Consider the following 282,227-nt stretch of genomic DNA (forward strand, 5'->3'; position numbering starts at 1 on the left):
TCCAGTCCGTACATCTGGCAACCCGAAATGGCACCCAGGCACAGAAGCCAAAAACTGGACTGTCTGCATAAAAGCCAGATGGGTGGCAACCCTAATTGCCCCAGGAACTCCCCCTGCTACCCTGTACATGCCTGAGGCAATTGGATTTCATGTGATAGAATAAAGGGACTGGGTGGAGGCAGGAGGATCTGTCTGCTTGGGTTCAGAACTGTGCTCATTGTTGTTTCATTCGTAAAGAGAGAAAATGAATGCAAGTGGAACTTATTCAATGCTGCGTGCCGTTCATGTAGCTGAGTTGCTTTCACTCTAACACCCCAGCGTTTCATTTCACTGGTGTCCTGTTAATAACTGTCGCACCAGGGAACACTGGCCTTCTGACTGCAGTTCCACTGTTCATGATAGGTCAGTAAGTAGGAAATAGCTAGCTGAAAGTAATGTCTGGCTTACTATATAAGGCCCTGATCCTCAAAGGAGTTCTTTAGGAGTGGACCTTGCACCCTCATGGAGCCCTGCTGAAGTCTGTGGAGCTCTGCAGGGGTCCACCTGAATAGAGCTCTTTGCACAATTGGACCTAAGTTTTCTACTCCATGTTTGGTCCTGCATTTTTTTCAATCATTCATAACTTCAGGCCAGATCATCTTCTCCCATGGAATAACTTGGGGGGATGAGGGGAGAGGAGGGGCAGTAGAACTCTGGAGGGCTCCTTGTGGAGTTTCCTGCTCAGCATTCCCTGAAGGAGGAGAGGTCTGAGGAGGGCATCTGAGTTTCCAGGAGTCAAAGCTTCCCAGCCATGGGGAATGCTGACAATCCATGCAGAAGAAAACCCCTCCCAGATCCCCCGAGCAGATCCTGATTGCAGAGACAGCTCTGGTCTTTGTGCTGCTCTGCTGCTCAGCTCCAGCACAGCCATTGGCTGAGCCCCACGGGGCTGCTTACGTGCAGACCCAGACTTTTATAAATGTAAAACGGATTCCAAAGGAAGCTTTTAAAGCACTATTACCTCCCTCCTGGATTTCCTTGCAGAAATGTAGGAACTGAGCAGGGAATGGTATTGTGAATACAGCCAGCCCCTTGCTCTACCACTTGCTGCCCTAACTCCGCCCTCCCAATCAACTCTCCTGCCCCCTGCACCTCCTTCCCTATGGAGACACAGCAGAGGCCCTTCCATGGAGTCCTCAGAAGGGGAGGAGCAGTAAGGGAGAACAGTCCCTTAGAACAGCAGAATCCCCTTCCATATAGACAAGGAGAGATTGACCACAAACGGTCCCCTACTTGTGCATACGTTGTCACCTGTGGGTGATCGCTATAACACAGTACAAGTTGTTGCCCTAGGGGATCTTTCCTACTGCCTTTTCCCTAGGAGTGCTTAATAATTTTTACAAATAATCACTTTGTATTTATGTTAGTGTCAATAGGCCCCAGCTGAGATTGTAGGCACTGTACATACACATAATAAGAGACAAGCTCTGGCCCAAAGAGATTACAATCTAGACAAGAGGTGACACACAGGAAGACAGATGTGAAGTGACTTGTCCGCATGACAGCAAGTCAGCGTAGGAGATGGGAATGGAACATGCTTCCTGACTCTCAGGAGCCTTGATCATTGGATCATGCTGCTTCCTAAGAGGGAAAAAAAGAGAAGCTAATGTGTACCTAATTACATGAGATGATTCAGCTTTTCAAATTGGCTTTTATAGTTTAACACCACAAAAGCCATAATGGAAACACATCTCAAGTCAGAACAGATCCTATAGGCCCCAACTGAGAGTTACAGGCAAACCATATTTTCCAAACAACTTTCTAAAAAGGGATATTATAATAATCAAGTATTTGAATGTAAATTAGTAATGTCCAAAACCAAATAGAAAAGACCAGTGTTTGTCCACCAGTGAGAGAGGAGGCTGAAGAAAGCACCTACTGTAGACTAGAGGTATTACAGCTAGATACAGTGGTGCACAGCCCACGACATCTCAGTTGCTTAGAAATTTCCACACCACCGTTCATCTGCAAGAAAAAGACATCTAAATATAATTTCCAAAGCCGTCTTCATACCTAACTGGTTTTCCACCAGCACTTACATTGCTGTCCTCCACTTTAATGAACAAGAATCACAAGATTCATAGAAACGTAGATTCAGAAATTTTTAAAAAGTGTAAAAGAATCCCAAACATGCCACTCTTGTATGTAAACTGAATATCGCATCCTTGTGCTAAGGCATGAGAACCCCAAAGTGAAACTGATTAGAAAATAATCAGTAAACAAAAGTGACTAGTCCAAATTAATTGTCCACACTGAGGAAAATCCAAAAACGAAATAAGCAGTTAGAGAATAAGAAGTAAATTAGATTTTTAAATAATTTCAGTTTTAATCATTATTGTTTGTAACACGCACAAGGAAATATTAAAAGAGCTACTGGGTGATAACCTGACTACATTGACGTCAATGGTACAGCGTATTAGTTCAATGGGAGCAAGAATTTTACCTGTTATTTTTATCTTGGCCGTGGTGCTGTAAGCATCCCAGAATCCCACACTGATGCCTATCCAGCCCTGCTTTGGATCCATCATCACTGTTGCCTACTTTGATTTCCTCCAGTAAACACAGCTGAGTTGTTATCCCCAACAATATTCAGATGTTTACATTTCCCAACTTTGTTTCCTGATGATTTATAAACATGGGTACAACATCCCCTAGAAAACTGGGAAGCAAGACAAAATGGGCGGGATTATTTGGTGTTTAAGGTTTTAAAAAGAGTAAAAAATAGAGCTGATTAGGAAAAAATAGGGTTTTTTTTAATGGAAAACATATTTTTGTGAAGCAGTGTCCCTCTGTTTAACCAGCTCTAAAAATGTGTAAATTATGGAGGACTTGATCCAGCAAATTGCTGGGAACTCCTGTGAGATGATAAGCACCCTCCACTCCGTTAATGTTCATGGGAGTAAAGGATCTCAGCACCTTGCAGAAGCAAGTCCTGAGGTCTCAATCCTGCACCGGGATCTGCCAATGAAGACCTCTGCACCGGTTTGGAGTCCTGACTGGCGTCATAGATCCCTGTGCGCAAGTAGAGTTTCACTGACTACTGAAGAAGATCCTGATGCAAGATTGGAGTTAATCATGGTGCAAGGTAATTTACATCTCACTAAGTCAGTTTTCAGTGACAATTTCTTCCTCACACAACACTAGAAGATTTAAGTGGCAATCATTGCAGTGTGCCAGCATAAAAAAGATGTGCTATAAAAAGATAATAGAAATGAGGATTCTAGCTGTGTGTGTGTGTGAGAGAGGCCTTTATCAGGGTAAGTAATGTTGCATGTAACCCCCTTAGAAATGTTTGTCTTTGAACTGCTGCTACAGGTTAGTATCTTTTATTTAATTGATATGTGCACAGCACATTTTGTACCTGTTGAAGAAAATGTACATTTCTCTCCCTCTCTCTTTCCATTCCTCTCTCCAATTCATATTTTTTAATAGTCCTTTATGGACAAAGTTGGGATATTTCAACTACACTCTAAGCCCGTTGTCTGTTTGTGTGTGTGTATATCTAGCTAGCTAGCTAGCTATAATAGGTATTTCCTAGTGTAGTGTTTCTAAACAGTCCTAACATGCCTATTTGTATATATTGAGTCTAATACTGATAAAAACCTGCATACAAATGCTGTGAGGAGTGGGGTTTGGTTTTCTTGCCTTTTGTTTGGCTGAGGTTTTGGGTTGGGTTTTTTGTTGTTGTTTTTTTGGTGAAGAGAAATCTTTACCACACAATTAGGGTTATAGTTTCTATTGGAAGACGACTCCAGCTATTTGAAGTCTCTTACCAGCTTATTGGTAACGTCCTCTTGGGTTGTGGCAAAAGGCTGAGGAAATCAATAATTTTTAAAAAGAGAAATGGAAATCTTGTGCAAGAATGAGGCCTGATGCTACATCCTTCCATTGAAGACTATGGAAACGTAGAGTTGCAGGAAAATCGAGTTTGGGTTCCTTGTTACTGAGTTAAATATTGCCTAAAAGTCCGCTAAATCTAGAGAGCTGGATTGTCTCTATTGTGCTGGGGGTTGGTGGAACCAATGGAAATGTTATGCGTTATATGCAGATTATGCCAGGTTCAAGTCCTGCTTAATCTGTCACTGAAGTGGTGAAAATCCTCTCTAAGGAAAACCCTCAGGCAAAGCCAAGAATTTCCCAGTATTTGTCTCATACAGCTTTCTGGAAAGCCTTACCTTGATGGACAGGGGAGTGCCAGTATTGGGGGGGCTCGCCCTTTGGGGAGATCCAGAGCAATATGTGAGCTGGTTGTTGTGGTTGAGTGTGGAATTGTTTCACCTTTTGGGTGTCTTGTTTGGGCTATTATTTTAAGTACATTTATCATATTAACATATGGGGCCCTCTCCAGCATTCCTGATGTACTCAGAACTTCCAGTGAAGTCAACCCAGCATGGCTGCACATGGCAACATGCTCTGCTGAGAGTTACTCCTGTGTGTGTGTGTTGGGGGGGGGGGGGGAGAGCTGGTCCTCCCAACATTAACTCCCATGGCTCTTTGACATGGAATTTTCTTGTGAGCCCCAATGGTTCAGGCCATATAAGGTAGATGCTAACATATCTGCTCTTAATTTCTGAGCCCAACCTTGCAGAGGGCTTAAGGAGGCTCAGGGCAGTGAGAAGCATGTGACAGACCTATGCTGTGTAACTCATGCAACCCCCACCCAATTTGCGTCTGCTTTTGCCCTGTTTGCCAGTGCAGGTGGATGTGAGCATCAGGCCCAGGAAGAGTTCTGCCACCCAAACTCCTGATGAATAGTATCTGCCTCCATTGGGACTGCTTATGAAGTAAATGAGTAAGATTGGCAGGATCTGACTCTAAAGGAGATGGGTTATATATTTAAGCATTGAACACAATCTAGTATTCATAACTCAATAGCTATTTTGTTATTGTGGGGGAACGAAAATCAGAGATTGACTCCAGGCTACTGAAAGGCAGGTGCAGATCATTGCGGCGGGTCATAGTATTGTGCCACGCTGCCTGCAAATCTGGCTTTATTGGCAAAAAATTAGAGGTTATGTGTATATCATGTCCGCACCACACAAGGGAGATTATTCTTTGTCACTCTGTGGCGTAACGAGTCCTGCAAGAGCTTCTTGCATAACTGTTTCATGTACAAGTTCGACCTGCTCTGGGTAGGATTAATTTAGGCAGTTGAGTCTTGCCAGCTTTTTTCTTCCATACCTGTACTTTGTCCCCAGTGAAAGCTCACTAACTCTACCGGGACTTCCTATCCCTCTGGAAAGCAAGTACGGCTGTGCTGGGAGAAGGCCTTGTTAAGGACATTATTCGGAGCATTTTAATAAGGCTGTTATGTACTAGCACTTCTTAAAAATGCCCAGCAGGCTCCTTCCAAGTAAACCAATAGAAATCTGTAGCAATATATAGCCATCCCTTTTAAAAGATGGCTAGTCCCTTAGGGCCAGATTCCAAGCGCTCAGCGCCCAGCACCTCTTTTTATGGCCAGATTCTTAGGTGCTCAGCACCCAATGCCTTGAGCTCTTTGGAAAATCTGGCCACCTGGTGTCCAAATGGAAGCTGAGCTTTTTTTGAAAATCTGCCCCTTCCTGTACGGCAGGAGGTCCTGTACCACCATGATGCCAATACTAATGTGAAATTTCAGAATGCAGAGGGCACCATTGCCATGATTATAGTCTTTATGTGTGATGATTAAATAAACCTTAACAAGTATATTTCACCCCCATTTATGCTGTTTACTTTCTAGTTTCACTGGTATTTATAAAGAGCTTTACTTTTTCTGCTTCTCCTGACTTAGCACCGTGCCACACGCTGGTCTTTGAACTTCCAGTACATCAGAGAAATATTTAAATCTCCATCTCTTGGCTTCCCTCCCCACAGGCCAGCAGAACTCCCATCATGGTTTGTCTTTATCCTGGCAAGAGATGGGACCTAGAAATTGTGTTGGACCAGATCTGCTATTGGGTGCAGGGTTACTATTTTTCACCATGCCACCTGCAGGTGCTGGCTGTAGAATGTTCATGTTTCTCTGACGGTGTAGCACCAGGTTCCTGTGCCACCCTCCTCCCTTCTGTCAGCACAGGGGGCTTGGCCAGGAAGCACTTATGCAGTACTAGTTCCCTGCTCTGACTCTCCTTAAAGGGGACTAGTAGGGTTGCCAATGGTCCTGCATTATAATGGATGTCCCTTATTTAAGTAAAATATTATCTGTCCCATACTAAATCAGTGCAGGACACCTTTCATCCCATATTTCAACCAAGGTAGTACCACTGGTTGGCACCTTGACCTGTTGCACAGGGTTGCACTGCCGCTCAGTTTTGGCCCAGCCACCCCTCCATCATGCCTAAGTGGCCCCTGAACCTCTGGGTTTCTCTCGTAGTTTTGAATTACAGTGCTGGCAACCCTAGGGGCTAGCCACAGGGGCAGATGTAGCCTCCTGATTCAAAAGGATCAGGGGATGGGGGGGTTTCAGAGCACCCAGGCCTGTGAGGTCACTGCCATCCCCTGGCAGCAAAGCTTGTTAAATAAGAACTATAGTCACATAAAAATTGTGTTCACTTAATTTTGCTTCCTCCTGGCAGTGTACTCCTCTCTGCCAATAATCTCTTAAAATGAGAGAGAGAGAGAGCGCGTGTGAATTAAGCAGGTAACTGTGCTATGAGGATGTTGAGTGTAAAAATACTTTGTAATGGAATAATTTTTTGAAATTTGACATTCTCAAAAGTCAAGAAGCTCGCATTTGTTTCCCACAGCCACCATAAATTGCCCCTTTGTGCGTACGTATCACTTTCTATAACTGTTCCCGGCAATCACTTTTCTATTCTAAAGGTATCCTTCAAAGAGCTGGCGATGGTATTTAGTTTAGTTTTATAATCCTATCATTACAGGTTGGCCCATCATATACATTATTCTGAATTTACTTTTTTAAAACCATGTCATGCAATTAAAAAGCAAATTGCCTCTTATGTGAGCTTCTGTGGGAAGGTGAGATAAGTGCCCAGAAATCAGCAAGGAATATGATATTCCTTAATGTGCATGCACAGTATGTTAATTCCACTGGCTAAATTCCAGAGCATCTTTCATATGTGCCCCATGAGCAGTAAATAAATGATTCAGGGGTCCCAGTAACTCTATTCCCCTCATCTGCTTACAAGACCGTTAAAAGTTGTCTCTGGGCTAAAGCCTTGAACAGCCCAGGGTTTTAACTTTGTTGCCAGCATATGGGTAATGTCCTGTGTCTACTGTGACTTTCCCTGTGTTTATAACAAGAACTACTGACACAGATGCAGCACAAGGAATTCCTCACTGAGAACTAGGACTGCCAAGTCTGAACTATAAATAGGCTTGGAAGAATCAGACTTTTATCAGTAAATATCTATTTCTCTATTTACATCCACAAACCTATGAAAGAATATTTCCATTGATAACTGAAACGTACAGATAGGCAAAGAAAGAAAAATGCTGCTTGAGAACGTTAGAGTTTGATTTAAGGATATTTACTTTGTATATTTTGACAATTTGTGTTTTAATGGTTAGGTCTTGAATCTGAACATCATTAAATAATTATTGGGTGACATCCCCCCATAATCTCTCAAGTGTGAAAACCTAGAGATAAAAATTGGGAAAAAATGCTTAAAAATAAACATTTGATGTTATATGTTGACATGATAAAGAAATAAAACTCTGATTCTGCCAAGCCTCACTATAAAGCAATATCAGAGCACCAAGAGCCCAGCTTTGGGAGGTGCTAGGTACCCAACTCTAATTGGCACCCTTGGGAGCCCAGCACCTCACTATATTGGGTCCTCTCTTTGGGCCCCACCCTAGGAGGAGGTTTGAGGCTAGAGGAAATCTCTGGTAGCAATAGCTGCTTCTTTTCAGTGCCTCACACAGCTCAGCCCCTCTCACTTCTTGGTCACACTGCAGCCAGTTTCTGCAGGCGCCTGTTTCTGCCTAAACCTGGATTGAGGCATAGTTTGCTGCTTTCTGTGCCCAGCCCAGTGAGGCATTGCTGCGGTTGGAGTTGCCCTATCCTCAGTGGCTAAAGTATGCTGAAACAGGAGAGGGAGCTCTCCTCATGCCAACCAAACAGGAGAGTGATGTGTGCAGAAGCACGGCTTACCTCAGCCAGGGAGAGAAAAGGAAGGTTCCCTCTGCTGTAAGCAAAGGAGCGGGATCTATGCTCCCCCTGAACCTCTGCATAACCTCCTGGGAATGAAGGAGTGAATGTGCTTGTTCCATGACCCTGGAAGGAGATGGGAATTGCAAGCATGTGTAAATATTGGGGTGGAGTTGGGATGAGCCTTCCTTGCCAACACTGGCTGGGTTTTTTTAAGAAACACCCAAACTTATTTTTAAGTCTGTCCACACTAAGGATGAAAACCACTTTTGAATTCTGTTCTTCCCAAACCACACTGATGGGGAATTCTTGAAGATAATTTTGGCTAACCTGGCTGTATATTACAAAGCCCTGAAAACTGCTGGAGCATCAAACTGTGCTAAATACAACTATATTTAAAAATACTACACACGCTATTCTGCTTAATATCATAAACACTTACTTGAGAACCAGTTTGCAGTATAGCTAGCATGGTTTAGAGGAGTGGTGCCAATGTGGACAGAGATGTGGGTTAGCTCCTGCACATCATCTATAATCAGAAGACTGACTTCACACACATCCTGAGATAGCTATAAAAATGGAGATTCTCCCCATCATACATTTTATATGATCTTGCACCTCCACCTAATCTGAACGTGTTCTCTCCTTATCCCTCGCCCAAGCTGTCCTCTTCTTTTGCAGTTCTTGTATTGCTCTTCCTGCTGCTCGGCTCCATGCGCTGACAGCTGAGAGAGGAAATTAACAAGAATCATGATCTGTGAGTGCTCTGCCATGGCACTTGAGAGGTCAGGATTCTTGTAAATTTCTCTTTACAGCTGTCAGCACATGGAGCAAAGTGCAGTCCAGTGGCAGAGACAGTAACTTCTCTGGCGGCCGCTATTGTATCTGAAATAAAATGTGAATAATCATGTGAATCACAAATGGACTTTACTAGCAAAGCGTGACTCCACTGAAAGAAATACCTGGACCTGAAACGTTACTTGGATTTTTTTTTTTTTTTTTTTTAATAAGAATAACGCTAGCTCAATTGTCTCTGGCTTATCTGGTTGATGGTAGGATACACCTCTCTGGGACAATACCCATTTAATTAAATGCACAGCTTCTGATATTCAGCATGAGTAAGGGTAGTGCCTTATTCCACAAGAAGTCCTAAAATCAATGGGACTATCTGAGTAAGAAGCTGTGAACTGTGAGTAAGCATATAAGAATCTGGCCCAAAGTTAAGCAATTCACCTCAGAATCTGGTCATTGGTTAAGAAGTATATGGCCTAATCCTGCCATCTTTACTTTCACATATGCATGTAGGGTGGGATTTTCAAAGTATCTAAGTGACATTTTGGGTATATAAGTAGGCATTTGGGGCTGTATAAGTAAGAGCATTGCCAGCAGATCGAGGGACGTGATCATTCCCCTATATTCGGCATTGGTGAGGCCTCATCTGGAGTACTGTGTCCAGTTTTGGTCCCCACACTACAAGAAGGATGTGGAAAAATTGGAAAGAGTCCAGCGGAGGGCAATAAAAATGATTAGGGGGCTGGAGCACATGACTTGTGGGGAGAGGCGGAGGGAACTGGGATTATTTACTCTGCAGAAGAGAAGAATGAGGGGGGATTTGATAGCTGCTTTCAAGTACCTGAAGGGGGGTTCCAAATAGGATGGAGCTAGGTTGTTCTTAGTGGTAGCAGATGACAGAACAAGGAGTAATGGTCTCAAGTTGCAGTGGGGGAGGTTTAGGTTGGATATTAGGAAAACCTTCTTCACTAGGAGGGTGGTGAAGCACTGGAGTGGGTTACCTAGGGAGGTGGTGGAATCTCCTTCCTTAGAGGTTCTTAAGGTCAGGCTTGACAAAGCCCTGGCTGGGATGATTTAGTTGGGGATTGGTCCCGCTTTGAGCCGGGGTTGGACTAGATGACCTCCTGGGGTCCCTTCCAACCCTGATATTCTATGATATAGGTGCACAAGTCCCATTGAAAGTAAATGGGATTAGTGCTCCTATGTTCATAGTAAGTTACTACTCAGCAGAAGTAAGGTTGGAAGGATCTGGCCCTTAATCATTAACTTCAGCAACTGATGAGGGCCCACTGTCCCACAGGGACCAACCCTGTCCTTAAAAGTAGTTTTGGAGAGCTTTTGAGTTTCTTAATGCTGACATGTTACCTACATTCATTTCTATTGCCACCGAGCTGAGTGTGTGTCTGATTCTGTTCTGTTCCACTTTAATTTTGCATCTCTCCAAGCTGGCACAAGATAGCCGTGGGGTCCTGTTTGTATAAATTGATTTACAATAATCAGGGTAACCCAACATAATGGTGTGTATATATAAAATTCCCTTTTATAAACATTAAAGGAACAGAACTAATGTGGCCAAAAAATGGATAAATCAAAAGCAGCTGAAAAACATATAAAATGTAACCCCAGCTTTCTCGGACAGAGGGTCTCAAATTGCGGTGTATGTAGCCGCAGTCAGAGTAGCGAGGCTGGTTTACTTGGGGGGGATGGGAGGGGAATCTTTGATAATTGGCTCCATAAATCAAACATGTCCAGTCATGCAGAAAGGACAGGCCCGTGAGGGGCTCCACATACTGAATTAAGGACAGGTTGGTATCGAGTCAATAGGAGGAGAGCAGGGGAAACTCACCAACATTAACAGAGAATTAATCCTCCGTGATCATAAGTGGCTGCATGGAATCATGGAGCAATATAGACAAAGCTGCCTTTGAAACACTGTTGTAATTATAGGAGTTGGGGGTGGGTGGGGGGAGACAACACTGACTTTGGTCTTTCCCCTCCCCACAAACGTTTGGCTGGCTGAAGGAGAGGGCTAGGCCAGTGGCTCTCAACCCTTGGCTCTCTTGCAGCCCAATCAGCACCCAGCTGTGGCCCATGTGACATCCTCAGGGCCATAGAGGTAGTGTATATATAGTGTGTGGATGCGGCCCACATAACACATACCATTGTGCCCAAAATGGTAAATAGGTTGAGAACCACTGGGCTGGGCAAAGAGAGCAGTCGGAGGCTGCTTTGGGCCTCCTTGGTGTGGCTGATCAGCAGTTGGGCTGAGTAGTCAGGTAGAGAGGAGGCAGCTGCAGTGTAGTTTCCTGTCTCTAGAGAATGCTCTGGCCCGCAGCTGGGCAGGTAGGAGGCTGTACCTGGATCTTCTGTCTGGAACTGGCAGGGATAGGTATGTGGAGGTCTAGTTGCTGGCCTCCCGTAGCTGATCTCCTGGGAGGGGAGGGGATCTGGGAGACAGAGGGAAGACAGCAGGACCTTGAATGTGGTGCAGGTTCCTCTTTGCTAGGTTGTTCCAGACCCTGGGGAGGCAGGAATCACACCAGAATCAGGTCAGTGCACAGAGCTATTCTATGCACTCACTGGAAAGAGAGTTAATGAGAGTAAAACACAATCTCAGGATGGTGAAAAGGAACTGTAGCTCCATTGGTGACATGGTCTCGACTGCCCCTCCAGACTCTGTCTCTCAACTCTAGCTTCAGCCACCTCCTTCCCTTTGGGTGGTGGCCATTCCTTACATGTGGTGAAAGCTCACAGCGACCACACCTTCACACTGCCCCCTGGGCCTATCTCCCTCCCCTGAATATTAGTTCCACTGAGGCCTGCTGTGTCTCAGCAACTGCAGCCTGCACCTAGGGTTGCCAACTCTGACTGAAGCTATTCTGGGAGATTTCCCCCACCCCCCAACATGACCTGATGTCATTTTCTTAAAATATCCTATTAAAATTTCCTGGATTGCTTTCAATAGTCATCGGGAGATCGATTCTGATTCTGTGAGATTCCGGGCCAATCCTGGAGGGTTGGCAACCCTACCTCTGCATCCCAGGGTAAGTGGTTTCCAGAGCCAACAAAGGCTGCAGAGTAGAGAGACCTGCTCCTCCTCCCCTTCCTATCCCCTAACCGATCAGGGCTCCAGGGCAGGATTGGCTTTCACACCACTGGTGCTGGCCTGTGGCATGAGGGGTTCCACAAAAGGCAGAGAGGAGGAATGGGGACCTGGTCAGGGATGGATGAGGGGGATGTGGATGTAAGCTTTAGAGAGGCCCTGGGACAGAGGAATAGTGGAGGATGCAGAAAGGGATTGATGGGGGAGGGGCCTTGGAAGAGCACAGAGAAGAGGGATGACTGGGGGGTTCTCAGGGGACAAAAGAGAAGAGAATGGGGTTGGTACAGCTGGAGGAGTGAGTCAGGAGCATGGGGGAGGGAAAACAAGTGTTGGAGGAGTGAGTGGGGAGAGAGGAATTCTGAGGAAAGGGTTTGGGAGAAGCAGGAGACACTGAAATCTGGAAAGAGAGGGAGAAATGTTTGAGGAAAGGGAGGGTTTGGGAGAAGAGGGACTCAGAAAATCTGGAGGCAGGAGAGAAAAGAAGGCAGAGAACTATGGAGAGTGAAGGGGTTTTGAAGGAGGGAAAAGAGGAGAAGAGATGGCACTGAGTGGAGACTGGGGTGAGTGAGGATGCTAGAGAAGAGAGGTAGGAGAGACTGATAAATTTGGTGGGGAGTGGAGGAGGAGGTGAGGGTAGAGAAGGGGTGACATTGTCTAGTTGTGCTCATTAGAATCAGGTGTCTCCATCCCAATGATCATTTTGTGGTTTGGTGAGTGTACTATGTAAATTATATTGCATCAAGAATCTATTCTAACTGCACCAATTAAACTGATGAAGGTGGTGCATACAACAAGTATTTTTATGTTTTCGATATAGGACTTTAGGTACTAAAGTTTGAAAATTGCTGATCTACTCTCTCTTCTGTACCCTCTTGGATTCTCTAGCAGTAGAGATAATTGTCTGACTCTTGCAGCAGCTACTAGTGAGCCTACAGGCCAGACTTTCAAATCAGGGTGATTTCAATTTTTAAGGCCACAGAGGAGTTATGAGATACAAAAATCTACAGTTTCTTTTATTGGGGGTTGGGGAAGGGGTGTTTTTAGGAGATCATTCTCTGAGCGGAGGACAAATCCCTGCCAGAGAAGGCTGTTTCTACCACGGTTTCAGGTCACCTCCCAGTTCCCTATTCTAGAATACTTCTACCCTGAAGTATGCAGGAATGCAACTTGAGGAACAGAGGTAGATCAGAGTAGGGTGGTATAAGGTAGTATAATCTTTTGCAAAGATCATGCGGGGAGGGGATGTCATTCTAAAGCAGATTTTGAGATGGCTTGGAAGCTGACAGAGGACAGGCAAGAAAAAACAAGACTAGACACATAGGTAACAAAAAAACCTGATTTTAATGTTTTGAAATGTAATTGCACTTTTAAATTTTAAACCTACATGTATAGTCTGTAAATGATTTGGAATGTGTTACAGCTCCCACCCATCCAGGGGTCAAACTGTTCACTTAATCATTTCAAGTTCCTTCATTGCCCTCTCTTGTACCCGGCAATCCATGATCACTCCCTCCCTCGTGAAATTCAACTTTGTGCTCTGTAAACAACCTGCCTTGTTCGCCTGTCATCCCTTAAAACTAGTGAACCTCTGAGTTCTATCAACAGAACAATCTCTCCTGACTCCTCATTTACTGAGTCTATATGGACCTTATACTTTCCCCCAGTCCATTTGTCAGTGCCTACATTATATTTTCCTCTGCTCTTTTGCACTCTTTCATTCTCTCTTAAATAGCAAGGTCCACAGTTTCCTCAACTGCACTGCAGCAAGTAAATGAAAACAAGCCCCTCCCCTTCCAAAACAAAATCATCATGACACAAGGTGAAATAGCTGTGCTGTAACAGGCTAGTTCAGACAATTTTGAAACTTTTACCGATATTGTTGCAGATTCTAGATCTTGAATAGTTTTGTATTTTAAAAGCTTTGAAATTCACAACAGAGAAATTCTTAATTTATGCAAGAACAGCTGTAACAACTGTCATTGCTGGGTCTAGTACAATATCATAACACTCTGGGAACAGCAGGGAATGCTATTTCTGATATATCAGCAGCAGTTTTTTAAATAAAAATGGGAAACATGGCATGGCCACAGGTAACAAGTGCCTGAAAACCAATGCCCATGCCAATGTCTTTTGTTTAAAAAAAATATTTCCCCTCTTAGTTGGATTTTCATTGGTGCAGCGCTGCCTCAGTAGGGTTTTTCCACTCACTTTTAAAATATTAAGGTCCTAGTCATGCATTCCATGTGCATCCCAAACTCCTATTGAAAGCAAAGAGAATTCTTCTATGAAGGGCTTTTAGGGTTGGGCACTAATGCGGGAGACTTATCTTAAAAATACCTGGATTTTTTTTTTTTTTTATGTAGTGCCATGGTGGGAAAAGCTTTGGAGAAAGTGGGATACTGCTGTGCTTGTGTGTGTGTCCATTTGTGTCTGTGTATATAAAGTTTGATATTCTATTGTTGTCTGTATAAATGATTCTCCTCTCCCCCCAATCCCCTTGTTTAGGGCCCTACCAAATTCATGTTCCATTTTGGTCAATTTCGTGATCATAGGATTTTAAAAAAATCATTAATTTCATGATTTCAGCTATTTACATCTGAAATGTCATGATGTTGTAACTGTAGGGGTCCTGACCCAAAAAGCAGTATTGTGGGGATGGCAAGGTTATTGTAGGGGGCGGGGGTTGTGGTTCTGCTACCCTCACTTCTGCGCTTCAGATGGCGGCGGCGCTGCCTTCAGAGCTGGGCAGCTGGAGAGCGCTGGCTGCTGGCCGGGAGCCCAGCTCTGAAGGGAGAACCGCCATCAGCAGCAGCGCAGAAGTAGGGATGGCCTGGCATGGTCTTGCCACCCATACTTCTGTGCTGCTGCTGGTGTGGCGCTGCCTTTAGAGCTGGGCGCCCAGGCAACAGCCTCCGCCCTCTGGCTGCCCAGCTCTGAAGACAGTGCAGAAATAAGGATGGCAATATCATAACCCTCCTAAAATAACCTTGTGACCCACCCCCCCCACAAACCCCTTTTGGGTCAGGACCCCCAATTTGAGAAACGCTGGTCTCCCCCATTATATCTGTGTAGTATAGGGTAAAGGCACACAAAAGACCAGATTTCACAAGGTGAGACCAGATTTCATAGTCCGTGACGCTTTTTTCATGGCCCTGAATTTGGTAGGGTCCTACCTATATTTGTCTGATTTGGACAGGCCGAGCCATCAATTCAGTAGCATTTTTCTGCTGGCAACTAAAAGAGGGCAAGCAAAGATCTATTTTTCATGTTAAAAAATCTAAGATTTTTAACTTTAAAGTCGATATAGTCAGAAAAATGACACCATGGATTTCTGCACTTATTCGATCTGTAACTTCCAGATCAAACCTGGTCAATTTATTAGTAAGAAAGTTTCACTCTAGGTGTCACCACTGCAAACTGAACTTGGATCTCTGAAAATTGTTGTGCTCCTTGTCTCTACCACCACCAGTAATAAAGATACAGTAGGAATTTAGCTGAAGGTTTTTGGTGATACATGAGAATAGAGTCTCTCTTGCTCTGCCATGACTATGGTTGTTCTGCAGTGCTAAGGGCACTAACAACTTGTTAGTAGAGCTAGCAATTACATCGTCATCTTCAAGTCCCTCTTACAACAAGACTTCAGTACATTTTAACCAGTGGGACACAGTGTGTGCTAAGTTGGAGGTGGAAGAACAATGAGGACAAGATATTTCTAAAGCCCATAGATAGTTTTTAAAACGAGTACTTTTTGCCTGATCCTCAGTTATCACTATCTGGCATCTTTGTTTGTAGAGATGCTAAAAGTCTGAATGAGCATGAAGACAGATCATCTGGCTCTCAGATGTCATAGATCAATGGTGTGGAAGAAGCTTATGCTACCACTGCGAGTGCTTGAACCTGATCTGTAAGGAAAAAAGAGAGAACTTCATTCTCCAGAGATGTACGTCCGGCACCAATAAATAAATAACAGCTATTTAACCATGCAAGTAATGTAGTTATACTGGAAAGCCACACTTCTTGAAAGTGTTGGCCATCAGCTTTGTGCCTCATAACCCATCTGTCTCTGTTATAAACACATACATGCAATTGTATGTTGTTACTTACATAAATATATCAAGAGCTTTTGATTGAATTAATATATTTGCTGTTATGTTCGCCATATGCACACGCATTTTGTTTTTCATTATATCAGAGCTACCGCTCCACTATACTCATTAAATCTCCTACTTTTTAAAGATGGCTGTTTTAAGTGCGCTGAAATACACATGCTGATTTGGATTGTCTTGAAGTTTGCTGTGCCTCTTGGGGGTGCAGGATAGGGTTAGTGGTCCAAATTTGGGGTCATCTGAGCAAAGGGTTCCTCAGATACTACCTCCCTATAAAACCCCCACCCATTGACAAAATCGCCTGATTCTTCTAACTTTTTTTGTGCAGATCTGGGGCTTGAACTATGGTGCTGGTCCTCCCCAAACTAATATCGACCCTTGGGATTCATCTCAGCTAGTGCACAGCACTTTGGGGAACCAATGCTGAAAAACTGAGGGTTGGCAAGAGCTAACCTGATGTGCCTAAGAGGGTGAAATGTTCATATGCAGCAAGTTAACAGCTTGCAATCTGTTGTCACTATATAAGTGCAGGGCTGAAGGGGACATGCTGTGGTCATTGGACCTGAGCTGCACCCGTGCACTGTGAGGTGAAGCCCTGCCCGTGGCAGTTTTCAGAGAATGCTTCATGTCAGTGCTGAGTTCTGTCATTGTGTCAGTAATGGACACAATGGGTCTTCTTGCCATGGGGATTGTCAGCAGTCCGGTGGCATACATGACTGATTTCTAGGGCTTGGTGCTGGGGAAGTAAAAGCAATCTGTAGGACTCCTCAAGGCGTGGGTGAAGAGGTGGTAACATTTTACAGGTCTGGGATGACTTTTGTGGAGTAGGTTCAGTTGCTCCTGTTTGCTATACCTGACCTAAACCTACATTTTGCCTTATAATGTGAAGGTGTTAATCTTTGTCTGACAGTGCTAATCTGCTTTGTTCGCAGAGTGTTCTGTAATATCTGTAAGGGCAGAGTGCTCGTCTGTGTATTATGGGTGTGCTGGGGTATCACTTGAAGAGGTCAGAGTTAAGGTTGTGTTGTGGGGGTGATGCGTCTTTCAACTCCAGATTTCCTGGTTTTCAGAAGTTTGTTTGTATTACCCGCCTTCTCAGTTTCTTGTCTACAGAGGTTTGAGCGTAGCTGAACTCAGTGCCCTTAATGCTGCATTGACAACGTTTTGAAGGTTGTAGGTTCTATTTTCTGTGGCTGAAGTGTTCGTTGTTGGTTAAATAATTTTTAGGTAGTGGGTATTGGCTGTGCTGACACTTAATACTCTCCATTAGAGACAGTTGCTTTCAAGCATTTGTAGTGTGTTCTGAAACTGTCTAGCATTTGTACTGTCATAATTCACACATTGGTACCAGGTTAGTTGAACATCTGTGACCTTAAGAGAATTCTTAGAAGTTTGCATTACACTCATATAACACTTCCTTTTTTTTGTATTTAGTTACATCTATTACTTGATAAAGAGCATTTAAGCAGTTAACATTGTCTATAACATAGAATAGTACAAACATCTAAAGTTACTGCAACATTTTTTAATATGCTTAAATGCATGACATTGGTGCTCTTGGATTCATTGCCTACTTCATAGAGCCCTCCCACCACTAACAGATGTTCACAGACAGAAACTAACATTAAGATAAAGTAAGGCTGAAAGTATATATTGTAAATATAGTATAGTTAAAGGTATAAAGCATTACAGGGATTTTGTAATAATCCCCAAACCAAGCATTACAAATCCAAGAAATTCAGAATTAAGGTTAAAAAAAATCCAAACATTTCAAGGGTATGGAAATTCATAGTTAAGGCATCTAAACAAGCTTAACTCTGCTTTATAGTGATGCCATGTGATAATTACACAATTATGATTAGTGCATACTAGTATCTAGGTTCTACATTAGATTATTGTTCTTTAAAGACACTATTCCTCTTTCCCCTCCCCTCCACCAACTCATTACCACTACCAGGCAGGGAAGGAGTGGAAGGGGCAGAGGGAAGCAAGTTTGTGGTGGTCCTCAGACAGAGGAAGTCTTGGGGGAAGAGAGCTCTTAGGAAGACAAATACTACAGAAATTGAAGAACTGGGATAGAGAGTTTAGTCCCTGAGTTAACACTTATGCTTTAAGGGCTCCTTGTATGCTCCTGTCTCAGCTTCCATGGCTGTGCTGCTTTTGGTGCGCAGTGGAGCCTTTCAAACACTGATTCCCAAGAGAGCTTGTGGCCACAAAACCTTTGATGAGCAGTGACAGTCAACTGGGCTAAGCAATGTAACAATGAGAACCTTTGACATGAGTCCATCCTCAGGCACTGACTCATTATAACCAATAGAATTGAAACATACAAATTACTGTAGAGGAAAAGAGTTATTTCAACTGTCACCAGGGCTTCAGTTATGTCAAATCAATGACCTAAGCTCTTGGACCTCTCCATGATCATAGCTACTAGTTAAAATAGTCACTAATAACATGAGCTTTATTTCAAGTGAATTTCTTCACATGTGCCCTATGCATGAGATTTCAGTGGGTTAATTATCTGGAAAGTTTGAAGAGTCTTAGTTCCTTACTGAGATTATTCAAGACATAAAAAGATATGACACAGAGTGCTACATTTCAAAAAGACCCATTTTTAAACTAACTCAACTAGATTTAGATGTAAATTCTTAGAAAATTCTGTATGCAGCATAAGTGCTGCAATTTGGGGGAGGATATGCCATATTCTTCATATACAATATGGAGGCGGAATCCCTTCTTTAAGTACAAAACCTCAGTTTACCAGCACTCTATAATGAAGGGAGCAGACCTGGGCTAGGTCTGTCTTATTTGGCAGATTAGTTTAAAGAATCCCCCTTGTTGCTTCTTAAGGATTGTAGTGTGTTTTAATGAGACGTCTGAAATCTCAATTAACAAACAAAACTGTTTTTAAATCAAGGACTCTCAGCTTGACAAAATAAAACTACACATTAGAGCAGGTGCAGAGAATAATGTATATAACAGAGCAGCTTCCATAGGGGTAGTGGTGTGTCATCCACAACAGTACTTGCGATTTACCTAGCCCCTGCCCTTATCAAAATGCCTTAGGACAGTGGTTTTCAACCTGTGATCCACAGACCCCGGTGGGTCCACAGGCTATGTCCAAGATTTCTAAAGCGGTCCATGCCACCATTTGAAATTTTGTAAGGGTCTGCAAATGAAAAAAGGTTGCAAAGCTCTGCCTTGGGTTAGGACCTTGAACCAAACAACCCCCACTTTGGGGTAGGTGAGCGTCATCATCTCCAGTTTACAGATGAGGAGATTGAGGCCCAGCTAGGTGAAGCCCAGGTATGGGCAGACAGCTGCAGAGCTGGAAATGGAGCCAGTCGTAGCTCCCAGCCGCCCCAGGTGCAACCAATGGGAAAATGCCAGGGTCCCCTTACTCTAGCCCTCAAAGGGGCTCGCACCAGGTGGCGCCGCAGCTTCCCCCCGTGAAGCTACGCCTGCTTGGTGCGCTGGCCCTGGCGTGCAGAGCCGGGAGCCAGCCCCGTGCGCGCTGCGTGCGCTAGCGGGACCAGCCCGCGGTGGGTGCTCAGGGGCTCGGCGGCGGCGGGACGAGTTTGAAATTCGCTCCCTCGCGCGGGGCCGCCTGGCTCCGGCCGTGCCGCAGCAGATTGGCCCTCGCCGGCTCATTTGCATTGACGCCAATAAAGGCTGGAGGTCACCGCTCGCGGGTGCTTGTATTGGCTCCGCCGCGCCGCCGCCGCTGTCAAACACCGGGGCAGAATTGCAAGGGGAAGCCTGGCAAGCGGGCAGCTTTGGAGGGCGGGGAAGAGGGGGATCGCTGCTGCTGCGAAGCATCAATAAGAACAGCATCCCCAGGCACGGAGCAAGGAAAGGAGACGCCGAGGAGAGGTATTCCTCCTGCCCAGCCTCAGCTGCAGGGAGAGCAAATGCCTGGGAATTAAACCTCTCGCCATTTTAATGCATACCATGGAGATGGGACTCTAGGATAATTTTTTTTTTTTTTTATGTGTGTGTGCAACGTTTTGCATCTTTTCTGTGACCACAAAACATGGAGGAGGCCCTTTGATGCCTCCGCCAGCTGAGCCGGCTCCTCCTCTGGGTCTCAGCAGCCCCCCTCCGAGTTATGCAGTATTTTTGTTAGGGTGGCTCTTCTTCTTGCCCACCCCCACCTTGCCCGACTCAACCTCTGAGCTTGCTTCCCCCGTGCCTCCCACCCAGCCGCCCCTTGCCAGGCGGCGGCGGCGGCGGCGGCTGCTGCTGGGCTGGTGCAGTGCAGCCGGCAGCTCGGGCTGGCTCGCCCCGCGGCGGGAGCGGTGCCCGCGGCATGGAATGTTCTGCTGGATAGAGCCCCCCTGTTTCCGAAGGGGGGAATCTTCCTTCCGAAGCCCTTGCCAAGAGGAGGCTAGCCTGTGAATGTCAATAGCCAGCCTGCGCGGCGGCGGCGGCGGCGGCGGCTGCTGGGAAGGAGGAGGACGGAGAGGAACATGAATCGGACGGGAGCGTGATCGAGGAACATACTCTAGCTCCGGAGGGGAGGGGAGTGTGGCTTCCCCCCCCCCCCAACAAAAAAAAAAAAAAAGAGAGGGAGAGAGGCCAGGCAACTAACAGGGTCGGTTCTTGATCTTGGTGAGCGGGATAAATCGATACGCAGCGCCCGGTGGGGGCTGTGGGAGACAAGGTGTGTGGGGGGGAGAATTCCTCCCCTCCCCCCGCCTCCCGGCCCCCAAGGTTAATTTGTAACACTCCGCAAACCCGAGTGGAAAATAGTCGGTTCTGTGGGCTAGTGCTGAGAGGGAACTGTTCCAATGTTCAGGGCTCTGAGCGCTTAGTCCAAGGAGACGCTGGTGTGGCTGCCCTCCCCCCCCCATCCACCCCGGTCCCTTTCCCCGGGCTGACGGAAAATCCTACCGCGATTTTGAGATGGCTTCGTCTGAAAGAGAGAACCGGTGAAAGCATGAACTCGACCAGTTCTTGAACCCCCTCCCCGCCCCGCTGCTGAGCTTGAGCTCCAAGGAGCCCTGTTTCCTGGAGGAGGAAGAGAACACACGGTTCTGGGGGGCGGGGGGTAGAAAGGACCGATGACAATGCTCCCGAGCGTGGCAGAGAAGCAGGAAGGAGATTCAACCTGTTAACAAACAAACAAACAAAATAATAATAATAATAATCAAAGGGAAGAGACCCACTGGAAGGAAAAAAAAATTAGAAAACGTCCCAAAGCGGTCACAAAGCATGGGCTGTGCTCCAAGCATCCACATCTCTGACAGCAGGGTGGTTTATCACAGTAGTAAAGAGTCCGAGGAGTCCAATTCCCCTCACCAGACCAACACAACCATGTCTCAGCAACAGCAAGGCAACTCCGTCCCGGGATTATTCATTAAATCCTCCAACACATCCACTTATAAGGTGAGGACTAATTCCTCCAAGAAAGACAAGAGGGCGAACAGCCAGAGCATGGAGCCAGACACCCAGACCAGCAGATCCAGCTTGAAGGTAAAAAGAGTGCTAAACATATTAGCACGATTTCTCTCAGAACAGAAGTTGCCTCCAGGGATTCGACCCAAGGAGGCTATCTGAGTAATAGATTGTTGGAAAGCTTTAATGGCTTGAGCAATTCGTTTGCAAACTAATCAGTCTCATGAAACTACTTTGTCGATGTTCCCAAACCTGTTTCTTCATTCCACAGGAAGAGTTTTTGGTGTAGTGGAAAAGGAGAGCTGTTTAAATGTCCTTGTCAATCATTAGAGCAAGGCAAGCAGATAGGCCCTGTGCATTCAGCAGCAGAGAGGTATGGATGGTGGGACAGGCTTGTGTGAGCCTGCACTGCACCTAACATGTATTTATCTACATCTGTTGTTATTGACTTATCAGATATTGCTATTTGTGCTTGTCTTTTTGGGCGCAAAATACCAATGCCATATAAAACTATCTGGTAGATGGGCTAGTCACTTTAAACCCTTTCTTCCCATCAGAAAGCTGGAACAAGAGTGACAGGAATTTTTGGATAGGGTTCTGATTTACATTAACCGCTTGTTGACTTTGCTTGCTTTTCTAGACAAGGTATTTTGTAGAGTATTAGTGTGTGTATACTTACATATGGCATAATGCCAGTATGCCTCACAGAAAGACACATACTGAAAAAATAAAAAAAATTGTGATTTTTAAAAAAGGTAAAATAAGTTAGGAGAACTGAAGAATTGCATTTATATTTACTTTCTGTGAGTGGCTTATATTTGTTAAGTTGCTAATATAGTTTTTGTGGTAGAGTGTTTTCTCTGTTTTTTTGCAGCATTCTGTATTTTGTAGAAATAAATAATTACAAATGAAAAGACAAGTTATGGGATGCACAGAAGCTATTATATAACATGGCTGATCCCTGGCTTACCGTGATATCGGTTAAGAGATACACATGCTGTAAATCTAAGATATAGGTATGACATACAGGAAGGAACTAACAAAAGGTCACAACATTTTGCAGCTTGCAATACCTATAATCATTTGTACAGTTTTCTGAACCTTTTACAATCTATATTAAGAATGTGTCTAGGTTATTGATTGTGAACTCCAGCAAATTGTTTCTGTGATGTGGGTGATTCTCTTAAATTACTTTCCCCCAAATATAGCAATGTCACTTCATAGAGTTGAAAAAATGTGGGATGCAAGAAGAAACTATATAGGTAATAGGATGAATAACTAAAGCAATTATATGCCAAATTAACATTTTTATTTGTGTTATAAATAAGACACAAGAAACTGAGCTATAGGGCTGCATACACACCAAGGCATACTGGTGAAATCATGGTAACCACAATAAAGAAATACAGGTTATTTATGTTGTCATCAGAACTCTGAGATTTGTTTGTGTAGCTTTTTTTTTCTTTCCGATTTTTAAGTATCTGCTTGAAGGATCTCACAGCATTTTAAACAAGGAAATACTATAATATTCACATTAAAGATGCCTTAGTCTTCTATGTGTTTACTATGTTAAATAATACCTATTGTTAGAGAATGCAGGGAAGAAGAAAACAGATTTATTTTTGTGAATACATTGCTCATTAGTGGGACTGGGACATCAGAGGTAACTCAGCTAGACATGCAGTTGATCTTAGTTCACATTCATCCTCTAATCTTGTTGATAATTGTATATAGGCTTTTCTCACAAAAAGTCGTATTTCATAGCTGTGATGCTAGGTTCCCTCTGACAACACTGCAGCAAAATGATTGTTTTTCCTAAATGGGAGTGGGTTTTTTGCAAGATCAATTTAATACTAAATGTGATTTCACCTCCATGGCTTTTTTTGTTTAAAATCCTGTGCTATCCTTCAGATATGTAAAACAGCATAGAACTGTACTTTCTCTGCTGTTTATTATTAGCCTGTATGTTATCACATTTACTACCCTTGCTATGTTAGTTTACAACTATATTGTCACTGAAATTGTATTGTGTGTGAAAGTGAATTGTACTATTGCTGTGTCACCTACTCTCAGTGATACAGTAAAGTTATTTTACAAAGAAACGAAGTACAGGAAAATTGAGACTAAGGGGCCCAGTCCTGCTTCTGTTTGGGAGTAGGGTTTGCTGCAAGGGCATACAATTATACAGCTTTGAAGTTAGTAGGACTCTGACTTGAGGAGGAACTGTGGGAATGAGCATGGTACCACAAACCATTAAACATTTGCTAAGGGCTGAGAACTTTCTCTGAAGTGCTTGGACACCTTCAGTGGCACTCAGCACTGTGCAGAAGATGGTCAGCTTCTCATGAGCTTGAGCCAATGATTATCATGTGATACTGTAGTTGGAACACCTCTCATTGTGTGTATAGCAAAGTTACCTGCCTGAGTGACATTTTTTCTCTGTCTCACAGCAATATTCACACCTGGGCCAAACTCTCCTCTGTTACATATGGAAGTCAGGAAAATCACAGTTATACAGAAGAACAAAATTTGGCCCACAGTGTGTGCATCATCTGTTTTCACTAGCATTTGTAAAAACGTTTATGATGATGTAATCCCTTTCCTCGGACCAGTATGTTGGTTATAATACATAAGATTTTCAAGTCAAAAAGCATCATACAAAAAACCAACCAAATCCAAGCTTTAAAAGAAGACTCTCTCTCCTGCTAGCTGATACTGAGATTTACTCTATATCTATTCTAGAGTGTTGTCAGATATCCATTATGATCAGATGGCAGGGAATCACTAAATGTAAAGTGTCTTCCCACTGTATTTTGTGACTTCCATCATCCATGAAATATGGCTACAAAGATTAACATTTCTTTCTTAATAAGGGAAAAAAATCAAACCTTTTCCAAAGTAATCTAGCAGAATTGTTTGCACAGTATGTGTAGGCACACATGTATGTAGCAATATTTGTATCTGGCATATATGGTTGTGGTGATATCCATGTAATAAGCCAAGAAATCGTATCATAAATAAAATTTAGTGGCTTCACCTGTCCCCATTTAACATTGCTAATCTCTGAGCAGCTTCAAATAAGTGTCACATCTTAAAAAAAAAAAAAAAAAAAAAGAAAGAAAGAACCTGCCACAAAAAACCTGCCTTTTTGCCCCCCAAATATAGAATTTTCAGTCCAAAATTATATTGGTCTGTGGGCAGGCTCTGCAATATTTAGCCCTAGAACAGTGACAAGTTTAAGGTCTGATTATCACACAACCCATCCAAACTAGCAAATGGAGCTTTATAGAGTACTATTGGAAAGCACAGATTTACAGGGTACCAATGGGATAGCACTTGCTTTTTAGCCCCAAAAGGTCCCAAGATCTTGGACTTTAAGGATGTGATACTTTAAACATACATTTTAAATGTACCAACTGTATTTTTTCTCTCCCTCAGAAGTTTATATAATTGGACTTATGGTACTAAAATACCTGGCTTTACAGAAAGGAGGATTTTTAAAAATCCCATAAGTTTAAAAAAACTCTCTCTAAAACATTGTTAATATATTTGCTCAGTTAAAAATGTGGCATAAGCAGAGCAAATGTTGATATGGTGTAAATGTTTACTTGCACTTGTGAAGAATAACTTGCAGAGCTTGCTCATGGCATTGCTGTTTGTGAGCAATATGCTGTCCAAACATCATGTCAACGAACCCTTGTACTTCACCATGCTCTCATGCATTCACTCTGTATTTCATGCCGCAGTTAATTTACTTGTGTAATATTTTCTTTTTCTTGTATGGCTCTTGACAAGATGTATTTTCAACAATATACACATGCCAAGGGGTGTGTTTGTGGAACGGCCAGTAAACCAAAGGTTCTGGCATTTTAAGATAGAAGCAGATCACTTTGTAAAAGGCTGTTTGATTTATCCGCTGGTTGGGGAACAGCAGATGAAATCGAAGGCATTTAAAAACGCTAAGCATTCTTAGTTCAAAACCTGTTGAACTGTCCTTTCCTGGGTAGTTTAACAAACATGAAATAACATCTATAATAGTCCATTAATTAATGGCTCTGTAATACTACAATATACACTGACTTTCTCATTTAATCAGATATAATCTATACGTATTTAATCACACATGATTGAGGCTACCATGCTCTCCTGCTCCTGCCCTACTTGGGCTGGGCATTCCCTCCCCTGGGAACACACAGCGGGCTCTCCCTCTCTTTGAAACTCCCACATGTAGTGTCCCCACTCCCACTGAGTCCATCCAACTCTCTTCTGATTCCTCTCTGCTCCTTCTAAAGCCAGTTCTCAATCATTCCCGTGACAACCCTCCCCACCGTCATTTCCCTCCCACTTTTACTGACATCAGCCCTCCTGTATAGAGATCCTTGCTCCCACTGAGATGATCCTTCCCACGCTGAGACACTCTAACCTTTCTCGCTCCCTGCGGCTGCCAGACTCCCAGGCTGCCTTTTGATTCTGTTGTTGCAAAGGACAAACCCTTTCTTTGCCCGTGGACTGTGGATTCCTTTTGAGTTGATATGAAGCAAACTTAAATAACTAGGCCTTTGATGCGATGAGAGGTATGTTCAGTTTTACTTCAGCCTTGCATGCTGACATCGAAGTGGGGTTTTTTGGTTTTTTTTTGATCGATATGATTTGATTTGATTTTGGTTTGAATAGAAGGTGGAAGAGCAGCAATTCAAAGAGCAGTCCTGAGGCCACTCACAATGTATAAATTGCTCTGCTGGGAACATATCATGAGGTGTTTTTTTTTTTTTTTTTTAAATCATTCAGACTAGCCAGAGGAGTTTGACGTAGAATAGGAACATACAAAAATTGTATCTCTGAACTTCAGTGCAGCTTCTTGTGTGGCGGAGGCAAGCAGGATTTGGCCCTGAATGTTTGGAGTGGATAATGTTAACTCCATAATGATTCTTTTCAGCTTATACCTTACTGACAGAAGTGAAACACTCTTTTCTCTGTGCCTCCTGCAGCCATGTCCCTCATCCTCTCTGGCTGGAACTTCCTGTGTGTCCGTCTCCTGCTGGTTTCAGGCTTTGTGGCAAGTTTCTTAGCTCTTTCTCTCCTTACACCTGTGTGTGTTGATGTGGAAAGTGTTGAAAATAAACATTTATTTCCATTCTCTTTGCAGTATGTCATTTCGCTTAACACACGGTGCCTGTTGTTTTCTTAAAATCTTAGTTAACAGAGGGATGTGTAAACATATTTGGATAAATCTACAGTAACAAACATCCTAGTGATACAATACACTTGCTCACATTTTTTTTAACCTTCCCCCAAACCCCCAATTCATCAGTAAGTTCATTATATAGTATCTTTCCCTCGCCCGCCCTCCCTCCCCAGTATTGTATGGTATGAAATTATAGTTCAAGGCACCGGTCTCCTTAGTATTTAAGGTGTCAACAGTTCAGTTTTTAAAATTTGAAGTGATAAGCACAAGTAGTAAATAATGATCATTGCTGTGAAACAGTCCCACCAGATGTAGATACTTGCTCCTGGATCATGTTCAATGACAACATTATTTCACACTATAAGCTTACAAACAATATGACTATGAAGGGCATATTGTTTCCAGCTTTTTATGTAACCAAATATTTTTTTTAAACGTTGCTCATAGCTTATTTGAAGCTATTCCATTTAGAAACCATTTTACTTTCATACGTTGCTTATGTTTTTAATAGCCATTCTTGTTCAAGTAATTATCCATATTCAGAAAACCAAGTCAGAACCTTACAGCTTTACCGACTGCAATTTTTATAATATTCCGAACAGGAGTATAATAATACTTTACACTTCTAAAGTATTGTGCAGCCCAGGGCAGGGAGGAGAAGGGGCCATGTTAGTCTTCAGTGCTAAGGACTGTTTACCAGAGTAAGGGCTGTATAATTGGCCCCATTAACGATAATAATTAAGTGCCTGGATTGGTACTTTTCGTGGGCTCAAACATCCCATTGACTTCAAAATTGGCCCTCGGCTAGGAAATAAACACAATGGATAGAGAAACACAAAGCCCTTGTTTGCATCCAAAGAATAATGGAAGAAACCTAAAGCAAATATGATGAGCAGATTGAGTTCTAAACAGAATTATTTCAACAGAAATTTTTCATAAGATTGTCGTCTGTCCCTCCCACCCCATCCCCCATTTTTTGAAGATGATCTAGTCCTATGTACTTAATAGAGTCAAATTGTAAACATATTTATTAAATATAAGTGGAGTTAAAATGTTGATAGTAAAGTTTAGAAGAGTCTTCATTAAATGTGATTTCTTGTTATCTGTCCAATTTTGAATTTTCTGTATGAATTGCATCCAGTGCTTTATAAGCCAAATTCATCCATAACTTTAATGGAGTTTGACCAAGGATTAATTTGCCTCTATGACATTCTGTATGTAACTATCTCTGGTGTAAAATAATTAGATATCATGGTTTAACCATAACTGAAACTGGTAAGGGTGACAAGATGCATACTGAATTTTTAAATATGTTTTCTAAATAATCTGAACAATCAACAAGAAAGGCTGTGATTTTTTTTTTTCTAAAGGCACCCAAGGAGGTTATACACTCAAATCCCCTTGACTTTCAGTGAGATCTGGGCACCTAACTGCCTTAGGATCCTTTTGAAAATGCCCGCCTGAAAGCACAGTAAATGATGTTGATCGGGTCATTACAGAAGGGGACGAAATTAAACAGTGAAGTCTCTGATGTCTGCATTCTTCCAGCTCATCCCCTTCTGCTGTGGGCTGAACTGTTGACCCTGAATCAAACTCCCAGGCCCTTTTCTCCTTTTCCTTGTAAAATCTGTAAATATGTCACTCAACATTCCATAAAAGTTTAGTGTTTTATAAACCAGTAGTTGCAGCTTCCACATGTATGTATGCCTTTCCAGAGAAAGGAAAAGTGTTAGAAAGTGACTTTTTTAATTAATTGAAATTACATCATGCTCACTAGTCTCCTGTTTCAGTGTGGTTTACAAATTAATTTGAAATTCTTCTTATTAAATAATGTTTTTAATATTGTATGTCTGTGTATTGGCACCTTTTCAACATCTAAAGACTGACAATGTGATGAGCTGCCCTTAACAAAGCAAAATATTTTGGAACAAATTGTTGTAGGATTATCAAGATTTAAAAGCAGTATTTGGGATAAAATGATGTTGCCAATTTAAAAAACAACAATAACAGAACCCCATATCTTCCATGTATGGACCCAAGAGATGCACTGGAGGATCTCAATGTTGGACTGGGCCCAGAGGAAATATGAATTTGTTTTAGTTAATTACATTGTGGCCAATTTTTATTCATTAGCTGCTACATCTTAAAGATCCTTTGTGGAGTTTTAGCTACTCAGCTCCTATTTGGCCTGATCCCATCAAAGCCAATGAGAGTTCTGTAACTAATGTCAGTAGGATCAGGATAGGGTCCATTAATTTTAATGGATGTCATTTGGCTATTAGACCCTGAATTTGGATTTTGGTTTCTTGAGTACATGTGAGAGAACACCTTAAAGATGAACGGCAAATGATTCTTGTCCCCTAAATTGGATTTGTGCCCTTTTTCATGTGTGAGAATTTGCTTGGTTTGTTCTTTAGCAATATCAGGAAGATAAAATTTGCTTTCTTTTCCCCTACTTTTATTGAAGGAACTCCTGGGTGTTTTGGACCATGGCTTGTTTCCTTTCATATTTTAGTGGAAGGGTAGAGGGTACTGAATCTCTAACAAATTTTTTTTCTTCAAAATGTCAGTGATCAAAATTAAATAGGTGTTAACAAAAATGAATGAAGTTATTATTTAAACGCTCTGAGTAAAAGTCTTTTCCCCATTCCAACTTTCACTTTCAGCTGTTGAAAGGGCCTATTTTTGCTTTTGCAGATCACCTGTATTGCTGCAGGACCTGATACTTTGAGGTGCTAAGCATTTCCTGTTAGCTGCAGAGCATTTTCAACTCCTGTTCACATAGTGGGATGTGAGGACAAAAGCAGTGTTAATATTAGCTCTTACATGAGGAGCCAGACTACAGTGTCCCCACACTGCCCCAGCACATGGGGCAAAAAATCTGCTAGGGTAGTGTGGCAGCATATGAGTTAATAAGCCTTCTGGTCCCAGGCCCTGCCCTCCCTACCTGGACAAGTGTAAACTTCAGAGTTTATAGAGGTATGGGGAACAGTCTGCAAGCCTACACCCTGCCTGGGTGCGCCTCTTCCCATGTGTACATGTGTATCAGAGGCAGCTTAATTTGACCCCTAAAAATGAGTGACACATTTTTGCTGGCTTAATAACAATCATCGAATTGTTCAGATGTATATTTCATTCCTGTATGAATTTATCAGTTGTACATTTCAAATAAGTTTTTTGTTTGTTGGTATTTTGAGCTATATATAAATGGATAACTTTAAGCTGCTTTGATTTAAGTTGAGTTTTATTGTCTGTTCTTTTGTTAATAAGGAGGGGAATTCACTCTTTTAGTACAAACAAAATAACTTTAAAATGAAAGTGACAATTTTCTGGAAAATGTTTGTTTTTTACATACTTGGAAAGTTCAAACCTTTTGAAGTAACAAATATTTTTCTTTATACATTAAAACATTTTATAAAGTGGAATAAACTGATTTCTGATGAGGGGTCGGGGGGAGGAGGAACAAGGCAGCCTTGAAATCACTTCATTGTTTGTTAGAGTTCCCAGTTTCCTAAATAAATTCATACAAAGAAAACACAGAATCACTGGGCAAATATAAAAGAATGACATCCTCTACTTCCCATTGTTTTTAATTTTGAGTTAGCAGTGACCTTTAACTCCCTACTGGGGCAGTGGAAACTTTGAGGCCCTATTTTACTTGCCACTAGAAGACAATGTATTTTTAATGTTGCATATTTGCCATAACTTTCTATCTTTAACTTTGGGCTGTATCATGCTTAATAAAATTCCATCAGAGAAATAGACTTTAAAAGGACATTGCAACATAAACCTAGTTTATAAGAATTTTATTTGGGAAAAGCTATGCTTATGCTTTGTTTTTAAAAAGCAAAACAAAAGAACTCCAATTTGCCTTGGATATCATCTTTCCTATATTAAGAAGCAGATAGGAGAGTTGCCTCATCATTGAGAACACAGTTTTTACGTGTACCAAGTACCAGATACTCTCCTTTTCTGACACTTCTCAGTAGTAGCACAGAATTTCCAAATGTATGGCTTTAGTTTCAAGTTTCTAAATTGGGGTGGGCAAACTTTTTGGCCTGAGGGCCACACCTGGGTATGGAAATTGTATGGCAGGCCATGAATGCTCACAAAATTGGGGTTGGGGTACAGGAGGGGGTGAGGGCTCTGGCTGGGGGTGCAGGCTCTGGGGTGGGGCCAAAAATGAGGAGTTCAGGGTACGGGAGGGGGCAGGGGGTTGGAGTGCGGTGGGGGGGGTGAGGTCTCTGGGGTGCGGCTGGGGATTTGGGGTAGAAGAGGGTGGTCCTGGCTGGGACCGAGCAGTTCAGAGGGTGGGAGGGGGATCAGGGCTGGGGCAGAGGGTTGGGGCATGGGGGGAGGTGAGGGCTCGGGCGGGGGGGTGTGGGCTCTGGGGTGGGGCCAGAAATGAGGAGTTCAGGGAGTGGGAGGGGCCTCCGGGATGGGGCATGGGGTTGAGGTGCGGTGGGAGAGTTGGGGACTCCGGCTGGTGGTGCAGGCTCTGGGGTGGGGCTGGGGATGAGGGGTTCGGAGGGCGGGACGGGGATCAGGGCTGGGGTTGGGGCACAGGAGGGGCTAAGCGGGGTAGGCTCTGGGTGGTGCTTACCTCAAGCAGCTCCCAGAAGCAGCAGCATGTCCCCCCTCTGGCTCCTACACAGAGGCATGGCCAGGTGGCGCTCCACGCTGCCCTGTCTGCATGTGCCACTCCTGCAGCTCCCATTGGCTGCAGTTCCCAGCCAATGGGAGCTGTGGGGGCAGCGCGCGGAGCCCTCTGGCTGCCTCTAAACGTAGAAGCCGGAGGTGGGACATGCCACTGCTTCCAGGAGCTGCGCAGAGCCACGCAGAGTGGCCCCCGACCTCAGGGGCGACGAGTTGTATGGGCCTGTAGTGCCCGAGCTCCAGCAATATTCAGGACCCTGGGGCCCGGCTCCACCAATGTTTGGGGCCGGGTCTCTCAGCCAGCCCTACCTGCCACCCCCATACACCTCTCCTGAGTGTCCCCCGACCTCCACTTGCTGCCCCCTGCGCACCTTCCCTGGCCCCCGGCGTATCCCTGCCTTTCCCCTGCAGCTCCACTCCGCTCTACTGGCTCCCAGCATCAACTGCCGCCACAAGGTCCTAGTGCTCCCTATACACTAGTGGCAGGGCAGGCTGCCCTTACTCTGCCCTTCCCCCTCAGACCCTTTCATTTTCTGGCAGGACCCTCCACCAGCACAGGGGGCCCCCCCGCCCGCAGTCACCGCTCCTGCCCCACACTGGACAAGGGGTAGCCTCACCCCCCGTGAGGCTACTGTGAGGGGCAGCAGCAGGGGAGGATGCACACATGTGATGGCAGCCCCCCTTCTGCCCTGCACCCACCACAGGGGAGGTGAGGGGCCTTCCTGGACCTGAGAGGGGCCCTGGGAACATGTGCAGTGACAATGGTGCGGGGTGGGTGTGCTTCTGGGGGGAAGAGGGGGCCCCCTCCCCCAGAGCTCACTGCTGCCGGCGGGGAGAGGGCTGGGGCGAGTCCTCCTCTCTGGCCCCAGCCCTGGGTCAGACTGCCTGCACCCCAAACTCATCCCCAACCCTGCCCCACCCCAGAGCCTGCACTCCCAACCAGAGCCTCACCCCCGCGCCCCAACCCTCTGCCCTAGCCCTGAGCCTCTCCGACACTCCAAACCGCTCACCCCCTCCCTCCGCACCCCCTCCCAACCCCAGTCTCCCTCCCAGAGCCTGCACCCCTCACCCGCTCCTACACCCACACCCCCAGCCCAGAGCCTGCACCCAAACTCTGTCCCAGAGCCTGCACCCCACCCCCTTCCCACACACCCTCTCCTGCCTCCAAACTCCCTCCCAGAGCCTGCACCCCTCACCCTCTCCTGCACTCCCCACCCCCTACCCTAGCCCGGAGCCTGCACCCCAGACCCCCTCTCACCCAAACTCCCTCCCAGAGCCCAACCTCTCACCCCTTTTGCACCCAAACTCCCTCCCAGAGCCTGCACCCCTCCTGTACCCCAATCCCCTGCCCCAGCCCAGGGCCTGCATGCCAGACCTCCTCCCCCCACCCAAAGCCTTAGGCAGGTGGGGAGTGGAGTTTGGGGGAGCGGGTTCTGGGCACCACCAAAATTTCTACAAACCTGCCACCCCTGCCTGGCCCCGCTTCCTGGCTGGAGCATGGGAGCAGGGCAAGCCTCAGACCCTGCTCCCCAGTGGGAGCCCAAGGGCCAGATTAAATCACCTGGTGAACCAGATGTGGCCCACAGGCCATAGTTTGTCCACCCCTGTTCTAAATGCATAGTTTAACTGGTGCTTGATATATATGCATCCCCCTCAGGAACTTAGAGTTTGTATTCATGTGTGAGTCTTTTTTTTTCTAGACAACCGTCCATCTAGGCTTGTATGCAGTTTCCTTTCAGTATTCAGTATTTTTTTCCCCCCAAAAAAGTTGTTAGAAAGTGCACAGCTGGCTGAGGAACATCACCCATGATACTTTGGTAACTTGAAGCAGAAATACATTCCCTTTTACACTTGTATAGTTTAATTGACTGATAAAATTGCCCTTTTTCACAAACAAGAAGCTCACCATAAATGAGCACAGTACTTAGAATAAACATGAGGGCCCAATTCTGAAGTCCATCAAAGGTCTACCACTCACTTCTGTGATAGCAGATTGGACCTGGGTTCTGAACAATGCCTGTGTTTTTATTTGATTTTGCAAAACAAATAATACTTTTAAAATACTGAAGAGTTTTGTTGCTGTGCCACATTCTCTCTCTAGTTACAACCCCCCAGTTTACAGTAGAAGCCCATGGAAGTCACTGAGCTGTCTGGGTGTAGCTGAGGGCAGAACTTGGTCTGCGTTTGAATTTTGATGTTATATATGCTGTAGGAATTACATGTTGTTAATAGTGCAAAATGCTACATTTGTGTACTTACGTTGATAAAGATGAATCTGAAGACAAAAAATATTAGTCTTACAGGAGGAGTAGAATTGAGGGGGAATGTGTATTTTCATACTATTATATTATGCTAGCAGAGGTATTAATCTGAGCAGTCGGTATATAAGAATGGATACGTTGTTGTGACTTCAGGTCGTAGGTTACATCCAAGAATTTATTGCAAATCCAGAGAAAATTGCCTTTAAAAGGCAAACTATTACTTCCTAATAGACCAGAGGAATTTTACCTCTGGATGTTCAGATATTCATAATCCTCAAGCTATACCTGTTTTTATTATTTGTCAAACTGTGTGTTACATTGCCCAGTGGTTTGTGATCATTTAAAAGACCATATTGTAACTCTGTCATTGTGGGAGGCAGCATAATCTAGTTTACAGGGTTAATGTCAGGAAAGCTGGGTTTTGTTCCTGGTTCTGCCACTGACCTGCTGTGTCACCTTGGACAAGTCACTGCATTGCTCTACTCATTGCGTAATATTAATTGTGGCTGTAAATACAGGATAAGGGCATTAATCTGTTTAGGAACTGAGGAAATGCCAGGCTGGATCAGACCCAGGGTCCACCGAGTCCAGTATTGTGTCCCCATGTTGGCCAGTACTGCCTGTTTTAGAGGAAGGGGCAGGAAATTGTATAGGTTAAAGGTTTGTTATTCCTTAATTGCTTGTCTAATTGATTTAATGTGGGCATATCCATTTAATTCTTCTTTATCACAGAGTTGAAGGTAACTTTGTCTAACAATTTTGGCATATAATATCATTTTATTAATAAAGCTCTATCTCTGTCAAGACACAGTGGGGGTGCTGAACAGATATATGCCATACAAGAATAAGACAACACTGAATGGAATTTTTTTAGTGGAGAAATTGTTTACAGATAGTGGTGTTATTGCTTGCAGTAATATCTACTGCTGGGGGAGGCATTGGGGATGTGTAGATGACCCCAATTTTGCAAACACTGTTGGCAGTGGCCAAGAATAACCCGTGATAGTTTTAAAAAGAAAACTAGTGGAACAAATTTGCTATCCTAGTAATCAATTTACAGTTAAAGAGGATCTTTATGGCCCAAAGGGCTAGACACTTATACATAAAGTAAGAAATATATACTATGTATAAAGAAGCTGAGGGTAACATTGATAGTCAGGGAGTCAAAAAAATAATAATTGGTGAACCTGTCAATATAGGCTTTGCAAATTCAAAGAGCTGCTTTTAAAATACTGCTGTTGATCTCCCATATGTCTGTTTGGGTCCAAGAAAAACTAGTAATGCGTAAAATAGAGTAAGACAAGCTGCTTTCATCTTACAGTGTATGGGCGTAGTCTGGCTCCCACATAAGTCATTTTCAAAACTCCCATTCACTTTAGTGGTGCAGCATCAGGCCCCACTGAAGTCAATGAGAATTTTGTAAGTGACTATGTATTGTGACAAAAAGAAAAGGAGTACTTGTGGCACCTTAGAGACTAACCAATTTATTTGAGCATAAGCTTTCATGAGCTCACGAAAGCTTATGCTCAAATAAATTGGTTAGTCTCTAAGGTGCCACAAGTACTCCTTTTCTTTCTGCGAATACAGACTAACACGGCTGTTACTCTGAAACCTGTTATTGTGACAAAGTTCCTCCTCTACCTTGGTGGGTCTTGCGCTTATTGGCGGATTTGCTTGCCTTGGAGCTTCATGGCAGCCCTCAGTTTGGCCGTTTTCGTGAACCCACAGTCCAGGTCAACTCCTCCTGTGTCTGACCAGGAGTTGGGAGGTTTGGGGGGAACCCGGGCCCGCCCTCTACTCCGGGTTCAAGCCCAGGGCCCTGTGGAATGCAGCTGTCTAGAGTGCCTCCTGGAACAGCTGGGCAACAGCTACAACTCCCTGGGCTACTTCCCCATGGCCTCCTCCCAACACCTTCTTTATCCTCACCATAGGACCTTCCTCCTGGTGTCTGGTAATGCTTGTCCTCCTCAGTCTTCCAACAGTATGCGTTCTCACTGTCAGCTCCGAGCGCCTCTTGCTCCCAGCTCCTTACATGCGCACCACAAACCGAAGTGCCCTGATTAGCCTGCGTTAATTGATTCTAGCAGCTTCTTGATTGGCTGCAGGTGTTCTAATCAGCCTGTCTGTCTTAATTGTCTCCAGAAGGTTCCTGATTGTTCTGGAACCTTCCCTGTTACCTTACCCAGAGAAAAGGGACCTACTTAACCTGGGGCTAATATATCCGCCTTCTATTACTCTCCTGTAGCCATCCGGCCCGACCCTGTCACAGTATGAACTCAGATCCTGCTATCTATTTCTTATGACTCTGTAACTTTTAATTTAATTAGCGCATCGCCCCCTTCCCCAATCCCCCGGTCACTGTTTTCACACAATCTCATTTTCTCTGTGGAAATGATACTCTTTCTGCAGAGTTGCAGATAATAGGCAGCCCTGCTTATCTAGCCTCCTTAGTTTTGTTATCGTACTTCTTCACCCTCCAGCTGTACTAGAAATGATGAGACAGTTCTTTGCCTCTTTATACTGTGAATCTGAAACCTGTCACTAAAACAGTCCGGTCAAATTCAGTGCTGATCAGTGGTGCAAGGAGTGTGAATCAGAGCCCCCAACCCCATAGGATCAGTCCTGTGTTTCTCCCCCCTTTCCTGATGAATTATTAGCATTTGGCCTTCATCAAAGAATGGAACACTCTATTTTGGAGAGGTTATTTACTTTTGTATGAGCGATTTTCATTTTCATAAATATCACGGTTTGTTACAGATTTTTGAAACCAGTGTATGTGTACTAATGAATGCTAAAGGATTAGCTTGCTGGGAACTGAGCTTTCCGTTCATAAGCCAGAAAAGAGCGTGCTGCAGCCTTCTCACAGTATACTGCTGCTGGCCTTGGCATTGACCAGCAACGACCAGCTTCTCAAGGGATAAGAAAGGATTTAGTTTTTATGGACCTTGTTAATAATAATAAAAAAGAAAGAACGAACTTTTTAAAAACTGGCTGAGTGTCAAGAGAACGTCACTCTCTCCATGCAAAAGAAGTTTCAAATGACTTTTGGCATTAACTGAAACTCTCTTCTCTGTTTTGAAGTTGACACATCCTTCTCACACCTGGCTTGGGTGGGAGAGGAAGGGCAGTGACTGCTCCGAAGGGCAGTCATGAGCTACAACATATTCTCTAGCTAGCAAATGTAAAATAGGCTTTTTCATTTTAAAAGAGTCTGTTTTTTTTATGTTGGTTCATAAGACTAAATGTTTATGTATTAGCTCATGATTTTTACTGAGCACCATAAATCTGCTATCACAGTTCATGTTTACAATAGTTGAAAGTAATGGGTTTTTTACCTTTGATTTATAAAAGCACAAAATTTAGATGTTACAGATTGAAAGCTGAAGGGAAGAAGCATTGTCTAGTGGTTAGAATAAGGTATGAGGAAGTATGGAAGGCTTGAGTCCTAATCCTGGATTTGCCGCTCACTGGATTTGCAGTCACATGATGCCAAATTTTCAAAGGCGCTCAGGGCCAGACTTTCGAGTGCTCATGATTGAGGCCAGACTAGCAGCACCCACTGTGACATCTGCAGCTGGATTATCAAAAAAAACTCAACACCCCATATGCTGATATCTGGCCATGTATTTCAGTGACTGGCGTGGAGCGTACACTTTTCAAAATCTGGCCCTGATCTGTGAGCCGTTGGAAGAGACATCTTTGGCACAAGACTGAGAAGTGTTGTGGGAAGTGGAATCTTTGTACACCTCCCTGTCCTGGGCCAGCCAAATGACCGTTTAGCCCTGACTGGAGGTTAGGGGAGCCTGAAGGCTAGTCCTAACTTGGTCTTGGCTGTTGTGACTTCTAGGAGCTGTTGCAAGGTTCTGTCCCTGCCCTGTTAGGGTCATGGTACACTGCCAGCCAGCTGCTATGCCTCACTGGAGTTCTGGGGCACAGTTCCCTGTGCTCAGGTGATGAAGTTCATTTCACCCGCATAAACCTGAGGCAACAGGTACAGTTGCCATGACTATGGAAAGAAAATCAACATTACCACAACACGGGGCCAAGGCCTGGGATTGCAGTGCAGCTCTCTCCCTCATTTACTACTATTACAGCTTTTCAGCTGCAACTCCAGCCCATAGGCTTTCAGATACTACAGTGCTGGAAGGTAGGTAAATTCAATTCTCTGCTCCCCTTGCATAGAATATTAGGACTAATAGATCAACATATAGGTGGATCTCTCCTCTGATCTACTGAACTGCTCCGTCATTGCTCTCTAAGCCAACCTGTGTGGATCAAACATTGGAGACAAGTACAGGGCTCAAGTAATGCAGAAGGGTCACATGCCGTCTGGCCCTGTGTTGACATAGGGAATGATTTTGCAGAGTAATCTCGATTGCCCCCAGGCAAGGGAGACACCAGGAAGATCTGCATAGCAGTGTACCCTCAGTCTTACCCTTTTCCTGGGCCCACCTGTGCCCCAAGAACACCAGCGGTGTTGCTCCATTGCATTCAGTCCCCTCTATGCAGCAGAACCACACCAACTTTGCTACAGGGCTCCTTTCCAGCCGGGAAAGAGTGGCCCTAATTTGTCCTAAAATGTTGAGAAACCTCCTCAAATCTCCCTTGACTGATATGGAGATGGAGACTATCTCAGTCAGTTGTTTTTGGAAGTCTGTGTGTTTAATGATCAGGCCATCTGGCCTCTTGCTGCCTCTCCACGACTTACTTGCAGAATTTGCTCAGGAAAGCCTGATCCTTTCAGGATGTGATCCCTTAAAAATTCTTCCCCAGCTGACTTACATTACAGCTGACAGGGTCTGAGAAGTACCCTTGAAGCAGCCGTGTTAGGACTCGCTGTGCTGGTGACATCCCTATCAATACAAATGCATTAAGAAGTTATGGTCTGTTTATCAGATCTCACCACAAAGGGGATACGTGCCCTTCTCAAAAGAGAACAGCCTCTTTGGCTGCAGAGGTTCAGCCTGACTGGCTCAAGACCCAAGCTTTTTTTTCATTGCAAACAAACCAGGCCATGTACACATGTGAAATATTATCTGAGGATCTCTAAGTGTTTGACTACATTCATTTAGCCTTGCATCTCTTTGTAAGAGTTCCAGCAGTCTGCAAGGTAGCTCTGTATTATTACTCATGTTTTACAGAGGAACAGAAGGCCCAATTCACTCCAGCCCTCTTGGCTTTTTGCATTGGCTCTGCCAGAATAAAGGGGCCATAAAGCCAGCAAATCCAGCCCTCAGAAAGTCCCCCAAGTACGGGCTGCCTCCAGCAAGTCCAGAGTTAATATAAAGTCTCTAAGCTATCTTGCATGGCGGAGTCTAGGGGGTATTTTCAGCCTAGAAGGCGTGGCTGGAGTACCATGTCTGCTATTGTGGGCTGATTCAACAGCTGCTAGGGGCTGTGGCAGCCTGGGTCAAGTTAGGGAAGCATTTACACTGAGGTCCACTCTAGTGTAGGGATGAATTGGTCCCAGTGTTAAGGGTTTGCTTATTTTAGAGTTCTTAAACTCAGGTTCATTGTTTGCCGCAACTCAGTTTGACTGTTGTAAGTACTTGTGTCCTGGACCAAATGTTTGTAGAGTGTCCAGTATAGCAAGTACAAATGTTTGCCAGTTAGGGTGAATTAGCTAGCAATTACTTTTAGTTTAAAAACCCATCCATATACCCGCAGGCTTTATCTAGGCTAAACTCTTAGGTTTGATGATAGCACATGCTAGCTAATATGTACTAAAGAATGGACATGTTTTGAAGTCTAGGCAAGGCACACAGTCTTTAACATGTGCTAAAATGGTGGAATTAAAAATGGGGGGGAAAAGGGAGGCTAAGTAATTTGCACTTTGTCATACATGAATGCTTGGCAGGAAGCGTAGGGCTGGGATGGTACGTTGCTGTTCTATCTGAAGCAATTTTAAGGAGCATAGATTTCCTCATCTTGCTCCGTGAAGTCTTCTCTCTGCATCTGCTGTGTGTGATGCCTCAAAACACTTCTACTTGGCTACTCAAATGCCCCCATTTGGCCCCAAGTTTGTAGGTTCATAGGAAAGTTCCCTACGCAGGCTACCCAAGCTCTCTCCAGGTAGTTGGATCATTCCAGATGTCCAGATATTTTATGTAGCCCTTCACAATGTTGATTATTTTGAAATGCACATACTACTTAACCATTTAATAACAAAGAGACAAAGTGTGAGGCCACAAGACATGTCAGAATATCCAGCAAGATTTCATAAGATACTTTGTCGCCACATTTTGTCGCTATCTTTCATTGCACGGGCATTTAATTTCTGAGTTCACAGATACACAGTGCACTCTGCTATATGGCAGCTAGCAGATTTGTTCATGAAATAAAGCTGTGCATGTCCTGAGCCTGCTTCTTTGCACAAAATTATCAAACTATGACTGTTAACGAACTTTGGCTTAATTCAGCTGACAAGTTTCACAGCTGATTTGAACAATTCATTAATTGTGGGCTACAGCTTCTTTGCTGCCAAGGCCCCTCAATGCAGTATAGGAAATCCACTGATGGGCAGATGCAAGTTCCACCTTGGGCTTTGTGAGATCAGGATTGTTGCTTTTCATTACTGAAGTCGTGTTGTTACTGAAACCTAAATATTTCCTCCAGCTTAGTCCTCCTCCTCTCCATCACAGATCTTGAAAATATCTTGGTCTTTAACTCAGTGGGAATTTCTTTGCCTTTGGAAAGTCGATGGATTTTTCCAGCTGTGGAGAAATGTACACACCGCTTCACAGATTAAGGATGTGGCCATTATGCTGCTAAATCAAAAGGGGGTGTTTGAAAGATCTGATCACAATGGCTGAGATAATTGCAAGCCTGATTTTATGGACTGTGGCTGCTGCCGTTGATACGGAGTCCACTGTGTGGGTGTGTGCATGGCTTTTTTTTTTTTTAGTTTTAATGATCCTATAAGTGCACTTTCTTGTTATTCAGGTTTTTTTAAAAATACAACATTGTCTAGTTCCTTTTATTCCCCTTATAAATGAATTAATCCTTTTTTAGTCTTCCTCCCTTTCTCCAGTGTATCATCTTGTTTCTGAAACATATCCTTCTTACCCTATCCTCCTTTTATGCTCCTGTATGTTGGTCCATTCCCTCTCCCCACTTTTATTCTCTGTGGTGCAATTAAGCCTTGGCAACTGTTGGTACAAGTCCCACTGAAGTCAGTAGGAGCTGCGCTTGCAGGCTGTATGTGGCTCTATGGTTCTACAAGGCTTGATGAAAAGCAAATACTTCAAAAGACACATGAGACTTTTACTGTGCTTAATAGTCTGTGCTGCTCAATAGCCCAGTCCTGAGAGATTCCCAGGTGCTCAGTATCTCTCAGAAGAGACTCAGCACCTCATAGGATCAGGCACTCAACTGTTGTCATGTATGCCAACATCTGAATAATTAAGGCCTGCGTGTACATGTTACAGTTTTGCAACCGTAGCTGTGTCAGTTAGGGGTTCGATTTCTTATGGATGTGGCTATGCTGGTAAAAGCCCTCATGTAGATGAAGTCTTACTGGAATAACTGTGTTTCTATTGGTATAGCTTATGCTGGCCTCAAGAACTGGTATAAGCACTTTCATATGGCGATAACTACACTAAAAGGCTATGCCAGTTTAGCTAGAAGGGTGCAACTATCTCTGCAAAACCTCCTAGTGTAGACAAGGCTGTACTAAATCAAGGCCAAGTCTGCACTAGACACCTGTGCTGGGAAAGTAATGTCAGTTAGGGGTGGGTTTTTACAACTTTTTTTAATACCAACCAAAATCCTGGTGTAGATGCAGTTATAATAGCAGAAGAGCACTTTACTGGTATAGCTTATTTTGTTCATTATAAGTTGTCTCTACACCAGGAAGTTTTGCCAGTACAGTTATACAAGGATATCTTTTCTAGTGTAGGCTAGGCACAACTGTATAGTTCTTGAATTAGGAGAAACAAAGGGTTTTGTTCTCAATCTCCCTTGAAGTGTTATTGTGCCTTTCACTTTAGGAAAAGTTGCTTTTCAGACTTTTCCGTGCTAACCTGACTCATTGTTCTGTGAAATAACTTAAAATATTAGAGCAAAGTTGACATCTCAGTTGATGAGTTGCATCATTTTAAATATCCAATATAAAATTCATAATCAGATGAAACTTGTCTAAATCTTTATTTGAATCTAGAGTAAATTACCAGTTGTGAGAAAATCATCGCCTAGGGCTCGTAGGGGCTATGGTTAATACAGATACTAGTAGATATGGTTTTGTGACACTGTGCAGGTAACACGGAGTTGGAATACTTTGTTCACATTTTAAAATTATACACTGGTTATGGTGGCGTTACTGCTCTCCTCTGTAACTATTGGCCTTTTGGCTGGTGCTGGTTCCTTCTCCTTGACTTGGTACTTGGTTAGACTTCATTGGCAGCCATTCTTCTAGTATTTGGTTCTGCTTTTGCATTTCCTTTCTGAACCCTCTCCTCTGAGATGTAGCCTTTACAATTAAAATATCAGGCCACTGCTCTTTTTTGTCTATGGTACCTCCCTTGTCCTGTTTCCAATATCTTTTACCCTTAACAACCATTTTTCTCCTCCTGTACATATTTTTCAACATGGTAAATAGTTTCTTCCTGCTCTTTCACTCAGCCTGTCTTGATAACCTTCATCTCACCTTCCCTCAACTAAAATCTTTGTATTTTTTGTTTTTGTTTTTTGTTTTAAATGGAAGTGCCTCTCTTGGGCAAAGGGAACATCTTCAAACAGAACTCCATCAACTCTAGCTTCCTCCAAAGCAACTTGCTTAAAACAATATATCCTTAACATGCCATGTTTTGTTTCTGAAGAGTCATAGCTGGTAAACATATCTTACATTTTAATTCTTTATTTAGCGCGCACAGTGCATTTGATGCCAAGGTCAATAGCCTTCAAAACACTGTTGTTACAGATCAATCTAATAGTAAAAAATAAACTATTTTGGTAAAAAATATAAACAAAATCATAGAAGCCAAAAGTCCATTTCACTCTAATGGCTGCTAAATACAGTAAATCTATTTCTAGGTTTAAAGCCCCGCAAATCCACGGATATCTGCTTTATATCTGTCGACCATTTTTGTGGATTGCGGATGGATGTGGATCCAAATTTTATATCTAAAGCCCTGCAAATCTGAGGATATCCGCAGATAGTTTTTGCTGATCGCGGATTGGCTGTGGATAGAAATTTTGTGTCCGTGCAAGGCTCTATCTGTGTTGTCATTTTAGAACACATTTTTTCATTGGTTTTCATAATAGTAGTGTTTTTTCCTTACTTCTAGAGTTTTTGTTTTTAAGTTTTCCTTATTGACCCTTCAGACTGTAATTTGTTCGTGTGTTGTTTTACCAGAATAAAATAAGAACCTATATTTTGAGGAAAATCTTTTGCATAGGGTAAAACAAAAATAATCAGATGGTGTGTAAACCTTGTGTTCCTTAATTACCATTTGTGTATGTGGCATTTACTTGATTTAATTATGTCATCAGTGACATTAAACATGACTCTTGGTGTTGTATTAGACAACTGATGCTGACAGATTTCATAAAGAAAGCTTAGAGTATTAATTTGTAACATTCATCTGTCTTTCAGCCCTGGATACCTGTTGCACTAACCAGTATAATTGTGTATATATTTTTGATCAAAATTCTTAATATTGATGGGAAATGGCAAATGCCCATTGTATGCGCATGGCTTTGAATTCTTCATGGCAAAATGATAATAGCTCATACGCTCCTCCCATATCGATCTTTGTTTTATAGAATTTAGAATTTCCTTTGTCTGCAGAATGTTATGGTTCTTGTAGACATTGCCGGAAAACACCTAAAGCCTCACTTCGTATGTGTGGTGGATTTTTTTGGCAATTACATCTATTACAGGGACCAAAAGGTAGAAATGGGATAAAATATATAAAGGTAGAGAATAGAATCTAAGATTTAAAACACCTCTCTCATCACCACCTCTTCCCAAACACTCTTCTCAATCTCTTCTCTTTTTTGAAAAGGGCCATGCTCATCAAGGCCCTTTTTCATCAACTTAATCGTTTCTCCATCTCTTTAAATTACCTCTCTGGCTTCCTCCTCTTTGATGCACTTGTACAGAGCTGTAATGTATTCAATTATTGAAAAACAGTTTACAATCTTCCACTTATTCACAGGGAGCTTCTAGGTGCTGCCCCACAGTATGTATCGTATGTCTGCTAGTCTTTAAGGTGCCACCGGACTCCTTGTTGTTTTTATTGTATGTTGTGTCATCAACCATCTCCCTTTGGTTTCTGAGAAGAATGCATGTGGGGATCTTTTTTACTGGGCCTTTCAGGAATGCTAGAGTAAATCAGGGCTTTGGTGCCATACTGTGTATGTGTTGAAGTATAAAATGTTTACAACTGTAGTAACTCTTTGGCCTTTTGCAGCTCAGCCTGTAGTCATACTAGAGCATGGATTGGTAAAAACTGTTAACTCTATACTAAACTAGCACAGAAGAACATGTTTCAACGTATTGACAAAATATCTGTCTCTTTAGACTGGAAATCCTTTTATCCGGTCACTTGTTTTGTGGATGAGACTTTTGTTGATCCACCTGTCTTATTCTTTTTGTTAAATATTTTTATTGCTATATTATGTTCTCTGCTTACATTCTACTCCGACTTTGAGATCTTCCTGTTCATCCCAAATAAAGTGAATCTAAATTACTGGCCATTTACTTTTTGTTTCCCATGACATTTGTACACCTTCCTTCAAGCCCCCTTCTTCTTCGTTTATCTAGTCGGGGTATTTTCCTTGAGCATTAGATTGTTCAGTTCTCTCTGACACCAATATCAGTGTTTTCCCACAGATTAGCTGGCAGGGGGATCTGTGAATTGCAGGGCAAACACCTTCCAACTAGAAACTGGTTGCTCCCTGTGGTGCACTCAGTCCTCATATGCCCTAGTCTGCTTTCATGCCACTCATGATGCAAGTATCCTAGCAAGAGTCTGTTTTCATGCCACTCGCATGATGTTGCCTTACACTCAGGGTACGTCAGTGGCTCAGCACTTCTTTGTTTTTAAAAAAATACTTCTCTTCTAAGAAAAAGCAATTGCTTGATTCTAGCTGCCCTGATTAAAATCACAGCTTTGTCGATGTGGGCCGTGGTTAGCTATTTCTAAACTTTTCTGTTCCTCTGCTGGCCGAAACTAGCACACTAGGATTAGAAATTGCACAGCAGAAAGAAATTTATGTTACAACAGCAAACATTGCACAGATAAACCAGGAGACCTGCCTATTATATGAAGTACAGAAAATATCTTTAGTGCTCTTAGCTATTCCTTTACAACCATCCAATTCCTCTTAAAACAACTTGAAATTGATTGCATTTTGCATCTATAGAAATGTTACTGCTATAAAGTGGTATTTTTTGTTAGTGCTTTGTGGGTTCACATTGTTCAGGCATAAAGATAAGATGTAAAATACAACAATGTTAACTGTTGAGTGATGTATAATGGTTAGTCAAGGCCATCCTATAGCTTGTCTGCTCAGTGAAAGATAAGTTATAGTGCAAGGACTACTTCCATTTGTTAGTTTGCAAATTCATGTCTAGCTTTGTCTAAATTAAATGAACTTTTTTTCTTTGACTAGACAGTTACTCAGGGGTTTTTTTGTTTTTTGTTTTACCTTTTATTCTGAGTACAGGGGATTTTCAATCTTGTTTCCGACAAGTACTACTCAAAGCATAATTAATGTAGTATTTAAAAGAAATGAGGACTATGTACTAGGAAAAAAGTTCTGGAAACCATTTCACATTCCAGTAGCTTGAGAATTTCAGATGTCTGTAGAAATGTTCAAGAATGAACTAACTGTACATTTAGTGCAAAATGTTGTTGTTATACATGTATAAAGCATTTTGGAGGGGACGGAGGACAGTGGCGACTGGTTGGTGGAGGATCCCTGAGCTGGGATCAGACTGAGAAAAAAATTGTCACAGTATCTTTTTTCAGAGTAGCAGCCATGTTAGTCTGTATCCGCAAAAAGAAAAGGAGTACACTTGCAATAGCATACTTAATGGTATGATTGTCCCTCTTCTTTCTTTCCTGCTTTGATCAGAAGTGACCAGTTAATGGTGCTAAGATGTAAATAGATATTGTTTCACTAAAGTGCTCACAAGAAATCTCCACACCATTTTAGATTGTCACCTGATTGGGCCAGGGACTATATTTTCCTCTATGTTTGTATTGTGTCTAGCACAGGTTGGAACTACCAGAACACACACAATGTAAAAAAGCCCAAAACCCAGTCCCAATAATGTTACCAGGAAATTAATGTCCTCTGTTTCTTTTAAGCTATATTATAAAATACATTCTCTTTATGGATAAATAAGAATTAACAGTTGTATGTGCGGTTAGAAGTCATTTAGGTCAGTGAAAGATGACTTGCTCCTCCATTGGCATGATTAATTATTTAATTAGTAGTTTCCCATTTACTGATGGTAAAAGAGAATTTAAAATTAAAATCACCAGATTCAACACGGGAAGGGAAAAAGAAGAGAAGGGTGACAGCTTGCTGCAAAAGTATGCTTTTCTCACTGATCGTGTGTGTGTGTGTGTGTTTTTTTGACTTTGTTTGGATTGACTGATGAATTTTTAATTTCTGGTGCCTTAAAGTGAGAGTCCAGATTATTAAGACACCCCAAATGTACTGAAGAGTATTATATTTTGAGGACCTGATTCTCAAACCTAAGTGGTACTTTTTCTCTGTGAGCAGTCCCATCTGAAATCAATGTGTATTACTTAATGCGAGTAAGGCTGACACAGTTGCGATTGAGGATACATAAATGGGCCCTAATAAATTCACGGTCCATTTTGGTCAATTTCATGGGCATAGGATTTTAAAAATAGTAAATATCACGATTTCAGCTATTTAAATCTGAAATTTAAGGGTATTGTAATTGTAGGGGTCCTGACCCAAAAAGGGAGTTGGGGGGGCGGGGAAAGGGGTCATAAACGTTTATTGTAGGGGATGTTGCAGTTCTGCTACCCTTATTTTTGCGCTGCTGCTGGCGGCGGCGCTGCCTTCAGAGTGGGCAGCTGGAGCGCGGCGGCTGCTGGCCGGGATCCCAGCTCTGAAGGCAGAGCCGCCACCAGCAACAGCGCAGAAGTAAGGATGCCATGGCATACTCTTGCCACCCTTATTTCTGTGCTGCTGGATGCAGAGTCGGGTCCTCAGTCAGCAGTTTCTGGCCGGCCAGCTCTGAAGGCAGCAATGCAGAAGTAAGGGTGGCACGGCATGGTGTTGCCACCCTTACTTCTGTGCTGCTGCTGGCGGGGCGCCGCCTTCAGAGCTGGGTCCCCGGCCATCAGCTGATGCTCTCTGGCCACCCAGCTCTGAAGGCAGCAGTGCAGAAGTAAGGGTGGCCATACCGGAGCCCCCCTAAAATAACCTTGCGACCCACCCCCCCAGCAACTCCCTTTTGGGTCAGAACCCCCAATTTGAGAAACACTGGCCTCCCCCATGAAATCTGTATAATATAGGGTAAAAGCATGCAAAAGACCAGATTTCACAGTGGGAGACCAGATTTCACTGTCCATGATGCTTTTTTCATGACCGTGAATTTGGTAGGACCCTGTACATAAACCACTCTATTAACAGAGAACTGATAGCTCAAAGGTCTTCTAGGTAGATGAGTTTATCCCTTTATTATTGTATAGTTGGGAATTTGTGACGTTGTGGCATTAAATCACAGGGGAATGAAAAGCTCTACTAAAACAAACATTCTGACGTCTGAAACTAAGGCCTTGTTTACACTCTGTGGGTAAGTCTACCTAAGTTATGCAACTCCAGCTATGTGAATAATGTAGCTGGTGTCGATGTAATTTAGGTCGACTTACTGCGGTGTCTACACCACGCTGGGTCAAAGGAAGACACTCTCCTGTCTACTTATCTTACTCTTCTTGTTCCGGTGGAGTCAACGGGATAGTGATCTGCGGTCAATTTAGTGGGTCTTCACTAGACTCACTAAATCGACCCCCTCTGCATCCATCACTGCAGTGTTGATCCCCGGTAAGTGTAGACATGTCCTAAAGCTGGGGTGCTTTGGATTTTTTTGCTCCTTTAGGAGGCCCATACGTCTCCTGCGGCAGCATGAAAAGCTAAACAAAGGCTGGGTTGAAGAAGCTGACTAATTTTCCTGAAAAACCAAAACCTGGGGAACAAAACAGTGAAAAAAGTGTAAGACTGTGCTCTTTTGACACAGCTTCTGAAGCAGCTTTCCCATAATCAGCTACATCCCTTTGTGGGGCACAGCCTAATCCTCCCCCTTCCTCAATGCAATCAGCCAGTTCTGCTGGTTAGTACATGTTGGGGGAGCCATTGCTTTGCTGATTCTCTGTCCATTGGGGAGTATTGCGAATACAGCTCCTGCTTTCTTTGCCCCATGCCTGGAACCACAATCTGGGAAGGTCTAATGCAACTGTAGAAGCTTTGTTAGTCCACATTATGGCTATGGTTCCTAGCCATAGTTTAGCCCTTAATATTGAAGTTTGTAACAAAATTGCAACCTCCCCTTATTTATATTTTCTACTTTGATTTCTGCTCAAGTCGTCATAGGAGATTTCAGTGTACACTTCCTCCTTTAGGGTATGTAGTTCAGGAAGTACTCCCCCAGTGGACGCCAGATTCACAGAACGCAACAAGGCAAGACTGGTGGATCTAGGGAGAATGTTGTACCCCACAACATGGCAAAAATATTTCTTGTTGTAGAGACACAAGTCTAAGCCCTGGTCTACGCTACAAGTTTAGGTGGAATTTAGCAGCATTAGATCAATTTAACCCTGCACCTGTCCATATGACAAGCCATTTTTGTCGACTTAAAGGGCTCTTAAATCGATTTCTGTACTCTTCCCCAATAAGGGGATTAGTGCTGAAATCGACCTTGCTGGGTCGAATTTGGGGTAGTGTGGATGCAATTCGATGGTATTGGCCTCTGGAAGCTATCCCAGAGTGCTCAGTTGTGACCACTCTGGACAGCACTTTAAACTCAGATGCACTAGCCAGGTACACAGGAAAAGCCCCGGGAACTTTTGAATTTCATTTCCTGTTTGGCCAGCATGGCAAGCTTATTAGCACAGGTGACCATGCAGTCCCAGAATCGCAAAAGAGCTCCAGCATGGACCGAACAGGAGGTACTGGATCTGACTGCTATATGGGGAGATGAGTCCGTGCTATCAGAACTCCATTCCAAAAGATGAAATGCCAATATATTTGCTAAAATCTCCAAGGGCATGATGGACAGAGGCTACAACAGGGACCCGCAGCAGTGCCATGTGAAAATTAAGGCACTCAGGCAAGCCTACCAAAAAACCAAAGAGGCAAACGGCTGTTCTGGGTCAGAGCCCCAGACATGCTGCTTCTATGATGAACTGCATGCAATTCTAGGGGGTGCCTCTACAACTAGCCCACCCCTGTCCGTGGACGCCTGCAAGGGGGAAGTCTCATGCAACAAGCATGAGAATTTTGGGGACGAGGAAGATGATGATGAGGATAGTGCACAGCAGACAAGCGGAAAAACCATTCTCCCCGACAGCCAGGAACTGTTTATCACCCTGGAGTCAATGCCCTCCCAACCCTCCCAAGTCGGGCTTCCGGACCGTGAAGCCAGAGAAGGCACCTCTGGTGAGTGTACCTTTGTAAATATAATATGTGGTTTAAAAGCAAGCATGTTTAATGATTGATTTGCCCTGAAGACTTGGGATACATTAGCGGCCAGTACAGCTCCTCCTTTTAAATGGCCAACCCAACGGGTGCTTGGTATGGGAAAGGAGAGCGCTGCTGTTTGAAACCATTTCCACATGTTATGTTGAAGAAGCCGAAAGACTGTGGCTTACCGTGGCTGCCTGCAAGCCGAATTCTGTTGCCCAGCCCTGCATGTTTGATTTCTCATACCGAACCGGCAGGCCCTCAATATAAGAGGCAAAATCCAACCTTATACTGAAAGCACATGTGCTATGTAATGTTAACAGCTTGGTTCACCGTGAAAGAGTCTACACACTGATCTCTAAAATGTGTCTTTTTAAATACTACTCTCCCTTTTTTTCCTCCCGCAGCTGCAAATGTTTCAACGCTCCCCCTATCATCTCCGTCCCAGAGGCTAGCGCAGATAAGAAGGTGAAAAAAACGCACTCGTGATGAAATGTTCTCTGAGCTCATGCAATCCTCCCGCACTGAAAGAGCTCAGCAGAATGTGTGGACGCAAACAACGTCAGAGTCCAGGAAAGCAGAAACTGAACGTGAGGACAGGAGGGACAAGCAAGATGAGAAGTGGTAGCAGCGCGATGAGAGGAGGCAGGATGCAATGCTGAGGCTACTGGGGGATCAAACTGATATGCTCTGGTGTCTGGTGGAGCCGCAGGAAAGGCAGCAGGAGCACAGACTGCCGCTGCAGCTTCTGTGTAACCACCCACCCTCCTCCCCAAGTTCCATAGCCTCCTCACCCTCACAGGTTGGGGGAGGCTCCGAGCACCCAAGCAGTACACCCCAGAGGACAGCCCAAGCGGTGAACGAAAGGGGGAGGGCGCTTGGCTTACAGGGAAGTAGAGTGAACCAAGGGGGAGGTTTTCATCAAGGAGAAATTAACAGAACTGTCACACCATAGCCTGGCAAGTCATGAAACTGGTTTTCAAAACTTCTCTGATGCACAGTGCGCCCTGCTGTGCTCTTCTCATTGCCCTGGTGTCTGGCTGTGCGTAATCAGCAGCCGGGTGATTTGCCTCAACCTCCCACCCCACCATAAATGTCTCCCCATTACTCTCACAGATATTGTGGAGCACACAGCAAGCAGCAATAACAATGGGAATATTGGTTTTGCTGAGGTCTAACCGAGTCAGTAAACTGCGCCAGCGTGCTTTTAAATGTCCAAATGCACATTCTACCACCATTCTGCACTTGCTCAGCCTATAGTTGAACAGCTCCTGACTACTGTCCAGGCTGCCATGGCATTAAGGGGTAGGCTGGGTCCCCAAGGATAACTATAGGCATTTCAATATCCCCAACAGTTATTTTCTGGTCTGGGAAGTAAGTCCCTTGCTGCAGCTGTTCAAACAGACCAGAGATCCTGAAGATGCGAGCATCATGTACCTTTCCCGGCCATCCCATGTTGATGTCAGTGAAACAACCCTTGTGATCCACCAGTGCTTGCAGCACCACTGAAAAGTACCCCTTGCGGTTTATGTACTGGCTACCAAGGTGGTCCGGTCCCAAGATAGGGATATGCAGTCCGTCTATCACCCCACCACAGTTAGGGAGTGCCATTGCAGGGAAGCCATCCACTATGACCTGCACATTTCCCAAATTCACTACCCTTGATAGCAGCAGCTCAGTGATTGTGTTGGCTACTTGGATCACAGCAGCCCCCACAGTAGATTTGCCCACTCCAAATTGATTCCCGACTGACCGGTAGCTGTCTGGCGTTGCAAGTTTCCAGAGGGCTGTCGCCATTCACTTGTGAACTGTGAGGGCTGCTCTCATCTTGGTATTCTTGTGCTTCAGGGCAGGGGAAAGCAAGTCACAAAGTTCCATGAAAGTGCCCTTACGCATGCGAAAGTTTTGCAGCCACTTGGAATCATCCCAGACCTGCAACACTATGCAGTCCCACCAGTCTGTGCTTGTTTCCCGGGCCCAGAATCGGCATTCCATGGCATGAGCCTGCCCCATTGCCACCAGGATGTCCAAATTGCCCGTGGTTTGAGAGAAGTCTGTTTCCATGTCCTCATCACTCTCGTCACCACGCTGCTGTCGCCTCCTCGCCTGCTTTTGCAGTTTCTGGTTCTGCACATACTGCAGGATAATGTGCGAGATGTTTAGAATGCTCGTAACTGCCGTGGTGATCTGAGCGGGCTCCATGCTTGCTGTGGTCTGGCGACTGCAGGAGAGCAGAATTGCAGTGGAAGCGGTGGCTAAAGATGGATGCCACGAGAATAGATATTTATACAGAATGACGAGAGGACCTGTGAGGTGGATTCATGAGAGCAGGAGAGCAGAGTTGCAGCAGAAGCGGTGGAGGACGACAGTTAGCACCATGCACGTTTCCTGAGGAAGAACACACATACCCGGGATCTCATGACAGACAACATGGAGAAATTCGCTATTGAGACAATAGCAGCAGAGCAGAGCTGCAGTGGAAGCGGTGGATGATGACGGTTAGCAGCACCCAGGAAGACCAGAACAGATCCCCTGAGCTGCAGGAGAGCAGAGTTGAAGCAGAAGCGGTGGATGACGATGGTTAGCAGACCTACTGCACCGTCTGCTGCCAGCAGCACCCAGGACACAACAGCGGCGGTGTCGGTGAGCTGAGCCGAGCGGGCTGCACACTTGCCGTGGTATGGCCTCTGTGAGGAAAAAAGCACGAAACGATGGTCTGCCGTTGCTTTCACGGAGTGAGGGACGACTGACAACATGTACCCAAAACCACCCACGACATTGTTTTTGCCCCATCAGGCATTGGGAGCTTAACCCAGAATTCCAATGGGCGGTGGAGACTGCGAGAACTGTGGGATACCTACCCACAGTGCACCGCTCCTTAAATCGATGCTAGCCACTGTAGTGAGGACGCACTCCGCCGACTTAATGCGCTTTGTGTGGACATATGCAATTGACTGTTCTAAAAATCGACTTCTATAATATTGACCTAATTTCGTAGTGTAGACACCCTTATGAATCAATTGTTGGGCGTTTGTGTGTGTGTTTTTTTGGGGTAGATGAAAGTCTTACTTCCATAACTAAAACTGTGATTTAGTAATCCTAATCTTACTTGACCATGCTTTGGTCAATTTTGAGCTAACTGTTACCAACTATATAACAAGCAAGATAGGCTGGTCTAAGAGCTACCTACTTCTCAAAAATCCTCTGAGCCAGAAGGAATGTAAAAGAACATTTACAGATTTTCTGGGGAGAAGGTTGAAGTGACAAGAATCTTAAAACTCAGGAGCAAGAGGAATTTGATAGCAATGAATGAAACAAAAAACTCTCTATGTTGCTAAACTATTATTTTTATTTAAAAAGGGAAGCAATACATATGAAGCAGTGGTAAGATTAAGAGAACCTCTATTCCAGTAATTCTGATGATAGCAAGAGTTGGAAGCATAGAACTGAACTCTCATAATCAAAGTTCTTACATTTTTGTAGAAATCTGAATGCTTCTGAGGCAGCTTTAGCAGTTAGGAAATAAACCACCTTTTAAATTCCCTGCAACTTCCTAGATAAGATTCTGGATCTAGAGTCTGATTCTAAAATCAGAAGTTCAAGAAGGAGATAAAGGAGAAGGTAGTAGATCCTGATGGTATAGCAGCCAATAATATGACTGCCGCACTTACAAAGTAGATGTTTAACTTCTCTTAAGAATCTTTCCCTTCCCAGCTGAGTGTACAAAGTCAACATCTGTTCTAAAGAATGTAGCCCCCAAAGATGTTGGGCAATTTCCTTTGTAAAAGCTGACTTTAAGATGCCCTAATGTCCTGGTATGATAAAAACTTTTGCAATGATTGATCCACAGGGATTAAGTTGGATTTGTAAGTGGCTGTGGTGAATTGAATGTTCTCTACTCAACGCAGTCAAATGCTGCACATGAAACAAATCGTTGAACCAAATGGCATTGCCACCAGGGAACCATTGGCTGTGGGAGAGATTTTTGCCTTGGATTTGGACACACTGGGTCTTCTCCATAATAGAAGTTGCATTTATAGTACCATCCATCTTCTCAGGGACCTGTAGCAGTCTCCTCATGGATCTGAAGTCCATGTATGTGTTGGGAGGCAGAGACTGGTTAGTTGGGGAAGGAGTAGGCAAACGAGCACCAAAGCTGGTGAGAATGCACACCTTTCCCCTTCATGCTCCATGTATCTTAGCTAGAAAAGAGACCATGATTATGAGTGTAGTATAAGTACCTGAACAAAATGCAGTGTCCTGGAGGCAGCTGCAGTTTAGGGGAGTCCCTGGTAGTGCAGGTAGGTCACCAGAGGCCAGAGCTAGTGTGGGAGCACAGCGCTCCCATATACTCCCCTAGATACATATAGATCCCTTGGAATCATCTAGGTTTGGGGTGGGAACACACTGAGGAGCTCAGCAACTTTTTGTGATGGAGTCTCTGTATATGTGCAAATTTTTGGTCTTGCACGGTGGGTACACGATGTATCATTAATAGGGTAGCAGCACATCCAGAGTACATGACCATGCAAGGTTTGTGCATTCTAGAAAGATTTATACCTTTTTTTTCCTTTTCTTCTGGACAGAGCCCTGTATCTTCTGATCTCTTTGGTTGTTCCCATATGATTCTGTTGTATCTTATTTAAGGCCTGGAGTTCTGTAGAGCTTTTTAACTTAGTCTGCCTGTCACTCACAAAAAGAAAAGGAGTACTTGTGGCACCTTAGAGACTAACCAATTTATTTGAGCATGAGCTTTCGTGAGCTACAGCTCACTTCATCAGATGTATACCGTGGAAACTGCAGCAGACTTTATATATACACAGAGAATATGAAACAATACCTCCTCCCACCCCACTGTCCTGCTGGTAATAGCTTATCTAAAGTAATCGTCAGGTTAGGCCATTTCCAGCACAAATCCAGGTTTTCTCACCCTCCACCCCCCCACACAAATTCACTCTCCTGCTGGTGATAGCCCAACCAAAGTGACAACTCTTTACACAATGTGCATGATAATGAAGTTAGGCCATTTCCTGCACAAATCCAGGTTCTCTCACTCCCTCACCTGGATTTGTGCAGGAAATGGCCTAACTTCATTATCATGCACATTGTGTAAAGAGTTGTCACTTTGGATGGGCTATCACCAGCAGGAGAGTGAATTTGTGTGGGGGGGTGGAGGGTGAGAAAACCTGGATTTGTGCTGGAAATGGCCTAACCTGACGATTACTTTAGATAAGCTATTACCAGCAGGACAGTGGGGTGGGAGGAGGTATTGTTTCATATTCTCTGTGTATATATAAAGTCTGCTGCAGTTTCCACGGTATACATCTGATGAAGTGAGCTGTAGCTCACGAAAGCTCATGCTCAAATAAATTGGTTAGTCTCTAAGGTGCCACAAGTACTCCTTTTCTTTTTGCGAATACAGACTAACACGGCTGTTACTCTGAAACCTGTCACTCACAGTTATGCATGCATCTGTTACACATGGACTGCCTGCTTCTGTAACGAAAGCAGGTAGTCATTACCCCTAATGGTGGAGAAGTTTCCAAAAGTAACTCTGTAAAAATGACAACATGGGGTTCCATATTTGTTCTCTCTCAACTACTTTCAGGTCAAACTTGCTTAGTTTACAAGTCAAAAGGTGATTTTTTTCCCCTAACAGCCAATACTGCTGTCTCTCACATCAGGACCAGAATCAAGCTGCTTTCTGCCTGCATCTTACTTCATTTCCAGTAATAAAAATTCCAGCTCATGCAACCATAGCTGTATTGGTGTTGCAGGGCTAACCATAGTAAAAGCTGGTTTTTGTCACTACATGTGGCAAACAGGTCTCAAAGAGACAACACAGACAGCAGATGTATGGGAAAGTGCTCTTTTTCTAGCGAGCCCCCCAGCTGATATCACACTGTTGAAACAAACAAGCATCTGCTGTACCTTCCATCACTCTGCATTCCCTTCCCTGGCTAAAGGGTATAGCCCATCCTTGGGAAGACTTGTGAGGCTTTATTCCAGGGGTGGGCATACTTTTTGGCCTGAGGGCCATATCGGGGAATAGAAATTGTATGCCAAGCCATGAATGCTCACAAAATTGGGGTTTGGGTGTGGGAGGGGGTGAGGGCTCTGGTTGGGGGTGTGGGCTCTGGGGTGGGGCTGGGGGCGAGGAGTTTGGGGTGTAAGAGGGTGTTCTGGGTTGGGACCAAGGGGGATCAGGGCTGGGGCGGGGCATTGGAAGGGATGCGGGAAGGGCTGCAGATTCCAGCTCGGGGTGCGGGTCTGGGCATAAGGGGTTTGGGGTGCAGGAGGGTGCTCCAGGCTGGGATTGAGGGGTTTAGAGAGCAGGAGGGGAATCAGGGCTGGGGCAGGGGTTGGGGCATGGGTAGAGGCTCAGGGGTGCAGGCTCTGAGCGGCACTTACCTCAAGCAGCTACCGGAAGCAATGGCAAGTCCCTTCTCTGGCTCCTAGGCATGGAGCAGCACACGGCCCTCGGAGTGGGGCCATGTTGCAGCTTCCAGGAGCTGCATGGTGTGGCCCCCGACCCAGTGCCCCAGCTGGAGCGCCAAAGCAGGGCTGAGCCGCGTGGTATGGCCCCCAACCCGGTGCCCTGGCTGGAGCGCTAGAGCTGGGCCGAGTTGCATAGTGCGCCCCGGCTGGAGCAGGCCAAGCCGTGTGGTGTGGCCCCTAACCTGGCTCCCCAGCGGGAGCTCACAGAGTGGCTTAAAATGGCTTTCGGGCCATAGTTTGCCCACCCCTGCTTTATTCTAATCATTACCTTTGTGGTCTGTTGGCGACTCTTACTGTTGGTGAACCTACTGTCATTCCTAAAACAGCTTTCCTCTTCTTCCTTAGCTTCAGGAGCATAACTTGAACCTTTTTGCAGTTAACCAGTTTAGTATCAGCAGGAATTTTTCTCAGTCAATTTTTATGCAGAATTCACCATTGTAGCCAGCAAAGATTTTGTTTAAAACAGATGGCCTGATATAGTCCATTCTTTATCATTATTTCTTTACTATGAGAACCTTGTACATTTTCTGTTGTAGTTTATTTATTAAAGCGAAGGCTTTCTTTTAAAGGAGGAAAAATGCATCTGTGTATTTCTATGTTTGTTACTTTGCATTCTGTCATCAGAATTAACCTTCTGTCTTCCCAATCCCCTGTTGTTTATTTTCCGGCCTTTATGGAGGTTGTATCAAATGCCCTTTGAACTGGGAAAATCATTTAAAAATCCACTCTAACACTCCGGTTAACATTAACATGTTTTCTTCTCTCTTTTCACCATTAACTTTCAAATGTGAATATTAACAAGGCAAGTATTTTCCTATAGAACACAGTCGGTCATTGATTGCTATCAAATACAATCATTTAGTATTTGAGACCTTGGTTATTTGAAGATTCAGTACAAAGTTCATCAGTAGTGTAAGGGGATGCAACTGCAATAAGTTGGCAGAGTTGCATTTGCTTCAGTAGTGACTTTGGCACTTTATATTCCTGGTCCATTGATAGCAATGGTGTGGGGAGTGCTAGTGCAGACCAGCCCTTTGCATGTTAACCAGTATGTTGCATAGCAGGTGTGCCCTGGAGACAGCATCTCTACTCCAGAACCAAATTGCCCAGCTGCAGTTAGAGAATGCCTCCCTCCAAATGCAGGTCTGGTCCGCTCTGGGACCCTTGGACTCACCTATAGCAGCAGCATTGCAGCATAGTCCAAAAATCCCCTTGCCAGAGTGGTTTAATGGCGACCACCCCAAGTTTTGAGGGTTTATTAACCAACACTGCTTGCTGTTCCTGATGCAGCCATCCTTGTACCCAGATGGTCAGACGAAGGTGGGACTGGTTATCTGGAGAAGTCCTAGATGGAGCGTCACCAATCCTGGAACAGGCTGACTCAATGCTTGGCTGCTTTGAGGACTTCATCCACTCCTTCTCGTTAACATTTGATGACCTCAGCAGAATCAGCACTGCCAGAGCAACCCTACAGTTTCTCACCGAGGCTTCACAATCTATCTCCACCTATGCAGCCCCATTCCAGCTCCTGGCTGCCTATATGGTGTCACCACTTGGAAGGCGTGTATTTCCTGTCTAGGTATTTACCGACCATAAAAACTTAGATCACCTGCTATCTGCAAGGGCCCTCAACCAGCGCCAGATCCCCTAGTCTGTGTTTTTCTTGAGTTAATGCTACATTGTCGGCCTGGAAGCTGCAATAGCAGGCCTGACATGCTCTTCCACCAGAGGGGGTGCTTTGATAGCCCGGAAGGAGCATTGGAACCCTCCACTATCCCGAAGCCCATGGGCTAGTGAACAACAGACCTGTTAACCCTAATGAAATCCTCTCTACCGAGCGACCAATTTGTGATTCAACAGATGTCACTTAATGCTGAACGTGACCCAGGCTTCTCTGTCAGAAATGAGAAAGACATTCTCATTTCTTCTGTTCAAAGACTGTGTTTATGCCCCCAAATCCCCACCCCCAGCTGTACCATGATTCACCTCTGGCTGGCCAGTTGGGATATTTGAAGGCCATAAAACTGATCATGTGACATTTCTTGTGCCTCAGGTTGCATACCTCCATGAGATCATACATCGACTCATGCAAAGTATGTTGCCATATGATGGTCCCCCATATCAAACCTTGATCCCCCTACCTACTCCTTCCTGATGACCACTCCAGCCACCAGGCCTGACTGTCTAGAACCCAGAGCCTGACACATTGGTAGTAACAATGGTAGTAAATTTTGGAGAAGAAGGCTAGGCCATTGTTTTATTTCTCAATGACTCTGAATTGCGTATCTCTGAGCTTGCAGTGTGGAAGAGTTGGAGTAGGATTACAGTAGATCTCCACAGTTTTTACTGTGTCTTGTGTTCTCTAGTCAATCTTTATTCAATGTATTGCTAGTTCAAGATCAATTGGTTTTTGGACCAGACAAAATCTCTAGACTGAAAACATGAAGATCTACGATTATTCTTGGATCTCAATAAAAGTCTAATCTAGTGTCTTTGATTTGTCTCAAGAGCATGAGACAGTTCTGAGACCTTCTGACTTGCTGATTGTTGAGTCCCTGGGTATAACAATATCTCACTTTTAGAGGCAGGGTATTTGTAGGTAATGGAAAGTCTGTGTGCAAAGTTGAAATCTGTTGTAGGCACACTAGCAAAAAAAAGATGTACAATATATTGTGCGAACAATTGTTTTATGATTACTTTTTGTGCATGTCATGCTCCATGGCACCGGTGTCTGGACATGGTTTGATGATGTGGTCTCTACCTTAAAGGCTTACTCTACATATGAAAGAAAGATCACCATCTATGAAGGAAAGAGTCAAGGCTCTTGATTAGGCCTATTGTGACGTATCGTTCATTGGTTACATTTCATAACTTATTTCTCCTTTGATGGCCCTAGCTTAAGGGTTGTCTTCTAACATCTGCCTATAGTGTCTCTCAGTAACTTCTGTCTATAACGGAGTACATGGGATCCACTAGGTAACCGAAATTAAGTGTGTGATGAAGGAGTTGGTTGTTAATTTGGTGCAAGGGTAGAAGTTTCAGGAACAGGGTTTTGTTCTCCATTTGAGGTTCCTGCTAGAGCCATTAGTACCTCCATGCTATTCTTTTGTAGTCTCCCTGAGTCTAAGAATGAGGGATTCTAGATCTCTTCTTTTGGTGGGGGATACAGTACCTCCCCCCCCAACTGGCCTTTGGTTTGGCCCCCAAGCATCTGTCATATCTGAGCTACCTCTTCTACATCTTTACTGGAGAGCAGGCACCAATGTATTGTTTTGGAGGCAGCATATCAATTCATTAGTGAGATATGGTAACAGTCAATTGAGGGATAAGCAACTCCTGAAGGATTATTTCAAACGTGTCTTTTTCCTGACCCTCCTCCCCACAGTCTGTTTGTTCCATTAAGAACCCGTCACCTCTTTACGAGGCTTATGTGTGACATCTACTAACACTGCACATTCCGCTTGACTATCATAACTACTCTGTCCAACTGCTTATGTGAGGAAAATAAATTACAATAGACACTTATCTGTGACAGGAACTTGCTCTGAGCTGACTTTGAAACCACTTCCCAACTGCCCTCTCTTGGATCCAACTGTCTCTTTTAATTTGGAAGAAGAAGCATCACCCTGAGATTATTTTGCCCATGAAGTCTTTATTAGAGACGGTGTATCAATGTTTGCTGTTGATCCTGAACCCTGTCTGGATCAATAGAGAATACAGAAGCATAAACAAAAACCAAGTGAGATGCTGGCAGTTTGTGGTTTTTCCCCTTGTGGTTTATAGGCTCAAGCGGTGAATCAAGGGGATTTTGTTACCACAGCGATCTCCTAACCAGTCAGAAGTGTGTAATTTCTTTGACTCAACGTGGCAATTTTTGCAAGTTTGGTGAAAGAAAATTATTTGCACTGATCTAACAATGCTAGTTTCTTCTCTTTAAGATATCAGTTGAAAAGTCTCCATTTTTAGAGTTCTGAGGGAGATTTTTATTTCCCCTTGGACCAAATTCATGCAGGCACCAAGTATGATATTTCTGGATGGATAATGTGACATTTTTCTTAAGCCCGCACAAAGCAGATTCTGCCCTAGACAGTCTTCCTTTTAGAGACTCAGTTTGTTACACACAGTCGCTTTCAGTTTACATTTGTTCCATGCTTCGCAGTAAAGGCTGTTACTCTTAGTCTTCTGATATGTTTGTTTATTCCCATATATTTCTGGCATAGTTCAGTTAAAGCCTGGAGTTCAGTGAAACTCTCTGGCTCAGGCTGTGTTGTACTGTTGTGTGCGTAATCATTCCATGACTCTCACTTGGACTGACTGCCCCTCCCCTGAAAGGAAGGGGACATTGTCTGTAAGACTCTTCAGTGGTTAAAGAAACAGCCACCCGTTACCCCCTTCCTAAATCATTACAAAGTGCTTATGCTTGTAGAAGCTTCACAGGCTCCCACATCTTATGAAATAGAACAAAATCCTAATTTATAGGGTGTACCATGATCTGGACCAGTCCACTCAAGGTCATTTGACTTTTATTGAGTTAAATGTGAAGCTCCTAATGCTGATTCAGGAGATAAAATTGTCTGTGTAAAAGCTGCAGCAAACTGCCAGTCTGGTGTTTCAGACCAGTTTATGTATATGCTTGTGTGGATACTTTAGAGCTGCCTTTCCAGGGGTACAGAGGTTGCCCTTAAAATAGTTTTAAGTGTCTTGGGGGAGTTAAGGCCCTCTACAGCTGACTGACAGAAAGCTAACTGATGACTGCCATCTTCAGGATCTGAAGTCATGGTGACTTCAAAGTTGCTTAAAACCTGAAGTATAGAGTGAAAAGAAAAGGAGTACTTGTGGCACCTTAGAGACTAACCAATTTATTTGAGCATGAGCTTTCGTGAGCTACAGCTCACTTCATTGGATGCATACTGTGGAAACTGCAGAAGATATTATATACACAGAGACCATGAAACAATACCTCCTCCCACCCCACTCTCCTGTGGTTTCCAGCACAAATACAGGTTTTCTCACCCCTCCACCCCCTTTTTTCAAAAAAACACACACGAAAACCTGTATTTGTGCTGGAGATGGCCCACCTTGATTATCATACACATTGTGAGGAGAGTGGTCACTTTGGATAAGCTATTACCAGCAGGAGAGTGAGTTTGTGTGTGTGGTTTTTGGAGGGGGGTGGGGGGGTGAGAAAACCTGGATTTGTGCTGGAAATGGCCCACCTTGATTATCATACACATTTTAAAGAGAGTGGTCACTTTGGATGGGCTATTACGAGCAGGAGAGTGAGTTTGTGTGGGGGGGGGCGGAGGGTGAGAAAACCTGGATTTGTGCTGGAAATGGCCCAACTTGATGATCACTTTAGATAAGCTATTACCAGCAGGAGAGTGGGGTGGGAGGAGGTATTGTTTCATGGTCTCTGTGTATATAATGTCTTCTGCAGTTTCCACAGTATGCATCCGATGAAGTGAGCTGTAGCTCACGAAAGCTCATGCTCAAATAAATTGGTTAGTCTCTAAGGTGCCACAAGTACTCCTTTTCTTTTTGCGAATACAGACTAACACGGCTGTTACTCTGAAAAGTATAGAGTGAGTTGTACTATAGAACCAGTTTTTCTTGATCAAACAGAGATGAATGCTGGGCATAAAAATAAGCTGTTTTTTGTAAATGAAAGTTTCCTGCATGTTTCTAGTCACGGACATAAACATGGTTTCTGATTACATTTTAAAAAAGTCAACATTCCGGACATGGAAAAACTAATTTCTGACCCTTTTAAAGTGGACAAACTTCTGTGGTTTGTGTATGGAGCTGATTAGCATGATCCCTCTACCCATGATTGCCGGTCTGTGTCAAGCACATGTGGCTCTAAAGAAAAATGACATTCTGCAGCCAAGTCCAGCTTCTGATGAGTCACTTGGCTGGGTGTGGAGCCAAGATATGTACCCTTCAGCTATATGAAAACCACAGCCCTTTTGTGGCAAGTAGGGCCCTTTTCCTTTATGTACAGGGAGGGGAACAAAGAGGGTTTGCAAGAGTGGTATGTTTTCTAGAAAAGTGAATTTGCTTTTCAAAAATGGGCCCTGAAGAAAAAGGATTCTACTTTTAAAGAAATGTCACTGAGAAAAATTAAGGAATCTTTAGGTAACTCCAGTCTGGTTAAGTATTGGTGTACACACAAAGGAGATGAGAAATGTCAGAACATATGGTATAGCAAGGATTGATTGAAAACATTTAACTTGTATGAAAACAGGCAAAGTTGGAAAAGCCAAGCTCAGTTGTTCCAAGATAAGAAACATGTTTCCTAGTCATTGACTTTTAAAACATATAAAATGTCAATTTCAACATGGCCAAATTGATGGGGATTCATTTTATTTGTTGCAGTTAGATCTAAATAATACTATAGATGTTAAAATGATAAACTCCTGGAAAAATCAGTAAGTTGTCCTCAAAAATGACAATCTCCATCCATTTCAAAATTATATTTCTAATAATAAGCGAAGTAAGGCATCATAATATGCCAACCCTGGGGTTTGAAACAAAGCCATTCTTAAATTTTCTGAGTTTGGAATAACACAAGCATCTTACACTAAAAAAAAGTATCGGGTTTTTCACAGCCCTTCAAGTTGTAAAGTGGGTGAACCAATCTAATCTTGATGAAATATTTTTTTCTGTTGTAAAACAAGAATGGAAAGCTTCACTGGAGAGGAGTACCAGTACGTTTGCGAAAAATAACTGGTTGAAAATGGAGTTTTGAACAATAATCCTTTCCTGGTCTTAACTATAGTCTAGCTAGAGCAATATGATGCAGCAGTACTGAGATATAATAATTGACTCTTGGCCCTTTCCTGCTCTCAGTGAAATCAGTAGGAGTTTTGACTTTGATTTCAGAGGAGTGGGCCCACTGGAGTGGAGCTTTTACTCTGCAGAGTAGGAGCTCAGTGCAGCAAGAGGTGCTTGTGAGGTGCTGATTGGCTTAACTAATTTGAAATCAGTGGGAGCTGAAAGTGCTCAATGCCTCAAAGGATTGCCTGTTCTGTTCATTCCTTCTGAAGCACCTGGCATTGGCCACTGTTGGAGACAGGATACTGAGCTAGGTGGACCATTGGTTTGACCCAGTATGACCTTTCTTATGAGGCGATCAGCACCTTTCAGGATCAGGCTGTCATTTAGCAAATATGCACCCTTAATTTTATAACTAATAACCAAGTCATGGGAATCAATGTCTATCTACAGAGTGAAGCAGTATGGTCTTGGAGATCATTCGAAGTGTTTCCAGCAGCAATTACCTTTAAATTTTATGAAGATTAAATAATTAGGGAGAGTACAAATAATTTATTTTTATACAGGTTACTGAGTATTTGTGACAATTTTACCCTGAGGAGCTTTCATCTAGTTATCTTGTAGGTATGTCCATAAACCAGACCTTTTAAAATTGATTTTTCCCCTTCTTATTGTGAAATAGCAAGGTTAGTTTAAAAATTAAACTAGAAACAGAAGCTAATGCTACCTGCATGCAAATTACATTTTTAAATTGTAGTTTGTTTTCCTGTTATTTCTATCTAAAGATTTTTTTTTCTTTTGTTCCATTTTTTTTCTATTTTATACTCTTACATATTCCTATACAATCTCAACACCTTTTTAACAAAAAGATCAGATAGGTTGAACTCTTTGCTTTCTTGAGGCACTGGAATGTGGCACAAATAGATTCTTACTCATCTTCTGAACTATCACCAAAAAAGGTTTAAGGGCTTTCAGTGAGGGTTTAAGTGGCTGGATTTAACTCTGTCTTGTTCTCTCTCTCTTTTTTTTTTTTATCCAGTTGATTCTGTAATATAGGGCTTTTGGGTGCTTCATAGCAAACCCACAAACTCCCTTTTTTCTTTTAACACCAACAAAACATTTTTGAAATTGCAAATATCAAAGTTGAGTCAACATAGTGTGCTGTTTGACTTGTAGACACTTGATGATATTCTAACTCTGACCTAAGAATCTCACGGAGGTGCCAGAACTATAGTTGTTACATGTGAACTAAAAATATAATTTTATGTTTTAAAATACCCAGTTTGCAATATCACTAATATGAAGAATCCTCTTTTTTTTCCCCCTCCCAATATTTTGAACCAGTCTCCACAATAAATTGGGGAGAGGAAGAGAATCTGGGATTATAGGATCCCAGAGGAGAGGGTGGGAGACGGGGACTGGCTGGGCATGGGGACTGGAAGCCGGAGAAGGATGCTTAGAGTGGGAGCTGAGGCAGAGATTGCAACTGGCTGGGCCAGGGGACTGGGAGCTGGGGCTGAGGGAGGGAAAGCGGAGATGAACTGAGATAGGATAAAGATATGAGGGTGGAGACCGGGACTGGGAGGACAAAAGGACTGGCACCGAGAGCCAGGGGACAGGGGTTGGGGTGTGGGAGGAGAACTGGGACTGGCTGGGCAAAGATACTCACAAGGAGCCTGAGGCACAACACAGCAATTGGGTGAGGAGCTAGGGGAGGAAGATTGGAGCTGGGAGCCAGAGGGGATGGGGAACTTGGGAAGGGGGGGGTGACAGGAGGCCAGGGTGGGGGCAATTAGTTGGGTAAGGAGAAGTGGAGCATAGGACTGTCGAGGTGAGAAGATTGCAGCTGGGAGTGAGCAGCCCAGGGGTGGAAAAGAGGCAGGAGTGGGAGAGGGAAGGTGGGAAGAGATGGGCAGAAGAGTCTGTGCCCAATAGTGCACGCTCGTTTCCAGAGTCTGGAACGGAATGCAACACTCCTGAGTCTCACCATTGCTTTGCTGTTAGCAGATATCTGTGAAACCCCACTGGCGAAGTGTCCCATCCCCTCTCTAATGCTAGTCCACATAGAGGGTGACAACCTACTAGTGCTATCAATTACTCCATTAGCTCAAGTGGCGGAGGTCTGTGCAGTGGATCTAAAAGTTTCAATCTTGCTGATGAACAATATAGGGACGAGATCATACCACAAGATGGAATTTGTTTTTTTTTCAGTTTGCTTTTTAAAAAACCTATGAAATCTCGCACACAAAAATTACATTAAGAGAACATTAAAGATTGCAAACTCAAGCACTCAAAAGTTAGGAAGTGCCAGAATTAAGATTGCCTGTGCAACCTTCATTCGGTCCCCTTGTGCATGTGCATTATCATAGCCATTTGTTACATTATTTTTTTCCCACAGGACCACTGTCTCATACAGTGCATAGATGCACGGTGCTCGCTTAATTAGCAGCTCTTCAGTATTTTCCTTTTTTCTTGTTCAATGTGTGCCCCCCCGACCTTATTTTCTGCACTTTAGTCACACCCTGCTTTGAATGTAGAATTATTAATTTCCTCACAGGCTTTTCTGTGGTGCTCATCACTATAGTATCTGAGTGCTTCACAAGCATTAATTAATTTATTTTAACAACACCCCTGTGAAGTGAAATGGTATTATTATGGGAAACTGAAGTACAGAGTGACTAAAGTAAAAAGTATCCACTAATTTTGGGTGTCCCACTTAAGCAGCTTGGGACCTGATTTTTCAGAGTACTGAGCAATGTATCAAACCTTATATGTTCAAAGCAGAGCTCCCATTGACTTCAGCTGTGAATGCCCAGCACTTCTGCAAATCTGAATCCATGGTATCAAGTCAGGCACACAAAAAATGAGGAACACACAGCTAGTGACTCTTGCGAAATGTTGGTTTAAGTGACTTGCCCACCATAACGTAAGAACTCTTGTTGCAGAGGCAGCGACAGAATCTAGTTCTCCGGGGCAGCATTCCGCTGCCTTGAGCTGAGACTATCTGTTCTTTTTCTGCAGTCCCCTGCCTCATTTACTACGCACCTTCTGAGTTCTGCAGCAAATGAAGCAGGGGACCTAAAGAACAGTCTCCTTCACTGTACAACCCTGATTCATCCCCAGAATACTGTCTGTTCTATGTGTTGAATGAGGCTGGGGGTCCTGTGGGGAAAAAATGTGAACATGTAATTAAAGGCTGTATCAAAATGCATAGGCACAAGGGGGCCTAATTAAGGCTGCACAGGCAGCTTAAATGCTGGCATGTCCTAACTTTTAAAAGGCACTTTACTTTGCAAACTTAATGTTTTTTTAACATAACTTCTTGTATACTTGTAACAGTATCTGCTTCGATAGGACATCTATTTACTATCATAGATATTTTTATGGGAACGGTACAAAAGAGTTGGGTACAAGTCAAGAAGGATTCGACTAGCCTGCAAAATGCATACACATTTTCTACTTTGCTGTGTTGCCTTTGATTGATTGTGTCCTTTTAAAACTCATACTGAAGTAAGACCATGGTAAGTGTCCAATTTCACGTTATATTAAGGAATAATTTTATCTTGATGAGTAGTTCTCTTTGTTAGAGTTTTAAAAAATGTAAATCTTTCCACATCTCTTCATGTTAACAAGTGTCTTGGAAAATGGGGGGCAGGGAAGGTGGGGAAGCAATGTTAAGTACTGCAGTAGTAGTAGAAATGCTAAATTAGATTATTTTGTTAAAGAGGAAGTTGCTACATACTATACATTTCAGGAAATCCCAAACGGTACGTGAGTAGAAAGAAGAAAAGGAAAAAATAATTTAAAGAAACCAAGTTCATATCAGTTTTCACTAGTCTCTGCAGCTGGTGTGCACCATATAATTACAAAAGGGTAATATTTTAAATAATAAGTGTCTAACCTAATTTCCATGATTTTGCTCAGCTTTGCATTGCAGTTAATAAAGCAATCTGTACTACTACATGTTGCATTATATAAATGTGCATTTAGAGATATTTAGTGCTACTGTATTTTCAAAGTACATTAAAAATTGCCTTTAAACAGAAAGTGATCTTTAAACATTACTAAGTCCCATGTTTTCATTGCTTAAAATTACCAAAAGAAGTTGGCTTTGCACTCCACGCTACTGGCTTATACATTTTGCTGTCTAATGCTTCCAATTTATTTTAATTGGAAGAATTAAAAATGCTGGTGTAGGATCTGACCCTTCAGTCCTTACTCAGGGTAAATGCTTAGATTTTTTTCCAAGAGTGATAAATTTCTAAAATCCTGAGTTTGTAATAGAAAGGCTGACAGTCATTTTAAATGTAGGCTGATAATAATAATACATGATACCATCATGGATCTGTGGACTGCTTTTATCAAAAGTGTGCCCATCTGGTTAAGAAAATACCAACTGGATTTATTAAAAATATTATGACTCTATTCCAGATATCATTCAACTTAAATTGGCTAACTATATTATGGAAAACTGAGCCATGACTCAGCCAGATAATCAGCTATTCTTCATATATACAGTATTTTCAGGAATGTATCTCTCCCATCCCCTCTGCTGAAAGCTACAATATGTGAAGCATTGAACTATGGAACAGTAACAGAAAGCATTGCAGCCCAGGATAAATGAAATACCTTACATCATAGTTAGTTTATTTAGAGGGGATAAACTGACTAGCATGTCACAATGAGTAGTATCTTGTTTTTGGCTGGATCCACTGTTTGCCATGAACTTGTGAACTAACTACAGTGTCTTTCTTTTTAAAAAGTCAAATTCAGAAGTTTTCTGAGCTTGTGCTCTGAGAGAAAAGAGCAGTAACATTTCTAAGACCTGTTAGGCTGAAAAGAATTTGGGTGCATTCCTGCTCTCATTGCAGTTTTGCCACATACTTAAATAGGAACAGCATTTGGCCCTTATAACTTTATGCCACATGTAGCAGGCCACACTCCAGGATTCAGCTCGTAGGCAACAACCCTGTAAGGTAGTCCATTCGCGGTAGTCAAATCAGTGGGGCTCTGAGTGAGCGCAGGAGTTCATGCTAATGGATCGCATGTAAGATTGGGGCCATAGTGAACTCAAAGAACAGACTGAGTGGTGAGGTGGGGAAGGGTGGTTCTTTCACATTTCCCTCCTCCTTGTTAATATCTTTCTTCAGATCACTTGAACATTTTAGTGAAGACCTTACAGTCTGGGTGGGACAGCAACTCCATTGAAAAATGGAGTAATAGTTGCTCTGTGGATTGGTCAGCATAAGAGCTGACATCATTCTGCATGGTTGTCTTTTCAGCATAAATATGCGGAATTTCATCTCCTATCAATTACCAGAGCCCAAGGCACGGGGAGGAGAGTGATAGTTTCAGATAATACATTTTCATCTAGAAAATCTGAAGTGATGCAATTTAATGAAAGGGGAGAGGGGGAAGACTTATGAGGAGAGGCTGAGGGAACTGGGATTGTTTAGTCTGCAGAAGAGAAGAATGAGGGGGGATTTGATAGCTGCTTTCAACTACCTGAGAGGTGGTTCCAGAGAGGATGGTTCTAGACTATTCTCAGTGGTAGAAGAGGACAGGACAAGGAGTAATGGTCTCAAGTTGCAGTGGGGGAGGTTTAGGTTGGATATTAGGAAAACCTTTTTCACTAGGAGGGTGGTGAAACACTGGAATGCGTTGCCTAGGGAGGTGGTGGAATCTCCTTCCTTAGAAGTTTTTAAGGTCAGGCTTGATAAAGCCCTGGCTGGGATGATTTAATTGGGGATTGGTCCTGCTTCGAGCAGGGGGTTGGACTAGATGACCTCCTGAGGTCCCTTCCAACCCTGATATTCTATGATTCTATGATAAGAGAGCGAGAGCATCATAATATGGCATTATTACAGTTCTTAAATTCACCCTTACTTTTTAACAAACTATTAATTTGCCTCTTACCTATGAATACAATATTTTTATTATCAGAGTTTTTGGGAAAGAATTGAGAGCAAAGAAAGTCCACAAGAACTTTTAAATTTTTTTTAAAATGTGGTGTTAATGGAAGGTGCGAGTGAGATGGTAAAGGAGACTGAAGTCCTCCTCTTATGCACAGAATTGACATAACGCTGGCAGCAATGCAAGCTTCCCTTCTACTGCCCATCAGTGTTCCTCAGTTCTGTTCTGGAGTGACTAATCTCTAAGGGCCAGAAAATAGTTCCACCTCCTTTCTCATTCCATACCTGACCTCTCTGAGGAGATGTCGAGAAAGGGTGCCAGTTGTGATGGCACAGGATAGGACTGTTGTAGCTCTTTAAAGGTGAATGCAAAAACTGCTGGCAAGCCGGGGGGAGGGGGAAATGTTGACAATGGTTGTTTCAGTTTAATGGGAATGATGTCTGAGTACTCAGTTGAAAAGACTAACACGTTCTCTAAAGACTAAAAATCCCTCTATTCTGACTACCATAATAGTTCTGAAAATTGAAATATAATTAATGAAAGATTTTAAACTATAAAAATCACTTGCATTATTGTGAGTGTTTGAGCTGGATCCAGGGGTGGAATTATCACATCTGTATTTTTCAGTCTTTCTATTTAAAAACGGGTTGCTTTTTTCTGATAGTTGCCATACTTATATAGTTATTAAGTAATTGACAGGATTGTGTTAGCGTTTTAGACTAAATTATTTGGATTTAGTGTAGCTGGGGATGGGATATTTTCACACAGATTAGTCCCTAACATTTAAAAAAAAAATAGTTTCAAAGGCCAGTCTTTTTTTACTGTTGACCTTTACCTTCTTAATCTCTAGGGAGAGGGAGGTTGGAAAAGCAGAGCTGACTTTTGCAGCTACGATAAACAGGCATTTATCAATAGTAGTCTGCTCAGACGCTGGATTGTGGAAGCCCACAGCATCAGATTTCAGGTGAATAGAGCCCTTGCTGAGGGCTCTATCCACCAGAAAATATTTGAGGTCTTTCAGGCTGTTGAAGCCCTGGAAGGTTGCAGATCTTAGTGCCATAGGAGGCTGATTTATGTAGGGAAAACTGTCCAGTTGTAGAAGCCCAAAAGCCCTAATCCATCAGACTGTCAACTCACTCACATTTGGATAGTGACCCCCTCAAATTCATTCCGTCAACAAAACGCTTGCCAAAATTCCCTTATCACTTACATTTGAAAGTTACTTGGGTTTACCAGATAAAGTGGTGGATAGAAATGGAGGGAAGAGAGCCTGGGACAGACACAGGAAAGGAGGAGGGAGGGGAAAATGTTGTGGATATAAACAGAGCAAAAAAAATCAAAAAAGGCAAAATGCCTTGCAGGAAAGCCAGAAAGTGTTCTAAAGAGAAGAAAAATGAAAAGATTAGTGTCAAAGTGGATAAATCAGGACACTGGACAAGAATGATTTAAAAAAAATTAGGATACTGCAGGAAAAGTGAGGACTGGTAAGAGAAAAAGGAAGGTAGGGGAAAATCTGTGTGTGTGTGAGAGAGAGAGAGTAAATATTATATACACACTAATATTTTATAGACTGTGACTTCTAAAACATACATAACTAGATGAGGATTTGTCTGTTTCTAGAAATAAATCTGAGTGTTCCTGGCTTTTGGTCAGGGAGGAGACCTCAGAACCTGTTTCCTTTGAATGCTACAGATCACACTCATTCTCTCTGAAGATTTGCCATGGTCAGCCCCTTTCCTCCATGTTGGCAGCTATGGAGATTCATTTTAAGATGGATTGAGACCTTAGGAAACATGCCTATAAACATGGATGATATTTATTTTAATTCTTCTAAATCTGCTTGAATGGAATAATAGTAAAACAGACTCCTTGATTCAGAGATATATTGTTCTGTTTTGCCAAGGCTGAAAGTTATTCTAAGTTGAAGAACCGAGTTATCTAATAAGAGCAGTTGGAAAAAAGTTCAAGAAATATTTCTGGGTAGGAGTAAGAAATCTGTTTAAGAGGTGGATGGAATGAAACAGATTCAAATCAAGTACAGAATAAAAGTGCAATTACATTGCAAGTTTCTAATCACATCATAAACTGCCCAAATGAAGCATCAGTGATTAATGTGAATAGTCTTGAGAAGAATTACAACCAAGTGGTATATCAGCCTTCAAAAGTCTCATAAAAATATATGGTCTGAGCAAAAATTCTACACTCCTGCTCTTTACTGTGGTGATTGATAATGGCGAAAAAAACCTATCGATGATTTCCTTTCATGTCAAAAAAGTAACTCGCCCAAGGTGAGTGGGAAAGTAGGATTTTGCCAGGCTGCAGTATGTGCACAATTCTGGGTGAGATTTTTTAGGAAGGTTTTTATTGTAGTTACAGGTGGTGGAGGCAGCATTTAATTTCTTTTGTTTTTCTAAATCAGAATCCAGGAGCTCATGATTTCCATGGTAGCACTATCCTCCTAGGAGGAGATACAAATAAGTAATGTGTTGCCAGGAATGTTAAAGCAAGTGTCTTGGGCTGAATATTTTGACTAAACAAAGATTAGATTGTAAGCTTCTCAGGGGAAAGACTGTCTGTTCTGTGTTTGTGCAGTGCCTAGCACAAAAGCGTCTGGGCTATGGTTGAAGTCCATAGGCATTGCCACAGAACAAATGACTAGTTAATAAAGTGGTGATGGAGTGGGTTGGTTGCCCTGTGAGATCTCAACTCCTCTTTTGTGGATTTCAGTGTTGGAATTTCCTTGACATAAGCTTCTAAATGAAATACCTTTGTTTTCCTTGAGGGATTCCACTTCAGTTGCTTACAGTATCTAAGGTCTTGATCCTACAAAAGCTAAGCACAAGTGAGGGTGTTTACAGGCTCTGTGCCCATAAGTTAATATTGACATGGTTGTCACTAACCTAAATAAAAATCTATTGCTGACTGACATCAGGTTTAAAACTTTTTCTATACTGTATATCTGCGTGGTTTTGACTATTTCTTTTTCTGGCACCTGTAAGGTTATACCTACCTTTTATTACAGTATTTTTGAACAACTTTACTTAACTCCGATGAAGTGAGCTGTAGCTCACGAAAGCTCATGCTCAAATAAATTGGTTAGTCTCTAAGGTGCCACAAGTACTCCCTTTCTTTTTGCGAATACAGACTAACACGGCTGTTACTCTGAAACCTCTACTTAACATATGTTAACCCAAGCACATGCTGCCTGGTAAGAATGAAAAATGAGGACATATTTTGCACAGCTGTGCAAAATACCCCCCAAAACCGGGCTTGTACAAGGGAGAACAATTTTGCATTCCTGTTATTACAGGTGAATGCTCTGAGCCTGCAAACACTTAATAGGTGCTTAATTTGTGTAGCACATGTGTAGTCCTTTGTAGTTAATCATGTGCTTAAAGTTAAGCACCTACTAAGTGTTTGCATGGTCAGTGCTAACTTATTTAACTGCAAAGCTCTCTGATTTTATGTTCCCTGCAGTTTACTAAATCTCTCAATACATGTTATACAAAATGAAAGAGATTTAGGAGTTCTGTGGTAAAGAAGCATTGATGATCAGGTGAAAGTATCTTGACATAAACTCCATAGTCTACATGGGAACATAGGAGTTGCCATACTGGGTCAGACCCAAGGTCCATCTAGTCCAGTACCCTGACAGTGGCCAGCACCAGATGCTGCAGAGGGAGGTTGTAAGAACCATGCAATAGGAAGATACGGAATAATCTGCCCCCCACATTAGGTTTTATTCTTATATTTAATAGTTAGAGATTGTATTATGCTCTGAAGGATGAGGTTTAATATGCCTTCCATAAAATCCATCATTAATTATACTCCTGGATATTCTTGATAGTCATTTGAATCCCTTCTTGGAGCAGATTGTTTTTGGCTTCAGCAGCTTCATGTGGCAATGAGTTCTACAGTTTAATCACACAGTGTCTGTACAAGTATTTCCTTTTATTAGTTTTTAATTTCATTGCCCTAGTTCTTTTGTTATGAGACAAGGAGAATAGAAATTCTCAAGTCTTCTTTCTCTATAGACCACACGTGATTTGATATGCTTTTATCATGTCCCCTCATATTAATCACCTTTCTAAGGTGAACAATGCCAAACTTTTCAATCTCTCTTCATATGACAGTTTTTTTCCAGGCCCTTGATCATTCTCGTTGCCCTTCTTTGAAACCCCCTTCCCCCCCACACACATTTCTTTTTTGAGATGAGGTGATAAGTGTTGCATTCCCTATTCCAGGTGATGGCCAAGCCATTGACTTAAATAAATGCACAACAGTCCGCATATTACTTGTCATTCCATTTGTATGCAACCCTAACACTTTTTCTTTTTTTGGGAGGCAGCTGCACATCAAGCAGAGGTCTTCACCAAGCTATCTGCCAGGATCCCTTTTTTGAATCAGTACAGTTATTTTAGACCCTTGGTAAGGCATATGAATAATTTATTTTTTCTCCCCCATGTGCCTTTATGATGATTTGGGGAATCTCTTGTTTATTTTTACACTTTTAGCTATTTGAGATCTATTTTAGCCCATCTAATTTCCCTCTTATTTATTGCCTGATCTATAACCTGCTGAAGTAAATGGGAGTATTTCTATTCACTTCGGTGGTTTATGGATCAGGCCCTTAATCCCTAGGTTAATTGATACTGCTTTCTAGGTTACTGGATATTGCTCCAGTGGAGTTAAACCAGGGAGGAATTTTTTTGGCCACGTATCTGAGAGTATTTCAGAATAAGTTCTACTGCTAGATGGATTTTTTTCTTTTTTACGAACAATATCTTCTCCCTCCCTTCCCAGACTAGGATACTGGTGTAAAAACATAATAAGACTAATGCCCAGGTTGTGTATGGGAAAACTTAACTGTATTTCTTAAGGATAGGCTTTTACACTAAGTGCAGAGTTTGCCCCAAGCTTTGGGAAAGGGAAAAAGGGCAAGTCTAGAGTGCCTGTCTTAAAAATTAAGAGACGTTTGGACATTTTAAAAGACAAAAGGCTTCCAAGTTACTTGTTTTGGAATTATTGCAGGATTAGGTAAATGTGGGGAAAACACTGCCAGAATGGAATGCCAGGGAGTAGAGACTGAAAAGCATGGTGGGGCCAACAACCTGTAACTCTTTGGAAGCAATGCTGCTGTGTTGTTCTGAGCTTCCTACACATTGTAAGGAGAGTGATCACTTTACATAAGCTTTTACCAGCAGGAGAGTGGGGTGGGGGGAGAGAAAACCTTTTGTAGTGATAATCACCCATTTTTTCATGGTTCGTGTGTATAAAAATGTCTTCGGTACTTTCCACAGTATATATCCGATGAAGTGAGCTGTAGCTCACGAAAGCTTATGCTCAAATAAATTGGTTAGTCTCTAAGGTGCCACAAGTACTCCTTTTCTTTTTGCAAATACAGACTAACACGGCTGTTACTCTGAAACCTGTACACATTGTTATGTTTCTTAGGGATCTTTCTAACTGCATTAATACAAGCCATTGGTGGTATCTGAATGCTGTTGCAACCTTTTCCCCGTTCCAATGCAGCCTGTGATCATTGAAATAATTAATTTCCAAGTTGGTACATTATGCTATTCACTTCTAAATGTGGAATGCATTTTGACAGAAATAGGCACTAAATTCATGCTGAATGTGAACTCTAGATTCCATTATAATCTGGACATCATAGTCCCTCGCTGAGAATTAAACTAGATAATTAGAGAGGGTATTGTTCCTAATCAAAATGGCCATTTGCGTTCTATTCCAAGAAAATTAGAGACTTTCACAAGTACAGCACTTCTTACTCAACAAGGAGTTGTAAAATGTCAGTGTCTGAAATGCTCCAGGTTTTGTACTAGGAGTCTTTGTCTGATCTGTAATCAACATTTTAGGTTAAGGAAGGATAAGTGTTTGCTCTGGATAGTTAGGCCGCCTAGCCCCAGTGCAGAGTTCAAGAGAGACATTCATGAGGCAGAAGGATTTATATATGATGACTTCATTTGTTCTGGACTTTCGGAAGAGAATCCTAAGGTCAAATCTATTTTGAGTCTGAGAAATCTCTTCTCTTTAAGTGCTGGATCCTGCAGAGTGCTGAATGCCTCCTGTGGTGTGCCAAGTAACCTCATCTCTAGCACCTCTTAGAGAGGCACTCAGCATCCTGATGGGTCACTCCTGTGTCTGTTGCAGGAACTGTTTCCTCTTTCATTCTGTAGTCTGTGATTCTTGTTTTGTTTTCTCCTGCCTGCTGTACTTGTAGGACGATAACACCCTGATTGATGTACTGATAAGAGCAAAAGGGAAGTGTTGCTTCCTTCAAACTGATTTTCTCTGAGCTCTACTTCACACTTTTTCCTTTCTTGAATGGGAAGAAAATATGTGAAGGGTGCCATTCAGTGTTTGAATTTTTTCTGCTTTTGAGATCTCTTCCAGAGGGATTAAACCCGCAATGGTGCTAGGACTGCCTGCCTGGAGTAGTTAATTTATAAGTGAGAAAATGCCTTTTTGTTCATTTTGTGCCATAGCTTTGGAAGACAGGATTATGTTTCATCTTCACCAGGTTACAAAAGGGAGACTATAGGTGCTGTTCCAGACACCAAGTTCTCACTAATTCTGGGGAAAGAAGGGAGTGGGGATCGGATGGGTATGGGCAAAGAGGATCATACAATATGATCCCATTCGGGGAGGGCGGTAGGATTTATTGTCATCTTTTCCCACCCAAACACCAGCACTGGCATATCTTCTACATCCTGCAACAAGGTAATGTCAGTACTGCTTATTTCATGTTATAATCCTGGCCTCATAAATGAGTGGGAGTTTTGCCATTGATTTAAATGGGAACAGGCTGGCCCTTAAGGGAGAACTTGGAAGAACCATATTTTGATTAGAGGTCTAAAACACTTGAGTAGTGTGTTTTTAGGCAATCAATCACAAGATCATAGATATGGACTCAAAAATAATAGCGTCTAGGCTCATAACTTTTTTTTTTTTAAGTGGTAGCTGGAGATTAGCATGTGGTGGAGGAAGCAGCTTTAAGTCAGAAAATTCTTTTAAGTTAGAAAATGTTGCCAGTTCTGTTGGAATTTTATTTACGCTGTACTTGATAGATGTTCTGATTGTCAAAAAAGAGTATGCTGAACACAGAGACAAGGTAATAAAAACAATCTAAGAGCTAGAGACTAATAGAAAATACCAATAAAAATATTTGAAATGCTCTTTAAACAAACAAAAGCCAAACAAGCTGCATTGCCACATAGTACAGTGTCTCGTTGATCTCTTCAGTCCAGCGATATAATGATAAATTATGGAGCGTCTGTGCCCAAAGGCCACTTCAAAGACACCCTATTCATGTTTAAAATGCTAGTGTATTTGCAGTCTACTCTGCTCCTCATCACTTTAGTTTTGGCGGAATAGCAAAGAATTGCCTGCAAACAGCCCTCACAAGATGTCACAGCAATCAGAATATAGAGGGGAAAAAACAGTAAGAAAGGAGTATTTTGGATGGAACATAAATGTGGGAAAATATATCTAATTACAGAGCACTCTTGGTTGCTGTACATTTTAAACAGCTACGACCACTGTGAGTTCTTTCCTACATTGTAAAAGCAGTTACTTAACTCGTTCCATTAACTCCCTCTCTTCCCAGACAAACTAATCAGGGTAAATGTCTTCCCCAAAATTATATTCCAGCAGGAACAGTCTCACTGGTTCTGGCTCAAACTACTGAGGGCCTGGCCTTTGTGTTTTGAAAACCTGGAAGCTCTGACGTCATGCACACCGTGAATTGCTTTGACTAAACAATCTTATTAAAAAAACGCAAAGGTAACTGAAGCAAATCTTTTCTTTGAAGAAGCCCGATCAGTTAAGTGCTCATTTCCTTTTAAGCCTTACATTCAAGGGGCAAAGACAGGTGGTCTGATAAGAGTGAGATAAGACTTGTTGAGTCAGTTTACCAACTGATTTGGCAAAAAAGCAGTGCCTTGTTTCATGCAATTTTCCGAGCTTATATCATTTATTTTTGTTGTACGAGAGATTGGGTGTATAATTATCTAATGTAATCATGAACTGGTTTTGTATGCACATGGTAAATTGATATATTTACATATTTTCCATGAATTGTAATATCACTAAGGTAAGATCTCCTCACCTACATAAACTGCTCCTGCTCATTCTAATGCTATGTCGCAATGTAAATGGACCTCTCTTGTAATGAAAGTGAATCGAAAAAAAAGCTGCAGCTGATTTTCCAGATGTGGCAGTAGTCTATATGTTGATATTATCATAAATCATTTGTATTGCAGCAATGCCTAGGAGTCCCAGTCATAGGTCAGAACCCCAACGTGCCAGAAGTTGTACAAACACATTACAAAAAGACTGTTGCTATGCAGTGATATACAAATAATTTTTCAGTATGTTTGCTACCATACAAATTTCTCACATTTTCTTAAGATAAATACTTGGGTAGGGCCATGTTATTGGCTTGAAGCTCCTGCATGTAGCATTAAAAACTAATTACATTGTCTCAAGAATAGGTGGCACATCTGTCTGCTGATGAGGTACAACAATTACCTGTGTTCTCAATCCTGGCCTCCAGTTTTCTGGGAGAATCTGTATTTTGAACTGACCTTTGAAAGATGCCAAACATTCCACATGTACCCCAGGGAGAACACACCTTCTCTGCAGGTGGATGTATCGTTTTGTGTGGAAATTCCACAGACATCAGTGGAATGCTAATAGAGTGATGATGCCAGAGCTGATTAAGGAGTTAATAAAAGCGGCCACTTATTAACTCCTTAGCATATCATTTGTAGTTCAGGCCAAAATGCAGAAAACTTTTGCAATGACCAGATTTAGTGGTTACTCGAAACCCTTATAATTCAGTCACTTTCTCTGCATTTCCTACCCAGCTCATCTTGAGAGACGTTTAAATGCAATATTCTGGTTGAGAAAACAACCATGCAGCTGTCAGGAAAACAAACACTTAAGAGTCCTACAGCAGCATTATCTTGGGTATGTTGTATGTATTGGGCTAGTGTAGCAAAGCGATGACACACCAGCGCAGCACCTCCTGCTGTTTGTCTTGGGAATTAGCTCTTTTCCAGCATACAGAGCACCCTCTGCAGGCTGGTATCTTGCCTGCCACTGGCTCCCGTGTCCCTCCCAGACCTGATGCCCCTTTACCTTAGGGTGCTGCCCCCTGGTAGTGACCCCACACAATCTGGGTCTCCCCTCCCGCCAACCCTCTATCCCCACTTTGCCTCAGTAGCTACTGCCAGTCATCATCTAGCCCCCACTCACTGGGGCAGACTGCAGTCTGTAAACCAGTCATCACTGGCAAGGGGGGTTTTGGATCTGCTGCCTTTCCCTGCAGCCAAGTACCTCTCTTTAGGCCTTGAACAAGGCCTGCAGCCTGGGGAGTTGCCAGGCTGGAGTTCCCCGGCTGGAGTTCCCCAGCTCCTCTTGCCTTTCCCCAGCACTTCTCTACCCCTGGTACCCTGCTCCCAGGCAGCTAGGTACTTCTCTCTCCACTACTAGAGAGAGACTGACTCAGCTTCTGGCTCACAGCCCTTTTATAGGGCCAGCTGTGGCCTGATTGGGGCATGGCCCCAGCTGTGGCTGTTTCCCCAATCAGCCTAGCTTTTCACAGGAGCGGGGTAACTGCCCCACTACACTTAGATTCCTATGGTTCCACCCATCTGAAGACTGTAGTAGGGTTGCATGAATGTAACTGTAATTAATGATATGAAATATATATATTGTGATGTATGGGTCTGATCCTATACCTGGAAAGCCTGTCATTGATTTGACTTTAATGAGCTTTAGATAAAGCCCTAAATATACAAGACACTTTACAAAGCATAGAAAAACTATACTTAATTTTTCTGGCAAGGCCTACACCCTCAAAAAACCCCCTCCCCCAATGTTAAGACTATTAAGACTCCAAAGAAATAAAAGCAATCTGAGAGTTCACCTCCCTAACTGAGCTTTTTGTAACTGGTCAACCACAGTGCAGTACACTTGAAAGAAATATGAGGTACTGTACCATCTTCACTTGGAAAAACATGGGAGCATCTATTCCCACCCCCTCAAGCTTTCCCACCTAATTTGTGGACATGACACCTTTTTATCCCAAGAAGTCCGGAATCACCTGATTATGATAAACACCTCTAAAATCCTGGCCAAAAATCTGAAGCAGCTTCAAAACTTTCCCTTACCTCCCATTTTAGAGAACTCCCAGGATTTTCTGTCGGTCAATATGACTCCAACTTTAGAAGATGGGAACAAGAAGGATCCCAACACGTCCATATTTTTTTTTCATGAGAAAATAATGAGCTTTCATGAATTTAATGATAAGTTTAAGTTTCCTTCTAGAGACTTCTGCATATATTTGCAAATGAGACAATTCTGATGTCAGTTCAGGAAAAATCTCCCCCACAAATGGAAAAAAATCTTTCCTACACTAGTAAACTTTCCTACACTGTCTACAATAGGGTAACTTTCTAAAATGTTATCAGCATTGCTAATACCATTTCCACTTCTGTTGGCAGGGTTGGGCACTGGTTTAGAAGGGGCATCCACTGTCACAGGTGTTAACACTATCTTGAGATTCTGCTCAGAGCAGGAGTAAGAGCAAAATTCTGGCCCCATTGAAGTCAAGTAGGAGTTCTGTGATTGACTTCAATGAGGTCAGGATTTCACCTTAAAGGTTACAATTACAAATCAGCTGCCTCTTCACACTAGAGCTCCCAGTGTTGCTAATGAAATTTCATACCAAAAAGTATTACATACTAATAGCTTTAGTTTCCCCCCCCCCCATGCAAATACTATGCTATTGATACTAACTGTTGCACCAGCTTCTGTACAAAATGTGCGTCATTAAATTCAGTACTGGACTATGATGGATACAAATAAAAATGTGCAGAATCGGAAATGATTTCCTTTTTTAACAGTCTTTCTTTGTAAGATTCATTAGCAAAATATGTGCAGCACCAACCATTTCCTCTTACTTTACATGCTTCCTAGAGTGTGAAAAAATGAAATAGTAATTCACTACCTAAAACATTTTAAACTAGCATAAATATTCAAATTATTTTTCTTTTTATCATAACCATCAGGACTTGATAAGGTCATTCAACACCACCTATCCTGAGGACTAAGCCTAGTAGCCAGGTTCTAAGGTTGTGGTACTGCCACATGCCCTGCAGTTTAAAGGAATTAAACAGTTGTACAGTGTTTATTGTGTACTCCATTGTAACACTGTCAAATTGTAACTTTTGCACCTGTTCCTGTGCTATATTTTTTCATTTCACTCCTTTTTCTTCCGTTTTTTCATTCTTTATAATAAATCAGGTTGTATACAAGTCCCCCCTTTCCTCCCAAACCACCACCACCTTTTACTTTTGGCAGCTGTGGGGGAAAGAGAGGGTGTTTGGACCATCACCAAAGTGCTGATGCTGAACCCTGTGGAGGGCTCCATTTTTTTTTTTTTTTTTTAGTCTGGCTGTTAGGTGTCTGATAAACTTGAAGCCTCCATTGTTTCTTGGCTGCTAGATGGGAGTAGGAGTATTCTCCTGCCCCTACTTCCCACCTGTCTGCTGTGAAGATGGTGGCATTAGGTTTTAATTACCATACCCCCTTCTGGGCTCCATGTTTGGGCTTTCCTCTCCAATGAATAGATTTCAATACCTGTTTCTGCTACTGACCTTCAGAACTTTTCCCAGCCAGCAATGAAATTAAATCCGTAGTGGTGGTTGTGAGTTTCACCACTGTGACCAGTGTTACTAGTGATAACTGACAAGATCCTGGTCATTGTTTACTCTGTTGCAACTTGTGGGGAGAAAAGCTATGAGAAGCAGCAGAGGCTCTGGAGATTTTTGTTCACAGATTTAGGAAGCCAGCACTGCATCAGACTATGCTCAGTTTACATTTGGAAGGTTATCTTTATAACCGTAAGGGCTAGACCCGAGAGAGAGAGACCTTAGTTTCTGCAGTAGTTGATGGCACTCTCTAGGAAAGCTCCTACTTGGCCCCAGTGAATGGGCAAGTGGATTATCTAAGCCCTGAGATTCACTGTTTCACTTTTTGCATCACTTTTGGAATGCTCTTTCTGAACCCTAACCCTGTAACACATCACTAGAGCTGCACATTTCTCTTCTCTCTTCAAAAAGTTTCTAAATGTTCACACAAGGTTTAATGTTGTTGATTTTCCTTTGGAGCTTAGTACAATCCTGGGTTTCATTCCCAGTGGCTTTCTTCAGGGATATCTAGACGACGCAGTGGCCCTGAAATGTTGATTAAACTAAGCTACAAAGGAAAATACACACCTGTGTGAATACTTATAATCTACTTGGAATGCAGTGGATGGACATGCAGCTCCACTGGTACTTTTTAAAATAAAACAGGGACATTATTAATATTATGAGGAGGAGGCTGATGTGGTAATGGATCTCCAATGTCTTGGTTACTAGGAAATGGAATGCATGTATGCAAGTTTCTTCCTCAATCCTTTCCCCAGAAGTTGTGGACTAAGCCTGATAACTTATACTGAATTATATGCAGGTCCCATGTCTCCCACGCAGAGAGTGATTCTGAGATGCCTCCGCAACCCTGTTAGCATCCCTTTCCTTCCCTTCCAAAGCTGCCTGAAGTGTTTTCTGCTGGGTTGGAATCCACGTGATGGGGCAGAGCAGGGTGGGGGTAGGTCAAGCACATCATCCCCCACTAGCTCTGCAGAAATTCACTGGACAGGTAGTAAAGGCTGGATTTGAATGAGTTATCCCTTCCCCCATCAGAGGGGGTCTTTAGAGATTGCTATGTCCAGCAGAGGCCATGGTAGAACCTGTGTCAGGATGTGTGTGGGGAGGAAGGGCCCAGAGCTGGTTCAGAAGCACGGGCTTCCTTTGGGGCACCTCTGGGAATTTTGGGGACTGAGACCCACCACTGTGTGGTTCCAATCCCTGCCCATCAACAGAACAATGTTGGGGAATTTCCAGGAGGGGGAACCTTGTGAATTTTTCCTTCCTCCTTACCACCCTCCTGCAGGGTTTTATTGCTAGGAGGGATAATCAAGTCTTATCTATCTACACCTCTTCTAGGCACTTATCTCAGCCCATCACCATAACATGAGCAGCTCCCAAATATTTAAAGATACTTTCTCTTTTCCCAGCTGGCAGGAGAAATAGTTTAATGGCTGTGTGTCCATGTAAAGAGTTTATTGAGGAAAGACATGAGTATGTCATTTAGCTCTAACAGTGGGAGAGCCGGGGTGATTTCTATTTCTTGTAGGAGTGATAGCCATAGTGTAGGTCAGCGCTTCTCAAATGTGACCACTGGGGGCTTTTCTTGCAGCCACAGCCTCCTGGTCCCAGGTGTCTCTCCTCCTGTGACAGTTCCTTCTCTTGCACTCCCAAGCCACCTCATATATGGGTTCTCACATTTAAGATTCTAATGGAAAGTAGCTGATCTGGTAGGTCGTGGATGCAGAGGTGATTTTTGAGATAGTTAGGGCAAATCTCATGGAAGGAGTTGGGTATCCGGACAGAGATCGTGTATGAGACTTTATTTAATAGGTTGCATGTCAATGGAGCACTGAGGCGATGTGGTCATGGAGACTGTGTTGCTAAGCAGACTGGCTGTTGCCTTTTGTGGTGGCTGGAGCCGTTTGGAGTGTGTAGATTCATTCCTAGCTGTGTCTATGCATTGCAGTAACCAGCTCTGGAAGTCATGAATGTGTGGATCAGCAGGGCCATTTTGGGCTCTGATAGGTTGGGGGCTCACTCCTCTGGCTAGCTGGGATGAACTGGGTGTGTTCTGCTGCCTGGGAGTATCTGGCAGTCTAGTAGCATTGAGGAATCCAAAGGACTCCAAGGCTGCAGGCTGACTTCATCAGAAGACAGAAGCCCATGATAGTGAGGGATGTTATAGAAGAGGCAAGTTCTCTGAAATGTCTACAATTTCCAACCAGTATCACCACCCCTTTGCCTGGGTTCAGCTTTAGCCAGCTGTTCTTCATTTAGGTGCTCATGTCAGCTAGGCATGGAGAGAGCTGGGAGATGGTGCTGATAACATTTGATGTAAAGGAAGTGTAGAGCTAGGTGTCTCTTATGTCCTGTTGGCTTGTCGGCCAGTTTTGACTCCACAGTTTCCCAATGGACTGAGTCAGGACTTCAAGATTTGGCTAATGGTTAAAGATTTTCAGGAAGAATAGATATCTACAATAGTATGTGATTCTCTTCATCGCCACAGTATGCATCCGATGAAGTGAGCTGTAGCTCACGAAAGCTTATGCTCAAATAAATTGGTTAGTCTCTAAGGTGCCACAAGTACTCCTTTTCTTCTTTGTCAGTAGTTCTGTGTTCCATAGAACTGTCCTGACAGTGATGCTATCAGATTAGCAATATGTTCATCCCTGTATGCTTTAAACATGTATGTTTCTTGATCATAACTATTGTAGGTCATCTTTCGGGATATTTGCTATTTTGTACTTTCTGGCATAGTGGAAAGCTGAGGTTTTGATTCCTGTAGCTTATGGTGTATTTTGTCCTAAAATGAAATTTATTGAAAAGCAACATAATAGGAGGAGAAAAATGGTGAGATTTTTTCCGCCTCCCCCCTGCCCTAGTCTTTTCCCTATAAAAAGGAGGCAGAGGACTCTGGCTAAAAATATTCTGAAGTTTGCAGGTATCTCAGCATATTCACACACTGGAATCTTTGTCAATGAACCAGATCTTTTGCTCAATGCTGTGAAAAGAGTTTGTGTCCTATGGAATGTTTGCTACATACTGTAAATCTATGCCATCCGGTACTGGTTACATTTAGTGTTGATGGGAGGGCTTTTGTACACACACCTAGGTTTTCTTTGTGAAACAGGAGGAGACTTCACGCCTTCTGAACTTTATAAACTCCTAGTGTTATTTTTAAGTCCTAGCAAGTTTCTTTGATTTAAAAAAAAATCTTAATATCAATAGATGACCCAAAACAAATATTTTAGTTTTAAAAACTCTATACCTCCTGCATAGTAAACAAGTTATTCCTTTCCATAAAACTACTACCATCCCTGTATTGTCTTAAAACAAAAACAAAAAAACCCCCTTACAGGTAGATTCCATAAAAATATTAGCATAGTTAGTGGTGTTTTGCATCTTAAAATAGTTTTCACTGAGGTCATTTACTATACTATAAATATGGCAAATGAGGCGTACTCACTGTAAAGGGCCGTTCTATCATGTTTATCGAATAAGTGTTCTACTATTTACAATGCTGTATTCAGTAGGATAAAATCAGAAGCTGTTTTGTTTATTTTTCCCTCAAGGTTAAAGCTTTGAATCATGGGATAATGTGTGATAGCTCTAAGGCTTATTGAAACAGTTCAAGAACACCACGAGAGACTGTGGTTTGTGCGATATTTGCGTGGAATTTAACACCGTGTTCTTTTGGCTTACGACCAAAGATGAAGATATCAAGGAAACAGACTAACAGGGCTGCTACTCTGAAACCTGTCATTAAACTTCCCTGTGTTTTAGAACTGTAGCATAAATTATACCTCCCCAAAAGAGCAATTTTTATAATATGCTAGCTACTTGCACACCATTTTTCTCTGTACTGACTTTCCCTTACTCATGCACATCACACAGATAAAAGGAATTGAGGGAAATGCTCTTCAAGTTTAAAAACTTTCCATTCTTCAGCTAAAATTTAATTATTTAAGCAAAAAGATATTTGCAAGTGAGTTATACTGTGGAAAGTTATAATATTTAAACTGGAAAATCTTTTTCTCGTTTTAAATTATTGGATATTTAAACTGAAATCATTATTTCAATGTTTTTAATGAAAGCTGTAGATGGTTGCAGTCATTAATATGTATTGATAAAATATAAGCTTCTTGTTTTTTCAGCTCAAATGACCCATGATGAGCTATTAAGGTGAAGTTCTGCAATGTGAATTAAGCTTGTCCCCAAGCTAATTACTATTTCTTGTTAAATTGCTGGATATAAGGTCATACAAGTCTCCTCATACTTTTCATTAGCAAGCAAGTTAGATTTGTACTATTTAGTTTCACAGCAATATTTGATAATCTACATTTATCCCCTATTCATTTCAACTGTATTCAGCATAATGGTAATTTTCACAGTATTCCAATGTGAATGTGATCTTATGTATCGGATTTGACTGATGGGAAGTATTTAAGGAGGAGTTGTTGTACTGGTAAGGTAAAAGAATTTAATAAAACAAACACACACACACACACACACACTCTCTCTCTCTCTCTCTCTTTCTCTCTTATAAATTTGGATGTATCTGTTAATGTGATCAGTATCCACACAAGACCACTAGATTATTCTGCAGCAGCATCCAGTTGTTACTGGTCTTGTATGCAATGCCTTATATATTTAAGCACATTTGTGCCATTGGCATAAAAAAGCCAAATTTCCCATAAAGCAGTGGGGTTTACATTTGTAAGAACATTCCATTTTAAGTTCTAGGGCTAGATACTTGGCTCCACCACAGCTCCTTATGTTTCTTAATTTTTGTCATTGCTTAAATGTTCATTGTCCTTTGCTCTTAAGATAAATGTATTAATCTTGCCATTATTGCAGTTTTATTTGTTGCCTTTTAATTATTTCTGCATCTGATAAATTTGCTAGTTCTAGATATTTTAGCTACTTCTATATCTCCCATTACCATAGAACCTGAGCACCTCATAATCTTAAAGGTACTTATCCTCACAACACCCAAGTGATGCAGGGAAGTGCTATAATCTCCATTCTTCAGATGGGGAATTGAGAGAGTAAGTGACTGGCCAAGAGTTACACTGGAAGTCTGGGATCGAGCAGGACTTGATCCCTGGTTTTCCAACTGCTAGGCTAGTACCCTAATCACTGGGTGGGCCAACCGTCCTCTAATTACTGCTATGTATCAGATCACATGAGTGTCACTAAATGCATGTTGTGTTATTGGGAAGGAATTTGTTTTATAAAAATGAATATTTAGGATATATTCTGGCTGGATTAACATAGCACTGGAGCCTACGTATCATGTATTTAACTCTTCACTAGGTGGTGTGAGTACCTTAGGCAGACCCCATAATCCTCATCATTTCCATATCACTTTGGTGAATGGATGAAGAGCTAACTGACAAACCCAGCCTTCCTTGTCACACAATCAGGAAATTGAATTTTGGAGCATTTTAATATTCCTTCCTGACTTCCTTTTTGTTCTGCTAATTTTCTCTGTTAAAAATACACTCATAATAAAAAGAAAAGGAGTACTAGTGGCACCTTAGAGACTAAAATTTATTTGAGCATAAGCTTTTGTGCACTACAGCTCACTTCATCGGATGCATTCAGTGGAAAATACAGTGGGGAGATTTATATACATAGAGAACATGAAACAATGGGTGTTACCATACACACTGTAACCAGAGTGATCACTTAAGGTGAGCTATTACCAGTAGGAGAGCAGGGTGAGGGGGGAACCTTTTATAGTGATAATCAAGGTGGGCCATTTCCAGAAGTTGAGAAGAACATCTGAGGAACAGTGTGGGGTGGGGGAGGGGGGGAATAAACATGGGAAAATAGTTTTACTTTGTGGCATGACCCATCCACTCCCAGTCTTTATTCAAGCCTAAGTTAATTGTATCCAGTTTGCAAATTAATTCCAATTCAGCAGTCTCTCGTTGGAATCTCTTTTTGAAGTTTTTTTGTTGAAGAATTGCAACGTTTAGGTCTGTAATCGAGTGACCAAAGAGATTGAAGTGTTCTCCGACTGGTTTTTGAATGTTATAATTCTTGACATCTGATTTGTGTCCATTTATTCTTTTACATAGAGACTGTCCAGTTTGACCAATGTACATGGCAGAGGGGGCATTGCTGGCACATGATGGCACATATCACATTGGTAGATGTGCAGGTGACCGAGTCTCAGATAGTGTGGCTGATGTGATTAGGCCCTATGATGGTGTCCCCTGCATAGATATGTGGACACAGCTGGCAACGGGCTTTGTTGCAAGGATAGATTCCTGGGTTAGTGGTTCTGTTGTGTGGTGTGTGGTTGCTGGTGAGTATTTACTTCAGGTTGGGGGGCTGTCTGTAAGCAAGGACTGGCCTGTCTCCCAAGATCTGTGACAGTGATGGGTCGTCCTTCAGGATAGGTTGTATATCCTTGATGATGCGTTGGAGAGGTTTCAGTTGGGGGCTGAAGGTGATGGCTAGTGGCGTTCTGTTATTTTCTTTGTTGGGCCTGTCCTGTAGTAGGTGACTTCTGGGTACTCTTCTGGCTCTGTCAATCTGTTTCTTCACTTCAGCAGGTGGGTATTGTAGTTGCAAGAATGCTTGATAGAGATCTTGTAGGTGTTTGTCTCTGTCTGAGGGGTTGGAGCAAATGAGGTTGTATCATAGAGCTTGGCTGTAGACACTGAATCGTGTGGTGTGGTCTGGATGAAAGCTGGAGGCATGTAGGTAGGAATAGCGGTCAGTAGGTTTCCGGTATAGGGTGGTGTTTATGTGACCATCGCTTATTAGCACCGTAGTGTCCAGGAAGTGGATCTCTTGTGTGGACTGGTCCAGGCTGAGGTTGATGTGGGATGAAATTGTTGAAATCGTGGTGGAATTCCTCAAGGGCTTCTTTTCCATGGGTCCAGATGATGAAGATGTCATCAATATAGCGCAAGTAGAGTAGGGGCGTTAGGGGAAGAGAGCTGAGGAAGCGTTGTTCTGAGTCAGCCATAAAAATGTTGGCATACTGTGGGGCCATGCGGGTACCCATAGCAGTGCTGCTGGTTTGAAGGTATACATTGTCCCCAAATGTGAAATAGTTATGGGTGAGGACAACGTCACAAAGGTGAGCCACCAGGTTTGCCGTGACATTATCGGGGATACTGTTCCTGACGGCTTGTAGTCCATCTTTGTGTGGAATGTTGGTGTAGAGGGCTTCTACATCCATAGTGGCCAAGATGGTGTTTTCAGGAAGATCACTGATAGATTGTAGTTTCCTCAGGAAGTCAGTGGTGTCTTGAAGATAGCTGGGAGTGCTGGTAGCATAGGGCCTGAGGAGGGAGTCTACATAGCCAGACAATCCTGCTGTCAGGGTGCCAGTGCTGAGATGATGAGGTGCCCAGGATTTCCAGGTTTATGGATCTTGGGTAGCAGATAGAATACCCCACGTCGGAGTTCCAGGGGTGTGTCTGTGCGGATTTGTTCTTGTGCTTTGCTCTCCTCCTCCACCCTCCACTGTTCCTCAGACATTCTTGTCAACTGCTGGAAATGGTCCACCTTGATTATCACTACAAAAGCCCCCCCTGCTCCCCTTCCCTGCTCTTCTGCTGGTAATAGCTCACCTTAAGTGATAACTCTGGTTACAGTGTGTATGGTAACACCCATTGTTTCATGTTCTCTATGTATCTAAATCTCCCCACTATATTTTCCACTGAATGCATCCGATGAAGTGAGCCGTAGCTCATGAAAGCTTATGTTCAGATAAATTTGTTAGTCTCTAAGGTGCCACTAGTACTCCTTTTCTTTTTGCGAATACAGACTAACACGGCTGCTACTCTGAAACCACTCATAATAAAGTTGCTGTTCTCATTGGTATCCCTTCTTACCCATTCGAAGACTGTCATAGGACATTTTCTGAGTGCTGGAGAGTTGTACTGGCTTACGAAGCACTGGAAACTGAAGTCCTTTATCCCTGTAACAGGCACAACATGGCTGGCAGCGTAGCAAACTTCCTCTCATTGTCAGGACAATGTGCCTCAACTCTGGCCAAAAGGGACCACACCCAGGCATGAGAGGGTCTTTCGGCCTCAGAGACTGTTCAGTCCTTGGCCTCTCATCTGAGATTGCCAACAAGGTTCCAGTGATGTTGGGAGATTTCATAATGGGAGCATGAATCTACTAAGAGCTCAACTATGACCATCAACTTAGTTAGAAAAGTTACTGTGAACAGTCAGCTTCAGTCACTACCAGCTTGAGCTCAATATGAGCCAGTGATTGGCTTCATATCCATTGCCATTACCAGTCACCTTTTCTACCCCTTCCATTTCAAGAGAATGGGTGAGGTGCAATTTGGAGTAAATGATTTCTGAGATGTAAGATTCAGTACACTAGGCTGCAGAGAGAATTTAGCAATACTCTGAAGGGCAGTTCCTCAGCTGGTATAGATTGTCATAGTTCCTTTGACTTCAGTCAAAGATTATTGCTCTGGTTTTACTGCAGTTATATGACATAATTTTATATACACTCTTTCTTTATTTAAATTGTTTCAGTTAGAAAAGATCTTGTTTGAACCACTGCTAATCTCTTCTGGAAAGGCATCCAGTCATTGATCCTCACTCTAATTTGATCTTGAATTTTATAATGGATGTGAAGAAATTTGCATAATATTCTGTGTTGTTGACAGGGAATGTTTTCTATATAAACTTGACATTATTGTATTAAAATGCGTTTACCACCACTCTGCACCATGTCATGAAACCAAGGACTTCATTGAGTGACTGATACGTAGATGGAGGTCTCTCTTTCATCCTTTTGACACTACAAGTGGTGAGAGGTCAAGTGAAATATTTTAATGTTGTTTCTCTCTGGGTTTGAATTCTTTCCTTTGCAAAAACAATGTGATATTTCACAAATGTAGAAAACAAAGGTAATTTTGGAAATGTGTGTTTCTAACATGTAAGAAATGATGGCTGTTTATTCTTAGATTGAGTAAAAATCAAAGTACTGTTTCTGATCTCCTGGATCCCTTTTTAGAATGCTGTCAATGTTTTCAGTGGATTTAATATACATTTGCGAGTGACAGCATGGTATTCTTAGTGATTCAATAGTTTCGTTACAGTCTTGTTGTTGTCCAAGTTAGTTTTTAAATATTTTGAAAGTTTTTTTAAAATCTTAAAATATTCTCTAGTCTCTATATACATGGATGATCAAATGAAGCCTATGATGATTAATTCTTCTAGGGTTTTTTTAATGTTAGCTTATTACAACCTCCCTATTTATGATATGCCAGTTGTTCAAAATGCTGCATCATTCTTATTATTTTACAGTCATTTTACAACCTTGTTGTGGATAATCTTTATTGGCTCTCTTTGCCAGTGGATTGATTGTATGGTTTTACTGTTTGTTTTATATTGTTTTTTCTGGTTGTTTTTTCCCTTTAGTGATTTACTTTAGATTTAAAATAGGGCAACTTAGTATCAAGCAACTCTACTTTATTCACAATGTGTTTTTGATGTCGGAGGAGGCTGCAGAAACCCTAGAAATACTCTTAGAAATTCTCAGCTGTGGTAAATTGTCACAGCTCCATTGACTTTAATAGGACTGTAACAGTTTACACCAGCTGCAGATCTGCTCCTTTCGGAAGACAGAGCAGAATGCTCCTCTGCTACTAACCTTTGCAGCTTGAATTTTTGTCTAGCTCTTTAGAAGGAGGTAGGATTTTCTAATGAAATAATAGTCTTGTTAAAAACAGAAAAGCAGATGATGAGAACGAGACATTTTATGAGGTAGCCACAGTGTGGCAAAACCCACCTACAGATAAACTGTTCTTCCCTGCTGTTCTACAGTTGGGATATAGTGCTATAATAAATTCTAAGGCCTAAAGTCCAGTACTGTTCACGTACTTAAAAAAATAACCACCCCCTCCACTTTCTTAGGACCAAATAAGGAATGTAACATAGTCTGTTGTGTTTCCAGACTATTCTGATTTCTTCATATGACTGATGAAGCATTTTTGGAATCTTCTGCTTTGCTTTGGGCCTGTATGGTAATTTTGATCACTTCAAACAATGGAGCATCAAAGTTGGTATAATTTATCCAGTGAAAGACCCTTGAGTTTTGTAGATTGACAATGAAGAGCTAATTTGAAACTAGGAATATCAGAACTTATAGCATCTCTCGTTCACAATGAGATTCTATTATGCAGGGATCGGCAACCTTTGGCACATGGCCTGCCAGGGAAAGCCCCTGGTGGGCTGGGCCAGTTTGTTTACCTGCAATGTCTGCAGGTTCGGCCAATCACAGCTCCCACTGGCCGCGGTTCGCCTTCTCAGGCCAATAGGGGCTGCGGGAAGGGCGGCCAGCACATCCCTCGACCTGCGCCACTTCCCAGACTCCATTGGCCTGGAGCAGCAATGTAATGCAGTCTTTATCATGAAAGTCGAACGTACAAATGTAGAATTATGTACCAAAAAACTGCATTCAAAAACAAAACAATGTAAAATTTTAGAGCCTGCAAGTCCATTCAGCCAATCACTCAGACAAACAAGTTTTTTTACATTTGCAGGAGATAATGCTGCCTGCTTCTTGTTTACGATGTCACCTGAAAGTGAGAACAAGCGTTCTCTTGGCACTGTTGTAGCCGGTGTTGCAAGATATTTACGTATCAGATGTGCTAAAGATTCATATGTCCCTTCATGCTTCAGTCATCATTCCAGGGGACATGCGTCCATTCTGATTGCTGGTTCTGTTCGATAACAATCCAAAGCAGAGCGGACTGATGCATGTTGATTTTCATCATCTGAGTCAGATGCCACCAGCAGAAGATTTTCTTTTTTTGGTGGTTCGGGTTCTGTAGTTTCCACATCAGAGTGTTGCTCTTTTAGGACTTCTGAAAGCATTCTCCACACCTCGTCCCTCTCAGATTTTGGAAGGCATGAAGGGACATGTGAATGTTTAGCATATCTGGCACATAAACAACTTTCAATGCTGGCTACAAAAGTGCCATGCAGATGCCTGTTCTCACTTTCTGGTGACATAAATAAGAGGAGGGCAGCATTATCCCCTGTAAATGTAAACAAACTTGTTTGTCTTAGCGATTGGCTGAACAAGTAGTAGGACCGAGTGGACTTGTAGACTCTGAAGTTTTACATTGTTTTGTTTTTGAGTGCAGTTATATAACAAAAAAATCTACATTTGTAAGTTGCACTTTCATGACAAAGAGATTGCACTACAGTAATTGTATGAGATGAATTGACAAATACTGCTTTTCTTGTTCATCATTTTTACAATGCAAATATTTGTAATAAAAATATACACTTTGATTTCAGTTACAACACAGAATACAGTATATATATGAAAATGAAGAAAATAATCCAAAATATGTAATAAATTTCAATTGGTATTTTATTGTTTAACAGTGCGATTAAAATGGTGATTAATTGTGATTGATTTTTTTTATTTAATCACATGAGTTAACTGTGATTAATCGACAGCCCTAATAAAAATACATCCACATGCAATTCCCCTTCTTCCCATACTATGTGAGTCTTGCCTCTACACAAGTAACTGACTCTATCTAAGGTACTTATATGGACTCCATCGCTTTAGGATCTGAGGGCCTGGGCCTCAGAATCTTTAATGTATTTGTCTTTGTGACACCCCTGTGAAGCAGGGAAGTACTGTAGTCCCCATTTTACAGATGGGGATCTGAGGCGCCAAGAATCTTGCCCAAGCTCACGTAGCAAGGCTGTGTCAGAGCAGGGACTTAAACCCAGGTCTCCCAAGTCTAGGCTAGTGCCCTAACCCCAAGAACAGCCTTTCTCTCTTGTATGTATAATTAGACTTATGCTGGTAAATTTTCCATGTCTCAGTCGGAGAATACACCCCAAAGATCTTTCAAACTGTATGTATTATTAAAAGACTACACTAACATGGCACTCTAGAAGAATCAAGTAAGATCTGTCCCTTTCCTTGAAGAGTTAAAACTTAATATAGACAAGACAAACAGAACCAAGACAAGAGAAAGTAGTTAAGGAAAGGGAGCTGGAGCAGCTTGTGAGTGAGGAGGTGAAGGAAGTAAGGTTTCCTGCAGGGAATGGACTTAAGATGAGTTTGAGAGAGAGGATGCTTGATGAAGAAGAACTCAAGAGACTGTTTCCAAGAGCAGGCCACAGCATGATGGGAAGCACAAAGCTGAGAATGTGGCAGTAAGCAGAGAGGACGGGGAAGAGTGAAGGGGGTACAGAGATGTAGGTGAGGCCAAGAGATTGCAGGATTTATAACTGTAGGAAAGGGACCAGAATGTGAAGTGGTAAGTGACTGGAAATCAATTGAGGTATTCAGGGACTGAAGTAATATGGGGGAGAAGAAGATGATTTTAGCAGCCGCTTTTTGAACTGAATGAAGGAGAAACAGTTGAGAAACAGGGAAATCAGACCACAAAGGTTTAAAGTAATTGAGATGAGAGACAGTGGGCCAATGGAGAAGGGTTTTAGCTGTGAGGAAAGCGTAGAAGTGACATTAAAGAGAAAGACATTAAAGAGGAAGAAGTGACAGGACACAGTTGGAGATTGGATATGGGGAAAGAAGAAAGGAGGGAAAGATTGCAACTTAAAGAGGCTTTAAGGATTCTGTTGCTGTTCATGGAGATATAGAAAGGAGGTGGAGAAGAGACAAGAAATTGAATTTTGGAAGGACTGAGTGAGAAATGGCAGTGGGATGTCTAAAAGAAAATGTCAGCGAGGCAATTGGAAAGAGGTAGAGATGGTAGAGTAGGGAGAGAAACAGATTAGGGGATTATCTGCTTAGAGGAAGTAGCTGAACCATGGGAGCAGATGAGGTTGCCAAGAGGGAGAGTACAGAGGAGAGAATCCTGAGCAGTGTCAACAGATTGAAGGATGAGTCACAACTAAAGCAGAAATTGGAGAAGCAGTCAGGAAGGCAGCTGAAAACCCTAATTGCAACAATGAAGTCAGTGGAACTTTAGCTATTGACTTCAATGGGAGTGGATCAGGTCCCAAGTGAGCACAATTACAGAAGCCAAGATAAGAGAGAGGGAGAGTGCACAAGAGTACCAAAGGCAGAGGACTGATCAAGAAGAGTAAGGAGAGAGAAAAGTCCCTTTGATTTGTCTTGGAGAAGGTCAGGGTGTTTCTGATGGAGTAGAGAGGATGGAGGCCATCACTGGTAAGAAGTGATAGCAGTGTGAATAAACTATACTAATTGGTATGCTGGAGGCAAATGAGAGGAGGGAAAAGGGGACAAGAGTTAAAGACAGAAGCGGCTTCAAGCGAAGGGGGAAATACATAAATGTGTTTGAAGGCTCAGGGAAATGAAATGCAAAAGAGGGGGTGATTAAGTACCCAGAGATGATAGGAGGCCTGAAAGAATGGAGGAAAAGGGGTAGTATGATAAATTAGTCATATGCTTTTGAAAATTCACTTATATTAGCAAATCCCTGCAATAGCCTTCAATTCTAAATAGCATTGTATCAGAAGTGAGAGGTTACAGTTTTACAAAAAACAAGTTAAAATACACATAATTTAGTACTGTGTAAAATACTAATGTCTCTTTTCCTAGATGCGTAAAATTAAAGTAGCTTACCTGTGTGATAGTGTCAAAAGTGGATCAAACTCTTTGAACTGATCATATCTTAGATAGATATAACAGCAATTTCATGAGTCTAGGATGGTCAGAGGTATACACAGAGCAAAGGAATTGCTTGCAAAATCTTTTTATTTAGGGCAATTTTTAGAGGTTACTGATTCATGTGCTAGATGACAGTAGAACAGTAGGTCATTAACAGTCAGCTGTAAATTTCGCTATTATTCTTTGCAATACAGAGAAGGTAAACACCACAAAGGTTGTAGTTTCATCTTCTAATCATAATAAAAAGCTTGTTTGGTTTTAGTGTCAAAATTGTAAAATCTCACTTCTTCTGAAGAAGCCCTAAATTCCCAGCCTGACCAAGTTAAGCCTGGTTTAAGAGTTAAAATCAATATGTTTTAAAAGAAACTTTGCTTATTTTCTGTCATGGTCTAGGACATTGCTGAATGAAATCCAGCTAGATCATGCAAAAGACTTCAGTCCTGCACACAGGTCTTCAGGAAATTTGTGCAAATATTCAGAATTATAAGAAACCCTTTCTCACATTGTAAGCTAAAGTCACATATGGTTTCTATAGATTTCCCTCCAGTTATGTAATTGTGTGCAAGTGACTGAAGAGAAGCAACACTATAGTACTAGATTTAGAGATTCAAATGGCCAGCCCAGCAACTAGGCAACAATGTAATGTTTGTTGACTCAGTAAAGCTGAGTACAGGAACCAACTCAAGTTTCTCATCCTGTAGAAACACTTGTGTTCAGAGGGAGGAAAGGGTACCACCTGCTAGAAAAAGGACATTATGAGATGGGAGTATATAGAGGGTAAAAAATGGCAGCTTGTTGGAATGGAGGCCCTAGTCAGAACACATTTAGGTTAGCCTTTCCTGGAATGGACATGGATAGGGGGACACAAATCGCTCCAAATGCCAGTGATTGTGCACATATCTCAGCACCTCTAAATAAATAAATACAGTTTTTAAAAAATTAACCAAGATCAGTTATTTCAAAATGTAGACATTATGTTCAATAATCCACTCGATCCAACCAGATCTTGTCTTCTGAGCTCTGCACTACTGAGAGACGTGCCTTCTCCTTTAGAGCTCACTAGAAAACCAAAGTAAGCAGGGCAGACAAAAAATTGCCATTATTTGCCAAACTAGAGAGGCTCAAATTTTCAAAAGTGTCTGCCAATTTTGGAAGTCCAACCTAAGTCACCTAGGACATGTTTTTCAGAGGTGCTGAGCACCCACTTTGACTTCTTTTGGAGTCAGGGGCACTCAGCACTTCCGAAAGTCAGGCTCCAGACCTTCCAAAAATAAAGGCACCCCAAACAGTGGACCCCTTTGAAAACTGGTATCCATACTTTTTCCTGTATCAGCCATCAGGCCATTGTTACAAGTAAAACTCAAATTAATTGGATACAAGTTAAGTAGACAAATTGCTTGGCCCATTGCTTCTCACTCAAGACTGTTTCTTAGTTTAGAAATATTGTAGTGTACATGAGGGCAGAAATATATATCTTTAATTTATCTGTAAATTTCCGTTCTAGAACTACTCGTGTACTTTGAACTAGTTGCCTTCCTTATGATACTTCTCTCTGCTAGCAAGTTGCTTGAGAATGCATGTGTTTTTTGGACTCCATTTAATAAAGTGGGGGGAACTCTCAACTCTCAGATTTTGAGACTGAGATGTGATGTCATCTGTTGGAATGAAGAGGTCGTAACCCAAAGAGCCGAAATGGCTGCTGTCTGAGAATTCAAAACAAAGAAATAGACTTCTTTTTTAAAAATATATCTTTACTCATTGCCTCCAGTTTTCTACCCTAGATCTCAGGTCTAAGAATTATGCTTTTAGAACATTAGCCAGGGCTATGGCTTCTCCTCATTAACTTAATATTTTTCTATTCTATTCTGAAGGGTCTTGACAGTTGCAATGAGTCATCAGGAACTGGGCAGCATCACTGCAGAATTCTAATATTCACTGTTGGGGCTGGTCAAGAGAAGAACCCCAGCACACTGTACAGCAGGCATCGGCAAACTTTGGCACGCAGCCCATCAGACAACTCCTGCTTTGTACAATGGAGTTCTTTGAGGAGGGTCAACAAGCAGGTGGACAAGGGGGATCCAGTGTATATAGTATATTTAGATTTTCAGAAATCCTTTGACAAGGTCCTTCACCAAAGGCTCTTAAGCAAAGTAAGCAGTCATGGGATAAGAGGGAAGGTCCTTTCATGGATTGGTAACCGGTTAAAAGATAGGAAACAAAGGGAGGGAATAAATGGTCAGTTTTCAGAATGGAGAGAGGTAAATAGTTGTGTCCTCCAGGGGTCTGTACTGGGACTAGTCCTATTCAACATATTCATTAATGATCTGGAAAAAGGGGTAAACAGTGAGGTGGCAAAATTTGCAGATGATACAAAACTACTCAAGATAGTTAAGTCCCAGGGAGACTGCGAAGAGCTACAAAAGGCTCTCTCAAAACTGGGTGACTGGGCAACAAAATGGCAGATGAAATTCAGTGTTGATAAATACAAAGTAATGCACGTGGGAAAACACAATCCCAACTATACATGTGAAATGATGGGGTCTAAATTAGCTGTTACTACCCAAGAAAGAGATCTTGGAGCCATTGTGGATAGTTCTCTGAAAACATCCACTCAATGTGTAGCAGCAGTTAAAAAAGTTAACAGAATGTTGGGAATCATTAAGAAAGGGATAGATAATAAGAAAATATCATGTTGCCTCTGTATAAATCCATGATATGCCCACATCTTGAATACTGTGTTCAGATGTGGTCACCCCATCTCAAAAAGATTATTGGAATTGAAAAAGGTTCAGAAAAGGGCAACAAAAATTATTAGGGGCATGTAGTGTCTCCCATATGAGGAGAGATTAATAAGATTGGGACTTTTCAGCTTGGAAAAAAGACAACTAAGGGGGGATATGATAGAGGTCTATAAAATCATGACTGGTTTGGAGAAAGTAAATAAGGAGGTGTTATTTACTCCTTCTCATAACACAAGATCTAGGGGGTCACCAAATGAAATTAATAGGCAGCAGGTTTAAAACAAACAAAAGGAAGTATTTTTTTTCACACAATGCACAGTCAACCTGTGGAACTCTTTGCCAGAGGATGTTGTGAAGGCCAAGACTGTAACAGGATTCAAAAAAGAATTAGATAAATTCATGGAGGATAGGTCCATCAATGGCTATTAGCCACGATGGGTGACGATGGTGTCCCTATTTCCCAGAAGCTGGGAATGGGCGACAGGGGATGGATCACTTGATGATTACCTGTTCTGTTCATTCCCTCTGGGGCACCTGGCATTGGCCACTGTGTTGGAAGACAGGATAGTGGCATTGGCCATCTGTTGGAAGACAGGATACTGGGCTAGATGGACCTTTGGTCTTACCCAGTATGGCCGTTCTTGTGTTCTTGAGCTGATGGGAAGGACTCTCTGATAGATTTTAAAATAGAACTAAACATATTTCAGAAATGTTAACCAAAGTGTGCCATAAGATATTGCTGTTCTTATGACAGGCAGAGAATTCTATCTCTAGATACCAGGCCTTATTCGCCTCTCGTTTGACTGATGTCAATAGAATTCCTTCTTTGGGTTTTTTAATGTATAAGTTTCAATTAGGATTTTCATCATCAGAGAACAAGAAAAGGATTTCAGTCAGTTGAAACACAGAAATCAAACATCCTTTCTCCAATTACATTTTAATGCTTGGAGGCACTAAGGTCCAGATATTGAAAGGTATTTAGATGCCTAAAATGCAGGTGGAGACCTAATAGGATTTTCAAAAGTGCCTATCTGGTACATAGGCACCGCCCATGGGATTTAGGTGCTTAGGCACTTTTTAAAATGTCTTTCTACGCTTAAATGCCTTTAAAAGTCTGGCCCTATATATGTTCAGTTAGGTCATTCCAGTTATATGGCTTAGATGTTATTCACTTTTGAATCAGCCCTAAATTCACCTAAGCCTTGAATCTAATGTCATGTCTGTACTGCAGCTGGGAGCAAGCCTCCCAGCCCGTGTATACACATGGTAGCTCTGATCAAGCTAGTGTGCTAAAAATAGCAGTGTGGATGGTACAGACTGGCTGCCTGAATACAAGCCCACCCAACCCCTGGTGCCCATGCTCAGGCAGCTGGCCTGCCCTTGCTGAGGTCCCCACTGCTATTTTTTTAGCACGCTAATGTGTGTGTGTCTACAGTGCAGTGTAGTGCAGTACACTGTACAGTGCAGTACAGCTGCAGTGTAGACATATCCTAAGCTAACATCAGTACAAATTCTGAGTAAACAACAAAGACAATTCAGGCGTTGGTAGGACAAAAACAGTTCTTTCTCTTGAGTGTTATGTTTTACTGAGTCATCTTCTGTATTGTCATACATGGTACATAGGAATTTCAACTATGATTTTTTTCTTGCAATAGTTTGTGGTGTTTTTAATAACTGTAACAATCACTTAATATTTCTTATACGCTATCAAGGACATTAATCATTAAATAACTCCACTTCATCCACAAAGGGGATTGGTGGGATTGTATACAATTGGTGCTTGTACAGAATATATAGCCACGGTCACTGCAAAGTTAAGATGTCAAGAGGTACAGGTAGTTCAATAGCTGGAGTACAAGCTTCTGAAAAACAGTAAGAGGAGTCTCTTCACCAAGTCTAGATGCTAGTTAATAGTGGTAGAGCCTGGGATTTGTTGTGGCCAGGTTAAAATCATTCTTCTCATTATAAAAGAGCTCCAACTGCTGGGTTTTTGTTGTGTGTCTGGAAGGAACTTTCATGGCCTCAGAGGTTCCAAGCACTTCACTGTCAAACTGAGTATAGCAGCCTTTACCATCTGTTTTGTCATGTCACTTTTTCACTCCAAATATCAGGGAGGATTTCCAGTTCATCACTGCCTGTGAATCAGAGAATCATAGAATATCAGGGTTGGAAGGGACCTCAGGAGATCATCTAGTCCAACCCCCTGCTCAAAGCAGGACCGATCCCCAACTAAATCATCCCAGCCAGGGCTTTGTCAAGCCTGACCTTAAAAACTTCTAGCGAAGGAGATTCCACCACCTCCCTAGGTAACGCATTCCAGTGTTTCACCACCCTCCTAGTGAAAAAGTTTTTCCTAATATCCAACCTAAATCTCCCCCACTGCAACTTGAGACCATTACTCCTTGTTCTGTCATCTGCTACCACTGAGAACAGTCTAGAGCCATCCTCTTTGGAACCCCTTTTCAGGTAGTTGAAAGCAGCTATCAAATCCCCCCTCATTCTTCTCTTCTGTAGACTAAACATCCCCAGTTCCCTCAGCCTCTCCTCATAACTCATGTGTTCCAGTCCCCTAATCATTTTTGTTGCCCTCTGCTGGACTCTTTCCAATTTTTCCACATCCTTCTTGTAGTGTGGGGCCCAAAACTGGACACAGTATTCCAGATGAGGCCTCACCAATGCTGAATGTAGGGGAATGATCACGTCCCTCGATCTGCTGGCAATGCCCCTACTTATACATCCCAAAATGCCATTGGCCTTCTTGGCAACAAGGGCACACTGTTGACTCATATCCAACTTCTCGTCCACTGTAACCCCTAGGTCCTTTTCTGCAGAACTGCTGCCTAGCCATTCAGTCCCTAGTCTGTAGCGGTGCATGGGATTCTTTCATCCTAAGTGCAGGACGCTGCACTTGTCCTTGTTGAACCTCATCAGATTTCTTTTGGCCCAATCCTCCAATTTGTCTAGGTCCCTCTGTATCCTATCCCTACCCTCCAGCGTATCTACCACTCCTTCCAGTTTAGTGTCATCCGCAAACTTGCTGAGGGTGCAATCCACACCATCCTCCAGATCATTTATGAAAATATTGAAGAAAACCGGCCCCAGGCCCGACCCTTGGGGCACTCCACTTGATACCGGCTGCCAACTAGACATGGAGCCATTGATCGCTACCCGTTGAGCCTGACAATCTAGCCAGCTTTCTATCCACCTTATAGTCCATTCATCCAGCCCATACTACTTTAACTTGCTGACAAGAATACTGTGGGAGACCGTGTCGAAAGCTTTGCTAAAGTCGCAGAATAACAACTCCACTGCTTTCCCTTCATCCGCAGAACCAGTTATCTCATCATAGAAGGCAATTAGATTAGTCAGGCATGACTTGCCCTTGGTGAATCCATGCTGACTGTTCCTGATCACTTTCCTCTCCTATAAGTGCTTCAGAATTGACTCCTTGAGGACATGCTCCATGATTTTTCCAGGTACTGAGGTGAGGCTGACTGGTCTGTAGTTCCCAGGATCCTCCTTCTTCCCTTTTTTAAAGATGGGCACTACATTAGCCTTTTTCCAGTCATCTGGGACCTCCCCCGATCGCCATGAGTTTTCAAAGATAATGGCCAATGGCTCTGCAATCACATCCGCCAACTCCTTTAGCACTCTCGGATGCAACGCATCCGGCCCCATGGACTTGTGCAGGTCCAGCTTTTCTAAATAGTCCTGAACCACTTCTTTCTTCACAGAGGGCTGGTCACCTCCTCCCCATGCTGTGCTGCCCAGTGCAGCAGTCTGGGAGCTGACCTTGTTTGTGAAGACAGAGGCAAAAAAAGCATTGAGTACATTAGCTTTTTCCACATCCTCTGTCACTAGGTTGCCTCCCTCATTCAGTAAGGGGCCCACACTTTCCTTGACTTTCTTCTTGTTGCTAACATACCTGAAGAAACCCTTCTTGTTACTCTTAACATCTCTTGCTAGCTGCAACTCCAGGTGTGATTTGGCCTTCCTGATTTCACTCCTGCAAGCCCGAGCAATATTTTTATACTCATCCCTGGTCATTTGTCCAATCTTCCACTTCTTGTAAGCTTCTTTTTTGTATTTAAGAGCAGCAAGGATTTCACTGTTAAGCCAAGCTGGTCGCCTGCCATATTTACTATTCTTTCTACACATCAGAATGGTTTGTCCCTGTAACCTCAATAAGGATTCTTTAAAATACAGCCAGCTCTCCTGGACTCCTTTCCCCCTCATGTTATTCTCCCAGGGGATCTTGCCCATCAGTTCCCTGACGGAGTCAAAGTCTGCTTTTCTGAAGTCCAGGGTCTGTATTCTGCTGCTCTCCTTTCTTCCTTGTGTTAGGATCCTGAACTCGACCATTTCATGGTCACTGCCTCCCAGGTTCCCATCCACTTTTGCTTCTCCTACTAATTCTTCCCGATTTGTGAGCAGCAGGTCAAGCAGCAGGTCTGTCCCTAGTTGGTTCCTCCAGCACTTGCACCAGGAAATTGTCCCCTACATTTTCCAAACACTTCCTGGATTGCCTTTGCACTGCTGTATTGCTTTCCCAGCAGATATCAGGGTGATTGAAGTCTCCCATGAGAACCAGGGCTTGCGATCTAGTAACTTCTGCGAAGAAAGCCTCGTCCACCTCATCCCCCTGGTCTGGTGGTCTATAGTAGACTCCCACCACGACATCACCCTTGTTTCTCACACTTCTAAACTTAATCCAGAGACTCTCAGGTTTTTCTGCAGTTTCATACTTGAGCTCTGAGCAGTCATACTGCTCTCTTACATACAGTGCAACTCCCCCACCTTTTCTGCCCTTCCTGTCCTTCCTGAACAGCTTATATCCGTCCATGACAAGTACTCCAGTCATGTGAGTTATCCCACCAAGTTTCTGTTATTCCAATCACATCATAATTCCTTGACTGTGCCAGGACTTCCAGTTCTCCCTGCTTGTTTCCCAGGCTTCGTGCATTTGTATATAGGCACTTGAGGTAACCTGCTGATCGCCCCTCTTTCTCAATATGAGGCAGGAGCCCTCCCCTCTCATGCGCTCCTGCTTGTGCCTCCTCCCGGTATCCCACTTCCCCACTTACCTCAGGGCTTTGGTCTCCTTCCCCCGGTGAACCTAGTTTAAAGCCCTCCTCACTAGGTTAGCCAGGCTGCTTGCGAAGATGCTCTTCCCTCTCTTCGTTAGGTGGAGCTCGTCTCTGCCTAGCACTCCTGTGTGTCACTCAAAGTCCATATCCAGCTACTGGCTGGTTTTCTTAAGCTTTTCCTCTTTTACCTTTTCTACCTTCAGCCATGTCAGGCTGTGGGTGGGTGTGTGTGTGTGTGTGTGTGTTTGGGGTTTTGTTTGTTTGTTTTTGAAGCAGTAGTCTGCTGTCACATAATACAGGTTGGATTCAGTGATTCATGAAGCCTTAATTTACCCTCCGTGGTTTTACAATGAGCCCTGAGCAAGGGTATTGTGGTGGTGTGTTGTCCCTGGAGCAGAGTAGGAAGCAGATGGTGATGCAGAGTCACTAATGTTTTGAATGGGGACATGTTCCATATGGCCATCTTTGACACACCTCTGAATACAAAGTTCATAATAAACTGCACTCAAGCTGTGGTGATGACTGATGCCTTCTCCATTTCCCCAAGGAAGGACTTTTGTGCATACCTTTCCCTCATTCCCTCTGCTATCCTTGATCCTAAGAGTCTCTTATTGCCTGAGGCATATCTGACTCTTGTTGGAGGTGGCAGTGGCTAAATCCAACACTGAGGGTCTCATTGCATTTGCATCATACAGCTCCGGAGCACCTTTAGGCCCAGATCTTGGGAATTGTTTGCTTTCAGAATGGCTTCTGCAATAGCAGATCTGGTCAGAACATTTCCATCCAAATGAAATTTCAATGAATATAAGAAAAATAATTATGAACAATCTCCTGAAACCTTTTTCAAACTCCAGTAATGATCAAGAGGTGGTGGTGGTGGTAGCTGTGACATTCTGCACTACAGAAGTATGTAGTATTCCAAGTCTTCCTAGATGTTCAGGAAAGATATATAACTGTAAATGTTAAAGGTTTGTTTTCTGTTGCCCAAGTAGCTCCTTTCACTTGTTCCATACACAAACATCATAACTGCCTTCTTCTCCTATCTCTGTCTGTCTTACTAACGTCATCCTTCAGAATTCATTTGGCTGCTAATTTATCTTGGCTTCTCATGAACATGAAGGTAGACTGGCTTCTGCTCAACCCTGAAAATCAGGTTAACGAAAGCGATCCCTTTCCTCTTCATGAAGAAGCCCCTAGTTTAATAGGATGTTAATGTAGAACTAATGAAGTTGATAAAAACGTCCTGTTAACCTCAGATTTCTTCCATGGAAGGTGTTTCTGGGAGTGAATGAGCTCAAGGCTCTAAGGTTAATTAACCCTACATTGAGGTTTTTTGAGGGTGGGGTGGTCACCCTACCTAAGAAAACTTTCTATTCTGCATAAACATGCTGTCTGAATTCCGCCTTATTTAATTAATCATCTTGTAAATTTTTGATCCTTTGGCTTTTTGACAGAGCAGTTGGAGGATCTTAAGAATAGAACTATGCAAAATTTTCATGCAAATAATTTTTTAACTGAAAAATGCAGATTTTGGTTGACTGAAACAGTTTGCGACTTTGGTCAAATAATAATTTTTTTAAATTGCTAATGTTGAAATTGTTTGCTTTGGCATTACTGAAATGAAACATTTACACTTAATTTCAGAAAGAGGTTTTGTTTAGAAATTTCCTTAAATGTTGTTTTTTTAAAAAAATAAATAAAAAAAACCCCTTAAATGAATTGTCGGTTTTTCCCCTGATTATATTGGTTGGGCCACTAAACCGAAAAACTTATTATTTGTACAGTTCTCCTTAGGAGGTGCAGAGCTAGTTTTTAAATCACTAGTCAGGGAGACTCGATTTAATCATGGTTTTCCACATAAAACTGCATTCTTGTTGTTATAACCTTAATACATGTTCTTAACTCAGAGATAGATGTAGGTTTCATTTTTAGAAGGTACACACTATATATTTTTAAACAGTGATTTATTTTGAAAACTTTTCAGATTAGTTTTACAGCTATATCAGAAAATGAATGATTGGTTATTTCATTTACCAAAGGTAATTGAAGCAGATATTTATGAAGTCATTGGGAGGTGAACTATCTCCAATTCAACAGGTTAATAATTAATATTTGGAGGATTTTCTTGCCATGCTGTATTAGGAGGAGAGCATCACCAGACAGACATTTAAATTGTTTTATTTAATTAAAACAACAACGTTAAGTATTTTGGATTTTTTTTTCAACGGCAAACATATAATATTTTAACAAAACAAGCATATGTCCTTCGCTTCTTACATTTATCTCCAGACTTCTTCTCCTTGTCCAGATCTGTTCCGCCCCCAACAATCTCCTATTCATTGAACTTTTTGAAACTTTGCACTTTTAGAGAGAGGTAAGGTATTGACTCTGTGTACACAAATTTGCAGAGGGACAATAGAGTTGAGGTCTGTTGTGTCTCACCTCTATATAATTATTTATTTAAAACATTTTTGCTGTTAACAAGCATGTTACCTCTGGAGACACAAATCCACAGTTTGAGAACTGCGAAACTAAACATCTCTGATGGTATCTTCTAGACTGAGCACTGAGTCCCAGTGGGTAGATAGAAAGATTAACCTAAATAATCTATACAGAAGCCCCTGGAACCCTATAAAACTGGGTCCCTAATCCATGAACTATTGCAACTTATTTACAAAACTTTTCTTAAACATTACATGAATATATTGTCTCATACTATAGAATTAGAATTTATAATCCCTATTCCATAATGAGATATCTTTGAGCTATAAAGTATCTTAAGTAAAACTATGGTTTAGATAGGTTTTTTCCTCAAAAAGCATTTTATCAAAAAATCCAATTTAAATTAAAAAAATCAATTTTTTTTAAATCATTGATTTTTATCTACCCTGAAGCCGGTGCTAGGCATAAACCAACTAAGCAATTGCTTAGGTCCCCAAGCAGCTCAAGGGGGGCTCCCTATTCGCTTTTTATTATCAGCACTTGCCTATTTTAGATGGGGAGAGGGCAAATATTCCTACTTAGGGTCTCCAATGGGCTAGCACCGGCTCTGGAGGTGCATCTAGCTTTGTTTCTTTTGACCCTGGTAGCTTGAGCTACTGTATATCCAAAGAAGCTGTTTAAATGGCTGGCTGAATACCTTTCTCAGTGTTTCTCTATTGGTGCAGGACTGCAGCTTCAAAGTCATACTAATGCACACACTATCGGTGTAACATACAGTGGTATGCTGGCATCTGTTGCCAGCCTCAGACCTTTTTTTTTCATTCAGGAGATTAGCAGGGTAATAATATGGGGTTCCTAACACATCTTTACAAAGGGCTGCTACTTGTAATATAAGTTTGAAGTGTGAATCAACTTTTGTCTAAATGGTGTTTGAAAACTTCTTTCCGGGTTGAGTGTGCCCCAGCTCTCCTTCAAACTAGATAATTAATTTTTGTCTAGGTTGACTTTATACTCATTTATTGGTTTGTGATATTTTTATTCCTCATAGATTTCAAAACAAAAAGGTTGTCGCTTAGTTACTTCTTCAGTGTGGTAGTTTCTCACCATTTTGCTACTCTGTAATCTGATCGTTGCATTTGTTATTTTTACTTGTTAGTCTTTTATACAGACACTCTTGGAATATTTTACTCTCCAGGAGTGGGGAATATGAGTACTGTTTCTTTAAAAATATAGCAGGAAGGCAGGTCAGAGAGGGGCTGTGGAAAGTTTTAAATAGAAGCTGTACAGTGAAGCAGAGCAATGGGTTGCCATAGGTTTAGGGATAATGGTATTATTCTGATAAAATCCCTTGCTCAGTGTGAAAGTCGTTTTCTGTGGTTCTTTGCCATTGTCCTGCGACATGGTGTCAGAAGTCAACTCCTTTGAACCAGTATAAAGAGGAGGAAAAGCAAATGACAAACACCAGTCCTCTGCAAGACATTTAGTTTGGGAAGCCCAAGACTGACATGAGCGGAAGGAGCTTTACCAGATTTTGAACGGCAATGACGCTTACTCCAGAGAGCAGCAAAATACAGGTCAGCTTATTTATTCATGTGGTGAGGAATGAGGCTGAAAAGATTTATAAATCATTTGTCTTAAGGGAAGAGAAGACATCCTCCATGTGTGTGGCTCCTAGCTCTACCCGTTTTGCACTGCACCCACAGCATAAAGGCAGAAGGAAAGCTGCTTTAACAGGGAATTTCCTTGCGTGGGGAAATCCCCAGATGTATATGGTCAGTATAGATGATTCTGTGTCATCCATTCCCACCTCTGGCTTCCTGTGGAAGTAATGTGCCAGAGGTGGGGGGAGGGGGAGAGAGAGATATAGCCAGAGCATGCTACATTGTGGTAATCTTGGGCCAATGCTCAGGGTAGTGCAAATTAGAGCAGCCCTATGGTTGCACTGGCCAAACTGGCTTTCCATTGCTTCTTGATCGAAGGGGTGGAAAGTTGGGGACTGTTCCCTCTTTCAGGCCTACCAAGCAGATATGAGCCTATCTGGGGCTCTAACCCACAGTCTCTAACTTAACTGGCGCAGCAATATTCTTGTCACTGGGTGCAGCTAGTGGATTATGGCAAGTTCCACTCCATCCTGCCAGTACTATACTGACAACTTTTAGCCACAAGACCTTCTAGCATTGTTCGGGAAATCAATATAGGTTTCCCAGAAGTATGTTGCTTGAGAACACTTATTTTGTATTAGTAAAATTATCACAGCAGCTCACGTTATTCATCTTTCCTAGCTGTCTCGTTTCCCCTGCCACTCTGAATGTGGTCTTCTTGAGACCCACCCTTTATGTGTGCAAAAATTCTGCCTCTTTATCTTTTTTTTTTTTTTTTTTAAATTCCTAGTCAGAGGGGTTGGGGAACTCAGGTAATTAATTTGATTAATGGAAGGTGCTGTCTTTAGATCATTGCTTTAGATCCAGCTCAGTTTAGGAGCACATTATCGCCTGATTCGTATAGCATATGTGCAATAAATCAGACCAGTTCCTATAAGGCAGGTCATCCACCATCAGTATTAGCTCTGTTGAGTCTCCGCATAGAGGTCCATGGTTGACTGTCTGGGAACTGAGCAACCCTCTCATCTCTAGAGGTGGCCCCTATGGGGCTGGGTTGCGGCACATTGCCAGAGCAGTGCTGGGAAGCGTGCACTGCCAACACTCATACTGTACTGGCTGTGTGGATCGATAGAAAATGTCAGTCTCTCTTCTGTCAAACTGGAAATGTAAATGAGTACTTAATTTCCTTTAAATGAACAGAATATTTCCATGTCTGAACATTAGATTCTGATGGAACGTTATCTATGAACATTTATGATGTCTCTGTATTATTTGTAGTATACATAATCTATATATGATCTAGTTTTTCCCCCTTGACTCTACATTTGTACATCAAAAAAAAAACAAAAACAAACCCCAAAACTGAAAAGGCTGCAGGAGCTGATAACTCTCTCTGGGAAGAAAGAAATCTGAATGGATTCCAAGAACAAGAGACCCTCCACCCAAAAAATGGATGAGAGGGAAGAGGTGGGCATGACAACCCTTCTTCTCCTCATCACCCCTCCGGCAGCAATGTCAACATTTCACTCCTCCCCGTTTCGAATGAGATTTTAATGAATCAAAGCTATAGAGAAGAATTGAGCCAGAGCCAAGGCCAGGCTCTGGCTTGAATCCACTAGCTAAAAATGAGCAAAGCTTTTGAGTCTGACTGGAATCTCTCTTAAAAAAACAAACAAACAAAAATCCTTCCCAAAATTCTTTTTATTCTTTTTTTAACCATCCCTTTCTTTATTTCCAGTTTTTCTAGGCTTTCTTTCTCTCCTTTTCATTCTGATCCTTTTTTTCTTTTAGATGTTTTCAGTCAGTTGTGGAAAGTGTTCCTTTTTGTGGTGTTTTCCTTGAGACAATCAGGGGCAATGTTCTTGTGGCAGTGCCAGGTCTAATACCACAGGAAGAACTGTGTCCGCTGGAAATACCACAGAAAGTACAGAACCCGCAGTATTTTCTAAAAACACAAAATGGTTTTGAAAGCAAGTCGAATACTGCAAGGTCAGCTTAAATTAATATTTTGCTTTGTTTTGTCTGTTTGTTTGTTTGTTTTTGATGGGTGCTGGGGAATCTCAGTTACATTTTAACCAGATATTGCTGTTGTACCTTTTTATTTGCAAACACTTCTGTATGTTAGTGGAAATGTAGTTTGTGCATCATCTCATACTCCTTTAGTGACATATAGTTCAACCAATAACTGACAGGAGTCAATCGAACTTGAGCTTTTGTTGACACTGTGACTTCTCATTTTCGCAACTTATATATTCCAAAGGCATCTTATATCTATGTCTCTGGTCCTGCGTGTGAGGTAGTTGTACTAAAACAAATAGGGCTGCTCACATATGTAAGTGTTTGCAGGATCAGGGCCATCGAATATAATCAAGTATGCCAAGATCAGAATGGTTACAATAATCTTGAATGTTTTTCAGTGGGGTAATGAAGATGTACAGTAAATAAGAGAGCACTTATTCCAAATATGTATACAGTGTGGCTGTTTTTTTAACTTTCCTGGCCACTGTGATCAGAGTTCAGGAAAGACTGATTTTATACTTTTACCAATCCAGAGTATTTTGTTTTTGCTAAGACTATTAAAAAGCCATAAACAAGCCTATTGAGAACTAGAAACAGATTTCACCCCTCTTTTTAAATCACAAATAGAATAGATTGGAAGGCAAGTGGTAGAGTAATCAATCTTTGGAAACACTCTTATGTTTGGTTTCAGAGTAACAGCCGTGTTAGTCTGTATTCGCAAAAAGAAAAGGAGTACTTGTGGCACCTTAGAGACTAACCAATTTATTTGAGCATGAGCTTTCGTGAGCTACAGCTCACTTCATCGGATGCATCTTATGTTTAAGGACCAATTTTCTTTTTGCCCAGTGATGATAGCCAGCTAAAGATATTATTAAGTAAATGATTTCCCAGTGACAATGAGTTAACAATGGCTGTTACACAAAGGATAACAGATGTCCCCTGGAGTGGATACACTTATGGGCCTGGGCTGACGTTGTAAACTATGAGTGTGGCTAAAGTGGTTTGTGAACAGCATCAGAACTGCCGGCATGAGTTCTCTCCGTGGCCAGTGCTTGTTATTGGTGAGACAGGGTACACAAACTGAACTCTCAGACATCTAGCTTTGAATGCTCAACTTTAAAATTAACTTGAACCATTTAATTTTCACTGTAAATTTTACTACCTTTGCTGATGCCAACAACATGTTATTACTGGATTATATTTAATAGAGGTTTGAATTCTGCTCTTGTTAAGTGGTCAAATACTGTCATATCCACAGACATGGCATTAGATCTATCCTTTGTATTACAGCTTGGGAGAAATCTTTAAAGAAACAGGACCTCACTTTAGAATATGTACGGCCCTCCCACGCCCTTCCACTGAAAAACACACTCATGAAGGGGACATTTTTACAATTTACTGCATGCTGTTTCTAAGGCATCATTCCCTTAGGGGAGAGGTTTGTAGCCATATTGAAAGTATAGAGGCCAAAATAACAATTGCATAAATGTCCCAAGACTCGGGGAAATCTGGATCCATCCTCCCTGTGGTTGGGACATCTGTGCAGAGAACTAATCCCCCTGCTCCTCTCCTTAAATTTGACAGGATGGCTCTCTCAGGCTGGGCTCCCATTGGCTCTCTGGAATTTGCTGGTGGATCGCTAGCCCTCCCCAGGGACATCCGTTATGGACTGGAAGTCATTGCTGCTCTTTCTGTCAATGGCCTCTGATGGGAACTGCACCCAGAATAGTGCAGATTTCCCAGGGAGCAGTGACACGTTAATTGGCTGTTCCCTGGCTCTGACGGTCTAGCCCATCAGTTCCGCCCAGACCCCACAGGAGCCCACCGTGCTATGTTCTCACAAAGGACCCTCTGCAGGCATGGGGACTGTGCTCACTAGCTATATCTGGCCAGTATTTGTACTCATTTGATCCTGTGCTCCTTGGCAGAAGGGATGATTAGTCTCTTTAATATTTTATTAAAACCCCATTTAGCTGTCATGTATTTTCTCCACATTTTCATTCCCATAATCACTGATTAGCAAGACGCGTGTACAAGCAGCTTCTTCCTTTCTAATTAGCTTATTCCTAATGCTGGTTGATTCACTGTCATAATCCAGTTTTACGTGACCTCGCAGTCTGCTCTCTCTCTCTTTTGCCCAGCTGCTACATTGTGACCACTCCAGACAAAAAACATGAATAATGCTGTTCGCAAAACTGCATTTATTATAGATTTCAAGTTGACCTCATGTCTGCAATAAGTAACCCCCTCCCCTCTTTCTTCCCAAGGCACAGAAAATAAGACATTCTCCACTCCACCCTGCCTACCCCACCCCTCAGAGAGTCTGAGAAAACAGGCCCTGCAACCTGCCCTGAGGGTCAACGAAACAGGTTCTGCTGGACAAATTAAACCGAATGGCAGAGGTTTTCAGAATCCATATGCTAGGGAGCAGAGACAGTCTGAATGTGTGAAAATAGGCCATGCATTTCTGATGCAGCTTTCTTCAGATACCCAGGGTTTATAGATAATTATTGCTGTTTATGATTTTCTAAATAAATCCATAAACAGTGAGGCAAAGTTAGCTAAGTGAAATCAGGTTATCATGTGGCAATTTGTGAAAGTGGTAGGCAGTGAAAAAAGACCCAGTGTGCTAAGTCACAGCTTAGTCTGACTTCATAGTGGTTATTTACCACTGTGACACCACAAGTACTTTGTGCCACCAGAGCAAAGCTCCCTTTGTCTCAGTGACTTGAATTGAGGGCCCCCAGAACAAATGTGATCTAAATATGGAGAAAACTGGAAAGCTGTAGCATTCAGCCAGACTGGAATTTCATGTTTAACCTAAACAGAGAGAGTTCTCAATCTAGATCCATTTTCTATTATTAGCCTCAAATCTTTTAGGATTTCAGTGTAGTCCACAGCATCCAAGATACAAGGTGAAAATGTTGTTGCTTGTGTTTAATTCTTCCATAACAAATCCCAGCATTCATATCTTCCAAGGAGGAAAAAACACAACCCTTTGCTTTGGTAGGTTGCAGAAAATATTTTTTATTGAAAATTTAGTTATAATGATAGGAGCAATGTTTCGTTCACATTATCCTGTGTTCATTCCTGTTAAAGAAAAAGACCAAAGAGTCAATTGAAGAGCTATGAAACATTTCTGTGATTGTGGAGCCTGGGGACTGTACAAATATCAATAATAATGTATAGGCTGTTAAAAATGATTTATAACGTATTAAAAGTTTTGAGGTAGAGATGTAAGCTTTACACCAGTTTGGGTATATACGCGAAATGGTATTGTTTGTTATTCCCAGAGGCAGAGATGCTGTTTAGCTCTCAAGCAGAGGGATTATAAATAGAGGGCCAAATCATGCTGAAAGGAACAGAAAATGGGGGCAGTTATATAGCTATCGTGTCAGTGGCAGTTTGCTGCCGATCAGACAGGGGGAATCCCCGGTGAACTCTGTCTGGCTTTGCAGTCAGACCCCACCTGTGCACTTCTAACCTCTGCCCTGCCCTGTGGCACTTCTCTTGTCTCATCTGAACTCCCCTGATTGCAGGCATTCCCTCTGCAATATGGGGAGTGGGGGCATGGGGACATGCATGGAGCGAGAGTTAGGACTACTCCTAAGTTGTGGTAATGTAATGCACCATGCTAAATAATGGAAGTCTTACAAGTCTCTGTGGATGGATAACTAAAATGCATTGTAAGTCACAACAGGCTTTGAAGGGAGCATGCCGTGAAGGCCAGCTCTTCCTGATTCTTCAGGCTGACTACATCCTCCTCAGTATGCGCTGGTGAGCTCCACAGCCATCAGGGATTGGGGGCAAAGGTGACTGTCGATGTTATAGAATAACTTTAAGGACCACCCCCGTGGGTAGTCAGAAACTCTTGGCACTCCTGTGAGCGGAAAGCCTGCAGGCTACTCAGCTGGACCACTACTAGCTACCGGTCCAGCCTGGACTTTCATCCATCCTTCTGTCCAGCTCCCATCTGCCCCAGATGGGTGCTGACTGCAGTAGGGCAGAGAGGGAGTATGGGAACAAAAGGGAGCAAAGAGTGGAAATGAAGAACTATGAGGAATGAATAAGTGAGGCAGAGAGCCTCAGGGGGAGATAAGAAGGTGAGAGCAAGGGAGGGAAGATGAAAGGAGGAAGAAGATTGAAGCACGAGGCAGGAAAAGGGAGAAAAGGTCAGAGGCAGTGAGGAAAAGAGGAAACTTAAGTATAGACCACAATGAGAGGGAGGAGTGGTCATTCTGATTTCACTCCTTGGGCCTGCTAAAAAAGTCCTCTCTGACCCCCATCAAAACAGCTCCCAATGATCTGCTCCCAATGAACCGAGGACAAAAATGAGCACAAGATATCTGCCTTCTCACTTTGACTATTCCACTCCCTCTGTCTCAGTATGTGCAGGGGTGTGAGGGCTGCCAAGACAGTCAGCATTCCATGGCCGCATACTTCCTTTTTCTTTCTTAAAGAACCAACCTCTCACCTCGTGACAGTGCTTTAGGATTTCTCATGTGTCAGTTTCCTGTGTTCTACAATTTAAAAATGGTCAAATCCTTTGGATTAAAGCTTAGGTTGTTTGTTTTTTCATAAAATGGAAATGATAGGTGTGGCTTAGGTTGCTGAAAAATGATCCGGGGGACTATATATGTGTCAAATATATAGTCTGTAGAGCATCAAGCTCAGTAAACAAGCACATACATACAAAAGGCCACGCTCATCCCTGCTGTGACCCCCTTGAGTGCACTGGAGTTAGGTGTGAATTGGATCCAAAGAACTTGCTTTTCAAATATTGAAACTGGTTTCTATGGCTTTAAAAGATTTTGCAAGAGGTTTTAGAGTCCATAGGCATTAGAAAGTTCCCAACCTCCCTGTATGCTTATGTCAGGTTCCTCCCATTTGTCTTTTGGCCTTGGGAAAGGTTCTGGCAGCATGGACTTTGCTGGGATTGCTATTGGCTCTTCTCCTTACCCTGGCTGGCTCTGGAGAATTCCCCCTCCTTCCCCCATATTTCAACACACTGGTTTCCCATTGTCAGTGGGGCTTGCAGGACCATGGCTCTGACTGACGACCTTTCATCATTAACTTTTCAAAGCTGGACCCCACAGCACATGCCTGTGTCTCCCATGGGCTTGTCTTGACCTCAGAATACACGGTTGTTCTTATTTCTGATACCTTATTAGCTCTGCAGCCTCCAGGGAAAGGACTCCACGTGCACGTCTTGAAAATGTGACCCTTCGAACACCAAACCTTCATGTTAGTTAGTTAGTTAAAGAGGTGTAACTACCACTATGCTCAGTGCCTGGGCACTTGAGTGCCTTTTGCCAATTAAAACTACCACTGTGTTTAACAAAAAAGTCTTTCAAAATAAAATCCAATAACAAACTGCCCCTTGCTTCCTGCTCATTAAAAATAATCTAATAGTCCATTAAAAGCTTGGCTAAACAATAACATAATCTATGTAAAACTGCAACGTGGCACTCTGTCCATACTTTGCCAGAGACTATTAATTGGGTGTCTGTTTCTGACCAGTGAGGAAGTAGGAGAGTCCTGTATGGCGTTATCTGTATGGCCTGCTGTTTGTATCACACAATCAGGTTTTCTTTAGATTCTAGAGACTTCAGTGTTTAACTTATGCTGCAGTAAAGGGAATTTCATCCTCCACTGTAAATTAGTTTCCAGCACTAAACTAGGAACACGCTTTCTGTAGGGACACAGTATTTGGACTGTATGCTGCTGACCTTGGGAACAGTTCCTCGTTTTAAATACTAATAATAATAATTAATAATGCAAGAGGGTAAAGATAACCAGCTTTGAGTCAACTTGATTAAAGTGAATAGAGATATGGAGTTATTCAGACCCAAGAAAGGGTGAAAAAGCAGCACAAACTGTACCTAAGCCTCTGAGTCATCTCTCCTCTGCTGGCAAGGAATCTTTAACCCTTTAGCAGAATTAGCAGAAAATCAGTTTTCAGGTGGGACAAAATCAAGAGGAAGGTAAGCCCTTTGGGGCTGTCTAGGTGGATTGGGTGGGGAGGGAAGCATTTAAAGGGCTAATAGGGAGAGTTCCGCTGCGGTAGATTGGATGCTGAGTGAAACTTCTCCAATGCTAGAGTGGGAGAAAAGAAGCAATGGGTCTGGGGGACCTTGTTTTTAATGGCTTGGGGTCAGAGTGCTGCTAGGACTAGAGGAGTTTAAAGCAACACAAACTATACACACATAAGAGTGCAATGGCCTACATGAGAGACATTAGTGGATTTGGAGAATCAAAAGAGAGAATATTAATTTTTATTATTATTTGTGTTGCAGTAGCGCTTGGGGGCCCCTACCAACATCAGAGCCCCATTGTGCTAGGTGTTGCACATACACATAGGCCTGGTCTACACTACGAGTTTAGGTCGAATTTAGCAGCGTTCTCTCGATTTAACCCCGCACCCGTCCACACGACAAAGCCCTTTTTTTTCGACTTAAAGGACTCTTAAAATCGATGTCTTTACTCCACCACTGACGAGGGGATTAGCGCTGAAATCGGCCTTGTCGGGTCGAATTTGGGGTACTGTGGACGCAATTCAACAGTATTGGCCTCCGGGAGTTATCCCAGAGTGTTCAGTTGTGACCGTTCTGGACAGCACTCTCAACTCAGATGCACTGGCCAGGTATACAGGAAAAGGCCCGCAAACTTTTGAATCTCATTTCCTGTTTGGCCAGCATGGCAAGCTCACCAGCACAGGTCACCGTGCAGAGCTCATCATCACAGGAGACCATGCAGTCCCAGAATCACTGAAGAGCTCCAGCATGGACTGAACGGGAGGTACGGGATCTGATCGCTGCATGGGGAGACGAATCCGTGCTGGCAGAACTCCATTCAAAAAGATGAAATGCCAAAATATTTGAAAAAATCTCCAATGGCATGAAGGACAGAGGCTATAACAGGGACCCGCAGCAGTGCCGCATGAAAATTAAGGAGCTCAGGCAAGCCTACCAAAAAACCAGAGAGGCAAACAGCCGCTCTCATTTAGAGCCCCAGACACACCGCTTCTATGATGAGCTGCATGTCATTCTAGGGGGTGCAGCCACCACTACCCCAACCCTGTGCTTTGACTCCGTCCAAGGAGTGGGAGGCAACACGGAAGCGGGTTTTGGGGGCAAGGAAGATGATGATAGCTCACATCAAGGAAGTGGAGAAACCGGTTTCCCCAACAGCCAGGATCTGTTTATCACCCTGGACCTGGACCCAGTACCCCCCGAACCCACCCAAGGTGGGCTCCCGGACCCTGAAGGTGGAGAAGGGACCTCTGGTGAGTGTACCTTTGTAAATCTTATACATGGTTTAAAGGCAAGCATGTTTAATGATTAATTTGCCCTGGCATTTGCGGCCAGTACAGCTACTGGAAAAGTCTGTTAATGTGTCTGGGGATGGAGCGGAAATCCTCCAGGGACATCTCCATAAAGCTCTCCTGGATGTACTCCCAAAGCCTTTGCAAAAGGTTTCTGGGGAGGGCAGCCTTATTCTGTCCTCCATGATAGGACACTTTTTACCACGCCAGGCCAGGAGCACATAGTCGGGAAGCATTGCAGAACAAAGCATTGCAGCGTATGGTCCCGGTGTTTGCTGGCATGCAAACAACATCTGTTCTTTATCTCTCTGTGTTACCCTCAGGAGAGTGATATCATTCATGGTCCCCTGGTTGAAATAGGATGGTTTTAGTAAGCAGACATTCAGAGGTGTCCGTTCCTGCTGGGCTGTTTGCCTGCGGCTGAACAGAAATCTTCCCCGCTGTTAGCCACATGGGGAGGGGAAGGGGTGAAGCCATCATCCCAGGGAATTGTGTGTGTGCACGTGGGGGGGAGTATTTGGGTTTCTGCTGCACGTGAACCTGGAAACTGCAGCCCCTCCTTTTAAATTGCCAACCCATTATTAATGGCCAACCCAACGGCTACTTTGTATAGGAAATGATGGCGGTGCTGTTTGAAACCATTCCCACATGTTATGAAGGTTAAAGAAGCCAAAAGACTGGCTTACCATGGCTGCCTGCAAGCCAAATTCTGCTGCCTGGCCTTGCGTGAGTGATCTCTCACACCAAACCAGCATACCCTCAATAAGAGGCAAAATGCAACCTTGTAATGAAAGCACCTGTGCTATGTAATGTTAACAGTAAGGTTTACCGTGAAAGAGTGTACCCATTGTTCTATAAAATGTGTCTTTTTAACTACCACTCTCCCTTTCTTTTCCCTCCACCAACTGCATATGTTTCTCCTTCCCAGAGCAAAGGAGATTAGAAGGCGAAAAAAATGCACTCGTGATGAAATGTTCTCTCCCACACTGACAGAGCACAGTAAAATACGTGGAGGCAGACAATGTCAGAGTGCAGGAAAACACAATATGATTGTGCGGAGAGGTGGCGGGCTGAAGATGGAAGGTGGCATCAGCTTGCTGAAAGAAGGCAGGAGTCAGTGCTCGGGCTGCTGGAGGATCAAACTCATATGCTCCACTGTAAGGCTGAGCTGCAGGAAAGGCAGCAGGAGCACAGACCGCCGCTACAGCCCCTGTGTAACCAACCACCCTCCTCCCCAAGTTCCATAGCCTCCTCACCCAGACGCCCAAGAACGCGGTGTGGGGGCCTCTGGCCACCCAGCCACTCCACCCCAGAGCAACAGAAGGCTGGCATTCAGTAAGTTTTAAAGTTTTAAAGTGCTGTCTGGCCTTGTCCTTTCCTCCTCCACCACCCCTACCGGGCTACGTTGGCAGTTATCCCCCTATTTGTGTGATGAATAAATAAAGAATGCATGAATGTGAAGCAACAATGACTTTATTGCCTCTGCAAGCAGTGATTGAAGGGGGAAGGGGAGGGTGCTTAGCTAACAGGAAAGTAGAGTGAAACCGGCAGAGAGGGGAGTTTCCATCAAGGAGAAACAAACAGAACTTTCACACCATAGCCTGGCCATTCCTGAAACTGGTTTTCAAAGCTTCTCTGATGCACACCATGCCCTCCTGTGCTCTTCTAACCGCCCTGGTGTCTGGCTGCACGTAATCAGCGGCCAGGTGATTTGCCTCAACCTCCCACCTCACCATAAACGTGTCTCCCTTACTCTCACAGATATTGTGGAGCGCACAGCAAGCAGGAATAACAATGGGAATATTGGTTTCGCTGAGGTCTGATCGAATCAGTAAACTGCGCAGCGCGCTTTTAAGCACCCAAATGCACATTCTATCACCATTCTGCACTTGCTCAGCCTATAGTTGAACAGCTCCTGTCTATTGTCCAGGGTTCCTGGATACCGCTTCATGAGCCAAGGCATCTGCCAGCACCTGGGTCCCCAAGGATAACTATAGGCATTTCAACATCCCCAACAGGTTATTTTCTGGTCTGGAAAGTAAGTCCCTTGCTGCAGCTGTTCAAACAGACGAGAGATCCTGAAGATGCAAGTGTCATGTACCTTTCCCGGCCATCCCACGTTGATGTTAGTGAAACGTCCCTTGTGATCCACCAGTGCTTGCAGCACCATTGAAAAGTACCCCTTGCGGTTTATGTACTCGCCAGCTTGGTGCTCTGGTGCCAAGATAGGGATATGGGTTCCGTCTATGGCTCCACCACAGTTAGGGAATCCCATTGTAGCAAAGCCATCCACTATGACCTGCACATTTTCCAGAGTCACTACCCTTGATATCAGTAGCTCAGTGGTCGCGTTGGCTACTTGGATCACAGCAGCCCCCAAAGTAGATTTGCCCACTCCAAATTGATTCCCGACTGACCGGTAGCTGTCTGGCATTGCAAGCTTCCACAGGGCTATTGCCACTCGCTTCTGAACTGTGAGGGCTGCTCTCATCTTGGTATTCTTGTGCTTCAGGGCAGGGGAAAGCAAGTCACAAAGTTCCATGAAATTGTCCTTACGCATGTGAAAGTTTCGTAGCCACTAGGAATCGTCCCAGACCTGCAACACTATGCGGTCCCACCAGTCTGTGCTTGTTTCCTGGGCCCAGAATTGGCGTTCCACGCCATGAACCTGCCCAATTGACACCATGATGTGCACATTGCAGGGGCCTGTACTTTGTGAGAAGTCTATGTCCACGTCCTCATCACTCTCGTCTCCGCGCTGCAGTTGCCTCCTCCTCGCCTGGTTTCATTTTTCTTGCAGGTTATGGTTCTGCATATCCTGCTGGATAATGCACGCAGTGTTTATAATGCTCATAATTGCCGCGGTGATCTGAGTGGGCTCCATGTTCCCAGTGCTATGGCGTCTGCACTGAAAAAAGGCACGAAACGATTGTCTGCCGTTGCTCTGATGGAGGGAGGGGTGACTGACAACATGGCTTATAGGGTTGGCTTACAGTGAATTAAAATCAAGATAGGGGGTGGCTTTGCATCAAGGAGAAACAGAATGGCCCCCTCAAGGATATAACTCAAAACCCTAGGTTTAGCAGGCCATTGATTTCACGGAGGAAGGGAGGAGAAAATGAATACAAAACAACTCTGGTCTATTTCTTGTTTTGATCCACTTCATCTATCTTTATACATCTTGCTGGCAGCAGACGGTGCATTACGACTGCTGACCATCGTCATCTTCAGGGTGCTTGGCAGAAGACGGTGCAGTATGACTGCTGGCCATCGTCGTCTCCTGGCTTCTCATTAGAAGACGGTGCAGTAGGACTGCTGGCAGGACTGAATCGCCATGAGACGAAACTTAAAAGGGAAATGACCTGGTTGAGTCACTCCCATGTTTGCCCAGGCGCCCCTGACCGACCTCACCGAGGTTGGTTAAAAGAGCACCCTGGAGTATGTCAACGATGGCTACCCAGTCATACTGCACTGTCTGCTGCCGAAAGACAATGCAATACCGCATCTGCCAGCACCCAGGAGACATACGGTGACGGTGAGCTGAGCGGGCTCCATGCTTGCCGTGGTATAGCGTGTGCACGGGTAACCCAGGAAAAAAGGCATGAAACGATTGTCTGCCATTGCTTTCACGGAGAAAGGGAGGGAAGGGGGTGCCTGATGATATGTACCCAGAACCACCCGTGATAATGTTTTTGCCCCATCAGGCATTGGGATTTCTACCCAGAATTTAAATTGGTGGCGGAGACTGCGGGAACTGTGGGATAGCTACCCACAGTGCAACGCTCCGGAAGTCGGCGGTTGCCTCGGTACTGTGGATGCACTCCGCCGACTAAATGCACTTAGAGCATTTCTGTGGGAATACACACAATTGACAGTATAAAAATGCTTTCTACAAAACTGACTTCTGTAAATTTGATCTAATTTCGTAGTGTAGACATAGCCTATATAGTAAGAAACAGCTCCTTCCCTGAAGATCTTACAACCTAGATATATACAAGACAGACGAAGGGTATATGACAAAGAAGAAGAAGGTTGAGAAGTGAGTCACAGAGATTTAGTACCTCAGTCAGAGTCCCACTGGGAGTTTGTGACAGAGTCTGGAATTGAACCCACGTGTAGTGCGTCCCAGTTCAAGATTTTCTTGAAGTACAGTTTCTGAGGAACCAATAATTTCGTTTAGAAAGGATTCCTCTCCCTTCATTCCTAGCCTGCGGTGCTAAGAGCTGGCTGTAGTATTAGGGAGATGCATAAGATATCTTGTCTTCATTTAGCCATAATTTAAATATGCTATGCAAGGCATAATGTGCACTGAGGGGTTTTTCACCCTTCTCTGAAATGTCAGGTATTTGCTACCACTGGAGACAGGATACCAGACTAGATGGAGCTCTGCTTGGCTGTGGTATGATCATGCACATGTTCCAAACGTGAGGGTGCATGACCAAAAAAAATGTCCACAATCTTAATTGTCCATATTCTCCTCAGCAAAGCACTGTTATCGGTAGTTCCACTACTTCAACTTATTGCACTAAAATGTTGATTATTAATTCATATGAATGTTTGTTTATATCTGTGCTTAGTAAAAACCAAATGTTTCAGTGCTCTTCTATGTTGATAATAAATGAATGCCTTTGATGTGGTAACACTGTGATAAGGTTAATGTAATTATATTTATACAGTTACAAAGAAAGAATTGCATGGATGGGTATCGTTGCCAAATGTATTGCTTCATTTTCTTAGTCATTTTATAGTCTGGGTAATAACGCTCAGAAAGACACAAGAAAATAACATTCAAGGTAAGGAGTGATTTTTTTCATAATTAAAGTTAAATTAAATTTAATAGAAAACACCTTTAAAATCCCAAATCACAAACTAAATTGGGAACTCCATGTAGGCTGAAGGTCAGAAATGTATTTGGATTTTAAAGTATTTGAAAATCAGTTCCTTTTCCCCTTACCTGCCAAAAGTCCAAGTTCTCTTGCACAAGAGGAGATCACAAATCCCTGAACCGGAGCAGAGAGTTGCATGGCCCTGTGTATGTGACACGTCCAAAGAGGGTTGCTAGATAAACGACAGTGTTTTTTTTAAAAAAAGACCAAAATTTTCAAAACTGGATGCCCACAGGAAAGCTCCTAATTGCATATTTAGTTGCATAGGTACACATTTTTAAAGCACACTAAGTCAAGACTTTCCCTGGGACTTAGGCTGCTGAGTGAATTAGGTGCTTTTGAAAATGGGACTAAGGCACTTTTCTGAAAATTTTACCCATAAATAATTTGATCTGATTTTCAGAGGTGCTGAGTACCCACATTCCCACTGACATCAATGGAAACCTGGGTACTTATCACCTTTGAAAATCAACTCACTCTTAGTTGAGTGCCTAAATATGGATTTTGGAGCCTAACTTTGGGCACTTGGGTTTGAAATGTTATATAATACTCACTTGCTAGTTATAAACAGGAAGCTTTCCGTAGTAAATGAAAGGCCCAAAGTCATCAACTTCTGCAGAATCTAAATCCCATGATGCAGCACCGTGAAAAGCGACCAGATTCTTGTCCACTTTCACTGCAGCTGTTGAGTACCCCGGAGACAGGGACATTTACAAGGATCACAACAATTTTAGTCTGTTGTGTGGGTGAGCAGCAAACAGTAGGTGCACAACATCTTTGAAAATCAAGCTTTAATTGTGCACGTTGGGTACCCAAACACCAAGGGACCAAGAATTAAAGGTCATCTTCAAAAATGTGTCCCCTAATGCCTAACTAATCACTTCCGTTCTTCTAAGCCACTGGTGGGCAAACTTTTTGGGCCAAGGACCACATCTGGGTTGCGCAACCGTATGGAGGGCCAGGTAGGGAAGGCTGTGCCTCACCAAACAGGCTGGCCCCCACCCCGTATACACCCCTTCCCACTTCCCGCCCCCCCCCTCAGAACCCCCAACCCATCCAATGCTCCTTGTCCCCGGCCCGGCCCAACCTTCCCGGGACCCTGGTCCCTAAGCACCCCCAAGGATCCCACCCCCTATCCAACCCTCCCCCGCCCCCCGCTCCCTGTCCCTCGACTGCCACGACCCCTATCCACACCCCTGCCCCTAACCGCCACCCAGGACCCCACCCCCTGTCCAGCTCCCCCTGTTCCCTGATTCCAACCGCCCCCTGTCCCCGACTGCCCTTCGGGGCCCCCTTACCATACCAGAGCCAGCTACACTGCTGCACTGCCCGAGAGGAGCAGTGGGCCAGAGCGCTTCCTGCTTGGTGGTGTGATTGCAGGGGAGGGGGAACAGTGGGGGAGGGACGGGGGCTAGCCTCCCTGGCGGAAACTCAGGGGCCGGGCAGGACAGTCCTGGAGGCTGGATGGGGCCCGCGGGCCATAGTTTGCCCACCTCTGTTCTAAGCTCACCTTTCAGTATAGCCCTGAACTCTGCATTTGTTAGGGAAAGAGAATTAGAAAAAGCAGAACTGTAAAAACTCAGTTCTGTAAAAACTGTAGGTGATTTGTCCTTTCCCTACATTTTTGCGCATACAACTCTGAGACCATAGTGCCGGCTGACACTTGTCTCCTATTTTACTGAAAATCAACCCCCCCCCCCCACACCTTGTGATTGCAAACTCTTTGCTTTTCTGTACAGAATGCAGACGTGTGAGAGAGGAGAGAAACTACAGTACCATGCTGTGCTTCAAGGTATGCACCTTTTCTGGGGAAAGTAGTCACTTTTTTCAAGGCCCAAAACTCACATGTAGACTTTTGAGACTGCCTTTCAGTCCAGGCATGTTTGTAATTATTTTTAACGTATTAAAGGCCTAAAGAGCCAAAGTCAATAACTTTTATGACCTGTTTAATGCCAAACATGAAACCAGAAGACTTGATTCTTCAATCACTCTTGCATTTGTTTTGATTCTGAGTTAGGAATGGTAGAATAAGAAAGTTAAACTGCACGTTAGTTTTGATATCCTGACTTCTAGATTTTTTTATTAAATACTTTTTTTAGTGTACTAATACTTTTTCATGAAGTCTATCCGGCTACCCCACTGGCTAATTATAGAAAAGAAGAAGCTGAAGACACACACTCATGCAAAGGAAAAACAAAATGGGCTTTTTTTGCTTCTTTATGATATATAAAGAAGATCTAAAAGTTTTTCCCCTCTTTTTTTAATACCTTCTCTCCCCAGACAAGAGTTATTTTTTCAAATTAGAAATTCACATTTGGATTGCCACTGGGGACTCCATGCTAGGAGTGGTTTTATCCACCCTAGACAATTTTTTTTTCTGATTTTTTTTCCCCAGTGATGCTATTATTGGTGCAGTTCCACTGGTGGTAGGAATGCTAGACAAACTTGACAGTGGTGAGGCAGCTAGTGTGCTGAGTCCCCTGCCTATCATACTGACCGGTATCTTCCCATTGTTTTCTTGTATCCCCATCTGTCTTTCTCCATCTCTTGTCTTACGCTTAGTTTAGAAGCTTTGTGGGCAGGAATCATCTTTTTATTTGTACAACGCCTACCTCAGTCGGGTCCTGGTCCGTGGCAGGTGCTGTTAGGTGCTACTGCAATACAAATAATAAATAATAATAATAATAAATACCAGTGGTGTGCGAGCTGGTGTGGACAAGGTGCTCAGAGGAAGTCTACATGCTATGGTGATACGAAAGCCAGTGGCTGCTGACTCTAGGAGAGCTAGTGTTCCCAGTGTTGATACCAATGATGTGGTTGCACTATATTTTCAGAGTAAAGCCGACTGTGGACAAGGCATTAGATGACAGGAGCACTAGTGGAATGATGACATCACAAGAGAGAAGTGACAAAGCTGGACAGCTAAGGAATGGAGGGATTTTTAGATAGATTGTTTAAAACACTTTGGTTTTGTTGTATTTTTGTTAACACGCATTTAACTTCAGTGTCCAATTAACAGTTTGGAGAGCAAACTTCTTTGTTATCATTTTAATTGCCCCATCCTTTCAATTAAGGTTAAACATTCAATTAAATATGCTTTGAAACTTCTAGTAAAATGAGGGAAGACCAGGTTTGACATTCCTGATATTTGAAAAAACCTACCAGGTCTTCTTTATATATTGGAAACAGGAATAAAGAGCAAAATACCAATCTTGGAAAATCCTTTGCTGATTACCATTAAGACAGAATCTTCTTCTGGATCTTCTGTGTTAACTGTCTCTTTGGGGCTTGATCTTGTGATCCTTACTTGTAGTTTCAGTGGGACTACTTGGGTGAATAAAGATTGCAGGACTGTAGACTGCAGAATCATTGTGACAGGGACTGGGTTTTCTGTAGTTTGTACACAGCATCAGCACTTAACAATGAATATGTTACAAGAGTAATGAATAATAATAGTCACCTTGTTCAGGTCATCTTTCCTGTATGTGGTTTACGTTGTACCAGACCAGTCAATTTTCTCATCAGTTACCAGCTAGCTAGTAATGATTCAAAACTGTCCAATCATCATGCAGTTACAAGTTTGGTTTCCACCCTTCTCCCCTCCACACAAACCATTGTTTAATTGAGTAAGTACTTTTTCAGGTCAACAGACTTCATTGATTTATTTCATGCAAGTTCCTTTTTAACTGTCTGCATTATTACTATGGCAACAAAAATATAAACCGTATAAATGAGCAATAACCATAAGGAATTGTTACAGAGAACACATTTTGACTCTGTGTAAGTTTGTTGTTGAAACAAAAGAAAGGGAGGGATTCCTTCTTTCACAGAACAATGTCCAGGAAGAGATATACCGCACGAGCAAGAGGATGGATCACCTCAGTGGCAGCCTTAGTCTCATGTATCCTGTGTAAAAGCATTGGGGCCTTGCAAAGAACTATGCAAAATTTTGGAATAAAGACCCAGAAGTGATCAGAATTAGCCTCTTTTGTAGTCTGAGCTTCTTTGCCCAACAAGCAGCCTTTCACTAGGAATTGTTTGTCTTCTGTGAAATTTTTGCTGGAATTTAACTCCCTAATTCTGTTTACCTGATTAATTTCCCTCGCTGCTCCACTGCCCTGAGAGATTCAGTGCCCCAGTAGCTTTTTCAAGCTCTCATTCTGAGGTTGTTACACTCCTCCAACCAAGACCAGAAACAATACAATGAGACTAATCACAGTCAAACCATACAGTTCACTACTGGTGAACTCTCTAATACCCACACATTCACAATCAATCCACAGAGTAAGCACTTTGGGGCGGGGACTTTCATTTATACAGTGTACAGTTTGTACAGTGCCTCACACAATGGGACCTCAACCTGTTTGGCCTCTGCAATATAAATGTTAAATAATAAGAGTTTAAAAAAGAACACCTTATGGAGTGAGTGCTAGAGGAGCCAACTAGGAGGGGCGCTTTTCTTGACCTGCTGCTCACAAACCGGGTAGAATTAGTGGGGGAAGCAAAAGTGGATGGGAATCTGGGAGACAGTGACCATGAGTTGGTTGAGTTCAGGATCCTGACGCAGGGAAAAAAGGTAAGCAGCAGGATACGGACCCTGGACTTCAGGAAAGCAGACTTCGACTCCCTCAGGGAACGGATGGCCAGGATCCCCTGGGGGACTAACATGAAGGGGAAAGGAGTCCAGGAGAGCTGGCTGTATTTCAAGGAATCCCTGTTGAGGTTACAGGACAAACCATCCCGATGAGTCGAAAGAATAGTAAATATGGCAGGCGACCAGCTTGGCTTAATGGTGAAATCCTAGCAGATCTTAAAAATAAAAAAGAAGCTTACAAGAAGTGGAAGGTTGGACATATGACCAGGGAAGAGTATAAAAATATTGCTCGGGCATGTAGGAATGATATCAGGAGGGCCAAATCGCACCTGGAGCTGCAGCTAGCAATAGATGTCAAGAGTAACAAGAAGGGTTTCTTCAGGTATGTTGGCAACAAGAAGAAAGCCAAGGAAAATGTGGGCCCCTTACTGAATGAGGGAGGCAACCTAGTGACAGAGGATGTGGAAAAAGCTAATGTACTCAATGCTTTTTTTGCCTCTGTCTTCACTAACAAGGTCAGCTCCCAGACTGCTGCGCTGGGCATCACAAAATGGGGAAGAGATGGCCAGCCCTCTGTGGAGATAGAGGTGGTTAGGGACTATTTAGAAAAGCTGGACATGCACAAGTCCATGGGGCCGGACGAGTTGCATCCGAGAGTGCTGAAGGAATTGGCGGCTGTGATTGCAGAGCCATTGGCCATTATCTTTGAAAACTCGTGGCGAACGGGGGAAGTCCCGGATGACTGGAAAAAGGCTAATGTAGTGCCAATCTTTAAAAAAGGGAAGAAGGAGGATCCTGGGAACTACAGGCCAGTCAGCCTCACCTCAGTCCCTGGAAAAATCATGGAGCGGGTCCTCAAAGAATCAATCCTGAAGCACTTGCATCAGAGGAAAGTGATCAGGAACAGCCAGCATGGATTCACCAAGGGAAGGTCATGCCTGACTAATCTAATCGCCTTTTATGATGAGATTACTGGTTCTGTGGATGAAGGGAAAGCAGTGGATGTATTGTTTCTTGATTTTAGCAAAGCTTTTGACACGGTCTCCCACAGTATTCTTGTCAGCAAGTTAAGGAAGTATGGGCTGGATGAATGCACTATAAGGTGGGTAGAAAGCTGGCTAGATTGTCAGGCTCAACGGGTAGTGATCAATGGCTCCATGTCTAGTTGGCAGCCGGTGTCAAGTGGAGTGCCCCAGGGGTCGGTCCTGGGGCCGGTTTTGTTCAATATCTTTATAAATGATCTGGAGGATGGTGTAGATTGCACTCTCAGCAAATTTGCGGATGATACTAAACTGGGAGGAGTGGTAGATACGCTGGAGGGGACGGATAGGATACAGAAGGACCTAGACAAATAGGAGGATTGGGCCAAAAGAAATCTGATGAGGTTCAATAAGGATAAGTGCAGGGTCCTGCACTTAGGACGGAAGAATCCAATGCACCGCTACAGACTAGGGGCCGAATGGCTAGGCAGCAGTTCTGCGGAAAAGGACCTAGGGGTGACAGCGTATGAGAAGCTGGATATGAGTCAGCAGTGTGCCCTTGTTGCCAAGAAGGCCAATGGCATTTTGGGATGTATAAGTAGGGGCATAGCCAGCAGATCGAGGGACGTGATCGTTCCCCTATATTCGACATTGGTGAGGCCTCATCTGGAGTACTGTGTCCAGTTTTGGGCCCCACACTACAAGAAGGATGTGGAGAAATTGGAGAGAGTCCAGCGAAGGGCAACAAAAATGATTAGGGGTCTAGAACACATGACTTATGAGGAGAGGCTGAGGGAGCTGGGATTGTTTAGTCTGCAGAAGAGAAGAATGAGGGGGGATTTGATAGCTGCTTTCAACTACCTGAAAGGGGGTTCCAAAGAGGATGGCTCTAGACTGTTCTCAATGGTAGCAGATGACAGAACGAGGAGTAATGGTCTCAAGTTGCAGTGGGGGAGGTTTAGATTGGATATTAGGAAAAACTTTTTCACTATGAGGGTGGTGAAACACTGGAATGCGTTACCTAGGGAGGTGGTAGAATCTCCTTCCTTAGAAGTTTTTAAGGTCAGGCTTGACAAAGCCCTGGCTGGGATGATTTAACTGGGAATTGGTCCTGCTTCGAGCAGGGGGTTGGACTAGATGACCTTCTGGGGTCCCTTCCAACCCTGATATTCTATGAAAATAAGAAAATGTGCCCACGGACATCTTCGATGAACAGAAAAGGATGCTAAATACATAAGGGCAGAACCTCTGCTGGTGTAAATCAGTGCACCTTGATTGACTTCAGTGCCTCTACACTAAGAATCTGATTCCTAGAATAAGTTGTTTGCTTAGTTCCGCCAGACATTGTCAATAGTTTGTGGGAAATGCTTGGGAAATCTATTGAGATGGGTGTTGTTTTAATTCCTTCTGTGAGAACCTTGAACTATTGGATAGGAATTTATTTGGTTCTCTAATACACCTACAGAGATGTGGGCAATGGAATTTATTCAAATAAGCACTGCTGGGAAAATTGTAACTCTGTATGGAATAGAACATAAAGGGCCAGCTTTTCAGTTGGTGCCAACTGGCTTAGATCCATTCCAGAGGAGCAACGCTGGTTTCCACCAGCTGAGGATCTGGCCCATAACGTGATACTGGCTCCGGATACTGGCCATTTGGATTAAGGTAATAACAGAAAGTAACTTCTGGTGTATCTACAATTTACTATCTGTAAGAGATGACACTGAGATTAAATTATCCAGAAATTCAAGATAACAAGACTTAAAAGCCCCTTAAGATGGTGTTCTTGGGAGGCAAATATACAATTTTAAGAGCCTGGACGTAACCCACTACCTTCCACCTTTAATAACTGGTTCCTTAATACATGGTATAATGTTAAAATGGAAAAATTAGCATCGTCTTTCCAAATAAATGGTCTGTTTTTAACAGTATAGATTATAGTGCAAATTCATCATTGGTGGAAAGAGTGCATCTGTCACTGAAGTTTGTGGGAGTGGTGCCTGTTGATGCCAGGACTGAATGTGGCTCTTTGTTTCTGGATTATCCATTTGAACACCTGAAGAAGCTGCCAAGAGAAACAATCTATGTACCAAATCTCCTGAGTGAGGTTGAGGCTAATAAGCCCCTTCTCCACAGACTTTCATGTTCCATATATTCATGCACATGTATGTGCAGAAACTTGAGGTGATTTAAAAGATGCTTACCGTGGCATCTTCCCCACACTCCTCCAACCAATACACTTTTGTTGAGTTAGGGCAGAATTTTGAGCTGCCTTTATAAGAGAGGAAGGTGCTGGCAAAATATTGCCCAGGAGGATCTCTCAACTTTAGATTTCACTTGGTAGGAAATAGCCCATGTTTGCTGGCCTTCAGGATGTGCTAAAAGGCCCATGTATTTCAGCAGTTGAGGGGGGATGGGGTTGTGATAAGTGAGATGGGAAGCTTTTATTTATTTATTTTAAAATTCAATTTAGGGTCTCAGTGGGGTTTAGTAGTTCTGTGGTATCTGAGATTGGGTGGTTTTGGTTATAAGACCAGACACTAGTTGTTTTGCTGGTGAGGTTTGGTCTCTGGTCTGTTGTTGCTACTGTTTTTATGGGCTGTGATTTCAGTCCCATCTCTTAGGGCATCTTGAGCCATTGGGTAGGAATTTTTGTTTCATGGTCTTATTGTGTGTTCAAAGTGAAATTAACGAATGGTTTGTTTAAACAACAATTAAGAAAATAACTTTTTTTCTGTATGGAATTTTATAGTGTGAATTTTAAAAACAACAAAGTTGCCATGATTGTGTTTACTATAATCCCTATTTCCTTATTAATGCAACAGATTTGCTATTGCATGGAAAGCAAGAGAGAAAGGAGATGGCATATGAATTTGCAGTTATCAGAGTTGCTTTTGCTCTGTTAGTTTCCTAGTCCCATTAGGACACTGACTCTGATTCCCTTGACTTACTTGAAAGTAAACAAAATTTAATACACAGTTAATTACTTTTGTGCCACAATGTTAAGCCCACAGCTTTCCACCAGAAAAGGAAATTCTGTTTTCAGAATGGTTAACGGCTTAGCTGATATTGTACAGTATGTGCACAAAGCTTTTAAAATGTTTAGTTGACTATGGGCCTAATTTGCTATTTAAGCTGTGTCATACTATGAGCCATGCCCCTGTAACAAGCCAAGATAAAAGGAGAAGCAGTTTTCCATTCTAAGCAATCATTAGGCATTACACAACAATTTCCTTTTTGCTTTTTGGTCTGCCAGAGCCTCATTCAAGTTAAATAAAATAAGTGCAGCTAGTTTATTGTTTTCTTTTCAGTTCTGAAGTAAACATTTTTTTTCTTTTGCTAATCTTTGCAAACTTCTTTAACAAGCTTATATTCTCTAGAGGTATCACTAAGGGTTGGTTTTGACTTGTGTTTCATGCTCTCCTATCCATGTGGAATATAATTATACAGAAACCCTCTCGTCCTCAGATCTCTGGTGTCTCTAATACAGTACTTAGTTAATACGAACTAAACCTATATTTCAATTCTCTTTTAAAGGCTGTCTGTCAAAGCCAGTCCTACTGTTGTCTTAAAGGCAAGATATACTCCTATAAACCTGAGCTGATTTTACTAAATATGAATATGTAGTATCATCCTTGTGGCACATAAGCTCCAACTGAGAAAAGCACTTAAGCATATGCTTAACTTTTAACTTTTTACAGATCTTGGTATTTTCTCATTCATTTATCTGGGAGTTTATATCACACAAACGCAGTATTCTGTAAGCACCTCACAAGTAGTTTATAACCATACCCTGCTGCATGGCAACTGAATTATATGTGCACACAGTGCTATGTGTATGCAAAAATTCCAACGTGGACACACACATCAGGATATGTGTGTGCCTAAGAGCTTGTCTACACTACCCACTGGATTGGCGGGCGGGCAGCGATCGATCCCGCGGGGTAGTGTAGACGCGATAAATTGACCGCCGATTGCTGTCCCGTTGACTCTGGTACTGCACCAGAATGAGGAGTGCAAGCGGAGTTGAAGGGAGAACGTTAGCTCTTGACTTACCTCAGTAAAGACACCGCAGTAAATTACGCTATTCACGTAACTGAAGTTGCGTATCTTAGATCGACCCCACGTGGTAGTGTAGACAAGCCCTAAATTTGGGACAGATTTGAAGATTTGGCGTATATGTTTTGAGGGATTAAAACTGCTCTCCAGCCCTTAAGATCTTCTTTGGATTCATTAACAATAATTTAATAAGTAAAAGCTTGTTAAATCCATGAATTGCGTATAAAACATCTCAAGAAATGGGAATACATTTTCTCACACGCGCGTGTGCAGTGGTCTTTCCTCGTAGGAAATGGAGACAGCTGCAGACCTGTCACTCATAGTACTCATCACAAGACAGACTTCCCAATATTCTAGAAGTTCTGCTTCTCTTTATAAGATGTCTTTGCCTTTCATATTTGGCTGTTTGAAATTTTGCTACCTAGGCAGCATTCTTGCACTGGAAGGAACAAAGTAGTCACTCTTAAGAATCAGTTTAGACCAAGAAGAATCTTATCGAGAATTGCATCGGGTCTCTCCTTAACACCCATAAAAACGACTGTGCATTATTTTGTGTGATCCTTTGATTACGTTAACACTGTTACTTGGTTCATGATTCTTTGCTGATTATGAAATGTAAGTTTCATATGTTTCGTTGTTTCACTAATGATTTTCCATTCCCTCCTTTCCTTCTTCAGTTTTCTGCATTCCTCTCATAATCTGGGGTAATTCTCCCCATTTATCTAGATGTTTCCATCCCCACCTTCAGATAACCTACAATTATTTCCTAATAGGCAATTCTATCCACCCAGCCAGTAGAAATACACTGCATTGTTTTCAACATTTCCAAGCACTTCTGAAATGAAGTATTTCAAAGTATACATTCATATTTTATGACCTCTTTGGCTATACGGTGATTATTAATCATTACAGAAGCAAGAAAGAGGAAATGACATCAGTAGATAAGATGAACTATGCAATAGCAGAAGCTTTATTCACATTGAATACACTATTCATTTACACAAAAAGATCATTTCTCAATTCAAAGAGGAATATTCTAATTTAAGGTCTAACTTCGGCCATATGTCAAAATCTCTATGGAAACAAAGCTTACTACTGTGTAGTGATCCCATAAGAAACACATTCCCCTTTGTAGATGGGCTAGTAGTAGGTGCATCTAATCTTTGGAGCTTTAGATTTATTTTTTTCCAGACAAGTACTTTTTTTTTTAACATCAGAAAACATTCTTTTCCTTTTTAATTTGTTTTTACGATGGTAAAGCTGAGATTTTTGGTTTTGGCCAGTTGGCTAATCTAATGTAATATGATCTATGAATGTGTAATTTTTTAAAAAAAAACAACACAAAATATTCATTTTCCTCCACATTGGTGGATGGCTTTATGAAACTTCATCTTAGATTCTCTCTGATTATTTAAATCCATTACATGGACAAGCAATGAAACCTGTAAAGATTTCAGAATAATCAATGAAATAAAATATTTGTATATAAAATTTTCAAAATAATATAAGTGAGAATGACAAACATCTATATATAATAAATTAGAAAAGAGGAATCCATAATAGCCTATTTGGAAATAAGATGTGGGGAGATATAGCAATCTTGTTTACAACGTGTATCTCACTTCTCTGCTACTGTACAGAAAATTGGAAAATGCTTGACCATGTGCTTTTCATTTTATATTGCATCTTCCAGCCAAGGATTTCAAAGTGCCTTAGAAACGTTAAATCAGCCTCACAACACCGCTGTATGTGGGTAGGTGTGTGTTCCCACCATTTTACAGATCTTAGTCTGAGGCTAAAAATGGTCGAGTGACATGCTCAAGGTCACAAAACAAGTAACTGTCAGAGCCTGTCTAGGAATAGAACCTTGGCACAGTTTCCTCTTCTCCCACCACTGGATCGCAACATCTGCAATACCAGCGCTCAAGAAAAAGGATGGTTTTTTTTTTTTTCTTAAGTGGAAGGGAAAATTTGAAAGCCGTTTTCCAGGAACTTTCCTCCGATTATAGCTATCTCCACTCCTTCAACTGAGATGCTTCTATAAGGGTTCAGTTTGCAGAAATTTAAAGAGGGGAGGTGGGGGAAGGAAGGTCCCTCATAATAGTTCTGACAAGAAATATTAAAAATAAAAGAGTAAACTCTTATCAACAGATTGGTCAACCCAGCCACCCACCCTTCCTTTGCTATGCTGGCCTTTGTGCTGTCAAACAATAGGATTCAGCAGCTTCCCTCATATTTAAGGTGATACACTGCCTGGCAGTAGTCACCATGTACAACGGCCATTGAAATAAATTAGAGTTTGGTGGTTGCTAAGAGACAATGGAAAGCCCTAAATAAATACACAAAAATAGATAAGAGATCTATGGTCATTTAAAATCCAGTAGTTTTATAAAGCCATCAGATCAAAGCACAACTTCTTTCACTATCCATATATTAAAACACCAGGGCTTAAAGGCCTGAAAATAAAAGGACTATGCTAGCAAAGAATGGTGATAAGATGGCAGATACAAAAGTTTTGCAAAAAGTCAGATTTCTGATAAAACAGATTAATTTATTAGACTGGTTGACACACCCACATTAATATTATTCTCTGGTAAATATTTTGGAGTTTCTCCAGGATAATCTGCTTATTATTGGAAGATCAGCTAGTAATATTTTGTGGAATTTTATGATGTCTCCAAAGTGAAAGGAGGGTTTAGGGCACTCAACATGTCATGAGAGCATGCCCTTAATTTAGAGTGCTCTTTCTTTGTTATACTCAAAAAGATAAATGAGAGCTAACTCCACATTTGATGTAAACTGATAGAACTCAGTAGACTTTAGTGGAGCTATGTTAATTTATACCAGGGGTTCTTAAACTTCATTGCACTGTGACTCCCCTTCTGACAATAAAGTTACTACATGACCCCTGGGGTGTGTGTGTGTGGGGGGGGGTCATAGCCTGAGCCCTGCTGCCCTGGGAGAGGGGAGAGGGTGCTGCAGTCTGATCCCCATTACCCCAGGTGGGGGCGAAGCTCAGGCTCAGCCCTGGGTCCCAGCAAGTCTAATGCTGGCCCTGGCGACCCCATTAAAATGTGGTCACGACCCACAGTTTGAGAATCACTGATTTATACAATCAGAGGATTTTGGCCTTGAGAATGTTATGTTTATACATACAGATGTCCATGTCATACTTAAGATTTAGCTCTACCAATGAAACTAATATGGGCTTTTTGTTACATAGCCCACACAGACTTTATTACCCACCCTCAAATATGGGAGAATTCTTGCATTTTTAATAAAATTGGAAAAAACATCAACACAAGAACAACATGCCTGGCATTTCCAGCTTTATATATGAGGCCTGTGTTAAATTCAGGGATTTTTTAAAAATCAATGATGCTATTATTGCTGTTAGAAACTAACACGTGGGTATGACTGAGGGAAAATATGAAAACAGAGCCTGAATCGTCTCCCACTTACATGTCTACGTCCTCTTCAGATCTGACCCAGCTCAGTAGTAGCCAAAACTTTTTTCTGTTTGACTATTCAGTGCTCAATATAAAATGCGTTGGGGGTTCTTGTTCTGATTCATAGTAAATTATTGCCCCGCTGTACCATCAAACTTCTACCTTGGTTTGCATGAAACAGCACCCTTGTTAGCAGACTCGGCAGAGAAGCTAAGGCCTTATCTACGCTACAGAGTATTGCCAATGCAAGTTATGCCCACAATCAAAAACCGGTATAATTACGTCGCTTGTGCATGTTCACATAACACGTCTTCTGTCAGCAGGACACGTCCACAGTTTGTGCTCTAGCACAGGGGTTCTCACGACAAATTTTTGGTGGCCTCAGAATGCGGCCACCAATACTTGCTGGTGGCCGCTCTGACAATTTTTCCTAAAATACTTAATTAAATTTAGGAAAAACAAATAAATATGCACAGATACATCGTAATCTATCTATGTAGGGATTTTTTGCAGACTCAGTAATATATATAGTGTACAGTTGTTTCTATTGTTTATCGGACCTAAACAGAATAGAAACACAAATAAAGTGCTTTTCATTTTTCTTATTGTTTCTTTTGCTGTTTCTGGTTGTTTTTTTAAAGACTTGCTAGCTAGTAAGTTTGCTGTGAAAAGTGATATTAACAAACATACAAGTATCACTTTTCACCACAGACTTACTCAGTCCTGGCAAGCCCCAGAGACAAATTAAGCCCTGGATGGGGAGGTAGATACAGAGACAGCAGGGGCCAGTGGTGATAGGGCACTGGGGGAGACAGTAGGGGGGCAGAGGTGATGGCGGGGTGGGCTTGGGGCCAGAGCCCGTCACCATGGAGCCAGGGAATGGAGCTTGAAGCCCCACACCCGGGGACAGAGCCCAAAGCCTGGCTGGAGCCTGTCACCCAAGGGCTGAAGCCCGATCCCACTGCCCCCGGAAAGGTAGGGAACTCACTGGCTGCCTGCTCCTCCAGCTTGTCTCTCTCCAGAGGGGGTCAAGGTCCAACCACTCCTGGTCGCCCCTGGGGAGGGGCTGCTGCTTTGCCCCCCCACCCCATCGCCGCAAGAAAAGCCTCTGGTGGCTGCATGCGGGCACAGTGGCCGCATTTGAGAAATGCTGCTCTAGCATTGACGTCGTCATTGTGGGTAGTTATCCCACTGTGCTACTCACTACCTTCTGCAGCTAGGAGTTGTGGGAAGACAGAGTGGATTGAAGTGCATCCTGGGTGCAGGCTCAACATCCCATGATGCAGTTTTTTTTACCCCATCATTCCATGGGCTTCTGATTGTGTTTCTTGGCATTTTTCTATGGCCCGTGTTTACTGTGTGCCCATCATCTGAAAGGGTGGATCCCTCACTGTTCTCTACTGTTGTTGCCACTGTTATGAGCGTGTGGTAGCTGGTCATGCAGTATATCATGAAATCCCAATCTGAACAGAAATCAGAGTTGCCTGACCTGTTGTGCACCCTGGAAAGAAACAACACCAGATTACTTTTGGCATTCATAGAGCAGCTGGACACGGTGGACCGTTGCTTTTGAGCTCTGAGTGGTAGGATCGCATTGTTCTGCAGGTCTGGGATGACAAACGGTGGACGACTGGTGAAGGAAAGCTTCCTACAATGCGGGAACAAAGCAGCTTTTCCAAGGAACCTTCGGCAGAGGATTTGCGAGTACTGTACCTGCAGGAAAGTTTCCTAGAAATCTCTCTGAAGGATTCCTGTGAAATCTTGGTGTGCAATAACACACTGTTCTGCTGCACCGCTTAGCTGCACAGGGCAATGTGGAGCACACACAAACACAGCTGGTCTTGTACATTTCTATCCCTTCACCCACTTCTGCAATATACAGAGCAAAGGACAGCTCTGCCTCATGACCGAGCAGCATCAACTCAAAAAGTTCGCTTACCAGGGCTCTCCTCTCCTGCATCATGTGTGCCAGAGACTGGCTAGATCCCTTTGGAGTGGAAAATAGGTCCTGACTCTCTGTGCCACCGGATGATCCTGCCGTGTGCTCCACATCATCCTCCAACTTGACCTCCTCGTCCATGACTTTGTCCTCAGGCTTGAGTCCACTGTCTGTTGTCTCCAGCCCTGCAGAAGTATCCACGGAGTTCTTGGCGGTACAGGTGGGGTCGCCGCTGTGGATAGTGTCCAGCTCCTTATAGAAGCGGCACGTCTTCGGCGCAGCACCAGAGCAACGGTTTGCCTTCCCTTGCCTCCCCTGCCTTCTGGTATGCCTACCTCAGCTCCTTTATCTTTGCACAGCACTGATGTGTCCCCCATTCGTAGCCCTTCTCCAGCGTGCCACGAGAAATCTGACCGTAGGTATCTCAGTTCCTACAGCTGGAGCGGAGCTGAGACTGCTCAGCCTCCTCTCCCCAGCGCCAGCAGATACAACAACTCAGGTGTGCTCCAAGCAGAGAGTGCTTGCTGCATGGAGCTGCCATGGTCAGCTGGGGAGATGCGATGTGAGCAGTCCATGCCGAGCAAACAGGAAGTGGAATTTCAAAAATTCCCGGGCCTTTAATGGTGGAGGGGTAGATGCTTGTGTACCTGGGTGCAGGGCAGCAGAGTTCAAACTGCTGACCAGAGTGTTCAGGATGGGCATTGTGGGACACCTCCTGGAGGCCATTTGCAGGGACATAACCAAGCACGGTGCCTACACTGACACTTTGTCGATATAACTTTGCTGCAAAAACTCTACACCTCTTGTCGAGGTGGTTTTATTTTGTTGACAAAGCAGGACAGTTTTGTCGGCAGAAGGAGCATTTTAGTATGTACACCTCTACTGTTTTGTCAACAAAACTGTGTAGTGTAGACAAGACCTAAGACTTGAATGAGTATAGAAATTAAACTACCTCCAGAGCAGGTTGGATGGTGTGAGGAAGCTTAAACATCTGCAATCTGGTTAGAACATACCATGTTGTCAGAGGTCTTCTAACTTGGCTCCCAAGCCAGCACATTTCCAAATACTTCTGTGAAGCTTCCCTGGTGCCCCCACTCTCCTTACTGTTGGTTGCTTCCCCTAATAGCTACATAGCATCTAGGGAGGAGAGCTAGCAAAACTGAATTGTGCTTGAACTATTGTGTTAACTCCAGATCTGAATAGGGTGACCAGATAGCAACTGTGAAAAAACGGGACAGGGGGTGGGGGGGAAACAGGTGCCTATATAAGAAAAAGTCCCAAAAAACTGGATTGTCCCTATAAAAAACAGGACATCCGGTCACCCTAGGTCTGAATGCCAAATAGGTATCCAAATGGTCTGCAGGAGAGCAATCTTCCACAGCTTCCCCCACATCCTGCCCCAGCCTCCAAATTCAGATGGAGCCATGAACTCATAGTATATCTTCCTATGCTGGTGTGTTGGATTGTAGAAGTGGATGGGGGGGCATAATCTTCCCTCCCTCTTAATCTGGCAAAACATCTATTTTTATTGGTGGTGTAACTCCATTGAAACCACAAATCAATGGAAATAAGATAATTCCAAGGCGGGGGGGAGGTAAGGGATGAGTGGCAATTTGTATTTATTTATTCGTGAAGGGGCAGGCATATGTTGGTCTTTGGGTGTTCTTATTGTCTAGCTATTTGTTGTCCTGTAGCTGCTTGCCAGCATTAAGAAGAACAAAGTCAATTGAAGTCACTAGAGTTACATCAAAGATGCTTTGGGCCCAATGTGTTTGCCTTGTTGCTTGAATGCAGTGTTAACATGGCTGTTGGACTGTTTTTCTCCCTAGATCTTATATTACATTTTCCCTCTCTCGGTGGAGGAAGAGTTTGGCCAGGAGATCTGAAGAGCATCTGGCTCTTTCCTGTTGTTCCCTTTTCTTTTATTAAAAGATGATTTTCTGGACTGTTCCAAATTTAGCTGCTGATTTTCGTCTTAATTAAGCGTTTGTTCTCCTTAGACTGTGGCTATGAGCAGGCCCGTCGAGAGAAATTTAAGGCCCTGGTATATCGTGTTCACTGCCCCTACATTTCACCGCAGTTACAGATGTTTGTGCGGGAGGTCCCTTTCCTCATTCTTGTCAGCACTGGCTAAAAGGAATACCTAGATGACAGGAGAGGCCTGAAATTGTACTCACTGAATCCTTAGCCTTTTGGGAAAGGTCCCTAGGTGTTTGCTCTGAGATTCCCAAAGAGATCATAGCTTCCAGGTCTGTATCAGTTTGACAGATTAAATCTTATAACAAATAGTCAGTCACTTCTCTATATTTGTTGGGCAGATATAGCTCAGTGGTAGCTAACAAGGCAGAAGAAAGGACTAGATCCAGCAACCTCTTTACCGACCATTAGCTTGTTTTGCAGGGCAAAGGAAGAGATAGGAGGATGCTGCCTTTGTTCAAAGGGGGGGTGCCTTTTATTGAAACATGATGCTTGGGAAGCGGGAATAAAGCTCTGTCTTTATGCTCAATTTTTACTCTTTACAGTTACAAGTTGTCTAAGCTGCTTTGACAAGTGCAGCCTGGCGTTCCATTGGAACAAAAATTCTGTGCTACATATTGCCTCTGCCTGCCTAGCAGAACCTGGATTTGAGTCATCCCAACGTCTAGTTAACAGGTTATTTTTTCAGGGTCTATCTGTCATTTGGCTACAGCTGAAAGATATTAAAGCAGATTTTACAAAATAAACATTGGAATCCAGAGAGAAATCGTTCTGACCTGCTGCACTATCGCACAGTCACAGTGCTGGTCTTGTTTGATATTAAAATATTTTACTGTCATATTTTTTAAGATTGACACTATATGATGTGATCGTATTGAAATGAAACCTACATTCCTGGCATTGCTATACGTGCACTGATTGGAATTTACAATTAAATCACTTTCTAGTCAAATGAAATGTATTTGTTTAAATTTAAATATTTGGGGCTGGCTCCTCCAGCAGTGTAAATCAGCATAGCTTCACTGATTTCAGTGGAGCTGCTCTAGTGTACACAGGCTGAGGATCTAGCCTTATATCACTGAGACACAAATTTTCATGCAAAACGCACCAGACATCACAGGATTCCAGTAGTTCCGGGCCATTTGTCTGCTGCTGCTAGGAAGTTGTTTACTCTTTGTATCACTCTCTGCTGACGTCTGCTCACTGAACAATGTCATCAAATTTCCTGTTTTTTGGCCTGTGGAAAGTAGCTCCCCCACCTTATGCGAAGGCTTTGCTGCATGGAGATCCATGGAGCCGGATGCACCCAGCAGACAGGATGTAAGGTTAAATGCAGCATAGCTAAGTAAATAAAGTAGGTGTTCAGATGTGAACTATAGTTGTCTGCTTACCATGAGGATAAAACTGACAGCTTTAAACATTGAACCGGGTCATAAAAAACCCATGTTTGTTTCATTGATTTTTTTTTAAATCAGAAATATAAACTGCTTCTGTTTTTCTTTTATTAATGAAGTTTCTCTTTAAATCTTGTCAGCAGATTTCTTTCTAATATAATTTGGAATACATTACAGTTTGGTTTTGTATAATGCCACCTATATCAAGGCATTACAGAAATACTGGAAGTGCCGTAGTTTTGTAGACAATGGGATTTTGTTGACAGTGGAACAGCCATATTGCAGTAATCAATATCTCACGCACTGACTTGAACAATAGAGCCTGTCGTACTGAGAGTGGGAACGCTGGAACATTGCCTGGGGTCTTATCCCCCTCTTTTTTTTTTGGCCAATGCCATGCGATTATTAACTTCCTCTTGGTTAGCAACCAGGAATGAGCAGAACAGACTTTGGTTCAACGTGTTCTCCAAAAGAGAATGTGGCAGCAACCCCACAACAGTAATATTAACAATGTCATCGTATTAGCCCTCTGAAATCCACCATGAAAGGCAGTTCCTTTTGGAAAAATACCCCTCTGCAAAAATAAAGCACTCAATAGACTCGACTGTGGATCTGGTTCATGCGTCCCTGTCTCTGCTGCACGTCTTTTGCTCAAGCCAGCTCTTCCCCCACCGTTACTCTGCCCTCCCATATCCTGTTTTCTCCTTCCTCCAAAACAGCTTCTGTATTCTGCTCAGAGCAGCTCATCACTTCATGAAAGCAGTTTTTGTGAGGAGTATTTTAAAGCCCTTTCTATAAAAAGAAAAAAAGACCAAAAAAATGTTTGAAATACGTGAAGTTGCCCTGAGTTGCAGTAAGAAAGTAATTGGAGTGCAGATGAGGATTAGGCCAACGCTACTTTAAGTGGCATGAGGGAGTTGAACCGTCTTCAGCATTTTAGAGACTGTACATTAGTCACGTTTGTTTTTTCTTGTTTTGCTTAATTCTGTGTTAAGGAATAGAAAGAGCAGCTCATGGAAAACTAACATGTTGGTTTTCTTCTCCTCTTCTTTGCCTACTTCTTCTAGACTTACAACTATGTCACATTGACTCAGTAGTGGTTTTAGTGAGTGGGATTTTCAGCATTAGTGAATTACAGACTGAGCCTGAAGTATGTTCTAAAATCCCCTGAGTACCTTTCCCAGATCTGAGGAAGACTGCTGTGTAAGCTCAAAGGTCATCTCTTTCACCCACAGAAGATATTACCTCACCCACACTGTCTCTCTAAAATCTTGTGGTGTTCACCTCACTGTAATGATGGACTAACCCTTTCATTTGGATGAGGCAGAGACAGAAAACGTTGATTCCCTTTGACTAGCCCCCTCCCAAGGGAAGAAAATAAATTAACTGGCCCCCTTCCCCTTTAGGCTTCCTGGACTACTTGCACCCAATTTGGCAAGCACACAAGAATGTACTTGGCACAATATCCAAGTGATCACAGGCATCCATAGGCCACAGAGAAACACATGGCCAAGTCAAATCAGAACAAAAATGGGAAAACTTTATTGCTCCTCATTTTCTGTTGCTTTTGATCTTCATCTATGCCTCTATGCGCAAGTAAATATGGTGTTGTTTCATAACTATCATTCAGTAGACTCTCTTCATTAAGGGCCTTATACAAAGCCCATTGATATCAAGGAGTATGTCCACTGATTTCAATAAGCTTTGGATCAATCCCTACATGGAATGCTCTCTGATATAGGCTGCCTGGCTAAAGCTTGGTTCTTCAGAGAAATTCAACTTAGTGTAATTAATTAAAATTATACTAGGATACCTTGCATAGGTCACAAGTGAAAATATGCTGGATGATCTAACCCTAGTTCCTAGTGGATATCTGTCTGTACCACAGAACCTTACCTTTTGCCTTGCATTTTGGAGAGATTGCGGTATTTTTTTCCCTTCTCCATATTTTTCTTCTTCTTCTTCCCTGTGGCTTCTACCATCAGATAATAGGGTGGGGTGGGAGGTGATTCTTTTTTCCTGTGCTGGACAGCTCTCCCCTTTTGTCTGCTGTGATTCCCCATTTCTGTTCTTGTTCCACCTCTTCTGCTGTAGCTTGAGTATTTGAGTATTGCACTTTTGTATTTTTTTAAAAAGAACTTATGGCTAGATTTTGCCCCTGTGTGTCAGCGTGGAGGATAAAGCTCCCTCTTCACCCCACCAGACAAGGGACATGGGGGTCAAAAGTTGTCTCACAACTCCCCATGAGTGAGGGGATGGGAAGTGAGCTGAGCCAGAGCTATTTTACCCCACCCTCCACTGGTCAGCAGAGCTGGCTGTACAAAATGCTGAGCCCCACAAGGGCTGAGACAACATACTTCCTTCCTCCATTGGAAAAGGGATGCTCTGGACTGTGTCTTTGAGGTACAGTCCCTACGGGGACCCCATTGCCTAAATGCTCAATTTAGCCCTTATAATTAAATTTATTCACAACCTGACCTCATGGAAGAGATTCATATATACACAAGTGCATACTAAAATTGTTAAAAAGAGATGGTTTATTTTATTTCTGACAAATACATTCTAAATGTTGTCCTCTGTGTACTGGAGCTGCCAAATAACGCTTGAGGCTATAGTTGTTCAATCTTGTGCTAGACGACAGAGTAGAAAGTAAAATGAAGAATACCACCAGCACTGGTAATCAGCAGTCAAAGGAACACAGTTGAAAGAGTAGGCCTGTTTTTGCCCAACCTGGTAAAATATAGACTGTGGGAGTCATCTGTCAAGAAAATAGTCCATTCATATTGCAGTGTGAGGGGACAGGGAGAACTAAGTTAGAAAGAGTAAAAATATACTCACATCTTATGTTAGAAATAATGGATCGTGTCATAATGAAAAATGTAGAATAATGTACTTTTAAAAAATGGGTCTGTACTTTTTAGAGTTTGGTTTCCTGTACTTCTTCTGAGTTGGAGTACTTTACCTTGAATAGAGTTAATTATCTAAAAATCTAGATGAGAATTTAGTTGTCAAATTCTGAGCAACAAAACACATTTTTTCATTCGTTTCAGACCGATTTATTTTTAGTTTTATGGTGCTTATTTTTTACAATGCTAATTCTACTTTAATTCTTAATTTAAAAAATCATGAAGCCATAAATCCTATACTCACTAATCCAATATTTTATCAGAAGGATGGGCTGAAAATAAAAAACAGAATCTTTGATTGTTCAAATTATTAATTGATCATAACATGAGAAATTGTAATATCATACACTGTACATAGTGGACATATAAAAACATTGCTATGTTTTACTTTTTGTTTAAATGTAAAATTAAGTTTTTGGTATATGAATAAAGATCCTATATGTCTATATTATGGTATCAAAAATATTCTCAAACTTAGGATGTGATTTTTTAAAATATAAAAATCAGTCTTAACTGGCATAAACTATATTAATTTAGGACCCATCTCTGCCCCCCTCGCATTGCGTAATACCTTATTCCATGGTAGCAGGATTGCATAATGAGAAGGGTCCGTGAGACGGAAATACCTAACACACCTGGTATCCAAAATACATTTCATGTTTTAGTACTTCCAGTTACCTGAAAAAATTACCCATTTATGGCTTGTTGATTCAGCATTCAAAACCAGTTTTACAGAATGGAGACTATAAACTCAGAGTGGTGATGGAAGGAAATGTGCAGCCAAATTCGCTTAGGGTCTTTTTCAACATTTTTTATTTTGACTAAGCTAAGGAAAAGGAGGATGAACACATGGAGACAGAATTAGTGCACGAAGTGCTCTTGATAATCTCTCTGGTCCATGGCTGCTAAGTAGCCTTGCAAAAGAATGAAATGGTTGAACATATGGCAAAACCACAGAAAACCATACTTGCTTCAGCCAGAAAGTATTTCTGCAGACACCCTTATTATATGGCCTGCAGATTTTGTTGATTTGTTTTGTTAAGAACACCATGTGAGCAAGTTGTGTGTAATGGGTGGTTATTTGGTGCCACCCCTAATTTTTTCTACAATCTTACAGGAGGTCGTGTATTTAAACAAGCCATTCATTGCTTTTTAACAAATTTACATTACAGAGAATAACTGGATGAAATGATGCATTTCATAACATATTTTGAAGTCACCAAGAGTATGACATATTGGCTCTAATTAAACAGGAAAAATGAAAAAGTAGTAAAAGTGCAGAGAACGTCCAAATCCCAAACTCTCAGTCAATTTGTGCTCAATGCAAATGTCTGTTGTTCCTAAAGTTTCAGAGCAGCTGTGTAGACCATACACATTACTGATTCTAATAGTTAGTCAAAATATCTGACTGATGCAATGTAGCACTACAGAACGGAAAACAAAACCGTTCAGCAGTCCACCATCTGTTTTGTCTTGGGTAAGAAGGACAGAGAGATCAAGAAAAAACTGCCAATATCATTGGGGTCAGGACATTTCTCCTGGCTCAAAGAAACATACAAGTGCATAAAACATATTAAATGAAATTTCCTGTCATTGAAAAAAAAAAACTTTCACAACCAAAACACTGTTTCTCTCCTCTGGCTGTGATAACTATTACAGCCTTATGTTTAAAACTCCTAGCAGCAGAAGAAAAAGAGATGAGCTGGTGACCCATCTAAGCAGAATAACTTCCTAAGAGTCTCATCTAGGTAATTCCTCAACAGGTTTGTAGATACATTTTTCTTTTAATTCTTCAAAACAGCATGGGAGCTGGGCAGCCTCAACCCTTATTGGAACTGGTGATAGACTGCTTAGTCTGTCCCAGTTTTTCTGTTCCTTGACTTGTGACATTGGACTTCATTCAAGAAAGAAAACTCTTTATTTCTCCCTGATATCTGGGTAGTTCTTTCATGTTATAATTACCGTTTCCCGCAGGCTTCTTTTCCCATTAAATTGGCTTATAGGAATGCAGTAATATTTTTACTAAAACTAATGTACACTAATGGGCTTCCTTTTCTATATCCAGCTGAAGAAATGTCACATTAGGTTTTGCAGTTGTCAGGGTTCCCTCCCCACTCTGATCTCTAGGGTACAGATGTGGGGACCCGCATGAAAGACCCCCTAAGCTTATTTCTAGCAGCTTAGGTTAAAACTTCCCCAAGGCACAAATTCTTTGCCCTTGGAGGGTACGCTGCCACCACCAAGTGATTTAACAAAGAATCAGGGAAAGGACCACTTGGAGTTCCTATTCCCCCCAAATATCCCCCCAAGCCTTTACACCCCCTTTCCTGGGGAGGCTTGAGAATAATATCCTAACCAATGGGTTACAAAGTGATCACATACCCAAACCCCTGGGTCTTAGGACAATAGAGAAATCAGTCAGGTTCTTAAAAGAAGGATTTTATTTAATTAAAAAAAAAAAGGTAAAAATCACCTCTGTAAAATCAGGATGGAAAATAACTTTATAGGGTTATTCAAAAGATTATTATTCAAAAGATTCAAAAACACAGCAGAACTTCCTCTAGGCTTAGTTTCAAAATTTCAAAAACCAGGAATAAACCTCCCTCCAGCAGAGAAAAAATTCACAAGCAGAACAAAAGATAATCTCACACGCCTTGCCTGGCTTTTACTTACAATTTTTGTAATATGAGAGACTTTTAGGATGATTTATAGGAGAAGAAGTTTTCTGACCTGATGCTTCTCTGCTTCCCAAGAGAACACACACAACAAAACCTCCCCCCAAGATTTGAAAGTATCTTCTTTCCCCATTGGTCCTTTTGGTCAGGTGCCAGCCAGATTATTTGAGCTTCTTAACCCCTTACAGGTAAGGAGGAATTGTAGGCTACCGTTAGCTGTATGGTTATAACAGCAGTATGTGAAATCAGGTCTAATTCTTCATTACCCAAGAGAACTCCAATAGCCTGGATATTTTGGGAACAGAATTGCTGGACGTGCTCTACACATTGCTGTAATATACCATTGCTTTAAAAGACAGAAATCAGTACAGCTGTTATCTTACTCAGCATTGCTAGAGAGAGATCTGAAAGTTTCTCCTTTTGTTGCAGGCAGATGTGAGCTGCTTTGAGTCTCCTATGTTCAGTTGGGCAGATATAACTTCTGTCTTGCCCAAGGGAAGACACTGAGGCTTACAGTGAAACATTTCCTGCTAAAATTTCTGGTAAAAGCTCCCTTCCAAAGCTATCAGCAGTCTGGATCACTGTCTAGGAAGAAACACTTGGTGCAGGGGAGGAAGGAGGAAATGGTGCCTGTGAACTTGTTAATGGTGTCACCAGACGGGACTTTAAAGTCTATTTTCTCTTGTTTATTCTCATACTTTGGTGTCATTCTTTCCCACTTCCAGTAGTATTCTTAGACCCACTGCATCCTGACTTTGAAAAAAATCAAAGTGAGACAGTAATGATCAGTTTGGAAAAATATTTTGGATTGTCTCACAACTGATTCAAAGTTCTTCCATCTTATCAGAATATGTGCCTCAAAGGAGATGGTTGCTGGGCAGTGGCCCTCTGTCACCGAAGCTAGACATGCATTGCATGTGTTATGTTAGCACCATTTTATGATACTCTGTGTGCTGAAGCCTCTCTCTCTCTCTAATGGCTTCTTCTCCTCCTCATTTACCATTATTTGTGCTAATTAAAACTTCATTGTTAGGCTACATGGTAGTACGGAGTTCTTTAGGACATGACAGAATTGCATAGACTTTTCCTAGCACATTGTTAAATCTGCAGTGTGAACTCTGCAGTGTGTGAGTTCTTCAGGTTTTTTAGCTATTGCATGCACAGGAGCTTGCTTCCAAAGTCTCCTATTATGTAAAAACAGCATAAGACCCAACTTTGCAAATTTAGTAAAAGTGGTCATGAATTTTTTGTCAAAATGTTATAGTTTTAGTTAGAAAATGCTGATTTGTCAAAACTGAAACTTTTCACAGACACATTGGTTTTGACTAAACTTTAGTAGGGAAGGTTTCTCAGGTCCAGGAGGCAGTTTCTGGTCAGAGAGAGAGCTTGAACTCAGAATGGCCAGTTGTTTAGGGCACTCACTTGGGATGAGGGTTGTATTCCCCACTCCGAATCAGGCAGAGTAAAGAAATGAATGTGGTTCCACCTCCCAGGTGAGTGCCCTAAGCACTGGGCCGTTTGTTATTCTGGGGCAAATAGCTTTCTCTTTCTTGTTTTGTTGCAAAAAATATTCAAAAGGTCTCACTTTCATCCTGATGTGGAATGAAAACAAATTCCAAAACCTTGAACTTTTTCACAGAACAGAATTCTTGTTTCTCAGCAAATGATCTTATGGACAAGACTGACAAAATTGTGCTGGTTTCAGAGTAGCAGCCCTGTCAGTCTGTATCCACAAAAAGAACAGGCGGATTTGTGGCACCTTAGAGACTAACACATTTATCTGAGCATAGGCTTTCGTGAGCTACAGCTCACTTCATCGGATGCATGCCGTGGAAGATTGTGCTGAAAGCAGTAGGTAGTAATAACTTTAAAAAGCTGCCTTGCTGCACAAGTTTAGTCTAGGCAACGACAAGTACAAATATTACGGCCCTCCCACGGGGACAGAAAAGGCCCATTTTATAAAAATGAACAGTGTGTAGGATTTAACTCAGCCAGTTTGTTTTGAAAAGAACCTCTGGATGGTTCAGGTGGACTCACAGCTTGGAAAAGCTGATAAAGTACCTGAAGGAACCATTTCAAATGTAGCTGTGTAAATTACACAAATGGATCCTGCATTTATCTGGCTACCCTGCACACAAACACATGCTAGATATTTTGCACACCTGTATGCCTGTGCAGTTTACAAGGATGCAACTAAAAACCTCTAAATTCAGTAATCCATACAATCAGTTCATCCCAGTGAAGATGCTCTACATTTCTTCATGTGCAGGGCCTGTGGCAGGTTTCTGCACCCTCTTGTTTTATTTTATTTCCTTTAACATTTTTGAATGGGATCTTCCCACCTGCACCAAGAGTCTTTATGAAGGTTCTGGCCCCACACTAGAGGCAGTCCTGAAGGTATAATGGGTGGTTATATAAGCATCTCATCGGTAGAGATACCTCCAAATTATTCAGGCTGGAAAACTGACCTCTCTTTCCTTCATGCCTCAATGTGATGTTACATAATGGTGTAGCTGATAAGTTATATCAGTAGCGTTCAGCATATCTATATTATTTATACACTTATTGCATGTATTTACCACGGAAAACACAGCAGTAACACGTATAGGGGAAATCCTGGTCCTATTGCAGTCAATGGAAGTTTTGCTATTAATCAATGGTGCCAGTATTTCACCCATAATCTTTACTGATGTTTATTTGGTACTATTCAATCTTATTAGCTGAACTTGTTTTTCGGAGTACCAGTATGTAGTGTTTTAAGTTGCTGATGACTTGTTTAGTAGAAGGAGAGGTCTAGAGGGAAACTAAGTCTGCTGAGAGCTGAGTTGTTATAGATACAAGTCCTTCTGTGAGGCTTCACCAGGAGGATGGTAACATATTGGCCAGGTAGGAATTTCTGTTTATTAGAAAGAAACATGCTGCATAATGCATCATCTTACATGAATAGCCACTTCTTCTGCGGAGCCAGTAATTTTTTTGTACCAGAACATCTTTTGTATACAGAATGTACATAAACTAGTTAAGAGTCAAAAGCTACATAGCTAAAGCATTTCTTCAGCAAAGGGTTTTTTAGTTTAAAAGTAGAGCATGCCTACGACAAACTCGAATAGAGTAAAATTCTGTTTATAAGAGCAGTAGAAGGAAAATCTCAAGTTGCTTTAATGTATTGAACTATGCTGACTGCAATTCTAATTATAGTGAACCTTCCCTTAAAGTGCAGGAGGATTGACATAACTGAAAATGGTATCATTATACTTTACTGAAGGTTTTGATCCCATTTATTCAGAGTGTAAAGTTAACCAGCTCTGTGGGCTGGCAGAGGCATTGTGTGCTACTGTATCAGACTTGAGTACAAGACCAGTGTCCTGTTTCAAACTCCCCTGTAGTCCACAGAAATGAACAAGCATCTGCATAAGGTGAAGCTAGTAACTCAGACACAGATTTTTAAAGGTATTTAGGCATTGCTGTGCTCAACATTGTAATGCTGAACTGATGTAGCCTGCTACATCAGTAAGGCATTGCCATGCTGAGTTTGGCAATGCCTAAATACCTTTAAAAATCTGACCTCTTTCCCCTGGTTAGAGAATGAGCTTCTAGCCATTGAAGGGAAGAAGAGATCCCTGTCTATCTTCTTTCTAACAACAATGCCCCATCTGGATTTGCCTCTGGTAGAACAACACTGCTGCAAACAGAAAAGATCTGCCTATTTTTGAATGAAAGGACAATTCAGAAGTACAAATAATTCTCAACTTTTTATTATATGCTTCTTTAAAAAGTCGTAGTTCTAGAGGATAATAAATCTACTCTTTAAAGTATTCTTTATTTTCCAAAGTAAATAAGCAATTATATGTTGTGCTTAGGACAGAAAAGGTAGGGTTTAATTAAACAAAAATACTGAATTTTTAAGTGTTTATTATCGCTATTTAACATTTGTATTGTGGTAGTACCTAGAGGCCAAGGAGATCTGGGCTCTGTTTGGTTAGGTGTTTTACATGCACAGCTGACAATCCCTGCCCTAAGGAGCTTACAGTTTAAAAGTCAAGGTATAGGTGGGTGAGACAAAACAAGTGAGCCAGCGAGGGAGGTAACAATAATTATAGGTTTTGTGCTGTTCTCAGCCAGTCAGGACCAGCGATCTCAGCAAGCCACCTGCCTGGCTATTAGCAGATTACAGTTTGCAGCAGGCCTTTACCAATTGGTCAGAAAATGAATTCTGTTCCCAAAGCTGAGGCCTTATGGTGCCATATACCATCATGTAGAAAACATTCAGGTTTAGACATTGGCCCGGATTGTGTCCTCCCACAGTCAAAGCCTCAGGAGGTGAATTTTTATGAAGAAATTTTCAAAGATTTCCTCATGGTGATTCCCCATGAAGTATTGTCAGGGGTGTACAGATCCCCTGGCCACCAGTGCCATCTGCTCAGCGGCCCGCAAGCCCCACAAGAGCTCTGGCCCCAATAGTCCCCCACCTGGGGCAATTTGTGTTAGACCTGTTTTTTCTATATATGGACATACCTATGGTTTTTTTTAAAATGTACTGTTTACCTGCTTTTCAGATATGCCAAGTACCCATTTACTTCAATGGGTGCTCAGCACCTTGGGAATCAGGTTTGTTCCTTAAATAAGAAAAGCTTCCTAGTTTAGGACAAACTGAAAAACAGCAAAAGAGCCTGGCTGACTCACAGTCAGCTTTGACCAGTATTTGCTATTTCTGCGTAGGAGCTGTGTCTATCTTTCTTTCTTTTTCCTGGTTCATTTATGATTATTGCACTATTGATGCATTAAGGCATGAAAAATATACCTGGCATAGAAAAATAACTGTAAATTTCCCTCATAGACTTGAAAATGACTTTTGCAGTCAGTGAAGCCCATTCAAGTACAAGTGCTATGACAGTGAATGCCATAGAAATGCATATAAAAATTAATAAATGAATACCTTAAAACTCACCAGGATGGTAGCAGAGGCCTTTTGTATTCTGGCAACTCTGTGATCACCTTCAAAACAGAGCTAGCAAGTGGTCCCCAGTAGAAAGAAGAAATATAGTAGGTGGATCTGAAACAAATTAGAGCTTGTTGTTGTACTCCAGGATCTTTAGGCATCTGCAGAATTACAAGAGGATAAACAGTTTTAATACTATTAAACAATAGAACTACTGTGACATATTTAAATCTCCCAGAGTGCAGTGCAGTGCAACTGTTAAAATGCAAGCAGCAAGAATTTTCCTCAGGGCCAAAAGAATGTACTGTTTGTACTGAGGGTCTGCAAAAGAAGAAGGAAAGGACAGTTCTCAATCTGCCTGTAAAATTAATACACCTAAGGCAGTGGAAGGTGAATGAAAAGTACTGTTTCAGTTAGACAAATGTTGAGAAAGCTCTCACTGAATTTATTCTCCACTGTTCAGAATGCCATGGTCCCAAACATCTTTAATACCCTATATTTAAAGGTTTCTTGGTTCATCACCAGCCAAAACTAAACACTAATCTCTCTTCAGTCTTCTATTCCTGTCCAGATAGTTGGGTATAGTTCCTCCTCGCCAGCAGATGGAGACAGAAGGACAGTATTTTGAAACTTTTTAGTGATGTCACCCTCCATATATAAGGGTTTGCTAGCTTCCAGAGCTCAGTTATGTGTGTCTTCACCTAGTGGGAGCCTTGAGCAGCTCTAGCCTTGTCAGATGAGGAGGAAAAAGAGAGAAGGAAATAGACCTTAGATGCCTATGGGAATTCCTAGCCACACACCGTTATCCAGCTGCCTCTGAAGCATTGTGTGACACTCAGACAGCTGGAGAGCTCTTGATCCAGCATGCAAAGAAAAAAACAGAGAAGGGCTCTGAGTTCCGGGAAAATAAGAGAATAGAGTTCTCAGAGAGCTAGGCAGGTTTTCCAGCGAGACACTGGTATGCAGCTTGTAAAAGATGACCTCATGATAACGGTCAGCAGCTATGATTTGCTCCTGCAAGCAGCCCCTATTCACCAAAGATGCCTAGACGCTATGGAGATGAGCACGATTATAAAATAGAACTAATCTAGCGCATTCCTATCTGGCATTCTTTCAGTGTGATCTAAATAAGGGGCAGACACTCCTTCCCATAAATGTCCTTTTCTCATTTAAAATAATTACATTTCTATGTAGTGTGCATTGTTTGTTCATGTTGCCCTTACAGCTTTCTAGAGTCTTCAAAGATATTTCTTCAGAAGTTATACCCTGAAGTGTACTTGACTTTGCAGAACTCTGTAGAGCTAAAAGTGTCCTTAAGGCTGTTTTTGCATTGATAGTGACAGCTATTTCTGCAGCCTATGTATAGAAAACCATTATTATAGGGTTTTAAATTTTCTTCTAAAATACAAGACAGGTCATTGAGCTGCTGTTTCTCTCTTTAGTGCAGGATATAACTCCAAATGCTTTTCAGCGTGGCCTGACCACATAGAAATATGTGGCCACAGTGTACTAAGTATTCCAGGGATCCAGAATGTACAAAGTTCACACCCCTGTGTGTGTGTGTGTGTGTCTCTCTCTCTCTGTCTCTCTCACACACACACACTTCTCAGTGGGATCCTGAATTAAGACCCCAAACTTTTGGGTTGTTCAGATCCAGATCTGAATGTTGCATGTCAGGCCTGTTTCTACTTTAAATGCAACAATGTTAACTTGCCTAAGAAGGCAGCCCAAAAGATGGTCAGATCTCTAGAAGTGTGATCTAGCTTTTGTTTCATGTTTCTCTTGCTTTAAATTCAAAGTGCTAATGTTTAGTGGAGTGTTGTATACAGATCAGTAAAGGGCTTCCAGGTTGGGCAGATGTTGAAGCAAATCCAACATTTGATTTGAACGCTGCTTTTTGCGCAGCATGCTATTCACTGCTCAACATCCTTGCTGTTATATAGAGAGAAAATCAATGTTATTCCTTAGGGCTACCTTGTGGCTTTGGCTACATGCCCACATATAGTAAGGGAGAGTCAGAATTCCCACCAGTGTTGTGTGGGCTACCTGGATCTTGGGTCCTGGAGCACAGGAGTAAGCAGTGCTGTGTGCCTGCTTAACCGTCACTGGAGCAGAAATGTGGAAAGGAGCAGGTCCATGGCTGCACGCCCTCAATTTACTAGACTCCTGAGCTGAGTCCGTGCAGGGGATGTCATAATTTGTGGTATAGGTCAGCAGCACCATTCCAAGGGGGAAACCGGGAGGGAACTAGGAGTCTGATGGCACCTTAAAGACTAACAGGGAGGGAACTGTGCTTCCCCAGGGCATTCTGTGCACCACCCCCTTGGGCAAGGCTGAGGCTAAAAGCACAGTGTAACCCTTCGAGTTTGAAAGCACAGTGATACAGCAACTATCTTCTCAGCCTTTCTGTGGAGTTTAAGAATATGGCTAAGGTGAATAATAACTCAAAGGTGGGGTTTCCATTTGAATAACCTCTCAAATAAAGGCTTGTGGTGGAAAGGGAGGTGCAGTTGATCAGACAAGTGCCTGTCAGATTTTCACTTAGATTTATTAATGGATGATTTTTTCTGGCTTGTACATTATGAATAATTATTCCATCCATGGGGTACATTAGCATGAAAGAGACATAGTCACCTTGCTACAGGACAAATACCTAGTTACAACAGAAACATTTTGGTGATGCTGTGTATAGACACATAAATATCATCTGTGACATCTATGGATAAAGAGTGCTGTAGAGGTGCTAAGTGTTCTTTTGTTGCATTTTATTTTATGAAGTATTCTGCTGCACAACTTTACAAGTAATTGGCTTTCTAGAAACCTTCTAGCCTGCTTTGTGAAACAGTTCTTACCTTTAAATAATAAACTTTGACTGTCTTTATGAAGCGTGTCTGGTCAGCACCTAGCATAATGAGCCATTGATCCATGACTGGGACCCTAAGTGCTATCACATTACAAATAATAAGTCAGTTTGGATAGCATAATTAACTTTTCCTGACAAAAATGGAATGATTCATTTCTATTAGCTCCAAGCTTACAATGCTATAAAGAGAAAGTTCCTGAATCCACACGGAGGAAATGTATAAGGAACAAATTCAGCATTCTCAGTTTCCCAAAAGTGTACAAGAAGTGTACAAGACCCTGATTTACCATTGCATGACTCCAGCTTTGGGCTACTGTAACACTGCTGATCTCATTGGAGTGACACTGGTGTTAAACTGGAGTAGTGCAACCTGGAATCAGTCACAGAATATTTAAAAATAAACAGAAAACTTTTAATAGTTAGAATGCATAAAATGCTTTACATATGGAACGTGATGTACAAGCATTGACTTACTAAAGACTTTCAATTGGACTGTCCACAATTTATTAATAAATATCTGTTAAATAGGCTTCTTAAATCATTTAGGGCCAAATTCTTGCCTCATATCCATGCACATGACTCCCACTCAGTATTCCCTCTTGGGACATTCAACAAAGATCTGTTTCTGTTTGCCATATCTCTTACTGTTAATGATGTACTAGTGTGTTGATCTGAGGCCAGACTTTGGCCCTCTTGATCTATACAAAACTAAAAGGGTCTCTGAATTGTACATAACATTTTAAAAATGGAGTAAGTGAACAGTAGTGAAAATTAAATCAAGGGCTTGTCTACACATGAAAATTAATCTGGAATAAGGTATGTATTATTTTAAAGTGGATTAACTATTTCTGATTAACTCCAGTGTGGACACTCTTATTCCAGAATAAGAGTGCCTTATTCCAAATTAGCTTAATCCACGCTGAATGTCCACACACACAGTTAATCAGGAATAGTTAATTGGGAATAACTCCTCATCTAGGCCCATATTATTCAGTTGGCTCATGCATCACCCTGCCTACATTGTCTTTTATGTTGCTAAACAGTAGTATCAGAATGTTAAATTAAGAATGATTTAAAATATATGGTATTTTAAAGTGAAAAGACATTGGACCAGATCCTCAGCTGATCCTCAGATATTCAGCTGGTTTTAATTGTCATTGTTCTTTTGATGGAGCAGCGCCAACATAGACCAGATAGGGAACTGACCAAGCTAATGTAAATTCTAGATTTTATCAAAGCAAATTGTATTGGGTCAAAAATATACAGTCTGAATATTTGAGATTCTTTATCATTTGTCTAGGTCTTTTGTGAAACATACATGTAAGAAAGTTAAATTAAGTGCTGAAATTAACACACTTGATCTACATTGAACAGAAGTTTTCTGTAAACTAGTTGCCTCTCAGGGCTGTGTCTCTGGAATTCTATTAAGAATAACTGACAGCATTCATCTTAACTCCAAGGGTTCTTCTTATCTTGGTCCTTGAATCTGTTGAGCTAAGGTAAAACAACCTGGGACTTTTTGTTCCCTTTTTGTTCTCTCTTATGAATACTGTTGCCTCAAAATAACAAAGAGAATATGTGCATGGGGGCCAGATTCTGACCTCATTTTTACAGTGGTGTAAATCTAGATTTACACTGTACTCTAGAGTGATTTCATTTTAGTCCATGAAGTTATTCTGGATTTACACTGCAGAATTCAGACAATGTATTGTAAGGCTCCTTTTATGTTGTTAAGCACTAATGATGGTGTTTGAGAACATCAACTCCGCCAGAGTTGGCGTGCAACTTTTACTAATATTTTGTATTGTTATATTAAAAAGATATCATGTACTACAATGCACAATTTTGATGTTAAATACTTAGAATGAGTACAGAAAATAATAGGACAAATCTTAAAGTCCCTACACATTCAAGTTCAATGGGAATTTTGCAAGGAATGTGTAAATGTGCAGAGTTCAGGATACGACCAGTGTACATAGGTTTCAGAAGGTGAGAAGGAAATGTTATACAGGAAAAAAATGGATTAAAATCCAGTAGTCAGAAGCTACAGCTGGTATTGACCATGGAGAACTGCTTGCCTGGAGGTGTTAGCCACAGGCAGTATAACGCCTTTTCCACTTGCAGGTAAAATCCATATACTGGTGTCCTATGTAGTGTGGATCTTAGCTGTCTCGAGAGCTTTCTAATATACTGTCTTGTCAGTTGAGATCCAGGAGGGCTACTCATGTGAACAGACCCATGATGCTGAAAGTGTTGGCTGAGATTTTTGGGGGGACAGCTCTTGTCTTTGGAATTCATTTCACCCTCTTGATTTGATAGATCCTGGATCAGTTGGCTGTCAGGGTGTGACCTGAAGTCTGTCTGTTCACTTGGGCTTTTGCTTGATGGGATGGGTATGTTTAAGCTTACTAAAGCCGGTTTAAAAAAAAGTGTAAGAGTTCATGTAAAATTAATCCAGGTTTTTAAATCGAAAAACCAAATTTGGAACATTTGAACTGGCCCATATGCTTACATCTTAATTTTGGGACTGAATATGTATAAATTTAGATGAAATTAGTCAATTCTTATTTGTGATGATTAATAATGTACATATACACAGAGGCAATATTCAAGAGTATATTTCAAAATTAAATTAAAATATATTTATACAATTTTAAAATATCAGTAAAATGATTAATATTGCTGGCAATAGACTATTAAGACTATAAAGAAGAAATGTTATATGTGATGAATAAGTTCTGATATTGCAAGCCCACTGACTTAATATACAGTCATTTTGGATATATTTTAAAACTCTCCACTAGTAACCCTGTACGTCCAGTTTGGTAAGTTTACTCACAGCATTGCTATGTTTGTGTATGAGGTAGTATAGCCTATTGTGCTCCATTAATAATATATTTCAATTTTGCTAGAGCAAGTCTGGTAAAACAACACATGCATGATGACGTATTTATATTCGCAAAAAGAAAAGGAGTACTTGTGGCACCTTAGAGACTAACCAATTTATTTGAGCATGAGCTTTCGTGAGCTACAGCTCACTTCATCAGATGCATACCGTGGAAACTGCAGCAGACTTTATATATACACAGAGAATATGAAACAATACCTCCTCCCACCCCACTGTCCTGCTGGTAATAGCTTATCTGAAGTAATCGTCAGGTTAGGCCATTTCCAGCACAAATCCAGGTTTTCTCACCCTCCACCCCCCCACACAAATTCACTCTCCTGCTGGTGATAGCCCATCCAAAGTGACAACTCTTTACACAATGTGCATGATAATGAAGTTAGGCCATTTCCTGCACAAATCCAGGTTCTCTCACTCCCTCACCCCCCTCCAAAAACCACCCCCATACACACACAGACTCACTCTCCTGCTGGTAATAGCTCGTCCAAACTGACCACTCTCCAAGTTTAAATCCAAGTTAAACCAGAACATCTGGGGGGGGGGGGGGTAGGAAAAAACAAGAGGAAATAGGCTACCTTGCATAATGACTTAGCCACTCCCAGTCTCTATTTAAGCCTAAATTAATAGTATCCAATTTGCAAATGAATTCCAATTCAGCAGTTTCTCGCTGGAGTCTGGATTTGAAGTTTTTTTTTCTGCCCCTCCACCCCCATGAACATGATACAGTTCTGTGGTGACCTAGAATCCTATTTTCGACGTCTCCGACTCAAGGAATATTTCCAAAATACCTCTGAACAACATACTAATCCACAGAGGTCTCCCTACCAACACTACAGAAAGAAGGATTCTAGGTGGACTCCTCCTGAAGGTCGAAACAGCAGACTGGACTTCTACATAGAGTGCTTCCGCCGACGTGCACGGGCTGAAATTGTGGAAAAGCAGCATCACTTGCCCCATAACCTCAGCCATGCGGAACGCAATGCCATCCACAGCCTCAGAAACAACTCTGACATCATAATCAAAAAGGCTGACAAAGGAGGTGCTGTTGTCATCATGAATAGGTCGGAATATGAACAAGAGGCTGCTCGGCAGCTCTCCAACACGAGTTTCTACAAGCCATTACCCTATGATCCCACTGAGAGTTACCAAAAGCAACTACAGCATTTGCTTAAGAAACTTCCTGAAAAAGCACAAGATCAAATCCGCACAGACACACCCCTGGAACCCCGACCTGGGATATTCTATCTACTACCCAAGATCCATAAACCTGGAACTCCTGGGCGCCCCATCATTTCAGGCATTGGCACCCTGACAGCAGGATTGTCTGGCTATGTAGACTCCCTCCTCAGGCCCTACGCTACCAGCACTCCCAGCTACCTTCGAGACACCACTGACTTCCTGAGGAAACTTCAATCCATCGGTGATCTTCCTGATAACACCATCCTGGCCACTATGGATGTAGAAGCCCTCTACACCAACATTCCACACAAAGATGGACACAAGCCGTCAGGAACACTATCCCCGATAATGTCACGGCTAACCTGGTGGCTGAACTTTGTGACTTTGTCCTTACCCATAACTATTTCACATTTGGGGACAATGTATACCTTCAGATCAGCGGCACTGCTATGGGTACCCGCATGGCCCCACAGTATGCCAACATTTTTATGGCTGATTTAGAACAACGCTTCCTCAGCTCTCGTCCCCTAAAGCCCCTACTCTACTTGCGTTATATTGATGACATCTTCATCATCTGGACCCATGGAAAAGAAGCCCTTGAGGAATTCCACCATGATTTCAACAATTTCCATCCCACCACCAACCTCAGCCTGGTCCAGTCCACACAAGAGATCCACTTCCTGGACACTACAGTGCTAATAAACAATGGTCACATAAACACCACCCTATACCGGAAACCTACTGACCGCTATTCCTACCTGCATGCCTCCAGCTTTCACCCTGACCACACCACACGATCCATCGTCTACAGCCAAGCTCTGCGATACAACCGCATTTGCTCCAACCCCTCAGACAGAGACAAACACCTACAAGATCTCTGTCAAGCTTTCTTACAACTACAATACCCACCTGCGGAAGTAAAGAAACAGATTGATAGAGCCAGAAGAGTTCCCAGAAGTTACCTACTACAGGACAGGCCTAACAAAGAAAATAACAGAACGCCACTAGCCGTCACCTTCAGCCCCCAACTAAAACCCCTCCAACGCATTATTAAGGATCTACAACCTATCCTAAAGGATGACCCAACACTCTCACAAATCTTGGGAGACAGGCCAGTCCTTGCCTACAGACAGCCCCGCAACCTGAAGCAAATACTCACCAACAACCACATACCACACAACAGAACCACTAACCCAGGAACTTATCCTTGCAACAAAGCCCGTTGCCAATTGTGCCCACATATCTATTCAGGGGACACCATCACAGGGCCTAATAACATCAGCCACACTATCAGAGGCTCGTTCACCTGCACATCCACCAATGTGATTTATGCCATCATGTGCCAGCAATGCCCCTCTGCCATGTACATTGGTCAAACTGGACAGTCTCTACGTAAAAGAATAAATGGACACAAATCAGATGTCAAGAATTATAACATTCATAAACCAGTCGGAGAACACTTCAATCTCTCTGGTCACGCAATCACAGACATGAAGGTCGCTATCTTAAAACAAAAAAACTTCAAATCCAGACTCCAGCGAGAAACTGCTGAATTGGAATTCATTTGCAAATTGGATACTATTAATTTAGGCTTAAATAGAGACTGGGAGTGGCTAAGTCATTATGCAAGGTAGCCTATTTCCTCTTGTTTTTTCCTACCCCCCCCCCCCCCAGATGTTCTGGTTTAACTTGGATTTAAACTTGGAGAGTGGTCAGTTTGGACGAGCTATTACCAGCAGGAGAGTGAGTCTGTGTGTGTATGGGGGTGGTTTTTGGAGAGGGGTGAGGGAGTGAGAGAACCTGGATTTGTGCAGGAAATGGCCTAACTTCATTATCATGCACATTGTGTAAAGAGTTGTCACTTTGGATGGGCTATCACCAGCAGGAGAGTGAATTTGTGTGGGGGGGGTGGAGGGTGAGAAAACCTGGATTTGTGCTGGAAATGGCCTAACCTGACGATTACTTCAGATAAGCTATTACCAGCAGGACAGTGGGGTGGGAGGAGGTATTGTTTCATATTCTCTGTGTATATATAAAGTCTGCTGCAGTTTCCACGGTATGCATCTGATGAAGTGAGCTGTAGCTCACGAAAGCTCATGCTCAAATAAATTGGTTAGTCTCTAAGGTGCCACAAGTACTCCTTTTCTTTTTGCGAATACAGACTGACACGGCTGTTACTCTGAAACCTGTATTTATATTCAGAACATACTTGCTTTTAAGCATTGGAACAATTGGAACAAGGAAGAAAGGAAAGCAGCAGAATACGGACCCTGGACTTCAGAAAAGCAGACTTTGACTCCCTCAGGGAACTGATGGGCAAGATCCCCTGGGAGAATAGAGTCCAGGAGAGCTGGCTGTATTTTAAAGAATCCTTATTGAGGTTACAGGGACAAACCATTCCGATGTGTAGAAAGAATAGTAAATATGGCAGGTGACCAGCTTGGCTTAACAGTGAAATCCTTGCTGATCTTAAACACAAAAAAGAGGCTTACAGGAAGTGGAAGATTGGACAAATGACCAGGGATGAGTATAAAAATATTGCTTGGGCTTGCAGGAGTGAAACCAGGAAGGCCAAATCACACCTGGAGCTGCAGCTAGCAAGAGATGTTAGGAGTAACAAGAAGGGTTTCTTCAGGTATGTTAGCAATAAGAAGAAAGCCAAGGAAAGTGTGGGCCCCTTACTGAATGAGGGAGGCAACCTAGTGACAGAGGATGTGGAAAAAGCTAGTGTACTCAATGCTTTTTTTGCCTCTGTCTTCACAAACAAGGTCAGCTCCCAGACTACTGCACTGGGCAGCACAGCATGGGGAGGAGGTGGCCCGCCCTCTGTGGAGAAAGAAGTGGTTTGGGACTATTTAGAAAAACTGGACGTGCACAAGTCCATGGGGCCGGATGCACTGCATCCAAGAGTGCTAAAGGAATTGGCGAATGTGATTGCAGAGCCATTGGCCATTATCTTTGAAAACTCATGGCGATCGGGGGAAGTCCCAGAAGACTGGAAAAAGGCTAATGTAGTGCCAATCTTTAAAAAATGGAAGGAGGAGGATCCTGGGAACTACAGGCCAGTCAGCCTCACCTCAGTCCCTGGAAAAATCGTGGAGCATGTCCTCAAGGAATCAATCCTGAAGCACTTAGATGAGAGGAAAGTGATCAGGAACAGTCAGCATGGATTCACCAAGGGAAATTCATGCCTGACTAATCTAATTGCCTTCTATGATGAGATAACTGGTTCTGCGGATGAAGGGAAAGCAGTGGAGTTGTTATTCTGCGACTTTAGCAAAGCTTTTGACACAGTCTCCCACAGTATTCTTGTCAGCAAGTTAAAGTAGTATGGGCTGGATGGATGCACTACAAGGTGGGTAGAAAGTTGGTTAGATTGTCGGGCTCAACGGGTAGTGATCAATGGCTCCATGTCTAGTTGGCAGCCGGTATCTAGCGGAGTGCCCCAAGGGTCGGTCCTGGGGCCGGTTTTGTTCAATTTCTTCATTAATGATCTGGAGGATGGTGTGGATTGCACCCTCAGCAAGTTTGCGGATGACACTAAACTGGAAGGAGTGGTAGATACGCTGGAGGGTAGGGATAGGATACAGAGGGACCTAGACAAATTGGAGGATTGAGCCAAAAGAAATCTGATGAGGTTCAACAAGGACAAGTGCAGAGTCCTGCACTTAGGATGAAAGAATCCAATGCACCGCTACAGACTAGGGACCGAATGGCTAGGCAGCAGTTCTGCAGAGAAGGACCTAGGGGTGACAGTGGACAAGAAGCTGGATATGAGTCAACAGTGTGCCCTTGTTGCCAAGAAGGCCAATGGCATTTTGGGGTGTATAAGTAGGGGCATTGCCAGCAGATCAAGGGACGTGATTGTTCCCCTCTATTCGACACTGGTGAGGCCTCATCTGGAGTACTGTGTCCAGTTTTGGGCCCCACACTACAAGAAGGATGTGGAGAAATTGGAGAGAGCCCAGCGAAGGGCAACAAAAATGATTAGGGGTCTGGAACACATGACTTATGAAGAGAGGCTGAGGGAACTGGGATTGTTTAGTCTACAGAAGAGAAGAAGGAGGGGGGATTTGATAGCTGCTTTTAACTACCTGAAAGGTGGATCCAAAGTGGATGGATCTAGACTATTCTCAGTGATAGCAGATGACAGTACAAGGAATAATGAATGGTCTCAAGTTACAGTGGGGGAGATTTAGGTTGGATATTAGGAAAAACTTTTTCACTAGGAGGGTGGTGAAACACTGGAATGCGTTACCATTCAAAAGACTGTTGGTCTTTTAAGGTGGAATCCCCTTCCTTAGAAGTTTTTAAGGTTAGGCTTGACAAAGCCCTGGCTGGGATGATTTAGTTGGGATTGGTCCAGCTCTGGGCAGGGGGTTGGACTAGATGGCCTCCAGAGGTCCCTTCCAACTCTGTTATTCTATGATTCTATGGCTCTAATTTGTCATAGTGCTGTATTTAGGAAAGACTACTTGTTAGTTGGGCATATTATACAATTAATATATTATGGTTTAGTACTAAAATACCACTCATTATTGTATCGCTATCAGACATTTTAATGGGAACAAATGTTAGGCTTGAGACTTGTAGTAAAGCTTAGATGAACCAACAGTTACTTAGTGCTAACCTGTTATCAGAAATATCCTCATTATTGGCTGAATCCTAAACCCTAGGTTCCCTGTAAGCACTGCCCATATGTAGTCCATTTAATAAAAGTGGCTGCACGGTTGATAATATCGAGCAAGTGTGTCTCACTTCTTTATTCACGTAAGTAGACTGCAAAATTTTCAATAATGGTAATCATCTAGTACCAAACCCTGTGGCTTCCCATGTGTCCTCATGAAAGCTGTGACCTTTGAGGAGGGGGAGATCAGCAGCAGTCTGGAGACTCCTGCAGAGATGAATAGGGAGGAGAGATTACTGGTGGGCCTATGTGGTCCACAGGGACTGTGTGGGGGCAAAAAGTAACTTCCATTGGATGTGCAGCCAGTTGTTGGTGGAGAGTCTGAAAGGAAGTGATAGAGTAGTTGCAGATTGTGGCGGATTCATTTTTATGAGCACTTTTTCTCCCTACTACTCCGCTGCTCCAATACTCCCTCTCCTGAACAGGTTGGTCTGTAGCAGAGGCAGCAGCCATGCCTCTGAAGGCCATGGATACATTGGGCGAGCCAGGGGCCTGGATTAAAGCATCACACAAAAACTTCAGGAAATATTTAAAAAAAAAAAATCAGCCTGCAGAAGTAATATAGTTGCGTCTCTTTAACGTGAATACTGTTTGGTAGTTAATAGCCAAAGGCTTTTATTCCAGCTGACTCTGCCTCTTTTGAGGGTTAGCTCTGCCCTCCAATTAGGAATGGCAACAGAGGTATTTTAGACTCAGCCAAGATATGAGAAATCTGGTAAGCAGGAACCCTACGGCATGTAGGCACTTTTGATGTGTCCTACATTCTAACCAAGTAGTATATCACCATAACTAGCACATAGAGTTATCCTGCCATTTCTGCTCTTTGTTCTTTACAAGAAGTATTCCATGAGCAAGTTCATATTAGGGTTTTCTCTCTGTAGGAATGAAAAAACATGAGTAGGTCTTCCCTGTAGATTCTGCTCTGGTGGAGTTGTGAAGGAGGACTCATAGTAAGAAGAAATCTGAAATGTTTTAATAGGTTACATCAGGTCACCATCTAGTTGGTTGTACTTTAATCAGAGCAGTCACAGTTGTTTGGGCCAGTCTGTTTTAAGCTTATTTCAGTTGTGTGTTTACCAAACATTCACTTATTTCTGAATTATTTTACCAGCAATTTCAGTGACATAGCAATTTAGGGTCCAGATTTTGCAAACCCTCCATAGCAAGCATAGTGCTTTGTAAGGCACAGAGCCCTCAGTCTAGTTCCCACTAAAGTCGATTGAAAGACTCTCACTGGTTTTAATGAATTGAAATGATTAATCAAGTTATTTGAACAGATTTCAACCAGATTAAGAATTAACCAGGCTGCGCCAAAATTTTCCAGCTGAGATGCAGAAGAGGATTTTTCTTCCACCTGGGACAGAAAGTTAACATGTAACAAGATAGTTTATCACATGCAGGTGGTGTCTGTAAGTGGAGCTTAAACATCAGTTTGGCAAAAAAGGTATTTTGTAGACTCCGCTAACTCCCTGTTGGACAACTCCTGCTTGGCTTATTGTAGTGACTAGTCCCATTGTTCTCATGAGACTCTCTGTTCGAGCAGAGTGAACAGGAATTCGTTCCATGCATGCCCATTTCAAAACTACGGTGAAATAGGACATAACTGATCGTGGTTGATAGTGTCTGCTTAAGGGAAGTTCTGGCCTGAAATAATCAGGAGTTTCAGGTGAAATTGAGGTGATGGATTGGGAGATCTGTATGGGGAAAACTGCACAGAGCCTGCCAACACAGTTCTGACTGTGCCGGGCTCCAACCATTGCTATTAGGACCCAATCCTGCTAAGTGCAGAGCACCTCCTGAGAGATGCTGGGCTTCTTTAACCCCCACAGAAGTCAACGGAAGTTGAGTGTGCCTGATTCCATGCAAGATCAGACTGTTGGTCTTTTAATGCTTCTATGAGCATTAAATTCACTCAAACTTATAGAAGAAAGGAGCAAATGAAAGCAATAGCTGGCAGCAGTAATTGTATCTTACTGTTTAATATTAGACTTGGCACGGGTTCTAAATACCTGTAAACTTTGGGAAAGTTCAGCTCTGGTCTGAACCTTACAGCTCAAAGCCATTGTTAGTTAAAATTGAAAACACTTTCTGCTGGCAGCCTGAATGCACAAAAATAAATCTTTCAAAATGTAATGTAAAGTGTGGTTATGCTCAGAAAAGTGACTGTAAATATGGCAACTCTTCCTCTATAGATATTCTCCCTGTATGTCCTCCAGGCATTTCTGCTGAGTTTACTGATTAAAAACAAGTTGTTACGGCTGTTAGCACCACAAAGCCAATAAAATGATGGCAGAGAAAGATGGATTTGCATCTGCCTCATGCATTAACAACTACAGTACCAGCTAATTTCTTAGTGTAAAATCGTTAAGTGGTGATGAGGTGAGAAGCAGAACAAACCAGCTTGATTTTTCACATCCCAGGAAGAATTTTCAGTGTTTGCAATGAGAAGAATCACCTTTCGGGAGTGTTTAAAGTGAATAAATCTGATCTGGAAGTTATTGAGAAAGTAAATCTGGAACCCTCTCTATGTCGATTTTACAGTCACTGTTAAAGCCCCACTTTAATAACAAAGGCATAAACTGTTCCTGTATTGTTTTCTCAGGTGTTGCACTGGCATTTTCCTCGCCTCATATTTCTTTCTCATTTACATTTATATTGGTGATTTCCAAATTGATAAATAAAAGCTCACATGAAGAGCCTTACAGGCTATGCAATGGAGCAATAAGGTCATAGAGAGAAAAGAGCATGTAATTTTAAAAGGTTTTTATGTGGTATATGGGATGTAATGATGGTTCTTTAAAATTACTTATTGGAAAAATTCTAGACTGCAAAGGATTAAATCTGATCTTAAAGTGTGGTTTTACTCTGAAAAAAAAAACAATGTAAAAATGCCACCTCTGTACTCAACAGATCTGTTCCTTGGGTGTATATGATCCCAAGTCCTCTTTGTTTACTACATTGCCAAAAATAAGTTTCTTCTGCTTTTTTACCCCAGTTAGCTCGGCAGCTAAGCAAGAACCAGCTGGATTTTAGTTCCCCTTTTATATCAAGAGAATTCTTTATTAATTGTTTGTGTTCTCTCTCTCAGGATACATCATCAACAGCCAAAAAAACCCCAACAACCGTGCGACAGTAAGTCTCAGAGCCTGGGTGAACTGACTTGGGCTTGCACTGCAGAGCTAAAAATGGCTCAGGCTGGAGACCAGGCTCTGAAACTGCGGGAGGGGGAGAGGATGGGTCTTGCAGACCAGGTTCCAGCCTGAGCCCAAACATCTACACTGCTGTTTTTAGTCCCTCAGTGAGAGCCCGAGTCAGTTCACCCCGGCTCTGAGACTTGCTGCTGCTATGTTTTGGTTTTGCTGTGTAGATGCACCCTCAGAGACCAAAAATACAAAAGGCCAGATTTTTAAAGGTATTTTGGCCCTTCAAGATGCAGATAGGTGCATAAGCACATCTGAAAATCCCACTAGGCACCTATGTACATCTTTAGGCACCTAAATACCTTTGAAAATCTAGCCCAAAGCCACTTAAGAGCTATTCCATTTACTCCTGTTCCCGTCTTCAGGCAATAATGCCTAATAGTCTATAGTATCAAAGACAGTTAGTTAGTAGGTAGAGCTAGTAAGAGCAGCAGACACACCTGATCATCATTACTTGTAATGATGCAAGAGAAGGAAAGATCCTAGCTTGACTCTCGGATCCCAAGCTAAATTGGCACTTAGAAAAATATTCTTTTCATGTGTAATCCATGCACACTCAATATGGAAATCACTGACACACAGTGTACATAGCACACCGCATTGGCATTTTACAATCACTTTTCAGAGTAGAAGTGAATTTCAAACATACGTGCCTTTAAATACTTATCTCAGAGTTCTGCAGCCTTCAGTTTCTGAAGGCTCTCATGGTCTCCACCAGCATGGCCTTGGGAAATAATGCATCAGAGCATACCTTGGGAAGTGAAGTGTGCATATTTATTTGTACAGCTTTCAAGCTCTCCTCATTTTGTAGTGAAATCCATTATTGATAAGGTTTCTAAAGCAGAGTGTGATGGGCCACACCACTCACCACTAGTCTGGCACCTCCTCCTGGGTGCTCTGGGGATTAGCTCATCAGGTCAATGCCCATCACCATGGTCGTACCCAGTCACACTCCCTCTCTCTCAGGTCTGCAGCTCCTCTCTTGTCCCAGGAAGCACAGCGTCCTCCTCATGACTCAGCCCTCTGGGCGGGTCGCTCAGCATTTTTTCCCCTTACTGCGATGTATCAAAGTCTTTCCTTCAGCAGCCCTATGCAGTATTCCCATTCACTGCCTCAACTGAGCAGTTCTGGGCTTTATTCTCCCAGCCCTCATTGCTCCTTCCCTGGACTGCTTCCTACCACTCATTTCCCCCCACGATCTCTGGGTGTACTTGCTCCAAACCTTCTTCCCTCTACCCAAGGAGTGATTGCTCTTTCTCAGCAGCCCTTGTCTGTTGCCAGCTTCCTGGCTTTATAGGCCCTGCCTGTTCCTGCCCAGCTGAGCCTGCTTTCTATCAGTTCCCTGCCCTCTAGCTCTCCCTCCAGGTGCAGTCTGTGCAGTTAATTGGCCTGCCTGGTCTTCTGAACCCCTTCCAGTCCTATGTGGGGTGGACACCCCATCACCCAGTTACATACTTTTACTTTTCTTTTGTGAATTAAATGCTTATTTACATTTTTAAAAGAAAGCTCTTTCTAAACATTTGCCTGTGTTGTGGAACAGCTTAAATAATACTGAGAATACAGAAAATTAATGAGCTGTCTAGCATACTCACAAGACTAATACACAGCTTTATGTTTCAAATGACAATAAGAAAGTGATTGTAACCTGCTCGTTGATTTGTAACCTTGTTGTTGTTACATTGAATAGGAATTTCTAAAAGCAACACAAAAACCCTTATAGATAGATGGGCTGATAAAGATATTAATATATTTGTGACCCAGTGGTAAATAAGAGAGCTCTTCTTTTAGAGAGCTGATTTTCCTTCCTCCATGAGCAGGTACGTGTTAAAAAATTCTCTTCTTTTTTGTAGGCAGCAGTGACAGATGTGCAGTTTGGCCCTATGAGACTCCACCAAGATCAACTTCAGGTAACACTTTAGGAAATGCTGAAACTAAGGTGAAGTTTCATGATTATCACACTGCATTTGTCCTGTAATTTATGGTATGCACATTGATGTTCAAATAAATATTTCACAGCTCAAACCAAAGACCAAATTTTCAGCAGGGTAATGTTTGTGACTGGATCCATTTTGTGCGCACAACCCTTCCCCAGGGCATTTTGGCATGCCAGGCAACAAGCATGTTATCTAACAGATACAGCACTCTGTAAGTTTTCCCATCCTAAAATAAATCACCACCCTATTTCCAGCCTTTCTCCCTTCTCCCCGGCATCTCTCAACTTACTGAACATGATATCTACAACTATTTCTCCTCGTTTCTGTTCTCCACTTCCACCTATATTCCAGTCCAATCTGGTTCTCAACCACTACACTTCACTCTACTGAAACTGCTCTGAACAAGGTTGCTCTTTAATAATCCAAATGGACAAATCTCAGACCCTCTGCCCCATCCTTCATCCTCTTTGAGCTTTCGACTGCACTTAACACTGCTGAGCATAGCCTCCTTCCTGATGCCTCATCCTCTCTCAGCTTGTGCAACTCCATCCTCCCTTGGTTCTCCTCCTGCTGCTCTGGTTGTTCCATCAGTACTTCTCTTGGTGAATCCACCTCTTCACCCCCTCACCCTTTCCATGGGTATCCCATAGGGGTCCATCAATGCTCCACTCATCTTCTCCCTCTACACCCCATCTCTAAGTAATATTATCCATTCAGATGGTATCAGTTTATACTTAATAATATGGCAAAGGCTGAACTCATCTTCCCAAGTCCTTCCTACTCCCTATTTCTCTGTCACCATTGACAACACCACAGTTCTCCTTGTAACTCAAGCCTATAACCTAGTGTCATCCTGGAGTCCACTACCTCTCTTGCTGCACAGATTCATTCATAGATTCATTCATAGCTCATAAGGCCAGAAAGGACCATTGTGATCATCTAATCTGACCTCTTGCGTAACCTAGGACTCTTATAGGACTTCCCTGTATTAATTACTCTTTGAATGAGATCATCTCTTTTAGGAAAAAAAAAATCCAATCTTGACTGAAAAATTTCCAGTGATGGGCAATCCACCACAGCATTGGTTAATTACCCTCATTTTAAAATTTTACACCTTGTTTCAAGTTTGAATTTGCTTAGCTTCAATTTACAGCCATTGGATCCTGTTATAGTTTTATCTTCTAGAGTGAAGAGCCCTCCATTATCAGATTTCTGTTTCCCGCATAGGTACTTATAGACTTTGATCAAGTTCCCCGTAACCGTATCTTGGATGTCATGTTCTTCTATCCTTTAATCATTGCCATGGCTCTTCTCTAAAACTCTCCAGTATTTCTTGAACTATGATTCCACAACTGGACACATTATTCCCGTACTGGTCACATCAGTGCCAAATACAGAGGTAATGTAACCTCTCTACTTCTAGTCAGTATTCCCCTGTTGTTATACATCCAATGGATCACAATAGCTGTTTTGGCCACGGCATTGCAGTGGGAGCTCATGTTCAACTGATCAGCCGTCAAGCCATCATGAGTCTGAAAAAGACTTGTGGGTCACCATTTTCCAGGATAGAGTCCCCCATCCTGTAAGTATTACCTGCATTCTTAGTTCTTGGATGTATACACGTACATTTAGCTTTATTAAAACACATATTGTTTGCTTGTGTCCCTCTTACAAAGTGATCCAGATCGATCGGTATCAGTGACCTGTCCTCTTCATTATTCACCACTCCCTCAATCTTTGTATATCTGCAATTTTTATCAGTAATGATGTTCTAGTTTCTTCCAGAGTCATTGATAGATATGTTAGCGTGTGGGGCCAAAAAGTGCTTCCTTTGAGATCCCACTAGAAATACATACTCTTGATAATGATTCTTCATTTCCGATAACATTTTGAGACCTATCAGTTAGCTAGTTTTTAATTAATTTAATATGTGTCATGTTGATTTTGTATCTTCCTAGTTTCTTAATTAAAATGCTGTGTGGTATGAAGTCAAATGCTTTACAGAAATCGAAATATATTACATCAACACTATTACCTTTTTCAATCCAATTAATAATCTCACCAAAAAAAGATATCAAGTTAGTTTGACATGATCTGTTTTCTACAAACTCATGCTAATAGGCAATAATTATATTACACTCCTTTAATTCTTTATTGATCAAATCCTATATCAGCTGTCCTATTATTTTGCGCAGGATCAATGTCACGCTGACAGAACTACTGCCCAGGTTGTCCCATTGATCTCTTTTAAATATTGGCACTACGTTAGCTTTCTTCCAGTCCCCTGCAACTTCCTCACTGTTCCAAGACTTGTTGCAAATCTGCATTAATGGTCCAGAGAGCTCTTCAGCCATCTCTTTTAAAATGCTTGGATGCAAGTTAGCTGGACGTGCAGATTTTAAAATGTCTAATGTTCAGTAGCTGCTGTTTAACACCCTTGCTGGTTACAGTTGGACTGGAGAGTATTTCATCATCATATGACTGAATACATCATCCTGCTTTTGCCCCAAACGAGGGCAGAAATATTTCTTGCACACGTCCATCTTTTCTGCATTATTGTTGACAATTCTACCATTTCCATCTAGTAATGGTTCAATAAATCAAGCCTCATAATACCCAGGGGAGGTAGCTAAATATTATTATCCCCATTTTACAGATAGGGATACTGAGGTATAGAGAGGTTAAACGACTTCAAATCTATGGCAGAGCCAGGAATACAACCCAGATCTGCTGATGGCTGTTCTGTGCTTTTTGCTACAAAATGATCCTTCCTTTCTTAAGATTGTTATAAATTAACTTTCACTAAAAATAGCCCAAACTATTACATGTTTTTACAGAGAGTTTAGCATAAACTACTATTGGTTGCTATAAAAGGAATCTGAGTTAAATGAACACAAAGTCCTTCACTCTTACAAAAATATGCACTACATGTAACTGTTAAGATTTATTGATAGACATTCCGCCAACCGGGTCCAAAGTGTAACTACCGCTGGAATTCTTAAAATAGCCCAGAAGTATAAAGTTCAGCAGGATGTGGTGTGAGTTACAGAAGCTATACATTATTGTTTGACCAGAGTATACATATCTTACTGTAGTTTGATTAAATTACTGAAAGTTTTGGTGTTGTGTGACAATAGCCAAATTCTGAAAGTGACTTTATTGCCCCTTTCCAAAAATGGACACACACGTTGTATTATCTGCAAAAGCAGCATTAATTAAAGGCCCGTATTCTGTCTGCAAACAGCCCAGATAAAGCCTCTTCCTCACTCCCTACACAGTGTCATCCTGATGCAAAGCCTGTTTCAGTCAATGGCAGTTTTTCTGTAGACTTTAATGACCTTTGGATCTGGCCCTCTTCAACTTCTATAGCACCTTCCATCGTGGTTATCCGAACACCATACAAACATGAAGGAATTAAGCCTCCCCACACCCATATGAAGTGGGTAAGCATTCTTATCCCCATTTCAAAGAAAAAAGAAACTGAAGCACAGAGACACTAACCTTGCCAAAGGTTACGGCATGAGTTTGTGACCAAGCCAGCCCTAGGTCCCAGAATTCCTGACTCTCAGATTTTTATTTTAACCACAGCACACTCCCTTTGGAATGAATTGCAAGGCAGATGCTGCCTAAGAGTCATAGCTGGGGCAAGCTGCATGCATAGGAATACCGTCCTTGACCTCGGAACCCCATGAGCTCACCAGGACTCCCATAGTTCCTGCTAGTCACAATATTTTAGGGGAGTCAGGATGAGATGGAAGGCACAACTTGTTTTCCATCATGCCACTGCAGCATCTGTGCAGATTTCCCCACAAATTATTTAGTCTGTGATTCCAGCAGTGTTAGCAAGTGGACATCCTGTACTAAGGCCCAGTCCAGCAAAGCCCTTAAGCATGTGCCTGGGACTGCTCACATGCTTACAATGACACCCATTTTAACTGCTTTGCTGGAACGGGGTCAAAGCAAGCAAAATGAATGAAAGTTACTTGTATATCTGTAAAAGGGCATATCACAGACTATTTCTATGATAAACCATATGTTTATTCTTATTACACAAACTGTATTCTAGTTTTAATAGTGTTCCCATTAAAATATTCCTTGGCTCTATCAAAAACAATCTTATTAAATACTGCACATAAATCTTGTAAAGGGACTTCACTAAAGTTTTCATAAAGTGGTTTAGGACTTGTAGAAATAGCAGCTGTACTGTATATTTAAAGATCTTTTAAATGTGATTCACTCTGTTTCTTTGACTCAGGTACTTTTAGTGTTTGCCAAAGAAGATAACCAGAGTAACGGGTTCTGTTGGGCCTGTGAGAAGGCTGGGTTTCGGTGTAATATTGCCAGGACACCTGAATCTGCACTGGAATGTTTTCTGGATAAACAGCATGAAATTATTATTATCGACCATAGACATTCCAGATATTTTGATGCAGAAGCTCTATGCAGGTAAGTTCCATAACAATGGAATTTGAAAAATAGTGTTTTTATTATAAAGGAATAGATGGAAAACTCAGAATGTGATTATAGGCAGGAAGAATGTATAAAGTTATAGTGAATCTGTCACCACAAATTTGTCATTTATATATTAGCTTTTTGATAAAAATTTAGAAAGGTGCAAAAAGCAATGATACCTGAGGGGTGTACACAATTGCTTTGTCATTTGCAAAGCAATAAACAACTGCTGAGACTTTATTGACAAAGTGAGGCTGAAGTGCTGGAGTTTCAAACGCTTAGACCCACAGTTGCATGCCTAATTTGTACACAGAAATCTGGGAATTCCATACATAAATTCATTTAATTAGCCATTTATATGCCTAGGTGCTGGAACTGGGGGTGCTGCCACACCCCTTGGCTTAAAGTGATTTCCATTATATACTGGATGTACAGTTTGATTCAATGGCTCTCTGCACCCCCTCTATAAAAATTGTTCCAGCACCTCTGTTTGTATGCTCAATTTCTTGAAATTTCCCATGCAACTACATGTGCAAACGAGGCAATATTTTGTGTGCACAATTGCACACCTACAGTGTTTGCAAATCTGGCCTGAAATACATAATCTTTCTCAAAAGTCTTGTATTACAAATTTACTCCAAAACAACCCCCACCAACTACTATAGCACATGAATAGGGGGAGAAATATTCTTTCATAGCTCTTCAAGGTCTGAAAATGCAGCAGTGTCTTGTTTTCACTGACTTTCTAGTGAAATACTCCCTGGGAGCATGTCTAGACTAAATATCTGATAGGGATGGGGGTGCAGGGGTCAGAGTTCTGACTGCGGGTGAGTGTAGTGGGGTCAGGGCACTGGGACAAATGCTTTACTTCTTGTTAAAATAAAGGAATTAGTTTAAGATCTGTCAGGAGAAGGCAGGAGAGCACTGATGTTCCCTTGGTTAAATTTTTACCACTCAATTCTTGAGCAGAGTAAAATGCTCAATAACTGATCGAGGACAAGTCTGAAACATGCATAACTGCATGGCTTCTTTTGGAATGGAGCATTGTGAATGTAGTGTCGGTAGGGGTTTCATGTCATTTGTGAGGGGAAGATATTTGCTATTTCCTCACCAGGGCTTGGCCAAAATCTGGACTAATCTACAATTTGCATGTTGTTTTTTCCACTGATACTCATAAACTGCTCAACATAGTCTTCTTTTGTAATTACCAAACAAGCTGGGGACTCAGTTTTGATTTGGTTTTGGTTTTTTTAGAATTAAGCATTTAAGAAAGGGATTTTCTAAAGACACTGTAGGATTTATTGAAGATGAACTACAGAAATGTTAAGTGATCTTGTTTCTTTATTTTAAGGTCTATCAGAACAACTAAAGCCTCAGAAAATACAGTCATAATTGGTGTAGTACGAAGGTAAATTGCAAATATCTTTATTTTCCAACATAAACAATCAAATGAATGTGAATCTAATCATTGCAAATACTAGAACAATAGCTCTAAATTAGAATGCTTTATTGTGTTGGTGACACTATACTTCTACTGGGTACTGTGTTCACCATCCTCTGCTGCAGGAGGGGTGTAGCCTTGCCTTTTGATTTCTGCATTGCATGAGATATTCCCTCCCCCCACCCCCATATCACTGAAACTTTTAAGAACATGATTTGACCAAAAAACATAGTACTGTGTGCCAAGCTGTGGATCCTTCTCAAGGCTGAATGTTTTACAACTCATGGAAGACCCTCCTTGTAGCTGTCAGTATCCCTAGATACTAAACTGCCCAGTAGGCCTGTCACCTCTCATCCCTTCTCCATGACCTCTTTGAGTGGATGCTTTGTTCACTGCTGTCTAGGGAGACCATTTGTCCTAGTTTGCTAGGATTACCCCTGTACTGAAGTCCTGTCCTGCTAGTCTTGCTTGTTCTCCTGAAACTAGTTTTGTTGCTGTTTCAGTGAAAGCCTCTGGGAGGGTTGTCCAGCCACCTTTACCCACCCTCTGTTCTAGTCTCTCCAACTCCTCCTCTCTCCACTACAGATCCAGCTCTGTTAGTATTCCTTACCTTTCTGCTGAAGTCAGGCCCAATGGCTGCCTCTGTCCCGGCCTAATGAATCACCCCCCACTTAGACAGTCTTGATCTTGACTACTTCCTCCTCTTTTTCTCTTGTTTGATTCCGCTGCACTGTGTTTGGAGTACAATCTTAGCAGAAAGAAGCATTGGCCAAAAGAAAAATAAGCTGGCAGGTGGCACTTTAGGCCACGGCAAAGGAAGCTGCTGGCAAATCTTATGACTGTGACAACTAGGTCACATACACAGCCATGGCAGCCCTTAAAGCTGGATTGGCTTTTATGCAAGTAATTTAAAGGGGAAAAAAGAAAATAAGGGAGGGAGAGAGAGAGAGAGAGGAAACAGCAGCTCAAGAGCATCTTGTTCTTCACCCAAAAAAAAGAAAAATATGGCACACCCTTGGCACTGCAGGCCAACTGTTCATTATTAAGGTAGGACCAATTTGAACCTGGCTTGCTAAATCACAGCCATGGTAGGAAGTTACTCAAGAGGTTTTTCTGCAGTTACTTTTTCTTTAAAAAAAAAAAAAAAAAAAAAAAAAGCTCACACTGTGAATGCTGTGATAAGGATAAATGCTCTTCAGGAGAAGATCGTCCCCCTCTATTCGACATTGGTGAGGCCTCATCTGGAGTACTGTGTCCAGTTTTGGGCCCCACACTACAAGAAGGATGTGGATAAATTGGAGAGAGTCCAGCGAAGGGCAACAAAAATGATTAGGGGTCTAGAACACATGACTTATGAGGAGAGGCTGAGGGAGCTGGGATTGTTTAGCCTGCAGAAGAGAAGAATGAGGGGGGATTTGATAGCTGCTTTCAACTACCTGAAAGGGGGTTCCAAAGAGGATGGCTCTAGACTGTTCTCAATGGTAGCAGATGACAGAACGAGGAGTAATGGCCTCAAGTTGCAGTGGGGGAGGTTTAGATTGGATATTAGGAAAAACTTTTTCACTAAGAGGGTGGTGAAACACTGGAATGCGTTGCCTAGGGAGGTGGTGGAATCTCCTTCCTTGGAAGTTTTTAAGGTCAGGCTTGACAAAGCCCTGGCTGGGATGATTTAACTGGGAATTGGTCCTGCTTCGAGCAGGGGGTTGGACTAGATGACCTTCAGGGGTCCCTTCCAACCCTGATATTCTATGATTCTATGATTCTATGATTCTATGAATTACATCACCTGCTTCACCAGCCTCCCTTACCTCTGATATACTTTTTAACCAAACCTAAAACAATTGCCATTCCTCCAACTTCTCCCATCCCAAGATATACACATATTTTTTTAAATATTGAAAGATTATATGGCCAAGATTTTCAAAAATAATGAGTGATTTTGGTGCCTCTTTTTATGGGTGTCCACCTTGTCACACCTTAAAGAGTCCTGATATTCAGAAAGTGCTGAGCACCTGACTTTGGAAAACCAGGCTCTACTGAATGTCCCAAGTTAGACATCCAAGATTTGAGGCACCCAAAATCACTAGTCACCTTTTGAAACCAGTTGGCCATGTCAACTTTCAATTTCCCCATATTTTCCATTAGCCAAGGGTAGCAACAACAGTAAAGAGTCGAGTATAGAAAAACATGGACTAGTCAAGCGATTTCTTAAGTCTGTTGGCATGAAGCATTGATTTTTGTGTTGCAAAAAAGTTAGGGAGCATACTTGAAAATGGAAATGATAATTTTGACGTAACATTTACTGAAAATTAAACTTAACATTCAAGATGTTTATCAAAGCACAAGAAGTGTATTTGATTTACAATAACAAAACTGTAATGCTTGGCTACATAGTGTGTGTTTTAGGCCCCAATCCTGCTAAGGATTCTTTTGTGGGACCAAGACTGAATCAGCAAAAGAAGCATTTCTGACTTTGTCATTCTGTTTTGACAGACATAGTGATCGGGAGGAGTCATCAATATTGCCACTGATTGCAGCAGGCTTCACAAGGGTGCGTATGTATTGTCATCCCCTGGATCGTTCTGTAATGTGTGAACTATGATGTAATATGAGCAGCTGTGTTGCGGTTTGGTTTTCAGTGGTCCAGTTTGTCAGTAGTCCAGTCTGCAAAGCTTCACCTTCTGTAGTCCATTGTTCTATATTGTCTCCTCCTGAGCTAGCATATCCCAATGGAAACAGAAACATGACCACTTCCAAGATCATCCTAACTATCAGAGACTTTTTATATGCTGATTTTAAAAGAAATTTAAAAGCATTACACTTCATTTCATAAGTATATATGGGCCAGACTGACCCATTAGTAGCCATACGGTAGCAGAGCAGGGAAGTAACTTGTAGTGAACATAGAACATCCTATGGGAAATTGATGCTATCAAATACAAATTCTCACCTGTAAACTGGGTTCAAACATTGTCAGGTGCTCTTATCTATTGTTTAGAGCAGTGGTGTAGAGCAGTGGTTTGCTGCTCCAGGCCAATGGGAGCTGCTGGAAGCAGCGCGGGCTGAGGGACGTACTGGCCGCCGCTTCCAGCAGCTCCCATTGGCCTGGATCAGCGAACCGCGGCCAGTGGAAGCTGCGATTGGCCGAACCTGTGGATGCGGCAGGTAAACAAACCGGCCCGGCCTGCCAGGGGCTTTCCCTGCCCAAGCGGCAGAACAAGTTTGGGAACCACTGGTTTAGAGTCATCTGGAATGCATTACACTGAATCTGTTCCCTGGCAACTATCCCAATTAAGCAGGCTTGGTGCTTATTAGTGTGTAAGTTAGGTGGATTCTTCAGTACATTAAGCTGACAATGGAACAAAAAGTGCATGATTTATAGTGAGACGCATGGTGCATGTTCACTAGTTTGTTTACTACTCTGTCATAGCACTTTTGCATCCCTGTCCTTATTTGTAGTTAGACCTCAATGCTGCAAATGCTAAAGGATGGGAGTAATTTTATGCATCTGAGTAGATCCAGTGACTTCAGAGGGACTACTCAGATAAGTAAAGTTATGCAGAGTGCTTAAGTATTTTCAGGATTAGGGGCTTGACAGCCTTGGCATTATCTTTCTAGAACCCATTCCTGCAATTCTTACTCCTCATCAACTCCCCTTGAAGTCCATGGCACTTTAGCACGAATGAAGATTCGAAGGGCTTGTCTGCACTTGGAAGTTGTTTCTGATTAACGTAGGGGATGTATTTGAAGTGCCACAGCTGTTCCTGAATAACTGCATGCATGGACAGGCTTATTCTGGAATAAGAGTTCCTTGTACCTGTTTAGTTTAACCCACTTTGGTTAAATTAAATAGGAAGATGGCACTTTTATTACAGAATATGTGTCCACCCATGGAGTTATCTGGGAACAGTTAATCAGGAACAGCTTCATGTGTAGAAAAGCCCTTTGGCCAAACACATAAAGAGTCTGAATCAAAACCCACCAAAGTCAATGGGAGTCTTTCTGTTGACTTCCTTAGGCCTTGCATCAGGCCCAAAATGAATACTCACTAGGCAAGGGCTAATATCTTGTCATGTAACAGTTTGTTTGTTTGTTTGTTTGTTTGTAACATTGTTTGTTTCTATCCAGGAAATTATGACCTAGAAAGCTAAACACCATGTAAACTTAGTGTTGAAATTTGACTTTTTTTTATTAACAATATGATTTAATTGTTATTTAAACTAAACAGCATGAAGACAAATAATTTTAACAAAAATTAGTTTGATCCTGTTTATTAACTTTGTTGATAGTCACATTGACACAGCATGCTGTTTTTATCTTGTTGTTACATTTTATTTTCTATTGCTTTTTTCAAAATGTAACACCTGGAGGAAATGTTAATGTTAGTGTTAAATCCCTGATAAAAGTTTCTAGAGCTCTTTACTTGTGAATGTGTTAATTTTATGCATCCCTGCTGTCATTCATAATTTCTTTTTTCTTTAAAACAGCATATCTTTATTGACAGAAAAGTCAACTTTCTAACTTTTCATTTACAGAGATATGTAGAAAATTCCAATATCATGGCCTGTTACAATGAGCTAATTCAGCTGGAATTTGGAGAAGTGCGGGCACAATTTAAACTAAGGTAATTGTACCAATTTCGAGAAAACATCAACAATAAAAAAGGCCAAATTTATTCTCATCCAAAAAAGATGATTTCTTCTTACTGTATGGATGCGCATTACAGAAAGTTAGTTAGCCAAAGAAGTATGTCCCTATTAATCCCTAAAGCACAAACTCCTGCCAGAATTTGTGTTTTTTCTTTGTATGATATTTTATATAGATTGTAAGAGACACGTAAATTAAATCTAATTCATTGGGTTTTTTTCTGTCTACAAGGGCTTGTAATTCAATATTTACAGCACTCGAAAAAAGTCAAGAAGCCATTGAGATCACAAGTGAAGACCATGTGATACAGGTTTGTTCTAGTTATTTTTATAAGCATAAAATATTGTTCTGTGGGTTCACTAAATTTTATTTCATCCACAATGATATGTACTCTTTCTTTAAAAGAGGTTCAAGCATCTGACCTAATAGTTCTAAACAGATGAGACGAATTCAGCTCTCATGTACAATTTCCTCAGTTTAAAATATCCTGTATAAACCAAGTACATTTTAAAAAATAAGTAATCTTTGCGGTTATGCTGCAGATCTGGCCCTCAGTCTTTTTGTGATGCTCATTTCATATGTTGCTGATAACTGCTGGTGAACACAGCCACGGTTTTATAAACTTTCTCTTCCTAAAGTGTTGCAAATTAATTTAATTTTTCTTTAAAACCTAGCGGCAAGCGAAGCTAATTCCAAGTGCAGACAAGGCCCCTGAGTGTAAGTTTTAGTCAAGTTTCAGCAAATGTCCCCAAGTGACTAGAATAAAATCACAAAACTCATTTCCTTGAAGCTCATTGTCCTTGAAGACTTGAATCCATCCCTCTGTACACACTGGGGCTCAAACCAGCAAGTTGGGAGCTGCAGGGAGAGCCGCTGCTTTTGCCTCTCCCTGTAGAGCTAAAGCAGCAGCCCTGCCCTGCAGCTCCCAGCTGTTTGCCAGTACCTCTCCATGCAGAGCTAATATCTGGGAGCTGCAGGGAAGGGCCGCTGAGGGTAAGAGGGGGTGGGTGCTTGGGGAGACATGACTCAAGCTGTTGGATGGGGCCAAACCTTTAAATTGTGCCCCCCGCCCATCATCAAGCACCTTCAGTTTATGGAGAAGGATTCCTGCCTCCCAGCACTCTTAGATTCCCCTTCACACAGCCCATTTTCTTGAGCTTTGTGTGGGGCCCAGAGACACCCCCCCCCCGCCCCCCAGTCCTTAGCTGTTTCATATAAAGAAAAGACAGAATTTAGCAACATTACTGGTTAATACTCCTCTGCCCTACAAAATCTCGTCATCCTGTTTGTGTCTTTCACAACACTGAGATTGGTCTCAGTTTGAAAGGATTAATTTTTCAAGAGTATTTGTTGTCTATAATAACTTCTTAGAAATGCAAAACTATGTTGTATTTCCATAACAAAATATATTTCCCCCTCTCTCTGCTCATGTGCGCACACAGGCTTGTTTTGTAAGAGCGCCAGGCTTCTGGACTGGATTTTTGTTTTGTTGTGCTAAAAAAATTGAAGTGTATGTTTTATGAATAATACATACAAAGACGTTTATTTCAGCTTAGTAAACATACCACGAGGTATTAACAAGGTAGGTCAAAATGCAGGTCTGTCTTGACTTTCTTCCTTTAAGTATTGTGTTTAATGAGCTTTGGTTTTATTTCACAGTACGTAAATCCCGCATTTGAAACAGCGATGGGCTATCAGATAGGTGAATTAATAGGAAAGGAATTAACTGAAGTGCCTATAAATGAAAAAAAAGCTGATTTCCTAGATACTATTAATTCCTGCATAAAGATAGGAAAGGTAAGTAGCCGTATAATATCATTTATCATTCCATGATATTATTACACACTGCCTGTATGAGTGATAATTGTCCATGCATAAAACACAACAAGGAGTTTACAGGTATGTAACCTGTGTTGTTTGCTTACTCACACAAGTAATCCCGTTGAAGTCAATGAGACTAGTTGTGACTAGCAGGATTTGGCACTAACATACTAACCTGGGGTCCAATCCTCTTCCCACTGAAGTCAATTGCATTCATCTTATTGACTTCAGTGGGAGCAGGCTTAGTCTAGTCCTCTCAACTGCAATAATTATGGGCTCAATCCTGCAAGGTACAGAGGAGAGCCACATACTCCTCAACTCCCATTGGTACTTTGCTGCACTGGGTCTTGGAGCGCTGCTCCTTACTGTAGATTCTATTTTACTTGCGTTGAAAACCAATCTTGTGTGTTATCTCACTCTCATTGTTGTAACTCCAAATGCTTTAAATTGTGGGTCTGAGGGTGTGGACAATCTTACTGATGCTAAAGAAATGAATCCCACATGATTTAAATCTTCTCATTCAATTTGTGTAGGTGTGTTTGTGCGAGTACATATGTGCCCATGCGCCCCTTCATTGTATCACATATTTGGTATGCTTAATAGTGGTGAAAAACAATTAAAAGAAATCTCTGAGAACAATAAATATTCTATGTTGGTGGGAAAATTCTTATCAGCAGTAAAAAAATGTTTTTGACATTGTCAAAACATAAAGCTGTGTAATGTATAGTGTAAGAAAGCGATAAGATGGAGTAATGCATTTCTAGAATGGGAACTGAACTGAGTTTAAAGAGGTTTGGATCTCATCAAGAATTACATTTTCCTTTTTGTAAAGGTTACTTTCAGTTAAGTTGCATGGAAAAGTAAGAGAGTAAAACACTCTCCTGTGTTGTTTCTATGTAGCGTGTGTGACATGTATGTGTATTACTCGCTTTACATATTTGGGGCATATGCTGCATGCACCAAAAGGTGTGAAAACCTAAAAGGGAGGTGGAGAATAAGGAAAATCAGGTAACTTGATATGAAAGAACAAGTTGTCCAGTGGCCGGTAGATTAGAACAGAACCACACTCCATTTTCAACATGATACATTGTAGCTGATTAGCAAGCTCAGAATTTAGAAACCTTGGGAGAGAGGCATGTAATTGCTATCACCCTAAAGGGACATATCAGCTTCCAACTGCCAGGCTCTTTTCTTCCCCAAGAGAGGTAGTTCTCTAATGACTAAGGAACTCGCTAGTGGATTTCCATTAGAAATATTTGTTGCACCAAGGAAGTGCAGGGAAGTCAGATGGCTTCAAAGTCCAGATATGGAGGTTGATAACAGAGATTTTGCAGACTGCCTCATAGCACTATGGTGTTCCTTTGACTGTATTATTGTTGTGGCACTATGTGAGTGTGCATCCTAGTATGTCTCGGAGCTGACATTTGCATCTTGACAGCAAAGCCTAAATGCCTTCTGAGGCCAGTGAAAAGATATGTCATGGTACCATGTCTAAGGAGACACTGTTCATGGTGATAACATGAGGAATTTTCTGAATCAGATGCATTTGCAAAGATGTGCCATGGCATATACACAAGGCTGAGTCAGGGTAGCTAATTGGGTCACACTAGCTGTCTGCTGGGAAACACCACATTATTGACAGTGTGGTGAGATGTTAAAATTAATTACTAGTGTTATTTACATCTAGGCATTGATGCATCAAGACACCAGCACAAAGATGTGATTAGTCACACTGTGTACATCAAGGTAGTAACATGAGTATTCGGCTAGAAAGGCAATGATGTGTCTCTGTGCAGATGGAATGTGCATCTGAACATGAAACTGTCAAGTGTCTGGATATTGACTGGAGTGATGGAACGGATCCAAGAGACATCCAAGGGCTAAAATGATGGTACTTCACAGTTCTGTTGCCTCTGTGAAGGTGCATCCAAATAAAGGCACGTGGTACAGGTCTGATACCATTATGTGGTGGTCATTAAGTTAAGAATACAGATCAGTTAGTTCTATTGGGCCTCATGACTACAGCATCTACTATTCAAGATATCCAATTATCACATTTTCAATTATTTTTAATGTAATAACAAAAATGCCTCTAACAGAAATGTATTTTTAGACTACTCATGGTAAAAAAACAACAACTAATACTGAGTAATATTTTCCTCTAAGTATGGAGCTGTCAAGATTTTCATGTTTTAGTATACTGATTTCAGGACACCCCTCTGTGAATATTAGTGAGATATTAAACTTTAAAGCCTGCATTTCTGGAAGGTCTTGAACTCTCCTCGATGTAGATCTGTATTTGTTACATATGTCTTCTTCTTTGCCATTGGGACACTTAACAGATTGTAATCTATTGAGATTGTAAAAATGTAGAATTTTACCTATTAACACAAAAAGAGTTCTTCCAGACAACATTTGCAGATGCAATTTTACTGTGTGGTTCAACGTTTGAAAGATCACAATACTTTGAAAGTGTTTTTATACTGAATTGTTCCAGGAGAATTTGAAACAACTTGTGTCCGGAAGGAATAACATTCTCCAAAAAGTTTTGGTTGTGTCAAGATAAATCTGATTTGATTTATCTATCTCCCTCCATGTTTGTGATTTCTTTGTACATATGAAAAAAGACTGCTTCCCGTTAGCAACCAAATATGTGAGCACTGTAACTTGATTACACTAGCTTACAATATACCAAGCAATTTCTCTAGCCCAGACAAAAACCCGTGCTCTGATGTTTTCTGATCATCCAGCACACAGTAGGAGTTCTTATCTCATGATGAGACGAACCCTTCCCAGTTTGAGACTACGTGGTATGGTATCATAACAAACACAGTAACAAACCAGAATTTTTGATAGAGCTGTGCCAGAGATTTGGGGAAAATGTTTCTAGTTGTACAATGGGATCCAAGATGGATCTATGCCTGTTCATCCACACCTGTAGCATTTTAACTCCTTTGTTGAGAAACATTAATCTGTGGCCAAGTTTAGCATCTTCAAACAGTATTTGATTGGCATTTTACACAGTAAAGCAAGGGATGTTTAGCGAATGGACTTGGACAATCCATGTAGTATACAGTGATCAGGAAGGATATTGTAGAGCCAAGTAAAAAGATGTCTTTGATTAACATATGCTGGCTATACTCACAAGAGACCAGCGCTATCAAAGGGCATTTTCCTTCTGTTCGAATTTAAGAAATTAAGACACAACACTTGCATATTCTTAACTCGTTGAATGAATCAAATTAGATCCACTGAGGTGAAATCTGAACCAGCTGATCACATCTGACTAGAAGTTTTGCTGCATCTGATCCCTATGATCTGGGACAAAAAAATCTTTATTTGAGATAGTTTCACTTTTCATAAAGTGAGGACAAATCTACACCACAGCGAGAGTATTTCCCACCGACATAGTGTCCCTGTGGACAGCGCTTAGATTGATGTAACTTACGTTGCTCAGGGGGATGTCTTTTTCACACCCCTGAGTGACGTAAGTTACATTGACTTAAGGGGTAGTGTAGACCAGCCCTCATGAGATACCTTTTGATAATTCAGACAAGGCACCCAATTTCTGTCACTGCTTGGAAGTTACTCCAGAGAGGAATATATATCCTGCAAACTATAGGGGAAGTTATTTAGTTGTCTAAGGCAAGTGAGTTGTTTGTAAGGGTGCACACTGTGTGCAATTTTATATGAAAAATGAACCAAACTCAGTGGCCCTTCCCTGGACTCAGATCACATTGTGGAAGATTTTGTGCTTGACATTGAGCTTTGGTTTACAATCAGCTTTGGTGTCTTACTGGGTAATGAAGCATTGCCTTCCAAAGGTATCAGTAGAGCAGCAGATTATCATATCAAGGATGTTATTGATCCTTTCTTTTCTACTTACACCAGACGTTCTTAGTCTTTATTTTAACACCAGAACATTAGGCCACGCTGAAGTGACTGTGACACTGTATTTCTAGGACAGTAATTCATTCATAAGGATGAGCTCAGTTGAAGGCATATGTCGAGAGGTACATATTCTCTATTTAGCTGGCTGACAGAGGTTCTTGGAGAAAGCATATGGAGTTCTTAAAATATGTTTATGTAATATCCTTATAAGAACTTTACCTAATGGCTGGTGTTTGTCTTAGACCAGAACTGAATTCTTCTGACCCTTCTCCTCCACATGTTACCTTTCAAGGTTTTCTTGTTTTTTTCAGACATTACAACTGTGAATTTTGCCTCTTAAATATGAAGCAAAATCCATTAGTGACTACTTCTATTCTGACATGAGGGGAAGGCACTTGCAACTCTACAATTATTCAATCCGTGCATTATGACTTCATCCCTTTATGCATATTCTGACCTTATTATCTGGGTTTAGAGATTGATTACTCTTCTCTCCCTTATCCTGGTTGTCAGGGAACTATTGCTATGTATCATTTTAATTCCAAGAGCATAGAACTGTGTAATGTTTGCTTAGTCCTCATTTATATTCCTCATGCAACATATGGGAGAAGATATTATGCTTGATTCCCAATTTGTTGTGCACGGTTCTTTTCTCAGAGAGAGGCATGGAAAAACCTTTCAGGTTTGGTTTTTTTTTGTTTTTTTTTCATTCCTCAACTTCCTCCCCACACTGCTTGTCATTATGCAGTCCTTATGCATGCTGGATTCGTTACTTGTTGGTTCTCTCTCCCCAGTGCAAAGTGCATTAAAATGTAGGGCAAATTCTACCCTCAGTTATGCCTGTGCAGTCTTGGCCCATCTGTCTATTGGTATCTCTCCGATATAAGGATACATGTAGGTGTGTATATACAGTATTCTGTACTGTGTGTATGTGCACATGGATTAGGGTGACCAGGTGTCCCGATTTTATAGGGACAGTCCCGATTTTTAGGTCTTTTTCTTATATAGCTCCTATTACCCCCCACCCCCCGTCCAAATTTTTCACACTTGCTATCTGGTCACCCTAACATGGATACACATATGCATAGAAAACCTGATCAATTAAAAGACTCCCTGTGACTTCACTGGGCTTTGGATGACGCCCATATACAGTAAGCAGTCAATTTGTTGTTCATTGTTGGATGCTCTTGGACCCAGATTTTCTAGACTCCTTTTCTCTTTAAATTTATGCTAGGATGGACAAACTTGTCGTTATGACTTTGAATCCACTCAGATATCATGGGTCCACAGACTGCTTCATACTGAATGTTACTGGTTTTGCATTACGCTATGGAAAAAGGAACAAAAAGAGGAGAGTGGGAGAGAAGTCAGGTGAACAGTGGAACAGAAAGCAGACAGAATGGGGACAGGGTTGTAGGAGAAGACTGACGAAAGCTACAGAGAAAGAAAAAGAATTCTACTGGACAAATATGGGATGTACAACATCTGTTTGTGCCAGTCTCACTTGTGGAGTTTCTTCTATTCCCCAATACATAGAACAGCCTCTGCTTTAAGTAGAAGTTGCTGAGTTAGATATATGAAAATAATAATAATAGGAGTAACTGGGTGAAATCTGCCACCTGTTATACAGGAGATCAGATAATGGTCCCTTCTGTCTTTAGAATCAATGAATAAAAAAAGATTTTTTTAACAGGATGCCCTTTAAAAATATAGGTTTAAAACAGGAGGGCAAATAGTCAGTTTCTGAAAATTGTATCCAGGGCTGACCAAAAATTTTACATCTAAGCTATTTTTTGACAGAAAATTGGGTTTTCAAGTAACTGCAACCTTCACTAGAAGTTTCTGCTTTCCATAGAAATTTTTGACTATTATTTAAAAAAAACAACAACAAATCCTGAAAACCAAAAGCTTTCCATTTTTTGGATTTTTGACAAAAAGTTGAAATGTTTGGCAGAAAAAAACCCAGGCATTTTCTGACAAGCTCTACTCACCCATTAGCCTGAAACCCAAGAGTGTGGATCTATTATAACTACAATGCTAACTTCAGAGATCAAGAAGTAAGCATGTTTCAACCCCTCCAGAGTTGGACTCCTCTGGAGCCCATCAACCAGTTCACTGGTCAGTGTGCTATTATATATACAAAAAATGTCTCATGTTTTCTGTCTTTGGAATTCAGCTTCAAAATTGTGTGAAATTATTTTGGAGTTTAATTTTCTTAAATTTGTTTTTATAAATAACATACTTGGGCAAAGGGAGAGGCTGTCTGAGTTTTCTGGAGAGGTGGATAATTTCTCCAATGAGCTAAAAGAATGAGTCATTTGTAAGTGGAGTGAGAACGCTCAGCCCCAGTTGCATCTTCAGTTCCTCTTCTTTCATATTTCTTCTTTCTGCGTCCATGTTTCTCTGACACATGCATTGCCTCTACGACCCCCAAGAATGAATGTCTAGGTCTGGGATTGCAAAGCAGATTTAAATGAAAATATATCAAATTTAGATTTGTTTTTATTTTTTTCCTGACTCTCTTGGCAGTAATAAATGAAGAGGAATTTGTAAAAAATAGCCTTATGTTTGTTAGTTACTTAATTGAATGTAATTATCCTTGGACTACTTTTGCAGGAATGGCAAGGAATGTATTACGCCAAAAAGAAAAATGGAGATAGCATACAACAAAATGTGAAGATAATACCTGTCATCGGACAGGGAGGGTAAGTGCAAAAGTTAAGTACCTTGTCAATATGTATTTGAGGTATGATACAATGCTCAATGAAGTCAGAAACTCCCATTGGCTTCAGTGGGTCTTGCATCAGTCTTTATTGCTTTCTAAGTGAAATTCATCCCTGCAGAGCTGGAAGCTTGCAGTGGGACAGATCCACCACTTAAGTTCTCAGGGTAAAATCCACTTTACTCACATAATGCTCTGCTAATTGCACTGTATGCAAGGGAAGTGAAATCCAAACCCCAGTGCAGAGCCAGGGTTTGGGCCAAGCTCCCTGTGACTATTATTCCAGCCTGCGGGATAGAGTGGTGCGTGCTCCCGTTATGCCTTGTGTTGTGGCCACTGGAGCGGCCACATAAACCTAGAGCCTGCGTTCCCTCCCATCATCTCCGTCCATGCTGGCCTATGCAAGGCTGGTGTGCAGACTGGTTCTGTGGTGCAGCGACTGGATCTGTGTAGGTCCCTTACACTTACATCCCAGGTGAACTTGGCCCAAAGGGAGCTAACATTCCTTACTCAGGCAAAATTCCCGTTTTCCAGCACTTCCATTCGGCCATTGACTGAGACGTTTAGAGCAGAATGGTAAATATTGGTTATTAGAACATTTATGGTAAGTCCACCTATGCAATTTCAATAAAGAAAGGGGGACCAGCTGGCACGTATTGTAGCAATCCCCAAACTCTCTGGGAATTTTCCAAACATGCACCTTACCTTATGCCTTAGTTCCTCCTATTCTACTGAAGCATCAGGCAGTCCAGTTCCTCCATTGATTATCATCACTTGCTAGTTGTGATGCTTCTTCCTAGGTGATGCCAGTGGAAAACATGCAGAGTTATTAAAATAATATGGGCTTGATGATATAAGAGTACACGTTCCTCCGGAAACCCCCAGTTTTGTATGTCCCTTCCTTCTCAGTTGATCTGTCTTACCATGAAGGAAAGGTTATATGCAACTTCTTTCCTATCCGACAAACATTATAGGTTAATTAAGTGAGCAGTGGAAACTCCACTCTTTATAGGCAGAAGAAGTGGGATGTTTTAAATTGCTGGCATCCCTCGGTAGTAATCCATACTCTCTATTCTCCATCAGTGGAGCAAAAGCATCTGGCAGCTTGTGATACAAAGCAAAGGAGATGGACCCATACTCATGTATACATTACCTGAGTACAAAGCAAATGTGGTTGGCACAGGGAGTGTCATGCCGATCTGGAGGCATTTAGGATGGTACTAGCCTAGGTGACTGCTCCACCCCTAATCCCTATAATCTGTCTGTCTGGACCTACATCATTGCAGATGCACCAGCCACATCATACACCTAAACTTCCCCCAGCAGCAGCAGAGAGTGAGCCCACATAGCATGGCTATACAGCACACACATCCCACCCTCCCTCCCTCCTGCCCTCCCGTGCAGCTGAACTGCATTGGTTCCATGCCCTCACAGAGTACGATTTGTTCTGGATGGATTTATTGCTAGTATGGATCTTGTAAATTTAAAATGCTGCTAGATGTGAATCAGAGCTGGGAATTGGTGCGACAATAACGCATTGTTTTTTGCCTACAGAAAGATTAGACACTATGTGTCAATTAGTAGACTGTGCAATGACAACAATAAGGTAAGAAAAAAGGTGCCTTGTCCATTTTAGTTTAAGCAGAAAATATCACAGCGTGATCAGGAAATTGATTAACTGGATTTTCTTATATTGATTTGTAGGCAGAAAGAATATGTGAACGTGTTCAGGCTGAATCTCAGACAGGTGCGTGATTGCATTTTTGTCACAAGAAGCATGGGATGTATGCAGGAAAATATTAGATAGATTCGCTAAGATCAGACTCAAACACGGGTTACAAAGCGCAGTGAAAACAATAATATTTAGATAGCAATAAAATGTATTCCTGGGGGAGACAAAATAAATGCGAGTTATCTATGCCAGGCAAATTTGTTTCAGCAGTAACATAAATCAAACAAACCTTGAAAATGTAATGTGTCTGTGTTAGAACCAAGAGTGGGTACCACATTTGGCTCTATTTCACATTCCAATCGTAGGTAGTGTAGTTGATGCAATCTCTATGACTAGATTAGAAATGTCAAGGACACCATCGAGATGGAATTACGTCATGGCTAATATAATTCATGGCATGCACCTTTTGCTTCTTTATTAAAGATCTGTTGCTTTTGCTATTTTGGGATATTGCACATGGATGGATATGATGATGAATGCACATCATTTAGGGCTTGGTCCTGCTCCCATTGAAGTTCATGGCAAAACTCGCCTGGGCTTCTATGGGCCTTAGAGTTCCAGAGTTTACAGGGTGGTTTCAATCCCAAATCAATCTGTTTATATTCTGAACAATTATGATTAGGAAACTCCCAGTTGGTTTTTTATTTAATTTAAATTAAAACCCAGATAACTGCCTCCTCCCCTTTAAAAAAAAATACTGAAGTATTCTAGCAGGATTTGCCCCAAACATTACCGCTTCCAGTAATGCCACTTCAGGATCTGGGGCAGTGCTGCAGGAGACAGCAGTACATTTTAACAAAGGTACCCATATAGCCCGTGTGCCTCTAGCCTCCTTTCCACCTGAAGCAGGAGGTGTGTGGGACCAAGTTATGCTATTCCACTTTCTGCTACAAACAGAAAAGCAGAGGGATCAAACCCACATTCCTCATGTGCCTCTGGTGGAAGCCATCTTCCATTGGAGGGTTGTGGGGGAACAATGAGGTAGTTTAGGGAGTAAATCAGAAGAAAGCAATACCCTAGCACTCCAGGGCGTTCTGTACAAGCAGCCACAGGGGATTTTGCTGTCTAACTCTACTCTCTCCTGCCTGGCGGTCTTCAGACACACATACCCCATCAGTGCTGGGATTTGCCCCTCCAGTATTGGCACTTTAGAGGACTTAAAATAAATCCTTTGTTCATCCTCTCCTCTCTGCCAAGCCCTTGGGCTCTGCTTATAATTCAGCTCCCCTTTTGATCTTCCCAGCCTAAACTAGTTCCTTTGAAGGGATGAAGGAGTATGTCCACCCACACTTAGAGTCCTAAACTGCAGCTCTCTGTCTGCTCCTTGTTGTACTCAGCAGTAATGCCCCCATCCCCTGCCTTAGGCAATCTCAGCTCACAGACAAACATTTAACTGGTATGAGTCAATTAAAACTAAAAAACAAGCAATGGGCCAAACCCTGTCCTCGGTTATCCTTGTGTAACCACTTTCTGTGCTAATTAACCCACATGCAATGGGACTGTGCTAATTAACCCACATGCAATGGGACTGTGTGGGCCTAAATGAGCTCAGAAATTGCCCTATTGACTTAAGTCACTGTATCTGCCTTTCAGTTCCCCCCTCTGTAAAACAGGGAGAACAGACTCCCTCCCATAGGCTGTTCTGAGGATTAAGTAGGTAATGTCTATACATATGTCAAGGTTGGCTTACTAAGTATTATTATTTGTACAGTCCAACAACTCTTGCATGAAGCCATTTAATGGTGATTTTCTAAGATGTGGAATATTCAGACATCAGAGAACTCTTGTCTACTGAAGTTTCTATCTTGCCTTAGAGCCAAATGCTTTCTGCCTCTGGCACGAAACACATCTAGTTCAGAGAGTAGCCTTAAAGACAATGCAGACTCCGCCCGGAGTTTGAGGGGTTGGTAGGGGTGGGATAGGGAAGTGATCATCAGCTTCACCACTGTGTAAACCCATAGGACCTAAGGAGGAGCTCTTTGTAGTTCGGAAGCTTGTCTCTCTCACCAACAGAAGTTGGTCCGGTAGAATGTATTACCTCACCCACCTTGTCTCTCTAGATCCGTAATGGATTTTCAGGGCCCCTCTGACTTCTGCAGCTCTATTACTGGCAGTGCTGTGGCTGAACACCACTCTGCACCAATGCAGTGGGTTAAGAGAGGACTCTCAGTGCTCTTAGATCCTCTACACAAAGTCCATATACTTTTGCATCTTTGCTTGAGGCAAGAGCAGCATTCAGAGACTATGATGTGGGAGCATCCATGGCAAGACCAGTGTGAATACAGTTCTAAGAAGCTGTTTTCCAACCAACTGTAGCATTATGCATGTTGTTCCGCTGCTACCAAGCTTTTACCTGTCTTTAGTTTCCTTTAACATATAATCTGGGAAGAGCCTTTGTTGCAGTCATTGTATAACATTGATGTCTCCACAGATATTCAGACTTGCCGACACAAAGATAGGAGGAAAGGATCGCTCGATGTCAGATCCACAACCTCAAGAGGAAGTGATGGTATGTTAGATAAGTGGATGTTTGTATATTTTTCACATGGCTTTTAAAAACCCCCAAGCCATGAATATTTCATATTTATGCAACTACCCCATGTGTTTTGCCTCTGAACAATATTTTTTATACTACTTTTTTGAAACCTTTAGAAACGAAAGGCCAGATTCCGCCACCCTTACTAACGTTGGGTAGCACTTACTGTCATGAGTAATCCCATAGAATTCATAGAGCTACTCACAAAGTAAGTTACTCTTCATCATTAGTAAAGGTAGCAGATTCTGGGGCCCCCACAAGTATTGGGGTTTGTTCTAGTTTCCCTACTTATTCTTCCCATGAAAGTCAAAGTTAAATTTCTTCTTAGTTTTTGTTTGCTTTATTTGCACTGTGTTGTGTCATACATCAGGGAGTTACACTTCATCATGGCATTTCACCCTTCACATACTGCAGGGTTTTGCTGGTGTTTATAAAGCTTCTGTTAAAACGTGTATCAGTACATTCTATGCAACGGTCAAAGTCTGGTGAAAATTTGAAGTAACAGATTTACTTCTAATTTTCACCAGACTTTGACCATTGCTACAAAAATAGCCTGGATTCTGATGCTGAAGATGTGCTCAGCACAAAGAGTAGCAGAGAAGTAGCCACATCTTACAGGTTACAAAACAGGAAGTAGCCTAGTTTGGCTACTTTGCTGCCAAAAATTGCTAATTGACACAAAAGATGTATGTTTTCCAGTCCCTGATTAATAACATCGGTTGTTACGGGCTAGAATCTCAGTTGGCATAGCTCCTCATCACTGCATTAAGTTCAAAGAACCTACACTGATTTCACCAGTTGATGATCTGACTCATTGTGTCTTGTCATGTATTACACCCTTGTAGTATTACAGGCCCCTCCTCGCCCCCCCCAAAAGCAACGTACATATGGCGCTTGTGGCTGAACATTTTATAAAATATTTAAAATATAAAAACAGCAACTATCTTGCCAGGCCATTATGGCTACTTATCTCTGTTCTGTTTTGTTGGTAATTCAGCTTGCATCTATGTGGGCATCCTTATCAGCAGAGCAGGACATGTGTGCATATGCTTGCTGTTATAGGTGGTCCTGAAGGTCATGGCAAACGAGGAATTCTTGGCTAACTCTGGATGTCATGCATTGTCATTTCAATCAGGGTGCTCATTTTGCTTTGTTTTCTGCACAGGCAGTTCACAGAGGCGACACTCCTCAATGGCCAGGATACATTCCATGACTATTGAAGCACCCATCACCAAGGTAATGCACCATTGCTGGTGTTCATGAAGTCAGACAATCAGAATTTACTTGGATTTTTTTTCTGAAATACTATGCCAGAAACCCTCTGCACAACACCTGGCCTGAGTAGCTGGGCCACATGCAATGGCTGTAGAAGCTTATGCTGGCCCTTACACCATGTCTTCCCTTCCTCCCATCTCCCACAGTGAGTGACTGGGAAGATCCAGGAAGTGGCAAATGCTCTGTTCCCAATCCACCCTTGCCTGCCCATACTGTCCCCTGCCTGTCCCCTCTGCCTGCCACATAGGGGTGTGTACCCTCTGCATCTCTCTCCACATTCAGCTCCCACTTTAGCACAGTCACACTGGTTCTGTTGCCTGGAGGCACTCTGCCCATGCAAAGGAAGGGACTGGATTTCCCTTACATACATATTCATTGTAATGCATAGGGGCTGACTTTTATTTTTCCCTGGGGGTGCTCTGCCCTCAGGTCCTGCCCCTACTCTGCCCCCTCTCCCGAGGGCCCACTCTCACTCTGCCTCTTCCCGCTCCACTCCAACCCCTCCCCTGAGGCCCTCACCTGACTGACACTCGCTGCTCTCTGCCCTCCCCCAGCCACCAAACAGCTGATTGGTGCTGAGCACCCACTATTTTTTTCCTGTGGATGTTCGAGCCCCGGAGCACCCACAGAGTCAGTGCCTGTGTTGTAATGTATCTCAAGAAACCACTCGAGACCAACAAATATCAGTTGCTTAATAAAGTGACTTTCTGATAAAGATAGAAGAGGATTGTACTGGGTCTGTTTGGAGATACTTTGGGCCAGTGTCTTAAGACAGGAAGTTGCCTAATAAGAATGGCCTCTTTAAAACCTTGATTCTGCTCCCAAAGTCAATAAAAAAGCCTCAGTGTTTCACTATTGATCCCCTAGAGATTTCACAGTAGTTCTACACGATCTGGATTAAATACTGCTATGTTTAGTAGCGATGACTTCTCATATTAGTCACTGAGAATCTCTCTTTTCTTCAATCACTTCTAAATTTCAAGAGTTTCTTATATTAACCTAGGTAATAAATATTATCAATGCTGCACAAGAAAGCAGTCCCATGCCTGTCGCAGAAGCTTTAGATCGAGTGTTGGAGATTCTAAGAACCACTGAGTTATACTCTCCACAACTTGGGACAAAAGATGAAGATCCACATACGAGTGATCTCGTTGGAGGATTAATGACAGTGAGTACATATGATGGCAAACAATTGCTGACATAAATTCTGGGGCCTGGATTCTCCGTGCAGTTACTTCAGTTTACATCAGTGTAACTCCATTGATTTGAATGGAATCACTCCTGATTTACACTGTTACAAGTGAAAGGAGGATCAGGTCCCTTGATTCTTTTTATTAATGGACTACTCAAGTATACGTATTAAAGTTCTGTGCGTAAGTTGGGAGCCCAAACTGCATCATATGATGCACGCATGGGAGGCAGGGGAGATTGTGCAGGAGGTGGAGGGGGCAGGCTTCTGGGGGAGGCATAGGGTGGGTGCAGGTGCCTACAGAGGTCGGGGGGGGGGGTTGTGAGGGAGGTTGGGGAGGAGTAGTGGCTGCCTGCAGGAGGTTGGAAGGCAGGGGTGCCCCCAGTTCACTCTCACTCCCTGTCGGGGCCAGATGGCTGGTGCCCAGTCAACCCCACATCTTCCCTGCCAAGCCCAGTGAGACAGGAGGCTGCTCTCCACTGTCAAGTCTGGTTCTCCTGTAGTGCACACGCACAGAGGTCTCTCTGAGCCCAGCTGCCCTGCGGCCTGCCTGACCTGAACAGACTACATCAGTGTAGCTCACACCAGCAGGATCTATATGGGGCATTAGAGCACCACACGTTAGTGCTCTCTGCACTTCGTGCCCCTGTAGACCAGTCTGCATCCCCATGTAAAATTGCTTCTCCCAGAAATCTGCCACCCTGAGGCAGTTGTCTAGTTTGCCTACAGCTTAAGTGGCCTTTGCATCTACTCTTTGAATTGGTTCATATCACTGACTCATTGCTCACTTCATTCCATCTGAACCAACCTCTGCAAATGTGTGTTCTGATCCCACACAACCCTCAACGTCAGTCCATGATCATATGGCATAAGGATTCACAGAAAGTTAGTGTACCATAATATACAAAATCCTCACTGGATATAGAACAAAAACTTTTACAAGGCAAAGGGAGAGTCAGAGAAGGGATGTTTCAGAGGATGAATGTATAGTATATATTGATTTTGAAAATGATCTACAAGAAACATTTGTTCAGCAAAGGAGTTGAAGATGGAAGATTAAATTATTCCATCTCATGTACAAACGGCATTATATTGATAATCTGGCAACACAAGCAGAGGATGCAGCTGCTCCTGGTGAACACGGAACCATCTACAAAATGACACGGCTTATCCGTGGTAAATGGCAGACACCAACAAACTCTCTCATCAGGAACAAACAAGGACACTTACTAATAACCAAAGAAGAACAAGAAATGTGCTGGACAGAGCATTTCAAAGAATTGCTGAACAGGGAGTCGCCTAAAGAGGAAGCAAACATCCAGGAGGCAGAAGAAGATCTTGATATCAACACAGACACCCCAACTAAGAAAGAGATTATTCAAGCCATCAGATCCTTAAAAAATAGGAAAGCTCCTGGCAAGGATAACTTGAATGCAGAATTGTTCAAGGTAAATCCTAAATTAGCAGTATCTATCCTGGTCCCTCTATTTACATCAGTCTGGGAAAGGGAAAAAGTACCAGATGAGTGGACCAATGGGGTTATAGTGAAGATGCCAAAGAAAGGAACTCTCAGTGACTGTAATAACTAGCGTGGTATCACACTTTTATCTCTGCCAAGCGAAGTATGGTTGTAAGATGGATCAGCAACCTTTGGCACGCAGCCTGTCAGGGAAATCCACTGGCAGGCTGGGCCGGTTTGTTTACCCGCAGCGTCCGCAGGTTAGGCCGATCACAGCTCCCACTGGCCATGGTTCGCCGTTCCAGGCCAATGGGGGCTGCGGGAAGTGGTAGCCAGCATATCCCTCAGCCCACGCCACTTCCCGCAGCCCCCATTGGCTTGGAACGGTGAATCACAGCCAGTGGGAGCTGCGATTGGCCGAACCTGCGGACGCTGCAGGTAAACAAACCATCCCGGCCTGCCAGCGGATTTTCCGGATGGGCCGCATGCCAAAGGTTGCCGATCCCTGGTGTAAGATCGTAGTCCAGCATATATTATAGGCAGTTGATAGTGTTCTCAGAAAAGAGCAAGCTGGTTTTCAGAAAGGGCGTGGATGCACAGACAAGATCTTCACTCTACGAAGCATAAATAGAACAGTGCTTAGAATGGCAACAGCAACTCTACATACATTTCATAGACTTTGAGAAGGCTTTTGATAGCATTCACAGGACCAGCCTATGGTGCATTCTGCAGGCATACGGCATTCCTTTCCATATAATCAATATCATCAAAAGCTTCTATTTCAACTTTACATGCAGTGTTGATCGCAGTGAGCTCAGTTTTGAAGTCAAAAAAGGAGTACGTCAGGGGTGTGTCATGTCTGCAATCCTTTCAATATTGCCATCGACTAGGTAATGCGGTGTACAACAGAAGACATGGCAAGAGGCATTAAATGGACACTCTTCTCATCCCTTGAAGACCTGGACTTCGCTCTTCTATCACATACCCAACATGATATACAAGAAAAAACACCTTGACTCAACCCATTCAGCCAGCAAATTGGACTGAACATCAACCACAATAAGACAGATATCATGACCTTTAATATTGCCTCACTATCACCAGTACAGATAGAGAACTATGTTCTCACCAATGTAGAAACATTCACATACTTGGGCAGCACCATCAGCCAGGAAGGTGGAACAAGCCAGGACATCCGGAACAAAATCAGTAAAGCCAGGAATGCCTTCAGGAGTTTAAATACAGTCTGGAAATCAGCAAAATACAACACCAAAACCAAACTCAAGATTTATCAGAGCTGCGTACTTTCAACACTACGTTATAGTGCAGAATGCTGGGGAATGAGAAAAAATGACATGTCCAAACTGTCTTCATTCCATACAACCTGCCTCCGAAAAATCCTCCGTATCTTTCAGCCCAGAACAATCTCAAACCTAGATCTATTGACACAGTGCAGCCAAGAGGATCTGAGCACCATTGTTGCCAGGAGTCATTGGAGATGGATTGGTCATGTGCTTCGGATGGAAACTGATTCCATCACTAGAGTAGCAATAAGATGGACACCTGAAGGCAAGTGAAAACGAGGCTGCCGGAAAACAACATGGCAAAGAGCTGTGGAAGCCGAGCTGAAAAACCTGGGGCACAGCTGGGGAACCATTGAAAGACTTGCCAGAAACAGACAGGAGTGGAGGAGCTTCGTCACTGCCCTAAATGCCAGAGGCATAATAGGAATATGATGATGATCTCATGTACAAGAGACTGTCTCTGTGTGTCATTTAGGCTATTATTATTTGAATGTTATTAAACTCAATGTGGGAATGGCATTCAAAATCAGAACATAGATTTGCCAGCTGTAATCGGATCTGGTATCTCAACTGTAACAAAATCTAGCCCTTTATTCTCAAGGACAGTCTGGTGTCTTGAATATTTGTGTCACAGCAGTGCTATTGAAGAAATGTTTAACTTGCTTTAACAGCAGGACAGCCTTCCCCATAAGTCACAAAACTCCAGACTAATTTACTTACAAACCTTAAAATAGAAACTAGATGTAATAATTCTTATAAGTGCAGACATTACACAGGTCAGATATGGCATCTAGATTTGCCTCTGTTGTACACTAGTCATATAATGTTATTAGTAAGTTAGAAAGGTGTGTTTATAAAGGGTTTTTTTTAACAACTAGTTTATACATACAGGGCCAACATTAATTCACTACATCTAAAAGATGTTGGGCTAAATCCTGCTTGCATCTGTGAAGCAAGCAGGAATTGATCCAATATTGTTAAACTGATGAGTTTAAGGGTAAATATCAAATACATAATTCTGTTTATTTTAACCACTAAGGGCAAGATTGTGTCTTTAAATACCACCCCAGAATTAAACAAGGGAGGCACTGACGCTCAGGTATATATCTCTGAGGCACATTTCCTTCCCGCTTTCTCCTTGCCCACAGTAAAATGTTGCTGGCCTGAACTAGCAGCAAGTCACAAGAGCCACTGTACTGGGCTTCCAGGAGAGGTGGGTGGAGCCAACCCTCTGCCTGTTTCCTACTACTGCTCACCCACTTGCTCTACAGGTAGTGCGTGGACACATCCAGACCCAAGGTCCAGATAGCACATACAAAAAGATGGAAGCAGATTTTTTGCTTTGGGCATATTGTCTGAAACCACAATACCGGGCTTAAGAAATTACTGCTCAGATAGAACCTAGTTAATTTTGTGATCTGCATCTTGCTATCTTCCTTCCATTATGATCTACCAAGGTTGCGAAGTATTTGTATAGGCATATCTAAAACATTTTGATCTAGACAAAGACAGACAAAGACAGATAAGATAGCTTCTAAGGCTGAAACAGGACATAGTCAAGTTTATGTAGAATCGTTGCACTATTACTTAGTGCCATGTTAGATAACTTACACAGTACTTTACATTTGGAACAGAGAGTACATGAGAACTTTTTTGATTAATCAATTTTTATTTAACAGGATGGTTTACGAAGATTATCAGGGAATGAATACATATTGTCAGCAAAACGTAAGTTTTCTCTTTGAAGTTTTGGGGATGCTAAAAATTGTGATCTAACAGATTTCAGAAACATAGTAAATGTTTTGATCAAATGTTCCAAGGACTTTTTATTTTTTTATTTATACGCAATTTTCTGCTGCATTACAAACAGCAGCAGGGGAATTGCTCAGAATGTTTAAGGTTTTTTAGAGAAGAGAGGCCACAGTGTTTAGTAAAAGTTGTATCATAGTAAATTAATTTTATTCCCCAAATATATTCCTTAACAGAAACTCATCAGGTTCCTGGCAGTTTGATCTCCCCTATCTCCCTTAATGACATCCCACCACGGATAGCACAAGCAATGGAAAATGAAGAATACTGGGACTTTGATATCTTTGAACTGGAGGCTGCAACCCATAAAAGGTTAGTAAGGCAAAAGAATTGCCAGTTAAAGCTACCAAGAATTAGCTGCTGCTTCGTCATCATACTCAGCATTTTAATTTCTCTTTCTCTACTTTTCAAATTGGGATCCCTTTTTTCAAAAGGAGAACATGTTTAACTTCCTCATTTGCGCATGTCTCTTGCCTTCTTACTTGCTTCCCATACTTTTAAGTACCTTCTGCATTATCACAAATTTATTTTCTGAAGATTTCTTCAGAGAAATACTGGCTGGATCTGAAGCCCTCATATATATTTTGATGAGGCTTTGAAAAAAGGCAACGCCATTTTGCAAGCCTTCCCTTTCTTTTCACATTATTAGAAAAAATCTTGACAGATCTGGCTGTTGGAGTCTGGGGATCCAAATTATATCCATTTTGAACTACAAACTACGTGCAGTGTCAGTTTACTGAGCTTACAGAAAGGGTTGATAGATCACACCTTATTTCTGCTCCTTGTAGCCAGAGTGTATCTATTTCTAAAAACGTTGACTTCAACTGGGAGTAGAAGAAGGGCCCCAATTCTATAAACTCAACAAACTACACTTTTGTTCATACTGCAACGTACAGACTCCTTATCTGTCATTGCAAGAGTTGTAACAGATTCTAATATACTTCAGTAGCAGCAAATGCAATAATTAACCCTATAACTTCATTATAAATCTCTGTTTTTACTTGTTGATACCTGTTAAAATTTCCCTGTGGGGCTGAAATTTTCTATGCTTTGTCTTGGCCTAAAGGTGAAATATACTTTTGGAAATCTATTACATCTGTTCTATGTTTCTTCTGATATCATTTGAGATTCCAAAAGATTATAATTTAGGGGCTAGATCCTGCAAAGTACTGATTATCTTGCTTTCAGGTTGAAGCCCTTTATCTTTACCCAGGTTTATTTGAGCTCTTTTCTGCATAAGCCACACACAAAAAAATCCCCCAAAACACATCACAACAAAATCCCCCCCCCCCCCCAAAAAAAAAAAAAAAAACCCCCACCAAAATACAAACATATGCATTTGGAAAAAATCTGATGTTTTATTATTCCTTAAAATGACATTGTAACTTTATATTTTATTGCAAATGGAGAAACTTATGTCCAAAATGTTATGCCTTTTCCTTTGCCTTATGTTTCCATAAGTAAAGAGGTTACAGATACAAAATACTTTTAAACAAATGGTAGTCAGTCGATGTGAATTAATGTGTTAAATGTGAACTTTGCAGTTAATGAAGAGTTAATTATGTCACCGTCAATATGTATAGGCTAACTAGGTAGTTTCTGGTTTCAGAGTAGCAGCTGTGTTAGTCTGTATCCGCAAAAAGAAAAGGAGGACTTGTGGCACCTTAGAGACTAACAAATGTATTAGTCTCTAAGGTGCCACAAGTACTCCTTTTCTTTTTAGGTAGTTTCTGTGTTTCTACTGGGAAAAAGGCAAAAGGTGATAGATTGTTGCAGCTTTAAAATTAAAGAATTATATATTAATTAATTAAAAGAATTATAATTTAGATTGCTCACATGTTCTTTCATATTCTTTCTACGTTTAAATAAAAGCTAACCATTTGTTAAGAAAATTCAAGTGAGCGTTCTGTGAATCACAGCTGTGAATAAGTTATTAGTGCTCTTTTTCAAGTCCAAGTAGTCATATGGAAGTGGTGCCAAGACAAAAAGCTCATTAAATCTAAACTCAGTGCTGTAAGAGTGACAGTTCCCTGATACAGAAGCATAGTGAGCTCTCTGCCTACTAATGCTATATAGTAATAACTCTCCTAGCTTCCACACATGTGAGGATAGTTTGATTTAAAGGCCAGATGTTCTAGCATGTTATGGTGATAGTATTTAAGTAGACCAAAACTTTCAAACATGCCTACCGTTGGTGAGAGAGACAAGCTTTTGAGCCACACAGAGCTCTTCTTCAGGTCTGGAAAAGATGCTCCCAGCATCACAGCAAATGCAAGGGATTTGGATAGGGGGTTAGAAACTGGGGCACACTCCCTGGATGGGGGCATTGAGTGCTGGGGGGCAGTCCTTGGGGGGGATGCTGGGTGCATGGGGAGCAGTTCCTAGGTGGCAGACTGGATGCTGGAGGGGACAGTCTCTGAGGGAGCCATTCTGCCTTGGTCAGAGCACCCTATTTCTGCAGGAAAGGCAAGTGTGCCAGCCCAGTGTTGGGGCCGGTCTGGATGCCGGGGGGACAGTCCCAGTGAGGTTGCGTGATTGGGGGAATTCCCTGGCTGGAGGGGGGTGGTGGAGGTGGGGAACAGTCCCTGGGTTCATGGGGAGCTGGATGCATGGTGGGGACTGGGTGCGCAGGGTCAGTCTCTGGCTGGGGGAGTACCCCCCCTTGGCAGGCAGGTTCTGAAGCTGTGCTCTCCAGGCACTCAGCCCAACAGCAGCGCAGAAGTGAGGGTGGCAATATGCCGTGCCACCCTCACAATAAACTAATTCATTTTAACAGGTAACGTTTTGACTTATTTTGCTCATTTAAAATGCTTGTGGTAGACATTTGCCAGTGTTGAAATGAAAGGTGCTATATCGATTTGAACCATATTATTGTCATATGACAAATATTAAATGTTGGGGTTTTTTTGTAGATGTGCAGGTAGTATATATATTGTGTGGATGCGGCCCACATAACACACAGAGAGCTGCATATGCAGCCCACAATGGTAAATAGGTTGAGAACCGCTGATCTAGGTACTCACAAATGAGTAAAAAGAAAAGGAGGACTTGTGGCACCTTAGAGACTAACAATTTATTTGAGCATAAGCTTTCATGAGCTACAGGAAGTGAGCTGTCGCTCATGAAAGCTTATGCTCAAATAAATTTGTTAGTCTCTAAGGTGCCACAAGTCCTCCTTTTCCTTTTGCAGATATAGACTAACACGGCTGCTACTCTGAAACCTGTCACAGATGAGTGTTTCCAGTATTTCTCCGGGTATTGAAGTTAGGCTGACAGGTCTATAATTCTCCGGGTCCTCTTTGTTCCCCTTTTTAATGCTGCAGGTACAATGTTTGCCCTTCTCCAGTCCTCTGGGACTTCACCATTCCTCCATAAGTTTGTGAATATAGTTGCTAATAGTTCCAAGATTGCTTCAGCCTGTTCCTTAGGTATCTTAGGATGAATTTCATAAGGCCCTGCCAACTGGAACACATCTAATTTATCTAAATAGTCTTTAATTTGTTCTTTCTCTATTTTGGTTTGTGTTCCTTCCCCTTGTTAATGTTAATTCTGTTGAGTATCCGGTCATCATTAACCTTTTTAGTGAAGACTAAAGCAAAATAGGCATTAAACACCTCAGCCTTCTTGATGTCATTAGTTATTAGCTCTCCTTCCCTGCTAAGCAGTGGACCTGCACTTTTCTTCATCTTCCTCCTGCTCCTAATGTATTTAAAGAACCTCTTCTTATTGCCTTTTATGTCCCTTGCCATTTTGTGGCTTAGCCTTTCTGATTTTGTCCCTACATGCTTGTGCTATTCTTTTATATGCCTCCTTAGCAATTCGTCCATGTTTCCCCTTTTTGTAGGATTCCTTTTTGATTTTCAGGTCATTAAAGAGCACTTGATTGAGCCATATTGGCCTCTTACTGTTCTTCCTGTCTTTCTTTCAGATCATGATAGTGTGTAGTTCTGCCTTTAATATTATGTCCTTGGGAAATTGCCAGTTCTCCTGAACTTCTTTATTGCTGAGATTTTCTTCCCAGAGGACCTTACCTGCCAGTTCTCTGAGTTCATTGAAGTCTGTTTTTTGAAGTCTGCTATTCTTTGTATTCTGATTCTCCGATTCCTTCCTTTGCTTAGAATCATGAAATCTATCATTTCATGGTCACTTTTACCCAAAGTGCCTTCCACCTTGAAATTCGGAACCAATTCCTCTCTGTTGGTTAGAATCAAGTCTCAAAAGTCTCCCCCCCGGTTACTTCCTCCATTTTCTGAAAACAAAAATTTGTCCCTGATACATTCCAAGAACGTATTGGAAATTTCGTGTTTTGCCATATTATTTTTCCAACAGATATCTGTATAGATAATGGCCCCCATTACTATCAGGTCTTGTGTTTTGGCTCTTTCTTTTTGTTCTAGAAAGGCTTCATCCACCTCCTCTTCTTGATTTGGTAGTCTGTAATAGACCCTACCCATGACATCACACCTATTTTGTTTCCCTTTTTATCTTTACCTAGAGAATTTCAGCTGGTTTGCCTCTCACCTTCTTTTGGACCTCAGAACATGTGTATATATTCAGGGCCATCCCTAGCCATTTTGGTGCCCTACGCAGCCCCCAGCCTCTGCGGGGGGCAGGAGCAGGCTTTGGAGGCAGGGGGAAACTGCCTCCCAGCATGAGCTGGCAGAGTGGAGTGGGTTGGGGCCGGGTCGCTCCACTTCCCGCCGCCCCATGAGTGCAGGGTTCCTGCACGCATGGGGCGGCGGGAAGTGGAGCGACCCGGCCCCAACCTGCTCCACTCTACTCCCCTGGCTCCCAGCCTTGAGACTGGGGGGGCAAGGGTAAACCGCCCCCCAACACTCACCGGTGGCGCAGAGGGGGTTGGGGCCAGGTCCGGGTCGCTGCACTTCCCACAGCCAGTGAGTGCAGCCCGACCCTGCTGCAGTCCTCAGGGGGGTGGGGGCAGGGCTGGGGTGGAGCAGGGGTGGGGAGAGGCAGGGTGGGGGTGGAGCAGGGGTGCGGGCCATGGGGAAGAGGCAGAGCAGGGGCTGGAGCAGCACGCAGCTGCGTACTTTGCGTATGGGTAGGGACAGCCCTGTATATATATTCTTGATGTATAATGCAACACCTCCTCCCTTCATTCTCTGTCTGGCCTTCCTGAACAGGCTGTACACCTCTATACCAATATTTCCTCTCTCTTGGATCGAAAATACTGCTTGCTCTCTGCTTTGGGATTAGACATTATTCCAGGCTGCTTTAATTGCCCTGTGATTTTTGTTCTCTAGTACAATGTGGGGCTTGATTCCTGCATTCCAGCTGTTGCTTCCTGAGCTGGCATGAGCAAGGAGTGCTGGAGAGAGCGTGCTGACACTCTGACCTTGTCTGCACTGTGGTGTTAGTTTTAATCTCGATCTTCCAAATGTCCCACCTTTGCACTACCACTGCTGCAGCTCCCCCAACATTAGCAAGAGTGGGAGCTCTAACAGAAGCCAGGTACCACTGACTGGCGGGCTCTAGCACTCCTTCTGGTGGAGCTGTAACCCTGATACAGCAACGGTGGGATATTTGAAGAACAATGTGAATAGACTGGAGGGGCATGAGAAGCGCCTCTTCTCCCTGAGCAGCAAGCACTGCATCACCTCTAGTCTCTCTCTACTGCAGGAAGTTTGATGAGCCATGGAATCTTGAGGGTAGGCTGGCGGGGGGGTACAGAGCCCTGAGAGAGGCAGAAGACCCCCTGAAACAAAAATTGCAAATGGATTTACCAGGAGGATAGAACCTGTTCAGTATTTTAATAATTCTCAGGAACTTCCAGAAGTATCAGTCCCAAACATTGTGGTTAGGCGGAAGCTTTCTACAAATCTTGAGTATATTTTTATGAACAGTTGAACTTTTATACTTAATCTGACATATCAACAGTTTAAAAATGCTTTCTCTGCTAGTCTCATTTGCTCTGTCTAGTTTTCCTTCTATCTAACTCATTTGTTTTAAAACTTTCTGTTTGTTTTTCTCTCCAGGCCTTTGGTTTATCTTGGTCTCAAAATGTTTGCTCGCTTTGGAATCTGTGAATTCCTAAACTGTTCAGAATCAACTCTGAGGTCGTGGTTACAAGTTATTGAAGCCAACTACCATTCCTCCAACTCCTATCATAATTCTACTCATTCTGCAGATGTCCTGCATGCCACTGCCTATTTCTTATCCAAAGAAAGGGTAAAGGTAAGCTTAGGGTTATAAGAAATACAGTAGAGGTGGAAAATACATGAGTGGTGGGAACATTAGCAGAAATCAACCCTAATAACTGATATACAGGGCCAGGTCTTCAGCTGATGTAAATCAGCATAGCACTTGTGAAGTCAAGGAAGCTATGCTGATTTACACCAGCTGAGGAGCTGACCTGTAGTATATTAGATGAGAAATTATGTCTGGTAGTAGTTTCCAGCACCACAGAGCTGGGCTGTACTTGGAAGGAGGTAGAGAGAGCCTTCTTTTAAAAGAAAACCATCCGTTACAGTCACCCCAGCAGTGTGAAAGTCAAATGGGTGAGCAACATTTTCCCATTGGGAATACACTCTCCAATAGGTCTTTAAAATATAAGCCCATTTAAGGCTGCTTTGCACCACACCATCAGAACAAAGCAGCCTTGTTCCCTGTCTGTCCTTTCCCAGGAGGATCACCCCCATCTAGGGGATACCCAGGTGTCATGGAGAAAGCATAGCAGCTCCAACGCCAAACCTGGCCCTTTGCTATTGCGAACATAAGTGGTGTGGCAGCAAAAAAGGAAACATGTCTGGGGTTTCTTTATGCCCTGTGATCATATTGATCCACTGGGGCCTGTGATTGGGTATGTCTGACAGGGTTTGTGTGGGCCTTAGACGAGCCTGGCTGCATGTGGAGGGAAAGCCAGACTTAACTGAATGTGAAGATCAGCTGGGCAGGAGCTGGTGACTATGAAGCCAGGATGTTTGCAGCAGAAAGGGGCTGTGGAGAGAGAGTCTGCAGTCACTCTCTGGGGGAACAGAAGAGGTAGGCAGCAGTACAAGGAGGCAGCAAGAAGTCTGAGGGAGAAGACCTTGACTTCCAGTTACAGGGTCCCTGGGCTGGAGCCCAGAGTAGAGAGTGGGCCTGGATTCCCCTACTAGCCACTGAATAAGATGAGGTGAAACCTCCTGAAGTAATGGGTGTAAGGACTGTGAAGCCCAGAGACAGGCGGAAGACCTGCTGCAAGGTCACTGGACTGCAGCTGGGTTGGACTCTTTGTTACACCAGAAGGGGTGGACTAAAGTGTAACCTGGCTGGAGGGACAAGTTGCGGGAAGAGAGACCACCACAACGACAGAGCAACTATCAGCAGGGTGCACCTTACAGGGAGACAGCCGCTGTGCCATGTCCAGCCAGCAGAGGTGCTCCTGCGGTGAGAGAATCCTTTACAAGACCATTGGCTGCTAGTGCAATATTTTAGAACTGCTCTAAAATATACTGGGGGAACAGACTGGCATACAGCTGGCCTGGGATCTGGGGAGTGCAAAGGTAAACTAAAGCCACACTTACATACACATGCCCTGTGGCATTGGGTGCTTCTCTGCCACAGCTTTGGACCAAACTTCCTATCCTGAATTGGTCTCCCTGAGCCTATTGCTAGTGGTGGAACCTTGCTCAAAGGGACATCATTTGTGATTGTAAACAAATTTCTAACCTCTCATTAAAACTGGTGCATGTATTATAACCTGGAGCTGCAGTTCATTAACCTGCTCTCCAGAGGCCAACTCTGAGGCAATATACACCAAGGAGGAGAGAGAATTTCACTGGAAGTTTTCAATCCTCAAGTTGCCAAAGGTTTGGTTGCCTTCCCGTGAATATCTGTGACAAACAGATGTGATCTGGAATCGTTCCAATGACAAAGAAGTGTGACTGCCCTTCCCTTTTTGAAAAAGTTTTTTATTCATCTGCAGGATGCACAGGAAAAGAAAAATTGTAATAAACAAAAGCAAAGGAGATACTGCATGTATCTGAGCAGTTACAGGCTGCCCAGTTTTGTTAACAGCAATTCAAGCTTAACCTAGTAGAAGAATGCCGGATTTTGACACCCGTACTCACACTGAGTAAGATCTTACTCCTTGAATAGACCTATTGAGATCATTGGGACTACATGCCAAGTCATGTGTGAATAAGGGTTGTCACTTTACTGCAGTATTTCTGGGCCAGATTCTTGATTGAGCATTAAGAAAAGTCATATCTGAGCCCCAAAATAATGAAACAGTGTTTGTAGAACTGTGTTTTCATTGGTGTGCAGTAGGGTTTAGCATGAAAGAACTAAGATTAGCAATGTGACATCAATGTATGATGGACTGTAAATTCATCCAAAACTGGACAGAGCATAGCGATCTCATCAAACAAAGGGAATAAGCCTGGGACACATTGCTGTTGCCCCATAGTGTCTATAAGGGACAGTACATAGATAAAGAAAGCATCCTGGATTTCCACCTGGACTGTGTCAGCCCTGGCTACACTGTTCTTCTTCTCGCTGTATGTCCAGGTATCATGAAAGAAGTATTGCAAGCAGGTGCTGGTTTGTTGATCTGAAATTTTGATAATCCAAATAAAGCTGGAGTTTATAAGCTGTTCCTGATGGCCCCAATGTGGTTGGTTTGTTGGTTTCCATAGGTTGCTGATGCAAGTACTAATTAACCTCTACAATTGGTGTGTGTCGTAGAAGGACCCGTTAACGCTAGCAATGCAAGTGGACCTGCTACAACTGAGGGCTTGTCTATACGGCCCTACAGTGTAAGTTGCAGCTCACACTAGAGTGTTGCGCTGTAACTACCCCTGTAGACCCTGCTAGCACCTAGTTCATGCTAACATAGTCCTGTTTGAAACCGTGTCAATGCAGGGCAGTTTACAGCACAAAACTTTATTGCACACTGCAGCTCTCACTCCTGTAGTCTGCACACCAGGGCCATATAGACAAACCCCAAGTTAACACATGCTTGTGTAGCTGTCAATAGAACCACATTTAATGGAGTGCATATTTCTTTGGGAAATTGTGGCTTTTTTATGGAGGACTGTTGTATATTGGTGGATAATTCAATGCATTGCTTTGATGGCTAATTTTTAGGACCAAATCCTGAAGTCTCTATTCAGGCTGAACTTCCATTGAAGTAAGAGAACTGAGTGAATTGTAGATATTCACACTTCCCATAAATGCCCAAAATGGGTCAAAGTGACTGCTGTACCATATGAAAGAGGGCAGTGCTGAGAAGATGCAGATTTCCTGCTCTCTGCTACTAAAGACCTTCTAAGGCTGAAACAAAAGCTGCACAATTTTAGACATAAAGCACAGTGGATGGTGCATCCCAAGAAGCTTGCAGATGTAAAGAGACCCAAACCCCACAGCCTTACAGTAGGAAAAAGATCAGAACATATTAACTCCAGAAAATTCGGCCCCAGAGCCAGTGAGAAGGATTGAGGCTCCACCAGAAAATAAGGAATGTCTTGCACCTGGGCCATGGGAATGGGCTCAAAGCATCATTGAGAAAGTAATTATCTCCAGTAGTCAAAATTAACAGAGATAACTATTGCACTGCATAGCCTGCCACTTAGTCAGGCTGCTGGCCCGGCCATGGGACTGAGACTTCTCTTAGACAGGAAAGTACATCTTCACTCATCCTGCAGAACCATCTGCCATAGCTGATTCTGAACTCAGCAAAAATGGGCCTATAGTACATGATTGTTTGTTTGTTTGTTTGTTTGCCAAAAATGGGCCTGTTTTTTGTCAAAACCGAACTATTTTTGAGCAGCAACAGACCTTTTTCCAGGTCAGAATACTCATTTTTTAGTGAAGGTGGTTTCTGCCATGGCAGAACATGGAATCTCAGTTTTCCAAGTTTGATGCATTTTGTCCAAATTGTGAATAAAGTAAGATCTGGAGGGCACAAAATGTCCAAAAATGTCATGCAAAGTTGCATGAAGCATACAATGAACTTTCCATGGCTCTTTAGAACATCTATCCCTAAGCAATCTGTAGAATCCTGCCTTTTGTCTCTAAGCAGTTCAGTTTAACCTTTAAGGACCAGTGCAGGATTTCTAGTGATTCTTCCAGGAAACCTAAATGTCCCCGGCTTCTCTTTTCAGCAAACTCTGGATCCAATTGATGAGGTTGCTGCTCTCATTGCTGCCACTGTCCATGACGTGGATCACCCAGGAAGAACAAACTCCTTCCTGTGCAATGCGGGGAGTGAACTAGCAATCCTGTACAATGACACCGCAGTGCTAGAGAGCCATCATGCCGCGTTGGCTTTCCAGCTCACCACACGGGATGATAAATGCAATATCTTTAAAAACATGGAGAGGTGAGTTGAAAATATGGGACATTTATCAGTCCATTAACCACAATATTCTTATTCTACATATCTTATGGCAACATAAAAAAATGCCAGAGGAAAATCACAGCTTCTGGAGGGTGGAGTTAGCCCCTTGATTGGTTTGCTCATGAAACAATACCGATCTCTCTCATACCGCAGAGAATGCCAAAATCTAAATGATAATGTTGTTGATGATGATTTGTATTGCCACAGAACCTAGGAGCCCTAGGCATGGGCCAAGACCTCGCTGTCCTAGGCACTGCCCAAACACAGAACAAGGAGCTTACAATGTCACTCTCAATATGAACACTTTCATTGTTTTTATAGCCTTAAAATAAGGGCGAATCTGGTTGCTTGTAAATTGGTGTCAGTGCCCCTTTTAAAAACCCATTTTATGTCATTCTACATCTAGGGTCAAGCAATGGCTGACCTGTGCTCGTAGCTGGGTGGAAAGGGGAGCCCCTTCCCCTCAGCACACCAGACCAGTTGGCAGGTGTAATATGGCTGGCTGATGGCTAAATGTAGAGGCTGCTGCATTTTGGGGTGGGAGCATGGCCATAGCTCCACTCTTCCTACTCATCCAGCTGTGTTAGCAAGAAAGTGATGGGGGAAGCTTGGCTGGAGCAAGACCCTCTGCTAAGTGTGCTGCCAGAACACCATGGGAGGCATGTGCAGACATAGTGTCTCCTGGCAGCGCTGCTGAGGAGTTGGCTTCTCCTCTCCCATCCAGCATGTGCAGCTCTTAGAGAGACAAAACTGTCCCCTATGGTATAATTCACTGCGCACCACTGTACAAAAGGAATGCATTTGTATAGCACAGATTCAGCTTACCAGCCCCTTCTCTCTGTCTCTCCCTTCCCCTACCCGTCTCTGGTATATTTGCTCTATAGTATTTTTTTCAGAGGGATTCGGTTAGTTTAAGCAAGCAGCCCTTAGTGAATGAGTCCTCATGTCTAATTGTTTCCTTTTTTAAACAGGAATGAATATCGAACCCTACGTCAAGCCATTATTGACATGGTCCTAGCAACAGAAATGACAAAGCACTTTGAGCATGTCAACAAATTTGTCAACAGCATTAATAAACCCTTGGCAGCACTAGAAGAAAATGGGGTAAGCAAAACGACAAATTCTCCTTTAATTAACAGGCAGACAAAAGGGGATTGAGGCATTCGAGCTACTGGTAACAGGATGTACCTAGACCAGAGGTGGGCAAACTACGGCCAGCGGGCCACATCCGGCCTGCGGGACCGTCCTGCCCGGCCCTTGAGCTCCCGGCCGGGGAGGCTAACCCCTGCCCCCCTCCCCCGCAGCCTCGCCTCACCGCACCATGCCACCGGCACTCTGGCCCACCGCTTCTGCCAGGCAGCGCGGCAGCGTGGCTGGCTCCAGCGGGGCTGTGAGCTCCTGCTGCTCTGAGCGGCATGGTAAGAGAGCGGGGTGGGGGGGGGGTTGGATAAGGGGCAGGGGGTCCCAGGGGCAGTCAGGGGACGGGGTGGTTGGATGGGGCAAAGGTTCGGGGGGGGGGGGTTGGTCAGGGGACGGGAGCAGGGGGGTTGGATAGGCATGGGAGTCCCAGGAGGCCTGTCAGGGGGCAGGGGTGTGGATAGGGGTTGGGGCAGTCAGGGGACAGGGAGCAGGGGGGGTTGGATAGGGGGTGAGGTCCCGAGGGAGTGGTTAGGGGCGGGGGGTCCCGGGAGGGGGCAATCAGGGGACAAGGAGCAGGGGGGTTGGATGGGTCGGGCGTTCTGAGGGGAGCAGTCAGAGGGCAGATAGGGGGCGGGGGCCAGGCTGTTTGGGGAGGCACAGTTTTCCCTACCCAGCCCTACATACATTTTTGCAACCCTGATGTGGCCCTTGGGCCAAAAAGTTTGCCCACCCCTGACCTAGACAGTATGGTGATTGGCCCACTGGAAATACAGAGAGAGTCTTTCACCTCTAAGTCACTGGTCTGAATGCACAAAAGTCTAGCCCAGTCATCACATTTTTGCAGGTTAATGGGACTAATTTGGACATCACTTACACTGCAATATGGTGATGTTTTCTCAGAGCCAGCAGTGTGTTTGGGACCCATTAACGCATCAGAGTGCTTATGGGAAACAGATTTTCTTGTTAAAAAGGGGATGATTCCAGAAAAAGTGAAATGGGTGGTAATCCAAACACCTTTTGGCTACTAACATTTGATGATTGCGTAGTAACCTTTATGACAGCGGTTCTCAGCCAGGGGTCTGTGGCCCCCTGGGGGTCTGCAAGCCCTTTCGGGGGGGCCGCAGAGCCCTGCAGCTGAAATCCGGTGCTCTGAGGCCGAGAGCGGCGCGGGGCTGAAGCCGGCACCTCCCCCTTCCCCAGCCGGGAGTGGTGTGGGGCTGAAGGCGGACCCCCATCCCCAAGCCCCCAAAGCCAGGAGTGACGTGGGGCTGAAGCCGGCAAACCTCCCTTCCCCAAGCTAGGAGCAGCAGGGGACTGAAGCCGGGACCCCCAGCACCCCCACCTGCCTGCTGAAGGTGGGAGCTACACTGGGAGCCCCCCTGCCTGTACACAGCCCCTAGCTACCCCCTCCCTGCACCCTGAGCCGTTTTCAAACTTTTTGAACTGAGTCCCCGCTTTGAGTATTTTTTGGTTGTGTCCCCCCGTAGCCCAGACAGGCTGGGTGGCCTCCTGAGTGAGTCAGGGGGGGTAGGTGCAGTACTTCCCTGGACCCTGCTGTGCGGAGGTGGCTGGAGCCCCGACAGCCCTTGCCCTGCCCAAAATAGAAGTAAAACTATGCCTATGCCCCAGGATCCCCTTCCACCCCCCCGGCCTGGAGCCCCTGCTTTATGAGATATAGTGTGGGTCTCCCTCCAGCACCCAGAGGAGATGGCAAGTGTCCCTTCTGGAAAGATGGCAAGTGTCCCATCATCACAGTTGGCAGTGACTGGTATCACTGTTGGCCTTTTCTGCAAAGGGGCCAAGGACCAGGGCCAGATTTCCCATTAGGCACAGTGGGCATGTGCCATGGGGCGCCAGCATTCTAGGGGCACCTAAAATTTCAAATTTTGCTGCTCCCGGGTCCCAGCAGTGGGTGGGGCCTGTTGAGGGGGAGACAGCCCCATGTAGCCCAGCTGAAGTGCTCCTCACTCAGCCCGACGGACAGAGCGGGGCCAATGAGTGCGGCCCGGGGGCATGACTTGGGAGAGTGGGTCTCCGGGGGGGGGGCTTGGCAGGGGGGGACTCCAGGCGGTGAGGGGGTGCGGGGTGCTGGGCAGTGGGGGATCTGTGTGGGGCACTGGGAAGTTGTAGTGGGGCTGTGTGAGGGTGCTGGGCAGTTGGGGTTCTGTGAGCAGCGGAGTACCTAAAAGTTAAAAGTGTCGGGGTACCACCGCTGCCTGCAGCGGTTAGGAGCTCTGAGACGCTGTGGGCAGCAGGGACCCCCAGAGCTCCAAGTTGCTGTGGGCAGCAAGGTAACCCTGCTGCTCCGAGCTGCCGCAGGCGGCGGGGTGGGGCTCTGAGCCCCTGCACCTAGGGGCGCCCAAGGTGTAAATCTGGCCCTGCCAAGGACTGAGTGGGAACAGAGATTGAATTACATTCTTAGAGTTGGATGCTCAGGGTCAGGATGTGGGCCCATTGTGGAGCAGTGTGGGGATGTGTATGCTGAGCTGACCACATGGCACGTGCTCTGTAGATAAAAGACAGCCGTTTTCAGTGCTGTCAGTCTGGCAGCAGTGGTGAGTCTTTTAAAGATTTTTTTTTAAAAGAAAGTGGGCAGAAGATACGATTGTGGCATTGAGTATCATATAGGCACAATCAGTAGCCAACTAGAATCCTGTGGACTCTACAAAATTGCCTGTTAGGAAATCATTCTTTAAAAAACAAAAACAAACAAACCAGTCTGAATAACAGCTGCAGCTAGTCGTTCTGTTGCCAGGGTGTGCGGAGTGCAATTTTGTTGGAATGGTTTTTGCAAAGAGAAGAGTTTCAAAAGCTCTTATATCAAAGTTTATACCCCAACAGCACAGCTGGCAAAGCCCCATTACAGTAGCTGAAATGGTTTTAAACATGTTTTCCTGATGTAGTCAGAGCAGTTTTTATAAAGCCATAGCTGTGACCTCTGTGCTGAACAGTGGGTGCAGTGCTTCTGTGGCATAAGAGATTAGTCTGCAGAAGAGAAGAATGAGGGGGGATTTGATAGCTGCTTTCAACTACCTGAGAGGTAGTTCCAGAGAGGATGGTTCTAGACTATTCTCAGTGGTGGAAGAGGACAGGACAAGGAGTAATGGTCTCAAGTTGCAGTGGGGGAGGTTTAGGTTGGATATTAGGAAAAACTTTTTCACTAGGAGGGTGGTGAAACACTGGAATGCGTTGCCTAGGGAGGTGGTGGAATCTCCTTCCTTAGAAGTTTTTAAGGTCAGGCTTGACAAAGCCTTGGCTGGGATGATTTAATTGGGGATGGGTCCTGCTTTTGAGCAGGGGGTTGGACTAGATGACCTCCTGAGGTCCCTTCCAACCCTGATATTCTATGATTAGGGGAGACACAGGTCTGGTATTCACCCATATGCTGCCTGTACAGTCATGCTCGCTCTCAAGGTATTTGGAGCAAGGGGGAAGAGAGCAAGCTTTGTCGTGTGGGAGTTAGCTCTGCTCTTGGCATCCTAATGATGCAAATGGAACTGGGTGAATTTTTAGTGTGAAGCCAAAGTCTCTGTAGGATACTGCTGTCCTGAATAAAGCAGGAGAAATGCTGGTAAATCGGTATTATTCCCAGCCAGCTTACTCCGATCAATGGTGGGCTTGATCCGTTTCCTACTGAAGTCATAGAAAGACACCTAGTGATTTCAGTGGGCATTGGATCAGGCCTTATGTACTTAACAAGTTGACTGTCCATGAGCCATGGTGTATCAAGATGCCTGTCTCCTGCTACCAGACCCAAGAAAAGAACAAAACTAGCTCACAGATGTATCTCAAGAGGGCCAAGTTCACATAATTTTGTGTATTTAGTTTGATCATTTCAGTAACTAAATATTTTGTAATATGGCTGCTTCTATAGATATATCACACACACAAACTGCATTAGAAGAACATTATTAAGGTTGCAAAGTCAAGCATTCAAAAGATAAGAACTACCAGAATGCCATGACATGTACAACCTGAATTCACACATGCGACCCTTTTACGCTGTGATATGGTCTTTATTTACATAATCACATACTGGTGGGGTTTTTTCATCCAATTAGTGTTCCTCCACCACCTGGCTCCTGGTCCTAGCCTCTTTGCCCAGCCAGTCTCAATTCTTCCCTCACCCCGCATCCTGTCTCCTCATAAGATTTATCTTCCCTCGCTGCTCACTTCTTTTCACTCCATCACTGGTTCTCAGTCCCAGTTTCCTTGCCCAACCAGTTCCAATCTCCTCTGCCATGGCTCCCAGTCCAATCGCCTTGTTCAGCGAGTCCCAGTCTCCCCCATAAACTCCCTGTCCCAGTTTCCCTCTCCCTCAACCTGCAGTCCCAAGCATAAACACCCTGGATCTTGTCCAAGCATAACCTGCCTACCCCATCCCAGACCTGGCTCTTGTCCACTCTGCATTTAAATCATGCAGCTTTCTCCTCTGCACGGCCCAGCAGGGGTGAGGAGTTGGGGTGTCATTGATAGCAGGGGAGAGGCAGGCTCCCTGCTGTCAGCTCTGGACTTGGACTTGGCATGGCCCAGAGCAGCCAGGAACTTCAATTACAAGGAAAGACCTGCTCAGCCCTAGGCTGGAGCAAGATCAGCGTAGACGGAGTCTGTGAGGAATTAAGCTGTGAAGCTCTAGCAAGTCTCTACTGAGCTTGTGTGAACAGTGATTTTTTTCAAATGCTTACAACTTGGCCAAATTTGGGCAGATTTTCACAGGGATGGCAAAGGCATATCCTTGACTCAAAGGCCACCTCTTGCCAAATTTCAAATCCCTGCTCCAAAGCATGGGGGAACCAGAGCTTCTCAAAGAAAAGGTTGCCAGAATTTTTGAATACTGGCAAAACCAACATTTTTTTCCTTTACCTTGTTTTTAGAAATGGCTGGAATTTTCCAAAACATTTCAGCCTGAACTATACACCAGCTAGGAAATATTTCAGACCAAACGATTAAAGTTTGGCAAAGTTACAAGCAACTGAAAACACAGGGTCTTATAATAGATAGCATCAGGCAATCTTAATAATGGGCAGCAGTACCAGCCCAGGCTAAAATTATATCTTTACACTATCAAACAGTCTATCTTCCATTTTGCCTTTTTTGTAATTTATTTAGTAATTTATGTTTTGCACAGTGTTTTTTATCAGAACTTATATTTTACTTAGGAACTGTGGTAAGAAATAATCAAACTCTCTTTAATTGTTTTTATTTGGAAAATGCTGATAGATACTTCAATAGACATATATGGCCAGTAAAACCCCGATAGAGAATTTTTAGGCTAAAACCCAATCTATTCAATTCAAATCCAGGAATTTAATGAACATGAAAAAATAACTTCCATAGACTTTATGGCCAGAAGGGACCATCGTGATCATCTAGTCTTAGTTCTTGCACATTGCAGGCCAGAGAAACTTGCCCACCCACTCCTGTAATATACCCAGAACCTCTGGCAGAGTTACAGAAGTCAAAACAGTCAAAACTTTTGATAAAAGAAGCATCAAGCTGCAAAACACACTTCTGCAAATTGTTGTACAGCACAGACTAGATACTGAATATTATTTTGTTCCTCCAATAAAAGGGTTATTAACATGTTTTGGGTAATTGCGGAGTATTTTTGGATAATAAAGATAATTATAAGTAGTGCTTGGAACATAGGATCCTTTTGACACTACAAATAAAAAGATAAAGAATTTTTAAAATAATAACACAACCCCCAAGTGGATGTTAAATAAACACCTGTGAAATATAAGCTAGGCCCTTTATCTGTTACGCTACACAACGTCCAGGTGTTATATTAGCTTAGCATCCACGAATGCAACAGAAATGTAATGAGGTTAAGGGCTAGTCTGAAGTTTTCAAGCTGCTCTGAGAAAGGAAAGTGTAGCGCACAGCTGCACGGTCCCGGGAGCAGAGCAGAGTACGAACGGACTCGACAGTCACAATTCCTCCCAGGCTGCTGCTCCTTTGCTCTGAGGAGGAGTAAAGTACTTCACACCTCTGCATGGAGCAGCTTATTCCTTCCTGTGAGCCTCGCCCAGCAGCAAGGAGGGCAGAGCTAGGGCTCCACTTCACTCACCGCTTCTGCAGCGACAGTCACAGTCTGAGCTGGGAAGAAAGTTGTCTGGGTGGGGGGAAGGGGCTTACAATATCACACACCTCTGTGAGATCAAATGGCAGCAGTGACAAGCCCTACACACATACAGGTTAGACTGAAGTCAAACCAAGTCTAAATGCTGCCCTAGCTTACATCCTGTGCAGCCTTGTTGATTTCAGGGGCAAAACCTGTGCCAAAGGGTCTGGTCTCATTCCTAGCAGTTTGACCTGCATGCACATTTTCTGGAGAAAAATAGGGCTTAATCAGCTGTTTTACTTAAATAATCAAATCAAAGTGTTTCCCTCATTCAAGCTGTGCATTTCTCCATCCTGCAGACTCCTGTAAAAACATTTGCGATGTTTGAGTGGGTAAAACCACTCATGTGCAGGGCTTGTTATTGGCAGGACACTACACTCCAGCAGATCTTCCCTTGAGTTTGGTCCTGTATTTGGTAGCAATGGCAGCGTGATTCTCTGAGCTTGGCTTTGGATCACAGCTGTGACTCAAGGGAATGTTTGTTGGCGAGCTGCCAACTGTTTGTTCCATATGGGACAGTTCCCCTTTTGTAGTCCTTTCTGTATGTGTTTGTTCAATGGGCCATGATGGGAACTTGTTAGGTTTGCTCCCTGTCTTCTTTTGTGTCATAAACTGACAAAATCCATCTCAGCTCCAGCATCCTTTATCCTCCTATTTCCCTTTATGATGTCACTTAAGCTTGTGACAGGAAGCCTAGATCTGGCCTGCAGAGACACCTCTGTTCTCTCAGCAGGACGCTGGAACTGAGCTCTGTTAGCAGAATCTATTCCCAAGACAGCCACATCCTCTGAGTAGAACCATAGCTTTGGTTTGGACAGGTTCCAGATCATAGAAGCAAAAATCCTTTCTCAGCTCCTGGAGATGTACCTATTGATCTCTGCTGTCATTTACTGAATGATCTCTAATCGTTTTCAGGAGTTAACATTTTTTTAAAAGCACCAGTGTCTAATTTGGTTTTGTTGTGGTTTATCAGTGTGGCCCTGCAGGAAGAACTTTCTTCCCTGTAATTAACAATGTGCACTAGTAAAAGATCAGAACAGTGGGAAATTCAGATTTCACCCTGGCTGACCTCAACATGGTGTTTACTTTTGTGCAATGGAGTGTGGAATTCTGCCTAGTTGGTACCTCTTGTACAAATAGATGTAGGAGCTGGCTGAATTATTAGTGTTTAATTGTCATGATTACCATAATGCTAGAAGCCCCAGGAGTGGACCAGAACCCCATTGTGCTAGGCACTGTGCAAACATAGAAAAAAAGATGGTCCCTGCTCCAGAGAGCTTACAATCAAAATATAAGGTAAGATATAACAGATGGATGCAGATAGACAGAGAAGTAGAAGGAAACAATGTTGGTCAACATGATAGGCTATCGTCTTAGCACACTAGCAGCCTAGCCATTGTCAAGTATTTTGTAGGCATCTCAGCAAAGGAGAGAATTAAAGAGGGATGTGAAGGAAGATGTGCTACCATGCTTCACGTTTGCATTCCTCACAAAGGGCCTCATCCAACTCCAGCTGAAGTCAATGGCAGTTTTTCCACGCACTTCAGCAGGGGTTGGAGTGGGCCCAAAGCAGAGTTAGACCAGTGAAGGAACAGCTGAAGTGACTACTCCATATGCAGCAGCCACACTTTGTGTTTAAAGATCAGTGGAGATCAAATGAGGGCAAGGTACAAAATTAGGAAAACAGAACAAAAGCTTGTTTCTTGGGAGACATGGTGGACAAGTGAATCTGACTCTGGCCTAGGACCTATGATAACTGGGTTCTATTCCCAGTTCTGCTACTGACCTGCTGTGTCACCTTGGGCAAGTCACTTCACCTTTCTGAGCCTTAATTTCCCCAGCTATCAATGGGAAATACTGTGATGTCCCTTCCTTTGTGAAGCACTTGGAGATTTATGCATGGGAAGTGATAGCTATATATTATTATTATTATTGATGGCACGACATTTTAATCCATTATCCGCAGCTAACCCAGGGTACGTCTACACTGCAAAAAATAAAAAAGACCCACAACGGTGAGTCTCAGAACCTGAGTTAACTGACATGGGCTAGCGTTACAGGGCTAAACATTGCAATGTAGACGTTTGGGCTCCAGACAAAGCCTGAAGGTCTACACTGCTATTTTTAGCCCAGCAGTGCCAGCCCAAGTCAGTTGACCTGGGCTCTGAGATTCACTGCTGCGAGTATTTTTTTTTTTTGCAGTGTAGACTTACCACCAGGCAACAGCTCAAGCTATGCTGTGCTCTTTTAGGTGGATTTTTAGGCATCTCAGCCTTGATACCCTACTCCTAGAAACAATTTTAATCAGAGCTCCACAGTAAAGGTAACTTCAGCCCCAGCTCATAAAAGGTCGAACCAGTCTTGCAGCTGTCAATTGTGTGAACTGTCCCACAGGACAGAAACATACATAGTGCAGGCTATGCACATATTCCAAGCAAGTGTCCCTTAGCCACTCTCGCCGTAACTGCAGGGTAGGAAAAAGCTAATCAAAAGCAGCATTTCTTAATTAATTTATATGATAGCGATGAAATCAAAAAGCAGATAATTTGCATTATTGGCCAAGCAAGCCAGGGACTGGAGGGCTGACTGGAGGGAGGCGGAAGGTGCATGGGATGGGAAGTGGGAGCTGGCCCTTGGGCTCAGTACTGCTGTCACCATAGTTTGTACTCATGATAATGAGACCTGCTAGCACTGAACGGGCATGCATCTAATCCTCACCTTTTCCTAAACAGTTGGTTGCTCCACTGCTAACATGTAACTCTGTGTGTTTTTGTGGAGGTTTTTTCAATTATCATCTTAATCCTGCAATGGAAAATGATATACATCTGTATGTGTAGTTACATGGCCTTTGTACTATCTGCACATTAATGAATTTATCCTCACAGCACTCCTGAGATGGGACTGGAGCCACAGAGAGACTCAGTGACTTACCCAAGCTCACATACTAGGTCTGTGACAGTGCCAGGAATGGAACCTAGAGCTCCAGAGTCCCAGTCCAGTGCCTTAACCACACAACCATCCTTCCTCTTGATTTGATGCATTTGAGCACCCGGAATTGTCTTCAGTGAAGCATGAAAGCAATGCAGGACTGGGTCCCTGTGGTATACACTGGAAACATGCCTGAAGTAGAAAATGTTTTAATGTCTGTTTACAGAAAATGCTGATTTGTTGTTTTTAATTTTGAAATGTTGCAGAGTAATAATGGTGATGGAGATTCTGTCAAAAACGTTCTCACGTCTCCTGAAAATCGCATACTTATCAAACGTATGTTGATAAAGTGCGCTGACATTTCCAATCCATGCAGACCTCTAGAGCAGTGCATTGAGTGGGCTGGTCGCATCTCTGAGGAATACTTTGCACAGGTAAGATAGCTGGAGAAGGCTAGAAATTCTACCTGAGCACTTCTTTTGATAGGATGGGAGGAATCAGTAAACTGACTCTACTTATATCCAAACAAGATCTTAAGGCTACACTATTAATTTGTTTATATTTTATATTAGTTGCTCACCAATATACATTAACGCAGGGCCCCATATCTGTGAACATATGGAAGCTGACTGCACTGCAGTATAATCTGAAAAAAATTAAGTTTCTAGATTCTTCAATTTGCAATTTGTTTTGCCTAAAAATGCACTCCATTCGTGGCTTGTGGAGGAAAAGGGCCTTATGCGGGGCTCTCTCTCATGGATATTATGATAGAGTACAAGTGTTAGTGAGGGAGCACATAAGGAGACAGCAAGGAATAAAGTCATGTTGGAGCAAGCCCTTAGGAGGCTGAGGTTTTGGTGGGGATTGTCTGGTCTTCTGTCATTACAGAATTGAGGCCTGTGTTCCTCAGAAGTAAAAGAAATGTTTTGTAAGATATTTTCCTGCCTTATGGTAAGTTTGAAACTCCATTTCTGGTGGAGACTGGCAATTATGGAGCATCTCTGGCTCCAAAACAGTCATAGTTTTAAAAAAAAAGTTTCAAAGTGCCACAAAACTAGCTTTGTGTATAGATCTGGAAGGTGGTAACTGTGTCACTTTGTGGGAGCCAATAGGAGGCATTGTTCAGTGTTCTGTTGCTCCTGAACATATACGTGGTTAGATTGAGTCTGTTCATACGATGCTACTCCTTTTATTAAGCAGCTGCATGCACTAGTTGGTGGCCAGCAGTCTGCTGCTAGCAGGAGTTCACTTGTATAACTTGTCAGCCAAATAATCACAAAATCTTTTCTTTGCAGACTGATGAAGAAAAAAGACAGAGTTTACCTGTGGTGATGCCTGTTTTTGACAGAAATACTTGTAGCATCCCCAAATCCCAAATATCCTTCATTGATTACTTCATCACAGATATGTTTGATGCTTGGGATGGTAAGCAAGCTTCTACAATATATTTTGTATCATAAGCCTTTGAGAGTACTATGAGATAAAACTGCTGCATTGTGACTCCAATGGAAAAAAAATATGGAAATTTGCTACATTTCAAGTAAACCCATTTGCTTAATTAATGCTAACATGTATTTTGACATTGCTATGAATAATTCTTATGACTTCATTTAATAGGTGAACTTCAGGCAAAATTTAGTTTCTTCTCAGTTATTAAATGGCTAGCTTGCTTTCCATAAAGGAACAGGGCATGTTAAGTGAGCTCACTTTGTTACCACACTATGCATATTCACCTGGCCCACATATTTTTTTGAATTATTTTTAACAATTTTCTAATGCTTGAAAATGCTATAGAAAAAACAGGTTGAATTCCTTTTGAGAACTGCTTACAGTATATCAACCATTTCTTCTCCATTGCTGTCATTAGTGATTAAAAGTAGTCAGAATTATGACACACTCAGGGCATGTCTACACTTACCTCCGGAGCGATCGATCCAGCAGGGGTCAATTTATCGCGACTAGTGAAGACACGATAAATCAACTGCCGAGCGCTCTCCCGTTGACTCCAGTACCCCACCGGAGCGAGAGGCGCAGGTGGAATCAACGGGGGAGCGTCAGCAGTCAACTTACCGCAGTGAAGACACCGTGGTAAGTAGATCTAAGTACTTCGATTTCAGCTACGTTATTCATGTAGCTGAAGTTGCGTAACTTAGATCGATTCCCCCTTCCCCCCCAGCGTAGATCAGGCCTCATAAATGGCAAATCAGCTGTGCATGTAACAGGAATTTTATTAAGCATAATAGTTACAGTCACAGTAACTATGTCCTTGATAGAAAATTGGTGCTTTCCTGATTGCAATACAATTGCTAAATATACTTATAGTATTGTTGTAACTCTCCTGGGAAGATGCAGAAGTAATGATGAGAGCTGTAAGACAAGAACCATTTCAATATCAATGTAACAGATTTAAACCATCCCACTTAATACAGTTCCTCACATATTTCAAATTATATTTAAGCAAGTAGAATCATGGAACCATTTCAGTTCTGCTGGCTGACTACATTGTGTCTTTTCTTTCCTAGCATTTGCAGACCTACCAAATTTGCTGCAGCATCTGGACAATAACTTTAAATACTGGAAAGGTCTAGATGACAAAAAGCTACGGAGCGTTCGACCACCACCTGAAGAGCAATTAGACCACAGAGTGTAACTTACCTGTCCAGATGCATATTTACTCAAGCTCACTTTTGTTCATGTGATTTCAAATTAGTTTTGATCCCTTCAGTATTACAGTAAGGCTAACCCATGTGCTTATGGACCTTTCACATTCAAGAGAACATGAGGTCAGCAGCTGACTCCTGCAAACTGCCGTGTATGGACTCAAATGAAATGAACTTATCAAGCTGAATTACACTGGATTGCTGCAGTACCTGTACTGAAGAGGGTCTACTAGTGAACATATTTTTGCATTATCTTCATACCAGTATGTGAAGCTTGAAGATATCCTCATGAAAAGGGGTGTCCTATAGAAGATTTTGCTTAGTCCTCAAATCTGCAAGTGAAGGAGAAGTATCTGTTAATAGTGACTCACAGCTTTTATGAGAAAGCTCCATGCTTTTTATAAGCACTTAAGAACAGTTACATATACCAGTCGGACATTTAAAATGCAACTCTTCATGAAGGAGTTTTTGATCTATGAAAAATAGATGTACTCTATTTTTTCACATCACAGAAGGTGCAATCATTCACTTCTGAGCACTACTGAAAGTGAGTTCTCTTAAAGAAATTTAGTAGCAAATGTAAAAAATAACACAAGAATTTTTGAAGTTGATCGTTAGCATCTATTATTAAAATATGTTTTATTTATTTTGTTAGATGTTCAATATTTTCTATGAATTTATAAATACTTAAAAGCCAAAGCCAACTTTAGATGCATTACAAATTTACATGATTCATACTCATCAATATACATTTAATTGATGTACAGACCTTTTATTTTCATAATTCAAATACAAAATACTATACAATGACACATTTTTATTGCACTGTAAGGATAGATGTGTATGTTTAAATATTGTCTGATTTTATGTTAATTAAAATAAGTTTTATTAAAAGGTCTCACTGGAGAGTAGTAAAATAAACAAGAAATGCATACTATATAAGCACCAGAACTCCAGCAGTTCTCTCTCACTCCCTACTAGTGACCACAAGATCTTCCCAAAGTTGCTATTCTTGGTAAAATAATAATAGTAATAATAATAATAATAATAATAAGTTGGGATGTTAATTTTTTTTCTTCCCTGTAATTTTCTAATTAAAATCCCTATCAAAAGTCTGCCTTATTTTATACAGTATTTCTACAAAGCATTCCACAGCATAGATGAGGGGGGTAAAACTAAATATTTAATGAATTTAAACCTTTTATAGCCAATATATTTTCCTCTGCGGTGAAAAAAAAACCCAAAACTTTAACTCCAGAAGTTTGTAAAGGTTGTATACCTTCACCATTTGAATGAAACATTCACAGCAAACACCAGAAAATAATAAAATGTATATTTTAAGAAGTGTCAAAGTTCTAGCAATTTTATTTGAAATATTTTCTTTCTTTCTTTCTTTCTTTCTTTTTAATTTGCACACTATCAGATAGATATGTGAAACTAAACAATTTCTTTTAAAAGTATCACTTGCTGGGTTTGGGGGGGGTGTTTTGTTTTGTTTTGTTTTTGGCTTGCCATCTAGAGTCAGAATTTGCCATCGAGAACTGTGTGACTGAGCTGTGCCCATCACAGCTTTCTGAGAACACATGTGCACATCAGTTGCTCTGTCCCTGCAGAGGACGGATTGTCCCCTGTTCTGGGTGCTCACTTGGGCAATAGAAGATCCAGGTTCAATTCTGCTCGGGTTTATTTCGAGTGGCTGAAGGTGACAAGGTGCTGTCTGTTGGGATGCTATGAGCAATAGTGTGGATATTATCGGTGAAAGCAGGGGTGAGGTGTTGAATATGCCATGGAGAAAGGAGACAGCAGGAGTTGCAGCAATTTATGCCCAGGCAGACAGCCAAGCTTTGGTACCGGAGGCTGTGACTTACATCAATACAGTCTGCAGTGGGCACGTAGCCCAAACCAGAAATGCTTGGTGTACATGTGTTCAGTCTGCGGGCGAGGGTGGCGGGGTGCCTTTTGATCCTGATGCCGGATATAGGATATATTGCTAATTGGCTATTGCTGTTGATGGTTGGTTTAAGATGCTGTAGTTGCCTATTTCAGGTGAGGAAGGGTAAGAGGTGGGTAGAATTGGCCTGGAACACTCCGTTAGCAGGTGTTCATTTGGCAGGCAAGAGTTAATCAGGTTCTGCTGACTGAGGCAGCTCCTACCCTGCCTGAGGTAATGGAGGCAGGAGTGGTGCTGGAGAGCGTGGGCTGAGCAGTCCTGAGGGTGGCATCCTGGGGGCAGCCAGCCCTGAGAGGGAGGGGTTTGAGCTGAATTTTGTTATGTTATTGGTGACTTTGTGTTTTAGTTACTACAGTCACTGCCCAGGGAGGGGGTGAGATTTGACCCTGCCCACAGTGTGGGTGGACTCTATTTTGGAACAGGTTGGGAAAGGCTCCTGTTCACATATGCTTTTGAGGTGGGATATTTTGAGCTGCAGAGAAGTATAAAGGAGGGATCTGGCTCACTGCTCCAACCACATCACGCACCCATTTGTATGTTGCTGCTGCTCCCCCCTCCCCCCCCCCCCCCCGAATCAAACACAAGTTCCTGTGCCTTTAAGGCCCTTTGCCAGCTAGCTCCATCCTACCTAAGACATATTAACTTATCGAGCCATTGTCCTTGATGGCCCACATTCTCCTGTGCCATCCCACATGCATGAGGAAAACTCCCATCAACATTCATAGCGCCTCCACCTTGTTCTTTGTTAAATTCCACCTTAAAACCTGCCTTTGCTGTGATGCCTACAGGTCACTACCCTCAGGCACTGGCTAGGCCAGGGAAGAGCTGTGACTTCTGCTTTGCTGCTAAACTCTGCATCATTGTCACATCTTCCTCCCAGCCTACCCCTGCCTATGTGTGTTGTCCACCCGTTGCATGTGTAGATTGTGAGCTGTCTGGTGCAGGGATTGTCTTCTTTGTTATATGCTTGTACAGTGCCTAGTACCAGGAGGGCCCTGAATCTTGACTGGGGTTCCTAGATGCTAATAATAATAGTGTTGAGTGATTCCGGTCCTTGTAAAACTTGCTGATGATTCCAGTTTAAGGGACAGGGATGCTTCCTGCAGAGGGATCAGGAGTTGTGCCTCTTATTTTTGTCAGGAACCAAGACATCTGCAACCCCATTCATCATCTACTTTTGCATAGAAGGCCTGGAAGAGAAGGCGGCCATTCAGCTGCCAGATTACTTGTTTTCCTGGTAATATTGTCTTTTTTTTTCATATAAAGGTTTCTTTTGATTCTGTTGTGGTTTGTTCACGGCCCTCCCATTACATAGGGGCTCATGTGGGTGATTCAGCAAAAAGGTTCATGCTGACTACATGAGCAAAAAGATTGATAATGGCTTCATCAGATCGTCTGCAGTGGAAAGCATACGATGTGGAGGGAGTAATTGCAGTGTAATAACAAGAACAACACCTGGGTCAACAGCATCTTAACATCTAAGGGTCAGTATTTCTTCATAAGCATAGTTAAGGCACTGAGTTGTATTAACGTTTGGTAAAAATGATTAATTTGCTTTCCTGTTATAAATGTATGAGGCATCATCACTGAAATGATCTGATCAATACATTTAATTCCCTGAAATTCACACTGAGTCATTAACACCATTACCATCGTGCATGGAGCCATGCTAACCAGCCTACCGGACCAGACAGATTTACAGCCATACTGATGTACAATAATTTAATCTGATATAAAACAATCCTTCACAATCACCTAATTTGCAGCCACTGAATGCAGGTCTGTTCCTGCCTTTTCCCATCTAAGACTTACTGTCACCAGGAGTAGGTTACAGCTAAATGTGACCCACAGCCAACACTGTGTCTGACCCCTCCCCTAAAACATCTTCCCACCCCAGTAGGCACCCACTGAATATAGTCTCCTTTCCTCGCCAGCCTGGCAGTTCACGCCTTCTCTCCGTCAACCGCAAGATTCTCTTTCACTCTGTTTCTGCAGTACCCACTCCTCTTTCCTCCCTAGCCCTACAGCCATCTCAGTCCTAAAGACCAGATGTCGAAAGCTTCCTTCAGTGCAGGGGGATGCAGCTAGAATGCTACTGCACTCCAGCAATCCCCAGCTTCTGGAATGATCTCTTGGAGCCATATGAAGCTCAGCAAAACTTAATGCCGTCCTGAGGCTGCTCTAAAGTTGTGCCAGGAGCCCCAGGATCAAAGAGATGCGAAGATAGCACAAAGCTGCATTTATCCGCCACGTCCCACACCTCCTTTCAGAACTTGTGGCAAGCAGAACTCAGCCAGACCCAAGAATCGGGGCCTATGAATTGAGACTATTTCTATCTTTCAGCCCATTGCTGCCAGCTCTCTGCCCCTTCCCTCTTCAACCTCCACCCAGGGATTTTCTCCCTTGTCTGCAGCTAAGTGATCAGGAAAGCCCAAGATCAGAGATGGGGCCCTTAGTTGTATTAGAAAAGAATAGATGATCCTAACTGATTCTATTGCAGTTTTGTAAATGCAGGGCAGAAGATAGCGATTGGTTAGCTCTGGAGGGGCACAGAGGAAGGTGTTGTTGGTTTTTTTTGTTTAATAAAAAAACCTGGATTCAGAAGGGGCCACGGGGCCAATTTTATTTTAATTTTTAAAATAGTTGGGGTAAAATCAGCATCTTCCTAGTCTCAGCCTCTGTCTTTTTGGCATCTCCTTGTAGTGCTTCACTTTTCCCACTATCTCGATTTCTTTCTGGTTCTGCAGTTTAAGCCACACAATGCCAAACTCCTTTCACAAAGGGAAAAAACAATTAAATCCAGACAACTTTAACTTCAGTTCCACTCAAACAAACAGTACGTTCCTATCAGAAAACCAAAGACAAACCTACTGTCCCATAAGCCTCTGCATCCAGGGACAAACTTTCACAGAAAAGACTTCTGAGAGTTACATCATGTGTTTGCTGCTGGGGAAGCAGGTTGAGGCTCAGAGGGATGTGTGAAACATACATTGTGTAAAGCGCTTTCTGACAAATGTCCGTGTCTTATTCCTTATTGGAAGAAAAAGACGGGATTTTGTGCTGGGGAGACTCCAGGCTGACATGCAGTTGGAAGTCCTCCATGTGAAATCTCCAGCGGGTGATAACTTCCAGTCACACTCAACTGGTCTAGAACCAGTGACCTACAGGTGAAAAGCTCTGCATCCCAATGCCAGTTCCTGAGCCATCCAGTTGCCCCTTTCTTTTGTGGATTTCCCAGATTATACAACGTCATTGCAAACTCCCTGGCTTCTGGACACCTTTTCGGCTGTGACGCCACCATTCTCTTTCCTGAGTACTTTGCCATTGATGCTTGCACTGATGCTTCTCCACTGGTGGCAGGAAAGATGCTGGTGTGGCAAGGCTCCAGCTGACTGTTGGTGTTTTTATCTGCCACGGGCATGTATCTACATTGGAATAAATTCAAGAACTTGTTTGAAATTATTCCCAACTATGGCTAGGCCTGCTCTGAGCAAGTTTAAATAATGCAGAGTCTGTCTACATTGAGTTTTTATCCATGGTTTAGCACATGTTAATAAACACAACTAAATATTAATGTAGACAGAACAATGAAGGGTTCTTTTTATATCTTCAGGGTTTCATGTCTTTAAACAGGATGCAGCACAAAAATTCAGTGAATAACTCACCCCTTAAGAATGATTTGCTCAGCTTGCAGGATGCAGCTTTCCAGTCTAACAACACGGCTGCTTACGCCTGTGTTAACTTTGACGAGCCACTTAAGATACCTGAGGATAATAAGGCAGAACAGGAGAAACTATTATGATCTTCCATCTTACGTAGCAAAAATATTGTATCCATCAATGAGCCAGCCTAGAGGAAAATCTCAGACTTATCAGTAGACAGATGTAGTACGGTGAGAAGTAAATTTGTTTCTTACAACAAAAGAAACAAGGCAGAAGCTGTCCAACCAAACTCTTCATTATGGACAAAACAGTCCTTCGTGCAACAGTTTTTCAGTGGTTGAACATAAAATAAAAATCACCTGAAATGGAATGGATGCCTGGTTTTGCTCCATTGCCTTTCTGTGTATGTTCTACTTGTCTTAATAGACATCAGTGTTACTACGTTCGGGGAGACGTAGCGTGAGCAAGAAGGAATTCAAGCAAAAATGCTGCTGCTCTTCTATAAGAAAAAGTTAATTATTATATTTTCTTCTATCTACTAATCCACCAATGCATTTGGGGCGGGGGGGTGGCAGAGAAAGAAATCTGCAAGAGAATCTGCAGCCAGTCATGCTCTTCTTTTGAGGGTCGGAGGGTTTGATTCATTCTGTGAGGTGCACTGTGAAACAAAGTCTCAGAGCTAGTGACAAACTGAAAACAAATAATCTCTTTGCTGATGTGTGACATCATGCCTCCCAGGTATGGCAATCCCAGGGGCTCCTGTTAAACGATCCCAGGAACTATTGCATTTCATTCTGACAATGTTTGGGGGCAGAAAACAAGCTTTTACGTTGGTGCTGTGCTTCTGTGTGGCCTATGCTGTTGGAAAAAGGATTTCAGAGGGTTTCAGATGGTTTTGTCTTGCTGAAGCTGTGGGCCAAACACATCCCTGGTGTAACTCCACTGATTGGTATCTGCAGCTACCTGTACTGAATGTTATAAGTACAAAGCATCTCCATCAAATTAATATGAATATTTTGCCCTTATTTATCATCTTCCATCTGAGACGTTCAAAACGGCTGGCAAACCTTACTGAATTTAGCCTGTCAGCACCCTTATCAGGTAGATATGTATTATTTCCCTAGTTTACAAGTGGAGCATCTGGGATACAGAAAGTGGATTTCAGTGGGAGATAGCACCTAAATATCTTTGAGTGAGTGGGCCGAGTGACTCAGGCGGAGCCAGAGACAGAACCCAGGTCTTCTGACTTTCCAACCTGTGCCTCAGGAACAAATTTCTCCCTCAGCTTCTCTGCTTGCTATTATTGCTTATATGACCTGATTCAACTCTGGGGAAAGACTCCCATTAACTCCAATGGGAGCTAGTCAAAGCTCAAATACCCTGGCGTTATCTTGGGTCTGAATCCTGCCATCCAGTATGTGGCACACCCTGCTGTGTGTCTGGGGAAGTCAGTTACTATATAGGCTGGCACAAGTGTGTTGGGTTTTTGGTTTTTATGTCCAAGCTATAGTAAGGATGGAGAAATGCCATGTACTGGGTGGGACCCTTAAACCTGGAATCTGGGGGGGAAGGGCAACTCATGAGCAGTTTATTGTCATAGGTCCGTGTGTATGTTGGGGTGGAGAGTGGGAGAGTCTTTTAAACTATCCTCATGTATGGCATTCACGGAGGTAAATCTGAGTGAGTTGTGTATACTGATCCTTTATGATAATGTGATTGAGGGGATAATGGGGAATATTAACAAATATTGTGAACCATGGACACTTGCTGAAGTCTGATTCTGTCGTAGTTTGATTTCCTCTCTTCCCCACTAGCTTTATAAGGGGAAGGCTCAATGTAACTATTATTGCTAGTAATAATATAATTTAGCTTTCATTCCACAGTAATTAACAGGCATCACTTCGACCACCAATCAAACACATTTCTTCTGGAATGGACTGCATCATCTCTCAGCAATGATATTGAACAGTTAAGAACAAGAAATGAAATAGTTTGCCACCTCCATTGGAAACCAAAGAGGGAGCTTAGTAAATACTCAAGTGAGAATTTGGTCTGGTCTCGCTTTAATATTCCAAAGTGGTATTTCATGTAAATCTTTCAATGGTGTTCATTACATAAACTGTTCTCAGCTCAGCCTGCTACTTGTCCAATACGCTGAATGCCAAGTTTCAGCCTGGAGTACAAGTGGAATGATGTCATCCTAGTCCTCACACAGTTTTCTAGCTCCTAGAAGGTGGCATATTGTGTCTTCAGCCATAAAAATCTGTCAGACTGGCTTTCCTTATTGGTAAAAGCATAAAATGCACTCGGAATATCAGTCTCTTACTGCAGCTGGGAAAGTATTATATGCCTAGAAACACATGGCTCTGCCTTTTGCAGATTGTTCTGAGCGTTAGCAATTATATAGCAATCTTCAGGTGGGTAAGCAGTGTTATCCCCATTTTACAGATGGGGAAATGGAGAAACAGAGAAGTGAAGTGTCTTGCCTGAATTCACACAGTGAGTTAACGGCAGAGACAGCCCAGTGTGTTCTTCACCAAGCCATGTTGCCTCATGAAGAAAGAGGGAGAAGAGTTTTATAAGACCATTAATTTCATATTGTTTGTCACAACAGCATTACAAAGCTATGGTAAAAGCTGCAGAGAAACAAACGGTCCTTCCTGCAGCCAATATTATCTACAACAAGAATTTTGGAAGCATCAGAATTGCCTCCCCAAAACCCATAAGGGGCCCATCTAGCCCTGTATCTTATCTGCAGCAGTGGGCAGCACCAGCTATTTCAGAATGAGATGAAAGAAAGCCCAAAATTTACAATTATTGATCAGCCTGACCCTTGGGAAAATTTCTTCCTGACCCCATCAAAAAGAGTCTGGTATATGCCCTGAAGCATGAGGTTTTATATCCCTTCCAGGTTTTCAAACAAGCTATTTACCTTTGTTGATTTTTGGGGGGGAAATATTGAGAAAAAATGTTTTAACCATTTTTGACCTTAAGGTGGGGGACAGGAATGCTTTGGTAATGAAAAAGTTCTTGTAACTATGTTTAAACAATTCAATAGCTAAAACAGCTGGGATTGAATGCTGAAATTTAGCATGGAGATAACCTTAACTGAGGAGGGAGTGCCTTTAAGTATTCTGTTTACAAATGTTTTCGTTGGTTTTTTTGTGTTGTTTAAGTTATGCTGTAGCTCAAACAGCAGATGTGGACATGCTGCAAGATTCATTTGGTGAAATTCTCTGGCCTGTGTGACGCAGGAGATGATAGTGTTCCCTTCTGGCTTTAAATTTATGAGAAAATGAGACTGTAATAATGTACCTGTGAGTACAGATATCAGGAACAGAAGCAGGCAGCTCAACCTAGACAGTATTTCTGTGAAGTACAGTACATCAGAAGAACTGGCTTTTGATGTTACTTTCAGAGAAAAAAAAATGCATGTGTCCGAATAGAAAGTTTCCTGTGAAATATCACTACAGATTGAAATTTTGCTCACCACAAAATCACTGGCAGTATCAGTGTGAATGTACTGTCCTGTGTTATGACAAAAATCTGACAAGCCAAATTCAGACAAGCTCTCCCCACTCTATCATCACAGGCAGAAAGGAAAAAAACATGTATGTATTTTAAAATAAGCTGTTTAATAGCAAATGTTCTTTGAACCACATCAGAGTATCATCAGAGTATATGTCTAACTGTGTTTAGTTAGTTAAACATCAGTGACATATTTAATGCTGGCTCAGTAAATCTTAACAATGTAATATTTGTGTTGCCCCTGCTGAAACCAGAGGCTGTTGTGTTCCTAGCTGAGGGGTTGAAAAAGTTAGATCCACGTTAGAAGTACACATACAATCCCCAATTTCCCTAAGCAAAATACCTTTCCAATTATATCAGACCATATTCTGAGCTCAGTCACTTGGGGGTTAACTCCACTGATTTTAACATAGATACTCCACTTTTACAAAAAGAAAAGGAGGACCTGTGGCACCTTTCACTCACGAAAGCTTATGCTCAAATAAATTTGTTAGTCTCTAAGGTGCCACAAGTCCTCCTTTTCCTTTTGCGGATACAGACTAACATGGCCTCCACTTTTACAGCGATTTTAGCTGAGCTCAGAATCTGATTCAATGGGCATTGTTACTTACCAACAGATCCATCTCTTCGATCTTTTTGGCTTCCTAGGGTAAATCTGCCATTAGACGGATCTCTGACACACAGACTCTACATTTACATAGCTCTGTCCTGAGCCTGCAAATGTCAAGGCTGAGTAAAGTTCAGACCCATCCCATACATTCCAGTTAACTTCTATGTCTTAAGGTTTGTGTTCCCAGATTTCAGAATTGGTGTTTCTCGAATCAGTCCTATTGGGAACTCATTAGGTGTGTCTTGCACATACCTGGTCTCAGAACTGTGGGACACTTTCTAGAGAAGAAAGGCCATAAAGAAACTATGAAGCCTGGTCTAGCTGAAATTATGCAGATTTTCTAAGACAATGGCTTCACCTTCAAAGATGAAGTACCTGGAATATGTGTAGCTTTACTTGACTGTCAGTTGCCTCTGTGGTATGTCTACACTAGCAGCTAGTGGACCTTTTTTAACCATTGGTGCAGCTCCTCTGGTGATAGCAATAGTGTGAGACCAAGCATAGACAGGCCAGAAGTGTATTTACTGCTGTTGGTCTAACCCTGCAGCGTTACAATGGTACAAACACCTGTGCTCTTTCTACTCTGGCACTTCCAACACTGATATTGCTGGTGGAGCTGCACCAATTGTGAAATATTGGTCTAACTTTTCCTATGGCAGATAAAGTCCTTTTACAAAAGGTGCCTTATTTTGTTGGTTGGTTTTTGTGTTTGCTTTTCATTTGAGAATTAGCTCCTCACTTCTTATCATACAAAAAGGGCACTGTGATCATATCACCTGTGTGTTATAACACATCCCTGAGACTATGGAAATTTTGAGATGGTTTCACATCAACAAGACACTATTTTCCACAATAAACTAGTTGTCAAGTTTTTTGTACCCCAAACAGGGGTAGACCACAGTGCTCGAGAGACTGTCTCAGAACCAGGAAAGTTTCTACCTAGGAATGTACTTTTCATGCTGTTATTACCCCCATGCAATGCTTGCTTTTGACTGTCCAAAGGTTAGGCCAGTCCTCCAATTAATATTAATCTTCCTTCTTCTCACCTAAGGCCTTTTACCATGCACAATCTGACCTTTTCATTTTTCTATTGGCTCCCATCCAGTTAATGTTTAAATGCTCCCCGATCTGCCGCCCCCATCTTCTGGAACCATTCTGTCTAATGCATGTTACCTTTGGTGAGCCATTTAAAATGCATGTTATGTGGCAATAATTAATATCAACAAACAAAACAAAGGGGCAGCAACAGGGCTTATGACTAGGGCTTCTAGGTGCTACGGTATATAAATAATAAGGTATCTTTTTTCTCCAAAATTGTCTATAAAAGTACATGTGTATATACAAGTTTAACTCTTTGCTCTTGCTACAAATAAAGGTGACAGCAGTTAGAGCCTTCTACGAGAGCTTGAAATACAGCTATTATTTCACCCATAACCGAAAAGGCTATTATGTTAGGGATCCAAACACTGGCCTTGGACACTGGAGTAAAGTCATGTCAAGGCACTGGGAAGATCTGAATCCCAAGTCAGTTACACAGTTTCACTCAAGACATACTGGCATCATAAAGAAGGCAACCAATCAAAGAGACATAACAGCCTCAGAAATCGGGTGTGTGATGCCTTTGTCACACATGGAAAAAGCTAAAAAGTCTACATCTATTGCTAGATAAAATAGATTGATCTATATGATGGGGTGCCCCTTTTGCCTGATGGGCATATTTAAGAATATGTATCAAATCAAGGGCTAATATAGAGATGCCTGCAGAGCAAGAGAGCAGGTTGCAGCCATCACGATGCTAGGTCTAGAAAATGGTGGTTGTAAAATTCTGGTAGACGTGAGCCAGAAACAAGTTTTCTTCTAAGACTGATGGACTGTAAGGAAGTTAGACTGCATCTGAGAGCCCTTTCTCATGCGTCGATGTGAGTGAGCTCTCTGAGCATGCTCAGAAGATTGGGGCTTAGTGGAATTGGCATAAAAATCATTGTAGGCCCTGCACTTCCATGTAAGGGAATGGGAGAGAAGTGACCTTTTCCCCCATGCTCATGAGGAGGTGTTGCTGAAGAACAAAGTTCAAGCTCTGAGGGATCAGAGTGGAAAAAGCTGTAACTCATAAATCAGACTTAAGCTTCAGTGAAGTCAGGCCACTGAAGTTACATTGAGGGTCTGCAGACAAAACGGACAGATTTTATCTGCAAGCAGCGTCATCACCGGTCAATACTGTGGCCTCTTTCTCTTCTTTAAAGCTTTAATATCAGAGCAGTCAAAGCCCCTGACCACCCCCCTCAAATTGCCGCAAGTTAATAATAGAACAGTCAATAGTTAGCACAGGCTTGAAAGAGCCTTTGCTCTTTGATAGCCTAGCATGTGGGGTGGGAAGCAAAGTGTTTATTGTATCAGGTTTCAGCAGCATTTGGAGCAATAGTCATTTTCCAGAAGGCTGATGGCCAACTCTCCTTTTCTGCAGGTGCAATTTGCTTATACCAGGGACTGGGGCAATCGGCACAGAACCTAAGTTAGCCTAGCTCACTGAAGTTACTCTGTACACACTGGTGCTGCACTCACCTGTGTGTGTCAGTAGGACTTCAGGGGGTATATCCAGTGATGAACTGTCAAAATCTTAACAACCAGTTCCCTCTTCACCCCAGGAGGGGGTCGTGGCCCACCCCCTGAGACCCCTGCCACATCCACTCCCACCCCTGTCTCCTTACTGCCCCCAGAACCAGGCAGGAGGGTCTTGTGGGCCACCATAGTGGGTGCCCATCATGCCCTACCCCTAAGAGCCAGAGGGACCTGTCGGGGGGCGAGGTGGGGAGTCCCAGCGGTGCTTACCTGGGGTGGCTCCCAGGAAACATCCGGCAGGTCCCTCTGGCTCCTAGGGGTGGGGGAGCAGCCGCTCCCCCCACCGATCACATCAAAAGTGGCACCTTAGGCACCAACTCCGTGGGTGCTCCAGGGATGGAGCACCCATAGGGAAAATTTGATTAAACAGAGCACCCACCGGCAGTTCCCTGCCCTGTGCCTGGCCCCAGCTCACCTCTGCTCCGCCTCCTCCCCTGAACGCGCCTGCCCCGACCCCCCCCAGTTTCTCGCAAATCAGCTGTTCGGCGGGAAGCCTGCGAGGGCTGAGAAGCAAGTGGTGGCTTCGCGCTCAGGCCCAGGGCGGCGGAGGTGAGCTAGGGCACAGAGCGGTTGCCCTGCGCACCCCCTTGGTTACCTGCTCCGGCGCAGATGGCCCTCCTCGCGCCCCCTCGCCCCCCTCTGCTCTGCCTCCACCTCCCTGGGCCTGAGTGTGAAGCTGCCACTTGCTTCTCAGCCCTCCCAGACTTTCCGCACAAACAGCTGATTCGCAGGAAGCGGGGGGACGGCGGGCAGAGAAGCAGAGCGGGGTGGTGCGTTCAGGGGAGAAGGCAGAGGCAGAGCGGAGGTGAGGTGAGCTGGGGCTAGGCGAGGAGCTGTCGGTGGGTGCTCTGCACCCACCAAATTCTCCCCGTGGGTGCTCCAGCCCCGGAGCACCCATGGAGGTGGGGCCTAAGGCGCCACTTTTGGCCGGTTGTTAAATTTAGAAGCCTTTTTAGAACCGGTTGTCCCTCGCAGGACAACAGGTTCTAAAAGGGCTTCTAAATTTAACAACCAGCTCCAGCTCATCACTGGGTATATCCCATAGTGTTTTGTGCTCATTAAGCTGACCTGCCCTTTGATTCTTTTCTAGTGAACTGTGGGAGCACTTGTTTGTCCTCTGGGCACACAGGGAATTGTGGGAAGACATTGAAGGAGTATCAGCACTCAAGTGATTTAGCCTGCATCCTCATTCCAAGGTGGGCAAGTTACTAGCCCAAATGAAAGCAGAACTGGGGTTCTAACCCGTATTCCCACCTGGGCCAGCTAGTGAAGACGTACCCCCAAGGCTCAGTCTGTTCAGATTTATCTAAGCACTACGCCCTCCTCCCTTTCACTGTTTGCTTCAGTTGGCTCTGCACTGTCCAGCGGATTTCAAAATGAAACTTTCTGTGTTCATGAATTTCTCTTTGTAGTGGAGCTGGTGGCAGAATAAAACAGCACAGGAGAACTGGGAAGAGCAGCTCTGCTACTGACCCCTACTAAAAGGAAGTTTTACAAATCCAGACTATAAATAGACAAGCACAATGCTTATGGGACATATTTATTTGAACAAGAGTTTTATAACATAGGAAATCATGAAATATTTCTGTCTCTGCACCAGCACAATATATGAATGGATTTATTGCTGCCATCTACGTGCAGTTCAGCATCAAAGCAAAGATTTAAAGTGACTCTCTGCAATTTTATGACAAAGAAAATACTGTAAATATAATAAGGGAATTATTCTCTAGGGATCTAAAAGTATCTTGAAAAGAAAGGTTTGTGGGTGTATTCACAAAAGAAAAGTTACCCAAAGTTTAAAAACAAAATCAAAATGGTCTTTAGCACCCAATCCACCTGAAACTGTCAGCAGTCTTGGACGCTGTAGTTACTGGTTTTGAAGCAACAAAAAGCTTGGCCTGACAGGGAAACGAAGATCAGGAACTCTACCAGTAGGTGCAGAAATAAGAATCTGGATTTGTCTAACTCATAGTTCCCTCTCTGCTCAAACCTGCACTATCCTTGAAGAACTGTCTGTGTGACTGCCCTTTGGCTTTCTCCAAATTCTAAACTTAGCTGCCTCTTCCTTTGCAGTCAGAGATTGCCGCTGTGCTCCACTGTAAATCAACTTTTCTAATTACTGGTTGTGGTGTCTGAACAGTAGCAATTTGTTACGTGGGCCCTGGCAGCCTCCCACAGAATGTGATAAAGGAGGAAGGAGTGAGATCTAAGCAGATGCTTATCAGAAAGCCAGTGACGGTGCCACCATTGAGAATTGGCATGAAATGTATAATTATCCTGTCTTGGGGAATGTTTTACTTTAGTTATGGGGCCGTACGGATGCCTTTCTCTGAAAATACATGTGAGCAGCAGTTGTAATGTTCCTTCCCACGACAGGATCTCATTAACTACGGTTAAGCCCCTGTGAGGTTTGTAGACAAAGGGCTAAAACACCAAAAGAACCATACAAGGAAATTGTGGCTGCCAAAAAGGTAGGCTCTTCTGACAAAATCTAAGCTCCTGTATTAAGTTTAATCAAATGCTCAGTGTAAACTGTTCTACCTTTGCCCTGGTGTTGCAACCTGGCCAGACAAACTGCAGCAGCAAAGATGAGAATGAAAACGATCTAGCTACCCAGGTCCATCTACTGCTGTCCATCTGAGCACCCTTCCCACCCAGCTCTATTTATTTAGAGCAAAAATGTCAAACCTGGGTCCCTAAAATTAGGCTCCTAGGCCAACATTTTCAAAGGTGACTAGTGATGTTGGGTGTCTACCCTGAAACACCTCAGAAGATGCTGATTTGCAGAGGGTGGGTCCTTAACAAGGCCCATGTGGCCCTCTAATTGTAACATCCTAAATCCCTAGGTGCATTTTGAAAAATGTGCCCTCAATCCGTATTTAAGTCTCCTCTAGCCTGTTTATTTTGCACTTGCATAAAATTAAACGTGTGTTTTCGGGGTTTGTCGCATCGGGGCCTGAGGAACCTAGACCAAGGGCCCGTTTTTCAAAGGGCTGCGTATGCAGTTCCCCTGGAAGTTAATCACAGCTGTGTGTGGTCAGCACCTTTGAAAAATTTCCGGCGGCACTCAAGTTTAGAAATCTTGGCGGCGGTGTAGGCATTTACAGTGATTTACAACTAACCCGAACACAACCCCGAGAAGCTGCACTTTTTAAAGTCACCACTGTGTGTAAAACAAACAAAAACAGCTTCCCCCACCCCCGGGATCACGGCTAACGCGCCAACCCAAACAGTGCCCCGCACGCTGCCTCGGCCCTGGGGGGCTTTAGGGACAAAATTCCCACGGGCCCTAGCGCTCCGGCAGGCAACAGGCTGCTGTGGGGGGGTTCACAAAAGACGTTCCCCCCCCCGAGGGCCAGTCGCGGCTTGGCGGACCAGGCTGTTGCAGGCAGGGGTGGGGAATGGGTCACGCCCCGAGTCAAGGCTCTGTCGCATCCCCCTCCCCCCCCCCCCGGGAGCGGCCGCGTGCGGCTCCCGCCTGGGCTCCGCCGCTGCTGGAGGGGGGCGGCTGCCGGGCGAACGCGCGAGGCCCGGCGGCGGGAAGCCGGAAGTCGCTGCAGCGCGCGGCGCCTTTGCAACCGGCCGCGCGTGCAGGAGCGAGCGGAGCCGGCCCCCGTAAGTGCCCCCGCGGCCTCCTCGCCCCCGCGTCTCCCCCACCGGCGGCGGTGACGGGGCTGCGGCAGCAGGGACGGGCTCCGGCCCGGCCGCGCTCTGGATCCGCGGGGCTGCGCGTCTCCGCCCCGGCACGGGAGCCATCCTCCCCGCGAGCGGGGCAGCCCCGCGGAGCGCCCGTGGCGGTGGCTCCGGACCCCCCCCTCCCCCCCCGCTCCCCGGGTGCCAGGCCGCGCTGCAGCTAAGTCCTGGGCCTCCCGCTCTGCGCAGCCCCGTGGGCGGCTGAGCAGCTGCACAAAGGCCTCGCCTCTGCCCCTGGCCACGAGGGGAGGCCTCGGGCCCCAGGCTCCCGCAGACCCGAGGCCAGGCGGGATCGAGGTACGGGAGGGGCCGGCTGGGGGGCTGCCCCGGAGATCGACACCGACGGGGGCGAAAGCGTGGCCCCACCTCTGCGCAGGGGGGTATTTTTGGCCTCGCATGTGCTGGGCGTTAGGTCGCTGGTATTTTATCCGCTGGAGAGCAGCTGCCCCTTCGCTGGGTGAGCTCGGAGGCCGCCGGCTGGCTGGAGAAGCCGCCTGGCCCTTGCAGCTCGGCCCTGGCGTAACAGAGCCTTCTCGCCTTGGGGGGCGGCCCTGTGAGCGGGCTGGGGCGGCCTGGCCCTCCCGTGGCTGCGCGCCGTTCAGTAGCGTGGTTCTAGCTGGTGTTGTGTTCGCAGAGGTCAGGGCAGTATTGCTTAATGTGGGCCCTTGAAACGGTTAATTTGAAGGTGTAGACAGTTGCTAGGGAGACGGGAAATCTACCTGGATCGTGGAAGTTCTGTGTGTAGCTTTCACGGGGTCTTGTCTTATTTTTAAATTTTTTTTTTGTCCATGCTCTTAGTTTCACAGTGACACTCAGGCCTTGTCTTCACTGGGGTTTTCTTCCCTAGAATTTACCGTCAGTGGACACTGGACGTAGTATAAAGGTGGGCGCTCTGGTACAGCAGCTCGCAATCCTGGAGGCCCCCTGGACTGCGACTCCTGGAAAGACCAGCATGGAATCTCAGCTGAAAAGTGCTGAGTGAAAGTGTGAATAAGTGTTCCTGTTTGAGTCAGTCTTTGTAATCTGCAGCCAGACACTGTCTTGAGTTAGGGTTTGAATGAAGTCATGCACGCAACCAGAAAGTCCAGAAATGTGTGGGTGGTTTTTTTTTTTTTTTTTTAGTTTTTGAAATAAGCAATGAAAAGACTGGGCTCTGCTTCACCACAAGTCTGATAATGGCAGTGTATGGCTATCTAGCATGCATAGGTGCATCTATATTCTAATATGTAGTTCTGTTTGTCCTATTAAAGGCGCATATTTAAGAAATTGTGTGTTCCGGCCAAAGAGTATAATTTTGAGAAGTGCCTAAGTGACTTGGGTGCCTAATTCGTATTTTCAGATGTCACTTGGGAGCCTGAGTCCCACTGACTTTCAGTAAGACTTATGCTCCTAAATCACAGAAAATGTTACCTTATGTCACAACAGCATCTGTCTTAACTCTGCAGAGGTGGCGTAATCTCTTGTTCCAGGTGATTGCCTATCCATAACAAAAACGTGTAGGATTTATCAGGCATGGAGTGGGTTTAATTATGGGGGTAGTCTCAGCAACCTGGGCATAAACTGATCATAGGAAACATTTTGTGCTAATTTTACTAGAAAATTAATAGGGCAGTAAGGCACATAGAGGATCATCCCAGTAATTACTGTCTTATCCTGGAACAGGGAAAAATAAACTTGGTCAGGATTTTTTTTTTTAAACTCTTCTTTCTATCAAAAACCAACAAAATGTGTATGTTTTCCTTAGGCATGACTGAAACTGGCTAGAAATAAAATGACCTTAAAGATAGTGATGACAAGAAGCAGCCTTGAATCTTCTGCCGAGCAACTTCTGTCACCTGGGGAAGGTCCACAGGAAAGTAATATCAGGCGCACAGCAACACAGTAAAAATTGTGGGCTCTCTTCATTTTTCCCAGGCAGAAGTGAATTATGGGCAGATTAGAGGAAGGAAGAGGCATGGGCGGGGCCTGCACCTCAACAATTCTGCACCTTGCAAAGTCACAGAGGGACCATTGAAGGAGGAGCTCAACTGAGAGATGGACCAGCCCCCCAGCTATAGAATAAGGGTGGTGCAAACCATCTCATTCTGTCCCTTCCAGCACAGGGATGAATATGCCTCTTTTGAACTTATCCACCCATCACTCTCTGCTAGCAAAACTAATCCCTGTATGAGCTACAGAAATAAATGCAGTTTTGCAAGTCGGTCTGCCACCATAGAAGAGCTTGAAAAAGAACCACGCTTTGTAAGTCAAATTAATTTTGCTTAAAGGTTTGGCCTTTTAATAGCAATAAAACTGCATTCATCTTGAGACAGATGGTGACTGCTGCTCAGTCTCTAGCACCCTCTTGTGTGGTAAAGAGGCTGTGTGTGATTGTTAAGTTTGCTGTATAGTAAGATTTAGAATACCTTCTTATTTGTAACTGTCTGTCTTTATGGTATACATTCATTCTAGGCGCATCAATTGATGCGATCTGCCCGCATGACTTGTAGACACGCTGGAGAAATCCCTTCTGTCACTTCAATGTCTCTGCATTGCTTCCAACAGTGGCTGCACTGGGCCCCTTGCCAGCTAGTATAGAAGCTTCTCTGACCTCACTGTTTTCTCAAATTGGAAAGGTAAGTGCTGCAGGAGCCGATTATTCTTCATGATGTCTATTGGGTTCTTGCTGTTGGGGGTGCATTGGTCCAGAAAAGCACTCATAAAGACCGAAGCAATGTCAAGGGGACGCTCAGACTGGCTTGGTGTCCATGCAGCCATCACTGCACCGTCTCAGGTGTTACAGTTCACACTAAGTTCACGCTTGTGTCCACGCAGGCTTTTGTGAAACTCTCATGCTATAGGACTAGCTCCATTCCAGCTCCACTTGTGGTAGCAATGCAGTGCACTAGTAAAAACCGGCCAGTGGAGGTTTAACCACCATAACCATGGCTATAACTCCTACAGCATGTGTTGGTGATGCAGTAGGGAAAACACCTGAGCCCTGTATACGCTCCTTCTAGCACCAGTGGAGCTATGCGAGTGTTAATTCAACTGTAAGAGGGCAAAAACTTCTGTGTAGACAGGGCCTTTCCAATGACCGTGAAACCAGTTCAGTGAAATTTATGTGGTCAGCTGTTAGTGGGATGCAGACTATGAGTTAAATCTGAATATTAAATAAGAGTTTGTTCCATTACTGTGGTGCCTTCTGCACAGTTTATGTCTGTTTTAATATATCTCTCCAAAGCATAATACTGTAATATGGTTATCAGTGGTAAATATTATTGATCAAGTGAGTATAAAAATGCCTATGGGCTTCAAACCTATTGATTCTTTTATAGAAAAAAGGAGGCTTAAGCCGCAGCTCCCAAGGGGAGTGTGGAAGGCAAGTGAGTTATGGCGCTGGCCTCTGATGCAGGAGAGCTGGATTCAGTTCCTGGATCTGCTCTGAGGAGTTTCTTACTGATGTTCACTGGGAGGACTAAGAAAGTAGAGCCAGTGAAGTCATGTTGACTCTACTGATACTATCCTCCTAAATCAAATGGTAGAAGAACAGGGCCTGTCTCGGAGATGGAGTCAGGACCTACTTAAGCTACCAACAGTGACTGTTCACTTTATTTTGGAAATTCTTATGGCAGTTAGTGATGCTGCCAAGTAAAACATCAAGTATTGTAAAGAAAGTGCCCTTGTGTGTGTCTGTAAGAACTAATTATCTTGTTAAAACAGAAGGAATTTTAAAAGTCCATTTACCTTTCACCAGTGGCATTGTGTTTTAAGCCTGTCACATTGCACGTTGTTAAATTTACACTATTGGCCTTTTGTATGTTGTGTAACCTGGATTTGTTTGCTTGTAGCGTTCTAGAGCCCTTTAATCCAGGCTCCTCGTCTGACTGGATGGTGACAGAAATGGGATGGAAAAAAGATTGTTAACCAGTTGCAAGCTGTAATTGTTTCCTTAGTAGCCTTGGTTAGTGACTGTCTCTTGGACTTGAGATTCGTGCTGCGTGTCCACAAAATGCAGTCTTTTAAAACAGCATCATTTGATGCCCTCAAGCGACATTGTGTATTGGTGCTTTGAATTAGCAGTGGACAATTCAGATGAAATAGCAACAGTTACTGTAGATTGACTGGCACTAAATATTTGGTACCATTGGTAACAAAAATACCTAGCGCCTTAACCCTGGTCTACACGGGGGGGGGTTGATCTAAGTTAGGCAACTTCAGCTATGTGAATACCGTAGCTGAAGTCGACGTACTTAGATCGACTTACCGTGGTGTCTCCACCACCCTGAGTCGACTGCAGCCGCTCCCTGTCGACTCTGCCTGCGCCTCTCGCGGCACTGGAGTACAGGAGTCAACGGGAGAGCGCTCGGGGGGGTCGATTTATCGTGTCTAGACGGGTAGTGAAGACATACCCTTAGTGTGCTCAATCAGGGAGGAAGGAGACTCTTGCAGTTAAGGCACTGTTCTGAGATTTGTGAGATCTGGAGTTAATCCCCTGCTCTGCCATAGACTCCCTGTATGACCCTGGGTAACTTATTTATCATTATTATTTGTATTATTGTGATGCCTAGAACCTCTGTGTATCTCGGTTTTCCCATCTGCAAAGTGGTGTTGGTCTTACCTTACCATGGAGGGTAGTGTGGGGGTAAATTTGTTAATATGTGTGAAGTACTCAAATATTACAATGATGAGGAGGTGCTATTAAAAAAAAATTGAGCCACTTCAGGGGATAGATTTTTAGAAAAGAGATCCCCCTCCATCTGTTGGTTATAAATATGCTTTCTCAGTAACCTAATCCCATATTGTTGATCACATCCTTGTCATTCTAGAGTAATAGAGTAAAATATCCCTGTGAAGAACTGTGAAGAGAAATCTAAAAAGTAAAATTATTTTGACATTCTCTAAAATGCTAACACAAATTTAGTCCAAACACCAGCCCAGAGAGTCATGTGCTCAACAGAGCATTTATTGCATTTAAAGCGAGAATGAATCCAGCCTGCTCTTTAGCAATTACAGGAAGCTTGTAATCTAGTCAATTAAAGAATAAAGGAGTAGCTTTGGGTATTATCCCTGTTTCTCAGCCTCCTGCCAGGGTTTGTGGCCTTACTGTCATTTTCCTGCTCATCAAAATGGGTTTTTTCCTCCCGTCTTGGTCTGCAGAGACCCCCTCATGAACCAAAAGGGGAAGCTAACTGAGTATACAGTGACACTTCCTAGCCATAAAGGGCCACGGTCAGTGTTGTCCTACAGTCTTTTGCAGCTGCTATGCTTGCCCAAAGGGGCTGTACCTCTTGCCCCTGGTAAACAGCACCAGCACAGGAGCCTCTGGGCTTCCCTGGAAGAAGTTCCCAGTCCAGGGACATTCTGGGGTGGATCTGGGGCAGGTCAGAGGTGGGAAGAGCTGGGGTGGTTGTACACGCTGGCAATTCCTTCCTGCTATATTACCGGGAATACAAGTTAGGGTAGCCTTTGGGGTTGAGCCTAGCCTATGCGGGGGGCTGCACCATCTCCTAAACAGGAAGGGCACAAACCACCTTCCTTCAGTGCTGCACTTGTGTGAGGATGAATTTGGTTTTGTGCTGTCAAATGCACAAAGTAAATTGAGGCTGTAAAGAAAATACCGACGGAGCTCAGGAGATATTAGCCTTGGGTGGTGATCTAAGAGAAGTGAGCAAGCCGTTTTCAGAGAGAAGCACGGCTTGTTTTAAATTTGCTGGTGTTCTTTTACATTGGCTATTCTGACAGTGAGCCAAACTTTCATTAGCCAGTCCAGAGGGGAGAATTGGTTTTGCTTTATTCAAATAATCTTCCTGCCCAAAGGAATGGTTCGGGCACTTAAATCAATAAGTAAGCAAATGTTCTAACAGTACCATTCTTCTATCAAATAAACCTGAATGGCAGTGTTATTAGTCTTCTGTGGGACTGCCATGGTTAACAAGTAAAAACCCATTCTAGCTCCAGTAGGAACCTCATCCATTATTTTCAAATGCAGGTTTCAGTCTGTAGGGGGGCGGGCCCTCATTATCTTGTGTAAAGATGCACTGAACTGTCTCTTCTGCAGCGAGCACATGTGCAAAAACTCTGGGCTGGTGAAACTTCCTAGAGCTCAATAGATCTTGTAATGGAAATGGTGTCTTAAATACAGAGGGACGTGTTTAAAGATTACTCATAGTGACAGCTGGTTTTAAAAAACTCAGGTTGCTTCTGCCTCTTCTTCTGCTTTATAAATATTTAAGCAAGCAACAAGCTTTGGATTCCTGAGAAAGATGCTTGGGCTACAGCCACCCGCTGACGTTTTTATTAAGCAAAACTCAGCAAGTTCATCTCCTCTGTTGTTGGTAACCTGGTAGCTAATTGTTGTGTATTTGTTCTTTTTTAGATGTTTCTGTGGCTGTCTTTGCCAGTCGTGTGCCATCCCCTATAGTGAACACAGAATCTTATTGTGCTCAGCATCCAATTCAATAGTAAACCAGCAGGCTTGCTCCATCCTGCAGAGTCATAAAGCAAGCAACACGATGACCTAGGTACTGTACTTCCCCAGGCCCCCATTGCCAGAGCAATCTGAGCCCCTCACAAAGATGAATCCTGGGGAGGTAGGGAAGTGTTATGGACTCTGATGACTGCTTACCAGCTGGAATATGTTCTGGGCCAGGTTCTTGATTTCTGTGGACTAAAGAATACACGGATGGTGCAAGGAAGTAGATCTGGATGAAAGACTCCTTAGGATGTAAAGCTGTTAGTGGTGAGTGGCATCATTCAAGCCTAGGACAAGGAGAACACCTGAGTCTGGATGGAAGCCAGCAGTCATTTAGTAGGCCTATTTTGGGAAAGCTTCTCCTTCTGCCTTAAGTGACATGGTTAATGCTGCCTCCTTAGGAGGTTATTCAGTCATCTTAATACGTCTCGTATGTTGTCTTTTGTTTTGTTTTTCTCCTTCCAGGTTTTGATTAGTTTTTCCTTCAACATGGGAGAAGATGTCTGATTGTGGAGGACTCTTAAATTTGGCGGATAGGAGCATAACAAGGTCCAATGGCTGGAAGTTGAAGCTGGACAAATTCAAACTGGAAATGATGCACTTTTTTAAGTGAGGGTAATTAGCTATTGGAACAACTTTCCAAGGGATGTGATGGAGACCCCATCACTTGAAGTCTTTAAATCAAGATTTAAGAGACAGATTCTCAGCTGGTGTAAATTATCATAGCTCTGAAATCAATGGAACTAAGACAGTTTGCACCAGCTAAGAATCTGGACCTGGATGTCTTTCTAAAATATGTGCTCTTGGCCAACCGCAAGTTATTTGGCTTAATGCCAGAATTACTAGGTGAAATTCTCCAGCCATGTTATACAGGAAATCAGATGATCACAATGGTCCCTTCTGACCTTAGAATCTGTGGGTTGTTGCTAGGATAAACACTAAAAGGTGATACTGTGCCTTGATAGATTAGTATTACCAGACATCTTCAGAGAGGAGCTAGCAGCAGTCACTGCCTTCATCTTAAATTGTCAGCACCCATCTGAATTGTTTCTCTAACTCCTGTAATGCTGGTATCTGGTTTTTCAAGGTGTATATTTATTCCTATGGAATGTGTATTTTACAGACTTGTTTCATTCTTGGAGCATTCTCTGGTATGTAAAGCTGTACCAATTATTTTGTAATATGAATACTAAATAAATCTGCATTACTGCATCTCAGCTAATTATTCTTGATTTAATGTAAATAGCTTTGATGCACTTGTGAAGCTACCTAAAGCTGGAATCCCTCCAGGTCTGACAGCTGGAATATAGAAAGCACACTTTAAGGTACTGGAAGGCCTGATGTTATTCCTAAGTGAAGTCCAAACAAATAAATTGCAACTGAAATCAAATGTTGGGTCAGAGTATTTCAAACCTGGGTTGGGGAGCCCGCACACCAAGGGCACAACATCAAAGACAAGCTCCTCGATTCTGTTCCCCTTGCTGAGTTGTGAGGTGTGTAAGTAAGAATAGATTTGTGAGTGGCAGTACAGTTGGCATCTAAGGATGAGTGTGGCTAGGTAGCGCATTCTAAAAATGATGCCTGCGGCTTTTATTTGCATGCAGCATAGTGCCATGAAGTGCTAGTCTGCAGTTTTGCTGAAAAACTGAATGAGAAGCATGGGCATTTTGTAAAATGTTTAATGACTGAGCGTATAATGCATAGTTGATTATTTCACAAGGCCTCAGTTAGAGGCAAAAGCTGCTGATTCACTTGAGAGTGAGACATATTTGATTATCTTGTTTCATAGACTTCATGCAGCTGCAAAATACTTGACTTTAAGATTAGCTTTATGGTATTTGTGTAAATTATGAGCATGTTTGGCTTCATCTGACAACTGTGTGGTGATTAACCCCTTTGCTTTTCTGGTCATCTTTGTACAGCTCTTTCCTAGCTCTTTGTTAAACATAAACGAGAATAGAAATCACTTGCTTTTGTGTAAGAAACGATCGTCAAAAGATACTGGAGTTCCTTGTGCATAAAAGCAATGCAGACTGCCATCCTCACTCTGGGTACCTCTGCATTTTAGCTGGTAGGTGTGCATGCATAGATGTAGCGGGGGTAACACGGATGGTGCCTCAGGCTAGCCACCTCATGACATACACAGAGTGTCTGGGTGGGTGTGTACTTGAGTGTCAAGCCTGAGTCGCCGCCCGTGCTCCCCCAGCTATCCTGCTATGTTTTAGTGAGTTAGCATGGATATATCTACACGAGTAGGGGGTCAAAGCTCAGCTCATGCGATCACCTCTAGAAAGGTCAAGGAAGGTAAATCTCCATGCCTGTTTAGAGATTGCTGACAATGGAGCTAAGTGTGATGGCTCTTGTGATCTGAATTTTTCTCCACTAAGAACAGGGCTGACCCTACTGACTAACTTCCCATTGACCAACTGCTTGTCATTATTAGCTTGGGCTGGATTCAAACCAGTGCCTTTAAAAGGAAGAGACTTCCGTTTCCCAGGATCTCAATCCCGGGAGCTATTTCCTCTCTTTCTGTGAACAATCACAAGCTTATAAGGGTATGTCTACACTACAGGTGGGACTGAGCTCCCAGCTCAGGTAGAAATATTCCTGCTACCCTAGACCCGAGAGCATGAGCTCCAGCCCAAGCCACAGTGTCCACACTGCTATTTTTAGTGTGCTAGCAGGAGCCTGTCCTCCTCCAGTGAGTGAGAAACTTTCTGAGCTTATGAAGCCTCTGAATGACATAGGACAGATATGGCAGTCTGCAGGCTTGATTCTGCAAGCCTTCAGCTGATGGTGCCTTCCATAGGAGTTCTGCATGCAGTATTGGGCCTTTAATTTTTCGCTGAAGCATAAACAGTACGTACATAAAAGGGTGAAAGTGATTGTGATATAAGGCTTTTGTCAGTTTGTTACGCACAGATGTGCCATGCTCAGCAGCTGCCACTCAAGCCATAGATCATAAAAGAGTAATAGATGTGGGCATCGCAATGCCATTACATATCCTTAGGAACCCAGGCTTTTCTAAAGCAAAACAGGGGTGCACGTAATGCTGGAAGTGACTGTTGAATGTATAAAGGTGCTGTGCAATATCCAGATTAAAAAAAGACAGTTTCCAGTTGTCGTAGTCCAGCAGAATGCCAATCCTCTTGGGGGGAATTGTAATCCTAATGTCTGGAGTTGTCCCACTGTGCAAAAATTCATACTTGTGCCTGCAAATTAAAATAGGAAGAAATGAACAATTGTCCGCACCCTGCCCCTTGTAGAGGGAAGCTGCTTCCCACAGTGTATGTACAGCCCTGCCTCACCCACAATGTACAGACAGCCCTGCACCACCATCCCATTCTGCCCACAGGATAGCTGTGGGCGGCCCCACCCCACAATGTGTGGACCATCCCTCCTTGCACACTGTGGGTAGAGCAGGGCTGTACATACACTATGTACAGACTCTCTCACCCCACCCACAGCATGAACAGTCTCTTTAAAATTGCAGACCTATATAGTTATCCGCTGCCATCTTACAATCTTTACACAGGCCCAGATTCTCCCCATCTGGGAAAAATCAAGGTGGGGGCTATGACCTCTGATGTTTTTCCCCCATCCCTACTAAATGCGCAGGGGTTTGGCCTCAAATGAGCAGCTGACCTGAGGTGCAGTAGGCATCTGTACAACTTCAGAAGCCACCCCCTCCATACAGGAGTTATGTGGTACCAGCTACCTTTCCTTCCAGCTGCACAGTAGAATCCACTAGAAGTTAATCTTGCTTAGAGCAGCTTTATCCCCTGCTCAGCTCTGCAGTTGGATAGCGGCAGGCTCTGGCAAGGAGCATGGTCTAAAGAACCACTGTTGTGCTACTCCACCCTCTCTAGATCCAGCCCTATTATCCCCAGATCCCAAGTCCTGTAGAAGGTGCTCCAGGGATGTAGATGATGCTGAACTATGTTCCCTGCTCCTTTGGGGGTACTGATATTGCTCGCTCCTGTTAGCAGATGGAGGAATTTCGCCCACTGAGCAAAGATTGTCTAATTTAGTGGAGGGGTTGATGGCATCCAAAGTAACTAGCTCTGGTTGTAAAGCTGTATTTTCTAAATTGCATCTCTGGCCACTTGTCCCAAAAGAACTCCTAATTTAACCAGAATGGTGCTGCTGAGAAAACCCACTCAGTTCTAGCTGTGCATATTCATTTACTAGATGATGATCTCTTTAAGTCATGACTCCTGAGATACAACTAAAAATCACAAGCAAATGGTGTTCTGATTTCAGTGCTTACTGAGTTAGGTGTTTGTAATGAAGTCAGACCTTTTCTCCTCCATTAAGTCACATTCAAATAAAGGAGACTTCCTTTAACAGTTGCACAGACACTTGTATATCAGACCCCCAGTGCAGAGCGCTGCACCCAGAAACACAGGCCTTTTAACTGTCGAGATTGAGAGCACGCAGCCTTTGTTCCTGTGGGACTACTTTGGAGTGAAATGGGAACTGTTTTTCAGTAGCAGCAGTGAAGTGATGCAGCATTTCAGAAGGGACAGCTTCTTCTCTCACCACCCGCTCCTCCCAGCCCATTCTCGAAGGCAGCCTGCTTTCCCTAAGTGTTCCCAGAAGCAGGGCCTGGAAGTGACTCAGAAAGAGCCTTGCCCATGTCAGTTTATCTTCCCACCCCCTAAAGTCTTTATTCATGAGATTCCTCCAGAGTCACTAAGTGCACGTATTAGCCACATTTAGCAGGGAAATCAAACTAGCCTCCTTGCGGAGCAGAAGAGGTAATACATTTGGTTGGTCTGGCCTAAGAGCAAGCAGCAGCCCTTTCTGTGTGAGAGGTGCTCGCCTAGCTGGGGTCCAAATCAAGCTTCTTGTTCCATTGAATGGTGGTGAGCACGGGGACTCCCTCAGCAGTGGTGCCCTGGGCGAGGCACGCAGGGGGAATGCCTCAGGGAGTGTTCTTTACGCTTGCTGCAGACCAGTGCAGTGTGCTGCATCTCCCACCTGCTCATCGGGAAGCAAGGGTCTTGGGGATGATTTATGGAACCTGTTTATAACTTATGAATTCTGGTTGCTATGGCAAAGTTAAGTTTCAGAGTAACAGCCGTGTTAGTCTGTATTCGCAAAAAGAAAAGGAGTACTTGTGGCACCTTAGAGACTAACCAATTTATTTGAGCATAAGCTTTCGTTAGCTACAGCTCACTTCATCAGATGCATACTGTGGAAAGTGTAGAAGATCTTTTTATATACACACAAAGCATGAAAAAATACCTCCTCCCACCCCACTCTCCTGCTGCTAATAGCTTATCTAAAGTGATCACTCTCCTTACAATGTGTATGATAATCAAGTTGGGCCATTTCCAGCACAAATCCAGGGTTTAACAAGAACGTCGGGGGGAGGGGGGGTAAGGAAAAAACAAGGGGAAATAGGTTACCTTGCATAATGGACACAAATCAGATGTCAAGAATTATAACATTCATAAACTAGTCGGAGAACACTTCAATCTCTCTGGTCACGCGATTACAGACATGAAAGTTGTGATATTACAACAAAAAAACTTCAAATCCAGACTCCAGCAAGAAACTGTTGATTGGAATTCATTTGCAAATTTGATACAATTAACTTAGGCTTGAATAGAGACTGGGAGTGGCTAAGTCATTATGCAAGGTAACCTATTTTCCCTTATTTTTTCCTACCCCCCCCCCGACGTTCTTGTTAAACCCTGGATTTGTGCTGGAAATGGCCCACCTTGATTATCATACACATTGTAAGGAGAGTGGTCACTTTAGATAAGCTATTACCAGCAGGAGAGTGGGTTTGTGGGGGTGTGTATGTGAGAGAACCTGGATTTGTGCTGGAAATGGCCCAACTTGATTATCATACACATTGTAAGGAGAGTGATCACTTTAGATAAGCTATTAGCAGCAGGAGAGTGGGGTGGGAGGAGGTATTTTTTCATGCTTTGTGTGTATATAAAAAGATCTTCTACACTTTCCACGGTATGCATCCGATGAAGTGAGCTGTAGCTCACGAAAGCTTATGCTCAAATAAATTGATTAGTCTCTAAGGTGCCACAAGTACTCCTTTTCTTATGGCAAAGTTGTTGTTGTGAAAACTGCTGTATCATGAATGCCCCTCTGTTGCTTTGTATCCACCACTGGCTGGCAGGGTTGTGTCACGTGTCCACCAGACCAGAGGCAATGATGGGTCATTAGAACACAGCTACCGTCCAGTCAGGATGAAGCAACATGGGGCACTGGATTTGCTAAGGAGGTTGCCTGGAGCTGGCAGATGCTTCATCCCCTTGGCTGAAGCGAGTGGGGGAGTAGAGAGAGTTGAAATTCCCCAAGCAGTACAGAGAGAGAGGTCACAAAGCAGGAGGTGATAGAAGGTCTTGCTGGGGGAAGACTCAGAGAGACACACAGAAGAAGTTTAGGGGCAGGAGAGGGGAAGGGGACAGACTGGCCAGTCGGAATAGGCAAGCTGGGGGCAGAAAGCTCTATGTTTTGGAGTCCAAGCCATGCACTGCAACAGAAGGACCCTGGATGGCCCCAGCCCAAAGAATGCTCTGGACTGATGAGTAAAATGAGGCAGGGAAATGTGCATAAATTTGATTGTTTTTGTATAGATCTGCCTGTTTCTCATGCTATTAAGGAGCAAAAGTGCATAGATTCCTGTGCAAAGTGTCTGTTTATTATATGCTATGCCTGTCGTGCTGCCTTGAAGAAGAGGTAAACCAGAAAGCTCACACATTCAGGTGGATTCTGGGAGACTCTGTGTTTACTCTATGGGGTGAGGATGTGTCTGGGGTGGATTCCATGGTTGCAACTCTCATGAGGACGTGCTAGATAGAGGATCTCCACCCTGAGAGCATGCCTAGGGAAATGGACAGTGCCTGGGCTCTGCTGAGACTCCAGAGGCTTTGAATACATGGGGAGCTAGCGGCTGGATCCCCTTACAGCAGTTTGGTGAGTGGCCCAAAGGAGGCACTAGACTACAGCTGTCACAGCCTCCTTGGGGCCATGTTATACCACTGGAAGTGCTACCCAGGCAATGGTCCTTGTGCTCAGGAGCACTCTGGGTTCTCTCTGGGTCCTGATCTGCAGGCTTAGCTGAGGAGCAGGAAAGACACCTTGCATCTAGTTATGTCCATTAAGTGCCTCTGGAGGGGAGGCGGGGGAAACGAATCAAATAAATTTTGTACTTCTGTGTTTAGCCAAATACCTGCATTATTTACAGTTTAAATGGATCCGTCACCTGGGCTCTTTCCAGTTGGGGTTTGAATAACCTAAAAGGGGGTCTGTGACGAACTTTTACAGCACAGGTTTTGTTTGGATTTAAATGTGGGATGGCCCACTTCGTGGAGAGGTGGCTGCTGATGACTAAAACCATTAAGCAGCTTAAAAGACCTTTGTATAAAGTTTCCAAAATATCGTTCCATTACTGGTTCACAGAGCCAAAGATGGAAATTCACAACCACACTGTTCAAGGGCTGGCTTAGGCTTCTTTTAATCTGCCCATCACTGGATGCCACATACAACTTTCTTTGCTATGGCTCCTGAAGGATCTGGAATGATGCAGCCTAGAGTGTTTACCTTGCTGGTGTAACAATATGCCTCATGCACCAGGAGGAGCTGTTTGCCCCCAGGTATCCGTGTCTGTGAGTATTTTCAAAAGCCACGCCAACCCTGTATTCCATATTTTCATCAACTTTCACCTCCCAGTAATGTTTCCCTTGGAATGGTATCATGCTTCCCAGGATAGCGATACATCTGGGGAAGGAAAATTGGAGCATGTGGTTTTATATGCATACCATTTAAAATGCTTAACTCTTCCGCACAAATATTAAATATTTACAAATAAAAGTGGATCCAACTGACTTGTCAACAAAGTGGGTTAGCTCCTCAGCAAGCATAAACTGATACAGCTCTCCTGAAGTCAGTGGAACTATTCCAGTTTACACCGGCTGAGGATCTGGCGCAGAGAATACAAAGGAAGTATTTACTCATCCTATTAAACCTTTAACATTTCATTAGATGTATGTCTATGTGTTTTATAGCATACAATAAAAGTGTATGCCGAAATCTTACAGGAAGAGAGAGAACAGCAGCATATATTTTTTGGTTGTAGGCCAAATAGTAATTTGCTAGAAACAGAGACCCAAGATACAGGTTGCACACACCGTTGTTTCACCAGAGTGAACATGATGGAGTTTAACATGCCATAACTAAAAGGCCAGATAAATCAGGCTCGTGTGAGAGACTGTTTTAGCAATAAGCTTCAGTTTCTGTTCACTGTGCATTCATTTCCAGGAGCGCATGCAGCAAGCAGCATCGAGCCAGACAAATGTGCTTTCGTGGGGTCTTGATCTTGCACTCATTGAAGTCAATACCAAAACTCCCTTTGACTGTAGTGGTGCAGGATCAGGCTTTATAAGAGCCACAGTTCCATCAGGGTGTTTTTTAGCTAAAAATTCCACAGGCTGGTTATTGTAGTAAAGGTAAAATCCACAGAAACCCAGGGTCTAATTCTCTAGTATGGCACAGCCACGTTGTGCCACACTGCCAGCAGAATCAAGTCCGACATCTGCTTAACTGGCCCAGAGCAGTCATGATCTGCTTGTAGTCTGGAAGCAAGATTGGGACCCTTCCAATATAATCCTTGCTGTCAGTGTAGCAGGGAAAAGGGGACGTGGCCAAGCTAACCCTTAGCTACAAATGTGTATTTCTTCCCATGCAGCCAGGGCTTTACTGTTACCTTCCAGTTCTCTCTCTCACTCACACACACACACACACACACTCTAGAAGTAATGGGGCTATTTAATGAATAGGATAAGACTCAGTGAGAGTCAGAGTGACAGACTCTAACCCCATATTTGTATGCAGAGCAGAATGGGTGTCAAAACTGCCTCTGAATTTGTTCCCTCTTAAACTTGTCTTTATATCTCATTGGCCCATGGGGCCTCTACACAGAGGCCCCGTTAATTTGTTTAGTGCCTTTAGCAATGTGTATTTTACTTAAACTTCTCAACTACACTTAATCAAGGGCAGTGAGTCCTGAAGGGCTAGCCAACTGTATTCAGTCTTCCCCTGGAAAGATCAATGTTGTAGCCCACTTCATGTCAATGTCACAGAGCAGAGCTAGTGATAAATCACACAAATAAGTTTTAATTGCGGATTTGGAGGCTGGGTTTTTATTTTATGGAAGTAAATTACAAAGGCAAAGGGCTTAGCTGGCAAAAGTACAGAACTCAGCTGCTTCTAGGCATGATTAAAATCCCAGCATGCTGGGAGCTTAATGAATGAAGAGGGGCATAAGCCGTGAGAGAGATTCCTAGGCCATGCAACACCTAAGCAGCAACCACTTAAAGCAGTTCTCTAGTTCATTAGAAGCTCAAGTAAATGCCTCAAGACCAGAGAAAGACTGTTGAAATTTGACTTCAGATAAGTATTCTTGCTCCTGCATTTTGTATGAGTTTGGGAGTGGGGGAGGGGAGAAGGGGAGGACACGCCAAAAAAGATGTGCAAGCACCTGGGAACAACATATTACCATGGTAATTCAGGTTGAGAAGCCAGCATGGCAAGCCCGTCTGATGTAGAGGGTTAGGACATGCGTTATTTGGTTTCAGTTTACATAAACTTTCAGAAAAAAGTTTGCTGCGTAATTTCCTTACAGCATTTGTATTAGTGATTTTGGCACAGGCGCCATTTCCAGTATCCTGGTATAATAAAGGGTTTGGAGAGTTCACAGCAGTTTCCAAAACTCAGTCTCAGAGTTCAGAATTATTAATGTGCGAGAGCCAGCTGTTTATGTGCAGCATAAAAGAGCCCCTTGGATGATGTCTGAACTCGCATTCAGAATCATCAGATTGACTTTAATGGAGAGAATCTTCTAGCTCCTAGCATAATGACAGGTGTCAGAGTAGCAGCCGTGTTAGTCTGTATCCGCAAAAAGAACAGGGGTACTTGTGGCACCTTAGAGACTAACAAATTTATTTGAGCATAAGCTTTCATGGGCTACAGCTCACTTCATCGGATACATAGAAGCCCTCTACACCAACATTGCACACAAAATTGGACTACAGGCTATCAGGAACAGTATCCCCGATAATGTCACGGCAAACCTGGTGGCTCACCTTTGTGACTTTGTCCTCCCCCACAACTATTTCACATTTGGAGACAATATATACCTTCAAGTCAGCGGCACTGCTACAGGTACCCACATGGTCCCACAGTATGCCAACATTTTTATGGCTGACTTAGAACAACGCTTCCTCAGCTCTCGTCCCCTAACACCTCTACTCTACTTGTGCTACGTTGATGACATCTTCATCATCTGGACCCATGGAAAAGAAGCCCTTGAGGAATTCCACCATGATTTCAACAATTTCCATCCCACCATCAATCTCAGCCTAGACCAATCCACACAAGCAGTCCATTTCCTGGACACTACTGTGCTAATAAGCGATGGTCACATAAACACTACCCTATACCAGAAACCTACTGACCGCTATATTTACCTACATGCCTCCAGCTTCCATCCAGGACACACCACACGGTCCGTTGTCTACAGCCAAGCTCTAAGATACAACCACAAATGCTCCAATCCCTCAGACAGAGACAAACACCTACGAGATCTCTATCAAGCATTCTTACAACTACAATACCCAACTGCTGAAGTGAAGAAACAGATTGACAGAGCCAGAAGAGTAGCCAGAAGTCACCTAATACAGGACAGGCCCAACAAAGAAAATAACAGAACGCCACTAGCTGTCACCTTCAGCCCCCAACTAAAACCTCTCCAGCGCATCATCAAAGATCTACAAGCTATCCTGAAAAATGATCCCTCACTCTCACAGATCTTGAGAGACAGATCAGTTCTCACTTACAGACAGCCCCCCAAACTGAAGCAAATACTCAACAAAACTCAATACAACAAAAACACTAACCCAGGAACCTATCCTTGCAACAAAGCCCAATGCCAACTCTGTCCACATATTTATTCAAGTGACACCATTATAGAACCTAATCACATTAGCCACGCCATCAGGGGCTCTACCAATGTGATATATGCCATTATGAGCCAGCAATGCCCCTCTGCCATGTACATTGGCCAAACCAGACAGTCTCTACGCAAAAGAATAAATGGACACAAATCTGACATCAGGAATCATAACATTCAAAAACCGGTAGGAGAACACTTCAACCTCTCTGGTCAGTCAGTCAGTAACAGACTTAAAGGTGGCAATTTTGCAACAGAAAAGCTTCAAAAACAGACTCCAACGAGAAACTGCTGAGCTTGAATTAATATGCAAACTAGATACCATTAACTTGGGTTTGAATAGAGACTGGGAGTGGCTGGGTCATTACACATATTGAATCTATTTCCCCATGTTAAGTATCCTCACACCTTCTTGTCAACTGTCTAAATGGGCCATCTTGATTATCACTACAAAAGTTTTTTTTTCTCCTGATAATAGCTCATCTTAATTAATTAGCCTCTTTCAGTTGGTATGGCTACTTCCACCTTTTCATGTTCTCTGTATGTGTGTATATATATATAAGTAGCCATACCAACTGAAAGAGGCTAATTAATTAAGATGAGCTATTATCAGGAGAAAAAAAAAACTATCTCTTCTTACTATATGTTCCATTCTATGCATCCGATGAAGTGGGCTGTAGCCCACAAAAGCTTATGCTCTAATAAATTTGTTAGTCGCTAAGGTGCCACAAGTACTCCTGTTCTTTTTTCTAGCTCCTAGTTCCTTTACCATTGTGCCATCTAGTTACACACTCATCTATTGGCAAAAAGACCTGATATTTTCCATAAAAGGGCTAAGTTCTGTGCTTCCACCCCCAGTACTAATGCAGTGTCCAAACTGCTTCTGTGATATTTACCTGACAGTTCCTGGAAATGGACTCTGTATGGCTGTACCAAATGCATGCTTCACATGGGCAATGGTGGGTTGGTTCTTTTAAATATAAAAAGGCCTAATTTTTGGCTCGAAATCAAAACACTGAGGTCCAAATTCTCTGGGCTAACTACTGTTCTGCACATGGGAGGAGGGTGCTAGGATGGGGGGGCCCTCACATATGCACAGGCACATGGGAATTCCCATACTGGACCAGACCAGTGATTCGTATAGTCTAATATCCTGCCTCTGAGAGTGGCCAGTGACACATCTTTCAGATTTGGCCTAGCACTCCGGACTCCTGATTGGGCTGAGTTGAAATGCTAAGACTAATGTCATTTAAATGAATGCCTCTAGATTCCAGTTTTTAAAAACGAATCTCAGAATTATTAATAAAAATAGATATTTTGGGCTGTAGTTTAAGCAAGAGGGGAACAATTGGAGCCTGAATCCCATTTTCAGAAGTATTTAGGCCCAGATCTTCAAATGTATTTAGGTGGTCAACTCGACTGAAACCAAGGGAGACAGGCACCTAACTCCTATTGAAAAAGAAACAACGAGGAGTCCTTGTGGGACAGTATGGGGAAATTAATTTTTGTAATGACTCATCCCTCTACTGCTACTCACACCTTCTTGTCAACTGTTTGAAATGGGCCACCCTCATTACCACTACAAAATGATTTTTCCTCCTGTGGTATTCTTCTATTAATTGAATTGTCTCGTTAGCACTGACCCTGTACTTGGTAAGGCAACTCCCATCTTTTCATGTGCTGTGTATATATGCCTGCTACTGTATTTTCCACTCCATACATCTGATGAAGTGGGTTTTAGCCCACGAAAGCTTATGCCCAAATACATCTGTTAGTCTCTAAGGTGCCACAAGGACTCCTCGTTGTTTTTTGCTGATACAGACTAACACAGCTACCACTCTGAACCCTAACTCCAGTTGAAAATTCCTAATCTGCTTAAGCACATTTGTCAGTCCCTCTGGGCACCTATCTTCATCTGTAGGTGCCTAAATACCTTTGTAAATCTGGCCCTTAGGCTACTAAATTGCACAAATTTTCAATGAATCTTAGGTTCCTAAGGACCAGATTTTAAAATATATTTAGGCACCTAAAGATGTTGAAATCAGTGGGAGTTAGACACCTCTGCACTTTTGAAAATTCTACTAGGGGCACCTCTGTATCTTTAGGCAACTTAATACCTTTAAAAATCTGGCCCTAATGCATCTGAATACCTGTGAGGATCTGGGCCTTAGTACTTAAGTCAGTGTTGAAAATGAGATTTAGGCTCCTATGTCAATTGGGCATTTTTGAAAATTTTAGGCATAGTTAAACATTAGTAAGAAGCAGGTTAGGTGTTTTCCTTTCAGTAGCAACAGATAAAAACAGCCCCAAATATCACTATCCATGAAAAGCAAGAATGAGGACTCATAGACACATCCCTGTGTTCCATTACGTGAGAGGTGGCATTGCCATGGCAACTTTGGCAGTGTTTAGTAATAGGGGAGGGAGGAAGGGAACTCCCACTACCTCTTGAAGCCTATGAAGTGTGCAAATGTTGGATCACTGTATTCAAAAATAATCTAGTAATTATGCTAATTTTCAAATCCCACTGCTGCCGGATTAAGAGCGTATGATTTTGAGCAGTTTCTGTGACATTCATCTTTGGGCTTTGGGCTCTGTGCAGAATTAAAAGGGAAATGAGTTTCAAGGCAAGAGATCAGTCTCGGTGCACAAGTGTCATGCAATGAGAAGGATGATATAATTTATATAACACAAGCTGAAGCAATCACAGAGGAAATTCTAATGATGCTACAAAATGAACAGGAAGCAAAAAAATGTGAAGTTCAATAACAACGTCCCTCTGAATGGCTGGGGCAGAGAAACAGAGCCTGGAAGCCGTTTAAAGGAGTTCTGCTCTGAAAAGGGACTAAGTCCAAAAATTCGGGCTTTTTGAGAATGTTTGAGGGTCAGAGTCTCAGTTCCCAAGCTATGCTCAGCCCATGCATGGTGTAGAGGCAAAGGTGGCTTGACACTACCTGTCTCCCCTATTCTGGGCGTGCTGGAGAGCTAACACTGAAGTGAGTTTAAAACAATCCCCTTTGTGCTGAGACTGAGGGCATGTCTACACATACAATGCTGCAGTGGCACAGGTGTACCAATGCAGCTGCAGCACATGTGGTGAAGATGCGAAATGGTGATGGCAGAGCGTACTCCTGCCGACTTAGTGCTGTGCACACGAGTGCTTATGTTGGTGTAATTTATGTCATCATGGGGGTGGTTTATTCACGCCCTGAGTGACATAAGTTATGCCAGCATAAGCTGTAGTGTAGACATGGCATGAGCGTGGGTCGTTTCAGCCTCCAGAGAATTTTTTCAAAGTAGGTGAAATCAAAGGGATTACAATGCAAGTGTTGATCTGACCCTAACAGAGGGCTTGTTATTAGCGCTGAGCAAATAACAGATTTTGTGGTTCACAGGCAAGTCCATAAAATCGAAACAAACATTTATTTCATGTTGAATCAATAATGACATTTTTTGAAATGTTCAGCAAATCGAAAAATCAGAAGAAATTGCCTTTTGGGTTGAATGAAATATTTTGTTTTGACAAAATCTTGTTAAAGATTTTTTTAAAAATTTTGACCATATGTAACCATTGTTATTGTTTTTTAAATATAACTAAAGGAGATTTTAAACTCAAAGTTGTTTCTAACCGAAAAAAATCAGTGTTTTGTTTTGAAAATATCTAAACTAAATGGTTTCATTTGTATTTACTGTGACAATTCTGTGCAATCCACATTAATTTACTAGATGCTTCAGTGTTGCTGAATCTGCATTTTATACTTGAAAAAAAAGTTGTGTGGTAAGTTTCACCCACCACTGGCTCTTATTTACCACGTTCCAAAGTGACTAGTGATTTGGTGGCCCAATTTGAAATGCCATAAAGGGACCTAATTTTCAAAGAGCAGGTGCTCAGCACTGAAAAATCTGGCCCCTCCAAGGTGCCTTGCATTTGGAACCCAAAAATGGAGGCATCTATTGGCACTTTTGAAAAATGAGACCACTATACATTATATACACAGCGCTAAAAGAGCAACATGCAGCCCTGAGGCTTTCATTTGGCATGGTAGAGGTTAATCTGTGCCTAATTTGAACATAAAAAGGGATATCAAGTCAGTAAGCCCTTTGAAGATAATTTAAAATGATTGCAAGTAAACAGAAACAACCAGCTATGAAAAAAGTACATCTACGGTGAGTGCTAAATTCTTACATGTACCTTGTAAAACCGTTATCACGGAAGGGCAAATCACATTCCAGGTTTTCTATTTCACTGCAAGCAATTGTTAATCCATCTTCTAGAACAGACAGCAAAGGATGGGCAGTGTCCTCATTAAGATAAAAGTAAGTGCCTACAAGAGAGCAGAATGGTTGTAATTTATTTGTCTCAACACCTAGAAATTGCATTAAGTAACATATACATAAACTAGCACCAGGCTAGAGAGCAGTGTCTGGATCCAGGTTCGGGTTAATTAGGGAACTGGAAATGGGTCAGAGGCTGATCTTGTGAGTTTCCTCCATTACGGGCCAAAAGCTTATCAACACATCTCTGTCCACAGCCACCCTGATACCGAAAACAGGCCTCATCTGGCCTAGGACCGAAAGCCAGGATTTGGGTTGAGAACCGAGTATTAAGATGTTACACCCTCTCAGAAATACAGTGGAGTGGGTTTTGCAGTTCCAGTTTTGGCTCATCTCCATCATAATCCAAAAGGTATTTTTTAAAAATATTGACTTGGGAAAGAGGTTTAAATTATTCACCTTAGTATGGCCTCAATCCTCAACTGCTACCTGTAAGTGCTGGTTGCAGAAATTGCAGTGGAGCCATTTAAAACTCCCCAGTTCAGGGTCTTTTCGGCCCCTAATGTAGGATTGCTCCAAACTAGTCCTCACTGAGTATGGCCCCAATGGGTCAGTGTGCCAGCAGGGGATCACCAGAGCACAACGCATTTGCTGTCCTATTTCTGAGAATCTGGAGCTAGACGGTGCACTGGACCACCTAGGAATTCCCCTATGCAAGGAGAATCTCCTGCTGGGGAGATCCACAAACAGCACAGAGAGGCCCAAGCAGGTCTCAGAAATTCACAGTAGGGTCAAGAACTTTTTGCATTAGAATCTTACTGTAGGTAGCAGGTAAGACCTGCTGGGTCACTGCCACTGCACAGATGACACACTAACGAAACTGAGCAAATCTGAAGCTGCCCATCCAGCAGAAACAAAAGGATGCTTTTCTGTATTTATTTAATGCTGTTATAACCAGCAGAGAAAGAGAGAAACATGGGGCCCAGTTCATTTTTGCAGTGCAGCTACTGTACATTGGTTCCACTGGTGTGAAGTGGCTATCCAGCAATGGTAGGTGCTTCCCGGGGAACTCCTACCTGCGGGGGAGGGAGGGGAAAGGAGGTTCACTGGCAATTGCGGAGAAGGCTTAGCTGGCTGCAGGAACGCTCAGGGCAAGGGGTATGCCAGGATATTTTAGGGAGTATGGAGGGATGGTGAAGGCTGCTGAGCTCCAGTTACCCCTAACTACCACCATGGCACCTAGAGTTTGTAGTAGGGTTGCCAGTTTTGGTTGGACATTTTCCTGGAGGTTTTATCACTTGACATAATCTTTAATTAAAGATTAATCTTTAATTCCTGGAGACTCCAGGACAATGTCTAGTTTATAGGCAACTGGATGTAAGTTAGAGCAGTCCTCAGGCTGCTTTAACCTGATCAGGGGCCAAAGCAGCTTTTGGCCAGCCCAGCAAAGGGGAAGCGCATAAGTAGCATAAAACAACCTTTGTCCCTGTCTCCCATGAGCCAGCCCCTAATCCTGGCACTGGTGCAGCAGGGATGCTTTGTGTCCAAGGCATGCTGGAGAAGAGCAACATGTGTTGCAGGGGTAATAATGAAAGTGTTTGTTTCATCCCTAGCAAAAGCACTTTCTGATGATAACCTTGGGAATCCATTTTCACTGCTAATGACATTGCTAGCATTCCAATTTTGTGTTTCCAGTTTCCAGTAATATCAGGAGTTTGCATAATGTAGACTTTGTGAAGATAAATCTCTTGGCACTAATCCCAAGAGAAATCAGCATAATCAAAATGTAGTTACTTCAATGCATATACAATACAAGCAACAGCATGGCAATTATTGGTATGTGTTACTGAAAGCAAACACGCAGCGCAAACAGACGTCAAGCCTAGATTGATTTATAGAGGTTGAAATGCCACACACTTGAAAATAACATGATTACGATTGTGGAGTAAAGGGAACCAGACCACATAATCATCCTCATGGCCAATAATAGAAATTCTGTGCAGGAGGGATTTGCGTAACTATTATGAAAAGTGCTGATTGACTGATTCTTCCGTAATTCCCAGAAGTGCCATTTTTATGAGGCAGTAACTTTAGGCGTGAAGTAAAATTACCAACTAGCCCTCCTGGTTTGTCTGCATGTCAACATTTGACATGGTGTAGGTTCATGGATAGTTGGGCAATACCCAGGGTCACTGGGTTGATCTAGTCTCTCAGCAGCATTTTAAAACCTCCGTAATTTTAAAGCAACAAATATAATCCACAATGTAAATTGAAATGTAGAGTTAAAATGATATGTTTACTATTACAAGAAATTCAGTTCACAAGAATTACCAGAAGTGTAACTAGCTGCAAGAGATTTAGGGCCTGATCCATAGCCTGTTGAAATCAGTGGCAATCTTTCCATTGATTTCAGTGGGCTTTGGATCAGGCTCTTAAAGCTAATTAGAGATTTATCACAGCACCTGTGGTGTGGATAGAGCCAGGTTCACTTCTCTCACTGGGACCACCCATGTTTACAGCTCTTACAGAGATAATATAACTTTGTCCTGGCTCCAGCTGAATTAGAGCTTCACAATTAGGAATTCCAACGATAGATCTGTAGAAAATAAATAAATGGAAAATTATAAGATGCAAAATAAAGGTAAATTCTTTTGAAGCTATTTTCCAAAAAATACAATTAAATGGTTAGCTTCTCTTTAAACCTAGAACCATTTATTTTACTCTTTCCAGCATAGCTGCTACCAAAGTGAATATAGGAGGGGGAAATGCCTATTTATTCAGATTTTAAAATTACTGCACTTCACCCACATTCTAATCCCTTGTAAATTCTCTTTGCATAGACATTTGTGCAATCAACTTTACCAGCATCACAGAAAGTGACTCCTCTCTTCTATGGAAAGCAAATTTTAAGTTTGCTTTCTGTATGTGTTCACACCAAAATACTAATAGGCGTAGAATTTATCCAGTCAGGGAACACGCTCATGATTCTCCAACGCTTGTGCTGTGCATCATCCACTCGTATATTTCAGGGTATATTGTCTCATCTTTTCAACCTAAAAGTGCTTTGAAATATACTGCATGCCATATGACAAGGGATTGTTTCATATCCCCAGTCTGTGTGATAGATGGCTGACTCACTCTGTAATGATATCTCCATTCTCTCCATTTGTTAGTTTGGACAATTCAACTGTGTAGGAGTCAACAGGATTCATGTTTCCAGATTCCCAGCACACCAGTGCTGCATTTTCACAGCTTCGGCTCTCTTTTCTTTTAATGATAGGAGGTGAAGGAGCTAAAATGTAAATAAAATAGATTCTAAGCCATTTTGTTACGGGATTTTCTATAAACATGCTTTGTAAATAACACTCTTAGGTTGTTGTTTAATTTCCACAGAATTGATATTAAATGCTAAAAGAAACTCATTCATGACCTCCCCAATGTACAGAAAACTCTCGGGTAGATAAATGCTGGTGCTAGTCAGAAGCGTTCTTTGACCTGTTAAAGTTATGATAACAACCACGAAACAACTGATCAGAAAGAAATGTGAATGCTCGCTGGTCCAGCACTCCTGTTCTTTTTCATGTTGGTTTATCCTTGCCATTGTCCTTTATCTTCACTGCATGGATTATTAATTTAAAACAACAGAGCATCAGCCAGCTATCCTAAGGTCCTAGGAGATCTTCTGGAGAGAGGACTTCTCGCTCTAAATTGCTCTTGGGGAGTTAGACGCCAATGTGTTAGGAAACAGAACAGCAAACCAGGGACTGTGCTTGATTCTGATGCATTTCAGATTTTATGAGGCATTACACAGACTCTACTTAAATTGCCTCTAGTCTGACAGCGTTGCCTATTCAAAAGTGCTCCTTGCACTCACGTTTACTTTTAAAAAAATGTTTAAATTAAACCTAAGCACTCCTGAATTTTGGTGGAGTTAGGAGCCAAATCCAGCTATTATGACTGGCTGCCTCACTCTACGATGGGCTGAACCAAAACCCTGGACCTGAACATACCAATATTTAGGGATGCCCAGATCTGGATCTGAACATTGTGGCTCTGTCTAATCGCTAATCAAAATCTACCTTACTGCCCTGCAATTACAAAGTGTGACTTGATGGACAAAATGGCAAACATTTTACAAACCTGTAAAGAGAGAGTAGCATTGTCCATTACTTAGATGTAGGAATCAGCAGAGCTGGGTTCCATTCTCAGCTTAGCCAATACCTTGTTTTGTGTATTTGAATAAGTCATTTAACCTCTGAGCTTCAGTTTTCCGTCTCTAAAATGAGTATAATGGGCCTCATGCTTATTCTCTATTATTCTAGTGTAAATCAGGAGTAACGGCTCTGAAGCCAATGGAGTTACACCGCACTAAAGGCACCAAGCCAGCAGAATCCTTTTGAATAAAGTATTATTATTATTATTATTATAAAGTCCAGAGAGTTGTCATTAACTTCAATACTAAAGTCATTTACTCATATTATAGTCATGAAGTACATTTACCTGTCACGTAAACTGCTCTTTCACTCACTGGGCTGACGCCGGCGGTATTTAAAGCACTGACCCAAAATTCATATTGTGTATTTGGCACCAGGTTAGTTACTGTGCAGTATGTTTCTTTCACCTTTAGCATAAGCTCTGAAATGAAAAACACCAGGTATTCATGCAATTCCTTTACACAGACAATCATCCTTCTGAACCACCGCCCCGACTGCTGGAAAACATTGCTTTTTATTGTGCCTCTGAGCTGCGTGTCACACCATCCTTCGGTCTTGTCCGTTCAACTAGCTCTGAGATCACATTGCTAACTCAGTCATGGTACAGTTGTTGGTGCCCTCATCCATCTATCATATATGGGTACATTAATGCAATGAAATATCATCTTCTCTAGTATTAATACTACTCAAACAAAACAAAAATTAATGGCTAAAGATGAAGGTCACTCACTGGTCACTGGAGCTTCTTCAGAGTGGACTGTACACATTCCCATGCACTGTCAATTTATCCGAACAGTGGAAATGTGCAGAGGCCATTCAAAGAATGTTGTTTTTGTAATTTGGATCTTGTAAAGTTTACATGGGTTTGTCTTTCCTTTCTAAACAGCCCATTCAGCACTCTCAGGCCTCCATCTATGCTGGAAAATTGACAGTGCTCTGGAACAGTTTTTGACAAGTGGTCTTACAAACAGTATTAGCTAAAGCAGTTTTGTAACTGGGGTGGCTGGGCAGGAGGGGAGAGTTGCAGTTTATTGCTGGTATTGAGCTAAACTGCAAAATGATTGTGGGTTTTTAAGTTGACACATAGATAATCTGGTGATCTGTGCTCTAAAATACCTCAAGTTAGATCAGCTACCCATCCCCGGAGCACTAGCAGCAGCAGGTAGAGCTGTGTTGACTTAAACCATTTTTGAGACTGGTGTAGAAAATAGTTTCAGAAGCCACTTGCTTTCCGAACTGGAATCTACATGTGTCCCATCTTACCAGCTTGCTCCTCACTAGGTGTGTCGTCACTGACTTGTTTATAATATAGCTGGTAGAATTCGACAGTGTCATCTGAGAATAGGCCCCAGCATACTCTCACAGAGGTGCCAGTCGCTGAGTTGAGAGCTTGGGGATTTATCACCGGAGCAGAAGGAGCTGAAATGAAGACAGATATATCAGTTTATGAACACAAAACAGAGATGAGAGGAACAGGATCTTTCCCTCTTTAACATTAAATGGCATGAGGGTACTTTCCCTCCGTGGAAGCATGGTATGTTACTAACAGAGAGAAACCAAAAAGGTACCTAGTGTGCATTGACATAGTCCCATTTCGAACAGTACTATATTGATGAGGGAACTTTTCAGAGCCCATCAGCAGGGTCTACACGGAACGGTTAGAGTGCAACACTTAGAACGCGCTACAGTTTACACACACACACACTCACCTGCACAGCATAAACCAGCCCCATGTTAACACAGAGCCCTGACTCTGATTAGAGTCTACATACACTGGGCCTGATTCTACCCTCACAGAGGGTATGTCTACACTACCCGCCAGATCGGAGGGCAGCAATCGATCCAGCGGGGATCGATTTATCGCGTCTAGTCTAGACGTGTTAAATCGACCCCCGAGCGCTCCCCCGTCGACTCCTGTACTCCACTGCCGCGAGAGGCGCAGGCGGAGTCGACGGGGGAGCGGCAGCAGTCGACTCACCGCGGTGAGGACACCACGGTACGTCAGTCTAAGTACATTATTCACGTAGCTGAAGTTGTGTTACTTAGATCAATCCCCCCCCCAATGTAGACCAGGGCTAACATTGGTGTGCATCATGCGTAACACCATTAAAGTCGGTGTGTAAAACTAGTGGGAATGAGAACCAGGCCCCTAGTGTTTGGTCCAAACTCGCCCACTTCCTGGGATTTGCTTTAAATCAACAAAAACATAAACCTCAGCCTAAGGCAGCTCCCTAAACTTGGTTGTCTCAGGCATTAGCCTGAGAGCCGCTGGGCCTGTGCATATAGGTGAATTTTACTCTTAGTGAAAAAGGGAGGGAAAACTGGAAGCTGTCTCATACCACACAGGATGCAGAGCTAACAGGATGAAGGATGCTGCAGCAGAGAAGTCTGTAGTGATCTGCACAGATAAAGCTTTTAGTTCCGGTATTTAGGAGCCACTGGAGGTAATGTTGAATGCACAAATGTGAGGGAACATGTCAAACACTTGGCTTGCATAATGCTCAAGGGCAAACAGGTTACATGACAAACATTTCAATAAAACTTTTTAAAGGTGACCAGCAAAAAGAAAAAAAAAGGGCCATGCCTTTTCTGACTCTTTATGATATATAAAGAAGGCCTGAAAGATCTTATTTTCAAAGGGGATTTTTTTTTAATCATTAGAAAGTCAAACCTTATGGACCCTGTTTTCCTTTGTGAAGTCCAGGGATGACTGGAGAACTACAGGGTAACATCAGGAGAGCAGGCAACTGATATCTGATTAATTGAGAGAAGTGGTTCAGACCGTTTTAAACTTTTGCTTTTTGTTTTTTTATTAATCTCCATTTAGTACAATGAGCTAGAAGGAAAGACAAGTTTGTTACAGAGTCAGCACCACTGCTACTTCAAGGAAAGGCTGAGAAAACTCTGAACCCACTTCTCAGGGGATGCAGGAGGGGGGCAGGGTGCAGCAGGGGGCTCAGGGCAGGGGGTTCGGGTGCAGGAGGGGTGTGGGGTGTAGCAGGGGGCTCAGGGCAGGGGGTCGGGGTGCAGGAGAGATGTGGGGTGTGGCAGGGGGTCGGGGTGCAGGAGGGGTTCAGGGGGTCCAGCCCGGTGCACACTGGGGCAGGGCAGGCTCCCCGCCTGCCCGCCCTGCCCCCACGCCACTCTGGAAAGCGGCTGGAACCTTGCGAAGGGCGGGGGCACAGGGGTCTATGTGATGCCCTGGCCGCACCTCCAGGCACTGCCCCCCGCAGCTCCCATTGGCTGGGAACGGGGAACCACGGTCAATGGGAGCTTTGGGGGAGGTATCTGGAGGAGCGGCCAGGGCAACACACAGACCCCTGTGCCCCCCCTCAGGCCGCTTCCCAGAGCGGCGCAGGGGCAGGGCGGGGAGCCTGCCCTGCCCCTGGTGCGCACCGGGCCAGAGCTACTCTAGGTAAATGCTGGGGGGGGGGGCACGGGGAGCTGTCAGGCCGCGAAAATAACCCCGCGAGCCGCATATTTGAGACCCCTGTTCTAATTATTAGTCAACCAATATATACAGCCATATGCTCACTGTTACATCATAGGCAACTGAAGAGCAAGTGAGGGCTGGGGATCAAACTCACAATTTATACTGGCAACTGACCATCTCCAAAAAGGTCAATAGAAAACAGTTCATGGAGCACATTTTTTTCAGTGCAAAAATTTATACCAGTTCTAATCACTAAAGCAGCATAAGGCTATACTGTCCTTTACAATAAAGCTCCTTTACACCAATCTGACAATGTAAAGGAGCCTTGAAATTTTTACACCTGTTTTATACTCCTGAGGGAATTCACTATGAACAATGGGAACAATTCACGAAGCAGACAGGCTACTACATTCTCCTCTGCCTGAGAGAACAGAGCCTGCCCCATACCTACCTCGTCAGAAACACCCCAAAGCCCTGCCCCTCCACACCGAGCATGCTGCAAGAGCGAGCAAGAGGGACAGAGTGTGTGTGTCTCTCTCTCACACACGATTGCCCAGCCCTACCCCCCGCACCGAGGTGGTGATTTATGTGTCTGCTCTAGGTGCCCAAAACAACCTGTCTGCACTGCCAGGGAATGGGCGCATGACTGCTCTTGCAGCTTCCCTTTGCTTCCCCATCAGAAGTCATTCTTCTGCGGGCAAGCAAAGAAATCTGCGGAGGCCATGAATTCTGCCCATGCGCAGTGATGCAGAATTCCCCCAGGAGTAAATAATAGGCTTCCATTCAACATGACATTGATAATGAGTTTTAAATAGGATTGAAATAAGGATCAAATAGAATGCATACCTGCGATGGTATTAATGGAATCCATTAGTTGCTGAACATCAGAGAAATCTATGACTGTGTCTTCAAAGTCTGGCAGTGTTGAAAGCTCTAAATCCATATCTTTTTTTAAAAATTCTCTCAGCCTGTAAGTGTAAAAGAGTCTAATTCCTATAAGATGATAGTACCATCCTCTCTGAGAGATCCTTCAGGCTACAACATCAGTGTTAACAAGAAGAGAGAGCTCTTTATTTTACCGTTCAATAAAGAAGCTGCCTTATCTGACACACTTAAAAGAGAGCAAAGTCCTTTCTTAAATAATATCTAGATGGTTGCACAAGACATACCTTGGCTTCCATTTGTCACTTGCTCACATCATGTATTCAGAAATGTATTCTCGAACCTGCATAAGATTAGTGCTCACATTTTGTTATATCCAAATTGGGCCAAATCCTGCAGCTCGTTCTTACAGTCCATCCCCTTGTCATTCTTGGTCTTGCATTGGTTTGGCTGGCATGCTAGATAGGGTGGTCCCAGTAAGCAGGTGATAGAGAACATTTTCCACTAAAGCTCTAATTCTGAAGGAAGCGAGCTGTTGCCTCCAAAAACTGCATTCTTGCTTATTATTCATATTACAGTAGCCAGGACAGGGCCTCATTGGACTAGGTGGTATACAATTGTTAAAAAGAAGAAGGCGACCCTTTTTTCTTCTACTTGTTTTTATGATGGACTGAAATGAATTAAAACATACATTTCGCAATTGATTTGGCATATCCCAGGGCTCTTTTCTGACCATTACTATATTTCATGCTCTCAGTTTTGAGCACCCCGGCTGCATTTACTAAACCTCCTTATTAATGTATAAATAAGCTTGTTACTAATCTGTGTATGTAGAGAGCCCAGTTTAGGCAGATTTTGTATCCAGAGCATTTCTGTAAGACTTGAGCAATCCTGTTTTTCAGTCACTGCAATCAGTTTTCTATCACTAAAGCAAAGTGACACTGATTTAGTTATGCTATGTCTCTTATAGATGTGCTTTATTAAATTAGTTCAGAATCAGTTTCAAGCTGTTAATCTTGTTTTGGAGACTTTTCCAGCAGCAGTTTAAACTAGAATGATGAAAGATTTCCAGACCTCTAACTCCGAGCTTCAGTAACATTCAGTGCACCCTTACCAAAGATAGAGCGTTGTCACAAAATCAGTAAATACTTGAGAACACAGGATGCCCAACATTAGCATTTTCAGAAGATTATTTTGGAAGAGAAGGAGTGAAAAGCAAAACAAAATACTACTGATATTACCTGTCCACCACGGGTACTGCAGCCTATAAAAAAGAGAGAGAAAAAGAGAAAGTCTTCCACGGATGCAGGACCAATTTAGCTTATTAACCCAAATGCAGACTATACAACACCAGATTTGTCTGACTGATTTTGTTCTAAATGCTGCCACATAGAACTATAGAGCTTGTTTTCTCATAACACTTCTGATCCCAAGAATGAAGTTCAGGCTTACTCTTATTTTCAGCTGACCAGATCCTGAGCTAGTTTGCAGTAGGATTGCATGGGATGTAAATCAGCACCAACCAACCTCCATCCCCACATACCCAGCTTCTACTAAATCAAGACTTGCTATCATGCCCACAGATTGTCTCAAGCAGGAACAAGCAGCATCTTGGAGGTGAAAGGGAAAATCTGTGGAGAGATCTGGATGTTCTTTGCAGATATGAAGGGAAGATACATTTGTTGAACGATCTGTCTCCTTTTTCCGTAGAAATAACAATGCTCCCCACTCCCTGTGATGGACACTTATTTGATGGAGACTGAGCACCACCCATTAATATAAGACAAAGCTGCCCAAACTTTGCCTAACTGAGGGCAGGCTGGTGATTTTCCAGGAGTCTGAGGGCCACCCTGATTTGAATTCAGTGAGGCAGGCTGTGGCCACTCATCTATAATATAGAGATGCAGCCCAGGGAGGTTCCAGGTCACAGCATGTGCTGCTCATCTCAATCTGAGCAGCATGCCTGAACCTGCTGGCTGCATGAGCTTGTGATCAACATCGATTTCCTCCCCTCCACGCTACATAAGGGGAGCATGCTGACCTCAGAAGAGACTGAAAAAATGGTTACTAGGGCCAATGCAAAACTGCTTCAGGCTATTCTCAATGAAGCAGCAGAAAAGGGGAATGTCAGATCATGAAAAGCGCTCAATAAGCCAGATCAAAATGATCAAAATAGAAGAGATCCATGAGGTTGGACTTCAAGTGATATATGGTTAGAGGAGGAGCACCTGTCAAAGAAAAATATTTCTCTAAGTTGCTTCAACGGCAGGTTTCATTAATCATTTTGCAGGAGTCCCTAGTGTGTGCAGTTGGGGCCTCCTATTTAACTGCATATTTGAACTTCCTGGCAAAATGAGCAAAACAGAGTGAGGAGGAACAACATCCTACTGAAGCAATAATCTGCCTCTGTGAGCCCAAACTAGAGCTAGAAAGCTAAGACTGCATGCTGCAATGAACACTGCTAAGCACTTCAAAAGTTTCCTAAGTAGTTAGACCTGGAGAACAAACAGTATTTTCCCCAAGTCAGAATGATACTCATGAATCATTGAGTTTACCAGTGACAGACCTCTGCTGATGCATGTTAGTAATGTTGAATTTATCATGATTAAGTTAGTACCATGTGCAAAGCACCTGGAGCACTCACATCATCATAAAACTGGCAAGTAGAGTGCATGACCAGCTTTGAATGTTCTATGGAAATTCAATCACTCATGATCTTAGTGCTGGAGCCTTCGACTCTTGACTAGACAGAATTGTGAGGAAATAGACCATCCTTAAGGGGTCATGCCAGTTTAATTACTTTACCTTTATAAAATCAGCTTTCTCCTTGTCCTTGCACAGCTCCTGAATTGTTTCCATCAGCTCCTTACAGGTGTCAAGATTTTCTCCACAACTGACCAGTTGCCCATACAAGGCTTCTAGCTTCTGTTTCTTCTCTTCCCCAAGGCCTTCTACCTTTTCTTCATATCTCTGAGTTAGCGTTTGCATCACTTCATTGTAATGCATCTCGAAGTTCTGCTCTTGGCGCCCAAAATTCTCCTGGAAGTCATTTGAGTTTTATTTTATTCATCTAAAGCCCGAGCCAAAGCCCACTGAGGTCAGTAAGAAGGAAAATCTTGCTGGTATCAAATCAAAGTGATTGTTACAATGGAGACAATTTTGTTACAGATAAATAGTTACTAGACTGTAATATTATCATTAGATTATAAATAATGACCATATTTTATAACCGCTATTTATTAAACTCCCTCACCCCCGACAATGCACTGGGGATGTTAGACATTCATTCCAGATATAATACAAACATAGGAAAGTATAATAAAAATAATACAAAAAATATAATAAAACTAGCCTCTAAAATAAAAACTAGAAACACAAATAGGTGCACATTCCAGTTATAATAAGTAGGTGTTTCCACCTATATATTTGCACTGGGGGGAACCGTAGCACCCCATTGGGGATTCATGCATTCACTCTAGGGGAGCTGAGCAGCTAATGCTTGTATCCTTACCCTCCTGAAGTGGGGGGTCCAGTAGGAGGGAAGATTTAAGTGGAAATCTGGGCTTCCTTGCCAGCAGCTTTTTACTGTTTAGGCAGCGCTGCCTGGCTGTAGCCACCCTCAGCTACCTTGTGCTACTGCAACCTCCCTTCACTCAGATTTTCCACTGTCGGGGCCAGGCACCCTGGGATGTGCTGGAATAAGCCAGGATACTGCAGTGCATTGTATCATGTTACATTTTGTGCTCGGTAACCATGGCCTCTATTGCTGTAATTACTCATCCTGTATAAAAGTGAACACTGCAGTCTTGTCAAAGCAGCTGTGTACTCAGTTGGTCCCACATTGTGGAGTTAACCAAAGAGCAAATTGCTTACCTCTACAGTGATGAAAATTTCCTCCAAGTGACTGGCAAAGTTTTCCATTTCAGTAACCTGTTCTTCTAATTTACACATGTTTTTCTGAATCTCCTCCTACCAAACCAAGCATCGTTATTAATAGGCTTGAATACTATTTAACAGATATGCAGAATAATGGAAGAGACCACTTGGATAATTCTTACCTTTGCACTTTCCACTGCATTGGCAAGCTGGGTCACCTCATGGTCCTTATGATCACCAAACAATTTGTCAAAGGCTCTAATTGGAATCTTGCAGGTAGCACAATAAATATCTGCAGCTTCCTCTTCACTGTTTGGCTGAATACTTTTCTCATCTTGCCAGCCATCCCTCCTAAGCTCTTCTTCGGAATGTTCATGATTATGCAACTCATCATACGCTCTCCCATTGTGTAGGTGTTGAGATTCATCTTCAGAATCGTGGCCAAGACATTCCTGTTCCTCTGTGCTTTCCATATGTTTTTTATGCTGAGAGCCGTTTACTGGTGAACTGCTCTTTGGTGCATTATATGTGGAGTCATATGATCCTGCTGCTACGCCTTCCTTGTGAGCTGGTGTCTCTTTGCTCTCTAAAATCCCAGACGTAGCTATATTCCCACCAAGAAGCTCTTGCTCTATTTCTTTATCCTCATCAAGTCCATATAGTTTTGTTAGTTCATCAACTTCCTTTTCCAAGTCATATGCACTTTGGTCAGAACTGCAAAAATCTTCCCCTGGCCCTGTTGACTCTTGGCTGGTCTCGCCCAGAGCCCCATCTCCACTTCCAGCTGGCTCTTCAGGAAAGATTTCTAATCTTCCATTTGATTCATAGAGATCCATGTGATAAAACGTTAAGCCTTCAGGCTCATTTTCATTAGATTCTGGAAACATCATGGACTCTGATGGATCAGTGGCTGGATCTAAAGCTGCTGTATCACTACTGAAAACAATTTCATTCTCCATTGCAATGGCAGGGCTGAATGACAGCAGTACTGTATCCCCAATAAGGCCTTCCAGATGACCAGATGAAATGTGTTTTAGTCCTTCAGAATAAAAAGAAAAGAATTAGTCAGGTGTTTGCTTTAAAATGCACAGACAGAAGAGGTTGTGTTTAGGACTGCTGTTGATCTGGACCTAGGCCCTGCCTGGAAAATACCAGAGTTAGTAGATGGATTTCCCAGCAGGGCTCCACTTTTCTCAATGGATCTGCCATGGCTGATCCAAAACACACCTAAGGCCTCTTGTTTGCATGGGGACAGAAAGAAAAAATGGAGAAAGATGTTCTGCAGAAGTGGCTAGTGGCAACCAGAGTTTCCAGCAGAACAGGGGGAAATATGGCATATAGTAAATATGGCAGGCGACCGGCTTGGCTTAACGGTGAAATCCTAGCGGATCTTAAACATAAAAAAGAAGCTTACAAGAAGTGGAAGGTTGGACATATGACCAGGGAAGAGTATAAAAATATTGCTCGGGCATGTAGGAATGAAATCAGGAGGGCCAAATCGCACCTGGAGCTGCAGCTAGCGAGAGATGTCAAGAGTAACAAGAAGGGTTTCTTCAGGTATGTTGGCAACAAGAAGAAAGCCAAGGAAAGTGTGGGCCCCTTACTGAATGAGGGAGGCAACCTAGTGACAGAGGATGTGGAAAAAGCTAATGTACTCAATGCTTTTTTTGCCTCTGTTTTCACTAACAAGGTCAGCTCCCAGACTGCTACGCTGGGCATCACAAAATGGGGAAGAGATGGCCAGCCCTCTGTGGAGATAGAGGTGGCTAGGGACTATTTAGAAAAGCTGGACGTGCACAAGTCCATGGGGCCGGACGAGTTGCATCCGAGAGTGCTGAAGGAATTGGCGGCTGTGATTGCAGAGCCATTGGCCATTATCTTTGAAAACTCGTGGCGAACCGGGGAAGTCCCGGATGACTGGAAAAAGGCTAATGTAGTGCCAATCTTTAAAAAAGGGAAGAAGGAGGATCCTGGGAACTACAGGCCAGTCAGCCTCACCTCAGTCCCTGGAAAAATCATGGAGCAGGTCCTCAAAGAATCAATCTTGAAGTACTTGCATGAGAGGAAAGTGATCAGGAACAGCCAGCATGGATTCACCAAGGGAAGGTCATGCCTGACTAATCTAATCACCTTTTATGATGAGATTACTGGTTCTGTGGATGAAGGGAAAGCAGTGGATGTATTGTTTCTTGACTTTAGCAAAGCTTTTGACACGGTCTCCCACAGTATTCTTGTCAGCAAGTTAAGGAAGTATGGGCTGGATGAATGCACTATAGGGTGGGTAGAAAGCTGGCTAGATTGTCGGGCTCAACGGGTAGTGATCAATGGCTCCATGTCTAGTTGGCAGCCGGTGTCAAGTGGAGTGCCCCAGGGGTCGGTCCTGGGGCCGGTTTTGTTCAATATCTTCATAAATGATCTGGAGGATGGTGTGGATTGCACTCTCAGCAAATTTGCGGACGATACTAAACTGGGAGGAGTGGTAGATACGCTGGAGGGGAGGGATAGGATACAGAAGGACCTAGACAAATTGGAGGATTGGGCCAAAAGAAATCTGATGAGGTTCAATAAGGATAAGTGCAGGGTCCTGCACTTAGGACGGAAGAATCCAATGCACCGCTACAGACTAGGGACCGAATGGCTAGGCAGCAGTTCTGCGGAAAAGGACCTAGGGGTGACAGTGGACGAGAAGCTGGATATGAGTCAGCAGTGTGCCCTTGTTGCCAAGAAGGCCAATGGCATTTTGGGATGTATACGTAGGGGCATAGCGAGCAGATCGAGGGACGTGATCGTCCCCCTCTATTCGACATTGGTGAGGCCTCATCTGGAGTACTGTGTCCAGTTTTGGGCCCCACACTACAAGAAGGATGTGGATAAATTGGAGAGAGTCCAGCGAAGGGCAACAAAAATGATTAGGGGTCTAGAACACATGACTTATGAGGAGAGGCTGAGGGAGCTGGGATTGTTTAGCCTGCAGAAGAGAAGAATGAGGGGGGATTTGATAGCTGCTTTCAACTACCTGAAAGGGGGTTCCAAAGAGGATGGCTCTAGACTGTTCTCAATGGTAGCAGATGACAGAACGAGGAGTAATGGTCTCAAGTTGCAGTGGGGGAGGTTTAGATTGGATATTAGGAAAAACTTTTTCACTAAGAGGGTGGTGAAACACTGGAATGTGTTGCCTAGGGAGGTGGTGGAATCTCCTTCCTTGGAAGTTTTTAAGGTCAGGCTTGACAAAGCCCTGGCTGGGATGATTTAACTGGGAATTGGTCCTGCTTCAAGGAGGGGGTTGGACTAGATGACCTTCAGGGGTCCCTTCCAACCCTGATATTCTATGATTCTATGATTCTATGATTCTAAGAACAGCCTAGTCAAGGTGACATGCAGGAGTGACACAATACGAACATCTTGAAAAGCAGTTTTGTCACATCCTTCTGTTATTATATTGGATAATGGTAACGTGTCAGTTGCCAGGTGGGGCCAATACCAGGGACTAAACTGGGGGACCTCCAGAGCTAAAAGTGTAACTCCACAGTTTGTGCTAATGAACCAACGTGTCAAGCAGAGAACTGTAAGACATGCTCCGTAGACTTCTTAGATTTTAACAACTAAATGCCCATCTGCACTGGGCATGCTCCAGCCTGGGGCTGAGAGGAATTTCCCTGCAATTGCAGCTGTGGGATGCTGTGAAGCGCACCAGCTCTATGCCCCTGAACTGAGTGCATGGAGGGAACTTGTCTCTCCTTGCTCTCGGTGACCCCCGTGCTGGGTCCAGGCAGCTCAAAGGAGAAAACTGCCTGAATCAAATGCAGAGAGGACAAAAGATGGACCTGTGAGGATGAAGGAAGGAGTAGATTTGTACAAAGAGACTGGGCTTGGCTGGGCAAGGAGACTGGACTGGGAGCCATGGAGGGAAGCCATGGGGGGACTACGAGCCAGTAGTTGGGAGTGGGATGGGGAGGGGTAGATGAGGTGCCTGGAGGAGACTGGGACTGAGAATCTGTGGGGCAAGGGGAAAGAAGTGAAGGGGAAGGCGAGACAGACCTAATAAGGAGCCAGAGTGCAATGGGAAAACTGGGACTGGCTGGGCAAAGAGACTGGGACAAAGAGCTAGAGGGGACATACTGAAATTGGACAAGGAGCGTGGGGATTGATCTTGGAACTGGGAAGCTGTGCAGATAAAGAATGCGAGCAAGTGGTGGGATGACCAGAGGCCAGGGTGGTGAAGAGAGACAGACTACATGAAGAACCAGGAAGGGAGAACTGGGATGAGAAGCCTGTGGAGTGGAATTGTCTGGGTGGAGGAAAGACAGGCCTGGGACAGAGACATACTGAAGAAGACTGCGTAGAAGGGGGTTGTGTTTGGAGGAAATGGGCAGAAGAGTCCGTGCCCACCAGAGCACACTACCCACCAGAGCCTTGAATGGAACCCAAGATTCCTGAGTCTCAGCATCCCTCTGCTGTCAGCAAATATCTAGCAAAGACTGTCTCACGCACCTCTAGTGCTGGTCCGCCCAGAGGTTGACTTTTGAGTGCTTGACTTTACAACCTGCATAATGTTCTTTTAACATAGGGTTTTTTGGGGGGTTGGAGGAATTGCATGTAATTTAAGTATAATTTTCTAAATACATTTGTATAGATTCCTACATATGTATCAAACTATTTCTGTAGCTATAGACACGTAGAGGCATGGAGACACCCAATTACTGAAGCTGTATGTACATGTTGTTCATCATGACATAAAAGCATCCTGTTTTACTGAAGTAATGCACTCCACCTCACACACTCCTACTGTGTTTTGCAAAAGTCCTCTCATCTTTTATTGAACAGTCCCCACCCCTGGTCTTCTAGCAAGCCTGGAATTAATATCATAATAAGAATTTATGTTAATATTCAGAGAACATTTGGTGTGCTCTGTCAGGTTTGAAAATTCAGTATAACACCATGCAGCTCATCAGCACTAATAAGATCATGGCCATGGAGAGCATAAATACTTTTGTTTTTGTCTCCAGCAGTTTATTGCTATGGTTAAAGAGTTCATAGAAATGCTTCAAGTGTTAGTTCAAACATTTCCATTGCATGTTAATGAACATATATCACAGTTACATTCTCTATCTAGTCACACCTCAATTAGGCATTTTAAGGCTCCTAAAATGACAATGTGGGTTTCTTCCTCTCACAGAAAGAATCAAAACTGTCAGTCATCATCAAGCTTATTGAAGCCATTTTAGAAGCTTGTATAATGACAGGTTTCAGAATAGCAGCCGTGTTAGTCTGTATCCGCAAAAAGAAAAGGAGAACTTGTGGCACCTTAGAGACTAACAAATTTATTTGAGCATAAATTTTCATGAGCTACAGCCCACTTCATCGGATGCATGCAGTGGAAAATACAGTGGGGAGATTTTATATACACAGAGAACATGAAACAATGGGTGATCAGGTAAGGTGAGCTATTACCAGCAGGAGAGACAAAAACCTTTTGTAGTGATAATCAAGGTGGGCTATTTCCAGCAGTTGACAAGAACGTGTGAGGAACAGTGTGGGCGCAGGGAAATAAACATGGGGAAATAGTTTTACTTTGTGTAATGACACATCCACTCCCAGTCTTTATTCAAGCCTAATTTAATGGTGTCCAGTTTGCAAATTAATTCCAATTCAGCAGTCTCTCGTTGGAGTCTGTTTTTGAAGTGTTTTTGTTGAAGAATTGCCACTTTTAGGTCTGTAATTGAGTGACCAGAGAGATTGAAGTGTTATCACTACAAAAGGTTTTTTTTCTCTCCTGCTGGTAATAGCTTACCTTACCTGATCACTCTCATTACAGTGTGTATAGTAACACCCATTGTTTCATGTTCTTTGTGTATATAAAATCCCCCTACTGTATTTTCTACTGCATGCATCCGATGAAGTGAGCTGTAGCTCATGAAAGCTTATGCTCAAATAAATTTGTTAGTCTCCAAGGTGCCACAAGTACTGTTCTTTTAGAAGCTACAACCTTTGGGAGGTTTCCAAATTGCCATTTAAAGCTCTTACAGTTTCCATTAGCTCCTATTCCTTCACATTTTTTTCTGTGATTTTATTGATTTCCTGGCAGTTAATTGGCTAACAATGTTTTATTAAGACTTTTTTTCTCTGCTTTTGTGAAAGATTAAATTTTCCCTTTTAAAACATGTATCATGGAATAACAGCCAATTTCCAGCAAAATGATTGGTTCACAGGGATCTTGGCTTAATAGACATTAAATATTACTATCACTTTAGAGGTGAACTGGTGAGAATTTCTGTGGAAAATATTCCATTCTCCAGAGTTACGTTGGTATAACTGAGAACATAGTCTAGCCTCTGCTTTTATACACAAACACAGTCATTGAAGATATGAAAGTTGAACTTTGACTTAACACATTTTACGGTACCTAAAAATATTGATAAAAGGCAGACCATATTATATATGGCACAGGCAATAAAATAAATCACACTTATATCCTGGGAGTCATGCAATATTAAAATATTAAACAGGACAATAGTTTTGAAATATATTGAGAAGTCTAACTTCTGCAAAGGTTTTTCATAATTTAACAACCAAACATTCTGTTTTACAAACTATAAATTATCTGCTGCTAAATCCAAAACCAAAATAGCAAGTATTTTGCCTAGTATGTTGTAATTCAATTACATAAATTAAAACAAGTATAATTAAAAGTGTCTGGAACTCTCCTGCCAAAAAACTCTCTGGATTATGTGGTTTGCTCAATTTACAAACATAGATACAATTACAGTGCAGTATGTTTAAAGTCCTTGAGGTTCAACAATACAAAACTTATAAGAAAAGATGAACTCTTACTACCTAAAAACTTGCCTTCTTATCTTAAGAATCCATAAATTCTTCTTATAACCGAGATGAACCAAACATCACATCTATTTTTCCTAGCAAAAATTTATTCACATGAAGGTAATTCCCTGCCAGTTTCCTGTGACTGCAGCTGGAAGACATATTAAAGTAATTCTAGACAGTTTCTCAAATGACATGTCAGCTATGAGCAACAGTGACAAATATAGGTCTGCCCCAGCTGTCATTCAGCTGCACACTACTCAAGTGTCACCAGGAAGAATGTCATACACTGAAAAAATGACTCCAAAAATTTTGTGGGGTACCCAGTCTTGAAGTACTTTAAACAATTATGCAATGCTCCCTTAAAAATAGAGAACTCTGCTGATATTATTAAAAGTGTCTGAGATGTTTGTCGGCGAACCTAGACATGTTTTACAAGGTAGTGAGTCAAGAGTAAGTAACATTTCTTATACCTTATGTAGGGAACATATATTCTCTCTCTCTCTCTCACACACACACACTCATGCATGCATGCACTGACCTCGTTAAGTTTAAATATTTGTTAGCTTCTTTATAAAAGTTTAAAAGGCACAATCCTGCTCCCACTTCAGCCAGTAGAAGTACTGCCATTTAGTTCAATGGGAAGCAAGATCAGATCTTAGAAAACATTATGGTACAAGTAATTAATTTGTATATATATTTTTAAACACATTTATTTCTATTAATACTGTACCAATACATACATCTTAAGACTATCTGAAGGCTGAAAATGACAAAGAAAGCAGCTGCTAGATAAGTAAGTAGAGTGCACTGGCATATCTGATCAAAGAACAGCCCCTATATCATTAATAATAATTATTAGAAATTATTTAGATTGCAGTAGCCCTTGTGACTTATGTGTCCAAACAAATCAACTGAAACTGAAGTATGTAATACTCTGTAGCTTGCAGACAAGCTACAGAGCAAGCATTAATTGCAGACGTTCTCGAATGCCTCGCAAATTATTTACCCATTTCCTCTCTTGTATAAGCCTTGAGCGACTGGCAGTTTTGTGTTTAAAAGGACAGTGCAGTTATTGTAGCCTCAGAAATATCTATTTTGTGTTTCACTGGCCACACAGGCTCACAAAGGAGAATTCTCTACTTCACATTATTTTTGTGTTTCTTCCTCTCATTCTTCCTCTCACTCCTGCTGTTTATCCACTAAGTGATGAATTATGAACTGACTCCCAGTGTGGCAAGGCTCACTCTGCATAGACTCCTGGCATCTCCTCTGGTATTTTTGAAGTCAGAGAGGAAATATTTCCACATTAATGGTGTAGCCTTAGTTGCAGCCATTCTCAGTATTTTGTCAAGATTGTCTGTATTAATTTTCAAATTAGAACCAAATTTTGCTCTTGGTTACCTTGTGTAAATCTGGAGTAACCCCCTTAGGGTCATCCTGATGCAAAACTGGCACTCATGGCGCATGCCGTTATTTTGGAAGGCCACAACAGAATATTTGCTGAAATTCACCAGTGTACAGTACCTGCAGCAGGGCTCTGTACTACCTAAGTCCTACTTAACCTTTTAAAAAAGGAGCTGTAAGTGGGAGTTAAGCCTTGTGCTTACCCTCTGCACAGAGCTGCCTTTGACCCGCACTCACTCTGGTTCATTTTTTGCGTACTTCAAATTACTCAATTTGGAGGGAAATGTGTTTTGTTGATGAGGTAAATGTATCCATTCGAAAGTAGGCAAGTTCTATACTTGCTCTTCTCACTTGATCCTGTCACTGTTTTGTGTCAATGATCACAAATGGTCAGGCCTCAATACAGGGCTCAAATTGAGTTTTTATGCATTGGTGTGCTATACCAGCACTTTCCTAGTGACCCCGTAAGTTTCTCTATAATTTGTGCTTCCCTTTTAAATTATGACGGCTGAGACAATCTTCAGACTTTGAACTGATGCAGTGCTGTTTCGGTCTACAGAACAGTAGATAGGGACACTAGCTTTAAGAGAGGTGTGGGTTTCCTCCTTTTACATCAAAGGGGTATTAATGCTGAATGCTAATGATGACAATTTAAATATCAACATTGTTAACTCTTTTGCTGCTGATTTTTGCAGAAACATTTAGCAGCTCTGGGATTGGGGGCAAAGTACTATCACCCTTTCCGTCATTCTGACCCCAGCCCAGTATTATCTTTCATCCAAAAATTACCATTTCTAGTAGCAGCATCCTCTTAATACCATGCTGAGACATTCAGGTTGAGAGAACATAGTGCCGAATTGCAACTACATCATTGACAGGTTTCAGAGTAACAGCCGTGTTAGTCTGTATTCGCAAAAAGAAAAGGAGTACTTGTGGCACCTTAGAGACTAACCAATTTATTTGAGCAAAGCTTTCGTGAGCTAGAGCTCACTTCGTCAGATGCATACTGTCGAAAATACAGAAGATGTTTTTATACACACAGACCATGAAAAAAAATCCAAGTGGGTTGGGGGGGGGAAACCTGGATTTTTGCTGGAAATGGCCCACCTTGATTATCATACACATTGTAAGGAGAGTGATCACTTTAGATAAGCTATTACCAGCAGGAGAGTGGGGTGGGGGAAGAGAAAACCTTTTGTAGTGATAAACACCCATTTTTTTCATGGTCTGTGTGTATAAAAAGATCTTCTACACTTTCCACAGTATGCATCCGATGAAGTGAGCTGTAGCTCACGAAAGCTTAAGTTTCCTTATTTCCTCGTGTGGGTATTGTAATAAATTGGTTAGTCTCTAAGGTGCCACAAGTACTCCTTTTCTAACTACATCATTGTAATCTCCCGTCCATCAAATGAACCTGCCCTATCCGCCTTAATTTATAAGAGCTGATAACTTCACAACAGTGTTGTATGACTGCAACTGAAGATCATAACCTTCTAAACGTTTTCACATGTGAGCAATTGTACTCACCTAACTAGTCCCATTATTTCCAGAATCAGGTTCTAGACTTGCTATACACTTCTATACCACTTTATATTTTCTCTTCTATGTCTAAAAGACAATGCAAACCTGTCATTTTGAATTAGTGATTTTTATTAATAAAGTATCAGTTATCTATGCAATTATATTTATCACATATCCTGGGTAAAGTGTATTGATCTCTCTCCATTACTGACTTCACAATTGCTATTGATTTTATATGGAAAGCAATCAGGCCCAGCTCCTCAATGGTATCTAGTTGCCTAACTACCATTGAAATCAATGAGGGAGAGAAGGTGAGTCAAGTATCAGAGGGGTAGCCATGTTAGTCTGGTTCTGTAAAAGTGGCAAAGAGTCCTATGGCACCTTATAGTCTAACAGACATATTGGAGCATGAGCTTTCGTGGGTGAATACCCACTTCGTCGGATTCATGTAGTGGAAATTTCCAGAGGCAGGTATAAATATGTAAGCAAGAATCAGGCTAGGGGTAACGAGGTTAGTTCAATCAGGGAGGATGAGGCCCTCTTCTAGCAGTTGAGGCGTGAACACCAAGGGAGGAGAAACTGCTTTTGTAGGTGGCGAGCCATTCACAGTCTTTGTTTAATCCTGAGCTGATGGTGTCAAATTTGCAAAAGAACTGAAGCTCAGCAGTTTCTCTTTGAAGTCTGGTCCTGAAGTTTTTTTGCTGCAGGATGGTTACCTTTAAATCTGCTATTGTGTGTCCAGGGAGGTTGAAGTGTTCTCTTACAGGTTTTTGTATATTGCCATTCCTAATATCTGATTTGTGTCCATTTATCCTTTTACGTAGGGACTGTCCAGTTTGGCTGATGTACATAGCAGAGGGGCATTGCTGGCACATGAGGGCGTAGATTACATTGGTGGACGTGCAGGTGAATGAATCGGTGATGGTGTGGCTGATCTGGTTAGGTCCTGTAATGGTGTCACTGTGTAGATATGTGGGCAGAGTTGGCATCGAGGTTTGTTGCATGGATTGGTTCCTGAGTTAGAGTTACTATGGTGCGGTGTGTAGCTGCTGGTGAGAATATGCTTCAGGTTGGCGGGTTGTCTGTGGGCAAGGACTGGCCTGCCTCCCAAGACCTGTGAAAGTGAGAGATCGTTGTCCAGGATGGGTTGTAGATCACTGATGATGTGTTGGAGAGGTTTTAGCTGAGGACTGTATGTGATGGCCAGTGGAGTTCTGTTGGTTTCTTTCTTGGGCTTGTCTTGCAGCAGGAGGCTTCTGCGTACATGTCTGGCTCTGTTGATCTGTTTCCTTATTTCCTCGTGTGGGTATTGTAGTTTTGAGAATGCTTGGTGAAGATCTTGTAGGTGTTGGTCTCTGTCTGAGGGGTTGGAGCAAATGTGGTTGTACCTCAGCGCTTGGTTGTAGACAATGGATCGTGTGGTGTGTCCAGGATGGAAGCTGGAGGCATGAAGGTAGGCATAGCGGTCGGTGGGTTTTCGGTATAGGGTGGTGTTAATGTGACCATCACTTATTTGCACCGTGGTGTCTAGGAAGTGGACCTCCCTTGTAGATTGGTCCAGGCTGAGGTTGATGGTGGGGTGGAAGCTATTGAAATCATACAACCGCATTTGCTCCAACCCCTCAGACAGAGACAAACACCTACAAGATCTCTGTCAAGCTTTCTTACAACTCCAATACCCACCTGCGGAAGTAAAGAAACAGATTGATAGAGCCAGAAGAGTTCCCAGAAGTTACCTACTACAGGACAGGCCTAACAAAGAAAATAACAGAACGCCACTAGCCGTCACCTTCAGCCCCCAACTAAAACCCCTCCAACGCATTATTAAGGATCTACAACCTATCCTAAAGGATGACCCAACACTCTCACAAATCTTGGGAGACAGGCCAGTCCTTGCCTACAGACAGCCCCGCAACCTGAAGCAAATACTCACCAACAACCACATACCACACAACAGAACCACTAACCCAGGAACTTATCCTTGCAACAAAGCCCGTTGCCAATTGTGCCCACATATCTATTCAGGGGACACCATCACAGGGCCTAATAACATCAGCCACACTATCAGAGGCTCGTTCACCTGCGCATCCACCAATGTGATTTATGCCATCATGTGCCAGCAATGCCCCTCTGCCATGTACGTTGGTCAAACTGGACAGTCTCTACGTAAAAGAATAAATGGACACAAATCAGATGTCAAGAATTATAACATTCATAAACCAGTCGGAGAACACTTCAATCTCTCTGGTCACGCAATCACAGACATGAAGGTCGCTATCTTAAAACAAAAAAACTTCAAATCCAGACTCCAGCGAGAAACTGCTGAATTGGAATTCATTTGCAAATTGGATACTATTAATTTAGGCTTAAATAGAGACTGGGAGTGGCTAAGTCATTATGCAAGGTAGCCTATTTCCTCTTGTTTTTTCCTACCCCCCCCCCCCCAGATGTTCTGGTTTAACTTGGATTTAAACTTGGAGAGTGGTCAGTTTGGACGAGCTATTACCAGCAGGAGAGTGAGTCTGTGTGTGTATGGGAGTGGGTTTTTGGAGGGGGGTGAGGGAGTGAGAGAACCTGGATTTGTGCAGGAAATGGCCTAACTTCATTATCATGCACATTGTGTAAAGAGTTGTCACTTTGGATGGGCTATCACCAGCAGGAGAGTGAATTTGTGTGGGGGGGTGGAGGGTGAGAAAACCTGGATTTGTGCTGGAAATGGCCTAACCTGACGATTACTTTAGATAAGCTATTACCAGCAGGACAGTGGGGTGGGAGGAGGTATTGTTTCATATTCTCTGTGTATATATAAAGTCTGCTGCAGTTTCCACGGTATGCATCTGATGAAGTGAGCTGTAGCTCACGAAAGCTCATGCTCAAATAAATTGGTTAGTCTCTAAGGTGCCACAAGTACTCCTTTTCTTTTTGAAATCATGGTGGAATTCTTCCAGGGTTTCCTTCCCATGGGTCCAGATATTCCAGTCATCTTTTACTGGACCATCTTCTGTTGGTGGAAGAGACAAGCTTTCAGGTTTAGGATTATTCTTTAGGATTGGCTCAAAAACTTGTCTATTCCACCACCAGAAGTTGGTCCAGTTAGAGATATTACCTGACCCACCTAGTATCTCATATCCTGGGCCAACATGGCTACAACAACGTTAAAAGCAAGAGGAATTAGGTATCTAAATATATTTGAGGATCTGGGTCTCAAATACTACAGTGATTGGC

At 42.9% G+C, this 282,227-nt stretch overlaps 2 protein-coding genes, 1 long non-coding RNA gene and 1 other non-coding gene across 9 annotated transcripts; 3 read left to right on the top strand and 1 right to left on the bottom strand.

Moving 5' to 3' along the window:
* Nucleotides 1–21,287: 21,287 nt before the first annotated feature.
* On the top strand, nt 21,288–220,418 carry PDE8A (phosphodiesterase 8A). 2 transcript variants are annotated; one of them, XM_077828784.1, is made up of 22 exons: nt 21,288–21,610; nt 165,525–165,581; nt 169,864–170,054; nt 171,412–171,468; nt 173,995–174,052; nt 176,037–176,125; nt 176,380–176,458; nt 177,808–177,945; nt 184,477–184,565; nt 186,137–186,188; nt 186,287–186,329; nt 188,746–188,823; nt 190,016–190,086; nt 191,129–191,293; nt 195,757–195,805; nt 196,063–196,198; nt 201,880–202,078; nt 205,990–206,207; nt 207,197–207,329; nt 216,684–216,851; nt 217,713–217,842; nt 218,940–220,418. In XM_077828784.1, exons 1-22 carry the CDS (start codon nt 21,350–21,352, stop codon nt 219,065–219,067), a joined length of 2,589 nt encoding a protein of 862 aa, XP_077684910.1. In that variant the 5' UTR covers nt 21,288–21,349; the 3' UTR covers nt 219,068–220,418. The 2 variants fall into 2 exon arrangements, with proteins under 2 accessions (XP_077684910.1, XP_077684911.1); XM_077828785.1 differs by lacking the exon at nt 21,288–21,610 and adding an exon at nt 121,695–121,720.
* A 14,517-nt stretch (nt 220,419–234,935) lies between these two features.
* Nucleotides 234,936–242,969, top strand: LOC144271252 (uncharacterized). 5 transcript variants are annotated; one of them, XR_013347322.1, is made up of 4 exons: nt 234,936–235,062; nt 236,885–237,381; nt 237,592–237,755; nt 241,499–242,969. It is a non-coding gene; the product is annotated as an uncharacterized LOC144271252 (long non-coding RNA). The 5 variants fall into 5 exon arrangements; XR_013347324.1 differs by having other exon boundaries at nt 234,939–235,062; nt 237,055–237,381; XR_013347323.1 differs by lacking the exon at nt 234,936–235,062 and adding an exon at nt 235,477–235,776.
* On the top strand, nt 238,590–238,720 carry LOC144271789 (small Cajal body-specific RNA 15). The gene has a single exon (XR_013347427.1).
* Nucleotides 242,970–244,553: 1,584 nt separating the features above from the next.
* Nucleotides 244,554–270,214, bottom strand: FSD2 (fibronectin type III and SPRY domain containing 2). The gene is made up of 12 exons (XM_077829331.1): nt 269,438–270,214; nt 269,253–269,348; nt 268,185–268,418; nt 266,621–266,643; nt 265,344–265,465; nt 262,328–262,483; nt 261,351–261,485; nt 259,989–260,142; nt 259,313–259,446; nt 256,768–256,900; nt 249,170–249,346; nt 244,554–244,806 (listed from the first exon to the last, which is right to left on the bottom strand). Exons 1-12 carry the CDS (start codon nt 270,212–270,214, stop codon nt 244,554–244,556), a joined length of 2,394 nt encoding a protein of 797 aa, XP_077685457.1.
* Between the last annotated feature and the right edge of the window lie 12,013 nt (nt 270,215–282,227).

The sequence above is a fragment of the Eretmochelys imbricata genome, chromosome 10 (assembly GCF_965152235.1).
Source record: "Eretmochelys imbricata isolate rEreImb1 chromosome 10, rEreImb1.hap1, whole genome shotgun sequence".
Lineage (NCBI taxonomy): Eukaryota > Metazoa > Chordata > Testudines > Cheloniidae > Eretmochelys > Eretmochelys imbricata.

Coding starts and splice junctions, on each gene's coding strand:
- PDE8A (XM_077828784.1), top strand. CDS start 21,350: ATGGGCTGTGCTCCAAGCATCCACATCTCTGACAGCAGGGTGGTTTAT. Junction 165,582..169,863: donor TCCACCAAGATCAACTTCAG/GTAACACTTTAG, acceptor TCTTTGACTCAG/GTACTTTTAGTGTTTGCCAA. Junction 177,946..184,476: donor CCTGCATAAAGATAGGAAAG/GTAAGTAGCCGT, acceptor CTACTTTTGCAG/GAATGGCAAGGAATGTATTA.
- FSD2 (XM_077829331.1), bottom strand. CDS start 270,214: ATGGAGAATGAAATTGTTTTCAGTAGTGATACAGCAGCTTTAGATCCA. Junction 260,143..261,350: donor AAGAGCAGTTTACGTGACAG/GTAAATGTACTT, acceptor TTTACATTTTAG/CTCCTTCACCTCCTATCATT. Junction 244,807..249,169: donor CATATTGTTACACCAGCAAG/GTAAACACTCTA, acceptor TTTAATTTGCAG/GCACAAGTATGAATTTTTGC.